Raw genomic sequence first — 240,625 nt, forward strand, 5'->3', positions numbered from 1 at the left:
GCTGAGATGTTCTTTTTACCACAACACCCTTTCTTTTATTAAATACTTTTGATTTTAACTTCCAATCCAAGATGTCTTTTGTCCGTCTGACTTTTTCTATTTTATAACTCAATAACTCATTTAATGAGTTTGATGTAGCCATTTGTGACATGTCTCACACTGAGCATAATTTATCCAATAAACATGAAGAGGTGATGGGATTAAACATTTTCAGACAGCCCTATGTTTGGCATGCTTACAGGCAGCTCAACGTTTAAGTGCAGCACAACGGGGGGGTTGCTTGGAGATTCCAAAACACAAGCAATGGGAATTCGTTCATTTCCTTGTGCTTTTGTCCCTGCTGAACCCCACTGTGGACTCCTGGATTAGGATCAATAGATTAGGTGTACTAATTGTGCTTGTCAGCGGAAAAATTAAATGAATTTGTCAGCAGTCTTGGCACGGCGTCAGGAAATGTTTGAGTGGATGACCTCTGGGGCTCCGGAGCGCCAAGGGGAGGGTGTATAAAGGTGCAGATACGGGGCCACAGTCAGCCTGCAGTGGGACACTGTCCCACAAACACCTCCGGCAGAGACAAGGTGAGACGTAAAGACATCCTGCGAGCGTACTTTTACTTAAATATCCTTAAATGTAGACGTGTCGTGTTAAGTGTGAAGTGAATATCATCGGTTTTAGACATTTAAAGACGTAACCATGAAAGTCTGAGAAATTGAAACTAACAAACAAACTTTGATTTTAAAGCGAATAAAACTAAATAAAGTGTTCAATAGCGTTGAGTAGGGAGATGAAATGTTTGATGTCGTCTCTCTTGTTGAGGTTTTCCTTGGGGGGAGTCTAGACTGTCTAGACCTGAATATTTCTACAGCTCCGCACGTGTTTACTTTACCGAGAAACCCTTTTGTTATCAGATATACTCCGATGAGGTAATCCAGCCGTCTGCTCTGTCAATAATTCACCTTCTGACTCTCCCAAAAGATGAATGTTCCAGCTCTGGCCTGCGTGCTGATGGTCATCTCCACTGTCCGTGCCTTCCAGTATGCGGAGCTGGCGCGGTACATTGACAGCCATCAAGAGGAATATGTGGAGGTACAATATAATTATTTTTCCTTAAGTAATGCGTTCGAGAGTCCAGGCTCTGAACTTTCAGTCAAAGAAGTAAAGATACCAAAATGAAAGCACAAGGTTTGTTTGTCCAATAGATCAACCAGATGTGTTGAGAAAATGATGGTGCAGTGATGTGAAGGTCATGGTTCGATCACGTGTTGCAATCTGTGACACAGGGCTGTAGAAATATCACACACGTGACTAATTAAGCAACATAAATAAATAAAGTGAACTTCTGTAGATTTTGTAGGTGTATGATTGATTTATGGGATTTTAACATTTTAACACAAGAACTTGTGTACTTTGTATACCCACATATGGACAGAAGGTTAAGTGACGCCACTGAGGGTTTGATTGTGTGTCTTTCAGGCTCTGCGGGACTGGGTTGCAATTGAAAGCGACTCCAGCAACGTCTTCAGGAGACCGGACCTGCACCGCATGATGGACGTGGCGGCTCAGAAGCTGAGGCTCATGGGAGGGACTGTCGAGCTGGTGGACATCGGAGAGCAAGAAGTCAGTGACAGGGCCGATTCTACGCTTTAGTGAGATATGTAATCGTCACCCTAATTGATTGGTAGAAAGTGCGCTTTTCAAACAGCGAGCTCGGCTTATTTGGGGAGGGGGGCGACTGCTGGTAACAAAATGAATCCACTGCTTCCAAAACGTCCTCCTCTTCTCGCCACTAATAAGGAACATCGTAACATGCATTGTTGTTGCAGTTTATTGTAGTAAAAACAGTAGCTGACCCTTTGAGATAGAAAAGTAGCAGCACTTCTCTGAATGGCAGCTTAATACATGCACTTCAGGTAAAAGTATTTGTCCAGGTTTTCAGGATCAAAGACATTCTCAGTACAATTTGGAAGTACTTCCAATTTCATATAATAACTTTATTTACATAGCACCTTTGAAAACAGACAAACCAAAAGTGAGGCGCTTGTCCCACCGGTCTGGTTTGAGAAACCTTTGGAGAATGACCCGATCACCACTACATAGCCAATGTATTCCTGATGTGATGTACTTAAAGCGTAGCACTGACGGAAAGTCCTGGGTCCCTGCGCCAAGTGGAATAACTAATGATACTACCATAATACTTAAAGACTCGGGTATCTCCCAGTGGCACACACCAGAACTAAAATATTCATTTTACTAAACAGCTTCTCAAAAATCTTGGTGTTTTGAGGTATCTCCTTAATTCATGAAATTTGAGACGAGATGGGATGAAGATGTGCAGAGAATGTAGCTCATTGAGAACTGGTCAGGTGGTATGCAACTGTTGATTGTTGGTGAAAAGGTTTGAGGAGCACTGCAGTGCTGACGCTGAACTCCCCTTAAAATCCTCTGCAGCTTCCTAACGGGCAGAAGTTAGCGCTGCCAAAAGTGGTCACGGCGTTGTTCGGCAGTGACCCAAGCAAACACACGGTGTGCATCTACGGCCACGTGGACGTCCAGCCGGCGAAGCTGGAGGACGGCTGGGCAACGGAGCCCTACAACCTGACTGACATCAATGGTAACAGCCTCGGTTAAGCTCCTCAGCACACAGCAGCCGCTCATGCTGGGAGCCACACATTGAACAAACACACAGATGTCAGAGCACAGTCCTGAGTAGTCACAGGCTTACTCATCTACTGGCATTTATTTAGGGCGAGATATCCCTGAGCTGCTCAGCCCCTCAGCAGCCATCTTGTTTTTGGGGAAACTGTGTTGCGGTTACAGCGGGCGGCCACTAGGTGGCAGTGGATTCCATTGTGTATGCATTTGAGATTCTGCTGCGCTGCTTTGGCCATCAAAACAAGAAAATACTACACATCTTCTTGTCAGTACTGGATTGTTTTGTCAATAAAATGGTTCCGTTTTCCTCATTTAACCTACGTATAAATCTTGGATTTGTTGGATTCGATTATATACATTTTCTTTGGTGTCAGATTTTGCTTAATCATTTAAGGCCTTAAAACCTTTTATTTCCTTTATAACTAAGAGGAATCAACAACTCAACCACACAGTACTTTTCATTTTTTTAATTAGATATTTAAAAGCATCTGTGTTGTCATCTATTTCTAAGCGCGTTGCCACAATCAATATTTTTTTAACGTAAGTAGCCCACGCATACTTCTAAGGTCTCTTGTGTGTGCAGGTAACCTGTACGGAAGAGGAGCTTCTGACAACAAGGCCCCGGTCTTAGCATGGATCCATGCTGTGGGGGCCTACCAGGCCCTCAGTCTGGTGAGAGAGAATTCATACATTCCGCAGATTCAAATACGTGAGTTTGGTGGGCGCAGCAATGCGACCTTGAGCGAGACCAAAGGACAGATTAGAAAGCTCTTTTGTAAATCGTCTTTACTTGGAAACACAATTGAAAGCGGGGAAAAGAGAAATACACCGTAGATACGAGAACGGTAACACTCTATAATACGTTAAATCTGCTTATAGCAGCGTATTATTGTTGTTATAAGCACCCATGGACATACATAATGCATTATGACATTATGGCATTTACACATTACAAAGCATTTCATAATGTTTTTCAGGTCAAGTATTATTAAAGCGTCATTTCTTTTGCAGTATTTCATAGAGTTTTAATTTTCTCATAGTTTGTTATTTTTTCAAAATGCCTTAAAGATACAATTTTAATGCAATATAATGGCTTTGTGAGTCACTACCCAGTGTTTGTTTTAAGTAATCTGAAAAAGTAAAAACAACACAAACATAGTTTAAATCAAATTATAAAATTAATTCATAATGAAATTGTAAAAGTAAATCAGTGATTACAATTAATTATAAATGAATTCACATATGTAACAACTACGGTAGATATAATATGACCCTTGGCCCAAAATAATCTGGGAATTACAATTATCAATCGTTAGGAAGAACGAGGGATATTTACAACATGTATCTCTAATTATACAGTGATTTAAGCAAGTTAGAACACACATATCTATATGTATATATATATATATATATATATATATATATATATATAGATATGTGTGTATGTGTATGTGTATATATATATATATATATATATATATATATATATATATGTACATTTATATAGAATGAAACAAAGAGTAACAAACTAGGATAAACTGCGTATCCTCAGGCTCATGAGAGCCAGCAGAGCTTTGGCCAGAACGACAAATTCACTGCGTTTTTTTGGCACCGTCTCTGCTGCAGTCTGCTCCCACAAATCCTCACTGACATTTCATCCTGTGCAAAAATACACATAAAAAGGCCTGAGCCAGATGCTGGGCGCATTAAGGAGAGTGGAACTGTGTGGGTGACTACAAGAAGCTGAACAGAAAACGTGTTTTAGACAAAGACTGTACACAAGAACTGGACCAAGTCATTGAGTCGTCAACAATTGGTTTGTTCACTGCCGCTTTTGAAGCCTCGAGTGCGGCGATTCTGCCGTGGCCATCTCGGACTTCAGACGTCCCCATGTTGTTTTTTTCCAAGCCAAGGAACGGCCTCTTACGTCTCTGGTAGTAGCATAGACCTGTCAATCACAATGTAGATGTTGAGACCATCAACTCATCTTTACTAAGGTAATGAAATAAGTTCGAAGTAGAGTCATTTTCTCCTCAACTGGAGCATTTCATCCCCCGCCGATCAGCAGAGACAATACAAGTTTCAGATCTGCATTGGCAGAACCAGAGGTTGCAGCCTGAGATTGCGGATGAGATTCTTCTCCAACAGCTTGTCTGTCCTGTCTGTCCACCAGGAGCTGCCGGTTAATGTGAAGTTCGTCATCGAGGGCATGGAGGAGACGGGCTCTAATGGCCTGGACGCCATGATCGTGGCGCAGAGGGACACCTTCTTTTCTGACGTGGATTACATCATCATCTCAGACTGCGGCTGGCTCAGCAGACGGCCCGCCCTCACCTACGGCACCAGGGGCAACTGCTACTTCTTTGCTGAGGTCCCAATTGCATAAACACACAGACACGGACAAAAAACATGAAACGTTTGGTCTGAAAAACGTATTTGCTCATTCTTTGTCCCTCTTTTGCGGTACGTTTGCAGGTTGAAGGACCCAAACAGGACTTACATTCCGGTGTTTACGGAGGCACGGTGATTGAACCGATGACTGACCTTGTTGGCATTCTTGGTGAGTGCGTTGACATTGGACCAGGCCTCGGCCACATGCACTGCACTGGCAGGACACATTTGTATTATATTTTCAAACCGTTATCTGAAGCGGTTAATGACTTGAGGTGAGACCTCTCCAAAGAGGCAGGATAAGGCTATCATTACTTTGCATATTTCTAAATTACCATGAAAAAAAAAGATAATGTTGACCTGCCTCATCACTTTCTGACCCCCTTCGTAATCCATACCTGTTTTTACATTACTAATAATGCTGTGAAAAGAAATGAGTAACAATGTTCCTTCATTGTTGTTCGCTAGTTTGTACATTCTGGCCGGACGAGGGTTAAAACCACACTTGTCATCGCAGACACACTGATCAGCCCCAGCGGTACCATCCTGATTCCAGGGATCAGGGAGGCCGTGGCTCCCCTCTCCGATGAGGAATGGAGAATGTATCAGGACATCCAATTTGACTTGGACCACTACAAGACCAAGATTGGTGTCAGCCAGCTTATGTACACCAATAAGGTCAGACAATCTAAGACCATATCTAACGATCTGCGTTAAAGCCAAAGTGGACACAACAAGACGCATGAGAGACCTTGTGTTTATTTCGCAGGTGGACTTGTTGGCCCACATGTGGCGTTACCCCACCGTGACCATCCACGGCATCGAGGGGGCCTTCTCCGACCCTGGCACAAAGACCGTCATCCCTGCTAAGGTCACCGCTAAGTTCTCCATTAGACAGGTTCCCGACATGGACCCCGCTACGGTTAAGAAGCAGGTAAAACTAGAAAAAATGCTTGTTTTTTCAGAACAAGCTAGAATCTTTTTTTCTTACGGTCCTGCTGATGTGTCGACGTTGTCATGGTCTAGGTAACGGATTACCTTCACTCGGTGTTTGCCAAGCGAAAGAGTCCCAATAAACTGAAAGTCACAATGGTGATCGGGGCGAAGCCTTGGCTGGCTGACACACAGCATCCTCTCTATGAGGCTGGGAAGGCTGCTGTAAAGAGAGGTATGGAACACACCCATCACCAGAATCCTCTTAGCCTCTTTCACCTGTCACCCATTATGCTGCGCTAACGGAAGTTTGGGTTAAAAGTCTTAACCTGTAAACTAGGCGGATCATAGTTGTGCTGTGCATCCTGGTCTAATGGCCAGTCCGTCTGAAAAGGGCCTACGCAAGAAAGGCAGGGATGCTGGGAACATTGGCCTATTGGCCTAGCTATGAGGACGTAACAGTCAGCGACTGTCCCACCACTTGATCATCAGTGCTTACATTGAGACATTTCAGTTGGAAGTGTCTCAATTTACTGGTATAGTGATTGAAGACATTCCCTTTTGTCTCCTGCTTGATGCCAATCTTGTACCATACCTGGTTTGGAGGACCTTGATACTTATGATGTTAACAATGATGGTGGGCTCAGTGTAGGACTTTCTAGGAGCAGGTACGTCTTTGTGTGGGGAAGCGGCCCATACTGGCCTGAAGTTCTTGATTTTAGTCCTCAATCAGAGAAGAATCATCAGGAAACAAGCCTACTCGAATAGTGAACACCTCCACAATGGGTTTGGCTTACATTCACGCTTAATGCTTTTCTCTTTTGTTGCCCCTACATTGTCTATTTGGTTTTATATGCTTGTGCAGTTTATTTTCTGTGGTGGATAACCTGGTCATGTCCATTGCACTATAATATAAAATGTCCTATCCTCCCCAGTTTTTGACATGGATGCTGATCTGATCCGTGAAGGTGGGACCATTCCTATCGCCAGAACCTTCCAGGATGTAACGGGAAAAAGCATCATCATGATGCCCATTGGGGGCTTTGATGATGGGCTGCACTCCCAAAATGAGAAAATGAGCAGGTCTAACATTTTTTTAAATTTCATGGAGATATTTTGAAATTAAATGTTTATCAGTTCATCTGGTCTGTTTTGGAGTTTTAATATGAGCACAAGCTGCAGGAGGGAAGGTGTGATTTTATCAGAAGGCAAGATGCAGCCATGTGGAGCTCCAGGGCTCACACGTCTTATCTTCTGTTAATCATCCACATGGAATGAAATAATCCGATCACTTAATATTCAACGTTATGACTGCAAGATTATAAGGATCCTAGAATAAAATCTAATTAAAGGCCAACAAAAATGACAAAAGCAGAACCAGGATCAAAATGGCGTTGCTATGCATATTATATTATGAGACTGCATGTTGTCCCATAGATGTCACTGAGTCTCTGTCAATGCAGAAGATGGTCTTGTCCAACTTTCGGATGTTCGGCTGTAAGAACTTTGTGTATTAACCCTTTTCTTCTCTTTCAAACTATTCTTGCAGGTACAATTATATTGAGGGAACCAAGTTATTCATCTCCTACCTGAATGAAGTATCCCAAATTAAGAAGACCAGTGTGTGAGATTTTATTTTTTTTATTAAATGAACCATTAAAACCTTCCAGCTGCACGTGAGCTCCAAGTGACAAAGTGTCACTTTGCCTTATCTTTCTTTCATCCATATTTCTGTGTTGGAAAGCTTTTATTCATCTGAATCTGTAAAGTTTCCATCTGTCTATCTATATTAAAAGCTTTACAATGCAATTATCGTCCTCTTTTTAATTATAGAAAGTATAAAAATGTTCCTTGACGAGTGTTACTAATGAGACAAAGACACAGATATTGTTCTTCAGTCATAAGACGTTTATTCACCACTCAAACATTTACAGTACTAAAGACGCTTGTAGGAAAAGAGATTTCAGAAAATCCAAAAGAGGGAATAGCAGACGGTGGGACAGGTGTGCTGCTCTCAGCTGTCGCCGTCTTGGACAGAATTCCACCATTGTCTGATGCTGGAGGACTCTTCCAAGACAAAGCCCTGTTCATCCAATATGGTTTGCTGTGCATTTGACCGTCCACGTTGTTCAATAAAAATGTTCCCAACAAGTAATTCAAGCTGCAACTTCTTCACGGAGAATGTGGTAACAATTTAGGTTTAGGCAACAAACCAACTTTGTTAAGCATAGCAAATAACATAAACAGGGTAAAAAAGCTTGTGCAGAATTTTCTTTCAAAAGGAGTCAATGTTGGCTTAGTTACGCAATGGAATTACCACATCTAATGTCATTTAAAGTGACTTCATACTTGCTTTCTTCCCTAAAGTAACTTCATCGAAGTAGCTAACATTTAGTTAGTTACCTAATGTGCTGCGTGATGTGTAGAATATGCATGCCCCCCGCCCCCCCCATGGGGATACTCCGGCTTCCTCCCACAGACCAAAGACATGTTCTGAGCATTAGGTGACTCTAAATTGCCCTTAGGGTTAGAAGAAGATGTCTGACTGACGTTATGTGGCATTATTGTTCATAAAATTTTTTTTCTTAAAAGTCTTATCCTGTTTTACATCCATGATACCATCTGCCGACAGTGTGAGTGACATCATTGGTGTTTAAAAAAAGACTTAATGACTTAAAAAGATGTATCTGCATGGACGCTGTTCTGGCACGTGGAGAAGCCACAGGCACAGGAAACGAGGACACTTTGCACATGGCAGCGACTTACATCTCATGGTTGCGATGAACCGGAGCAGGAAGCGGCGAGGAGGAACCCTGGTGTTGTGAAGAAGCCGTGTCTCGACACCTCAGCGGCCTGATTCACAACACCAGCTGACCCTCCCCGCCCTCACGCGCGAGGAAGGAGTTCGTCCTCGGTGACAGAGACAAGCCGCTGAGAGACACCGTCCAGTCCATTGTCCTCAGGGGACACAGCAGCGCAACCAGCTTCCCCCGCCTCTTATTTGAACGGATAAGACACCATGAATGTGCTTCTTTGGCTTGAGAAGTGGTGGACGGACGGACGGCCGCCGTGCACAAAGTCTCCACTGGAGGGAAGTGCGAATACAGCAGCAATTCTTCACCGCTCACTGAAGCGATTGTCACCCACCTGCAGAAAAACGGGGAATTCATTAGAAAATGAGCTTTTCAAGTATATATGGTTTTGGAAACAGTTTATAAACTGCAATATTTGACCCGAGGAGAGCCGCAAAAATGACAGTAGGCTCAATAGGTTGACTGAAGAAGGTTCTGTGACTGTCTTCAGTGAGCCTCTTCGTGAAAACTGCAGGACACGAGGCAGCAGCGCTCAGATGTAACGGCGCCCTATTTAGTTGCCTATTTATAAAGTGCTTTGGTATCGAGGACAGGGCCGGGATGGCACTGAGAATAACTTCCACAGCAGCAAGCCGTTATCCACCTTGAAGCAACCTGCTGCGTATTTAAAACTGAAATGGAGTCGAGGTATTGTGGGCTTACACCCGCTTGCACCAATTACTAGTTAACATACAATCAGGTAGTTTAGTAGAAGCAATTCTTTGTGGTATTTCATAAGGTAATACCATTTGTCCAGTAAATGTAGGGTACTGAAAACTGCAGTATTTGGTGATGGAAGAACATACGTGTGATGTTGTCAATCCATTGACCTGGTTATTTAAACCAGGGGTCCCCAACCACCGTGGCCGCAGAGAAGAAAAAAACAAACGTATTTCTTTAAAAAAAAAATCCTGCAAAATATTTTATTTTGTAAAATGACCAGATTCTCTCTTTCTAACATGATGAGGCAAAAAAGGTTGGGGACCCGTGAGCTAAACCATAAGCACATTTACCACTACATTACATGGTCATCGACATTGGAAACCCAATTTGAAACCCCAGCTGCGTGTGTTACTTTCTTAACACTGCCACTGAAATAGAAAACTCAATTAGCAATCCCATGTACCCAGAATGCACTTGTGAACAAAGCTGTGACCAATTAGGTCACTTATGAACTATAGATAGGACGCTGGTTGGCTCTTGGGTGAGATCAACAATGGAAATACGGATAACGGCAATATACTGTATTTTGTCTGCGGTTTGAGGCATTAACTATGTACGTGTCTCTTCAAGTTATTGTAACCATCGATACTGTTGGGAGCATGAGAGTATGCGGAATAAACATTTTACACGTGATTTTAGAGGATGCTCCAAATTTAGTTTCCAAAGACTAAATAATCATATTTTATTCTTTCGGGATCAATCAATGTGCATTTGACACGAGGATGGAGCTATTGGGTGTTGCACAAACAAGAGTTTAGCAAAAAGAATCCTATTTATAGGAAATGTTTTTTTTAACAAATTGTAAAATACTGCATTAATAGATTTTTTTTACTGCTCAGGGGAAATCAAACACTGTGAATTAAAAGATGTCCCTAATAAAGGTTGACATACATAACAGCAGCAGACACACAGCTATTATGGTTACTATAACCTTATACCGCTGTATTAATCATTGCTTTGTCATCTGTCTGACCCCCCAGGATGATTCAGGCCTTTACTAAATCCACCACAAACTGCCCCGTCACACTCAACATCATGTCCCCTGCAACGCTTTCCTCCTAATCTCTTCTTTTCAGGTCAGGCGGCCTTTCTGGTCGAGCTTTCGTGCCAAAAGAAAATCCTCTACCCCGTTTCGATTAAACGGCAGCAGCTCTCGGCTGAGCGCCAGTGTCCTTCAGACAAAGAATGTCACTTGCCATAATGGCCACAAACACTTCAGCCAGGAAGAGTAGAAAGTGGGGAGTTAGTGGCTCTAAAGTACAAAGCAGAGCGGCAAACACAAAAACACGTCAGCGTTTAGTGAGACGCGAAGAGACGCAAAGAGCGGAGTCCTCGTCGCCGTCGCATCGCGGCAAGCGTATTAATGATTTATGAAGGATGGGCATTGACTTTGTCCTATGAGTGTGATGATCCATCTCACCAATATTATTCATCAATTTAAGGTTGTTTGGACTTTAGAACCCGTTGCTCTGCTGTAGCACCCATTATACGGACAATTAGAATGGAGCCCATGGTCTTCATCATCTGCACAACTGCCAGACACCCTCCCGAGGTGTAACGCAACTGTCTGTCTACTCCTGAACTGAAACGGGCCATTGTTCCTCTAAATGACCCGAGCCGTCATTTTCACGCTACTGTACATGCAGAGACCTTGAGGCACAGACTCATGACTTCGTTTTGAGTTTGGATTCCATGTAGCTGACAGCAGGCACCGGGGGCCAAGCTGTTATTGGACAAAAGGCAGCTGTCCCTGTGTCCCCTGTGTCCCCTGTGTCCCCTGTGTCCCCTGTGCGCCGGAAATATCAACTTGTGTGCCGCCACGGAGCTGAGACAATCTAGCTCATTCCAGAGCCAAGGTTTTTGTGTTTCTCTCATGGGGGACAATGGAGGGGTTGTGAGCTGGAGCCGCTGTGTGTGTTTTGGGGAGTGGAAACCGAGTTGTTTGAAGAAGTGAGTCACGGTTTCAGAACAAGGGAAAGCAGTCCAGGATCTGAGCTTTAAGCTTTCGGGCAACGGCTTATTTAAAGTTAATAATAAAATTGATTTCCATTGTGCTGGAATTTTCTTCCGGTGAGCCAGGTTTTTCCTTGTTGACGCATGAGTGATGTGTCATTTATGGAACGTTTAGGGCTGCAACTAACGATTAATCGGTCTATTAATATATAGGAGAAATTTTAAAAAAGCTTTAATTTCAAAGATAATCAGAACTTGTTCTCTCCACCACACTCACCGACACACACCTGTTCACCTGCAGCTTATTCATTAAATTATTGCCCTTACATTATTCTAGATACAGCTAAAAAATAGCTATGAGATAAATTTAAAATGGCATTAAAAAGTACAACACACACAAATATATTTGTCAGAGAGGGGAAGGAAAAGCAAGCTTCTGGTTTCCTTAATGGTTCTGTGTCCGTTTTATTCAGATCAGTCATTCAGACGGCGCCGGCCGCTGGCATCACCGATTTAACGCCGTTCGTCTCACCATTGAAGTTTAGCACCATTTTAAGTTCCCTTAACTGTAATGTTCTTCTCTTTGTGTGAATCAATTCTGACTTAAATTTCAAACTAGGATACGGAGCGATTCCCCAGCGGCTAAGTGAAAAAAAGGAAACAGGAAAGAGACGGACAAAGAGGCTCGATGAGCTTTGGCCCCGACTGGCTGGCTGACAGTGAGGAGAACGGGCTGCGCTTGGCGAGCAGGCGGACACAGAGGCTCAGAGCCAGAATGAGTCCAGTACCGTCAGGCCCAGAACTAACTCGGGTCTTATCGCAGGAGGAGCAGCCGGCTGCCGAAGCAGGAGAGGAGACAGAGATGATGCTGACAGCGGCCCCCGGCCTGCCAATCCAACGTCCCTCTGAATCCGGGGCGCCACATCTACCAATGATAGATGTTTCAAAGGAGCTGCACAGAGAAAGTAGCGGCCAAGTCGCAGCCACGGGAGCTTCAGCTGATTTTAGAGATGTGGGTGTGTCGCGTTTGCGAAATGCTCACGGGTTGTGTAACCTCCAGATTGGGCTCCTTGAAAGGCAGGTGGATTGGAATGATTGACAGGTACAATAAGCTTAGGATGAAAGGACAGAGCCCCATTTCAGATGAAATGACTTGTGCATAAAAACAATTGAGGAATTAGCATTTTACTTGATTGCTCCCATTCTAAATTCCTTTATACTTTTACCCAAATACATTTCATAGGACAAATGTAACCGTCTCCTAATAATTACGTTCCCATGCAATTAAACTGCATTCTCAATGACGTTTTGAGGCTTTATTCCCGGACTACGGTTTTAAATGTCTGGTTAACCATGTGAGCTGAAAAACAAAAGAAATACACAACAACTTGGTACGGTTAAACTAAAGACCATTACTTGACTGAATTAAGTACCTATTAATAAAGGTTTAATGTTTAACGAATTGTTAAAATAGGTCAATAGGTCGACTGTTTGTTTCGCCCGCTCATCAACTTCCTCCTTCCTCCTTGTCAGGACATTACAACTGTAATCCAGGCTGAAATATCAAAAACTATTTCCTTCTTATAATAAAACCATTTTTTGTTTCCATATTTAAATAAATTGTGGTTAATGTAGACTCAAGGTCAGGTTTTGTGGGATTTAACTTCATCCAATCATAGTCAAATAATGTTGGATTTCACATGAGCGAACAATCGATTAAATAATCTACACATTAATAGTGAAAACGTTTAGTTGCGTCCTTAATTACACACCACACATATTGTCTGCAGGCAAGGCAAAGGCGGTAGTTTTGTCCTCAGTCTGCAGGCTGTGTTTCTACTATCGGTGAATCAGCATGGGAACGATCCGCATCTACTTTCCTAAGTGAAGATGACAGTATCTGCAGGTCCATCCGGACAGTGGCAGAGCCGCAGGAGGAATAATTAACGTCTATAAATAGAAGACTTTCTCTTTCTGGGATGGTAGATGGTCCAAACCTGAACCAGCTTCACCGCGCTGCATCTCAAAGCAAATGAGAGATGGGGGATAATAAAAAAAGGCGTTTTCGTTGAGCTGTGTATATCTTTAACTTTCTTGTGTAACAAGGTGCCTTTTAGTGTTTAATTACTTGTGAAGATATTGTCGTGCCAGCTCCACAGCAGGGTCCCCATGGTGGACCGACAACAGTGTGCTCATTAGAAGAAGCCACTGGTCTGTGTCTGTCGCTCTGCATGGGCTGCTTTCTAAAGCTCTGTGGCTTTGAGGAAGCTGCAGACACTCAAGATATATTTTTTCACATACGGAAGTAACAAACTTCTCACTAGACAAGTAAATGGTAAGTAAATCACTGTGGAAAATAGCAACCCAAACATGCACAATTTACCTCAGCCAAGTGGCATCAAGTGACCGTTCATCGAGCGCCTGTCTGTGCACTCACATGTGTGCATTGTGTACGTATATTACTGTACAAGTTAAGATAAAGAAGAAGTAGATAAAGAAATGTCAGGCATGACAATAAATTGCATACGGCTGTACATTATAAATATCTACATTGTGGGGGAGAAAATGAATTATGCATTAAGCGTGTTTGCAGTAAATACATCAACGAATATACTGATGTTTTTACTTTTCTTGATGAATTTGAATACAGATATGTCTATAATGATAAGGGAGCCTTTGCGCTGCAGAGCGAGCAGGGAAAAGAGGGGAAGGGAGAGAGGAGTGCTGACTCGCGACCCGTTCGCCGGTTCAGACCGGATGTTTGGGAGGCGCGGCACGCTGCAGCACCACTCAACCAGCTGCCATCCAAAGACAGACGAGGAGGATGCAAGGAGCAACAACTAGGAGACCGATGAAGGAGGAGTTGAAAGATAGAAATAAAGTGGAGAAGAAGTGGAGAAGAACGCTAAAGAAATCTGATATTCCGCTTAGACTGGTAGCTTGCATGTGTGTCAAAGTGCGTCGCTAATACTAACTACAATCATTTAAATGGGAGATGAGTACCTCAGGGCAGCGCCGTGGCTCGACTCATTTCCAGGCCATATTAAATGATAGAATCTGTAATAAGATTGCAATATAGCACCGTTGATTGAGCCAGGTGACAGAATAAAGCTCTTGCTATATTAATGTGGAAAGGATGGAAGAAGGGGGAAATTAGTTGGCGATTAAGTGATTAATCCCATAAGGAGTTGGAGGCCTGAGTTGCTCAACTAAAATCATATTGGTGCGTTTATGTAATTTGCTTAAATACTTCAAGGCGTTTAAATTGAATACTGTGAGTCATGGCTGCTGAGAAGGTCCACCAAATAGAAGCAGGATTATGAGGTCGAGTCCAGCCCAGAAGGCTATAAAGTAATTCTTCATGAAGGAGTTTGTGTACATTTGGAGAGGACGTTGCCAAAAGATATAAACTTTTAGTAAAAGTTTAGTAAAAAAAGGATCATTTTTTGCTATGGGAATAAGAAGGCGCTCTTTGAGTCAACCTTATTACCTCTACTTATATGTAACTGTGTATTATGTCTAGCAAGTTCCCTACGGACTGTGTGTGTGTTGCGTGTGTGTGTGTGTGTGTGTGGTCTGGGGACACACACATGTTTACACAGCTACGCTATGGGGACTCTCATTTCTTTTGTTTTATAGAATGCAGGTCCCCTTATTGTAAAACCGTTCCTCTCATGGTGAGACTTGGTTTAGCGTTAACTGTAGTACTTTAGTAGCACTTGGCAGTACACGTTTCATTTGCACCAGTTCCTCACCTCTCAGTCGGCTCCAGGGCTGCTGACAGCCGGCCTGCAGGAAGAAAGGAAAAAATGAAATTGGTTTATATGTTAGAGGGATTATTACAGTGCTGTGTGTTTTACATCACAACCTTTGTTTGGACCCTTATTGACATCAATTTTTGATAACTACAACCATTACCATGAACCTATTTCCTTATAGAAAGCTAACCTGAACCCTCATACAGCACTTTACAAAAAAGTCCCCTTTCTTTTGTTAAAGACTTGATCCGGTCCTCGTTATGTAGCAAGTACAAGAACATCCACAAACACGTGCATCAATTGTAGCTTTTTTAAATTCAGTGTAATAAATCACAAGAGTTCAACATCGACTGTCTCTGTCCCAGGTGATGCAACTGTGACAAGGTCCACTCTGCGTTGATAATAAGCTCATTAATCATGCGGCCATGCGGCCCCCCGTCTCTACGTCAATGTCCCCGCTATGATTATCAGCATCGATTGGCTTGGGAGAAAGCAGCTGCTGCCTGTGGACCAATAGAAGGAGAGACTGTTGGTGTATGAGCAGACAAAAAGAGGCTATTGACTTAAGCATTGAAGGAGACTGAATGGAAGCCCAATTTTGAGATGAGATCAGGCCGTGGTAGATAACTCCACACAAAATGGACTTAATGGAGGTTTAAGTCTAAGTCAGAATAGTATTATCTGTACAGCAATATCATCATTCCAAATAAACTGTAAAGAAAACCGTCAATACAACATAGCGATAATGTGACAGGAAAGCCTTTCCAAAAAAACTGTTATTATAAAATGATTATTTGTGGCTTTGACATAACCTGGGTGTAAAAAAACGTCCTTGGTGAAAAGACATTTATTTATTATTCATGGTTTTCTTAAATATATCTGTCTTCCATTTTAATAATTGCTTTTCTAATTGTACTCATTGTTTGTTTGCATAATCTGAAATGAGCTTTACAAAACTGAAAACTTGATTGAAATAAGGTAAAAACACATTGTTATTTAAATGCATAGGATTTATATATAATCTAAAAAAAACCTATTATTCTACCCTTTCTATATATTGTGCTTTAATTAAGATACTTACAATACATTTGGATTAGAAAATACAAGGAATTACCTCATTTTACAGTTTAAATCCATATGCATAATTTATTAATAGTTTATAACCTTAAAATGCCTCCAAAATATTAACAGTTAGAAGTCAGAGTCACTGCCGGGATGCAAAGGCAGTGAATGGAGTTAATATCCCAGTTGGCAATTCACAGTTTTAACAGGAAATCATTTTCACCCAAAACATATTTAAATCATTGATCTATCGGAGCGACATCTCTTGTGGGCACATGGCAAAAAAATTCCTTCAAATGTGCATGTAGGTGAGAAAACAAGTTTATTCAGAATTTAGGTGAGCCGACCCTTTAAGACTTGTGAAAGTCACAGGAATTAAATAAAGCCCTCAAGGAGTGAGGACACGGGATGGTGGCAGTCTAAGAGAGAGATCGGAATAGGAGGAGGACGCGCTGTGGCTCCAGGCTCTGGTCAAAATGACCTCCGCCGGCTCCTCAAATGACAGCAAGACCGAGCACAGCGCATAGCTTTGAAGTGACGGAGGATTTTTGTATTGACTCAGAGCCTCAGTACCTCTTCTGTGAAAAGAGAGATTTTTGTTTTGCTTTTTGCCAAACTGTAAGAATCAGTGAATCTTGACAGAAGTCATCCAAGTCTTGAAAAGTGACAAACAAGGGCCATTGGTCTGCAAAAAGCCCGTCCACCCCTGTTCACATTGCCCTGATTTCAAGGCTCTGTCGGGGTCAAGAGGCTTTTGAGGCTGACGCCGACGCTCTCGTGTGACCCTCGGGCTTCCCGCTGGACAGCAAAAGGGGGAGAAAACCCGAACCAGCGCGACGGAGGAGGGGAGGCATGAATCCTCTCTCTCGCACACCCCCGCCAATAAGACCCAACTGGCAAACTGTCACTCAAATAATGTCTCGGTTTATCTGGTTTTAACATACCTGCCATCCTCAGCTGGAATTAATGCCTCACCCCCCCGCCTCAGTACCTAAGCAGCGTGTGTGGGATTAGCTGCTGTGGTAATAACTTCCATATTGAAAAATGCAAGATTGGGCTTCTGCCTGTTCAGAAGGAGCTTTTTAAACAGAATTGCCTTACACCTCCGGAGCGAAAGCCTAATCATCAGTTGTATTCATCATGCTCTTAAACACCAGCATGCTGTTTTTTATGTAAAGATTGATGTATTTTCATATATTTTTTACATTCCACAATGCCGGGCAGAGCTAATGCCTTAAACTGTCTTGTACAGTGTTTTCCGCAGTGTTTCGCGGTTGAATTGGCAGATTTAAAAGTGCTGACATTCGGGTGGCAGATATTGCTCTCTTGCCCGCCAGCGCCCTAAATCCCCTGTTAAGAGGAGCGCGGCGTGAAATCCATTGACAACAGATTCCTGCAGGAAGCTTGTCATCTCATTGAAAAAGATCCCCCCCGAAATATGGACGGAGCCTTCACCGTAGATGTAACGCCAACACAACGGGATGACGTGCTTCTCTTGCCATCGTTCTCTGCCGATTTTCTTTCCGTTCAGTCTGTTTCTTTGTCTCTTGTTCAATGTCCTGTGAGAACAAAGTGTCTCCCGGCACCAAACAAAGATGGCTGCTCCGTCACAGAGGGGTTAATCTCTCGTGAAAGGTGTCGGAAGCCTCCGCGCAGCCCTGCTCCCCGGGCCATGGGAGCACTGAGGAGCGCATGTGAGGAGTTTATCCTGTTTTGTTTTTTATTCTTCAGCACGAGTATAGCAGCTGCTCCTCCGTTGGGGCCCTGGCAATGCACCAAGCATTTAACCTGTGACCTGATCAAAAAACACAGGCTGGTGCAGCAATTCCATTACTCTCACTCGGACAAATTACCACCAAACTTTTTGTAATTGTCCAGGTCTCCAAACTGCTCCAAATTCATCCCTGAAATGCTTTTTTTTACTCTGAATCTCATTTTCTTTTTCCTTTTCCCCCTTTCCTCTTTGCAATCGACGCTATGGCTCCAATTTCTAAATGCAAAAGTGGAAACATCAAATTGATTGCGGTAAAACGACTCATACCGCGTCTCTAAAAGACTCCCGAAGACACTCGACTCGCTCGTTGAGTCGATAGCAAGTCTTTTGTCTGAGCAGAGAGGGTCGCAACGCAGCTGCTCCTGGAAGCAGCGGCATCACAGCGGATGCCAAAAGTGTCTCTTTTGTCATCTCAGAGGTAATTGACAAATTAACTATTTAACAGAAATCGTGCTCCCCGGCATCGAGCCGGCGGTGTTAACCAATCAGAAGTGGTCCTGATGAGAGGGCGTGTGAGCGCCGCCTCGTCTCTCCAGCGCTATTTCAGCTTGGCGCGCCTTTGTGTGCGGCTACATGTCAAACAAAGGGGCCACTACGCCTGTGACCAGGCTTCGGAGGGGTGGGGGGGGGGGGGGGCAGAGATGTGGCTCTGTGTATGGATTGGAGAGGGTGTGGGGGAAGGGGGCCGGGGAGGGGGGGGGGGGGGGGGGGGGGGCTGTGTGCAGAAAGCAACCAGGCGTATGAAAAAAACTCCTCCTCTCCGTCCTGACTCCTTTGTGCTCCGTTTTTTTCAATCCTCCATCCTTTTGCTTCCGTTTTTATTCGCTTGTTTCAACTCCATGACCCTCTCACACTCTTTACACTCCCCTTCTTCACGCTCTCACTGTCTCTCGCGTGTCCTCCCAACTCCCATCACACAGCCAGCAGCTAATATTAGTAACCCGTAACAAATTAGAAAGGAAAGTTTACCGCCCATTGCAACTGCTTTTGGAGACAATCTTTGATATGGAGATCACGTGTGATGCATACATACACAACGCTGAGGGTGTACAGTGTGTGTGTGTGTGTGTGTGTGTGTGTGTGTGTGTGTGTGTGTATTTGAGAAGAGCGTGGGAAGACAATGAAAAATGGAGGGTTGCATCCTCAGGGAACTGTCATAAACCGCTTTTGACAAAGTGGGACCGAGGGCATGTTGTCTCCGGGGGGTTGTAATAGCCCACGGCGAACACACACACACACACACACACATCAAAATGACACATGACAAACGGGAGGTGTGGATGATGGAACTGCTATGAGCCAATAAGCTCCTTAAGCCACACTAAGTACCAAAGTGCTCAAAGTAAAGAGAGGTTAGCGGGGGCGCTGAGCGCAAGACGGGCGACTGGAACAAAGAAAAATGAGCGTGATCATCCATCACTTTGATTGTTAGGATTCTGGAATATCCAAGAAGTATTTCTCAAAACAAACACTAATGTCCCGATCGAATTAAGCCAATCTCTAAAGGAATCCATCGACACAGGGAGAAAGAAAAAGGCTTACCTTTCAGTTCCACGGGCACGTGTGTGAGTCCACTGCTTTTCCCACACACACTCACACACACTCACTCACGCTCACACACGGACATCAAATATGCGCTCACACACACTGCGTGCCAACAGGGAGAAACGAAAACCCATCATTGTTCTCATAACCCCTCCCATGCGTATACGTAGCGGTGTCTGGATGGAAACATGTAGGAGTACACACACAGACACACACACACAGACACACACACACACACACACTCTCACACACAAACAGAAATATTCTTACAGCGTCTGGATAAAAAACATGCAGCATCGACAGTCTGCCTTGTTGCAGCCTCCCTTTTCTCCGTAAATTCCAACAGACAGACACACACACAGACACACACACACACACACTCATCCTGCACTACTATATGCTCACAGCACACAAAGACTCCCACTCACAGAGCATGTGACCATGTGATGCGCGAGACATGCATGTGAGAGCATGTGGTCGGAGCATGTCCCTCCGCTGCCTGTTCCTCATCAGCTATTCTCTGCGTACTGTCACGTCTGATGAGTGTGTGTACGTTTGTACTATATTTGTAGATGCAGTACGTGAATGTGTGTGTGTGTCTTTCCATCCCGTTCTCACTCCCAACCCGTCAAACTACGTCTGGCCGTGACGAACAAAGCAGCCTTTATCTTTCAACCAGCTCCGATGTACGAACAAGAAGGTCCGTGTGTGGCCGAGGTTCAGGCGGATGGTCAGACAAACACAGGAAAAAGTCAATATTGACTTGTTTTACTGTGCTTTTATTGGTAACTTATTTAACTAATGCAGAGTCATGGGTCAAAAATACTTATTTGAATCCAAACTATACTATACTGACTATACTACTGTACTACAGTCTAAAAAACAGGTTTATTTAAAAAATGCTCCTTATGGTGCTTCGAGCTTTTCCTGTGATCCAGGTGGTTTATTTTGAAACGATAAGGAGATGGAACTCACGCATCGGTACAGGATGAGTTGGTATTTTTTGGGGGGGGTGTTCAGCGTCAGGATAATCAGACGGGGACCTTTACAACCTCTCTGCACGTCCATTGGGAAGGAAAACAGCTCTCGTCCGTCCTATTGGTCCCGTGGGGGCTGCACGGCCACATCTACTTTACACCCTCTGCATTATTAATGGAGGTAACGGGGCCATTACAGCGGAGGAGAAACTCTGTTGGATGTTTTAACACGGCTCTGATGAGGAATCAAACTCGGCTCGGCCACATCGGCCAATTTGGGCTCCCTAAGCAGGAGGGTGTTTTATGAAGGTGGGTAGGAATGAATATACTGCTAGTATGATGTCTAACGCTGGACCAGTGAGCTTTTCTCCACGAGATAGAAGCTAACACATGTTTTGGGAGTCATGCTGGTCGGAGTGGCGCCGGTTCGTTCCAGCTGACTGCAGGTGTTTCGCCCATTTAGCTGAAACACCTGGGTTCGATTCTCAAAATGCTCACATATTGAGAACCATAAAGTTCTCATAGAAATCTCTACAATCGGACTTCTTTTTGCAACCAAAGGGCCCGCCCCCTGTTGGTCAGTAGATAGAATACACCTTTTAAGGCACTTTGCATTGATGGGAAAATGTCTGTGAGCGTGTGAGAGACCAGGACTTGGTCCCGCATATGTTTGAACACGGAGAACACTAAAGGGTGAAAGGTCAGGATTCTATTGGAGCAACATTTACAATCTGTCCAACTAATCAGGCATAATGTGCAGACACACTTTCTGTCTCGTTCTCTACGAATACACACAAACACGTTACAGCACCAAAGTTGAATGCCGTTTTAGGGTTTTATCAACCAGGTAATTAATATTTGTTTTATGTTATTCTGCATTTGTTTGATATACTTAGTGAAAGATATAAAACAACAGTCACCGTCATATTTCCCCACCTGCAACGTTTGAATTGTATTTTTTAATTATTTGTCTTAATTAATCAAAGTCCCATCTGATATGCTTTAACACCGTCCGTAATGGTTTTATTAAGCAACATCTCAAATGAAATGTCGTCAATTGAAATAAAAGGGTGAAAATTGTGTCCCATTTGTGACACAGGAATGAGACAACAACAAAAACCAACTTTTACAACATGTTTTGTTGAGCGCTGAAGCAATTTCTTCGCAATGAGTCAGAGTGGTGATGTGTTAATCTGCTCATTAAAAATCTAATTAAACTGGACTGTCTTCGTTATTGACTCTTTGACGAAGAACAAAGGACGTAAACGTCCTCTAAGTGACACACACACATGTGTCAGATGTGTGCGTTACATTGCCGCAGAAAGGTAATTATATGCCTTTTGAGTAGTAAATGCACCACGTCTTGTCCCTTTTACAGTCGTTTTACTTATATTAATATAAATCAGTGGGCTGGTAAAAAAGGTATTAAATGCCGCATGGAACATTACACTGTCATTACTCTGCTTCTGCCACCCAGCTGTTGCTGAACTGTATTGAAGGGGCTTATTTTACTTATATTTACGCTTGTATTTTTACTTGTTGTTAAAACAATAGCCCAGCTGTCTTTGTCCAACAGGCCAGACTGAACAACTGGTTACTGCAATAAAGAAACATAAGCGATAACTAGGTGGTAAAAAAGGTGTGGTCATTTTCATTAATAATTAAAGTAGCATTTCACATTAAGCAGCTAATGTGGCGTTCATTCAGCGTCACGTATATTCTCTTTATTAAAGACAAAATAATTTCACACCGATAGAAATGAAGTGAGAATTAAAAATACAAACATATTATACATATGTTAATTTCTCTCTGCTAATGCTCACATATTGAGTATGAGATATGAGGATGTTTTTTTTTATAAAATGGGAAACTTTTGGTGAGAAATATACTTAATATGTTCTCCGTAGGGAAAATCAGAACATACCCATCGTCTCCATGCGGCTCTCATTTGCCATCCTGACAAATACCGACATACACCCGTAAGATAGCAAACAAAACGGGAGATGAAAAATTTACAATTGTTGAAAATAAATGACCATGAAACACAAAGTACACAACCAACACTCTTAGAATATGCGTTAAACTATTTTAACTTACCAATATAAGTATTTGTGGCAAGGCTGGTTTGATCTCTGACATGTTTCCTGAACACAATGTGTATTCAACAAGCCTATTAATATAAAGAATGAAGATGGTTTTCTAGTTAATGTGACATCGGAGATAAAGCTCATCTGGTGGAACACAGCGTTAACACAAATACGTTGCTATACAGAGAGTGCCACACCCAACAGGCCTTTGACTCACGCACACTTCCCGTGCACGCTACACCCCCCCCTCCTTCCACGGCCAGCTCACAAACAGCCACCAGGTAAAACCTGCGATGTGACGACTGCGGCTGGATCCTCCCGTGAGTCGCCGCCGACAGAAACGCTCCCCGTCTCGGCGCGGCGGATGAACGAGCATTTACAGACAATGGCCGACGATGAAATCCGACTACACTCATGAGCGACGTCTATTTGATTTGTTGAACCGCTGCTGTGACATCTGCTATTTTTTACTTTCAGAATCCAGACTTGAATTCACATCCGGTGTTTAATAAAACGCAATGAGATAAAATCTCGATGCAGCAGCAAAAAAATAATGAACTCATGAGAGATATTCAAATGATTTACAAATTTACAGTTTGTGTTGATAATGAATAATGATAATACAGTATTACTATAGAAGTACACAAAACGTACAACGTGTGTATCAAAGCGGCTAAATTGTTGGGGGGGAAACCAGAGGGGAAATATCCAGACCTTCTGGCCTGCTAATAAGCTGCTACTAACTGTGACAGCAGCTCACACACACACACACACACACTTTAGCTTTGCTCTGCTCAGACACTTAAAAATAATAATTAAATAAATAAATATCAGGTTTTTGTTGTGGCAAAATCTTCCCCTTTTGGAGGAAAAGCCTGGGTTTCTCCAGCGTGGGTGAAAGTGGATGAAGGAACACAGCTCGGCCTCATTACCAGAAAGCAGCTCCGTCTAGTTGCAGATTAAACCGCCAGGCGAAGCGGAAAACAGCTGCAGTTGGAAAATGATCGCTGTGCTCCCTTTAGACCAGGTGAGCACTATCCGCAGGGGTCCCCCGCAATCTCTATGGCAACCACTTGGCCATGGCCCCGCCTCCCCCTCCCCCCTTTCTCACCACGACGACCTCTGTCACCCAGCTGTCCCCCTTAAGACCTGTAAGGAAGCTAATGTGGCCGCTGCCGAGCCCCCCGTGCTCAGGGGGTTAAACCAACTGGACCCGAGGAAGCGCCTTTTCAATGGGACAATAAAACCCGCTCCATCCTCCCGGTCGCTCCCCTGTGAAGCGACCTTTCGCCTGGCGACGCAGTAAATCAATTGAGTCTAAAGTGCTGCTGATCATCACCACAACATTTCCCCTGGAACTGGAGCTTCTCTCTCTCTCTCTCTCTCTTCTAGCCTGGAGAAAACTTCAAAGACGATTCCTGGAATGGCCGCTGTAACCTGGTTAAGGGCCCAATTGCTGGTTGAGCGCAGAAATGAGAGGGCGATGGTGCGCCAACCCAAACCCCCCGGAGGGACGCACGCAAACACACGGCCTCTTAAAGCATCTCTTTGTCTTCTGGGGGCGGGGGTTGCCTAATGATTCCATGACAGCCTGCCAGACATGATATGAAATTGATTCCGCACGAGGCGAAAAGCTCCCCCTCTCCCTTCCTCCGCCCTTACCCGCATCCCGTGACGACTGGTTCTCTGCTCTCTTATCTGGGGACCATCCGAGGGGGTCCAGCAAAGAAAAGTGCCACCACAAGTGGAGGATGTTAAAACGTGCAGAGAAAATGGTTGTGGTGACCTTTGGAGCAGAGGACCAGCTATGAACGCCATTTGCTGGTCTTTCTTTAAAAAGCCTTTGACCCGCGGCTTTGCCCAGATCAGAGCGTCTCTACCGCCATCATCGTCGTCCAGATAAACTTCTGCTGCACTTTGGTGGTCCAAAGTGTCCACTACGTGTTGCCCTTTGGCCTCTAGGTCTCGCAGACAGAGGTCCAGTGGATATACCCTAGCAGGTAAATGCATGAATGAGTGCGTGAGTTGCATGTCTGGTGGAGTGGAGTGAGACTTACCACCCTCCCCCCCTCTGGCCCGCGCGTGGGGCTGGACGTGCTCCGACAGCGCCGGTGCTTCACGGCGTCCCGCTTTCCTCTATGGCTATCGCTCAAAACTCTCGTCCAGGACTCTTTCTGTCTGCCTGCGCACTGTGCCTCCATCTTTCTCCTTTCTCTCTGGCATCTATTACTTTTTGGTGTTACTTTCTCCCTCTTTCTTTCTCATCTCCCTCCCTCCCTCTCTCATCGCTTTCCCCTCCTCCTCCTCCTCTCCATTGCCCTCACCAGCGCTGCGACGGTGGAGCTCGGTGTTGCTCGTCTCTCGGATGGCACAGAGAGCAGGCAGACACATGGGAGGGCTGTTTTGTAATCCTGCAGGTCGTACCACCCTGGCAAAGGGAAGGAGGGAGGGGGCAGGGGGAGGGAAGGACTCCAGCAGGCGCCATACTACTACCTTCTAACCATATACCTTTTGCTGCGTCCCCCTCCGTCTGCGTTGCCAATGGTCTCTCCCTTTTTTCCCACCGACGACGGGAGGTCTCGCCGTGCTACATCCTCCCTTGCGCGTTGAGGCTTTAGGAAAAGATCACGGGAGGGGAGGAAGGAAGGGAGCGAGGAAGGGAGGGAAGGAGGGAGAGAATGGAAGTGGAAGTGTGGGAGAGGAAGGGAAGAGGAGGGGAGGATGTCTAGGGGAAGAGGAAGGGGGGGGTTGTGCCTCGAAGGGATGCGTACCGAATCAATGAAGCCTCTTAGCTTCAGGGAAATATTTTGAAAGTATAAAAAGAATCAAACGGATGATCAAAAATGAACAAAGAGCCCGGTCATGAATTTGTGATGCTGCACACTTTAGGTTGCAACCCAGTTGGCGCCGTAGAGTGTGTGTGAGTGCGTCTTTACAGAGAGCCAGAGAAAGATGGAGGTCTCAGGGTGGATGACTGGCCACCTCGCCATTCGTTCTCGTTGGCTCAACCCTATTGGCTCACGCAATGTTGGTATTGGATCTTTCTACAACAATCCAGATTGCCTACCGGCAACGTATTCGCAACGTTCAAGTCTGCAAGGCAACGATTGCTTGGTTCAAGACACTCGAAGCTTTTAATTTGAAAACTGGAAATGTGTTTGCATTAAAGCATTTTCTTTTATTTTCTTCACTCCCCTTGTGCATAAATCCTCTTATGCACAAATTTCCTACAACACGATCACATTCAGTATGCTTTATGATAAGTAGGCCCCAAGACGGCAGTCCGTAAACCATTGGGTGGCGTCACGATGCCTTCGTGCTCTTCTGATCTCTGCAAACCTTCCCCCCCAATTCAATGCGAGAGAGAAACGGGGCGAGGTTTTCATGCGCTGTTTGAGGCCCAGCTATCGGGTCTCAGCATTGAACCCGTATCCTCCATCGAGCAACCCACCTCGTTCAGGCAGATTATGATGAAATGTATGAACACAAGAATCCACTTATTAATACCACTTCAAATTGTTGAGTTTGGAGATAAAACACAATTTCAATGTGATGTCTTTACATTTAGATCCATTACACAATCTTCTACATAATTCTGATCTATTATTTGGCATTAAAAGTGTGCATAATGCAGCTTCTATAATGCATCATGGAGAAAGGAGTGATAGCTATACTGCGCTCCACGTTACCACCCGGGTAAATACATGTAAGCACATTCTAATTCGTGGGTGTTTTGCAGGACGCTGCTTCTAAATGGTTATGCTGACGTGGAGTGTCCATGTACCCATGTGTGTGTGTGTGTGTGTGTTTGGAAGAGTGAAGGCGGTGTGATTGAAATGAACATCAACTGAACCATGAAGGAAGGTGAGCCAAAGGTGTGTGTGTGTGTGTGTCTGCATTGGTGGAAACACAACACTGCACCTTCTGCATAAATGTATCCAGAGACGGTTTCACCTTCAATCGCTCGCAGGCAAAATGTTGTTTATTCAAATCTGTTTATTTTCAGGAAGTGAATCAAATAATTGAAAACTGACATTTTTGATTGTATTTAGTCAGATACTTGCATTATTTGTTTTATGTTTGACCTAAATCAAGCTCAAATTTAGTGATTTCACAATATCGCTCTTTTGATGCTTTCCATTGGTTAGATTTTTTTAAATAAACAAACAAATAAACGTTAAGCGAAAAATAAGAAATACTTTAAAACCAATTAAAATCATTGGATTTGATCAAAAATACTGAAAATAAAACTGTGGATCAGATGTATCATCTATTTGATGTCAATGACTAATCCAACAATACTACTAACTATAGGTATGAGATAATCAGGTCATCATAATCCATCACATACATAATGCATTCAGAATGCCCTTATTGGCGATAACTTTAGTGTGCGTTGGAGGTCAAGGATTTCCTTTGTGTTGCATAAAAGACTTGAACTGGAAGAAGCTCCTGGGTTCTACCATTTACGCCTCCATCACAGAAGAATCGACTCAATAATGATAATAATAATGGTCAAAACTGACCCCGGAGGGGAACCGAGTCATAGTTTGAACCGTACTGTCGTACCTGAGCAACCATCAGTACTTGACGAGTTGGGAATGAGAACATGACAACAAATTCCTATTCAATTTGAATAGTGCAAATGTGTTTCCACCATCTTTTTTAATGACACAAATGAATCCAATTTTCAATCAAGAGAAAGAGATTAGGAGAAAATAGTCACCGACGAGCAGCTGGAACCAGCACACGTGTGGCTAATTGTTTCATACGTAACCTAAATGAATAATCAAATTGTTTGTCATTCGCAGTCAGTCAACTAACGTTAACGCATCAATCACACACGGCATTTAGACCGACCGAGGGGTGGCTCTGATTCTGAAATCTAACCAGGTGGACAGATTGGATGAATGACAGAGCTTCAGCAAACACACACACACACACACACACACACACTCCTGCATTCTAGCACCACACGGCGAGGCTAATAGGCGCCGAGGCTCATATCGACGAGCTGCATGATTGACAGATGCACAAGGGAGTCCCGCAGACGGGGCCGTGTGAGTCTGCAGCCATCTTTTCCGTCACACGGCGCCCATGTGGAGAAGCCTCGGAAGCCCTTTTTTTTTTAGCGCTGAACGCTCACGTAGCAAAATTGTATCTTTTAATGCCGTCAAGAGCGAAGCGCCGCTCGCTTGGAATCAATTTCACAAAACTCTAGGCCATGTTGGGAGGAACGCAGGCTTACTAAATAATGTGTCTCCCGCCCTTTCTGAGCCTCTTGTCTTCTCAGTGAGATGAGGTTAGATAGAGAAACGGCGTTATGACAAGCTGTGCCACCGTATACGTACATGCAAGACAACGGTTGCTCATTAGGGAAAGTGTGTTTGCCAGTTGCCTGAAACGGCTCCCGTTTACGTACTGACACATTTGAAATGCTACAGCCTCAAGTCCACACATGCAGGATGACACAGCGGCCGTCTTTGTCTCTGGCAGAGAATTATGCAGATGGTGGGGGTGCACCGTCAGGCGGCTACACGGTTCTCTTTGTGCACAGAGACAACGCTCTGACTGACACACACACACAGGTGAAGCACTATAATACATACAAACGTTTGGGAAAGGAGAGAGATTTGTTAAACAAAATATGAATGAGGCAATTGTGCTTTAATTCTTTTTTTTAAACGTTAGATATAGAGGCGATCTTACAATCTGTTGCTGGTGGTGCACCATTATTGGATGTATTCATTTGTAAGTAATTTGTAAAAAGTTCCTTTTGGGGGCTGTTGCGACGTCCATCTTTGTACACATTCTAAGCTTTTCGTTCATTCATTCATTTTTCACAAAAAGTGATGATTTAATGAAAAAATGACAGAGACAACAAGATTTGTACAGTAAATTATGGCTGACGTCTGTGTGGCGATGTGGGCCAACTCAGTCCAAAGCCTGTTGTGTGCGTCAATCATTTTGTTCTTAATGTTCAACAACGTGTGTGTTTTCCCACATCCAATCGTATTGGTATTATCCAGGAGATTTACATTGATGAAGCCATTAGGAGGCTGTAATCCCCTCCTTGCCTGTGTTGTGATTACATAAGATAGGCACCACATCAACGTGCTTATGGCTCTAAGAAAAGAGCACAGAAAGATTTTGCAAATGCAATATTGCTAGACCGCCTGATGACGGTGTGTCTTTCCCATATTCAAATGTGACAAAAGCGTGTTGGTTATCTGGGCTTTATTGTGTGTGCTGGTTGGCGGTCTAAAAGGTTTTCTCTTATTGAAATCAGCCATATTGGTTTAATGGGACCCAAAATGTCTGCCTTTTAGAAACCCTGATGCATTTCTCTTTTTTTGGTTTTACATCACATTACAGGTCACTTAGCTGACGCATTTATCCAAAGCGACCTACATTGCATTTTTAACCTGATGCTTTTTTTTACATTTTTTTGGGGTTAAGTGTCTTGCTCAGGGACACTTCGACATGGGACATGGAGCAGCCGGGGCTCTAACCGCCAACCTTGTGGTTCCCAGCGCACCCGCTCTTCCCTCGTGTCACGTCGACCCCGTTTTGTTGTTTTCAATCAAGTTTCATTTTCTACCTGACCAATAAAAAATACTTCCAGGAAGAGCTTCATGGGTGGTGAGCGTTCCTACATGGAAAGATCTATAGAACGAACCTAAAAGACATAATAGAATTTTGCAGGGGTGACATATTTGTGTCGGCCAACAAGGCAGTTAGTATCACACTGGTTCCCTGGACAAAACAGCTATTGGGATCCACGATAACTGCTCTCAATGAGCCTCTGTTTTCCCGCTACCTCCCACATTTAGCTCTGCTAGCAAATTACCACCAGACTTTTCAACAAACCACATTTGAAATACAAATCTGAGCCTAAAGCACGAGGGTATGTGCCCTTTAAAACAAATTGATGGCTGTAATAGTCACAAATCTTCCAGTTTCTCCGCCTCACTGTGGCCAGCTGTAGCAGCAGGCTTTCTTTCCCCATCCGCTGACGTAGCTTTGATGTCAATGGGTGGTGGTAGAATGACACGGGGGGGGTGGGGGGGGGGGGGTTGCGTGAGATTGGTTTCATCTTCCGCTCCAGGACGCCTGGAAGGCATCGCTGCATTTCACTCAGCTTAATGCACTCATAATCACGTCGCCAAGATCAGATGTCTTTTAGAATACAACTAGTAAAGTATATTATTCTCTGTTATGCATTTACATTAATTCTACACATTTTAACACATTTTATTTTAGCTGAATTGCCATAAAAATACTTCAATACTCCAAGGTGGGTTCATAAATTGTACATTTGTCTATGATTGTACTTGGGCTTAACTTGATAATGTGCAATACGACAGTTAAACAGATTGTTAACAGCTATCCTGAAGCGACCTTTACAGCAACTGTTGATTTACATTGTGCATTATGGTATATATAAGCGGTGTGAAAAACGCTGTTTTAGTGTGTTTTAATTTCTAAATAAGCACTTTTGTTGAATAGAAAACCTCTATTTTGACATTTAACGGGAGGTTTTTCAAACTAGTGTTTCAAATAAGTATGCAAGAACATAAAAGTGCAAAGAACACATATTTTCCCACCTTGAAAAACTCAAGGGGCTTGTTCACATGATCGGGGTTTAATGGTGTCGTTTAATGCCTTTCATACTTTCAGCTGCCCGGATCTTTAGACACACAACACACTGGGGTCTCTCTTCCTGAGCGATCACAGTGCTTCTAAAGGTATAAGGATGCCTCGTGTACCTTTTTTTGGGGCTTTGTTGGTGCTCGCCTTGCCATCTGATTTGCGCTGGCTGGTCACAAATCTGTCCATCTTTGTATGTTGCTTGTTTCCACTACTGTTGGCAGCCCTGGTGACATTAGAGCTTTAATTCATTTTAAAGTTAAATGCATCAGTCTAGTCCACTTTCAGAGCAAAATTGAGAGACTAGACTAGAATGCAAGAACACTTTTGCTCTTGTCGACCATTTCATCTATAACACATTGGTTGCATTAAAATGGTGATGACGTGGCAACCAATCCCAAATCCTCTAGTCCATGTGAAAATACGTGTAATCTCTTAATTTGCGTAGTTTATCAAGTCTTCCTCCATATAGTATGATGTTCATTTAGTAAAGGATGTGCATTTAGAGTCAAATAGACCACAAGCAGGTGTGCTGAGGGGCGGGGTTACCTTGTTATTGACAGGTCGCTGCTGCTTCCAGAGCCGTGTACGGCATCTCTACGTCACTTCTCCACGTCCACTGTCACTTCCCTTCATTGGTAGCAACATGCTGGGAAGCAGCAAGATCCGGGCGGCATGTGTCTGGAATCAAAAACGGGAAATGCTATTTCGATTTACCCTGCTACAATCAAAAGGGCCACACGTACAGTTGTGGTCAAATGTTTACATACACTTGTAAAGAACATAATGTCGTGGCTCTCTTGAGTTTCCGGTTAGTGATTGGAACAGATACTTCTTTGTCACAAAAAGCATTATGTTATGTTCTTTTATGACTTTATTATGGGTTAACAGAAAAAGTGACACAATCTGCTGGGTCCGAAATATACTTACAGCAACATGAATTAGCAATTTTGGTGACTTATAAAGTTGTGTCAATGAAATGAGCTTCATGGCCTCTTAACTTCTTGTGAGTGATATGAGTGACTACAGCTGCCGACTCTGAGGCCATTTAAATAAAGCTCATTGGATACAAACGCCCACAAACGCTACAATGGGAAAGTCAAAGGAGCTCAGCAGGGATCTGAAAAAGCGAATCATTGACTTGAACAAGTCAGGAAAGTCACTTGGAGCCATTTCAAAGCAGCTGCAGGTCCCAAGAGCAACAGTGCAAAGAATAGTCTGTAAGTATAAAGTGCACGGCACTGTTTAGTCACTGCCATGATCAGGAAGAAAACGCAAGCTATCACCTGCTGCTGAACCGAGAACCACCAAAAAGCAGAGCTACTGGAACACAGGTGTCAGTGCCCACAGTCAAGCGTGTTTTGCATCTCCATGGACTGAGAGGTTGCCGTGCAAGAAGGAAGCTCTTGCTCCAAAAGCGGCACCTTAAGGCTCGACTGAAGTTTGCTGCTGGTCACATGGACAAAGATGAGACCTTCTGGAGGAAAGTTCTGTGGTCAGATGAAACAGATCGAGCTGTTTGGCCACAATGCCCAGCATTATGTTTGGAGGAGAAAAGGTGAGCCCTTTAACCCCAAGAAGACCATGTCTACCGTCAAGCTCGGTGGTGGTAGTATTATGCTGTGGGGCTGTTTGGCTGCCAATGGAACTGCTGCTTTACAGAGAGTAGATGGGATAATGAAGAAGGAGGGTTACCTTCAAATTCTTCAACTTAAAATCATCATCCCGGGTCTTGGGTGCAGTTGGGGGTTCTAACAGGACAATGACCCCAAACGCATATCAAAAGTGGTAATAGAACGGCTATAGGGTTTTAGAATGGCCTTCCCAGAGTCATGACTTAAATCCCATTGAGAACATGCGGACAATGCTGAAGAAACGCGTCCATGTCAGAAAGCCATCAAATTTAACTGAAATTCACCAATTCTGTCAAGAGGACTGGTCAAAGACTCAACGAGAAGCTTGTGGATGGCTACCAAAAGCGCCTAATTGAAGTGAACATGGCCGAGGGACATGTAACCAAATATTAGCACTGCTGTATGTATATTTTTGACCCAGCAGATTTGATCACTTTTTCTGTTAACCCATAATAAAGTAATAAAAGAACCAAACTTTATGAATATTTTTTGTGACAAAAGTATCTGTTCCAATCCCTCAGAGAAATCATACTTCTAGAAATAACATGAAACTCAGAGACACATGACATTATGTTCTTTACAAGTGTATGTAAACTTTTGACCATAACTGTGTTTGATCCAAACCAGCTAAAACCTTCAAAAGTGGAAATGCACACACTTGCTCCCACAGACCAAACAGTGAAGGTGCAGCTGTATATCTGTTATGTATTTGCTCTGATAAGTAACCACAGGGTCATCACATTACTCCAGAAGGGCTTAGTTGAAAAACAACATGGTGTCTAAGCTACATCAGCGCATAATTGCCCTTCTGGTTAACAAAAAAAACGTTTTCATTACATTCAGGCAACCATGCCTATAAATGTGTTTTATGATTGTTCAACACTGTAGCTTAATGAAAGATGACCACAGTGGAAGCGCTGTGTTGTGACACTGTCAGAATAGGTTTTGTATAACAGAGGGAATAACAGTAATAACATCAGTTATTGACCCTTGACGGCTAAACAGACCGTGTCCTTAACAAGGACTCGTCACCTGTGGTCTCCGGCTCCGGTGGTCCGCGTTGCAGGAAGGAAAAAGAACGCGGTGCAGACACCCCTCCGTGAGGACTGCAGGTGGAACTTTCCTGTGTCTGCGTCTCTGTTGTCATGAGTACGACCGGCACCAGACACGAGGCACCAGCTGTCCGCTGCTTACCGACCGGTGAGTCAGCCGGTCCTCTCAGCCGGGGTCTTTTCATCCCGCGCTCTCTTTTTCTCCGTCTGACCGGAGCACACCAGCCTGTTTGTGCATGTTTTATCATGAGTAATCCATTCATCCTGGCTGTCACAACCACCATCAACAATAACAGAAACGACAGCCTGTAGTTTGGTCTCTGTATCCAGGCTGGAGAATAGAGCCTGAGCAAGATGAACTGTGTGTAGTTTGATCGGTGTGGGACTTAATCGTTGCAGGATAATTACAGCGTTCTCCTGGAATAACATTTGTAAGGCCACATCCAACCTTCATCGTAACTTAAAAGATTTAAGAAAGATGAAAATGTTGAAATTTGATAATTTTTTTTAACCGGTTTTGTTTGTTCGCCTAAGATTCGTTCGCTCATCAGACCTGTCAGGCGTATCTATACCCCCGTATTGTACTGGTTTTTGATATTTCCCTGTGATCACCTCAGCCTTCTGTCTGTAGGGTGGTGATCGTTTTCCCTGTTTGTTAAACCATAAAAACTCATTTCTGTTAAATTACTGCCTATTTTTTTAATTGTTTTTGAATTAGGTTTTACATTTTTTGCACTCTACTCCAATCTCCTCTGCTTTTAATTGCCTGTTGATCATAAAATAGATTGGAAGGAATAATAAGCTTGATCTCGTTCAAGTGTCTAAAGTGCAAAATGACAGCGGAGACCAGATCTTGGGAGCAGACAAGTACTTATTTGTTGGACAGCAGGATGTCGTACCCGGGTCATAGGTCAGGGCAGGAAAAAACGTATGACAGGGAGCAGACAATAATCCACAGCCCAGCGGGGGGGCATCTAATTGGCTCTGAAAAAGAACGTCTTGAAACACATAGTACTGATGGGGAAGCAGGCGAGGTTATATGTGTGGGGTCGACAGAGAGAAACACCAGAGCTGGAGATTGAGTGCAGGTGAGAAGAAGGAGTGTTAGCCGCCCTATCGTGTGTGAGTTTTTAAGGAGTCGTTTTCTGCGATCTCCCTCCGTGAATCCAACCCGCTTCTACAACCCGCCAATGACGGCTTGTATAAGCGCTCATATTTACGCATTTCCTTCGACAAAAGTTCTTCAATCTGATCCGTTGTCTCGTAAACACTCTTTGTTTTAATAATGGCGGTATCGGGCTATGAAAGCGTAAATGTGAGACTCCGTAAAGGACGTAGTTAGCGGACCAATCGCAGCCTGGTGCGCTGCGGGGGGGATGCGTCGCTATGGGTCGACACGCGCAAGGACGCAAGGAGGTGTGAAAAGCGACGCAAAGGACACGCAAGGGGGTCTTGCGTCTGCGTCGCTCTGAAAACGCAGAAGCATAAACTAGGCTTTAGTCCTAAGAGGGTAGTGCCTCTTTATTTTTATACGTTGGGAGTTGTCTTACCTGATTTATTATTTTGACTAGCTATTAACTAGTTTCGTCCCTACAAAGTTACCAACACATGTATGTGACCGTGGAAATATTTCCTTTATTTATAAGCATTTCCTGCCAAATACTGCATCTCAGATTACTTTTGAGAACATCATGTCAATGTTATATTTCTACCTTTGCCCAATGTTCATTTGAACTCAATTAAGCTTGAATCGGTCACCAATTACATCTCACTAATTAATGATTTAACCCCAATGGAAACAAAAGTCATCTGCAAAAAGCAAACGCAAGAACACTGATGAATTTCAGAACATTCAGCCATTACCAAGAAAATCTATTCAATAAAGCAAAGGCTTTTAGTGGTGCACTGTAAGATGCGGAATACATATTTAAGGGTGAGATGGTGCTCATTAATTACATTATTGCATAATCAATAAAATCAAATAGATGGATCTAAAATAAAATGTAGCTTTTCATGAGTTAAAGAGTCCACAAAATGCTTTTACCAAGACTTTTTCTTCGGAACTGTTGCATTAAACCGTCGCAGCAATCAACGTCATTCAGAGACGTTCATTTAGCATTTTACGGTTTGCAGTCAGGAGGTTGCCTCAGCAGAAACACCATGGAAACAATCAATCAGGTCTAGCACCACGCAGGGCTGCAAACGACCCGCTGTGCAGCATGCCGTGTTCTGACTGCATCTATATTCCTCATGATCCAAATGGCTCGCCAGCATTTTGGCTTATTTTACCGGAGCTTGTGTTGGTGCTCCAATTAGTCTGTTAGATAGCGCTACAAGGCACCTTCCTTTTGTTTGCCTTTTAATATCAACACCCAGTAAATTCAACACCAGAATGAAGTGTAATCCGTTTTAATGACTAATCTGAACCGCCTCGTTTGTACAGTGCAGAGAGCGCCGGGCTCATCCTCAGAGTCACTGCACAGATTAAATATCTCTGGTCCTGTAATATGATGTACGTATGAGAAGGAAATGCACATTGATATCGGGGTATTTCCCTCGGTGCTGTGCTTCGTCTGTTTGCAGCTGCGATGCTTCTTCGGTGTGATTTTTGAGAGACGGGAACGTTGGATCATCGTAGGTCTGACTGGCTGGCGCGGAGAAATGGCTGAATCACTGGTGCTGCTCGGTGGGCCAAACACGTGCTCCCTCTCTCATCTCTCTCACACACACACACACACACACGCATACACACACCCCACCCTTTTTATCAACTCCTTAAAACACCAGTTCCTGAGCGGCGAAGAGAACTATCTTTTTTAAAACATCTCTTTGCATGAAGGCCTTTACTCACCGTGGACGTGGCTGATAAACAACCCCAAAATACTCAGTAATTACATGCATATTGTTCAATAATGTTTCGCATCAAAAATGAATCATCACGATAGATCAGTGTTGGCATCGGTTGGAGGACAGCTGGTTCGAAGCTTCAAATTGCGGCATATCCTCTTTGTACTGATGAGGAGGGACAAAGATACACTTTTAATTGCTCTGGAAGCGGTAGAGACTTGTCAATCACAACGTAGCCCCGCCCTAAAATCTAATCTGATATATCTTCAAATGGATCATCATCAAATGAACAATGACCAAGACTTGAAACTCGAGACTGAGACCATGAAGTGATGTTTCCAGTGTTTACTGATGAATAAATCAAGAGAGAAGTAGAGTCATCTCTTCTCATGAGCTTCGTTCTGTATTCAGATGAGTCATCCCCCGATAGCTATTACAAGGAATATAAGTCTAGGACACTTCTGTGCTTGACTATTTATATATGACTGTTCATAGCATTGGTGTCACTTCTCAGAAGTGGTTGCACATCGTGTACAGGTTAGGTTACAGTTTGTCCATGAATAAACACTTGGGACTTCTTTCCCAGCTTCAAAGTGAAATTGAAGAGAATGTATTCGGGATTGCAAACCACAAATGTATAAGTACATTTATTCAGAGCTTTTTTGGGCGCATCTGCATTATTGCTCCGGCGTGAGAGTGTTTTTGTTGCGTAAAATCACAGAGGATGTTGCAAACACTGAATACTGACAATAAAAGAAAGGCCTTACTTTTTAAAGATGTTTTTTATATAAATATAAATATATATCACAGGTCAATAAACTAACATGACAGCAAACAAAAGCCACATTTCTTTCCCCCACATAAATTATAAAATTAAACGTTAATGCATCCTGGGAGAGCTGCAGTGCGGATCATAAATGTGACAGATGTTTATGATAGCAACGCGTTTAAAAGAAAAGAATCACCCCCTGCCATCATCATAAAGCAGGAAATGTAATGTGATCATCGGTGAGCGCCAGAGAGAGGAGGATCAGGGAGATGTTTACAGAGAGAAATATGTATTCATGGGGAGAAAAATGAATGTGGAAAAATTAAGAGCCATAGTGAGAGAGACAGACAGGGGAGGTTAAAGAAAGAGAGGAAGAAACAGGGACAGAGGTGCAAGACACAGAGACAAAGAGGGAGACGGACAAGGAGAATGAAGCTGGAACGACGTAAAGAAAGAGAAAGCCAAGAGCAGTAAGACTGATGACAGAGGGAGAGCAGGCAGGGAAATAAAGAGAAGGAGAAACAGAGAGACGGGAGAGGACAAAGAGGGAGGTGCAGAAACAAGGAGGCACAAAGACGGAGATGGGGGAGGTGCAACAGATTAGGGGCTAAAAACTCACTGCGGAGTTTAATTGCCGCGAAATAGGCAGTAGGTTTCTCTGCTCATCTTCTCTTACTGTTGTTAATATACTGTTAGTTTCTCCTCCTCCTCCCCGTCAGTCCCACCACACACACACACACACACACACACACACACTAGGATCAACACACTCGGGATCGACCCTTCAGTACACGTGTACACGGCTCATATTCACTGGCTCAGGCTTCTGGCGTTCCATGCACGCACATACATGCGCGAATGTGTGGACGCGACATCCGGCCGCTGGGGGGGTTGAGCTGAGTGTTTGTGCAACAAACATTGGTTGCTTCCTCTGCTGTCTGCATCCACCTGAGGTCTCATCACACACACACACACACACACACATGCAGTTATCTCCGCCTCAGGTTTCCTCCCCTATCATCCTCTTCTGCCCTCCCTTCCCTCCTCCCCCAGCCCTCCGCATGTTAGCAGAATCTGGAAGAGGACGAGATGGATGCTTTCCATCGTCTGGTCTGGGTGAGTTTGTATTTTGTGCGTATGGGTTTTTGTCCAAAAACAAAGTCAAAAAGCAAACCAGAAATTCCCATAAACGGCCTGATTACCTGAGGGGGTTAGAGCTATAAATGTTCATGTACCCCACAGACATTTAACACATTATACAGGCTGCAGGTAATTGTGATCCACATCTGACTATCAATGAGCAGCTTATATCAGTGCAGACATGAAGAATGTCGACAAAAACATATCCAAAATGTAAATATGCCAACCTGCTTTGAAAGAAAATGATTTGGTATCATCCATCTCTACCTTTTAATGTGGCTCCTAGTTTTTAAATAGTACAAACAACTATTTATAGAGCCTGTGACAACTGCTCTGTACTTTCAGGAACTGTCGTCGTTTTACACATCAGAAGGATTGTCGGATTTTTCCTTTTGTGTATATAAATGTGATGATAATCCGGGCAGCAACTGAAGAGGTGCATTTATTGCTGTAATGATTGAGTGACTGAATACCAACTGTGTCCAGACTGCAAACCTGCATCAGACGTGCTTTCCACTTCGGATCCACTTGGTTTGCACGTCTCACGCAACATTTCATTCGTCTCATTTGAATCCCTGCTGATGTGAGAGGCGCTCAGTGCTTCTTCTTACTGGCGTAACTCCATCTCGAAGCCTGATGAAAAGGGACCGAACGACTTTCTCTGGCTGCAAAGCTCAGCGGTGTTTCATTTGCTGTTAGCTGCTAACCAAACACTTCTTCCGAAAGACTAAAAGTAAGCAGAGTACCCCCCCCCCACCCCTCCACCCCATCACTTGCAGCGATGCACTTAGCTGTGTTATCAACTGAGGCTCTACCAGTCGTGGGCGGTTAAAAGCATTGGGTGAGGTGTCAATCAGTGGCAATTTATACCGGAAATAAAAAAAGGTGTTTTCACATAATGTGAGGCACTGCAATCAGAAGAGGTCCTTGAGCATGCAGACAAAACACTGAGCAGTTTGGACCAGCAGGATGCAAGATCAGCCGTGGACGCACACGGGATGCACACAGCGGATCTCATCAGCTCCTGGCCGAGATGGTGATCATTTCTTGTGTACATACAGTGATGATGTTCATTTCACAAAACACGTAGAAAGCAAATATCCAAGAGGAGAAACCTTGCTCAGTCTCCAAAGTACAAGGGGCAGTTCCCTGTCAGATATTACCTCGCTGCATTTCTGCTTTTCTGTTGGTAGAAAAAATGGATCTCCAGAGCATTTACCCTCCGGTGTCCAGGCAGCAAGACCAAAACAGCCTGATTGAGACCTTGGACAGAACCAAACCAACACTGTAAAACCAATACGTCCCTGTTTTTGACAGTGGGGGCTCCCTTATGTATAACAGTCTATTCAATAATACTGGAAACCAGACGTAGAGCCTTCTTGCTGCCTCTGTCGGCAGGTGCACGATTGCGGCACTTAATATTTAATGCCCCACGTGTGCCTGGTTATTCAGACTGTGTCTTTCCCTCAGTCAGCTGTGCAGATGTCCATTTTAATAGCAAGTGATACTGTAACTAGAGACATCATAGGGTTCATATGGTTTCATAGCACGACGTCTTTGCTTCTGCTGCCTCTTTTCAAACGAACTGTCCCTCTGGTTTCATGCCGACGAAAGGCAACTTGTTGCAATAGATTCTTTAATACTTTATGATCAATAATGTGAAGTGTTTTCTGTTAAATAGGATTTGGAATTTTTATGTGTTTTGACTTTTTTAAAGATCTTAAAGAGCAGGTCCATCATTTTATTATTTATTTTTTAACAAATAATTGGCATAAGCCCCGTGCACTGTGCTGCACACACTCCACATCTTAATACATACATGTGATTCAGAGCGGCGTTAGCTCATGTCCCACGTCCACACCACTCCAATCAGATTATGTTTTACATTAGCAATGGAAAAATAAATAAATAAGTGAGAGCAGGAGAAGACTGATGACCTCAAATTCCTCGAGAGGCGCAGCGCCGTGTATCCTGGCGACAGTGAATAATCCTCCCTTTATTGTGCGCTTGTGACACTTCATCATAACCTAAGCCGCGGCGCCTTTGTTGTATTCATTATCCTGCAGCCCTCCAGTCGCTCCTCTCGTCTCCCCTCACCCCCCTCACTCTGCAGCTTCCCATCTCTTTCTCCTCATCTGCAGCTGTAACAAAAACAAACCTTCCGTCTTTACTGCGAGACACTTTGGAATTTACTTGGATGGAGATAAAGGTTTCAGTTTTTTCACACGCTTTTCACACGTTTTAAGTGGATTTTGTCACTATTAGTTGTTTTGAAGCTCCTTTCGTTCCAGGTTGTGTCATCCACACCAGATCATCTCGCTCCGCTTCACCTGGTCCTCACACACTTCTCACTCATTTAGGGGTTTTGACGGCCCCCTTTTTTGGGTTTGTCAACCTGTTGGAGTGACCTTCTGGTTTGGACCCTGTCTGAACGCTGGCAGAGAATTTGACTTTAATTTTACATTTCTGTTTCTGAGTTGTGCTTTTCGGTTCAATAATATGACATTCTTTCAGATTTAAAATCCTTTTTAAATAGATAAATCATTTAATAATATACGGTCCTATTATTTTTTTGTTATTTTTGTTGATTGACATCTGTTTTTTAAAACAGCTAAACTTTCAAGCTGAGGTGCTCAACACAAATAAAATTCTCTCTGCTCTTTTTCGAACCAACGACGGTCGTCTTGTTCAACACAGTCTCACTACTAACGCCTGATTCATGGTTCCCCTCTGGCACAGTTTTTGGACCTTCTTAGGTACAAAGTGTCAGTTTTAGCTTGTTGCATGACGTGTCTTTTCAAAATAAACTTCCATGTTCCCACGAAAGCTTTCTGCTTGTTACTAGCAAACGCTTTTGTTTTTTTCAAATTACTTCCATTGAAGGTTTACCCGTTTTTTAGGTTCATCCTGTTAGGATCAAGTAAAGATTGTGGTTTTAATTAAAGTATGTTACATAAAAGTAATTATGCTAACTAATCCTCCTGTTTGACCTTTTTTTGACCAATCCACCTGCCTAATATGGACTTTCTGGGTAAGAAGGGGTCACCCATTTGTGACGATAGGAAACATAAATATTTTTCTTTTTTAATATTCTGTGTTTCTAAGTGATGGCACGGCACCATTTGTACTGCATCTGTTGCACTGACCATTTAATCACGACACAGATGTGTTTTCATTGGAGTAGAAAGCCTTCTGCGTGAACAGACGCCAGAGGGGGCCTTGATGCGTCGGTATCTAAGTTGAGTATTCTTTAGTTATCAAAGACTGTCCTCATCACTGTGACGTGTGGGGACAGGCTGGAATTTAATACCAATGCTGTCATATGCACTGAATCCTTTTATTTCTCATCAATTTGCATCTTTTCAGCTGGTTACTTGTCTGCATTTGGGCGTGAGTTAAACATTTTGTGTGTGATCCTGCAAGGTGTGTCCACGTTGCAGCCACTTTAAAGGGTTTCTGCTCCACAGTGACCCTGAAGAACGGCACTTCCTCTCCTCTTTAAAGTGCCCGCACCACGGCCGATATACTAGCCTGTTCTCTGCTTCACGGTTATGGCCACTGTAACAGCTCTAAATGTGATTTTGATGCCATTAAGATGGGTTAAGCATTCCCGCGGGTAAAGCCGAAAAAAAACTTCACGTTTCAGTCCCCACTTAGGAGGAGAAATCGATTCTTCTGCGCCCCATTAAGACTCCAGAGCCGGCTGGCCTCGGAGAGTATCTCTACGTACGAAGAGAAATCCTCTCCCGTCTTTCTCTTTGTTCGGTTTCGTCTCCGTGCACGGCGGGCAGCGCCTGTGATGTGGGATTGGATCGAAGCACACGCCGACGAAAGCGTCAAATATGGGCTACGACGTCAACGTTCCTCGCCGGAGCTCAAACAGAGCTCCAAGAACCCACTCAAAACACCTTCGCTTCCCTCAAAGCCAGCTGCTATGAAACGCCTCATCGCCTTCGTGTGACTCCTCTCTCTCTCTCTCTCTCTCTCTCTCTCTCTCTCTCTCACACAAATCTCAACCGCAGTTTTCATTCGAGGAAAGAATGGGAAGATAAATAGAATATTTGGCCCCTTTGTGGAAGCAGTGGGGCCCCGCAATGCTGATAGTGTCGTTGCTGCTGCTCCCTGTGATTTGTCGCCGTTTCACAGCAGCCGGGGCGGCTATTTGGGTGAAATGATGGGGCTATTGATTGCAGGGGGAGAGCAGTTTTACTGAGAGCAGCCGAGCAGAACCAGAGGCAGCCCGGGAGAAGAGAGCACTCCCACTTTATTAGCTTACAGTGTGTTAGCTCTACCGCCGCCGCCTCCTCCTCCTCCTCATCTTCCACAGCCTCACTTTCAGTTCTTTTCACAGGCAATTTTTTCGTTTCCTCTCCCCTTTGCATTAAATATTTCTCCCAACCTCAAGTTTCACGCTAACATTATTTCTGCCTTCATTTAACTTTCTTGAGCCCGGAGGCCATCAGATGTGTCTGCCTCAATTCTCCCTCTCGCTCTCACGTTCTCCACCTCCTCTCTCCGCTTTTACTTGAAACTTTAAAAGCTGTAATTTGTGCATCAGTACAAAGGAACACGATTTTCTTCTAGCGGGCCTTCAGGCTACGTTGCAAAGCCACACATAAACCCAAGACCCTCACATCGAGCCAAACGGTGGAGTTTATTGCTCCCGCGTCTTCTTTCGAGCACTCCAACCCAATCACGCTGCGTGGTGTTTTTCTGGAGGACTGCTTCGGGCAGCAGTCAAGACAGACATTCTCCATCAGTGTCGGATGCTGGAACCCAGTTGTAGACGTCCTTCCAGATATTCCACAACAGGCAGCGAGACCCAGAGAGCTCGAGCAGCTGCAGTCATTAGCCCATTAACCCCAATGTGCCTTAATATGCAGGCGCATCACTTTACTGGGTTCAACCTGAAGACCTACATTAGGACAGACGAACCCATCTGTGAAACGTGTTGGTTTCAATTGAAATATGTATTAACCAGTAGAATAAGTTCAGTTGTTTACTGACAAATAAATGTAAAAGAGTTCCCTATAAATGTTTTGCTAGACAGATTAATTGATGATGCATAAGTCGCTAATTGCAGCACTAATTGGTGAGGTTAAACATCCTTTAGTCTATCAATGGAAACTCAATGTGTTCTTTCATAAGAATGCTGCTGGCTTTCTGTAAAAGTTATTGGCTGTAAGAAAGAAATGGCTCTGTCCTTTTAGAAGTTTCTGTTGTAAATATTAGTAGAATGATATAATCAACGAATTGAGATATCGGTTGGCACGTCCGTCGTGGTGCAGGGGAAGAGAGGGTGCACTCGGGCCTGCAGGGTTGGTGGTTTGAGCCCCGGCTGCCCCATGTCCCTAGTTAAGGTGTCCCTGAGCAAGACACCCAACCGCTAATTGCTCCCCGGGCAAAAATGTAAAAAGCCATGGGTTAAAAATGCAATCCAGTCGCTTTGGATAAAAAGCGCCAGCTAAATGACCCGTAATGTAACAACGATGAAGGTGCACTTGGAAAAAGATTGTAGTAAAACCTATTTACCTTTTAGTATTATTGCACTATAAGCCCCTTCAGTCCTTCTAATATTACATTCCTCCCTCCAGTAATGTATCCATCCTCCCCCACGCCCACTTCCCTCTCATCTTAGTCGGGGTCTGTCGGTCCATCTCAGCCTCTGGCCGGGGCTCTTGGCGAGGAGCGGGGGCTTCCCATCGCACTCAGCAGTGAAGCTGTCCAGCCAGCACTCTCCCTCATTACCCCGCGCTGCTTCTTCCTGAAAATGCACTTTTAAAGCACCTTAATTGCATTGTGGAGATAACCCCGTGGGCGCGAGACAGGAAGCCGTGGCCATATAAAGCTGGGGCTGAATGGGAGGAGTGTGTGTGCGCGAGTGTGTGTGTTGGGATCTCGAGGGCGGAGGCTGAGGCTCTCTGAGTCAAATCAATGGCCCATCCAGAGGCTAATGCAGCTCTGGGCAACTCCTCAGGAAGCATTAAGACTATTAGTGCAGGCCTGGCAGGAACACATATACGCGCACACACACACTTTATCAGTGATGCACACACATTGACATTATTTGAGGGGACGCAGGGAGCAATTTGGATGGCGGTCGTGAATGTACTTGCAGCATGTTCATACTCGTTCTTGTGGTGCGATACTGTGTGCGTGTGAACTGCAGACAGGACAGTGAGGCCAAAGCTCAGAACACCAGACCTACTGCAGGGTCACTGCACGGAGTGAGTTGTCTTCTATGCGCACGTGTGCTTATCTGTTTGTCTATTTGCTCTTGTGTGTGCATATTTGTTGTTGTTTTGGGGGCCCAGGATCAACAAAAGAAAATTACAATTTTCTTGCATTTCACCAATATAAAAATGTAGATACTTAAAAACAGTGTAAGTAAATTATATTTCAACATATTTTGAGAGTTCCTACTGTTATTTCCACAGTTATTGACCGTAATTGTTTGTTGTGTTTATAAGCGGGTAGCACTGACAGGCCATGCGTCATCGGCCCTCTGCCCGTATCACCACCACCACTGAGCTTGTTGACCCAGCGGAACGCTCCCTATTTTCTCTTCAATCAGACCGACAATTACTCGTCCTGATTTGCTCGCATGCTGAGATTTTTTTTTTGTATTTTTCTGTAACTTAACTTAACGTAACCTAACTAACCGTATTTAACAATTTTAGGTTTATTCCCTAAACAATAGCCCCTAAACCTCATTACCGCTGATGATCTTGGCCTAACAGTATAGTTTTTAGTTGTTGCCCTCAAATTCTTGGGCACATTTGGATTTTCACCTGTCTGGTGCATCTGGAGTTAATAACAATAATATTAATACTTTCATTTTTTATAGCGCTTTTCTGGTTACCCAAAGACGCTTTACAATGTAAATATAAGTAAGGGAAACGTACAATGAGCTCTGGCGTGACATCAGGTGCTGAGCGTGGGGCGATGCTGAGCTCAACACAGGCGTCGGTGACTCCGACCCGTCTAATAAACACTGAGGATCTGGTTCGGCCGCCCGCCGGCTGCTCGCCGGCGCAAATGTCGAGCAGCGTTGTCACGTCTCATTTTCTGTTTTGACTGGAAGACCTCACAGTCCAGTAAGCATCTCCCCAGATACCGAGCTGCCGTCTGCGGTTTAAAGAATGACTCATGTGTTTCTGAGGCGGTGTGCACAACCAGTGTGTGTCTGTGGTTCCTCATCCTTCGTCTGAATCACGGCGCAATACTTTCAACGTCAGCGTTGCGACATGCAAAATCACACAGCTATTAAATATGGACACTGACTCACTGGCACAGCAAATTAAAAAAACGTCGCACACGCAGACACACACACACACACACACAGCTGAGGGTGCCACGTTATTTCCAGGTTTTAGCTTTGAATAAACTCCACCTGCCAGTGTGCTGCCTCACTGTTCGTGTCTCTCTGGTAAGATTAATCATGGATGCACATCGCCTTCGCTTTGCCGCGCTGATGAACGGTCACTGGCGTTCACACATGCCGCTGAAGCGTAACCAGCCGACTGCAATTTTAGTGTCTCAGAGGCAAAGCTGCCCTGGATGATGAGAGCAAAGCTTCACAATGGAGGACAGTCCAACTTTGTTTTTATTACATTCGTCACAAAATGAGCCCAAAAGCGGCCTGGTCTCCCTCCCCGACGTCAAGTTGCAACTTGAAAGAAGAACTGAAAATCAGATGTTTGATATAATGTGGGCTTTAAAAGCATTTGTTGGGAGTTCTGTTTCTGTTTCTGAACAATATTGAAAAGCGGCAGCATCTTGCAGGAGGACTAAAGCGTGATCAGAGCGAATTTTAGAGCAAAATGTTGAGTGAAGTTTGCTTCCTGCTCTTGCTTTGGAATAAAGGCTCCGTGCCATTAGGGCCTGAGACTTTTCTCTTGCCTGTGCGTTTTGGTGAGAGCACCATTCCAACGGGTTGGTGCCACATCCTCACTTTGTGCTCAGCCACAAGGCGACCCTCTCTTACTTTGACCGTGGTGTTAAAAGGCCAGAGGAAAGAATAACGTTGGATTCTTTCCAGCATACAGACTCTGCTTTTCAGCTGATTATCTCTCCGTTCAAAGGAGGCGGCTTTGTGTTCCATCTGCACTCTCTGATGACTCGACACGTATTGTTGCACATGGCAGACCGTCAGTGGTGACCTTGATTAAATCTTGTACCACTGGCAGCCGGCTGTCGGGAAACACGGAATGTGTTTGTGTCTCAATGCTTTGAGGTGCGATGGGTAATGCTTGGGCTCATGGGTAAAACCCGGTAAACCCGCCACATCATTTCGTTGCTGTGCTTTCTGGTGTAGGAAACAAACCTTTGCTTGTTGGACTCTGCTGCTGTGCAGTCAGAGGGGAGCCAGAAAGGGCCGGACGCTGTGTTCTGTAGTGAGGAGTTACAGCGGATGTCATCCGCGCAGACCCCTCCGCTTCAGTCGGTCCTATCCTGACATCATCTCCTTGACCTTTGACAACTCGAAGCTTTGTACTTCAGTCTAGACTTTGACTCCCTCGCTCAGGGGTCTCAAACTCGGGCCCGCCGGGGCGTCCGGTGAGGCCAGGTGGCCTGCACCTGATTTGAGTTTGAGAGCCCTGCTCTAGATGCAAGTTCTGGACTGGTCTCAATTCCCGTCCTTGTGACCAGACGTCCTGGTTCTTTGTTGCTATGGCGTTTAGCTGCCATGCCAAAGAGGAGGCGCACTCCTTCTGTGTTTGTGTTCTCACTTATGTTAGTGGTGTTTATGACGTGTTTTGCACACTTCTGTTACCTTGTCTAAGTGTTACTAGTTGTAACACAGTGCTTATTTTAAGCCCAACCGGGGTGCTGAAACTTAACTGTGGCAATTCACATTAATATTAAGTGTAAAATGAAACGTAAAAAGCCTAAAATTCTTTATTATGGCTCGTAGAATTTCCTTAAAATGATGTATACACCTTCTGATGAGATAAGGATGAGTTGGCAGTTTCACAGGATGATGGTTTCCTCATACTGCATTCTGAGCTTCTCATGTGTGAGCTCTTTCTCCCAGATTCATTTAAGTTTTGTGCGATTTCATTTTATTGTCGTTGATTGTGGCTGCGAGAGCGCTGACTGCCAGATTGCGTCTGATGAGCCCCTACATCAACATCATTTAAAGCAGATTATAAAACTATTCTCCTGCTCACTTAATTAGCTCTGCTGTTGTGGTCGTTTTGACTATTTGAATCCTTGCATTAACCATTTTAACAGCATTGGACTATTTCCAGTGTTTCCCCCACCATTATATCTGACTGTGACTATGACTCTGAGGCGGGCAGGAAGGACTGTAGCCGACTCCTCTCGCCCCGGACACGGACTCTTCCATCTGGCAGGAGGCCGCGGTCCATCAGGACCAAGACCTCTCGCCCGTCAGCAAGTCCCCCATTGACCCAGAGACCTCGTCCCCGAAACACTGACCATGGAGACATGGACATGCATACGTGTTTTTACGTATATATTTATCTGTTTATGTTGTTCATTCTTTCTTGTATATTTTTATCTTATTTTATTTTTATATTGCACCAAGTCAAATCCGTCCATGTGTAACATATGTGGCAATAAATGGCTTCTGATTGTGGTGCACTTTACTCATGATACAGCACATGCTCTGATTTCTGCACAATGTAATTATTTGCCCGCAACTTTACTCTGTTTTTTTTTGAAGCCACATTTAGACACGGTTTGGTGACCATAGTATTCAGCGAATGTTGGTAAAGGTAAAAGAAAATAAATGTCTAAATTACATTTGTTAGGGAAACAGACACAGAAATTTAAACGCTGCCCATTTTTTAACATCAGAACATCATAACTTTTTGTAACTGCTGCAATAACCGCTTGTTGAGGTGCCTCCATGTTGCAAATAAATACAATTGAATATAGCAAGAGATAAAGGCTGTTCCTCTACAAACACAAGTTGTCATTTAAACATTTTGTTGTTTTTTTCAGTTCGTTTTGTTTCCTTTGTGTATGCTAAGCTAGGCTAAAGGTCCAGAAGTAAAAATCTTCTTCTCTGAGGTCTGGAGTTAATAAACTAGTTTCACAAGTGAACTTGTAGTTTTACAAGTTCACAAAAGTCAGTTAATTAAAATGAACACGGTCCCAATTTTAAAGACAAACTCGCTTCACTGTCCTCAAAATGTAGTAGTAGTTTTTACAACGTCATCGTTCTCAACACTCAAAAAGTGGACAGGTGAGACGTGAGAGGCCGGGAAAAGACCGTGGCCCATTTGTGTGCTCCGTGGCGGAGCTGGACGTGCCGGGTGGCCTCAGAACAACAGCTCACGTTCACCTTCACTGTGTGTTCAGTTAAAAAATAAAACCCGTTCGCTGAATGTGCTCATCTGAACGTCTTCATGCACGGCTTTGTAAAATGTAAGACTACGATGGCTGCCGGGCGCATTTGAGCAACTACTGTAGTAGTTACAGTAACTACAATAGTAATTTTAACTGCTCCTTGGAGTCCCCTGGTTGCTATGGTTACCCCACTACTGGGGGGGTATTCCCCTGGTTGCTCTGGTTACCCCACTACTGGGGGGGTATTCGGAACGCCTCACCTGGGAACTTTCAGACTAACTGACACACACACACACACACGGGCAGACGGACGGAAGGTGTGTGTCACCATCACCTAAGTTTGGCGCACTGCCGGAGTGGGTGACAACACACCTCTTCACCGATATGATTGCCATCATGCATTATGGATCCCCCCCCTTCCCCCCACACACACACACGCGTTGCATCCTGCATTCGATTGTAGTCGGAGGGTATTTTTAGGGCCGGTTTTCTCTGCACTTGCATATTAAACCAGAACTCCAGCTCGGCATTGATTTTGCCGTGCAAGATCTCTTCTGTCTTCTTCAGTGCTCGCCCTCCACATCTCCTCCTTACATTTCCCTCCCATCTGCCCACCCCCATCCTCCCCTCCCTCCCATCGACGTGCATTCTCTCTGCTTCTGGCACTTCTTTCCAGCGCTTTCTGTTCCCTTTCTATTCATCTGTGCCTTTTGTCGCAGCTTCCTCTGCGTTTAGCAGCAGCAGCCGAGGCCCTGCCATGAGCAGAGGCAGCGGGTGTCTGGGTATGTGCAGGAGCACAAGCAGTCCTGTTAGGGTGGGGAGGCACAAACAACATCTGCAGGGCATCAAACAGTGTTTCTTTTTGCACCGGTGCTGAAACATGTCGCCGGCTGGACGGGGAGGGGAGGGGTGGAGATGGATGGCACAGAGGGAGAAGTAAGAAAGTGAAAAGTAGAACACATTGGGGCAAAAATACGTGTCCGTTTCAGAAGCTTTCAATATTTCTCTGAATAGTCCTGTTGCTGGTTTGTACTCAGTATCTTTTTAAGGCGCCTTTAAAATCCAGACCAAAACAGCCTCTGGATGATTCAGCCTGTTTGTCACGTCTAGACCACAGAACTGCTGAGATCCGTGGATGAAACTGTTAAAACAAGCAAGTTAGCCTTAAACTTGCATTCTTGTCCATCATGGGGAAAATCTTTTGTTTGCTAAAATAAGTCAAATTGTAGAGACTTCTATTGGAAAATGTCCCTAGTCTCTTGATCTATTCCCTCAGTAAACATTGTACACATGCGTTTATGATCTCAATCTCTAGTTTCAAGTCTTCTTCAATACAGCATGATGTTCATTTAGTTTAGTGTTACCTCGAGCGTCTGAGAGCTGTCTGTCTTTTCACTTTCAGCAGTTTGGTCCCCTAAAGATGTTCAAGTGATAGTTTGCTTCATCTTTGCTAGTTACAAAAAAAAGTAATAAACTGCCAAACTCAAGGCTTCAAAAGCGTAGTTAAAAAAAACTACGCCCACTTCTCGTGAGCCTCCGGATCTTAAAATAAATGTAGAACACCTTCCATTATTTGAGAAAGAGGTTTAAAACAAATATTTGCATTGTTGTTTTACAAACACAACACAGAATCTGAGGGATGCCAATTTTAACGGGACCAATATTATCACGTTATCTCTGTGTTTATGCAAATCATGTTTGGTCATTTCCAGCGGAACTGCAGCAGATTTGTAGCCTACACGGCAGATTTTTCGGGGTTTAAGACAAAAGTTGACGAGATTAGAGAAATCATGAATGGATCAAACTCCATCTAACGCAGTATCAGCTAGTTCCCTTTAGCAGCCATTTGGAGCGTATTGCTACGTTTCTCCTGATTACTGCATACCAGTATACAAGAAGCGATTCACACCTTCCACATGCTCTGAGCCCATCGGCATGAAGGGGAGGAAACCTGATGGGGAGTGACCTTTCCCTCTGCAGGTCAATGCGGAGCGCAGAACACAAACTCCTGGATGTGAATTCAAATTCTTTCCAACTGAACGGAAAGTAGCTTTTCCACCAAGTCAAAGCTCAAGACGAGAGTTTGTGTTTTTGTGTATACGTGTGTGTGTGTGTATACGTGTGTGTGTGTCTGTGCGACCAGTGAACTAATTCATTAATCTGGTTGACAGTTCTCTGTGAACTCGGCAGTGCCGTCGGTGGTGAGGAATTACAATGAGACAAACTGGGCGTTGTGACGCTCCGCTGACATCGCCGGCACCGTTGAGGTGCTTTTGGAATGGAAAGATTGTGTTCTGGAGGAAGTGAGGAAGGACAAACTTGTCACTGCGAGGACAGTGAAGAATGCCATAGAGACAGAACAATGGAGAAAACACGCCTGCTCTGAAATATCAAATAAGATGAATTTTCCCATTGAAGGGACGGTGGATTTCAGGAATATTGACAAATAGGGAATAAGAATGAGCTACGTTTCCACTTCATAGAGAAGCTTCTCTTGACACACCGTCGGTGTGGTTGTCTGCCTCCATCTGATTGTTATCACACTCCGGTCCCTGTGTGCTTCATCTCAATCTACACCCTCCCACGCGGTGACGGAGGAAAGTCTCCCAGCTTCTTTTGTGGCAACTATATTTTTGGAAACATCTTTTAGCTTTGAACCATGATGTCTATAGGCTGCTTCTTCTATAGTGTTAATTAGTGGATGTTCTAATGAATTAATGATCCAACAACGTTAATATGCAATTTCAGGAGGCTACTCTACCCCCCAAAAACTCTCCTCCACCTTCTTAGCCCTCCCAGTCCCTCCTCCCTCCACCCTTTAACCGATAAATGATAATGACATACGCTCCTCATTTTCTAATCTTCCCTCTGTAACTACATTTCCATCCACTTCCCTTCATCACCTCGTTGTCTCCCGACTAAGTTCTGCCCTCGGTAACCTCCGCCCGCCCCCTTCACCCCTTCACCCCGTCGCACATTTACAGTCTATTGCTCCTGACCTTCTTGCTTTTCTCATTCATCTTATCAACGCTTCCCTGTCGACTGGCTGTTTCCCAAAGTCTTTGAAGGAGAAGAGAGTAAACCCTCTCCTGAAGAAAACCATTCTCACTCCATCTGAAGTTGAAAACAACGGACCTGCCTCTCTGTGCCTTTTCCTTTCTCCCCTTTTCTCCAAAACTCTCGAGCGAGCCACGTTTAACCAACTCTCGTCCTATTTCCACCATAACAGCCTTCTTGACCCTCACAAGTCATCCTCCAAGACAGGCCCCTCGACAGAGACGGCCCTCCTCGCTGTCTGAATGACTCTCTCCCGTCCTCGTCCTTCTTGACCTTTCTGCTGCATTTCACACAGTGAACCACCGGAGCCTTATTTCCTGCCTTCGGGAACTGTGTGTCTCAAGCTCTGCTCTCTCCCTCCTCTCATCCCACCTTAAGGCTGCACCCTTCGGCTAACTTGGGGAGGATTTGTTTCTGAACCTTGTGCTCTCACTACAGGGATCCCCCAAGGCTCCGTCCTGGGTCCCTCCTCTTCTCTCTGAACACTAATTGTCTCTGTCCTCCACTCACACAGCTTCTCCTACCATAGCTATGCACACTATTACCGTAGACAACTCTGTCCTTAGTCTGTGGGAATAAAGTTCCCACATTATGGTTTGCAGATCTATCAGCACTGGCATGCACACAGATTAAAGTCTACCACACACACACACAGATAGAAGCACACCAACAGAAGCTACTACATCTTCTTATTTCAATTTTGTTCAAGCCTTTAGATCCCTGGAGACATTACAGCAGTGGGTGGGTATTATTCCCCTTCTTTATTACCCTCTGATTGTGTCATACAGACACAAGCACCGAAGGACGCTGATGATTCAGAGAGCGGAGCCGGGGGGGGATGAAACGGGTAAAGGGACAGCAAAAGATTGTAGTTTAACAAGCAATTTGATGGCCTTTTATTCCCTTGAATTTGATGCTTCGAGGCGTCACATCTGAGGGCCGGCAGCGGCTCCTCCGGTGCAACCTCCTCCCCTCCCGCACATGGTTTGCTGTGTCACGGTGGTTGACGAAATGAAGACAGAAGCCCGCGCGCGTGCGGCGTTGCCTCTGATCTCATTCCGCTAAGGTCACGATTGACTACACCCTTGATGATGATAAGAAGCGCGTCTCTCAGGGGGGCTGCTGCCTCTTTTCCTGGCAGCGGGACGTAGAGGCTAACTGGCGCTTGTGTCTTCTGTGTGATGCTTGGAACATCTTTTCCATTTTTATGACTGTATGACTTCCAATTATAATGTGCATGCGGGGCTCTGTTTGAGCGGCCAGAGATGTGTGTGTGTGTGTGAGAGACAGAGGTACCGATTATTCCACCGATGCTTGAAATCCAGCTAAGCATCTTTCAGCAGCATTTTTGTAACTGTTTTGGAAGAGAGTAAGCGCCCTGAACGGCTTCTGTAAGTAGGAAATATGGCAGATTTGCATAGAGGAGATTAATATAAAGTTAGTCATAACTACATATATATATATATATATATAGTTAGATTTAGAGAGATAGGTAGTGAGAGAGCATATATGTTTGTGCTTCAACCCACACTTCCATTCCTTTGCGAAAGCGCTCCACACATGTAGCTCGTCCTTTATCGATCGTCCTGCACGTGAATGATCATTGATCAGGTTGAAGAAGCCACGGCGTCGTTGAATAATTCAGCGCTGCAGAGCGCCTCGCCGTGAGCGGCTAATACATCAACATTTATGAATCTGTAATCCCAAGAGCTAAGCGACACATTCAAAATGGTTATGCGGTTTGTGTGTGTGTGTGTGTGTGTGTGTGCGTTTTCTGTGCTTGGTAAGTCACAGAAGGTCTGGCCTGCCTGAGGGCGGTACTCATGGCTCGGTGTGAAAGATACGGGGGTGGCACTGCCGCTCAGCCCGAGAGGATACACTGTCTGAGGTCTGAGATGGAGGGAGGATGGAGAAGGAGATATATCCACACACACACACAGCTGGAGAGAGAGAAAGAGAGAGGAGAGGGAGATGGGCGCCTTGGAGGGTGGGAAAGATAACGGCAGATAGGGGAAAGCAGCACAGAGGCCGAGAGCGAGCGAGACAGACACAGGAAGAGAAAAAGGAGAGCTACAGAGGAGGCGAGAGGCGGAATTTAATAAATTAGATCAGGCGCCTCGGCGGTTTCCTAGCAACCCAGACGAGACGAGCCTGGTCTGGCCGGGTCTGTGTAAAGGTCTCTCTCCTCCGCCTCCTCTTCCAATCTCTGTCTACCCTTTCCTCCTCCTCCTCCTCCTCCTCCTCCTCCTCCTCCTCCACTCACTCACTCACATCAGCACTGGACACAGCGAGTGTCCTGTTGTTGATAATGACAAGTTTATTTAAAGACGGATTCGTACCGGAGTAAAAAACAGCCAGTACTTCTACATTAGTAAGGTGACAGGACTGTTCATTTACTCTAAAGTCCCTCTGTATTCGTTACGTCTTTTTAGAAATAGGAAGTGAGCATCATTACGAGCGCTTGGTGTGCTTCCTCATGGTTTTTGAACATTTAGGCTACAAAACCACAATCCATTAAAACACAAAGCGGTATCGTTGTAAATCCTGTCTGTGTCTGTTGCCACAATGTAGAACTTTCCCACCGCTCCTCCGCCCCAAACAACACAGTGAGCACGGAGAGGCCCACATGATACGTGCACGCTCTCCAGGCATGACACAGCAAAACCGCAGTGGAACTGCAGCACCGGCTCCAGCTCTCACACAGCCGGTGCCTCCGTGCCTCCACTTGGACCTTGATTCTCCGATGACGAGGCACCTCCTCCTCTGATTTGACTGAAGGAAGGTTTCGGCTAAACCAATCCTGTGAGTCATTTCAGCGGGATGCTCTCTGTCAGCAGAGTGACTCACGTTGCCGCCCCCCCCACCCGCCGCCATGTTGTGTTTGAGAGAAATGCTAGAATTGCTGCAGTTTGTCCAGTCTGACTGGAAACCGAGGTGTGCGGCTGAAGGTACTGCAGACTTGAAGAAGTGAACTATATTCACACGTGTAGTTTTCAGGGTTAATATTATAACGCTACTGAACCACAGGGAGGAAACTATGAAGGCAAATCACTGTCAAAATCCCAGAGCGCAAATCAGCTCCATTAGATGGCAACCAGCTACAACCCTAATTTACCATCATTACCGGCACTTCGGCCGCATTACGACCAATTTTTGGAAAATCAAAATGATGATATAAATCAATTTATTTAATAAACTTGTGTTTTTGCTGTTTTGTTCTCATAATTGTATATACAATATGTGTGTTATTCCAATTGTTTAGACGTTATGACGATGACAAATGTAGACGTTACGCATAATCAAATACAAAATAAATGGCAGAATAAGCTGCTTTTACCGTTCGTTCATTGCAGACAAACAAAAACCCAGGTTGCGCACTGGCGATCTTGTATTCTTCCACATGTACGTCAAAAAGCACAACTCTGGGGTGCCTTTGCACGTAAAGAGGTTATGCAAGTAATCATGTACCTTACGTATCAAACATGGACCAATTGAAATCGAGATATTCCTGGACATCTGCGCAGCTGACGTCACTTCGCCAGCTACGTTGTAAGTGTAAACCCGGCGAAAGTCAAAGTCAAAATGACGGCGGTGTTCGCAGATATCGCGGATCTGTGATCGACGTCTTCACGAGGAAGGATTTTATGTACAAACAATCCACCGATTGGTGAGTCAGAAACTATTTCGGGCATAATATTGAATTGATAAGTGTGATTGAATGAATGCCGACTACAAGCCATTTCCCTTCATATTTAGCAGTGTGTGTTTTTATTGTTTCCGACTGGCGAACATAAGGGCCGCTGTGCAATAATTAAGCAATACGGTCCGAGAGGCCGGACGTTGTCGTCAATAATGTTACAATCGGTGGTGAAAGCTTTCCCGTCCGTTTGAGGCATTTTTTTTTGGTGATCGCCACCGAAATCTAACTTACAGTGCATCCGGAAAGTATTCACAGCGCTTCATTTTTTCCACATTTTGTTATGTTACAGCCTTATTCCAAAATGGAATTCATTATTTTCCTCAACATTCTACACACAACAACCCATAATGACAAAGTGAAAACTGTTTTTTGCAAATCTGTAAAGAACGAAAACATAACATGTACATAAGTATTCACGGCCTTTGCCATGACACTCCAAATTGAGCTCAGGTGCCTCCTGTTTCCACTGATCGTCCTTGAGATGTTTCTACAACTTGATTGGAGTCGACCTGTGCTAAATTCAGTTGATTGGACATGATTGAGAAAAGCACACACCTGTCTGTATAAGGTATCACAGTTGACAGTGGAAATCAGAGCATAAACCAAGCCATGAAGTCCAAGGAATTATCTGTAGACCTCCGAGACAGAATTGTATCCAGGCACAGATCTGGTGAAGGGTACAGAAAGATTTCTGCAGCATTGAAAGTCCCAATGAGCACAGTGGCCTCCATCATCCGGAAGTGGAAGAAGTTTTGGAACCACCAGGACTCTTCCTAGAGTTGGTTGCCCAGCCAGACTGAGCGATCGGGGGAGAAGGGCCTTAGTCAGGGAGGTGACCAGGAACCCGATGGTCACTCTGACAGAGCTCCAGCGTTGTTCTATGAAGAGAGGAGAACCTTCCAGAAGGACAACCAGCTCTGCAGCACTCCACAAGTCAGGCCTGTTTGGTGGCCAGACGGAAGCCACTCCTCAGTAAAAAGCACATGACAGCCCGCCTGAAGGACTCTCAGACCATGAGAAACAAAATTCTCTGGTCTGATGAAACAAAGATTGAACTCTTTGGCCTGAATGCCAAGCGTCATCTCTGGAGGAAACCAGGCACTGCTCATCACCTGGCCAATACCATCCCTACAGTGAAGCATGGTGGTGGCAGCATCATGCTGTGGGGATGTTTTTCAGCGGGAGGAACTGGGAGACGAGTCAGGATTGAGGGAAAGATGAATGCATGCTCCAAAGCGCTCTGGACCTCAGACTGGGGCGACGGTTCATCTTCCAACAGGACAACAGGCCAAGATAACAAAGTGGCTTCGGGACTCTGTGAATGTCCTTGAGCGGCCCAGCCAGAGCCCTGACCTGAACCCGATTGAACATCTCTGGACAGATCTGAAAATGGCTGCACGGACGCTCCCCATCCAACCTGATGGAACTTGAGAGGTTCTGCAAAGAAGAATGGGAGAAACTGCCCAGAAATAGGTGTGCCACGCTTGTGGAATCATACCCAAGAAGACTTGAGGCTGTAATTGCTGCCAAAGGTGCTTCAGCAAAGTATTGAGCAAAGGCTGTGAATACTGCCAAAGTGGAACGCACACCTCATGTTCGCTCCAGACTCATGTCTCTGGAGAGGAGAGGATATTCTGGCAACAGAGAAGAGACCTTGTGACATTTCCACAAATGTACATGAGCGCCCTCTACTGGCCGCGGGGGGAAGTGGAGGGAGTGCACGCGCTCTGCCACTGGCGAGAAGGGGATGAAATCATAGAAAGAGATGTATTTACAAGGATCATGTCTAACGTTTACATTTAGAAATGTCACAAGAGGAAACGTTTGCTTTTTTAACAATATCATCTGTGCAATTTTATTTTAACAAATTTAAAGCATGTTATTTCAGGCTCTACCTTTCATGTTGTCGATCACTGTTGATGATGTGAAAGATCATGAAATCAACTGTTACTAAAGCAGCATCAGAGGGAGACCAGTGTGACATTACTTTGAAGCTGTAGAAGCTCAGCACACTTTCTTCATATAGTCTCGGTCCAGGGGAAGATTTGTATGCGCTTCGTTTAGAGGAGAATATCTCAGCTATTAAATAAAATCGCACCTATAGGTGACACTATTATAACACTACAGGTGAATGGGACTTTTTTATTTTATAGATATCCTTATCAATTTCTACCAGATAAATCCTCATATTAAGAGATATGTTTTGGATTACTTTGTCTCGAAAATAAAATATGCAAATTAGGCAATATCTCAATACGCGTACATATAAACTCTTGAAGCTACAGATTTTCTCAGGTGATCACAATGTTCACAATGACTATGATTATACCCCCAACAAGTCATGGCGATCTACACCTCGCCGCTCCTCCGAGGACCGGAGACCGGTCGACCGGGGGAGGAAGGGGGTGTAATAATCGGCCAAACGAGTAGTAGCGCTACCGAACGGCAGCGCGAAACCAGTCGATATGAAGAAAACAACGAGCCTCTCGTCTGCCAGAAGGAGGAAACCGTCACAAGCGTCCCGCACTGACTGACGTCATCCTGGGTTGCTTAGGAATGAAATGAAATGCATCCGTTAGTAAGCAAGGATCGCTAGTTAGCATTAGCATTAGTTTCGGTCATCTCCCGCGGTCAACCGCGCATGCGTGACGTCATTTTTCAAAATTTTCCAGGAATCATATATATAAAGCGACAGTTGAGGAAAAAGAAGCTAACTTTTACTAGCATTTCTCCAAAATGCTAATTTTTTTTCTGAGATGAATCTTGGGAAAGATTACGCATTGAATATGGTTTAAGATGCTTTTTAACAGTCTTGTAGGTTTCAATACATCCAGCCAGGGTCATACTCCTAATTAATGCAGTTGAAATGACATTTTGCAGTAGAATACAAAAAGCCTACAAAAATGCAGAGGACAGCTGCGATAAAACAGAAGGCTGCCGGCTGCAGGACGAGCTGGACACCTTCTTCCCGTCAGCATCACTCGTATGAAGGAAGCACCCGACACCAGAACTCAGCTTTTCTGAGTGACGTTCATTCTGTTTCAGTTTGATTTAAGATGCGACCAAACATGATATCATTATATCATATTAAAGCGCTAAAATATTGAGTCTCATTGCGTTTCCTCACTATTCATATTCCTGCTATGAGGAAGTGAATCCTGCGTTTCTGGGGAGTTCAGTCTGTTATTGGTCCTCCCCCTTTTTCCTCCGGTTGAGTAGCCGAGGCTCGTCTCCGCTTCACACCACTCCGTCACACGCTTGCAAGACTCTGTGGTTGAAGTCCTCGGGCTGGTCAGCGTACACATAGTGTCCGGCTCCACGGATCGTCTGATTAACAGACAAGGAGATATGAATTTTGGATTATTGCAGGAAATAAGTTCATGATACTTGATACATGTTTTGATTAGCAAGATAATCTTCACGTACAAACAACACTTTGGGGATTTTTGAGGTGTGAGGGACACCACAGTCGTGTTTCACGCCCCCACCAGGCTTAACGAGTACTCGTGTTCTAATCTCTCATATATTCACGCTTCACCGGCCGTCTTCTTTAAGCCTGAGGGGCGGAAGTACTGAGTCATTTCTGGGTTGTGGGAATGCAGCTCTCACTGCAGCTTTATAAGCCTCCATGATCACCATTAACACTTCTTATGCAGACTGGAAAGCGTGTTTGAGGGGAAAAACACTCATATAGCAACATTTTTCATTACATGTAGTAGATGTTTTGTACATTTTAGCAATGCCCCTTCTTAATTGTAAACGTAGTAAATCTCGTCCTGCTGAGCGCGGCGTTCCTTGTACCTGGGTGATCGTCGGAGAGATGATCTAAACTCAAGGTTTCCTCGATAGGAATGACACTTGGACACGGATTATCCCTCAGCGTGAAGGAGCTCTATGCTACCTTTAGAGGTTCCTCACTGTTATTTATTCACATGGCCCTTACTGGGTTTTATCATATAACAATATCTTATTCCTTGCTTTTCACATTACAGGATTACGCTGCAGGTGCTGGCTGATTTCACTGAGCTTGGCAAATCCATTCTCTCATTGAGCACCTGCTACTTGCAATAACATGCAGAACCATCTAAAGCTCCTTGTTATCCTGAAGGCTATTCAAATTTTCATATCCAGCTGTTCTTGCAGAGTGATCTGTGTTCCATTTTAATGCTTCATTTATTCTCAGGTTTTATAGTTTGTACTTTTTATACATTTCTTTCATATTTGGAGTGAGGCAAGAAAGTTCCACTTGTTTCAGCCGCACATCACGTCTAATAAGCAAAATGATGTTGACGATGGAACGATGACCACAAAGGCCCAGAAAAAAACCCTTTTGGCCAGCGTTCTCCCATGGGTGTCACATTCCAAAAGTAAATAAACACATTTCTCACCGATTTTAGAAGCTATTACTTTGTAGCAATGAGTCACTTTTTGTGGGACTCGTTTGTTTTAAGAAACACAACAAGAAATCTCTCTACTTGTGGTGCTTGAGGCACCACCTAAACCTAATTTTGCAGAAATGATGACCCGGTTACCCAAAATAGGAAAGAACTTGTGACTGAGGAAAAATTGTCCTTTTTAGAATTCCACTAGTCATTCCCTGTTATTGGACAAGGGAAGTTCACTCAATGGGTAAACATGAGCTACTCATTAAGGTCAAACCATTGAGTTCAACATATTTTTCAATTCATTGTCTATGGAGCAGTTCTACACTTCTATTTCGGCCCCACTTTGGTTTAATTTGGGAACTGTTCATGAACTGTATTAGCCCAGAGGAATTACAAATGGGAGATGGAGTTTGCTGCAGATGGCTTTGTCTCACTACAAACGTCATTGTTAAGATCAAACACTCAGGTATTTCCCGCAGTTTTGGTTTCCCTGGAAACACCGGAACCAATTTAGCCTCTATGATGTCCGATTCATTCCAAGTGCATTCCCTTCAACAGCAACCACGACCTTGCAGATAAAGTCCGTCAATAGAGTCAAATTATATTTGCTGCAATAGAAAGTAACAGGTCAAAGTGCTCTCTGAACTTACTATGCTCTCCACGGCACAGTGAGGCCTCATCTCTTTGATGGTGCTGCCCAAGTTGCTGTCTATGCTGGACCGGGACCCGTAGATGATGTTGATGGGGATCTCGTGCTGAAGCTGGTCCATCCTCTGCAGCATCGGCCTCGCGGCCCAGCCGTGGTTAACGCTCATATTCTTAAAGGCCGTTTCCCCACTGCAACAAGGAAGAACAAGGACTAACTAACTGCACCAAGGGGGAGGAACTCGCTGCTTTAACCGCGGTTATTGAGGCCTGCGGCCGTGGCGGCGACAGACCTCGGGCTTTGCACGTTCAGGTGGTAGATGTACTCCGCCACCGTGTTGTCAGCGAACATGGAGGAGAACTTCTTCTTGAAGTCAGGCCTCAGAGTCTGGACGAGGGAGGGCCCTGGGGAGGGGACAGCAGGCACGCCCAGGTGTCAAAACCAAGCATGCGGCCATTATGAAAGCATACAGCCGACATGAGGAGGGTCGGAGGTCACAAAGGGAACAGCGCTTCCACTCGACTCATCGTGGTCTGCTCATCATGGGAACGGTTTTATTAGTAGTTGAACTAGTTTTGGGGATAAAATATATAATATAGTGGCAGACTATTGTAACCATGCCCTGTTTTGGCTTTACAGAGCCTCGATCCAATTGTATATATGCATACAATTTCTCTCTGAATGCTACGGATGCTGTACTACTTCATTCATATTCTTCCATCATACTGATTTACAGTTCATTGGGGCTGCAGACCAATAAGGGTTCCAGTTACTCATTGATTTACCAAGTGGTCCAACCAGTCGGAGGCCGGCCAGCGGGTTGAAGGGACTGAACATGGCCCCGAGGGCTTTGATCCACACTGGGATGGGACGGTTGGCTTCTACTGGGTCCGGGCTCTCAGGAAAACCCCACGGCTCAACCAGCACCATGTGCTTCACTCTGTGGGGCGGAGACAGAGAAACACACCAAAAGTACTTTCAGCGTTTATTGCATGGTCTGTTTTTACATTCATATAGTTTTAGGCAGTCAGGCATGTTAACATTTCTTAACTTGACTGACTGTCATACAATAGACATAAAGTAGCAGTTATTCACAGTCACAACATCCACGTCACGGGAGCAGGCGACTCTGGTTACATAAAGAAGAGCATGAGAAAGATGGTTAGGAGCGGCAAAAACTACCATTTCTCTTCTCTTACAATGGACCACAAAGAAGCATCTTAGATGCCTTGATCCATACCGAGTCATGCAGACCACATAAACAACCAGGTAGACTTTATTAACAAGGCTGCAATTTAACGGTTACTTACATGCTCGGCCCTGATCGTTATTTATCGTTGACGGCCGAATGATACGTCACTATTTACATATTGCCGCCGCAAGGAATTGTGGGTACTTATTTACCCAAATACTTAATTACTTAGCTCCTTTAGCATAGGAACCACTGGACCATCCTTTACGAAAGGGAAGGAGATAATTCTGTCCCACAATTCCTTGCGGCAGTAATATTTAAATAGTGATGTTTCATTTGGCATGAAGTAATACTTTGACTTTAGGCCGTAGCACAGTGACTCACAGCCTGTCCCCGGTTTAACGGGAAAAGCCATTCGGAACACTAGATAACGAGAAGCGGACAAGAGGAGGGATTCTTATTAAAGCCTTGCTGATAAAGGAGGACGATAAGAGATTGAGGACACGACATCCGTCGTCCCTAGAGGACAGCCAGAGCGCCCTCTTGGAGCTTATGATGATTCCAGAGAGATACAGTCCAGGGGGAGGAGAGCGGCTCAGAGGACTCGGCTGTTATCGCAGGCCGCCGGAACCTCGAGGAACACAACCACAACTCGATGGTGCTCACAGGCCGGCTACACGGCCAGAGTCGTGTTAACACCAAGAGTCCAGAACCATTATTCAAATTGTGTTCCTCTGCTTCTTTTGTTCTTCAAGTCATCATTAAAGGACAATTCTGACACTCGTTCTCCATCACCCACCGACAACTAAATTAAGGAATAATAATCAGAATGGTCCCCAGATGAATCCAACAAAACAGCACAGCTCAACTCTGTGTCGAGATTCTGATCATCACCAGAAATATCACACTACCGCAGTTAAATCTAACAACAAAGTTATTTTGCCCGCGGTGTAACTCTTATCACACCAAATACGTCGCATATCAACAAGAACAAGAATAAAAGACGATAGGAAACAAACAATCTGGACCGACCTGGCAGGGTATTTGATAGAGTACGACACAGCCAGGAACCCTCCCAGGTTGTGTCCCAGCAGAATCATGGACTCAAGACCGACTTCGGCCCTCCACTGCTCTATAGACTCCACAAACTGGTCCTCGGCGGCGCCGGGGTCCATGGAGAACGGGGGCCTGCTGCTCTGCCCGAAGCCCAGCAGGTCCACGGCAAAGACGGGCCGCCGCTGGGAGAGCGCGTCCAGGTTCTGGGCCCAGAGGCCCACGCCTCCTCCAAAACCATGGAGCAGGACCATGGGGGTCTTGTCTTTGACGCGGTCGTTGCTGAAGGTCAGAGTCCACAGCAGGTTGCCGTTGGAGATGGGGACATGCCGTTTCGAGAAAGAGCTTTTTATACCTGAAAAGGAATCAAATGGCGGGGAAGGAGAGGGGGTAAGACCTTTCAAGACTTGTTTCAAACAAGGTAAGAGATCTTCTCGGCCCAAATACTCCCCAAAACACCCGTGAACACTGAATGTTGGCGGTCACGCTGCACCACATCGGCTCCGCCCCTTTGGGAGTCAAATAAGGAACCTTGGGTGGGTTCTTGAGGGAAACTCTTGGCCCATATAGCAGATGGGTTCTTGGTAGCACTGATATATTGGGTTCCAGATATAAGCCTCTGAGGTTCTTCTAGGAACCAAAGGCTCACTACGGGCAAGTTATCCCCTTTGTGCAACGTATGACAGGGAATATGGTTTAGATTGTTGTTTATCTTAAATGGGCTTAACAAAGACTATTTTTTGCATTTTGAAAATGGCTACAGAAAATGATTTTCCTCATACATTTATAAATAAATAGTTTACACTAACCAGGTGGATATAATAAAGATTTGTCCAGGCAGTATTATGTCGTCAGAAATGTATATTTACAACAAAACAAACTACTGATGAAGTTTGGCACATGGGAAAGTAAAAGTCAGAGAAGCGGATCCTTACATCGCAGCATCATGTCCTCTGCAGTCTGCAGCTGGATCTGAGAGGTGGGACACCATGGCGGCAGCCGGCTGGGGATCCACCACCACCTACAAAGAGAGACCAAAAAAAACAACTTCAATTATCATAGTCTCTGCAGTCGCTGACCACACGTACACGTAGCAGATCCACACCAAAGCCGAGGTATCATCAAATAAATGCTAAAAAGAACATCCGTGAGGACTGAATGTTAGCATTTATTGTGTTTAGGAGCGATCTGCTCTGGTCAGCTGTGACAGATCATCCCTGCATCAGCTGCTTGCTGTGTAAAGCCGGGGGTACTTCCCAAAGGTCTCAGGCAGGCTGCGGTGACGCAGTGTGGTTTACGGGACAGAAGATTAGAGAGAGCAGCCTGTGAACGCTGTTCATTACCCATGTCATGGATCAAGCAAGATAAAATGTTCTTTTTGCTGTAACACCAAGGCCAGTACAGTTGTTAGATGAGAGGCTTTTCTAATGGTTTTGTCACCCTCAATAAAAATGTTGCGTTGGATGAAATATTAGAAAACAACCTGTAAGTTCAATTGAACTTGACAGCACCACAAACCCAAGTCTCCCAAACGAGCAGTTTCAACTACAAGAGGTGACGTTCTTGTTAATTTACCTGCAGATGCTCAGGTTAGAAATGACAAAAATTAAGTTCGCCTTGTTATTCCGATAGTGGGAAAGGCCTTTTTCCCCTGAAGCAGTTGCTGATCACCGGCTGTCCCTACAGGCCGGTTAGGAGGAGGGAGGCCTAGGTAGTCAATAACACGGAATTAATTAAATACCTTATCGCTGTAACCACGGGAAATCCTCGAGCATGTGTTTCGGAGTGCGTCTGTGTGTGTGAGTGTAGTATAGAGAACAAGTTCTTACATTAAAACAAATTCTGATTTGTATTTTTCTTTATTTTTTATAAATTATGTTCAAGGACCAACCTGTACTTTCTTAAGTATTTTTGCAATGTGAATTTGCAGTTCTGTTTTAGTTGAAAATTAAAGCTTTTTAATGCTGTTTTTTTTATCCGATTCATCGATTAATCAAAGAAATAATCGACCGATTAATCTACTATCTAAATAATCGTTAGTTGCAGCCCTAAACAGGATCACACTGGTGGCTACTTCTTTATTTGCGTGGGTAAAAAACAACAACAACCACAAATTCCGACTTACTTTAATGTGCTGTCCACGTAGCCCCACGCGCTGCTGACCAGACCGTGGACACCGACAGCAGACAGCATTCTGCCGACAAGCCTGGAGAGAACGAAATGAAACCAAAGGTGTCCGGTGAGGCCGCGGGGCAGCGCGCGGGGGTTATGGGGCATTCAGGGACCACTGTCAAAGTGAGCCATCTCTTCGGTGACATCATTGGCGGCGGATACAAACGTCCAGGCGTTACTTCGGTAACTTCCAGGTCTGAACGCCTGAACGTCAGTGGGGTGACCGACTGTTGACAAAGTGTTCGACTGTGACGTGTACGGCAGCGACGCGCCGTTATGTCACGGTGTGACACGGACACATTAAAGAGAGAGTCCATCGGTGCGGCTCGTGGTACACGGGGTGCTTTAGAAGCGCGGACGCGGGTCGTGTCGCAGGAAAACACTCACCCGCTGTTCGCTGCTGTCACCGCTTCCTCGGCCATAGCGTTACTCTGCCGGTCACGTGTCAAGCGCAGGTCCGACTGGGACGTCCCCGCGACGTAATTCAAGACGTTTGCTTTCGACATCGAGGTAGCTCCACGGGGCGGGGCTTTCACACTGCTCAATTCCATGAGGCTTCTGTCTCCGCTCACACCGTAAGACTAAACGAGCGCACCCAATGTCCAAGCGGCAGGCAATGCGGAAGTAGATTTTCTAAACATTTCCTAAACAGTGCTGCTGTCCAGCAGAGGAGAGTCGGCCGGTAAGTTGCGAGATAAGTGCAATTAGAATATATTCAACGTAACATAGGTTGTTTAGTTTGCACTGAAGCCTTCGGCTCAGTTAAATGTCATGTGAAAAACTGTACTAAGTATTCCTCAATAAAGCGCTTCCCAAATAAACGTTCAATTAAGAAAGAGGCTAAGTCGGCAACACTCAGTAATAGTTCCACAAACACAAGTGAGTTTACACCTGTTTTAATATGTTCCAAAGTAACACAATAAATAATGACACAATATTTAACTATTTAATTGTAGAGAATTATTGCAGGCTGCAATGAGGTGCATTCAGTGAGGTTATAATATAATTATAATGAGTTAACATGGTATCGCACTTTTCAAAGTCAAGGTAAATGTTGATTTGACGTATTACAGCATGAAGAAGTACACGTGTCAATGGACACACGGCTCTATTGCACACGCAGTCTGACTGACCAGTGGCAGCGGTGATCGTTCCTTCCAGCTGTGCTTAACTTGGCTAGGAGGTCAACATGTGTGTGACGGAAAGAAACAAATTGGTTACACAACACAGATTTGTAGCTTTACTTAAATGAGGCTAAACGCGCGTGGTCTCAGGACTAGAGGACCATCGCACTATGAACAGCAAAGTGTTGTGATTCATTTTAACGTCGATTGATCGAAGCTGATGACGTGGAGCTTAAAGTGACTTCGGTCGACTGGGCGCAGCAAGAAGCAGAAAACACACACACACACACACACACACACACACACACAGAGGCGTTTGTTGTTTCTAAATCAAATCTGACTGTCCACAGATCAGCCTCGAGGCTGCAACAGAGCTGCTTTCCTTCAGAGAAACAGCGATCCGGGTGAGTACCGAGGTGTTTATCTCTGCAGCAGTCGGTGTTTCTAAAGACCCCCCAGCGCCCCCCACCCCTGCTCGAGCGTCAGCTGTCGGTGTCAGTGAGGCTGTCTTGTCCCGGGTCCTGGGTCAGTCCCTCGACCTGTGTGTACTTCATGGTGTTACTTGTGCAGCTCTCGGTTCACCTCGTGTGAAATCGGGCTGAGATTTACTCTGCTCACTTCTTTTTTACTTCCTATGTCTCTTTCTGGGGGACATGGCAACAACAACGCCCCCTTGTCCCAAAGGGCTGTGCACTGGGGGGAGATTTATGGAGCTAGTTTGTCCAGTTTTTAATGATCTTAGGCAGCTATTTATATTTTTCTGAATTTAGCTTGTGCAATGTTTTGTATCTTTTGTGTCCGGCTCACGTGTCAGGTGTCCTGGGACAGGGGATGATGCTGTCGGCAGGCGATGGGGGCCCCAGCTTCACTCCTCGGGTGGTGTTGGAGCTGGCCTCAGACACCAAAGAGGAGGCCATCACGTGGTTGCTCAGCCGGATACGGGACACGCAGTACAATGGAGGTAGGCCTGTCACAATATTTGTATTTTTACTTACATTTTCCTCAACAGATTCCAATTTACAGGTGACATTGGCCTTTCTAACCTACACATACATGCTAAATAAACTGTACTTGCAAATGAAATAAATACAGATTGAGAAAGAAAATTGTGAGATGTGAACATATAGAATGACCAACAGGGTTTATTATATATATATATATATATATATATATATATATATATATATATATATATATATATATATATATATATATACATGGTCTGACAAAAGAAGGGATTGTGACAGGACTCCAATGGAGCTGTTCCACTGTAACCCTGCCGTTTGTCTCCAGGAGCGGAGCTGCTGGTGGAGCAGCTGGGCCCCGGGGCCGACGCTCAGGAGAAGGAAAACCCCAACATGTTCCTGGTGGGGGCCACGTGGCAGAGGCTGCTGTCTGGCGCTGAGGACTTGGGCCTCTTCAAGGAGTTTAACGATGGGTCCATGAGGGCCTTCACCTGCGCCAACAAATACAACTTCAAAGACTTTAAAGGTAAAGTCCAGGAGGAGGTCTAAAGCAGGTCTAATTGATATTTTCCAGAACGTGATAGGGGTCTCAGCCAAAGATAATTATCACTTGCAGCTTCCCTCAGAATCAAGACCAACACGCCTCAGGATTCTGCTGGTGTAGCTCTCTGGACCACGTTGTTTCCTCTCTTTCACAGTCACTGCTCCTTACATCGTGTTTTCAGCTTCTGCAGGCAGCTGTTTTCTGAGAATAAGGTGTGCAAGCCGCTGTGGTTTCCCTCCACAGCAGCAAACCACTGACAAACACATACAGAGACTATCTAGTGAACTTAGAGGAGCTTTAGGCAGCTTTAACTGCTCCACGTGTAAATAAGCAAACGTTCGCTATTTCTCAATAAGTGATGATGTGTCATTATTGTGCTAGTATCTCCCAGTTTATTGTTATTTCATGTTTATTGTGTCATTACACCACAATAAAGAAAAGTTATGTCGAGTGTAAAGTTACAATTGATATAAAGTTTCTTGAAGAACCGTTCTGTGAAGTACCACAAAGTACCATCAGCTACTGACGGATCACAGCTTCATATCACACATTCTGCTACAGAGTTTATCTCACTTTAACAGCCAGTCTGACTGAGTGCTCATGATGGGGTCACAGGGATTTAGAGCTTCTGATTCCACCTCGACTTGACGACTATACTTTCAAGTATGTATGTGTATGTGTTTCAGAGGCATGTTTTCGCAATACATGTTCCTGATTCCTGATTTAACATCTTAATCTTTTGGTTTCAACATCTCCTATATGACAGTTTGGTGATTCTTTCCTTTTAAAACATTATTTGTCCTTTTCATTTTTATGAACACAAAAACTGATGAATTGCAAACAACCAGCAGATGTCACGCTCTGCGCCTCCCGTTTGCTGCTTGTGTGTGATGTGATCCGCCGTGTCTCCCCAGGGGACGGAGACTCCTTCCTCAGCACGGCCGAGTGTCAGTACATCATCAAACACGAGCTGGACACACTGCGCGCCAAAGACGAGACTCACGTCCCCGGACTCAGCCGGGTCAAGCTCTACCCCGGGAAGTCAGTCAGTGAGTGTCCATCCACCTCCCACACGGTCGCTGAAATGCAAACAGGCTGAATGGAAGAGGAGGAGGAGGAACTCCACGTCCCACGACATGAGATTTCATCCTTATCACCCGCCTCTAGTCGGTTTGCCAACTTAGAGGAAGTAAATCGTCCTTGTTAATCTCATTTAAACCCTGGGTTCATCAATGAATTCATTAAAAATATCTGTAGATGTGTATAAGTATTCACACCAGGGTTTAAGTATTTTATGTCTATTTTGTTCATTATTGTCTCATAAATGTGATATATTAAGGATTAATGACCAAGCATAGAATTGATCAAAGTAATGTAATATCCTTACACAATACCACATTATGGCAGAGACTCATCCTGGGATTTATTATCTATCTTATCTATTTATTACCCTTGTAATTTTGTACATTGTCATTATTGTTATTACGCTAAAGAAAGACTTAGATCTTCTTAATACTCGGACCCCTGGTCTGTGGTTGTACAATTTCTCTAACAAAAGGTCATTTAAAAAGGCACGATGACCCACATATCGCTTATGGTCACCATTAACAAACAATAGTCACTGAATAGTGAATTATACTTATTCACATAAACAGTGTGTTTTTCCTTGATGATTTCTTTGGTTTGCTTCAGATTCAGCTACCGAGAACGTCTCCATCATTCCTCCAGCATGACGTAGACGTCTTATTAGTAGTGAAAATGTCCCAAGAAAAGAACGCAGCACTACTTTGCCTGCACCTCTCGTTGAAGAGCAGAATGAACATGGTCTCTCTCTCTCTCTCTCTCTCTCTCTCTCTCTCTCTCTCTCTCTCTCTCTCTCTCTCTCTCTCTCTCTCTGTCTTTGTCTCTCTCCCTCTCCTCGGAAACAATAAATATGCAAATGAAATATCCCACGGCGAGATAAGGAAGCAATGAACTTGCACTGGAGATCTGCTGCCTCCAGTCAGCACCTTTTGGTGTTAAAGCAGAATGTAATCATTCCAGACAAATGATGCATTAGACGATGAAGATGATCGGCACGGGCCGTGCATTGTGCACAATGAGCAGGCTCATGGCTTTTGTTTGCCCGGCGTCGTTTTAGGAAATGAAGTTGCGTGTGTATGTGGTTGGGAAAGTGAGTTCTGACAAGTCAGGGGTGGAAATGCAGCGCAGCTGTTTTCATGTCAGTCAGAGGACAGTGAAACTTCCTCTAAAGAAATCTAACTTTGAGCAAATAAAGATTCACCCAATAACCTACAAACATAATGTTTTTATTCATTATGACCTGCGTTGATTAAGATAAGTATGATTCTAGCTACTAAGACTACGATAACTTATTTATTGGAAAATTGCATTAACCGTATTATTATCATAAAAGCAGTTTGCCACTGCTATAACAATAACATCAACACATGGTGATATAAGTTCACCTTTTTTAAAAGAGCACTTCTAATTCTTAAAAATATTCATGTGACATTTAAAAAAAATCTCCTAAATAATACAAAAATGGATCAAATAAAAAGATTTTAAAAAAGCAAACAACTATCAGGCGTAGAGAAACGAGGCTGTAGAGATTCAACATCTGCTCTCTGTGTTTTATGAACGAAAGGAAAAGCGCCGGATTGGTGCACATGGATCATTTGACCGCTGTGTTTATTCCACGTGGGGCTCAGTTCTTTGTTTTACCTCAGATAATAATTGCCCATTTTGCCTCCTAGTACGCAGACTGCTGTCCAAGGGGATCCTGATCCAAGTGTTTCCTCTGCACGAAAAGGAGGAACTCAAGAGGCTGTCGTTCGCTTGGTACAAAAAGGTCAAGCTGTCCTTTCAGCCTCTCGGTCAGTGCACCACGGGTTTCGTTCCTCTTCTTATCTCTCTTTGGTTTATTATCCTGTCCTTTTTTAAAAATGATTGTCCCGCTACTTTCTTCTCTTCCCCAGAGGACATCCGGCACTACTACGGCGAGGGTCAGGCGCTCTACTTTGGCTTCCTGGAGTACTTCACCTTTGCCCTGGTGCCCATGGCTCTCATCGGGGTTCCTTACTACCTGTTTGACTGGGAGGACTACGACAAATACGTCATCTTTGCTTCTTTCAACCTGGTCTGGTGCACCGTCATCCTGGAGGTATGGAGGGCTGATTGCGTCTGCTCACACGTCGTGACAAACGATGAATAACAATCCAGTGAAAGCTGAGTAACCGAGAGCCTGAACCCCCCCCTCCCCTCCCCGCCACCTCCCCGCCAGTTATGGAAGCGCTGCAGCTCCTCGCTAGCTTACCGCTGGGGCACGCTGAGCAGGAAGAAAGCCTTCGAGGAACCGCGGCCCGGCTTCCACGGCGTCCTCGGGTTCAACCCCGTGACGGGCCGCCAGGAGCCGCTGTACCCGAACGCCAAGAGGCAGCTGCGCGTCTACCTGGTGTCGCTGCCCTTTGTCCTGCTCTGCCTCTACCTGTCCCTCTACGTCATGATGATCTACTTCCTGATGGAGGGATGGGCGCTGTCGGTCCACGACGCGGAGCCCACCTTCTGGACGGGAATACTGTGTTTCATCCCCAGTGTTCTCTACGCCGTGGTCATAGAGATCATGAACCTCATCTACAGATACGCTGCTGAGTTCCTCACGGAGTGGGGTGAGTTGTCTCAGTGCACAAAAAATGGATTTCACTTGGTATTTTTAGGTCAGAATGATTATTACTATTATATGTAAACTTAGATTCAAATGCTTTTTTTTATATTTGAAGAGTAAAAGCAACGAGGATGAAGGAGGATTAGATACATATGGTCCTTTTTCATTTTTAACCCGTGCACCTCCAGCTCTCAGTCCATGCTGGTCCATAGAGACTCCTCACAAGGGGCCTCTTTAGAAAGGGATCCAACATGTGAATAGATGGGTTGTGTTTCATACATATTCCACATGTGTGTGAAATGGAAAGAGCTGATGATTGACGCACTGTAACTCATTTGTGTCGCCTCGCTGTGTGTCTGAAGAAAACCACCGGCTGGAGTCTTCATACCAGAACCACCTGGTTCTCAAAGTATTGGTGGTGAGTATGAATCCTGTATGTGACGCATGACGCCATCCGCCTGCGTGCAGCTTCTCTGGTCAACGACTCTTTCCCCCGCAGTTCAACTTCTTCAACTGTTTCGCCTCGCTGTTCTACATCGCCTTCGTCATGCAGGACATGGTGCTGCTCCGACAGGTAGGCCTGCTTTCCTCCCCTCCTTTCCTCTCCTCCTTTAATCCCTGATGTATCTTTGTATTATCCATGTTTATGTTTGTCTCATACTTACTGTTTTTCCGTGCTTCATTCTCTTTAAAATGTTTCCTTCTTCCCTCTTTTATTTTCTTTTGGCTTCTCACCTTCATTTCATCCACCCTTTGCCCCCCCCCCCCTTCCCCCGTGCCCCCACCTGTTCCATCCACCTTGCCCCACCTCCTCCTCCCCGCCCGGTTTCACGCGTCTGCTCCCAGAGTCTGGCCACGTTGCTGATCACCAGTCAGATCTTGAACCAGCTCATGGAGGCCTTCCTGCCCTACTGGCTCCAGAGGAGACGCAACAAGAAGATGGTCCGCAAAATCCACAAGGGGAAAACCCTGGAGGACCAAGAGCTTCCTCTGGCCAATCAGGTCCGGCTGGAGGCCGACATGAGCACCTACTTGGTAGGTGCACGCGGACCGCGAAAGCCTTCACAGGGTCGGGCCCCTCACAGTGTGGCAGTTTGGTGGATAGGTCATGCTGGGTCATGCTGACGTCTGCCCCCCCTCAGGGAACCTTTGACGACTACCTGGAGCTCTTCCTGCTGTTTGGCTACGTCAGCCTGTTCTCCTGCGTCTACCCGCTGGCCGCCGTCCTGGTGGTGTTGAACAACATCACGGAGGTTTACTCCGACGCCTTCAAGATGTGCCGCGTGTTCAAACGGCCCTTCTCGGACCCGGCAACCAACATAGGAGTCTGGCAGGTGAGACGCACCAGCCGCGTCTGATCTGATTCCAACGCTTTATCTGATTTTTCTCGACACAGAAGAGGCCAGTTGATATTATTTTTGAGGAAATGAAAAGCTAAACACATAACCTGCCGTTCTTTATTTAAAGCGCCGTCCATGAGAATATTACACTTCCCTCCAGGGGAGAAAATATTGTTGGTAATCCGGCCGGTGCCAAGTTGATTAAGAGCAAGATATCATGTATCCGCACTGCGGCCCAGAAAAAGCTTCTATTTCTGGAAGTAAGCCGTGGCCGTGTCTGTGTCTGCGTCCAGCTCGCCTTCGAGGCCATGAGCGTCATCGCCGTCGTCACCAACTGCTCGCTGATAGGCATGTCTCCCCAAGTCAAGGCCTACTTCCCCGACTCAGACATGCAGCTCATACTGTGGACGGTGGCTATTGAGGTAAATTCACACACACACACACACACACACACACACACACACACACACACACCTCTTTTAGTGCGTCAGACCATACAGAACCTGATTGTTTTGGTGTGACTCGTTATCAAACGATGCTCAGCTCACCTCGTGACAAAAGCAAAGGCTTTAGTGTAGTTGGGGCGGGGACAGTTTTTCAAAATAAGGTTCCCAGTTGTCTTCGTTTTAATTAGATTAACATGGGTTACATGAGGAACGATCTATGCCTCACCTCCACAATTCTAATGGGTGGACTTTTGATCCCTAATGGGGAAATTATTATGCAGCTTATCTAGGCTACACAACAGCAAATAACCATATCGACACTGGAAGAGGCCATATATATATCCTCTCTCTGTTGAATACTTAATGAACAGAATATATTTGAATAAAGAATTACAACTAAAATATAAATGTATGGCATTAATGTGATCATGTTGAGGGCTGGGGGGGGCAGTGAGGGTGGGGTGTGGCGGAGACGGAGAGGAAGGACTTCCTGTGTCGGTCCTCATGACAGCGACGTTCAATCAGTGCGTTGCAAAGAGAAATGAAAGCTCCAAAGGACAAACATGACTGACCGGGAAGTTGATGTATGTCCATAGCTACACACAGACATCGTTAACCAGGGGTTCTGCTCCTCGCGTAACTACACAACAACTTTCCCAAATAAATAGGGGAGGAGGAAAATGATTGTCTCGATATTGAAAGGCTCTGACCGTTTATTTTTATTTGATGCTTTTTTAATCCAATTGTTGAATGAATATCTATGCATATGTATATATATATATATATATATACTAGTTTGTAAATTACCCAGTTATTTTTTTTATTTTAATCTAACCATTTGGCAGTACCTCTGTGACCCACTAGATGGCGCTTTGATGCACACAAGTGAGAATAAATAACAAAAAAGGAAACCTTAAGACATAATTGTCTGTAACTTAAAATTGAATTTACATCATCATGTGAGTTAAGAAAGTGCCACAGTGATGTAGCTTCTGTTACACTCAACATGTAAACATCTCTTCTGTCCTGATAGAGTCATTATGACAATCTGTGTCAGTTATCTGTTTAAAAATGACATGAAGCAGTATGCAGTTATGTTGAGCAGGGAATGCAGCAACAACATGCATGCATGCATGTGTATGGTGACGCTTTTATCCACAGCGACCACAGTGATCTAGTCGAGTGTTTTTACCTTTGAGGGGCGTGAGGTCCTAAACGCATGTAACCACATGTGTGTGGAAGGGAAACAGGGAGGCGCAGCCGGGCTCTGTAGCCCGTAGATATCTTCATCAGGGTGGACTGCTCCTCACTAGATGGAGCCAAAGTCCACACTGGGTTCATAAAGATTGAGGGAGTGAGAGAGACATTGAGGGAGGGGGAGAGATGTCATATGCATTAAAAGTGTGCGTGTTGCTCTCATCAGCATTGTTTCCTTCCCCCTTTCACTGCTCTCTATTCAAACAGCACACACACACACACACTTTCTGACTCCGGAGTCATAGAGCGCTCCATGAAACTGGGTCACATCGATTGTCTGCACGTTGGATCTACTGTGCGGCCGACGATAAACAGACTTGTTATTGTTTTGGTGTTGGCGGCTGACAGGCCTGTGCCCCCCTGCAGGGTGTCTGAGGCCGGCTTCTGCCACCGTCAGCTAATGACCAAATTACAAATTCTGCTCAGAGACCCACAAAGCGAGACAACTCTGTGTTTAAAACACATGCATACAAAAGTTTTACTTTCTGTTTTACTGTCCTGTCTATGAACACATTTTGAGAAATGATGTTGATGTCTCGCTTTAGACCAGAAGTACTGCAGGGGGGTGACATTTTCGGTTGATAAGACAATTTTCCTTTTTTTCCTTTTTAAAATTTGGTTCACTCACAGCACCTTTAATGCAAACACGACAACACAGGCACCAGCCAGTCAGATCGCATTCATGCTCACGTCTCACGCCTATTCTGCCCCCGTAGAATAGGGGGTCCCTGCTCCGTCTCACCATCGGTTTGGAGGTCCTTGCCCTAAAAAACGTAGTCTAAAGTCCGCTTTAGACTAAATGCTAACGACTACCAGGCCTTTTGCTTTTGATAAATTGGCTCGTCCCTCCAACACTTCAGTGGACTGGCTGCTGGCATTAACAGAGGATGCATCCACTCGCACACCAGACAGGTGGTACATGTAAAAGGCTGGTTTGCCGAGTAATTTACCAAGCAATGTTTTTTATCATAACCTTTAATGTTTGCCTCAGGACCAACATAAAGGCTAACTTGGTTATTTTCAGCCTCTTCAACCCCCTTATGTTTCTGTGTCAAAGTGACTAAAGGGTGACATTTTTTGTAATTGGTTGGCTCTTGGAGGAGAACTGTGCAGACTGCAGCTGCTAAGCAGGCTGTAGTGTTGTCGCCCAGGGTAACGCTGAATGCACGTCCACTTCAACCAGTCCGTGTGTCATGTGCCCTGAAATGTCACGTCGTGTCAATGAAGACATTACAGATAACACTTATGTATTCCAACACATCCTCTCTCCATCTCTCACTCACCTTCACACCGATGTCTCTTGGCAAAAATGATTACTTACTCTTTTGGATTATTTCCATAAAGTTGTCAGACCATTATAGTGAGTTTGCGTCCATTTGAAGCTAAGTAGTTATTACATCACAGCTGCCATTCAGCGTCTTCCCTCATTACCGAACCAACTTCATGATGTTCCCATAAGCCACCTGGACCCCAAAAGCATGTGAGCATTGGTTTACGGGTGAAGTTGCCCTTCAACACTTGTAACGTTTGTAGTGCTGTAGGACCTGAGCAGAGGAGATTGTGTAGGCAGAAAGTGAGCCTTCCTGTGCTCCCATTCAACCCCCCCCACACCATCCACCGTACATGACTCTTGTATCAGTAGGTCTGCACGCCGACATCCCGGGCTTTGTTCCCCGTTTGACTGACGGGGAGGAGGCCAGGAAAGAAATGAGATATGAGGATCAGAGAGGCAGAAGGAACAGCAGCACATGTGTGATTCTGATGAACTCGACTCACAGACTCTTTGTGCATCCAAGCACGTCCCTTCCTGTCACCATCCAGCGCCTTTCCTAGAATAAAGCAAGCAGGCTATTAAAGAGATGGCACGACAAGAATAACGATAGCTAGGTTGCTGGGTGTGTGTGTGTGCGCTGTGAGTCTATGTTGTCCATCTAACGCCTTTCACTGGTCAGGTCGTTATCATCTTTGAACTTCGCTGTCTCTCTAAAGAAGGGTTCGAAATCAAATCAGCCAGCCCCTCTTATCTTGGTTTCAGGGTGGAGGGTGGAGGGGCGCCTCTTCGCTTTCCAGCAGCGGCGCCATGATACCTGAGTAATTACTATACGGGGCTTACACACATCAGCGAGCAGTCACCAGGCAACCGGCCAGCCGGCTACGGAAACAGACTTTCCCTCAGCGTCTCTGATCCGTCCGCTCACAAACAGGGACGGCTCTGAGGGGGCCGAGTGGGGGCCAGGGATCCACGAACATTGAGCCTCCCCCCCGCCGGATGGTGCTTCTCAACCTGCATTTATCTCTAGCGTTTGCATTTTGGGGAAAATCGATTGCATCAGAATATGCTGTTTACCCATTGCAGCCTAATAATGGCTGACTGGTTGTTACGGCCATTGTGTTGTTGTGTTTTTGGCCACCTGATGAATGCAGGTCTGTTATTAACTCTCCTTTTAGCTCTTTTTTGGTCTCTACCAACCCATGAGGACAATGCTGCTCCACTACCTCACTGTGCGTGTTAGCGGGAGGTTGGTGAGTGATACAAATGGTCTTTGCTGTAAATAATGACTGGCACTACTGACCATGAACTCGAAGAGGCTAAAACCCTGTAAGGACCGTGTTCCTTTCCAGTAGCTCCTCTGTAGGACTTTGTTGATTACAGGTTCAGCAGGTGGGTTGTACTCGCTTTAATAACAGTCAAGTCATAAGTCTGTTTAAGTCCAGACTGGTGTCCCACAGCTTCATTTCAACAGAAAGGAACATGTAGTGTTTGGCAGCTGGGCGCCGCTTCCATGTGGGTTTGTCTGTTTCTCCACGGTTGTTTTCGGCAGCCCACCAGACAGTAATCTGCTTAGTCTGTGTGTTTATAATCACATTGCAAAGGCATTAAAGCAGGACTCACCAACCCACCAGTGATCTGTCCTAGCACAGCATCCTACTGACAGTCAGCTTAATCCTCCAACCTGTCCCTATCTAATTGGATGCCCTTTATTTGTAGAAAAAACATGCATGTATGTGAAGGCTGGATTAACAATGTTATGAGATTGGCAGCACTCAGAGAAACCTTTTTTTAATAAAGTGGATAATTTCTTTTAAATGACATTTCACTTGCACTTTCAAACAATGATTCAAATAACTGCCATTTAAGCTGCACCACCAATGCTTTTGTGGTCAAATAGCTACAAAGGGGGTCCTCATAGTGAAGGAAGCTCTACACAGTTTGGGCTGGAGGTGTATGGAGTGTTTTAGCGCCTTTAGCGTTATTGCTTAGCTCTGTACATCTAATGCAGTCTCTAACCCTTTCACAGTAAAGTAATCATGGTGTAAGATGGTTCCTAAAACCCTCACGTTGTCTGAGATGTCTCATCAAAAGTTATAAACTACAATATAATACTACAGACTTTCCAGGGTAGAATTTGGTCTGCGGCTCAATAAACACCAGAAATGGCGAAGCGAAATAACAAATGGACAGATTGCGCACGTCACAACAGTTCAAGTCTTTTGGCCTGGATCTCCTCAACCACTTCGTTAAGATGAGAAGATTGATGGCATGAAGAACGGTTTCCTCCTGGATGACCTCTTCAAACACACGTAGCCATGTTTCAGTACTCTGATCTGTTCCATCAGCAGCGTTGTATCCAGGCAACCCAGTCGCTCGAATACATTTTGGCCTCGTAGACGTCTGGTGCGTTGAATGTCAACCTTTCTAAATCAAAAATATGGTTATCACCCTGCTGTCACACTTGTATAAATGGACAGTGCAACGTGGTCAACGTCGAACAGTACCAACGCAACTGGGGTACAAAATAATACCAACCGCCCTGAGCGGAGTTTCTCTCCTAACATTACGGATCAGGCGCAAAGTCAACGTTCTGTTTTGCATGAACCTCCCAGAACTCCATTCTAAACAGTAATTCACTCCAAATGAGTAGAAGCTGACTGGGTAGACACGATGCCCCATGCCCTCAAAGACACGCGTGCTCTGTGATGGTTAAAGACACAGATGATATAATGATATAACGAACACAAGTCCCCTGCTGGGGATTCGCACACGTCGGGGAGCTAGAGGGGGAAGAAGTATGTATAACAATGGAAGCCCCTCTCAATGGCATTTGAAGTTCTATTCTAGTTATTTCTTGAAAAGAACAGCATTTCAAAGGTCATGTCCTGCCCCGTCTGAGCCGGCGTCCTCTCGGTCTCAGCTTCACCTTGCGCTGCTGAATCACTCCGAAATGTAAATTAGCCTTGAATAGCTTTAGCAATCAAGTGAGAGCTGGCGTTTTTATTGTGCACTTTCAATCAATGTGACAAGTCAACCGGGTCGGGGGTTTCTTTCCCCCGTTCCGTTGTTAATTAGCGTAACTGCTGTGCTGACTGGAATGACCAAGTTCCAAGCTTTTTTTTTTTGCCAGAAATGGAGAAAAAAAGTCTACACAGCAAAAGGCTCATGACAGAACTTTACTCATTAAAAGCTCTTCGGGCAAACACATTTAGGTATCGTTGTTGTTTGACTAATTTTACGAAATATAATAATATATATAATATAATAATCGACCCCTGAGAGCCGTCATTGTACTGTTTCATCAAATTAAAAAGTCCACAATGAAACGTTTTCCAAAATGTAGGTCAACAACGTCGGTTAAAGCCCGCATGGGGGAGCATTGGAGAGTTGACGTACAGCACGTCTCCACCAGCTCATAACGTCTTCGTCTGGCCCACATCACTTAGTTTTACAAGCCAGGAACCCATTTCTGTGAAGCAGTCTGCCCCCCGCTGCTCTCCTGCAGCATGCACCATTACTGTGATGAGGAAAAGGCACTGAATCAAAGGAGCTGATGGCAGTCGACAGTCCTCCTGTGCGTGTTTGTGTGTGTGTGTGTGTGTGTGTGTGTGTGTGTGTGTGTGTGTGTGGGGCAGTTAAGAGCTGTTTGCTCAGCATTAATGGAAGTAAATGTGAACTGTCATAAGAAAACACACCACCTGCTGATTCAGGTGTGTGCAGGTCACCAGGTCACGGAGACGTGCTGAGGGAAGGACCTTCATCCTCTCACAATCTGCTCTCTGATCGCTCACATGAGCACATGGACCCTCGTATAGCACGTGTGCTTTACAAAGACTGTTGAAACACTCGCTTAGAGAAGAATATAAATTATGTTTTATTTAGATATTTTGGTTCAAAGAACCAATTTGTTGTTTGAATCAAATGCATTATTTTTTCAGGTGACTAATAGTCAAAGGTCAAGGTCACTGAGATCTGACCTGCATTCCATCGTCATGAATGTGATTTCCCATCAAATGACGTGAGGGAATTTCAACAAATACGTTAGTTGGAGATCAAGATTACGGCGTTTAACTCTACGGATGTAGACTGTTGGTAAAAGCTTGCTTCCCGCGCTCAGCGCCGCCCGGGGTGATTGTGATTGGTTCAAGGGAGCACAAATAAGCGCTTTGTACCCCTACCACACTGTAACCGGATGACGGGGGGGTCGGGTCAGCCCTTCATTTAATGCTGACGCAGCGTTGTCAAGTCTTCAAGGTGTAGCTGTGCGAGACGAAGGTCTCCGGCTTCACAAAATGTGTTTTGTGCCATAACACACTGACCTGTTCACACAAATGTCTACAGGGATAAAAGCGAGAGGTGCTGACATTTTGGACAGACAGCAATGTAAACTCTGACTTGAATGTGTGGCAGTTCTGGTTTTATTTTTCATAATTATTTCTAGGTTTATCTACTAGATATGAAGGGCACAGTGAACATTTCCAAGCTTCCCAAGTCCAGTCCAGTTCGGCAAGATAATCTACACGTGTCTCACTTGTCGATGTCCTGAATGCAAAATGTCTCCCAACCAATCAAGACGCACATTGGCATCAATGGCGACGCCCTCCTGCTCTGCTGCTTTCCTCTCCGATTATTTAACACAACATCCCATGAAAACGCAACCAACTTCTATCGATCTCTCTTTCAAAGTCTGCTCTCCTTTCTCCATTTAGTTTTCAAAGGATTCTAATGCACCTTTTACTCCGTGTTTCAGCATGGGCTGCTGGCCTTCAAGTTCATCCTGACCTTCCTCATCCCTGATGTCCCCAAACACATCCAGATCAATCTCTCCCGTCTGGAGTTTGAATCCCGGGAGGCCCTCAAGAAAAAGGTAAAGTCCGACAACACCGTCGCTTCAACGCAAAGCCGCTCGACACCAACAGCGACGACTGGAAAGAGGAGAATGCCGCAGTGTTGGACAATTATAAGCTTCTAGTGTTTCAAATAACCTTCCATATATTTTAATGACCACAAGCAGTGGGCCTTTTTACCTCACAACCAATAAGTGTACTAACGTGTAACTAAAGCAGTATTCTCAAGCAGGCAACATAATACAACAAGTGTGTATCATTAATAGTGAAAGGTCAGAATGTCTATTTATAAACAGCGTTTGCTATCAAAAGGTAGGCAAGTATCTCAGCATAAGGATCTGTTATCTACATAATCAAAGAAGGGGAATCATCCTCATTAATACGTTGCCCTGACACGTGTCAATCATGAACACATTTCTAGATGTTGCCTAGAAAGGAGTAGCACCCCCAGAAAGAGGAGCCTCCTCAGGACAGCGTCTGATCCCAAAGAGGAAGGCAGTGAGCAGCCCCGCTGGTTATTATTAAGTGTGTATCATCAGCACTGGTATCCACTTTAAATGCTGAATGACCAAAATACTGGGTCTTCACATCTAAGTCGAGGAGGCTTCCTTGGTAGGACGATGGAAAACACTTGACTGGACTCACGGCATCAACAGTCTGTGAACTTCAGTAGAAAACACAACCCTCCCAGTTTGGATTCCTGGGGTACATATTCCCAGTTTCCCCTCTCATGGAACAAACCAAGCATACGGGTCAGGTAGTCGGCATACTTCTTTACTCCGTAGCATTAGACACTGAAGACCTTTTACTACCGAGCTCGTGTGACCAGGAAAGACTATGTGTCAGCTTTGTGTTAGAAACACGGCTAAAATCCGCAAATAATGGGAGTTGGCGTAATAGTCAGTTGAGAGTGATGAGCTATTAGGTGTCTAAGAACCAGAGTAATGAGATATAATGTTTGTATCGTCCCTTTATAGGGATGAATACATGTAAATGCAGCTCCCACTGTTCTTGAGCAGTTCTACACTTAATAATTAGGATCACATCTTGGATCCCGTTTCTTCTACAGCGGTGGTTCTAGATGGTTCCAAGTGTGGCAAGTTAAGAGATGAATTTGACCGATAACATTCAATTTTCTCAAACATGCACAGGGAGACACTCTGTGATAAGCCCTTAGTCGTGGAGCAGCGTCCATGTCCGTTGCAACATGCTCGGCCATAGCTTCCCATTCAGCTCACGATGCCTGTCCCAGAGCACTCTGCAGAAGACAAATGACGTGCCCCATGCTAATAGTATTGACGCAGCTCCGCGGCGGAGCATTAGCTCGCTCGCCACTGCAGCCATTTGTTTGATGTGGGCTGACGGAGGCTGAGTGCTTCTGATGATCTGTGGGCCTCGTTGTTCATCATTTCTCTCTGTGGTTTATTGGTGTGTGTCAGACTCCTGCTGCTGCTGCTACGTCCATATTTAAACATGTTGGACTCTCTACACAGAGTTTTCCTGTCCCCAATTGTCTTCTAGGTCCTTCTAGTACAGATCACACACACATGTTAGACCACTGAATGGTTACGTTTGACATTGTGACATCATTCTGGTGGATAAAACTGCGGCTCGGGACACAACCGGCCATGCTCGCCATGCTCGCCATGTTTGGTTCTGAACAGCGTTGCTCTGTGGTCTCTTGGTTCTGCAGAGAGCGCTCCGTGGAGGGTGAGTAATTACCTCTTTGTAGAGTGTGGATCCTCGTCTAATATCCTAACTCCAACGGTGTTTGTGAATCTGTGAGATAACATGACTCGGTTTGGATATTCAGCAAACCCCTCCCACCTCCACGACATAACCAGGATTTAAACCAGCAGATCTAACTGGCTTCCTTAGGTCGAACCTTTTTAGAGGTTATCCTCACTAAAGGAAGTTAGCACCTCATAGAACTGCGGGTATTATTTTAGGGGCTGCTACTTCAGCTACAAACCAAGCATCTCCTCTGCGTCCAGGCCACTAACAGGACGTAGGGATGCCTTCACCTCTTACCTCAAGTATGGTATCGTATTAAGTTGTGCTCAAAAGCCTTAGAATGTCTGGTAAGTCATGCATACAACTGGTAGTGGTGTCGTATTCACGTAGCAGCTTGCATGTTTGGCATTTAATTTGCCTGGTTGCATGCTATAGCAGTATCATTTCATGCAAAATGTTCTTTGTCATCGCTAAGTTACTTCACACAATCTATTTAAGTGGATCTCCTCTTGTAACGGTAAAAGGCCATTGCACGCCAGTCTCTTTAACTCTAATTATTTTTGGTTTTACATGTTTTCCCTTTAGCAGGTGGTTCATTGAAGCGTGCTCAATCTTCAGGTCTAACGGGACCGTTACAGTTGACTCGTCAAGCTGACAACATTTCTGATTTAACGGTCAAGGCGACACCATTTCTTATTCGCAGCCTATTATGACCGGTAAAGCTGACTTGAGTCACTCCTGACAGGCCTCTTACACCTCCATCCATAAACACAGGTCGCTGCTGCACTGGTGTTTGGCATTTTAACCTCCCCATAGTCACAGGTTGATTGCTGGCAATTTATTTTAATGCATTCAGTCAAGCTGACACAATTTTTATTTCATGGTCTAATGTGACCAGTCAAGCTGACAAAAGTTCTTATTTCTGGTTCTGACAGGGTTGCCCCCCCGCAACTTTGTTCTGCGGTCTAACTTGACCCTGACTGTTCTTTGCTGCGGTCTAACATGACCACGTCTAGTCTGCGGGCCTATATGGCCAGAACCTCTCCTTGCGGTCTATCTCGACCCGGTCCTGCGGTCTATCGAGACTTGCACTTTGTGTTGAATTCCCACCATGCTTACTGTGGTCCGGCTGGACCCTCGCCATCATGGCCTGCGGTCTCTCTGGACCCCGTATCCTTGTCTGGGGTTGATTGAGACGCTACTCTTTCCTTTGCTCGTTAAACTTGACCTCCATCGTAACTCTGGTCGACCTCTGACACTGGCATTCCTGCCCCTGGTTGATCCTAAGGCCGGATGGGGTCTAACCTCCAAAGACTGTTCATACTCATGCCTGTTAAATCAATTATTGGTAAATTTAAGAAGTCTCTATTAATCTAATCAATTTAATTGATGAAACCACCAAAAACCTGCCAATCACATTGTAGCCCCGCCCTGAAGCATGGTCTGCTTTATCGTCAATTTAACTCTAAATGGACCATCATTCACTAAATGATCATCAGGCTGTATTGAAGAAGACTTGAAACTAGAGATTGAGACCATAAACTCGTGTTTACAATGTTTACTGAGGGAATAAATTAGGAGTATATCTGACTTCTACACAACAAGACTTATTTTTGCAATTGGATGTTTTATTTCCTATCATAATTCTTACTCTGAAGGAATTCAGAATTTAAATTTAAATTGGGACAGAAATGATATAAAATAATATTCTGTTCACCATGTCACTGTTCTTTTAGCTCAGTTAAACTAGTTGGGCTTTTTTGAGTATTCAGTACATCAACATCTTGAGATGAGTAGTTGCTGACAGCTCCTACTGCAGGCGATGATATTGATGGCTGTGCACACACAGCAGTCCCCAGAGGATATGCAGGATGAAGTGGTGAGGGAGATTCCCACACGAGACACTCGATCAGTTGGACAAGTGGCTTTCTTGGCTGCACTTCTGCGACTACAAGTCACCTTCCTGCGCGGCGCCATCTGAGCCGATCAGTCACAGCAGAAGGAACACTTCGTGCCTTAAGCCTGACTTGATCCGGCCCAGGAGCTGCTGCAGAGAACTTTCCATTTGGTGTCATCCCAGTGCGTGGCCCCAGCAAACATCGCTCACATGCCTACAGGGCCAAACATTATCACACCGATAGGAATCCATCGCCCTCTGTGGCCCGAGATGTGCTACATCAGAGGCCTTCAACAGGGGGTCCGCAAAGTTTTTGGTTGATAAGGCAATTTTTTCCCCACAGTTTTAAATGTCTTCAGAATCAGAATTGTGTTTATTGTCTTTAAATACACATTAACATGAATCCAACATATTGTAGCGAACGGATAAATTGATGGAGAAGACGTCATCATTCGTCTTCCCACAGGTTCACTCACAGCACCTTTCATGCTGGTACGACAGCAGCCAATCAGATCACGTCTAAAGAGCGCATAGCTTCAAGATGAAAGGCGGACCAAAACTCCGTAGAATAGGGGGTCCTGCTCCATCTCGCCATCAGTTTGGGGTCCTTGGCATGAAAAACATTGAAGACCCCTGAGCTACATTACAGTGCAGCAACATTCAGGGTTTAGATATCCAGTGAGATCGGTTATTATATCCTGTTCATTAAAAGAGATTTGTGATTGAAACGCCTCCACGTCCCCCTTTTGCCGTTCACCCCCCTTGAAGCATCAGCTCCGAGGGCAAACTGCCACCTCAGCACACAGCGCTCCGTGGAACCGAAAACCGCTGCTTTGCATCGTGCAGGAGCATGAAGGAATAAATCGATTTAAAAGTAACGCTGCGGGGAAAAGGAGCGCCTCCAAAGCCGCCGGCCGCGTTATTAGAGAGCCAATGGGAAGCAGGCCGACTCTTTTGGTTTTGGCTGAAGCTGTGTGCTGTCAGCATCCTCCGCACAGAACCCAACGTTTCCTGCATGAATATCTGTATCAATAGATCCCCTGTAGGCACCACAGGCCACATTACGCCGGTTCATCCCTAATTCATCCCTTCTGAATTAATGACCCCGGCATGTTTCTGCGGCGAAACCAATTCACATCAACCTGTCGCTGTGTTTCAGAAAATCCTGGAAGCCTCGGAGGTCACCAAGACCGCCCAGTGAGGAAGAGGAGGAGGAAGGGGGGGGGAGGGCCGACGCACGCTGATGGGCCGCCTTCACACAGCTGCACGGGGTTTACGCACTCACATGTATGTATTATGTATGAATGGTGGGGGGGAGTATTTACACAGGGTCCTGCTGCTTTATTTGCAATATTTCCACAGCACGGCGACTGATTGGGGGGCAAATGGTTTAAGTCACATTAACTCTGGACCTACGGAGATGTATTGAGATGAGAACAAACGGTGGGATAAGCAGGTTTAAATCACAGATGAATGCTGTATCATGACTCATGCAGCGAGTATTGAGTCTATATTTTCTTTGTGTTATATGTGTTCTGTTGAGGTTGTTGTGTTGGTGTTGAGTTGAATCACTACGGACGTTTGAGATTATGCAAATGTTTGTTTGTCAAATGTTTGTTTGTCCGCCTACATTTAGGATTACTAATGAGTGAACCAGGCTGCACAGCAGCAAACCAAAGCCTCCATTTAACGGCCCTCTGCCTGAAATGTTTGTTACTGTCAACATGTGACCGTCTTTAGTTGCGCACTCCAGGTAAAGCAGAAAAAAGTTTGAATCTTTTACTCAAACACCTTATTGCTAAATGTAACACCAGCTGAATACATCTGTGGTGCTGAAATGTTGAATACAATATTTTACTTTGAAAAGCATTTCACTCATGTGGTCAGAATTCGGCCCTGTGACCTTTTCATTGGGTCATTTTTGGAACACTTAGTTACCAAAATCAGAATCAGCAATTTCAGCTTGAATGGCTACAAAGAAGCATTGAAATATTCAGTGAAATACCTTCAGTGGATATTTCAACGTGAGGTTTTTGGTAGCGTCCCACAGAGAGGCAGACGGCTGCTCATCAGATCGAAATAAGATGGCTTTGTTTTTCTGGCTTCCACATAACAGAGATCATGACGTATTGGTGTCTTGTGTCAGCGCGCACGGCGAGCACGGTGATTCTTAGGTATTCGAGACTAATTAGCTAAACTTTGCACTTTTCTAACTGTGCCTTGAATTGCAGTCTGAATGAGTTGTTTCTATGCTATTTACATAATCCAATGTAGTGAGCGTGATGTGGAGAATAAAGAATAAACTGTATAAAGGAGGTTAATGTGCTGCTCTTATTTCATTGTTGGTTTCAGCACTTAATGCCCTCAATTATAAATCATATTTCTTGACATTGTAGGCAGGAAGGAGCTGGAGGATGAAAGAAAGAATCAATACAATTGATTGGCCCTCACGATCACATGACCTAAACCCAATGTGGGACTTCACAGCTCGCTGAGCCCTTAGACAGATGTGGGAGGACGTCCCACGAGACACCACCCGTCATCCGGTGGTCGTTGTCAAGCATGCATACAAGCCATTTCCACTGAAGCCCTCCGCCTCAAACACTTACCAGGTGACGTCAGCGAGGGGTCGGCGGTTAGGAGGGGGGGGGGGGGGGGGGGGGGGGGGGGGCATCGGCCAACCACTGACCTGAAGAGCACTTTGTGCGACAGCGGCTCCTCCGCCCGTCTACGGGCTGCAGATCACCTACAAACACTGAAGACAGTGAAGCTGATAATATGGGGATGTTCCTCATTTATACATCGTGTATATGAAAAAAATCCCACACACACGTGTAGAAAACACTGCTTTTTTAACTGAATTTTAGATCACGCTTACAGAAAATACATGAGAACAACTTGAAAAGCACAAATTGAAATCAATGACATATTGTAGTGTTTGTCTGCCAACATGTGGCCACGCCCCCTCGCTGGAAAAAAGAACAGACGAGACGACGTGTGAGACAGTATTCCACATTTTATTTTTGATATTACCATAGCTATATGCAACTTCTGACGACAGGTGTCAACTACAGAATAATACACTTATTTCTGCCGGTTTCAACTTTTTTTTTCCTCCCTGCTGCTTTTTGGTCCAGTAACATTTGAACGCCCCCCCGTGTCACTGAATGTCAGACATTGAAACACATGCACGTCGTTCCCCTGGATACAGCGGAGTAGGACGACCTGACAGGATGAACAGGCGTAGGTTTTTCTTTACAGTAGTACTATCTATCAGAAGGCCGGGTCACATGACAGCTCCTCACCGCATTTACAAACATTTACATTTGGTTTTTAAAAAGAACAACTGGGACACGACCGACGAACGGAGACACAGAGATATCCTTTTTTTTCTGTTCAGTCCCACGTGGTTGTTTTGAGGCTGCACACGTCTGGAATTAAAAAAACAAAAAGCAGAACCTAATAAAAAGGTTTCTGTACAGCTGCAGCACAGCGAGGAGTTTACTGCCGTCCCTCCATCGCCGGCTCCTTTAGAGAAGTCATGAGCTCGATTCTTTTGATTCTTTTCATTTGTCTCTCTCTCACACACACACACACACACACACACACTTTTCAAGCAGCAGATTGCGGCGAACAAAAATGTACACATTTTTAAAAAATAAACTTTACTTTTCGACATACTTTATATATACATAGTGCGCACGCTGCGCCCACGTGCACAGTAAGCTTTGGGGGACACGTGGGTGCAGGTGGGACTGAGACATGGGGGGACAGGAAGAGCTCGTGTTAGACATGTGGTCAGCAGTAGTTGATGCATGATGTCGCTACCAGGAGTGCACCACAACCCCCCCCCACCGAGGAAAGAGCCCCGCCCACAAAGGAGCCATGGTTTGACGCTATTGAACGGATTGTCGAAGTGCGACGTGGATCTAAAAATTAAAAACTTGCTGAATGGATTCAGAATAAAACCGCAGTCCACGTTATAATCCGGCTATAAGGGGAGGGGGGGGGGGGGGGGGGGTCAGCTGCCTGCTACAGTAAAGCACTGAAAATGTTCCAATAGTTCATTTGAACCACAGTATAGTACGAGTACCACATGAGGGCTGTTAACAGGGGAAATATTTCAACAATACAAATGTCATCAAGTATGGTAGTAAAGTTGTAAATATAAATATGACAAATGGGTCATATTTGTGGAATTAAGTCAGAACCTTTCTAGAAAGTTGAAATATTCAGACTTTCTTCTCAAAAGGTGCAACTTAAAATATTACTTTTTTCATAAGAAATGTGAGTTTGACATTTTAACTATTCTTGGATTATTACAATGACCTGTTCCAAACTTTACAACCTTAACTCATAAACCCCCGGCGGTACTCGTAGCGTTGCGTTTTCCATCAAACCAAAGCGTCCTGAAGCCGCGGCTCCTCCCCACATCCACCTGTCGACAGGAAGCTGGAGGCGGGGCCGGGGGGCGTCGCTCGGCTCCGACGTGCTGAGGGACGGAGCCGCGTCAGATGACCTGGCAGCAGCTGGGCGGAGCCGAGCTGCAGAGCAGGCCGTCCCTGGAGCCCCCCCCCCGCCGGATGTTGACGGAGATGGTCTTCTCACACAGAGGTAGTTGAAGAACGCCGCTCTTAAGAGCGCTCAGGTGGCTGTGAGCGTCCCTGGCGTGCGGCGGCGCTTTGCGGTGGTGGTGGTGGGGGTGGTGGTGTGTGCGAGGCAGGGCGACGGTGGTGGGGAGGGTGATGGTGTCCAGGCTCCCAGGGGAGCCGATGCACATCCGCCAGGCGGATTTCTCTTGGATTTTCACGCTGCCCGCTGGGGGGCCGCGAGGGTCTATGATGAACTTCCCCCCTCCGCCTCCTCGCCCCCCCCGGCCCCCGCGCTGATGCTGCAGCTGGGAGCTGAGGACCAGGCTCATCAGCTTCAGGCTTTCCACCAGCTCGGTGGCGCGGCTCGCCGCGCGGGACGAGCGCGGCAGGGAGCCGAGGGAGGGGGCGCTGGTGCTGCTGTTGTTACAACAGCTGGAGGGGCTGTCTTGCCCTTTGCCGCCCCCTCCTCCCCCGCCTCCTCCACCTCCTCCCCCATTATCATCCCCTCCCGGAGGACTCCCCCTGTCCGGAGCGGAGGCCCCGCCTCCCTCTCCGGGCGGCTTGCCCTGCCCGGCGCTGCTGCCTCCCCCGTTGCCCCCCGAGCTGCCGGGCGGCCCCTCGCTGCTGTCCCTCCTGTTCCATCCGTAGCCGAAGCCCGAGTCCTTGTCCAGGCGCCGGCGGTGGCTCTCCGAGTCGTCGTCGCTCGTCTCCGAGCTCGAGCACGACGACCCCCGGCCTTGGCTCTTGCGGCGGTGGTAGCGCTTCTGCGTGGGCCCCGGCGACGTGGAGGCGGCCATGTTCATCTTGAGGCGGCTGAGTTTGGGCGGCAGGCCCACGTCCATGTCGAAGTCGTCGTCCGACTCCCCCTCCTCCTCGAAAATCTGGTTGAGCACGGGGGCGCTCTTCCTGGAGGTGAGGCGGTTGGTGATGGAGGCGGGCTTGCGCCTCAGGACCACCTGGGTCGGGAGGGGGGGCGGGTTCCGCTCTTCCTCCTCCTCATCCTCCATGACCCTGAGAATGGATGAGAGCAGACAATCGGTTCTCTGGTTCTGTGATATCTACTCGTCATAAACATGAATAACAACACCGCTGACTCCCACCTGAACAGGAAGGGGCGCTGCTTGGCTCCTCCAGAGGTGGATGGCGCGGGGGCCCGGCTGGGACCGGATCCGGACATGGGAGTGGGCCCCGAGGCAGCAGCACAGGCTCCCTGAAGGAAGCGTTTAAAAGTGAGAAAGGAAGCCGCTGGGTACAGGATGTAGAAACAGTGAAAAAAGGAGGTGTGTGTGTATGTGGGGGGGGGGTACCTGAGCCGGCTGACCCGGGGAGTCGGTCACCATGGCCTCCTCACCGCGCCGCCCCAGCTCCGTCAGGCCTTTGGAGCGGTGTCCGTTGAGCAGGTTCTCGGCGCTGCGGGCCGGGGACTGGGGGCCGCCGGCGTGGGAGATGGAGGACGCTGCCAGGCTGTCCTCGATGTCCTGGTGCATGTCCACTCGGGTGGGCCACGACTGCCTGCAGCGTTATAACGGAGGGGGGTATTTCATCCATTTATTACTTATTATTAATAAGTTGTAGGTCACACAACTATAGACCATTGGGCCCAAACCAGCAGAGAAGAAGCCCGTTGATATGCAGCATGTAAACAGTCATAAAACCCACATTGTTCCTTTGGACTGATGAAACAGAGGCCAGCATTGTTTGCGGGTCACTAATTTGGGTATAAAGAAACGTCTCCACAGCGCCCACTAGGCCATTTCCCCCCCCCCGATGTCCCATTGACTTGAAATTTAGCACACAGGTGCTCTAAAAAAAACTCCTCTTGTAAACTCTGTGCAGATTGTCACAAAACATTGTGTGGATCTCATTGTTTAGAGAAGTTATGGAACAAGGGGCTTAATCAGGCAAGACACATAACTTCCAAATTACTTTGTCACCAAAATGGTAAAAAATTGCACACACCCTAATTTTTTATAATATTTGAACAATAGGGGGCGCTGCAGGTAATCGTGGAATATCTGCATTTTTACCCAATTCTTTGCTTATTTTATCCTTTTGTAAAGTTTGTAAAAGACCAAACTCATCCCAGAGATTAATGTCTATTCTCAAATTTGTGTGATCTTTAAAAATGGCATAAAGCTTGAAAAAAATATTAAACTACGTGAGCGCGGTGGATTCAAGGACCCGTCCGTCACTCCTTGCAGCTTCAACCATTCCTCCAAGAATATAATGGAGGAAACACGAAACCCTGGCGGATTCTTCTCAGATTTGTTTCACCACCACAGCTGTGCCTCTGAAGCCTCCTCACTTCCTTATTTGTTCCTGTTCCTTTTAGAACAGTGCACCGTCCTGGGGGAGGAACAATGCTTGGCAAGGAAGCAGAGTGGAGTACTTGGAGAGCTGAAGTCCGGACTGCGACGCATCCTCTTAGATTCTACATTCATGACTCCTCTGTGTAACGCTTTAGTGAATGAGGTGACCCCCCTCTCTGTGTGCTCCATGCAGGCGGAGCCGGACACAAACTCGTGGTGACAATGATTACTGAGGGAATAAATCCGAGCAGTGATGGAAAGCTCTGAGCACGAGGAAGGTCGCCCTCTGGCTCAAATACAAGCGCGCTGCTTCACCTGAACACGGCCTTGATGTTGCTGGGGCTGGAGGAGCGAGTCTGCACCTCCTTCTCCTGCTTCTCCCGCAGGATCCTCTCGGCCAGCAGGTAGTACGTGGCGGTGATATGGTTGTACTTGTTGGTCTCCAGGGCTCTGAAACAACACGATCACAACGATTACAAATGGAAAACATGAGGTGGGTGGAGGGATGAGCAGTCTAGCAAGGTGGTAACAATGATAATAATACAAACATCAGACGAGTGCTGGATGAGACCATTCATAAGAGTAACGCTTCTACATCCTAGCAGGCAGCTCAGCTTTTTTTTATTTGGACGGTGGATTGATGTTGTGTACAGCTGTGGTAGGGTATCTACATGTCAATCACAAGGTAGCCCCGCCCTAGAGCACACGCTGCTTTATGATATAATTCATTACATTACAGGTCATTTAGCGGACGCTTTTATCCAAAGCGACTTGCATTGCATTTCTAACGCATGGCTGCCCCAGGGAGCAGTCCGGGGTTTGGTGTCTCAGGGACACTCGGGGTTCTCTACTCCTGCGCCGCGTCGCCACATTCACTCTACATGGACCATCATTTAGAAAATGAATCATGCCGTATTGAAGAAGACTTTGAACTATAGCGATTGGGACGTTTATCTCATGTTTACAATGTTTACTGGGGGAATACATATAGGGGTCATTTTCTCAGACTTTACATTTAAATTCATTTTGCAACCGCAGTTGTCGCCCCCTGCTGGCCAGTAGAGAGAATGCAGGTTTAGGACACTTCCAAATCGGTTTCAGCACAGGCCTTGTTGTCGCCTTGTTCAGATGTCGATTCATCAGAAAATATTCTTGTGAAGCACTCCGAGGAGTAAAAAGAGGCATAGTTCTATTTCTACAGGAAGCCTCCCCTCTGCATATCAATGGCACTCCTGCCCCCAGCAGCCGTACACGCTGGAAGAGAGAGAACATTTATGGAACGTTACAGTTATTACCGCTGAGCGGTCGTAACACGTTATGGGTCCAATAAATCACTCAGCATATTTCTGTTGGTTCACACGTGGTGACCAGGTCATGATGACTGGTTTAGTACACCAACTGCTTTTGGTTTGTTATATTAATATATTATTATATGCGGACACTGCTCCAGTGTCAAATGTATAAAAGAAATACTGGACAAAATGTCGTAGATTGTAGAATAGTGGCCTTTAGATGCCATAACTGGAGAGAAGCTTCAAACACTTAACAGGGACTCACGCTGCTTCTTTAGAAGTAGACCGTTTTCTTAATGTTTGTGAAAAACACCTTTAAAAAAATAAATCTATCACCAATTAGCTGCTGATGTAGTTTGCCATGAGTGTAAACTCACACTTCCAAGTCCCCCGCTGACGAAAGCCCTCGAGCAGCACGTACATGTGAAACACTCGCAGAACGGGAACTTTCAGAATTTCACCTTCCTTTTATGAAGAAATGTGGTTCCAGCTCTTCTTTCAATCGAGGGAGGGAGGGGGGGCACAGCTGTTTGAGTGGCAGGCCGGGGGCATTGTGCGTTAATACTGCCGCTCTGAAGCCGACAGTGAATGAGAACCTCTGAGAAGACTCTTTGTGTCACACAATGTGTGCAGGAGGAGACAATGTAGCACCACCCCCTCACACTGACACAGATCCATCACAGAGTGATGCTCCGTGGGGGGGGGTACGGTTTGAACACTCCCCGTTAGTGTGAAGACGGAAATACGTGTTAGTGGTAGAGTGAGGGGGGAGAGACGGGTGCAAATGGAGCACGTCGACTCGACAAACGGGTTCAGACGGGTCGGGGAAATTCTGAAAATACCGATTTTCTAAATGGGATATTGAACCATTTCAAAATAAGATGTGTCCCTTCTTCAAAGTGGACTGATTCGGGGGTAAAACCATCACATCTGATGCGAGGCTCCAAAGACAGAAGTCTCCATAAGTTGAACACGCTGACGCTCCTCGGGGAAAGAAATGTGTTATTAGAGCCTTTAAGGGGAAACAGAAAACCATGAGGCCCGAAGTGTTTCATGATTATTCATGTGTTTTTACATTCCAAGCATCTGTACTTTCTATCTTCATACAAGTGTGAGCCTGCATGAACTGTCGAACCTTGCTAGTATCGGTATGTTGTGCAACACGCTATCAAAGTAATCGCAGGTGGCTGTAAGCGGGCTGCAGCTCTCACAGACTCATGTGTGTGAACTTCATTTACAGCTGGTGTCACCAGATGATTTGTGTTTGTTCAGGACGGAGCTGTTGATCGTGCTGCCGTGTGATTACACGCTGCTGACAGTGTCAGATTTTAAACAGATAAACAGCCTTTTAGAGCCCTCTGTGACCTACATGCCCCTCAGCTGGTGAGTCGCGTACACACGAGAGCTGAATCCAAGTAGAACTGCATATTTCTACTGGATAGCGTGTGTGATGTGCCCTGCTTGGTCTGCACACATCCACTACAGATAATAACCGGTCTCATCTGCATAGACCTCGCAGTTTACCACCTGCATTTCAACCAATTACTTCTGATTTAACATAAATTGCGTTTTGGTCTTAGAACTCGTGGATAATTATCCTCCATCACGAGCAAACATGCACCATGGCCTCCGCTCTACTCCTTCCTCGCAATCCAAAGTTTGGGTGATTTTAATGTCAAAATGAAAGAACCTTCATGAGCCGTTTTGACCGACCATGAAAACAGCTGCAGTTCCGTTTGAGGCCGTCACGCTTTAATACACCTGGCAAGGGGCCGAGGAGGGAGAGCAGCATTAACGGCCACACTGTGTGTGTGTGTGTGTGTGTGTGTGTGTGTGTGTGTGTGTGTGTGCAGCAGGCAGACACTCACTCCACTATGGCCTCTCGGTCGGCGATGTCCCCGAGCACCATGCGCTGGATGATGCTGTTGTGTTCCTCCTCCGACAGGTTCTTGTGTGACACCAGGGGGGTGTTGTACTTGGTGGCCGGGGACGGGTCGACCCCCTGCAGCCAGGCGTCGTTCTCAATCTCCTCCAGGGAGGCCCGTCGCTTGGGGTCCCTCTGAAGCATGCTGTCGATCAGACTAGAGCCGCGAGGAGACGGGAGGACGGGCACGAGGAGAGAAGAGGGAGAGAGGACACACTTAGAAATGCGGCTGGATTCGAGGGGACACAGAAATTCTGTCTAATCATTTCACAGCACGAGCGACGCCTTCGTCTTGAGGACCCCAGGAGCATGCTGGGAAGTACCCGTGTTTAACAACTGCTTCCCAGGTGCTTGAGGTGCCCCCCCTGCTCCGCTGGCTGAAGGATGTCACAGCGACTGACAGCTGACTGCGGGGCCCCTCTGGCACCTTAACAGAGCGCAACTCTTCCTGCAGTCCCTCTGATCGGAATTTTTTTTCCAGAGGATTGGTTGTGCGGGTAAAAGGAAGCAAAACTCCCACTTGTCAACATGATATGAATGAGACTCCTGAAACTGACAGTTTCACTGCCTTTGCAGTTGCGGAAACAAGTGTCTGCTGGAGACCGTGTCAAACTTAACCCGAGCATCCTAAATGCGACCCGGTCCATTAAAACACTGCTGCAAGGTTCGTGTCTGTCAGGGAGTGAAGTACTGAGAAGGCCTACAGGTGTTTCAGAGCGATGCTTCTGGTACTTCTGGTTCTCTCTGAGCTATCAAGACATTTTGGTAGATGATTATGATTAACTGTAAATAAATATGTGCAAACACTTCGATTGGCAGAATTAATACTCAAATGTAGATTTTCTGATTTTAGACAGGCTTTCAGACCGGTAAATGGCAGCGTTTGTGACACAGTATCGAGAGCACACGCAGTAGTGACACCCGAGCACCGCGGAGCGACCAGGTCCTCCTCTGGCGAGCAGCGGCCCGACCACGCACGAGAAAGGAGCACAGTTTCCGCTTTAATTCACTTCAAGCCATTTAACGAGACTCGTGGCCCCCGTTTCAGCTGGACCGGGACTTGTTGGAGTGCGACCCGGCCAGTCGGTGTGGATACAGAGCAGATGGAGACAGACTGGGGGGGACAGAGCTGAGGATGTGGAACTACAGCTGGTCAGCTGGCAGCTTAAAATCCACACAAATGACACAGTTGAAAGCTTAGATTGCAATTTAATAGCATTAGATGGGATATGGAGTCTAGTGGGAAGACTAATATTAATATTAATGGGGGGGGGGGGGGGGGGGGCATCATCCAGAGGTAAGCCATCTTTGTCATCTGCATAACAAGACAGCTAGATGACGGACAGACGGGGGGGGGGTGGGGGTAATAAGATTGAAATGGAAAAGATTTCATGAGGGTTTTTAACATGCACAAATCTGTCCGTTAACTGGTACCGCAGGTTGACCCGAACCCCACAGTACGACACGCGGCTGGTTGTGGACCCAAACCCACCCACGGACAGACGATAGCGGAGGAGCCCTGGCGACCGAGCCGCCCGTCTCTCATTTTGGGATTCACTGAATCCATTTTCTCTTGTTGCCAACTGCGTCCGATCCTCGGGTGTGTTTCGCGCCGTGCTGGCAGAGGACCACGGGATGGAGGATAAGAGGCGGGGCCGAGCAGCGCTCAGCGGGCTGTCAGTCATGCTGCGGATTAGTCAGAGCGGGTCGGGCTCCCTGAGGAGGAGGGGGGGGGGGGGCAGTATCTGGAGTCGGCCCTGATGGCGGCCGTCCCTGCAGTGCTACCGAGTTGTTTGGACAAACTCTGACTGACATGGCATGTATGCGTTCGTATGGAAGTGATGCTGGTGGTCTGTAGCTTATTGTTTAAGCGCTGCTACAGAGCGGTTTGCACTAAACAGGCGCCAAACTAACTATTATTTCAAAAGAAGGCCAACTTGCTCACTTCCTGTTTCAAAATGAAATCAACAAGCAAGAGGACTTGTTTACTTAAAAGACTCGCCAACGTTGAGTCGGGTATGTTTTGTTGACCATTTATCGATATCTATAGATATGTAGATATGTATATGAGTCAAGTCAGTCATGTTCTGTCCTTCGCAGGTGGTCTTCCATTGCCCCCCAGGGTTTTTATGAAAAGTACCATCTTGATTAACACAAGTGCGACACACATCTCAGCCTCTCTGAGCGACGCCACAGAAGCTGGAGACACAAAGGGAAAGTGTCGCCACACGCCGCGACGCACCGCGTCTTACAAGCAACAGACCGCCCGCTGGTGTCGCCGCGCGCACGCTGCTTCACAGCCACGCAGGCAAACTTGGCACCAAAACAGGCTGGGTGGTGGAACAACGGGTTTGGGCTGGCAATGGAGCGACTGAATCTCTGATGTGTGCGAGACTAAATACGGAGGAGGGGGCCGAGTGCTTGTGTGCCGTCCCGTGTGGTTTGTAGGGGGACGACAGGAAGCGACGGAACACCGTGTTCTGTTTTGGAAACAAGAGCACAAATAGTTTGGAATTGTGGTGGGGGGGCGGCGAGGGGGGGGGAGCAGGGGGGTGTCTAGAGGAGAGGGGTGCACAACAAACATTGTTTTTATAGAGTCTAATCCCCAGAGATTCAAATCAAGGATGACAAAAAAGCAAGGAGGATAGCGTGGCATCGCGTGTGCGAGCGGGGGAATAATGAGTGAATTGAGGCGCGTCCCCCCGGGACGAGAGTAGAGAGACATCCGCTCACGTAGAGCCGAGGCACAATCACAAACACTCGGGTAGAGAAAAGCGGCAGCCAGGACACAAAAACGTGGCCCTGACGAGAATTTATCCAGAGTGTGAGTCCTTCAAAACAAAATGACCAGCGAGGACAAACTGTGACCTTTAGGTGGAAAACCGAGACCGTTTGAAAGCCTTTACTTCTCTTAAGATACACAAACCGTGTTGTCTCTGCAGTGCCGGCCCCCCCCCCGGTGTCGTTCGTCGAGTCCCCCTTCGGTAACTGAAACCAGGCCGTGCTCGCCTTATTTTCACATCATGGAGAGCCAGGTGAAGCCACGTAAATGTAGCGCCGCAGCATCAAACTCCCCCAGACCTGTGACACGTGTAGATTAACCCCCCCCCCCCGGGAGGAACGCTGCCGACACAGCAGGCGACAAATAGCCCATCAGATTGATCACAGCTGCTTCAGCTTAGCACTTCAACTCAGTGGCGTCTCTATCGGACCCGCCGGAAATGAGCCTTTATTTCCTGTGTCTAAAAATACTCAGACAATGTGGGAGACGGAACCGGCCCTGATACGGACTCTGATGCCGCTGCCTGTGACTACTGCTCATTTCCCCACGGCCTCGATCTCCCAAAGCGAACACCAGCTTCTCCTGACTTTTTAAAACATCTGTCTGATCGGATCCACATTCATAAACACGATATGTGCAACAGTTTTCTTTTTCTTTTTTTTTTGTCTGAGCTACTAAATGTAATGCGAAGATACCAAGTAAGGTATAAATGAGGTAAAGTGCGGACACACAAGGGTCCGCTTTTTGAGTGTGGCACCAGAATACTTTGATTCATTCTGGCCACATGTTGGAAGCCGCAGCGCTTCAACACCTGCATTATGAATTAGGGATTTACCAACTCACATGGCAGATTACGATGCCACTGATTTATCTGCCCCATCGCTCCCTCTGGCCGCTGGCCTGGTGTTTTTACTGTGTGCAGCTGCACTGTGCTGCTCTGCAGCTGGCCTGCTCCAACTGCTCAGCTACTGGAACAAACTGGGTCGAGCTCCACAGGTGGGAAGATCACTTTAAATGCTGCACTGATCGGAGGGTTATGACAGCAAACAATGACATGAGAGGGTGGAGCTACTGTGAATGGAATCAGGAATTTCTTGGGAGAACAAAGGAGTGAAAGACAAAAATCCAGAACATCTCACCAGACAACTCCAACCTGTCAATCACAGCCAAGGGACATCATTTACTAAATCAATTGCTAAATCACGCTCTATTAAGAAGACTTGAACCTAGAGATTAAGACCACAAAGTCACATTTACAATGTTTACTAAGGAGAGAGGGGGGGGGGGGTATGGCTGCAGATTCAAATCACGGTATTTTGGCCGGTGAGTTAGCTTGGTAGCGTGTTGGCATGTTGATGCTGCGACACGCGTGAGACAAGTAGCTACGGCCGCTGCGGCCTCGGCGATGAGCGGCAGCAGTGGTTGTGGGATGCGCCGGTATGAAGCCGTGTGAAGAATACGGAAATTTGAAACCGGCTTATCAACTCAGATCTGGTATCTTATCATACGCGGCGCTGTGTGAATGCTGTGGGCGTGTCACTCACTCTTTGCAGGCGCTGGAGACGTGGGCCGGCACGGTGTATTTACAGTCCATGATCATGGTGAGAGTCTCGCTGTCGTTTGCTTCCTGGAAGGGCGGCTGGCCACACACCAACATGAACAGGATCACGCCGAGGCTCCAGATGTCTGAGGCACAGGGAACCAAACGCAGTCTGAGTACAGGTGTGCTGACGGACCGGTTCATCGTTGCAGCGTTTTGAATCAAACAACGTACACACATGACAAACATTTGTGGAATACCACGTTCTTCCTTCGGGATTTGAAACCCTGTCAACATTATAGGAATTATCAGTCTATTAATTCTATTAAGAATATAAGTCTATTAATACGCTGCTAGGAACATCTCACTTCAGACACATTAGGACTTATGGTACTTTTTTAATGACCGGATGTTGCAGTTCTGTCCAACATACCTGTGAAATCTATAAAAAAAAAAAGAACATTTTAATGATCTCGAAGTAAACAAGTGAAAAAGTTGATTCAGATGAAACATCTGCGTTCCCAAAGTGTAAATGTGGGTTTGTTGTGAGTGATCATGGATTATCTAAACCGTGTAGGCAAACGCAAATGATGTCAGTTCGTAGGATCAGGCTTTGCTTGAATGCAGATCTGGGCGGAGCTTAAATGAGGCATAAAACCGTTCCCTCCAGGTGTTACCGACAAATTGCTATTATTCAGGGCGATTGGTAAGACGCTGCACTGCGACCGGCCCCTGTGAATGGTGTGAACGCTAGTTCCTCATGAGCAGGTGTGTGGTGGCTCCAGTCATCAGTGTGTGAATGACAACGTGTGGCGTTGAACCCATTTAGTCCGACCGATCCCCGGTTCAGACTTTGTGGGTGTGTGGATCAGTGTGCGCGCTTATTATTCGGGCTGTGAATTATGTCATCTGTTCAAGCGTAAAACCCAGAGGCAAAGACTGCTGCTACAGACGCGCTCTCCTCTCCTCCTGCGCTCAGAGAGGGCGACTGCGATGGAAAAGACGGGAGACCATCGGTTCCTCCCCGTCCGCTTTCTCCCGTGGCATTTTAAGCTAATTCTGTCCGCTCACAGCTGGAACGGAGAAGCTGTCGCGTTCACATTTCATCGGAAGTCAGCGCTCTCTCTGTCACGCTAACACGGGCGGGTGCGCCAACAGTGTGACGAATGTCAAGTCAATTTTCCTGTGCAAATGTGAGCCTAATTCAAGTGTGCGTATACGCAGGGCCAGTTGCATCCTGAGAAAACAGACTGTCAACATGCAGACATACACGCGCACACACACCTTGTTACAACAGTGTGAACCAACCTAAGCGCGGCCTCCGGCATGTAGCCACGACAGCAAACGCCTCCCTGTCACTACTTACAGAATGTAGTGCCAGCGGACACAGAGGCAAGTACTACTTCTAAACAAACTAAAGTACTTATATACCCAGACAACCACGTGCCAACATCCGTGGACGCGTGTTCAGCGGTGATCTACAGCCTCTGGCTGAAGAAAAACAAACTCATTGGCTCCAGTCAAATACTGGCAGCTCTGATGTAATCACTATGAGGAGGATTCTGCGTTCCAATTAAGCTCAATTGCACGAATACCCTCAACAATCAATGTGGTTGGGTGATGAAGCACGAACCCCCCCCTCAAAAAAGCGACTAAACGTTTAATTGCAGAGAGTGAATTGCTTTCCGCCAGTCTTGGCTATGCTCAGGCCCGGCGCCAGCGCCGCAGGTCTGAGGTCTCAAAATGTGATTCCAATAAGTGAGAGTGGAGTGCAGTGAGCTAGACTAAAGCGCGTGCTTACAGAGGAGCATTAGTTTCTAACAAAAAGCTTCGCTGTATTGACCCAAATGGGCTTGGTTTGTATTTCACACCTGTGCTCCACCATCACGGTCGACCACTCCATGGCTCCTTTGTCTCAGCCAACATCTCCCCGGGAGGGGAGATGTCCCTGAGGCGTGTTTTCCCATGTACCCGTGTCCTCGCGGCGGTATAAGCACCAGATGCAGCGTGCACCAGGAAGCGGTCCGGCTTGTCTTGTGAGAGCAGAGTCTCCGTGAGCAAGATGGTGTGTGTTCACAGAGTTCCTCTTCTCTGCTTGACTCAGTTGGCATTTTGTTTCTGAGCGTGGGGAAAATGGTAAAAAAGGGCATTGGGCCCAGCGGCTCGCTGTCTAAATACATCAATTTGCCCTTTGGATATTTTGTCTAAATACATCAATTTGCCCTTTGGATATTTTGTCTAAATACATCAGTTTAAATAAAGCTCAAGCTAATGGACCCAAAGTTGATGGAACAACCGGTGCAATATGTTTGGACCCCTACCAACTGTCCTCCAACCTGCGCTGACGCCGGCCTGCCTGTTGTCATAGAGACCGTGGAGGCAGCTCCTGCGAGCAGCAACGGACCGTCCAAGCTACGCTGTAGTGCATATCACACTGCAGCTGACTGCACGTCCTGAGGAGATATCAAATTTGCATTTCGCAGAACTTCCTGGGACTCCTTTGTCAGGGGAGAATTTGTTGAGGTGCATCCTTCACACCCGAAGGCAAGAACACCGAAATAAAGTGGATATGTGAAAGTACAAACCGCTACACGGGAAACATATCTGACTTCAAACCAGATTCAGCCGGAAGCCACAAAGATACTGAGAGGTGGAGACCCACAGCGTCCGTCCCTCGCCTGCCCTCCAGTCACCAGTTGTGTCTCGCTGAGGGGGACAGCGGTGGCCGCTACGCCGAACATCCGCACAAGCCGCCTAGTGGACGGGTCAGCCGCTGGTCCATCTGGGGCCTGACTCAGGACAAACTGGCACATGAAAATCACTTGACTTTCTGGCCGGGCAGCTGGGTACCGAGCGGCCCTCCACTGACCCGTCGCATCACAATAATATATCATCGTTTACTAGTGGTCAGGTCACGGTTGACAATGTTCACTGAGGGAATAAATCGAGAGAGAAGTAGTCATCTTTTCATACTTCTATACAAACAGAGGAGTCACCTCTGGTCAGTTTAGAGAAAGCCGGTCGGAGACACTTGAATTGGCTGATAAAGCTACAAAGAAACCAACGTAGCCAGAAAACATAATACAGTATGTATCCACAACAACAATCCGCAGAGACGTTAATCAAGCTACAGATGCAATGATCATTTCTCCCAGCAGGCCAAGCAATCTGTTTGTGTTGTGCGACCGTCAGATAAACATCAAGAACTCTTTGATCACTCAGAACATCCCGACTCTGTCCCGTTGCCCTCACAGCGTCAGTCTAACGCTCAGTCTAATTAAGTGTAAATGCCATGAATTTTTTGTTTTGAATGAATACTCTCATCTGCCTGTCGTGAACATCTGTTTTGCTCCTGATGTTCGTGGCTGTCTGGCTCTGAGGGCAGCAGGAAAGAAATCCATAGCTAAAAAGCTCCCAGAAGGACTACAGCAACGTGCTGCAGCATTAGCACCTCACTGCCCACCCGTTGTGTGGAGCATCCTTCATATATTTGTGCGCGGGGACGTGTCATGGAGCATTGTCAAGCTACCGATATAAAAGTGGAACTTTTAAAATTACGTTGTGGTCTATTTTACGCTAATAAGTCAAATTTAAATATAGAGCCGATGTTTTACTGCCTTGCTCTCTCAACAATGCCGATGCAGATAAAGGGAGCTGATTGTATTGTATTCCCACACAGACTTCAGCACGTGGATGATGGGTTGGACCGTAGGTGGAGCGCCCCGAGGTGGCACCGGCCTTTAATCGTGCTCAACTTTAAAGCCTTAATACAATTAAACAAGTGATCAGGAATTCCTCTCCACGGTCAGCCGTGAAATGGGAAATGATTAGACGTCTCTTTGGGTCAGGTTGTCAACATGTTAATTTCTTCTGTCAAGGTGGAGCCTCAGCCGTAGTTTACCGGCTTATTTATAATTACATGAAGAAATGCAAATGCAAATGATCATTGGGATGTGGGTTTTAAAACCCACATCCCAATGATCATTTGCACTTTCTGCATCACTGTGCATCAGAATTGAATCCACTAAGGTATCGTCATGGTTACTTAGCGACAGGGTCACAAAGTAAGTTACTAAAATAACTATTTACAGCCATCTTCTATGTAGGAGTGGATTGAAATGTTCCAGTGAGTTGGGAGAGCAGCAGAATTAAACTAACCACTGGCTTTAACGTTATTACTTATTAACACACACACACACACACACACACACACACACACTAGTGGCAGGTGGATGAGAGCGCAGAGAGCCCTCAGGGTGACAGCTGTCAGATGTCACAGACAGACATGCAGCGCTCCATGTGCAGGAGACTGCAGGTCTACTGTGGCATTATGGGAGCGCTGCACACGGTCACCATCAATGAGTCCGTATCATCCAGTCCTCATCAGTGGTGTGTGTGTGTGTGTGTGTGTGTGTGTGTGTGTGTGTGTGTGTGTGTGTTGGTGCAGCCGAGATCTGTTTCATTATCAATTAATCGGCTGACAGTTTCTTTCCTAATTGCTCGCTCGCCCCAATTGTTGTTGCAGTGACGGCTAAATCCCATTTGGCATTCTGAGATTGCTTGTTTTGTCTGAGAAGCAGCAGAGGAAACCGTCGAGCTAAACACGGTTACAAAAATACAAAATGTATTACGCTGTCGGTTTCACTTTAGGCTTTCCAAAATGTTGCCCGTCCTCAATTGGTGATGGCAGCAAGTCCCTGGAACGAATAACCCAAGAAGACAAAGAGCAGTCGGGTCCTCGGAGGAGACCAAACCAGCATCGGCTGGTTCCCCCCCGAGGCGTCTCCATGTGCTAACTGCGCTGCAGCCCGTGTAAACATGACTGCTGCGAGCGTGCGTCTGTCGGCGCGTGACCGTCACCGTGAATTCTGAGGGCACAAAATCCCCGCTTTAAAATCACAACTTCAAAGAACAGCACGGCCTATTTCTCAGCCTCCATTCAGCACTTCTTTCTCACTCCATGACTCACTTTTTCTGCATTCAATGCTCTGCTTTTGCTGCTTCTTGTTATGATGTAAAGTGATCGGTGGAACAGGGTCCAAAAGTGATCGTGAGGACATCTCAGAGACTGCTGAGGACACCAGGAGACAGCGGTTGGCTCCTAAAACAGAGAGCTGGTGCAGCCCGGGCCAACTTAAAACAGAGTTCTGTTACAATATTATGAAGGCAGATCAATGTCAAAATACGAGAGCGCGAATGAGGTCCACGCGCAAATCAAACATTCCCTCATCATTTTTTTTTTCTTCTCTCGCAAGGAGTTTTTCTTTTCTACAGTAAATGGGCGAACCCCGTCATCGTCGTAACTCTACATCTAATTGGACCAAAGTAGCGAGTAGGGGGCCAAAAACCAGCGTTACCAAGTCTGTCAGGAAGCAACCACGTGTGCAACAGTTATTCACAGACCCAAGTGGCGTCTCATCAACATCTATTTTTAGGCTAAAGTTTGGATGAAAACTCTATTCCCATCAGCCCTCCGGTGACAGCAAACTAGGGCACACCATTAAGAAAATGACTCCAAGATCTAATTAACCAACGAGTACATAATTACTCACAAGCTCTTCCTCGAGTCCTGTCCGACAGCCAGAAACGCACGCGCATTCTGGCGAGCACTGTTGCAGATCGGGCCGACGAGCTGCACCACGAGCGCGCTGACTTACAGCTTAGGCCCCGGCGCTTTGGGCCGGCCATCGACGACGCGCGTGACTTGTCCGTGTCCTGCAGCACGCTACTCGGGCGCAGCATTACCCCTGCTGGTGCTACTCGGGTATCGTCCAGCGCTTTGCAGTCAGCTTATTGGTCTGTTGCTGCTACGGTCCCATAAATATAAATGCATTCAATCAGTTCATTTGAAAGTTGTAAACCTGCCCTCCTGCTCTGCATGCGGTCGCTCCGCTCTCATAGACCGGCAGGCAGCTGCAGGTCACCAGTGAGAAGCACCCGGGTCATTCTCTATGTGTCCATGTCTCCAGTCCATGTTGATCCCCACGTGGTTCCAGTAGCTACCGTGTGAATGCTGTTTAGAGCCCTGATGGGGAGGGAGAACCTTGTCTCGCCGTTGAATGATGAAATGTAGGTTGAAAGCACTTTGAGTGGGCGGAAAACTAGAACGTAGTCGCGGAGGGAGGACAGGAAACGCAAAGCCACAGAGAGACGAATGCTCTGTGTAAGGAATCGCACAAACACGCACAAACGCTGGCGACAAATCCGGCTCATTCAGGCCGATCCACTAACCGGTGACAGGGCCATGTGACCTGCGTGTGCTTTGTGTGGCTCACAACAAAGTAGAAATGTGATCGAGACATGGCTTGGTGATATCTGGAGTCCCCAGTAACAGGAACCCAGCAAGCGCAAGTGTTGGCTGTTTTCCATGAAGACACCTGTCAGAGTTTTGTCCCGAGCTGGAGGCCAATCTATACCGTATAAGATGCTGATGTCAACATGTTGTACACATAGTCACTGCTGTTAAAACAAGCAGCTGTAGAAAGCTGGTAATCTGGCCAGATCTTATTAACGTTGAAGTTGTACCTCCACGAACTTTCCACACGCTGTCGTGTTTGTGATTCTAAACCAGTTGAACAGCATTCTCAGTGAAGCCAACCTCAAAGCCGAGACGCAGCCCGGCCTCAAGTTGATCCTGACTACAGCGCATGGCGACGCGAACTTACTGCCCCGCACAGCGGCCTGTGCTTTTCCCCCACCACGAGTCTATGACTATGAGCCTGCACTCTGAGCTTCTCAGGGAGGGGGAGAGATGGCAAAAGACCTTTAAGACACACATCAAAAAGAGCGCTTCTCACTCCAATTCAGGAAACATTGCCTGTTAATAATGTGGAACGAGGTCCAGCAGCAGGGACAGAGAACGTCCTCATGTCTCCAGGCCGAGTGCACAGAGTTCCCAAACACCTGTCACCCCACTGCTCCGTGTCCCTGTGTGTCCCTCTGGAGCATGCAGAGCTTTGTCTAATCCGCAGCAAACTGACTGACAGCTGACCGTTTGCTCTCTCGGTAACAGCTCCTAAGTAGGCCTCAATCCTTCCCCGGCCCTGGAAATCACTCACTCACTTTTGTTTGTTAGTCAGGTCACAGGTTTTACCATGTATCACCGGAAACACACATAAGTGTAATAAAAAGGAGGCAATCCGAAGTTGGGAAGAGCGATGCTGATGTGTGATGTGCACTCACCATCAGGGGCGACTCCTTCTGGTTGCATACAAGTTCATGAGAAACTGACTCTACTTCTCGCAGAGTTATTCCCTCAGTAAACATTGTAAACGTGGCTTTATGGTCTTAATCTCTAGTTTCAGGTCTTTTTCAATAGCGCATGATGGTCCAGACAGTCATATAGACCATAAAGCAGGGCGTGCGTTTAGGGCGGGGCTGTCTTGTGACCACAAAGCGCCGTCGCTACGTCACTCGTTCCCATTCCACGTTTGGTAACTTTTCAACAATGGTTGCAAAAGGGAAAAACGACGGCCACAGGGGCTCCCTGCACTGTGTTCAACCGTCTGCTCTTTTCTTATGAAATCCAGTCAGGCGTACCCATGAAGAGCCCAGAGTTTCCCCTACCATTATATCGGGGGGGCTGTGTGGTTTGTATGAAATCAAACCAGTTTGAGCTGCAACTAGGAAGCAGAACAAAGTGCTTCGTTGATGACGTCGGTTTGAATTTGATCTGGCGTTCCCACATCCCCCTCGAGATGGAGCTTCACTGCAGGGCTTCTTCTCCTCACGGGACGGACACACACACACGTCGCTCTGCAGTTTAACCAACTTCACAGGCCCACAGTTTCTCAGCCACTTAATTAAGACCGGAACACTATTCAGTAATTCTAATCACAGTTTCACTGCACTTCCATCGTGGCCAATGAAGGGAATTGCAACGACTGAAACTATTAATGGAACCGTGGTTGCAGACGTGCTCAGCCCCTAAGAAGGGGACCGGAGAGAGAACCAAGGGTGAGGATCACCGTGCAGCAGGACTGGACTTCTGTTGTCAAAGGGTTCTTCACAGCCACAGAGTGGAAACTGCTCATAGCAATCAGAGTTCCAGTGATCAAAAGGTTTGAGACAATGTATACAAAGGATGTCCGATGGTTAAGTGCACGACAAAGAGGTGACGATGGTCATCCCATTAACATGGTAAAACATTAAAACAGATATTGATGTATCGTATGTATGTAACGTATCGGGCCGGTACGAGCATTAGCTGGGAATAATGGCTCAAAACAAAGAATTGCTATATTTATTCATTTCAAAACCGAGGTGCCAAAAAGCTAACATTGTTTTACGCTTACGTCTAGGATTAGCTAATAAAGCTAAAATAATACAACTTTTTTAAAGATGACACTTGACATTTCAGTCAGTGTGAAAAGCACCAGCAGAGCATTCCGGTTGGCAAAGTGTACTGAAACAAAGGACCCGAGTGACGAAATGTTTCAACCAGTTTCTCCCACGAAGCTCCTCGTCAGTCTGACATGCTGATTTATGCCACACATGCTTATTTGGATGGAAAATAGTGGAACGCTGTTTAACGAGAAGGTGCATGCGTACATGTGTGCGTGCACGCACATCTTTCCATCCTGGCGGCTCACAACGAAAAACCTCGGGCACCAAGCGAAATGCACTCAACGATAAATAAAGGCACCCGGAGGTGTGGGATCGGCTTTGTGCTGCACCCACAACCCAACCTAGAGACATAGAGGAGCACACAGCGCCTCATTCCACTGCAGCGTGCATTCATTCATTCATTCATTCATTCATTCATTGCAGTCACAGAAGCACCGAACCGCTGGCTCGTAGCACTGCTGTGCGCCGGCTTCCCTTTGAACACGCGACATCACGCAGACCCACCGGGGCAGATACACACGCATAAACATTGAGGCTCAGCATGATAACACTCACACAAGTGTCACACTCTGTCTCTTTTGGTTTCCATTGGATGTTCTCTCATAAGCCAGCAGGGCCATACAAGGCCTCCTGTGAGCCTCCTGTGAGCCTCCTGTGTCACATGACTGGGATCTACAGGCCCACGAATATTAGGATATTAGGGCGGGGGCTTTTAATAATCAATTCATTCTTTTAGTTAGTTTGTTTTAATTCAAAAACAGAACTAACCAGATGAATGCACCTTCCCGTTAAACAGCGTTTTAAAAAACATTCAAAAACAGAACTAAGAAATTTACAGAGCAAAACATCTGAAAGACGTTGCTATTTGAACATCCCGGAGCTGTTAAAGTAATAATAAAAAAATATGGACCAACACAAAACACATGTAAGCTTTACAGCTACCAAACATATAGGCTTTTTTAAAATTCTCACAATCAACTTTTTTTATACTCAAACATTGCGACTTATTGAGCTCCGACACCGTTTTACAAAATGTGCCACCATTGACTGAAAGTATTCATAACCCATATATTATAATAGTATAAGGATTAGCCATATCATATTAGTTTATCAAATATTATTCTGAGCCTCTGAAAAGGGGGATGACTGTAAAAACGGCTGCAATACCTTAACTGTTAACTTGTTGTTTTTATTTATTAAATTAAAGCTGTCCACTGTTCAACAAATGTTAACGGCTTCAGGAAAAATTGCAAAATAAATGTTTGACCGTCCAAATACTTCTCTGTATATAGTTTCATAGATCAAGTGAAAACAGCATGACGTTTATTCGTGCCGTTTTCACCAGTGCCATCATTTGATGGTCCATCCACAAACCCGGTCCTGCTGACCCGCATGTCGATGTGTCCTTGGGCAAGACACTTAACCCCGACATGGCTCCTGTGGCTGCGACTACAGTGTGTGGATGTTAGTGACTGATGGGCAGGTGCTCTGTGTGTGGTTCTCCTGTCATCAGTGTATGAACGGGTGTGAATGGGTGAATGTCATGTAGTGTTAAAGCGCTTTGAGTGGTCGGAAGACTAGAAAAGCGCTAAACGAGTACAGTGCATTTACCATTTATTGCTTCAAAACAGCAGCCAGGAAGCCAAACACAAGGTGCTTGATTACAATGTTGACCAGAACAGACAGCTCTTCAAAATATCTTAATACATTTTGCTGTCAAAGTTCACCAGATCTAAAAATGTACACCATCTCCTTCCAGGAGAGTGTGCCCCAGATGCTCCACCCAGGTGCTCCACCCACCAGAGGCTGGAACGCTTCCTCCAACCGTAATTCCAGTCCACAGGAAGTAGAGGCCCAGCGGAGAGACCAGCGGCTCCACATACATACATACATTTTTAATCTGGACAAATAATCATAGTTCCATGAAAGACAAAGTATTTGTGATCCAATCACTCAATGGGATCACTAGAATACTCAAATAGGACACACACACACACCTTGCAGGATACACTGCTAAAACGTTATGCCCTCGATGTTGTCAACGATTTCCTGTGGTATCAAAAATCTGTGTTTTTTAAAGGCTCTGTATCAAACCCGGATGGTCCAGTGCTGCAGGAGCACAGAGAACGGGGCCATTGGGGGCTTCAAGCCCTCTCAGCACCACAACAACTGCACAGCCAGGAAGTAGCCCCTCTCTGCCGAGTGCACAACGACGGCCCCCACAAACGGGAGCCGCGTACATGCAACGGCCGTCAACGCGGCCTTTCGGCGCAACCGGCCGCACGCCACAAAGTCGCGAGGGGGAAGAAAAGACGCGGCGGCTCGATGCACAGATCCCGTTGGAATGAGGACTCGAACTCTCGGACGTTGACCTCTACCGTTGGAGGGGCCACGTATGGCCTGGAGCATGTACGCCTTTGACAACGAAGCCCATCCTGGAGGCTCGATACCCGACCGAGAGGACGGCCCGCAACCAACTTGAACCCGGGACGCTTTTGAAGAACGGGTCATTAAATAAGAGGCATCGTCCCCTGACAGCAGCAGGGATTCAGCGAGGGACCCAGAGTGTCTTTGCAGTCCGCTTGGAATGTTGGTCACAGCATTTGCGTTGTTCACAGAGGAGGAAGAAAATCTGTTTTATGAGTCTTTCCCTAAATGGTAACTGGACTTCAGAAATTACATTTCTCTTTTAGGTCTAGTTCTTGGTGAGATTGACTTTTTTGAGGTTGGTGGGACACAGTTGCTCAAAGAGCAATACTGAACAGCAATATACCGAATTCCCAGGCCAGGGTCAAACATAGTATATGAAGGTACTTAGGATAGGTGTGTGTGTGTGTGTGTGTGTGTGTGTGTAAAGGTCAGAAAATGAGAAAAGTTACAACGGTTTCCTCATTGCCTCTGCTGCACCTTTTAAGTTTGTGAGAACCAGGACAGAAACAGGAAATGAAATGCTTAGTCGAATGAATTAGACGGCATTTTCTATGTGCACAAACACCCCATGAGACTGATTTCAGAATCCTTTCAGCATTAACGCCCCGTGAGCAATCACACCGGCCGTAAAACAAGCTTAACTGGGCACATCTCGTTACCCAATTTGAGAGCTGGACTTAGACCCGTGTTCCTGCTGTCATTTAAGCTACCTGAGGGAGATATCATATTAGAAATGGACGGACACACATCTGTTTGTCTGCGCTCTGTCAAGCCTTGCAGAAAATCAATGAGCCAGTTAATTCAGTGCAATGGGACACCCGCTGACATCAGTGCTAGAAGAGCTGACCTTGTAGCACATGGCCCACGGCGGCTTGCAAAGCGATCAGTGTCAAGTACTGTTAGCGGCATGATGCTAATGGAACACACTGCTCGGCGCTCGGAACAAGTTCAACTCCAGCCCAAATAAACGCCATTGAGTTACAGCAAGGTGTGACAGGTGTTGGCCACACCGCCGTCCTCATTACAACCGTGTTAAAAAAGACAATCTGGGCTTTAATAGGAACGTTCTGTGTAGTTTGATGCCAGAAGCCTGCGGTCGGACACAGGGCCGTGCTTTTTCAGGGGGTGAGGGATTAAATGGGTGGACTGGACACCGATTTAGTGCCACGGGCAGCAAGCCCGGCATTTCCAACTTAAAACAATCGATGGATCACAAAGCGTGAAGGCATCAGACTGTCAGAAACGGGGGCGGAATCAAAGAGCTGATGCGCTCCATCTCGCTGCCATTTCCTAATTAAGAGAGTGACTCATTGCGTTAGCATTCACCAGCCTACATGTTTTGCATACCTACGGCTGGAGCATCATACTCGTCGCCCAGCAGGATTTCCGGGGCGGAGTACGCCAGAGATCCACAACTGGTCGTCAGCTTTTTCCCCGGCTGAAACTTGTTGCTGAATCCAAAGTCGGTGAGCTTGACAAGGCCTTGCTTCTCGAAGAACACCACGTTCTCCGGCTTGAGGTCCCTGTGCACCACATGCAGCCGATGGCAGTAGGAGATGGCGTGGACAATCTGGGCAAAATATTTCTTAGCGAGCTCCTCGTTCAGACCCTCCTCGTGTTTCATGATGTAGTCGAACATATCCCCTCCGTCGCCGAGCTCCAGGATGAGGTAAAGCTTGGTCTGGGTGTCTATCACCTCGTACAGGCGCACAATGTTGGGGTGCTGGACCAGCTTCATGCAGCGGACCTCCTGGAACAGGTGGCCCGTGGCCACGGTGTCCAGCTTGGTCTTGTCGATGACCTTCACCGCCACTTTCTCTCCGGTGAACACGTGGCGCGCCAGCTTGACCACGGCGAAGTGGCCGCGGCCCAGCGTCTTGTCCAGGTCGTACAGGCCGGCGATCTTGCCGTCGTAGCCCCGCTTGAAGCCCGCCATGGCTGGAGAGGGCGACAGGGAGAGGGGAGCCCCCACTGCAGGCGGGGGCGGGTTGGCGGAGTCGTGTGGGTCCAGCTTAGAGCAGTTCATCGACGGCGGGGGGAGAATCCCATGGTTCCAACTTCCTACAGGACAGGAAACAGGTAGTATACATCAACAAACACTGACTGACTCACACAGCTTAAGATATAAAGATAAAACGATACACAGTTCTATGGTTTCATCTCGATTTGAACAACAATAATAACATATATCGACCCACTGGCTTAATCACAGCGAGCACTAATAGTGCACGTTGGCGCATTAAAGCTCCAGACAGAGGAGGAGGAGGAGGGCTTGTTTTGACAGGATGGCTGCTGCCCTGAAGGAGGCTAACGTGTCCTGGCGTACTGCCTCACGCCGCAACAATAAACCGAGTTCCCAAAAATCGCAATAATATGCTTTCTTTAGTCGCGTGCATTGGCAGCTCTTTCGCTACCATGGCGGAGTTTGACAGTCGGGCCCGGCGGTCGCACCGACAACTTAGCGTTAGGCTAACGTTACCGGGGGGCTAGCTCGTTGTTCATTGATTAATACACGTTAGCTTACTAGCCGACTGGCGTGAAGAGCTTCCGGTCCTCCGCGTCAAAATGTCCCCCGCTAATTCACAAACCCAGCTGAGGAATAATCTCCTCGCAAATACAGGTAGCAGTGTAACAGGCGGCTGGCGGTAAGAGTACACGGCGGATTCACGTCACACACGGTTAGCCGTAGTTAGCATGTAGCAGGCTAAAGTTACTGTACCGCTCGCTCAGCTTACCTCTCCAGTTTCGCTCCGGTAGACATAAAGCACACGAGTCCGGTGCCGACCGGGTGCCTTGGCTCCTACGGGTGTTCTCTATTGAAGCTTACCGCAAACTGTCACGGAAGTGACCGCGGCACTCAGAGGGTGCCTATGCCCTGGGTGCGTCTGTAAAACGGGGCATCGCATCGGTGGTAACGGCAGCCCTAGTCGGTATCGTTGCGTCCTCCCAGCCGCGGCGGTGGGGTTGTGATGTTGCCTTCACGTGCCGAATAAAAATGTCGATGTTTTCAGTACCACCCGAGTTGGCCAGGATAGCCATGGGGACTCGTTGCACACCTGGTTGGCGATTATGTTCACTGTTAAAGGAAATGTAACTTGTTGCATTTCACGTTTTTAGTATTGTTAGAATCATTGTTCGTCTTCTCGTTGGACACGTTTGTTAGGTTGCATTCACTATATAAGGAAAACACTCCAGGCTCAGGGTTTTGTACGAGGACCACGGAAAGGCAGCACGAGCATCGCCAGCCGCCTTCAACTCTGACGTCAAACGTTGTCTTTCGATTGGGAAAGGTTGCTGAAGCGATATTGTATTTAAATTAAACAACAATGAATGGCTGTACGCTGTTTTTGACAAAGACATGCCATATTGGGGCAATATTTGTGTATCATGGTAGGAAACATGGTTTAAATGTGCAATTGATCGATTACCTGTTTGTGAGTTATTGGTCCTCCCAATAAATGGCATGGAGTGGCATCTAGTGGCGGACATTTCACTTGCTTTGAATACCAAAATCAACTTTCTTATAATTGCAATGGAGCCACGAGTTACTGTTGTTATTGTTATTATTGTTATTGACGTTTGTGCTTTTCCAGCTTAAAACTCAAATCAATTAGGTGCTTTCAATTAGTTGTATTTGATGATACAACAAAGGAGAGGCAATATGGGCAAAAACATTGTTTTTCCTGCACTGATTCATGAAGTTATTTACTTCTTTGTCTATTCAGGTCTGTGGATTCATCGAAATTCATTGAATGTAAGCACTGGATAATGCCTCATCTCAACATAACATTTCCACAAACTGGAACTGCCTTTTAAGCAGGTGGATGTGTGTCATTACAGTGTGTGGACTAATCGGGCAGAAAGTAACACCTCGCTACCTTATGTCATTTTTTTACTTTTGGGTTTTAAACGGTCAGAGACAATGTGAAATGAGCTGTCAGTCAAATAGGACTGAGATTGCTGATACATCTTTCTGAATGTTGCAATTGTTTGTGGATCCTAAGTGGCATTAATTGTGTCTTGACATTGCTTTAAATCTAAATTTATTTACGGTTTCCCTTTCTCAGTGCAGACCTGTCGTTTGTTTATAGAGCTATCACAGTACTCTTGAAGGGATGTATTAAAATTCATATTTTTAACCCCTTTTCTGCTTTTATGTCACTTATTCTTGGTAAATATGTATTATTTTATTTATTACATTACATTTCATGTCATTTAACTACGCTTTTATCCAAGCGACCTACAGTAAGTGCATTTCAACCATGAGGATAAAAACCCATTTATCTTTTTAATATCATAATCATTTATAACCAACCATATAACTACTTCTCAACTTGTCAAAGTAGCTAATGATTTGGTTATGATTTTCATAAAACATCACAGGCAGTGTTGCTTTCTAAACTCTAGATGGGAGTATTGCCTCTTATTTGACTCGTCCCCACGCTGCAGCATGGTCACTGATACACTGTTCCCCAAATCCTATTTTATTTCACAAGAGTGTTCATAGAATAAAATCCATCCATCCATCCATTTTCAACCGCTTATCCGGGGTCAGGTCGCGGGGGCAACAGCTCCAGCAGGGGACCCCAAACTTACCTTTCCCGGGCCACATCTACCAGCTCTGACTGGGGGATCCCAAGGCGCTCCCAGGCCAGTGCAGAGATATAATCTCTCCACCTAGTCCTGGGTCTTCCCCGGGCTTAATTTATCTTGATCTCTCTGCAGCACGACCTATTCCATTCTGACACATACTGACACATTTGCATTGCGCCCGTTCTGTTTATTCAGCCCATTAATAACATCAGTAAAAGAAGCTGTTCAATACACAACATGGTCCCAATTCTTAGCTTCAAAAAGTCGTAATGGACTCATAAATAATACTGTAAGTCCCGTGACACCATGGTCTTGTCTTCGAGGCATCAAATTCCAAATATGCCATCAAGTTCCTTGAAATCAGCTTCAGAACACAGACAAGGTCACCACACATCTCAATCACGGTTAGCAAATCTCAGTAACGGCTATATTTCTTGTTCACTGTTCACCCTGCTTTGTTTTATGTAGCAAATTAAGACAACAAGAACAACTTTATTTAATTGCCCAACCCTGATGAAAATGAAAATAGATCTACCTTCAGAATTTAACACCTAGATTTAATCTAAATCTCAGATAACTAAACAAAAATAAAAACAATAATAAGCACCTCCCTCTCATTTCCCACTCTGCTCCAAACTGTTTTACTGCAGCAAACCTTCAACAGAAAACACCCAGAATACTCCTTGCTGAATTTATAATTAAGTCCGCTTTCACAGATACTTTCCTTCTGCTCCAGCAGAACAGCTAATTACCATGGCCGCGAGGCAGAGACGTTAGCGTACAAAGCAACATTCTTCCGTTTCCTGACTAACTTGTCTTCCTTGGCTTCCTGTCTCACACCGTACACGTTCTTGTGGATTTTATCATGCGTGAGTTTTTTCTTCTATCCATTCCTGATTATTTCTTTTTGGGTTCTCTATTCAGACAGTTCGCCTCCCATGCTGTATGACCCCCTTTGCAAAGAGGGCACTATTGTGATTTCTCAGCCTCCATCTCTTTCATGTCTCCCCCATTTACCACACGTGACAGAAGTAAGGGCGGGCTGTGGCGTAGTTGGTTAAGTGGGTTGACCTTTAACCTTGGTCCGAGTGCATGAGCACGACTGGATAATGGATCGAGCAACCGGGTCCAGTGCCCGAGGGCCTCAAGTCTCAGGCGTGGGACTTCTGCTACATTCAATGGTGTTTCTGCTGGCGTTGAACGCCATGGCTCTCCGTGCACACAGCCTTTTGTCCTCGTAGCGTGAGCCGACCATTAAGGTCTGTGACGCCACTCATTACAGTGTGAGGGCCCCTTGATCCTTGGGCCCCCAGCATACACGGGCCACCGGGGTTCTGGTAAACCTGAAAGACCTTAGTCGAGGGTATCAGCCTTATAGGTTTACATAGTTCTTTAAAGGCAGCCTCTTTATGTTGATCACAAAGTATATAAGATTGTACATTTGACCTTAAATCTCACAAAATAATCTTCTCCTTCATATAATTCCTATAAGTAACTCTAATGAAGCTTACTTACATACACTCTGCGTTTCACTCCATCCTCAAAAGATCCTTTTTCCGACTCTCTTGACTTGCACTCGACGACAATCAAGTCATTTTACATATCGATCAGTTTAATCTCTGCTTCTTCCTACTTAACCCATCTTCAAGCAATTTAAGCCGTGTCAATTAAACCCAGGAATCTTCATTCCAACCATGTATCCTATTTGTACTGTTCACTTTCGACTCGATGAATCCACTTGATTTTTTAGTTTCTCTTCTCTAAGGTTGCCCTCTGCTTCAAAATTCGAGATTCTCGACATCTGTCTCCCCTTCATCTCATCCTCCGCTTATTAAGGTCACTCCACCTACTCCAGATATCCACTTTCACTTTCTTTCTTTCACTGAAATAGGGGGCGAATACGGGTGAGTGCCAGAAAATGTAACTTCTCACCATGAAAATAACTTGAAATTTGTATTAAATGTATTTTGACGTTTGAATATGCAAATTATGCAATATCTAATATTTAAGGTTTATCCAGTCAAAATATAAGGAAGCAAACAGACAGTTATAAAACACCTATAATGTGTTTTTATTTTTTCTTACATTTTTCAAAACAGCCTGAATATCTCAAAAATGATCAATGCCTAAAAAATTTGGTTTTGCTAAAAAAAAAGATCTTTGCCCGCTTCTAGCAGATTAATATGCACAGCAACAAATAACTGTTTAGCGACGATAATGTGGCCATCACCCAGTCTCGTGTTTCATCGCGAGATGTGAGGATGCGGGACTTCCCGTCGGTGGGCGGAGACTGGTCACAGCGGAGAGCAGTCGGTGTCCAGGTGTCTGCGCTGGCCGCGTCTCTCTCCGCCTCTGACGGCTACGCCTCACAGCGCCGCCCGGGTCGCGGTACGCGAGCGACGGAACGCGCCGCGGGTCTGTTGGACTCGGCGTGTCCGCCTCCGTTCTCCTCGCGTTCGCGCTCGGAGTGGTCTTCTCTGCGGGGGGGAGCGAGCTAGCCCCTCAACTGACTTCAAAGACAGAAAGCAACGTTTTTCACTGAGAGCGAAGGTAAGACTCGCCGGACAGATGACGGCTCGTGTTTGTGTCACCGTGTTCGTCTGCACGCGACGCCGTTGGGCGGACTGTCACCGCGCTTCTGCCCTTTGCAGGTGTTGCTCGTCCCGCTGATCCCGGTGCGAGCGGCGCTCCAGCTGATCCGCAGCTCCACTTCAATACGCTCATAGAAGTGCGCGTGGATAGAAATGCCCGATTAAGTATCTGCTAGTGTTCACTTATGATATAGAACGGCATTTATTAGATGAGCGATGTCAGTGTAGCCAGAAATAGCCCGTGTTCAGTGACCACATATCGCTTTTCAACGGATATGAATATGTTATTGTTTCATTTAATCTGTAGTACCGTCGCAGATACTAACCCCAAAAGCCACTGGGATCGATCTATTCAATTTAATTCTACATTTAAACTGCAGTTATAATTCCTGTTGCCTTTTTGAGACATTTTTTAAACCACCTTGCTGTTGTACACTTTTTGTTTTATTTCAATAAAAATAAAACTTAATGTACATTAATTGTTTGTTCAGTCAAGTCTGATGTCCACTACACTGTAAAAAAAACAACAGCATTTTTTGGCCTAAAACAGTAATTTATGTTGGTAAAAGTGTTCCTGTATCAATAGATAGTTCCAAATACCAATCCTGGTTTCTGAAAGGCCTCCGATCGGTGAGAGCTGGCATCCATCTGACATCATGTTCCAATATCCTTTATGCTCCACAGGAAACAACACTTCCAAAGAGCCAGGAATGGGAGGAAGTCAATTATAAAAACTTCTTAATGTATTTAACTCTAACCTTGAATGATTGCACTTGTTTGAAGGAGATGTTATCTGTGGCGATGTGAAAAAGGGAATTATTGTCTGTTTCCCCTTTCTTGTTTTTAACGCCTTATTATTAGGTGTTGTAACCGGTTGGGTCGGTGGCTTCCACCAACCAACACTTTAGTTTGTCTGCGCCACACGTGTTGATGCTGACCTCTAGTCGGTGATGATATAAGGAAAGAGTATTTTTTGAGAAAATAAGCTAAATCTATTTTTATCAACCAATATGCGATAACCCCTTTCTTTAATTTACTAAAGTTGCGACTACCACGGAGCCTGTGGCTCTTTGCTTTCGCCAGTGGTTGAACTCCAACACACAAATGAAACGGTGAGAACATTGCGTTTCAGCGGATGCACTTGTGTCCAGTGCGCAGCAGCAACTCGTCACGGTGAGGTTCATCGGAGAACAGCAGCTCCCACTGAACCTGCACAGTCTGATGGAGCAGTAACCGGCTGAGAGGTTTATCTTCAGTTCTCTCTGTTTATGCCAGAATTCCACCGGCGCTGTGAAAACGTAAAGAATTGCACAATGCAGCTTGTGTGATATTCATGGTGCACCGCCTCCCAGACAAGATGCAAACTTCATTTCAAACTGCTGGGTTTATTTAAATCCGCCTTCCCATTCCCGAGGTGTCTGCGCACCACAGCGTGATATTTTGACACCCAATTTGCAAATAATGCGCCCCTGCCGTTTATAAATTACAGAAGGCCATGTTGCATTTTTCATTAATTGGTCAGCCCTAATTTCTACTTTTGTCTGTAGGAATGATTGCCTCTTTTCACCAAGGTGAAAGGCTGATTTGTGCAGGGAAAAAAAGCGTTTGTATCCGCGTGTATCCCCCGTTTGAGTACCCTTGTGTTTTCATGGGGGAAACACAAGGGTCTTGCAGTCTTGTCTCTGATATTCACATATTACCACAACTGCTTAACAGATTTTCAAAATGGGTCACAGCGGTTGCGCTGACACATTTTATTAGTCCTTTAAAAAGCGATCGTGCATTGCTGAAGTGGACATGAACGTCTCTGCAGAGATTTACATCCTCAAATCAGACAAATATATTGCAGTCTTTCAAAATGACCTCGATGGGGAACAGTGCATCTGTTTAGTGGCTGTTGTCAAATTGTTTTGAAAGTGATTCCAGTTTTCCTACATTTTGGTGTGTACATGCACAGTGTGGTTTGTCATGTTTTGACACCTATTGGCCTCGTTTCCAACGGTCCAATCCACAGCGTGGTGCCCATAGAAGCGCTGCTCGTTCACCGGAGCAGGTTAACCGGATGCCGGCTCCTCCTCCCAAGTCGCATCTCTAATGAACGGTAAAACATGCTGCATAGAAACACAGAAACTCTGATGAAGCACAGTTCTTACTTTGCATCTTCCGGCCTCTTCGCCAGAAGATGGTCGACAGAACAAAGATGCAGGTTATGCTTCATCTGAAATGTTTCTTTCAAACATGCAACTAGCTAACCCGTACCTTCCCTTAACTAGTCACGCCTCTTTTCCTCTGAAGAAAGCTTGAGATTTCTGACTGGCTCCATGTTTGGTCACCATGAGGTATCAGAAGGAAAATGTTGGATTGTTACCCAAATAACAAAACTATCCATTTGGATTTACCTGTGAACCTGGCACTTGGTAATTTTGTGGTAATTTATTGTGTTTATCCAGTTAGGGAATTGGGAACACGTACCGATCGCTGCACGAGAACTTTGGAATACTTCCATTTTCTGCTGAAAGCCACAAAAAGAGGTCAAGACAGTTTGCGTTTCAAAACCTACTAGTAGTTACCTGTCTGTTGATCTTTATGCCCTTTTTATATTAACTGTACTGCTCATTTCTCCAACCTGGTACCAGCTCCAGACAAGCCTCTTTAACGCTTCTCCCTGTGCAGACGTCACGGTAGCCAGCAGGTCTGCATTCGTCGCATGTCTAATTTGGCGCGTCGGACACAGATTTTAACCCGATGCTCACGATCTACTCGCGAATTCCAAGGTAACTCCAAAACATGTCCATCCAGAACTCTATGTTCTCTTGCCGCCCCGTTGTGTAATGCTGCCTGTGGTCCTGAGTCCAGTCCTGAAGTGCCGCAGAGGATGTCCTTCTCCATTTGTTCCCCTTTGTCTGTCTGTCACACACACACACACACACTCCGCTCCATCTTCCGTCCCTCTGGTGAAAAAATTGAGCTCAACGTTGGACGCGTCCGGCCTCCCGTCTGCTGTGTTTCCCCACTGCACTGTGGATGATGTAGAGATGGGCGGCGGCGTTATTTAGTAGCAGGCCGTCAATCGGGCCCTTAATCCGCCTCGGATGGGAAACCACGAGTAGACGGACACTGTCTGACACTCGCGTCCAGGCATTATGCAGCCGGACCGGCTGGACGGTGGAGCTGCGTGCCCATGTGAGACAACGGGGACGAGACATGTTTTTGTACGGCCGGATTATGGCTGCCGGGCCATTAGTTCTCCCCTGGTGGAACACTGAGCCCGGAGCCGCCTGATGCGACCGGACAGGCCACGTCTGGCCCGGGATCGCTGGGCCGCAAACGAGTACGTACGGCTCACTGCCGTCCACAGCAGAGCGGCCATCGAGCGACCGACGGCCCCTTTAAAACAAGATGATATACAAATCCTCTTTTGAAATAAATGCCACGGCGATCCTTAATGATTTGAAAAGGGAAGAGGTGTAGAAAAGGAGGGAAACATGAGGGCCGCGAGGGAATGAACCCAAATGGCGGTGTTCTCTTCTGTATGTGAGCGCAGCTCCGAGGGTCAGCATGCACCGCACAGGAGTTGCTGGAGCATTTATAGACACAAGGACATGCAGTGTGTCCTTTGCCGAGCCAACCTTCATCTTCTACGGTTGAGTTAACCTCCGAGGAGCATTTAATGAGCCCTGAAGCGATATCAGGACTTCTGTTTGTGCTCGGCCTGCTGCTGGAGGGAGGACGTGGAACTGGATGCAGGAGCAGAAGTCTGAATGCATTGGTCCAAAAATGTAATCGTGCCAGCCTGTAACTCTGTTTTTCTTTTCCTCCCAAAGACAAAGACTTTGGCTTCTTTGTCAAACTGTTTGCATTTCTTTTCTGTGATTCATGTCCCACACCTCTAGCATAACTCTATCCGTGTGACTCTTTTAAAGGAGCTGTATCGCGCTAATTTCATGCAAACTGTTGGACGTGTAGGTGGACCGCCTCAAGGTCTGTCGGGCAGAAAAATCCCACCGCAGAAGTGATTAGTGGTCATCGAACTGGCCCGGCAGCCCACAGCGGTCCTCTGATCCACGTGTGTGTGTGTGTGTGCACGCTGAATGTAATTTAGTCTGCCTTCGACTACCCACATGTGCATTTGTTAAATATGTTGCAATGAGTTTCCTGTTGGAAGACGACAGTCTTAACAGTCAAATGTTGATGCAACTTGGTTGTGTTGTTCCTGGCTCACACAGCTGCTGTATCTATAGAAACGGCACATCTGGATCCTAGTTTGAGATATTTACTTTGGTGCAGAAAAGCAAATCTTTACACCAGGCTTTAGTGCTTTTAAGTATTGTCGCCTTTAAAGCTCTCTGGTATGTTTTAATATTGATGTTGAATTAAAGGCCTGATTATATCCAGCGCTCTATTGAGGTTCTTTTTAAAAGATGTTTTAACAAAAGTTTGACTAGTTATAAAAGAGGGAAGAGCTGTTAAAGCAAAGATCAAAGTGGAGCTGAAGGCTGAACGGAATATTGACACTGGTCCCCGCTCCTAAACCCCAAAAGCTGTGATCAGCTTCCTCCCGTGTGGGTTGAGGTGATGTTCAGTGTGCGGTCAGCTTTCTACAGACAGCGGCTCCGTGTCCCCAATGTCACACACAGGTGTCTCTCTGGGAAACCTCTGTGGCACAGCTGGAGCCACTCCGGGGCCGTAGTGAATGTAAAGGAAATGATGAGGATAATCTTTAGAATCCTTGGCATCATTCAGAGTTCGCGATGGCCGAAATACGTGTTATAAAAGAATCAGTCGGGATCCTGGTGTTCATAAGTCTGGAGGTAAATTCTAATCGGACCTTTTTAAAAAACATCAGAAACACAAATCGGCCGAGAACATTCCAGTTGCTGCGTCTCTAAATATCAGGTTACTGAGTTCAGACACACTATTGCTCTGCAGGGAAAAGAGTCAAACACATTTTGGTTTATTGGGTTTGGTTGTGAAGCGATGGATGGTGATAATGGGAAGAGCTCGTAGCAGCCGTCTCGTGGTGGTGCCGGCTGTGGGTGCTGATGGAGGAGGAGACTGGAGAGATGTAGACACAGAAGCAGGGGCTTACTTAATGACACACACACACACACACACACACACACACACACACACACACACACACACACACACACACGCGCTGATGTAGAATATGCATATGAGACGGGTCCCCAGTGTGGGTGTCGCTCCGGAGATGGCTCTCATCTAACATTTGATTATATTTGGAACCGCTGCGACCTTTCCCTAATTTGCTCATCTCTTCTTCCCGGGCGGGGCCTCGCTCGCTCCCTCGCGCTGCTGACGAGATGCATTTGGATCCAAGGTCACTTTTAAATTGCTACACGGAGGGCAGATTCAGGGAAGCGCTCCAAGCTTCCTCGGGCTCGTTTTAAATCTGCTTGTAGCCGATGCAAATGAGTAGTGTTGCGTGCTGCGGCGTCTTTGACATCTCGCTGGGCTTTGGTCCCCCGGTTCGGGGGGGGGGCACGTTGCAGAGGGCATCGCTGCATGCCCCGGCAGGAGACTGCGTGCACGGCCGGCGCCTTGTGGCCCTTTTCCGTCCTTCATGGACTGCAGGAGCTCGCAGGGGAAACCCGCGTAACGTCAGCCTCTTCTTCACGCTTCATTTCCTCTTATTTCGGCTGCCGAGTCAGCTCGGGGGGGGCGGCGCCGGCGCTGCAGTGTGTGTATTCGGGGCCCCTCCCTGAGACATTTTGTCATGGGCAATAACCCAGAGCTTCTCTCAGGCTCCTTGTGTGATTGCTAATGGAAGTGTGGACACGTCTTCTCCTGGCAGATCTCGCGACCTTAAGATGGAACGATGTCATGTTCTCTGCCCTGCCGCACACGGCGGGTCGTTGGAGGGTCCCGTGTTGGCCGTGAAGATCGGCTCTTTTCAGTGGTCTTTGTGATGGACTGTGGGTGTCCGGCCGGGTGCGTGCGTTGCGTTTCATCACAAGGCTGTTGCGCGTGACGTATTCTTCTCGTTGGGATGTCAGAAATGGCCCAGGGACTCGCAACTAACCGGAGGACAAAAAGAGGGCGAAAGAACCCGTCGGCTGGAGTGCAAACAAAGCAAACGTGTAAATCTCACTGAACAGTAACTGGGGAGACAAACGTAGTGCACGGTGAATGGGAGCATCTCCAAAAGGTCAGCTGAGTGAGTTATGGAATAGTACCGACCTGAGCGGTTCGGCCTTGTGTCAGCATGTCGTCATGTCTACTCGCGTGTCCTGGTTCAGTTTGACCTGGTGTAGGTCACTCGCGTCAGAGAGGGACAGTCCTTCTCCAAATGCCATCTCCTCACTTATTGGATGTCACACTGCAGGCTGTCCCTTTCCTTGTTGGTGGTTCTGAATGGCAGTGTTCCTGATGCCTTTACTAATAATAATAAGATGAAAGGCACAAAGATGAAGGTTGGCTCATTTCTAAAGTCATCTTGGGAAGCAAATGTTTTCACAGCCGCATAACGTGATATTAGAGCGGTATCGAATCGGTGTCTGTATCAGAATTGGTACAAAAAAAAACCCCAGAGCAGATCCCGGATCGGAGGAAGGGAGCCCTCAGACGGGTATTTAGCATGCCACTGGCCTCGCGCGCGCAGGCAGCTGCTGGCCGTTGGCTGTTGGTTTCATTTAGAGTCTCAATGACTCATTTGTTCCCCTCCATATGCAAATGAGCCGCGTTGAAAGCAATGCTGTTGTTCTTTTCCCTGCGCGTCCTCACAGCATAATCCCACTTGACACATCCAGGGAGGCTGGCAGGTGGATGTAAGGTTAGGAAAATGTCTCATTTGTTCACCAAGATGAACAACCACTACTCCCCAACGGTGAGAGCTGAAAGCCGCTGCATTGTTCCGCCGGCGTGACAAGAGCACTTGTTAATCATATCGGTGGTCTCTGCTGTCAGCTGCTTTGTTCGTCAGATAATTACGTTTTCTTTTGTTTTTTAGATTGTTTTTTCTTAACCTTGTGTCCTTTTCTCTCTCCCCACCCATCCTGCTCCACTCTCCCCCCCCCATCTCTGGTCACCTCTCTTCTGCCTCCTCTTGCTTCCTCTTTCCCAAGTTGCTGTGCGGCGGCGGATGTCTCGACGCCTCCCTCGGCGGTCGGAGGCCAGCTGGAGACGGGAGTCGGGTCCGTGGCAGCAGTGATGCGGGCTTCGCTGGCGGGCTGCAGGATGAGCGTGGGCGCGCTGCTTAACGGGCTGCTGGTCTCCGTGGTCGCCGCTCTGCTCTGGAAGTATTCCAAGCTGAGTGAGCACGCCGCCCTGCTGGAGGAGGAGCTGCACATGACGCGGCAGTCCCAAGAGCTGTCGCAGGCCCCCATCGACTACCACGTCGCCCTGCAGGCCCTGCAGGAACACGGCACCCGCATGGTCTGCACCGGCAAGATGCACACCGACCGCGTCTGCCGCTTTGACTACCTCTGCTACTGCTCCGAGGCGGAGGAGTTTGTGTTCTTCCACTCCAACTCCTCGGTCATGTTGCCAAACCTGGGCTCCAGGCGCTTCCAGCCGGCCCTTCTGGACTTGTCGTCGGTAGAGGATCACAACACCCAGTACTTCAACTTCTTAGAGCTCCCGGCCGCTGCTTTGAAGTTCATGCCGAAGCCGGTGTTCATACCGGATGTGACTCTGATCCTGAACCGGTTTAATCCGGACAACCTAATGCACGTGTTCCACGATGACCTGATCCCGGCCTTCTACACCATGAAGCAGTACTCTGACTTAGATGACGAGGCGCGGTTGGTTTTTATGGAGGGGTGGAGCGAAGGCCCTCACTTTGACCTCTACCGGCTTCTCAGCAGCAAGCAGCCGCTGCTCAAAGAGCAGCTGAGGAACTTTGGGAAGCTCATTTGTTTCACCAAATCTTACGTGGGCCTGTCCAAGATGACCACCTGGTACCAGTACGGTTTTGTCCAGCCACAGGGGCCCAAGGCCAACATGCTGGTCTCTGGAAATGAGATCCGACAGTTTGCGACGGCTCTGATGGAGAAAATGAACATCACGAGGGTGGAGGAGGTGGAGAAGGATAGAGGTAGTGCCGAGGATGAGAAGGAGAGGAAGGATGATTACGTCGTCGTGTTCAGTCGCTCGGCAACGAGGCTGATACTGAACGAAGCTGAGCTAATCCTGGCGCTGGCCCAGGAGTTCCAGATGAGAGTGGTCACGGTGTCCCTGGAGGATCAGTCCTTCCCCGGTATCGTCCAGGTGATCAGCGGCGCCTCCGTGTTGGTCAGTATGCACGGCGCTCAGCTCATCGCGTCGCTCTTCCTCCCCAGAGGGGCGACCGTGGTGGAGCTGTTCCCCTTTGCTGTGAACCCAGAACAGTACACCCCGTATAAAACCCTGGCCACCCTTCCGGGAATGGACCTTCACTATATCTCCTGGAGGAACACTAAGGAGGAGAACACCATCACCCACCCAGACAGACCCTGGGAGCAGGGGGGCATCGCTCACTTGGAGAAGGAGGAGCAAGAGCGCATACTGGCGAGCCGAGACGTCCCCAGGCACCTGTGCTGCCGCAACCCAGAGTGGCTCTTCCGGATCTACCAGGACACGTTGGTGGACATCCCCTACTTCCTGGAGATCCTTAGAGAGGGCATGAAGACAAAGCCCAGCGGGAAGAAGTCAAAGCCGGCCAGCACAGTCCACCCGGGCCGGGTGAGGGAGCCGCAGTGTCAGACCTCGGTACAAACCACCAACGAGGCTAAACTCACAGTTTCCTGGCAGATCCCATGGAATCTGAAATACCTAAAGGTGAGAGAGGTGAAGTACGAGGTGTGGATCCAGGAGCAGGGAGAGAACACCTACATGCCTTATATCCTTCCCCAGCAGAACTACACGTTTTCAGAAAACATTAAGCCCTTCACCACCTACCTGGTGTGGGTCAGGTGTATCTTCAACAAGAGCCTCCTGGGCCCCTTTGCAGACGTTCTCATGTGTAGGACCTAATGCAAACACCACACCAGTTCAATCAAGCTGGAAGATGGGCGCGTTTAATAACTGTTTGTCCAGTGGAAGTTGGCACATGTGACCTGGCATACCTTTACTGTCCTGCAGTGATGCTCCTCGGCCTGCAGAGACGGCGAGGACCTAGACCCCTGACTCCGACCTCGGCCCTTAATGAACGGAAAGAAAGTGCTTAACCACGTCTTTACCGAAAACAAAAAAGAAATCTGCAGATTTATTTATGTGCAAATTATATATAACTTGTTTTTTAGTATTAGTCAAAACACTGTTTCTTTACCTTTTTTTACGCAATGCAATATGACGTTCCTGTGGAGAGCGAGGAGGATTTTAGAATAGCAGGTTTTTTTCTGACTTCCAATGTTGAATGTGTGTGACCCCCATGTGGCTGAGTTCACCTCCCAGGTTTTTAATGATATGCTCCATTATTTGCAGAATCTAGCCAGAACCAAAGTTACATTCTTCTGTCATTCATGACCTTCATCACTCCGTCATGTTCTAGATTGCTCATACTTCTAATGTTTGCTAAGATTTCTACCCTTCAAGGTCAAGTGTTCTCAAGAATGCCTCTTTAATGTAATTGACCCTGAAAGCAAAGCGATGTGCAGTTGCATTTTATGGAGCACTTTGTGACAAAAAAACCTTGTTTCCTAACGAGCCGTTCTTTAAATTGTTCCCTTACATATCATAAATATAACAGCAAGTGTTTGTTTCCACAGGGCCAAGCCACGAATTACTTAACAGCCATTTGACTTCATATATCAATTATTTTTCTCTAATTAGCAGTAATTCCAAGTGTTGTAATTATAATTAGTGTGGGTAGTGAATCCATTACGCCGGCTGTAATTAGTGGAGCATCATTGTGCTGCCGGACCGTCGGGTCGCGCGGCAGCTTCATTAAGATAACAAAGTGTGTTGCTTCGATTCCACTGTACAACAAATAATTCTCATGAAATTCCCAGCCGAGTCTCTCTTCACTTTCCTCAAAGGTTCTTGTAGCTGCTGAGAAGAATGTTGAACTTTAGTTTTTAACAAGACATCCAAAGTTGTTTTTTGGATGTCTTGTTGCTGCTTGTTAGTTGCTAGACGGAAAAATGTGTTGATTTCTCTTTGTTTCTCTTTGTGATGACACTTGAGTTGGAGGTGTTGGTTATTGGGGGGAGGGGGGCCGCAACTGCAAGTTAAACAAAGCCCGGCCATCAACATGGGTGATGTTATGCCTTTGATACAGAGGCGTGGTGTTACTTTTTATAGCACCAGCGTGTTCTCACTCCCAACTCAGCAAATATTGGGGGTGAGAACACACGGCAGTAACCTTATGTCTCTTTTTACAAGTCAATCCCAGAACTGACTTTCAACCAGGAGAACCCTGTTCTCGTCCCGCGTGAAATCAGCTTGGACTTATTTAAACTTGTACGTTTCATAGCTAAAGTACTTATTAAAACCCCAAAAGGGATACAGGGACGAGTTGGGAGCGTGTGGCTATGACCCGATCCTCTACCTCACATCTTCCTCTCGTCGTGTTTGACTGTGTGCCGCCACCGAGAGCATTTTCTCTACCGGACATCTTTAATCCTTTTGCTTTGATGTTCTCAAATGCAGTTGTGTTTCCCAATGCATGTTTTAAAAGATCATTTGAAGCCCTTGTTGTGTGAGCAGGATGTGATGAATTAGACATGGTTTGTATAGTTATTTAGATCTGTGTGTGGAGACGTCGTCTTGTGTGCTAGGTTAAAGGAGCGAGTACAAGCCTCTGTTTTCTACATTAGCAAATAGTTTCTTGTTCAGTAACTGTGATTGAATAAAGAAGCTCTTTTCCTAAAGTATCTGCTTTGTTTTTAGTGATTTATTTATATCATTTCAACAATGATTAACCCAAGACCAAATATGGATGATGAAACCCTAGTGCTGTCTTACTACATGACACTTTCTGTGGAGATTTTCCACTGGAGTGAGAGGAAAACATTCAGAATCTTTAAATAATTCTACTGTGCGTAACCACAGATTCTCTGGCTGGATCCAGTCCCAGTAGACTCTCCAGCCCACATGACTGTGACCGTCGGTACCATCACAGCTCGTGGATGACATACTAACGCTCAGCCAGGAATGTCATTTATGTCTTATATATGTTTAACTTTAATCTCATTTTGTAGTTTTGTTGGAGGGGAGACTAATCTGTAAAGATATTGAGGCTGTCACACAAATGTTTTAACTCCTAAGATGTAAGAGTTCTATAACATGGAAATACCCACTGAAGAGTATAAAGTACCACTGATGGGAGTGTACAACACAAGTACCACTGATGGGAGAGTACAACACGAGTACCACTAATGGGAGTGTAAAGTACAAGTACCACTGATGGGAGAGTACAACGCGAGTACCACTGATGGGAGAGTACAACACAAGTACCACAGATGGGAGAGTACAACGAGAGTACCACTGATGGGAGAGTACAACGCAAGTACCACTGATGGGAGAGTACAACACAAGTACCACTGATGGGAGAGTACAACACAAGTACCACTGATGGGAGAGTACAACGCGAGTACCACTGAGGGGAGAGTACAACACAAGTACCACAGATGGGAGAGTACAACGCGAGTACCACAGATGGGAGAGTATAGCACAAGTACCACTGATGGGAGAGTACAACGCGAGTACCACTGATGGGAGAGTACAACGCGAGTACCACTGATGGGAGAGTACAACACAAGTACCACTGATGGGAGAGTACAACGCGAGTACCACAGATGGGAGAGTACAGAGCACATCGGCCAGTCGCCATCGGCTCTCCGATTACAGTCGGTCAGAACTCACTTGGGCTGTAGCTCCTCTCCCGGTTCCCATGGTGCTCGCTGTTCTCAGGGCTATTTTCCACCAGTTTAAACGGGACGAGACGCGATGGCGCCTGACAGGTACAGATGGACAGCGCTAAGCGACAGTGGCTTTCCCCCGCAGCGAGAGGACAGGGACCCCACAGCAGCACCCTGGAGACGGACCGCTGTGCAATGGACTGTGTGCGTGTGAGGAGGGTCGTAAAACGCGCGGTGAGGAAGAGGTTAAATCCATCTCATCTGACGCTAAACAAGAAATAATGGTTTCTTTCTTCTCGCAAGCAACGGAAAGAGAAAGTCCCTCATTTCCCTTTGCGGACATCGGGTTCCTGAATAACTCCCCGGAGTAGATTCATCATCATTACATTAAATCAGCCATGGCCTCCATCAGTGGTTCGTTTGCCTCAGTGTTACTCAGCGGGAGCCGCGACAGGCTGTGAATTCTACACGCAAACAAACAGAGAAAATAACAACGACAAAACACACTGAATAATTCTTTTGTGTACACTGGGGCGAACAGTGCCACCAAAAGGGATCATATTTTAATATACAGCATGGTGTGTAATTCACAGAGACACTTTTAATCCCCTAGGGGTCGTGGGAGAATGTCTTTCTTGTTTCTTTTCTGTGAATATCTGTGCATTTTCCGAGTGAGGCTGCTGAATCCCTTAATCGAATCTCCTTTCATCGGGCTTTCGTGGCGCGTGAGTGGATTCTGCACATCAGACATTCATCACACTTCTGACCCTGCAGGCTTCCCGTGGGCCAGAGGAGAGGAGAGAAGGGAAACAAATAGGAAACACGGTATGTGCAACAGCGCGTTTAGCTTCGCTTTAAAATGTAACGGTGGAGAGATGAAGCCCTCTCCGATTCGATGCAGACATCCTCCCTGCCATCAGATCGGGACTTCTTCATATTGTCATTACATGCAGTTTTAATTATTGTCCCTTCCATGTGTCTGGGTAAAAAAAAAAGAAAGATAGTCCGCTATGTAGGGGGGGCTTTGATCTTCCTATATTATCAATGGGGGTTTGGGAACCACTAGCTTATGCTATGAACTTGAAAACACCCTATAAACCATAAAAACATTTTTTTGTGTGCAAAAGATTGTCCTAATTGCCCGTGTGTTAATTTATATGTCAATTCATATTTTAATTGTTTCATCTCATTCTGATCCTCAGGCAAAGACTGTATGTCAGACGTGGACGTACGGACATCTGAACCGCGGAGGAGTGGGTGAGGACCGCCCTAAAGCGTACCCTGCTTCATGGTCTATTTGACTCTAGATGGACCATCATTGACTAAATAAACATCATGCCGTGTTGAAGTAGACTTGAAACCAGAGATTGAGATCAAAAACTCATGTTTACAATGTTTACTGAGGGAATGAACCAAGAGAGAAGTAAAGTCCTTTCCTCATAGACTATCCTATCAGTACTGTGTGCAAAAAGTAGAGGCTGCTTGATGCTGTTGATCGGAATGTCCACCGGCGTCCATTTGTTTCTATCCCCTCCAGCCGACACGCAGTCCTCGCCTCATACTAAGCTGTCCCCTCCAGCCGACCGGATACCAGCAGGAGGGTCATCTGACCTTTCACCAACATCACAGCAGCTCCTGTGTCCACCACACTGCTGATAATCTCCCCTCCCGTTCATTTAGATCAAATCTACACATGCATGCAAGTGTCTGCGACGACCAACTGCACACAGGTGGTTGCAGGTCGTGAGCTTCCAGGTGGATCATTCCAGCCAGCTTGGTATTCTGACGAAAGGAGTCTGGACTCACTAATAGGATTCTGGGTTTTTCTTCTCTCAGAGACAACGTGAGCAATGGGGAGGTTAATCTGTATGTGTTTGAAGTCAGGTCTGCGCCTCATTGACTTTCTTCACCTTCCCTTGGCTCTGTCTCCATTGCGCGCGCACACACACACACACACACACACACACACACACACACACACACACACACACACACACACACACACATCGGTGCTTTGAACTGTGACTAAAGCTTTCTCTGCGTCTCTGTCTTTGATCCTTGTTAAAAGGTTAAGGTGACTGCAGGGATTGGGCAGAGCGGGGAGTGTGTGAAGTTTCACTAAAGTTTTCACCTCGGATGATGACGCACACAAAGGAGAAGGTGGTGTGACCCTCTGGCGTTCCCATCTAATGGAACTCCTCTGTTAGGTGGATGCGCGGCTCGGCGCCCAGAGGGAGGACATCACGCCACCGTCATGGACGCCGATCATCTCCTGGTCATGAACAGTCGTCTCATGGTGCTTCCCCGCTTCAGATGAGGCCCTAACAGCATCTCCACGAAGACTCGTAGGAAAGTGTGCCCCCCCCCCCCCACCCCTCCCCATGGTTCGAGCAAACTTCCGCTGCTTTGCTAAATGTCGAGAGAAGATGAAGCAGGTTTTCAGTTAGAATCTGACTGGGAGCTCAGGCTGTCGTTGTGATGTCGGCCATGGCACATGGCAGATGGAGACGGGTTTGGCATTAGCATAATTTCCCCACCGACCGTTTCCTCGCAAATCCCTGCGTGGGAACGAGAGAACACACAGATCCTGGAGCTCATTACACTGTGGCAGCGTACACCAGTGTGTGTACGTCTGTGCGAGAGTGACTTATTACGGCGATGCACTGCTCATCATTGTTATAGCGGTGCACATTAGGCAGGGGAGCCTTGTGCTTAACGAGACGAGGCTTTTCATCGAGCTTCAGCATCCCCTCGTCATGGCAACGCTCTGCTGATCCTTTTCACCTCTTCCCATTGTTTTATTTCTGCTGCCGCAGCCTCTCGGTCCGTCGGGTTCTCGCTGTTTCTTCCCCAACGTCATTGAGCCACCGCTTTTCCTCTCGTGTAATTCCTTTCTCTGCCCTTTTTTCCCGCAATCCATCCGGTCTGAGGCTTCTCCATCCCTCCCTACGTCGTACCCTGTGACCCGGAGGAGCCAGTACAGAGACATCAGCATAAATAACATATGAGGTGGTGTAGTATTACCACATACTCACACACACACCATTGGCCTCTCCACAGTCTTCCATCAGGAGCAGGGGAATACAATACAACGGTTCCCTGGGGAGGATGTTCATGTTTCCCTTAAAGGAGAAAAACAATTGAGAAGACAACGAATGAATTGAAAGAGAAATGTAGATGGTTATGAGTAGAACGTGCAGATAGTAAATACATCTGTATTACCTCTTTATGACACCTGGATATAAATGAGAACTCGCTAAAATATGTATAGGGAAATTAGCTGTCTGCGCATTAATATTTGAATAAATACCAGATTTACAATAGCTTTCTGTGAGGCCAGATGTGAGGCAGCCATGAATATTTCACCATAATGAACGCCCTGTTGGAGGAGAAAGGCCTGAACTGTGTGAATATTTTACGAAATGGATCTAAACTACTCTCTGAAAGATTGGATTACCTAACTCGAACATCACAATGTGCTTGATGTTTTGACCCGCGGAAAAGAGAGAAAAAAAGGGGAGACATCATTTTCATTCCAAATATGAAACATTGCTGTTGAAATAATGACGGTTTCCCTGCAGTTTCTCTGGTTTCCTCCCACAGTGGTGACAGACATGCTGCCTTAGTTAATGGATTGCTCTCAACGCCCTGTGATCAGTGCTTTGCTCAGGCCGACATGTCGTTGAGAGTCGGGACCCGTCGACAGCTTCTTTCACTTACATTTGAAAAAAGCCCCCATCATGTTTTGCAGAGGCCATAATGAGCGCTGCAAACATGTTTACCTCCGAACAGTAATTGGTTTCCATGAACATGTTTTCCCTGTATTTACTGTCCATTTATAATCTATCATAACATTGTAGCAATGGGACTGCATCTCCCCACGAGAAAACCTGTCTGTTTGAAACAAAAGGAATCCAGTTTGCTGCAGCGCAGTTTAGAAGTTGCATTTGTCTCATGGTGCAAAAAGTGTTCATCTGACTGAAAGCTAAGAAGACAGGGGAGAAGACAAATGCAGCACAGATGTGCAAAGCTAATTAGCAGGAAGCCCACATGGACTCAAACATGCATCTACTAATTACTGACTTAGCAGAGATAAATACCTCCACGTTCCAGGTAGCCTTTAAATAGCAGACCCTCAAACACAAAAGCACACGACAAGATGGCAACAAGGCAGCAAGGATGAAGTGACAGGACAGAAAAGTGTGAAGTATCTGGAGGAGCGACGGGGAGAGCGTGACAGGTGAGCAGGTGGTCAGGTGACGGGTGGGGAAAGGAGGGAAAGTCCTTTGGTGAGAGTGAAAAGGGCATGAATTGGGATTGGGGAATTCGGAGAATGCCGCGGTGAAACATGTACACGTCCAACATCTTAACCGATGCTTCAAAGCTGAAGCTGGTGGCACTTAATTCAGAGAGGCTGAACCTTTCGTTGCCTTCTGTGAGGCCAAGCACAAGGCTAGACCTGTTTATAACGAGCCCTACCAATCACTGCCCATTAGTATTACAATGCAGTCCTGTAAGTATGTGTAATGATATGGATGGTACAGCGAAGCAAAGTTAGAGATCATTTCTTTATCATGAACACCGAAATTTTGTCTTTACAAACTTCTTTTCCAAGGCCGAACTTTAAAGGATACAAAACAACGGTAGACCCATTCACATTAGGCCTTAACCGGACCATTTAATTGCCATCTCCTCATCACCTTATTGTATTGAACAGGTAAACTAGCCTATTAAAATACATAGTATTTTAATCAACCATCTTATTAAAAGACCATTAAGCTCTTCTCATTCTTTTCAGGAGGTTTTATATTAAAATAAAATGTTATAAGTACGCTACATTTATCAGAAACATACAAACATCTATGCGGTTTAAAGGTGTACTGGAGGTTTAATTGTTAAATTAAATTGTTTTTTCATCTTGAGCCCTGAACACATCCATGCCTGTTAACCTGCTTGATCCCATGACAGCTTGACCAATGAACTGGTACACATGAATGAATACAACACTTGCAGACCATAGTGTTTGGAATATTTCACTGCACTGACGGTGGAGCCGGCATAATTACCAGCTCCCTTGGCGGGGTTTAGCATTTTAAAGGAAACAATGAGGTCAGCTGACAGGCTGCACGCTAGAGACACAGGATCCTTGCAGGAGTTGGGAGCATCAGCTGTGCCGGCCTGTTTGGCAGCACCTCAGGCAACGATAGCCTCATGTCACCCACTGGTCCACTATTCACATGGAAGAGACAGGACGATGTCCATTATTCATACCAGGCCTGTGATCGCTTTCTATCAAAGTATCTTACAGCAGGAGCCAAGGAAAGTCAAGGTCAAGTCTTTAACCTGGAGTCCCAGTCAAGTCTCAAGTCTTTAACCTGTAATCCCAACCAAGTCTCAGGTCTTTAACCTGTAGTCCCAGTCAAGTCTCGGGGCTTTAACCCGGAGTCCCAGTCAAGTCTCAAGTCTTTAACCTGTAGTCCCAGTCAAGTCTCGGGTCTTTAACCTGTAGTCCCAGTCAAGTCTCGGGTCTTTAACCCAGAGTCCCAGTCAAGTCTCAGGTCTTTAACCCGGAGTCCCAGTCAAGTCTCGGGTCTTTAACCCGGAGTCCCAGTCAAGTCTCGGGTTTTTAACCTGGAGTCCCAGTCAAGTCTCAGGTCTTTAACTTGGAGTCCCAGTCAAGTCTCGGGTCTTTAACCCGGAGTCCCAGTCAAGTCTCAAGTCTTTAACTTGGAGTCCCAGTCAAGTCTCGGGTCTTTAACCCGGAGTCCCAGTCAAGTCTCAGGTCTTTAACTTGGAGTCCCAGTCAAGTCTCAGGTCTTTAACTTGGAGTCCCAGTCAAGTCTCGGGTCTTTAACCCGGAGTCCCAGTCAAGTCTCAGGTCTTTAACCCGGAGTCCCAGTCAAGTCTCGGGTCTTTAACCCGGAGTCCCAGTCAAGTCTCGGGTTTTTAACCTGGAGTCCCAGTCAAGTCTCAGGTCTTTAACTTGGAGTCCCAGTCAAGTCTCGGGTCTTTAACCCGGAGTCCCAGTCAAGTCTCAAGTCTTTAACTTGGAGTCCCAGTCAAGTCTCGGGTCTTTAACCCGGAGTCCCAGTCAAGTCTCAGGTCTTTAACTTGGAGTCCCAGTCAAGTCTCAGGTCTTTAACCCGGAGTCCCAGTCAAGTCTCAGGTCTTTAACTTGGAGTCCCAGTCAAGTCTCAGGTCTTTAACCCGGAGTCCCAGTCAAGTCTCAGGTCTTTAACTTGGAGTCCCAGTCAAGTCTCAGGTCTTTAACCTGGAGTCCCAGTCAAGTCTCGGGTCTTTAACTTGGAGTCCCAGTCAAGTCTCGGGTCTTTAACCTGGAGTCCCAGTCAAGTCTCGGGTCTTATATGTATTTATAAATAACACCACATGACTGCAGACTGCAGACTAGTGCTGACAAACACTGCGACACGCAAACGGCAATTAGCAGCCGCTTCATCTCCGGGGTCCAGGCTGTCTGCTGTCTGATGTGTCCTCCCCCGTCACATCGCTCACCTGACACCATCCGACACCATCTGACACCATCTGTCAGAGCGCTACAGAGAAAGCGAAGGAATTAATGTTGGAGTCGAAATCCAGCTGTTTCTGAGTGAATGCAGGCTGCATGAAAGAATAAGGCATGACGTATTGTATTTAAAAAAAAACGTTTTTTGAACCACAAATTCTTTTATAGCTGTAGCTGCTAATGTGGTGCACACGGTTCCTGGAGCCTCGTGGGTGGAGGCTGACTAATCCGGGACAGGAAACAACTGAGGTCTCCAAGTTTCTATCAAGCCAATGTTTGTTGTGCACCCAGCATGCATCTCCACTACAATTAAATACTTTACACTATTTTGTGCTTGGAAACTCCAACCTTGACATGCATGAAGAGAGTCATGGCTTCAGCTCATTGTCATAGCGCCACCTACTGACGACTATGGCCGTGCTCGGTACATACTGCCATCAAACACTGATTGTATCAAAAGTGTTGGTATAGTTTTCTGATCGAAACACGAGGAACAAAAAGTTATTACTCTAGTTTTCAAATCGCACATGGAGTTCTCTTTAGTAGTATATTGAATTGGTTTTGCTTCTTTTGGAGGCTGGACATAATGTTAAGTAATTTAATGCAACGTAGATTGTGTTATTGTTCAGTGAAATAAAACCACACTCACACTAATTCACATCAGGTGCACAGTCTCACCTTTTGGCTTTCTCTAAAAGTATTTTGTTTTGATTTTCCACATGGATATAAACAGTCTGCCATTTCTCCTGGATTCGTCCAGCTTTCAATAACAGCGACTGAGACTTTCAGAGTTTACTGCAGAAACAGTGGCTTTTGAGACTTGCTTGTTGCTTTTAATGTGACAGTTTGTCATACAAACAGGATTGTGTCTTCATTTTTCCATCTTTTTGTTGATTTTCACAGGCTTACATACTTATGGTTGTATATGGAGACTCAAAACATTCATAAGACGTGGAAGAAGGAGCTGGCTACTCTGCAGAAATACCTTCTCATGCAGTGTATGATGCTGACAGAAATACATGGCAGCGACAAGCAGTCCTGAGTCCTGCGAGTGCCCACAAATGTGATCACGAACAATCTTCCCCTTATAGATCACGACCTGTTCAATCAATTTGAGCCTATTTCGCTTCACAGATAGCGCCTGTTGTGAATTTCATTACCATGGTTTGTCATTTTCTGAGTGCGTTGCCAGCAAAAGAGTTTGAGAAACATGGTTTACAGCTAATGTCATTGCTAATGTCATCATGCTAACATCATGGAAGGCCCCCACTGAGAGAGCACCAGGTTTTGAAGATGGAATTGTGTCAGTTGATTCAAGCAAAACATGTGTCGACATCTCTGGACGAAGAGAATGTTGGCCTGGTTTTGTCTTTGCAGACCAGTGGAAGAAATGTTCCATGAATACGTTTCATATAAATGTGTATCCTGCTTAAAAAGATCACAATGTGAAGCGATTGATGAGGGTTAGGCAACAACATTACTTGGTAACGGTTTGAAAAAGGTTCATGATTGGTTTTACAAAGAATCATTGAATGACATGATCTGATATATTGTTTTGTCGGCACAAGCCTGCAAATAAAAACCAGCCACCCTGAGCAGCTTTCATGACATTATGTAACAAGTGTAAACTCAATGTGTACTTTTAGTTTCACATAGGACACGAACAGCCGTCTCCTGGGGCATGTTTTGTTTTACCAAATTCATTGTACAGAGTAACCTGTTTACTAGTAATCCTGCAAGCGATAATTATTTAAATGTGCACGTAAACACAAATCAACGTTTCCTTTGTATCCTGAACGCCAAAAAAAATCGTGGCGACAGGGCGTCACCATTGCTACGGTAACTGGATGAGGAGAGATCCTGTTCAAGCCTGTTCAACAAAACTTGTTAGCAAGTGTCACATCACAGAAGAGCCGTCGTATTCAAATTCAGGACTCAGCGCTCCGAATGTTGAGCTCAGAGCGTCTGAAAGGGAAACAGACAAGAGAAGAAAAGGGGAGCAGGAATCAGAAGAAAGAGCAGGACAGGCTCGAGGCGTTGACCTGTCTTGCATCCACTTCCCTAATATGGAGAGCAGCTTATTATCGGTGGCCCTCTGTCACCCGCTTTGAAAATATCATTATCAGCTGAAAATGTGTAAATAATTTTCAATCAGGGAGAGTCAACTTCATCTTTCACATGATTGTGCTAATAGTGTCATAGTGTAGACAAGCGAGTACAAGAACCAACGCATTTTTACATTAGATTTAAAAAGTCCCATTTTCTCGTGCCCTGATGATAGCGGGCTGATGGAGCCTGGCAATTGTAGTGGCACATTATGGATTTAAAATATTTTCATTCAAACATGCACCGTGTGCACTTTCAAGATAAAAATGTGTGTTGTGGCAGCACAACGCAGCAACCTCCGGTTCTACACAGCGAAACCGTGCGTCCTCTCTGCCGACTATCAGGGGGAGAAAAGGACTCTACTTCTCTCTTGACTTTGTCTCTGAGTAAACACTGTAAACATGAGTTTATGGCCTCAATCAGTGGCGGCTGGTGACAAACGTTGTAGCCATCCAATCATTTTCAGCATCCCAGCATGCACAAGAATTAAATATGCATTACTACTTTACTGTATATATATATACAGTATATATACTATATATACTCTTTTGCTGTCGGTTGTCATTTCAGCACGCACCAAAGACGACCCGCCACCACCCCGGAAGCCTCCAATCTACAGCAGAACCTGGCATATCAGGAGATTGAAGCATCTTATTCTCTACCACCACCACCAGTGTCTGGACTCCCAAAGGGGAGGGATATGCCTCATCTCGGCTGGGCATCCCGGGCCCTGGTCTATCCTGCAGCAGGGTGAGTCCAAGCCCCAAACAACATTGCAATATCAATATTATGCCTGTTAAAATAAAGAAGTGTTCAAATTTCAACAAGTCTCTCCGGATTGAAATATATATATATGCCGTAGCGTTGTGAACATAAACTATATATGGTATATGTTCACAACGCTGCGTCTGTCCCTCTCTCACACACACACATGCACAGTAAAGTGTGTTTTGAGCATGCTTGGGAGACGTATGATCACTAATGGAAGCAAGTGCAAACAGGAAGAAGGCTAATGTGTTTCCTCTGAGATGCTTCAGTTTAAATTGATGGTGACAGTGGAGCGCTCTTGGTTAAGCTAGAAGTGTGTACAATACACTAAATAAAAATGGAGCAGCTTCCCATAAACAGTTCTTCCATGGATTTACCACATTGCATGCGATGCCCTTCTCTGTGCATCAATGATGTGTTTGTATATTCCCAGAGGAGACAATGTCCCTCTCTCCGCGTCAACCCTCAGATGCATCCTTTCTAATTTGAACTATTTGGTGAACTTGAACCTGAATGTGTGTAGAAAGTCGTGCATAGGACTCATAAGACCGAGGTGGAAAATGTTTTGAATCGTTCCTGCTCTGAATTATGCTCAATGTTTCCGCCTAATGGATCTGGCTCCGGGCTCCTTGGCTTAATGGAAATAAAAAGCTCATGCTAAAATACCCTGATCCTCCTCTTCCTCCTCTTCCTCCTCCCTGGTGGCTCAGGGTTCTCATTTCATTTGGACACAAAACTTCCAAATGACACCGACTGGAGTGACTGGCCAACTTGACTTGTTTTTTAGCAGCTGAGTGAACAACGGACTTATTTGATGACAGCAAATGGTCTGTGTAGAAGATACTGCAGGAACATTACCGAACAGACCAACGTGGATTCAGAGAAACATCAGCCGAGGTTAAATTATTAAGTGTGGGGGCCCATGATGTTATTTCGCTACACCAGGCTTTTTTAAGGGTGTTATGTTGTACACCATTTATTTTCGTTTTAACTGCATTCTACTTTGTACATCTAAAGGTGAATAACATCAACCTGCTGTCACGGGATGAGGGTGGAAGGCAGGACTCAAACGCAGACTTGTTGAAAACAAAAAGACTTTAATAGTCCAAAGGCCAAAAAACACAGGAACCGGGGCAAAAGCACACAGGCGAGAAACTACGGCGATCCAAGACGAAAGACAGGACAAGGACATGCGTGGCAAAAGACAATGACGCGACAAGTGACACAAGAGACACATGGCTTAAATACACAAGGGAGGTGCAGGTGATTGGACACAGGTGGAAACTATTAGACGAACACAGGGGATGACGAGACAAGGCAGGAAGTGAAGTTACCCGGGGACACGAGTGGCAGAAAACTACAAAATAAGACAGGAAGTGAACCACACCGTGACAGTACCCCCCCCTTAAGGGCCGAATTCCAGACGGCCAACACTAGAGCGAACAAGGGGTGGGTGGGGAGGGAAACCAGAGACGTTGGTCGGACCACCCTGGAAACTCTGGCGGGCGGCCCGGCGGGCGGCCAGACGAGCGGGGAGCCTCTGGGGGTCGGCCCGGCGGGCGGTCACCAATCCGGCTCCGGAGCGGCGACTGCAAGGCACGGAACGTCTCTAGAATGGCAGACTCGGAGACACGGGAAACGTCCGGGTTAGTAGTCGTCGTCGGCAGCTCGGGGACACGGGAAACCTCCGTAGTGAGGTCCGGCTCGGGGACACGGGAAACCTCCGCAGTGAGGTCCGGCTCGGGGACACGGGAAACCTCCGCAGTGAGGTCCGGCTCGGGGACACGGGAAACCTCCGCAGTGAGGTCCGGCTCGGGGACACGGGAAACCTCCGCAGTGAGGTCCGGCTCGGGGACACGGGAAACCTCCGCAGTGAGGTCCGGCTCGGGGACACGGGAAACCTCCGCAGTGAGGTCCGGCTCGGGGACACGGGAAACCTCCGCAGTGAGGTCCGGCTCGGGGACACGGGAAACCTCCGCAGTCTGCTCCGGCTCGGGGACACGGAACACCTCCGCAGTCTGCTCCGGCTCGGGGACACGGAACACCTCCGCAGTCTGCTCCGGCTCGGGGACACGGAACACCTCCGCAGTCTGCTCCGGCTCGGGGACACGGAACACCTCCGCAGTCTGCTCCGGCTCGGGGACACGGAACACCTCCGCAGTCTGCTCCGGCTCGGGGACACGGAACACCTCCGCAGTCTGCTCCGGCTCGGGGACACGGAACACCTCCGCAGTCTGCTCCGGCTCGGGGACACGGAACACCTCCGCAGTCTGCTCCGGCTCGGGGACACGGAACACCTCCGCAGTCTGCTCCGGCTCGGGGACACGGGACACCTCCGCGGTCTGCTCCGGCTCGGGGACACGGGACACCTCCGCGGTCTGCTCCGGCTCGGGGACACGGAACAACTCCGTAGTCTGCGGCGGCTCAGCCCCCCCCATAACCCACCCCGTAGCCCCCCCCTCAAGGGCCGGATCCCAGACGGCCCTCAAATCACCAACGGGAGGGTGGGAGAGGACCATGGGATGGGAGGGAGGGAGCCTGAGTCTCGGAGCGGGGACTGGTCGGGTCGGGGGCATGGAGCGTGGGGCCGGTACTGGTCGGGTCGGGGGCATGGAGCGTGGGGCCGGAACTGGTCGGGTCGGGGGCATGGAGCGTGGGGCCGGAACTGGTCGGGTCGGGGGCATGGAGCGTGGGGCCGGAACTGGTCGGGTCGGGGGCATGGAGCGTGGGGCCGGAACTGGTCGGGTCGGGGGCATGGGTGAGAGTCGGGGCGGCCCAGCGGAAACGGGAGATCGCTGCGGCGGCCCAGCGGGAACGGGAGATCGCTGCGGCGGCCCAGCGGGAACGGGAGATCGCTGCGGCGGCCCAGCGGGAACGGGAGATTGCTGCGGCGGCCCAGCGGGAACGGGAGATCGCTGCGGCGGCCCAGCGGGAACGGGAGATCGCTGCGGCGGCCCAGCGGGAACGGGAGATTGCTGCGGCGGCCCAGCGGGAACGGGAGATCGCTTCTTCCGCTTGCTCCTCCTAGGGTTAAGGAGGTCTCGGAGCTCGAGGCAGGCGAGCTGATAGCTCCTGGGACCAAAAACACAGTCTGTTTTCCGCTGCCAGAAGGGACTCCTTACGTCCAGGTAGTCCGGACCGTAGTCTGGCAGCGGGTCTGCTGAGCCCTTTTTTGGTCGCGTCATTCTGTCACGGGATGAGGGTGGAAGGCAGGACTCAAACGCAGACTTGTTGAAAACAAAAAGACTTTAATAGTCCAAAGGCCAAAAAACACAGGAACCGGGGCAAAAGCACACAGGCGAGAAACTACGGCGATCCAAGACGAAAGACAGGACAAGGACATGCGTGGCAAAAGACAATGACGCGACAAGTGACACAAGAGACACATGGCTTAAATACACAAGGGAGGTGCAGGTGATTGGACACAGGTGGAAACTATTAGACGAACACAGGGGATGACGAGACAAGGCAGGAAGTGAAGTTACCCGGGGACACGAGTGGCAGAAAACTACAAAATAAGACAGGAAGTGAACCACACCGTGACACCTGCAGCATAGAGTCCATTTCATTGATAGCATTGGATGTAACCGGTAACATTGACGTTAATATTCCCAAACAATATATTCATCCTTCAATGAAGATTTATTGCACAATACACTATACAAAGCAGACATTCAGAGAAATCCAAAAGACATCAATGAAATAATGATTATTGTTACGCCCCAGTCTAGGGGTGCCTAAGGTGCAACATGAATAGGCCCCAATCTTCCCCGTCTCCCAAATAGCCACACACACTTTAAGTTTGTATAGGGGATATTTATTGAAAAAAAGCTCTAGGTTGAGAAAAACCCAGTATTTTGAGGCAAAGACAAACCACGGCTTCGCCGTTGCCCATCCCCAATATAACAAACAAACCAAAAAACGAACCTAGCTAGAAAATAAGACGCTGACCTACCAAAACAAAGGAGAAAAATAATGACATCAGTCTTACCTACCTAACTACTTTAAAACAGGAGAAAACCAACTCAAAAGAAAAACAGAATACTTATTCAGCTTCACGGTATGCTACAAGTGGCTGGTTGGAAGAGGAGGAGGACGAGGGTTGTGCTCTGCTGCTGTTCTCCCCTGCTCTGGTCTGCTCTGCCTCGGACGCCATCTTGGCTTCCATTATATGCCGGCTGCAGCCAATCACAGGACGGGTGGGAGACCGTCCACCAATCCGCGCCTGGTGGTGGCACATCCCTGTTTGAATAAAGAAACCAGAAAGACACCAAAAGAAACCCACAAACACGACACAGATGACCCCAGTCATAACACCCCCACACCCAAGAAGTAAACCTTCCCCTAAAAGGTTTACTTCCTATAAAGCTGAGCACCTGGATAAGGCGTCTGCGATTACGTTCTCCGTACCCTTTTTGTGGCGGATCTGCAGGTTAAAATCCTGCAGAAGGAGAGACCAGCGCATCAGCCGCTGGTTAGAGTTTTGCATGTGAGCCAGAAATACCAATGGGTTATGATCTGTGAATACCGAGACAGGCTGTGAACTAGACCCAAGGTAAACTTCGAAATATTGTAAGGCTAACAATAGCGAAAGAGCTTCCTTCTCAATGGTACTGTAATTAAGCTGGTGCTTATTAAACTTTTTTGAGAAGTAAGACACGGGGTGATCAATGGACTGACTGTCCTCCTGCAAGAGGACAGCCCCTGCGCCACACGCACTGGCGTCAACCTCTAACTTAAAGGGTCGCGTAAAACAGGGCGCTGCGAGAACTGGTGCATTGCACAGTAATGCCTTGGCCGACTCGAAGGCAGCTTGACAGGCGGGGGACCAAATAAACGATTTTAAAGGACTCACAAGTCCTGTGAGAGGAGCAACAACGTCCGAAAAGTTTCGACAAAAACCCCGATAATACCCACACATTCCAAGAAAACGGCGCAACGCTTTCTTGGACGGGGGGACCGGGAAATCAATAATCGCCTGCACTTTTTCAGCCAAAGGACGCACCTGCCCCTGACCTACCTGTTTACCTAAATAGGTAACAGTGGCCCTACCAAATTCACATTTTGCGAGGTTGAGGGTGAGTGAGGCCTCACGGAGACGACTGAAAATGAGGGACAATGTGTGGAGATGGTCGGCCCAGGTGGAGGAGTAAGCAACAACATCATCTAAGTAAGCTTCGCAATTTTCTACACCAGATAACACGATACGCATCAACCGTTGGAAAGTAGCGGGTGCATTACGCAGCCCGAATGGCATAACAGTGTACTGGAGGAAAGTATCGGGTGTGACAAAAGCTGAAATTTCTGAGGCCCGTGGCGTTAACGGTACTTGCCAGTAACCTTTTAACAGGTCCAGCTTTGTCACATATTTAGCGGAGCCTACACGATCTATGCAATCTTCCATTCTGGGGAGCGGAAATGAATCAGGTTTTGTGACTGAATTTACTTTTCGGTAATCGTTACAGAAACGAGGAGTGTGGTCGGGTTTCGGAACCAAGACACAGGGTGAGCTCCACGCACTGGTACTGGGAACAGCTAATCCATGCTCAACCAGATAGCTCACCTCCTCCTGCATCATAGCCCTTTTGGCCGGATTTACGCGATACGCATGTTGCTTAATGGGTTTGTGACCCTCCACGTCAATGTCATGGAACAGGACAGACGTTTGCCTAGGATGGTCAGAGAAAAGCAATAGGTTATTCTCTATCAAATCCCTAACATCTGCAAGAGCTGAGTCCGACAGATGGGCCAAAAAACCCTCCAAGTTACTCAGTACCTCTGAATTTCTCAAACGCGCGGCCGGCATCAAACCACTTTTCTCTGCCAACCCATCATCGGCTAGGTGGTACTGAGGAGGAGTAGCGGACACGGACATCACGGGTGCAGCAAGAGACAGCGGGGATTCACTCACTCTGGAAAAATAACGTTTCAACATGTTAATATGGCACACTCTAGATTTTCTTTTCCGATCTGGAGTTTGAACAACGTAGTCAGTGTCACTAATTTTCCTCTCCACCGTGTACGGACCCGAAAACCGAGCATGCAAACTGGATCCCGGCAACGGAAGAAGCACCAAAACCTTGTCACCTGGTTGGAAGACACGGAGGACAGACTTTTTGTCATAACGACTCTTCATTTTAGCTTGACTTTGTGACAAGTTGTCACGGGCTAACTGACACACATAATTGAGACGCTCACGAAAGGAACTGACATAATCTAGCAGCTTATGTTCAGTTTTTGGCGACTCTGCTAACCACTTTTCTTTAAGTAGCCGAAGGGGACCGCGGACAGTATGGCCAAAGACCAAATCACAAGGACTGAACCCCAAAGACTCCTGAGGAGTTTCACGCACGGCAAATAACAGGAGGGGGAGACCTTCATCCCACTCTCGGTTAGACTCAAGACAATATTTACGCAACATAGATTTTAGGGTTTGGTGGAACTTCTCAAGTGCACCTTGAGACTCCGGGTGGTAAGGACTTGAAGTTACATGTTTAACTTTTAGCTCTCTCATTACCTGTGCGAACAATTTCGACATGAAATTTGTGCCCTGGTCACTCTGGATAGTTTTAGGCAAGCCAAACGTTGAAAAGAATTTAGTGAGAGCTTTCACGACTGGTTTTGCTCTGAGAGTGCGCAGGGGAATAGCTTCAGGATACCTCGTCGCGGCGCACATCACCGTTAGAATATACTGATGTCCAGATTTAGTTCTGGGTAACGGCCCCACACAATCTATTAACACTCGTTCAAACGGCTCACCAACCACCGGGATCGGATGCAGAGGAGCCGGCGGAACAGGTTGGTTGGGCTTTCCCACAACTTGACATGTGTGACAGGTGCGGCAATACTTCGAAACGTCAGTTTTTAATCCAGGCCAAAAGAAATTGCGCAACACACGATGGTACGTCTTTTTAACACCCAGGTGGCCAGCTAAGCTGGAGTCATGTGCCAGACTCAAAATTTGCGCTCGGTAGTCAGTTGGCACAACCACTTGATTTACAGCGCACATCTCACTGGAGTCGGGACTCCACCGTCTCATCAGGACACCGTTGTCCAAAAAAAACCGAACTGGTTTGCCGTCTTCCTCGGCGGCTACAACAGAGGACAGACACGAAGTTAGAGACGGATCACTCATCTGGGCTTTAGTCAACATTTCTCGGGTCACATTTAAACTTAGGTCTGTGTCAGCAGGAAATAGATCAAACTCATTGATGCATTTTAATACATTTTCACACTCATCGGATGACACTGAACAGGAGGGCTCACCCTCAACTAGCGTAGCCATAAACGACTCAGACAAATCCACATTTTCACCCAATTTACGAGCCTGTGCACGCGTAATAGCGCACACAGGAAACAGATTTGGCACAGACACAGCAGAAGAGGCAAAGGGTGAACAGCAAGCAGACACCGACGAAATTGGGTCACTAACTACTTCGGGCAGAGGAAACACTTTTCCTCCGGCCAAATCGTTACCCAAAATAAACGAAACGCCACTAATCGGAAACTGTGGGAGCACGGCAACTTTCACCTGTCCAGACACAAGCGCTGAATGCAAGTGAATCATGTGCAGTGGGGCATGAAGTTCACTCATTTTGATTCCCCACACTAGCAAATCAGAAGAACACGACGTTTCGTTGGAGAGCGGCAGCACATTAGCCAGCATGAATGAATGATAGGCGGCTGTATCTCGAAGAATAGTTACTGGCACTTTTTCCGATTGCTCGCCAGTTAAAGAAACAAACCCGTGAGATACGAACGGCTTGAACCGAGGGTCAACCTCCGCGTATTTTTCTTCAGGTAACAGCTCAGTATGTTTTACCGGTGGTGACACGGTGTTTATGAAACCCACACCGGCAGGAGGGTTAGTACCTTTGTGTGGTCCTTTTTTCCTAAGAATCGGACAAACCGCGATCAAATGGCCTGGCTCATGGCAATAGAAACACTCACGGCCCTCACCCGCTGTTGGTGAGGTGCTTTTACGCATCATCTTTGGCGACCGAACTCTGCGCTCAGGCATTACTTGAGAAACGCGAGGCGCCGGCATAGAAAAAACGCTTTTATGAGTTAGAATGAACTCATCAGCCAGAACAGCCGCTTTCGTTACCGATGATTCTTTTTGTTCGTTCAAATAGACCACAATTCTTTCCGGCAAACACTTTTTGAATTCCTCGAGCAAAATGAGCTCTCTGATTTCCGCCATGTTTTTAACATTACACGCCTGGCACCATTTATCAAACAGAATGCTCTTGTCACGCACAAACTCAACATATGTCTGGTTAGCAGTTTTATCACTATTCCTAAATTTTTGTCTGTATGCTTCCGGGACCAGCTCGTAGGCCTGTAACACTGTCTTTTTCAGTATTTTATAGTCAAGACTATCCTCAATAGACAGACTGGCACAGACTTCTTGAGCTTTCCCCACTAATTTACACTGGAGGAGAAGGGACCAGAACTCTTTAGGCCAACTCAGGGCAGCAGCTATCCGCTCAAAAGCGCTAAAATATGAGTCAACCTCTGACTCGCGAAACGGAGGGACTAAAGCTATGTGCCTACTAATGTCAAAAGCCGGAGTAGAAATAGCACTGCGGTCAAGAGGAGACATCGGGGTGGAGACTACCGGGGCTCCCTTTTCCAGTTCGAGAGCCCTGATGCGCAGATGCATTGCTTGTACCTCTAGCTGTCTGTTTTTCATGACTGGGGTCAACAATTATCCATAAAACAGACATTGCAGTGGGGGACGAGAGGGTCACAAACCCAAAGACCACCAGGTTCTTTAGTCGTCATAACGTGGAGCTGCAACGATTAGTCGGCGAATCGCTGCGTCATTCCACAGTAAAAGAACAAACAATTGACCAAGTGCAAAGAATGTGTTTTTTTTCAACAACAAATGTGAGAGGGGGGGGTTTCCGGTGGGGGTGATAGGATTCAGGACCTTATTGTACATTTATTTTGACCCATGTTTGTGTGAATGTTTTTTTCCTGAGATCCAGCTTCGTATTTCAAATAAACCAATTAATCTGTTTCTTTGTTATTTGTCGTCCTCTCATACACGTTGCAATCTTTCTCTCTGACCTTTCGTTTCTAGATTTACAAACAAAGTCCAAAAAATCTCTCATGCCGGCGTTGTAGGGCAGTCATCACGTCCACTACAGATGGCGTTGTAATGAACAGGACCAAAAACATGGTCGAATAGAAGCCGAGAAATGAATGTTATCTAAAATCAGCTCACTTTCTGCTGGTTTTATGGGTGAAAAAAAGCAACACATTGGATATAAGAGATCAAGTGGGGATAAAGACGGGATCACACGTTTGAGGCATTTCTCATTAGAGACAAGTATTCAGTGATGAAAGAGGGAGCCATAGAAAATGTCATTAATCCAAGAAGTTACCAGTGGAATTTTAATTCAGAGCCGGTACGGCGAGAATCTCGTCTAACAGGAATCAAATACCAAAAGACCAACTTTGGAAACGTGTAAAAACACTTGATTCTTCATCCCTTTTCTTTCATCTATTGCAATATGTATAAATACTTCTATATTTGGTCCATTTTCATCTCAAGGCAAAAACGATTTGCCGACAGACATTTGTAATCCTTCGATTAAAAGCAGAGGGGCTTATCTCACAAACCAGTCCTCCAAATCAGTCACGTGATCTGCCGCCTGCTCTCGGTAAAATGTCCAAATAGAAAGAAATAGACGCCGCTTCTTTCCACTAAACTGCTCACTTGGCTGCGAGGAGGAGCGGGGGATTCATGTGCCTCACATTGCTCCTCCCGTGAGGGCATCTCGGAGAGCGATTAGCGAGCGCCGGCGGACGGCCGCATGGAGCACATGAACGTATTTGGAGTGACAAGCGTCCCCACGCCAACGGGCCGCTCCGGGGACGTCGCTGCGTGCTGCTGCTGATCAAACAATTAGCGCGCTCTAACAGGCGCCTCCTCCCTGAGGAGTTTGTTGGCAGAGGCCGAATGAATGGCTAATTAATGCCCTCGTCTCGCTCTACCTCTAGCTCATGGTGAAGACATCTCCGAGGGGCCAAAGAGCTTCACCTTCATGGTTATTAGAATCGCTTATTAAAAACTCAACCGTGACTATAATGGGGTTTGTCCTCAGCGAGCGTTGACCTCTTTGTAACGGCACTGAGGGTTTACTCCCTGCTATCAATGCTATCAATGCTATCAATGCAAATCAAATCAAAATGATTAGTGAATACTTGATAAAAACAATTCTTACAACTGAGAAAAGACAATGTGAAAGGACTCATATTAGTATGTGTGTAATATGTGTTTTCATGACACCGTTGTGGTTTTGCTAAGCCTCAAGCTAGCAGCTAACAAACGTAGCTCCGGTTCAGCCCTCAGGTTCGCGCTGTGAGCACCGTTAGCTGATAGCTGTCCACATCTTGAGGACAACGTGGAGGCAATCTGTCAATCATGGAGAGGCTTTGAATTTCCAATTGATCCCTTTTTAGTAAACCGAACACTCGTAAGTACTTTGAAACCTGCGGTTGCCCTTGTGGACGTCGTCTTTGTTGTGACCCCTTTAAATAAAAGGGGTTGTTTGTTTTAAACCCGGACCTGAGGGATCAACGTGTCTCTCACAGGTCCCTCTTCAGCTGCAGCTTCATGTCTCCGATGTGCTGCAGCAGAATCTTCCCTCGGTGCTCCAGCGTGCGGACGAGAGGCCCGAGGCCGCCGGCCCCCCCTCGGCTGTCCCAGAACGCCCTGTCCGAGTAGAGGGAGCGCAGGAGAAGACTCTCCAGGCAGCCCGACTGGAGAACCGACACGGCTCTCTGTGGAAACCTGAGGAAGGAACAGGTCGTAGGTTCAACACAGACAGAACGACACGCGTGTAAAACCTTGTGCTCTCGATACAACATACAAGAGTATTGTCACTTCATCCAGTCAACTCAGCTCCCACTAAATCAAGTTCCCATACTAATAACTTTCATTGGACCCTCACGCTGAACCCAACTCTCTTCTCCTTCCTCCTGCCTTCACTGAGCCTGATGAAACACTTTGTATTTTGTCACACACACTCTTCATTTGGGAGATTTATGTTTACAATCAAAATGTAACTGACGATGCAGTTTTGTAATATGAAAACGTCCTTTTTTGCCAGCATCAAATCAAAAGTAAAGTACACTTTAAAATGAGTCACCGTCCACGTCAAGGAAATAACCATTATTCCCTTTTATTTTGCTCAACCTTACAATAATAACACAAGACATGAATAATCTAGTTCCATTTATTCTCCCGTTCAGGGTTCAGATATTTAAGAGCACTTTATGGAGCGGCTCAGTAATCCTACGTGACAGATAAAGGGGGAAACTCCATCACAGCATGTTGAATAGCGGCCTAATTAAATGCTCACTAATCTCATCAGACAGACCCGGAAACAAACTGTAACGAGCTTCCAGAGGACCTTTCCGCGCTGCTCAGCGCTAAGCGCCTCACCGGGGAAACGGGTTGTTAGATGCCTTTTATTTTCTCGCCTTCAGACGTTGTGCCTGCTGTGAGCCCAAGAGAGCTCCCGACTCCCCGCGGCACGCAGATGCAAAAAATATTTATCCTAAATCTGCACCTTTCCTGCTTTAAAGCAACGTCGTGCACTCACTCATCAATCCCCTCGACCAGGCGGAAGTTCAGGTTGTTGGCGGACTGCTGCGGCCTGCCGGCGTTGTCTATGAACACCAGTCGGGAGGGATCCGCCTTCCTCACCTGAGCACACACACACACACACACACACACAGACCGTCAGGTGACACACAGCACTGGAGTTTAAGCTATTTAGTAGGCAGTACTTTTTGGTCACTGACGTGTGAAATAAACCTGGTAGAATAAAAAAGTTATCGACAGAAAGTATAAAGGTGAGATAAAATAGTTGGAATCGGTTTAAGTGATGAAGAAATAAAACAATGATTAGCGTGCACAAAAGAAAATATTCTGCTTCCTAGTTATTGTTCAACCGGCTCAACATGATGAGCTGCGGCTGGAAGTTTATCTTTGTGTTTCAGTCCATCATCACAATGAATGAATATCTACCCTGAAACAAAACAGAAGCGGAAAGACGGGCGGAACTGCAGGTTGGGGACAGTTTACCTTTAGGAGGAGAATTGCAGCTATCGAATGCTAAACACAGTCCTGTGACTCGTTGACGCGTTGGCCGACATTACAAAGAACACACCAACACGCCTGCACGGCTGCAGGAAATGGTATTACTGTGGCGAGCTGCCTGGTGCTTCACGGCGTTTAACTTGCCAGCCCTAGTAAAGTACTAGTAGAGTCTTGTTGCCTCTAATAATGAAAATAATATAACAAATGTTCCATTCAGCCGCTTCTGTTTCTCGGTCCTGTTGTTTCCTTGTGAACACCATGTTCTGTTTGGATATTCTGACTTTCGGCATTATTCTAGTACGACATGGGGTTGATGTTTGTCAGGTTTCATGAGCATTATTTCACACATATGTAGGGTGTTTTTACACTGCTTATACACTGGTAGTACATTGGTTATACACTAGTTGTACACTTGTTCTACAAGTCCACTGAGGTAGCACTTTGCAGAGGTGAACGCCCCCCCAAAAGCCCACCTTTCTGTCTGGAAGAGGAGCACAATACTTTTTAAACATCATAAAAGGCTTGGCTGAGGTTTTGGGAAACGGTCACTGAAATGAGTTGGATGTGAATGTTTCACTAATGATTCACCAGATGTTCCTCACTAACTGTGTGAATGACCAGCGTATACAGAGGTATGAGTGTGAATTAGCATAACTAACCGTCCAATAGAAGCCTTTACGGCGCCCCGCTCCATATCTCATGTACTGAAGTCCTCCTCTTTAGAGATGCTTTGTTAACGGCACCAGCAGTAGAATTAAAGGACCCCTCTAAAGCCTGTCAATGCCTTGTTCCCTGAGGGTTGTATTGTCACTTGGAGAAATGTTGTCAAGCTATGTGTGTACAATTTTAATTGTGTTTGGCTATGAGTTAATGTCACCATAATTATTAAGTGTAATTTACATACTTAAATATACAACCATTAGTGTAAAACGTGGTGCTTGGATACTGGCAGACACATTACACGTCTGACAAATGTCTTTCCCTTCAGCACAAAAGCTAAAAATAAATGATAAAAAAAGGGAAAACCATGCAATCTATGTGTCATGGTACCTTTTTCAAGAGTTTGCAACGATACAAATGGAGCCGCCTGCAGCTCTGACGTGACGGCATTATGGCCTCTAGCTGCTCTGAGGAGCACAGAATGTTGTATATACATATACATTTCAGATGAGACATGTATATAACAATGTGCTATGACCTTAATTACCTTTTTTTCTTCTGGTTTTGAAACATTAAAAGAATGATGCTCTAACATCCCTCCAGCATTTGTTGGGCTCTTAGAAGGTAAAGAACAAATCGTTTCACACGAGGCAGAGAGGTCTCTGTCAACACGCACAGGTTATTGACACATGAATAGAACAGGAACCTGGTTAATATTATCAAGAACACACCTGCTCTCCTGTGCTTTGAAATGTACAAAATATACTTGAAACACTGTGCGACAAAAAAAAGCGTCAAACAAACGGCATGGTCTATTTTTACATACGGTAGCAAACAACGCAAACCACACGCGCTTTAACAAGCTCCTCCGCGGAAGCATCTGCCAGACTCGTTTGCAACAACGCGCTCATCATCCCTGCCGGGACCTTTTAGTGCTGTGTGCGTTCGGCTGCGTTGCCATGGAAGAATGGCAGCGACCAACATGTCGCTCTCTGCAGAGCTCACGCAGGACAAGCAATGAACAGAAAGCCCTCAGAGAGGCAGCAGTTTGTACCAACATCGAGAGCGGAGAGATCGCCCTTCGGACTGAGAAATAATGCATTGGATTATTGTGGGGAGGAAAGAGCGCGAAAGGCCTTTAAGAGTGAAAGGTGTGCTTGTGGGACCCGTACCAGGATGTGAACCAGCAGCAGGTCCTTGGTGTTGCCACACTTGGCGTGGAGCAGGTTCTCCACACAGAGTTCTGCTGGATCGGGTGTGAAGCCGCAGCAGTACCTGTCCAACCGGTCGTTTACCTGAAGCCAACAGACAAAGAACACGACCATCACACCATAAGACGTCTTATCTCTGTATTTCTATTCACTGTTAATAATGTCAGAAATTAACACTAGAATTTAACATGAATTGCATGTTTTTCTTGGTAGAGATGCAAACTGAATACAATATGTGATTCTGGCGGATAATCTCCTGTGGTTATCGGCACGTAGACGGACTAAACCCACGCTGACCCGCCGCCGACTCATATTCCTACTGAGTGACACCAAACGCATGGAACCGACGGACAGAGAAACAGTGATACAAATAACCCATTTAGAGCAGTTCAGGACGTTTTGCCCTATTTTGTTCATGTGAAGAAGGAATCACAGCCAGTGAAAGATGCGAATGAAGTGTTGATAGCGTGAGACGGACACAGCGAGAAGCAGACAGACACAACATGACCTCTGCCCCCAGGTCTCCTGCGCAGTCTCTCTTTGTGAGTGTCTGTGTGTCTGCTCTGTGCACATGTAGTGTGTGTGTGTCTCACAGCCCCCGGGTCAGACGTGTGTGAGTGTGTGTGATATAGAGAAGGGGTTTGTGTATTTCCTGCGCAGTAAAACTCCACCTCCACTGGTTCTTCTCACCCGTCTAGTGCTTTTAGGAGACTTCTCACCCCGCCGCCACATTTCCATCCCACACTTGAATACTGATTGGGAGTTGGCTCCTGCAGCCTTGTGGAGGCCGAGCCAATATTGACTTACATGGCCTCAGAGAGCTGCAGGCGTCGGGGAAAACGGAGCTGCGGTGCTCTGCTGAGGTCTGAGTCGACACAATATTTAAGTGGATGTGACCCGTGCTGTTTCTTTATTCCACTTTTCTGTGTTGGCTTGTAAGTCAAACAGCGTAGGCAGCGGACTACGCGCTGCCTTTTGCTTTTGGAGTCTTTATTGCTGTGAACTTTGAACTTTGGGAAGGAGCGGCTCCTTTCTACTCTCCGGCTGTCAGACGTAGGCTACATGTGTGTATATACACATGTCGGGCTCCCGCCATGGCATAAAACTAAGGCTGACTTTTGAATGCATTTCTGCTGCAAGGCATAAACCCCATGCAAGGAATGTGTCATTATTTTTGTTTTCATGTTTACTGTATTGTTTGACGTGAGATTGTGTATGTTAAAGAACTGCATGATGTGATGAACACACACACACACACACACACACACACACACACACACACACACACACACACCTGTCCATCCACCCATATAGAGAAGACAGAGGTTTAACTATGTGAGGAACAAACACAGCCTGCTAGCAACAAGGCCATGTGGTCGGTAGCTTAGCGTCCAGCTAGCTTCCTTCCTTAAGACACACACACACCTCCCCCTCCACACGCATGAATGAATGTTTTTATTTGTTGTTTAGATATTAGGATATTGTATAATAGCTTTTGTTGATTTCAAATTGTATTGATGTGATTAGTGTTGTTGGAAGTATATAAATCCTGTTTTACTTTAAGGAGCAGTTTTCTGTGATTTCTCTGCATATGTTCACTGTAGTGATGGACACCGTCAGTGTACGAACTCAAACCTTCAATTCCTCGCTATTAGTGAGTGAATATCAATTATGAGACTTGATTTAGAGTTTGGTTATTAGTTCCTTTTTACGGTGGTGCTCCGTTATTTATTTATTTTGGGAATTATCTTAGCGATTATTAATAATTCGATTGATCCAATGATTTAATTTCACACTAGCTATTAACCAACACATTGCCCCTGTGAGGGTATGCCCAACAAATACAGTTAAAAATATGTATATATACTGTGTACACACACATACTGTATATCTTAAAGGACAGATTGAGGAGTCAAACAAACAGAGGACTCTTCATAGGATCAAAAGTAAACGCAGACTTTACCTTTGTTATGTGGCGTAAAAAAGTAAAAAAAAAGTCAAGATGTCACGTTGCAATGTTGAACTGCGATGTTGCGATGATGCTATGTTAGGTCACGATGTTAAATCTCAGTTGTTTTTTTACTTAAACCTATCCAACCATGAACTCTGTAGCGTTGTGCGTTTCTGGTGGGTTACATATAACATATTCATCTAACCATATCCAGGAATATATATATTTATTCATAATGCCTTACAAGAGTTAACTGCACCACTACTGATGGAAAGAGTGCGGGGGAAATGCAAGGCTGAGTCATGACAGTACAGTTATATCAGATAAATCACTCGTGACTGATAAAAGCCACAGTCGGTCACAGCAGGCCGAAACCACCAGGCTTATTTCTACATAATGACTCAACTTGATGGGCTACGCCCGCAGATTAAAAGTGTTGATGTGTGTGATCAGTGTATTGACGTCTCTGTGTCTTTGAGTATGGATTCAGCGCTGCCCCTTCAATTAAAGATCCTGTGCAGCTCTTGGTCTGGGTGTGTGTGTGTGTGTGTGTGTGTGTGTGTGTGGAGTCGATCATGGCAGCCAGAGCCGTTGTTTCTGTGTTTAACAAATACACAAATACACGTGGATGGTTGGATGGATAAAAGGAGAAGGTGAGAGAGTGAGAGCTGTAAATCATGTCCCCGAGAAGAATAAACTAATTATAAACCAAACAGTACAGGCTTACAGGGACGGACGTGCTGCACCTGAAGGACAATTCCAGCATTATCAACATGCATGTGTCATCTGACCCGCATAAACTGTGCACTCTGACTACAAAAGTGTTTCATTCTTTTATGCTTTGCAAAAATGAGCAGGAGGAGATAATCTGATATAACAACGTGTGTGCAACAGAGACCAATGAACCGGGTGAATCAGATTACCGGGTTCCATTTGGGGCGATGCACCTCGCTGCTCAGCAAGCGGAACAAAACGTAACTACGACGCAAAACGGCCAAGTCTCCCCTAATAAAATGAGACAGAGAGCCGAACTCTGCTTCCCATCATTCACAGATGCCTTGTGTGGTTTAATATAACCGGCGAATGCTTACATCAGCAGTTAAACAGCAGTTCAGGCAGGACACTCCCAACAAGGTGCAACTGTGCTCCATTATTACCGTTTGTTGCCTATATTTACGTTTGTTTACTGAGGATTAAGGATCTTCCGTTGATCATATTCAGGTGTGTTTACGCGCACGCCGTGAAGCCTAAAATGCCGTGAGAAGAGCCCGTCTGGCTGGCGGCTTAAACTCAAAGCTTCCCGCCATAATCCTGTTTAGCACACTGGAAATAGTGCTCTGACTATCCAGAGGAAAAGGGTGTTTGAGTATTGAAAAATAAATATAAATAAAAAGTTTAAGTAGCTTTAATGGAGCTCAGGACGCAAAAAAATGTTTTTACTGTGTAAATGTGGAATTTGTGTTTAAATCACAGACTGAGTCCAGTTACGTGTGTGCGCACGGCCGCTTGTTGGACCCCTGTGGTGCCATGTCGGACGCACGCACCTCTTTATTAATTGGAAGGGAAGGATCTTCACCTTTTTAGAAGCAGTTATGAATAAAATCATCGGTGTAGTACTTATTCATAAACAGCACCTATGCTGGCTCAGGTAAAAAAGGAATCCACATATATGGAAGGGTTAGGGTTATTTTTGCAGAGGTTTATGCACCAGTATGAACTGAAATCACAAAAAGTTCTAGAGAAGATGTCTGTGAATAAATGAGGTCGTTCATGCACAGCGTCAGCCTGAAGGGGGAATTGTTTATGTGAACGGGATGGAGGCATCGACAAACAGCTTTGACTTCGAAATTTTCAGAAGCCCCGGGTTCAGACCACACCGTATCCTCCTCTGTTAAAAAGGTCGCTGTTCATGGAGTCTCATAGAGGGACCTGTCCGTGAGACATGATGGACAGGTGGTGCCCGACCAATCACCGCTTGACTTCTTCTCCTACATGCTGATGTCATCGGGGAGGAGATGCTAGCGACCTGAACCGGGAATAAGAATGTAAACAGACAAGTAATGACTTCCTGTTTTTGGTATTCAAAAGTCCACTTTGAGCTGCTTGTTAGAGAGATGCCCAGCCTGAGAGTGCTCTCTGTTTGCTCTCTCTCTCTAAGGCAGTTTAACATTATTGTTTCCTGGAAAATGGCTGTGGAGGCAGAAGCGCACCAGCGATGTGGTGCTGGCACTGCTTTCTCTGATGAATGGCAAAATGAAGCTTAGCCTGATTCACAAAACAAGCCAAATGATCATTATACTTGTTACTGGATTTGTCTGGGTGACAGTAAATAAATCAGCTAACATTTAGCAGGTGGAGGATTTGACGACATCTTTGTGTCTGAAATGAGAACAGAGCGATATTATCAGCTGACTCCATCCTCAGGACTTTTCATAGTAACCGTAGACTGTATGTTGGTGGACGTAGCCGTGGCGATTTGAAGCATCAAGTCTGATATTTTACCACTGCCAGCTCAGATTTTAGCGCCCAGTAAAATGGAACTGACCATATTTGGACTGCGGAAGCGTGACGTAAGGACGCCGTTTACGGCTCTGGTAACGGCCTGTCAATCCCAAAGTAGCCCCACCCCTTAAGCATAATGGAACACAATTAACTGAATGAACATCATGCTGTACTGAAGAAGCGGGAATAAATCCAGAGAGAAGTAGATCATTTTCTCCTAAAGAGTCGCCCCCTGATGGCGACTAGAGAGAATGCATCTTCTTCTGTACTTTGCAGAATTGGAGGAAGAGAGTCCTGCTCTCATGTATGAGCACACACTGTAAGTGTAATTCTGTCAGACTCATTGTTCCAGCAGCAACTGGTGCCATTGAACATTTCACTCTCATTTTCACGTCAGTGACTTTGCTCCGACATGCTCACTCCACACCTTGTGCCTGATTTTACAACCTGCAGGAGTCATTTGGTCCTGCTGTGTTCTGTTCGCACACTAAGATGGAATGTGTTTCTAACACTCGTCTGCAGTGTGTGTGTGCGTGCGTATGTGTGTGGGGTTGAATATGAATAACCCATGAGGCATCTCTCTCCCCCTCGCTGCTAAAAGTCAATCCCTGTAACAGGGCCAACCTCTAATAGCCTCCTATCGATCTGCTGAGAGCAGATGAGCGGGCCTCTGAACACTTGTTCCTACCTGCTCTCTTAACACCTCCCTGGGCTCCGATAGCAGGGAACCAGACACCGAAGGAGCTGGAGGAGCAGCGTGAAGGACATACCTTCACTCAGACACACACACGGGAAGTGGAGGACACCCCGGCGAGGCAAGGGGAACTAAAGATTAGGTGATGATTTCAATGCAGTTTCTGCAGACTGCTATCTGCCAGCTAACGCACACTCAGTATATGTGTGATAGACTCAGATCAGTCTGACGTCATTTAAAAAGTGTGATCATGGTCAAACAGCAGCTTCGATGTGACACGTCAATGAAGATTCCAACGCAGGGGGCAGGAAGTACAGCTTGATTCTGATAATGTGGGATATTCATCTGGGGAATAGGAACATATGAAGGTCTCAGATGGGAGAACAAGAAACATTTGTTTCAATGCCTGTAAATAAATACAAAAGTTCATGATGAATCTCAAGAGTGTGGCACAAAACTCACATAGAACCCACTAACAGATTCAAAGGGCGGTGTGTAATATGTGGTCATATGATCTAAAGAAACGCAATTCACTTTTACGACTGAGTCGACGCAATCCACATATACAGTTTATTTCAGTCTGCACTCGCAGTAACTAAACATAAAGTAAGAAAATGGAAAATGCAACCAAACAAAGAGCTGTTAATGTGCGCTCTGTGAACGCCTTGAGGGTTTGTTTAAAGACTAAATGAGAAAGGAGATAGAAAGTTGGCTGATCCAGTAGGGAGACGGGGCGAGCCCTCCACGGTCAGACGCCGATGCCGGGAGTTTGAATTCCAGCGAAAACACGCTGCTCGTTGTGCTACGGAACTGTGAAGGTGCCAGTGGTTGACCGGCTCTGTGCCCGTCTGTGTTGGTGCCTCTCCGCTGATCTCCTGCCATTGCAGCTGCATGACAGATGTAAGGAGTCCTCTGGACCTGCTGTGTTACTTATTTTGTGGAGCTTCATACCTTTTTGGAATATTTGTGAAAGCTCTGAGGTCAAGCGCTGAGAAAATGGCCCGGCGACACTGTTGGCGGTAACCATAGTAACTCTCTCTGAGCATATGTCACATACGGTATATGGTAGACTACACTGCAGGCTGTGAGGCCCTAAGTCTACAAAGCAGGTAAAGTAAACTTGTCAACAAAATGACATTAAACCTATTAGTTACCAGGGCAACCGTAAAAAAATTGATCATCGATCAGTCTCATCAGACTAGTGGAGGCAGGAATATTGACCCGTGTTGCGTGCTCGGACTGCACTCTGAGTAAGAGGAGAGGAATTAAACAGGAACCAGAAGATCACAACTGAGAATAATTCATTCAAGTGAGAACATCTCCTGTCCAGTGGAGGACTCACTTCCACCCGCACAGATTTATTTCCAACCAATGTTGTTACACCCCGACAACCCTCCCATGAATCACAAGGTCAGACACAACTACTAGATGCTATCTTATGTCTATTACAATGAAAGCTAATTCTTTCACCACCTCCTAAATCTATCGGATTTGTAGGATTTGTGTGTCTGACATCAAACATGAGTAATTTCCATTAAGTCTTCCGAATCCTTGACCAAATCAAGGCGATGTGTCAATGTAATAGCTAATAATAAATTTTATCCAGATGAAAACTCGTCAGTCATCATTAAAACGCTCAGTGCAGTGGATTAGAACACTGCGCAGCTAAGGTGATCAGTGCCCAGGAACAAGCCATGAGCCAATGATCGTGCTAACTTGCCAACCATATTTGGTGACGTGACCCACACCTTGCAGGTCTTGGTGTTCCCTAAAGGTCTCCTGGCTCGGTTGGAGAGTTGTTGGTACTGAGCAGCGTTAGCAGGTTCCTGTCTGGCCAGCGAGTCGGTTCTTAGCCCACCAAACCGCCCTGCACCACGTAACCACGGTACTGATCCACAAGCTCCCCCAACTTCGCCACAATTATCTGTGCTCTTTCACTGTCTAGTTCCAACCGCATAGACGTGAACCACGTGCACGTGAGTCAACAAACAGCCCGTCCCCTCGTTTATTGACAGTGTGCTGCTGGTGTGTGTTTGTGGTTACGGCCCGCTCCTGGAGGAAGACGCAGACAACTCGTGGATGTGCCTCAGCCGGTTGGTCCAACATTCATCATTTTATCCCATGCTATGTTGTGATGCTGCAGTGAACTCTGACCTCTAACGTCCAGAGATGAATCAGTCCATCCTCCAGCACGGAGACATCCCAAAAAGCACTTCTCTCACCTGCAATAAGAAGTCAAAGAGAGCCAGCCTCCCCCACTCTGAGTGGTGAACTCCCACGCAGGGCGCTGACCTCAGGTCCGCCTCCCTCCCGCAGCGGAGCCGCAGCAGCGTCTGGTACTGGGTCCAGCCGAGCGGCACCGAGTTCTGGTCGTTGTCCCCGTCGGCGAGGTGCTGAATATCCGGGTCCCACCACACGGCCGGGCGGGGAATGCCGCTGGTGTATCGATACGGCAGGATGTCGCTGCGGAGGGTCCTCGCCACGGCAGGGAGACTCCTGTTGATGCCCAGCACCCTGTCCAGGTGGAAGGCCAGCACCTCGAACCAGTCGTCGGTGCGTTTGAGCAGGCAGCAGTGTCCCCGCTGGCAGCGCTCCGCGTGGCCTTCTGGCCGACTTGGGTCGGGTGCAGCCTCAGGTGAACCCGTCTTAGGTGCTGGCTGCTGTTATAGACAAGTTAAGTTATACAGTATGAAAGCCAAAAATCCTGCAGAATCTAGTGCCCCAAACAAAAGCCATGAATACTTGTTAAATTAGCATTTATTTAGATGAAACAGTCATATAATATTCATCTTCCGGCGGCAATTAAATTAATAACATCTGGTCTGCCCTCGGCCTTGCGTGGGAGCCAAATAGCTGCTACGCTAACACCACCGCCCCTGTTTGGCGGGCTACTTGCTTCCCGTAGGACGGTGTATGTGGGATTGACTCATAATTAACTACAGAACCCATGTTGAACGCAGCAATAAAACATGTCACCCCAGTGCATCACTGACACGGGGAAATATCTATAAACACGCTTTGGATAATACTGGCTAATCAATCACAAATTACTTCTTTCATTTTTTTCATTGGACTTGCTGATAAGCAAAAATACAGACAATCTGCAGGCGTATCCTTTAAGCTCAGCATGAAACGGGATACGTTGTGATAACAAGTTGAGATCGGGAATGGTAGGAAGCGAAGATGTTTGATGCTACGAGAATATCTTCGTTTTGCGAAAGCAGCGAAACCGCGGTGACGCCTCGTTCGGCCGCCATTGGCCTAAAGGTGGCCTTCTGGTCACCTAAAACATGAGAGGCCCTCTCTACTGCCAGTGTTGGGTTCGGCCCTTGACGACTGCTGCGGGGGACCAACTTGGCGTGATTCCATGAAGGTGACCGTCTCCCTATTTAGGTATGAAGGAAACAGACTCATTGGACACAAAGTACTACATTCTCTTTCTGCCACACTTGCCCTTTAAGGACATCCAGTCTGGTCTCTATGATACCGAGTGCATATCAACAGCGGTTCAATGCGTGTGGTTTGGAGACAAATTGTTAAAAAAGAAAAAACATCCATCTAAATAGTTTGACATTTAAAAGTCATCTCTCGTCTGTGTAATCAGAAATCCGCATACCGGCCTGTGTGGGGGGGCGTCCAGCCCCACTTGGAGCACCTGTCCGTGTGCGGGAACCCTGGCCTTGCTGACCACCTGGCCCTCAGCTAGGAGCTCCATCTTGTGGATGTCATCCTGGCTGAACCAGGGGACAGGGCGGAGGTCCGGACTGATCCTGATCATCCTGCGGTCGCTGTCCGGGAAGTCCTGGTCTCTGAAGCTCCGACACCAGCCGCCGTCTTCTTTGGACAAAGCCTTCCTGCGGCCCGAGGACCCAGGACCCCTCCTCTCTTTGAGGTGGCTCTCTGAGACATTGTGGTGTTCTTTTAGATCCGAAGAGGGCTTTTTTATAGCCTTCTGCTCCTGACCCCCTTCGTCAGGTTTCCCAATGTGCGTCGTGGCTTGTCTGTGTCTTCCCAAAGCACGCCGATGCTCAGCTAGATTTTTACTTGTGCGGCCGGCGTGTATTTGCGTGTCCCCATTTCTGCCCCGTCTGTCTGCAGCTCGCCTGCCGTTCACCAGGCCGTGTGCTGCTGTGGGTTTGCACCTTCCAAGACGAATGTAGGTCTGCACCCTGTGGTTGCTTTCCTTGATTCTGTGCTTTGGCCGTGTGTTGTTCACTGTGTCCTCTGGGAGACGCCGATAACCGGTTGGACGCTGGATGGCGCGCGCCGTCTCCTTTTTTCTAGAGGCGATGCTTTTGTGTTTGTCTTTAATTCTCCTCTCTCTCGTGTTGTTTTTGTCCTCTTGTGTGTTCTCCTTGTCCTCCCCGGCGGGAGGTGGCGTCGAATGTTTAGGCCTCTCTCCTGGAGCAGCAGACCTCCAGGCCCCGCTGTCGATGTGAGGTCGCTCCGCGGGGGGCTCCACAGGGAAGCTCAGCGCCCGGAAGGACCGCCAGTCAACGTCGTGCAGGGGGAGAGTCCCGGTAATCACGGAGATGGCGAGGAAGAGGAGGACGAGGGGGGAGAGGAGGAGCAGCCATTTTTGACCGCAGCAGAGTTTCGACCACGCTCGCCAGGCCTGGAAAGAAACAGAAGAAAAGAGTCAGAGGGAGACGAACAGAGCGGTGAGCACGACGGAGCGGTACCATCATTTGCAAAGACAGCATTTGCTGAACAGAATGGGGGCGCTGAGATGCCCCGTGGGGTTCACGGAGATCTCTGGGCTACAAGGCGTGTGGGAGGCAAGTGTGCGATGGGAAGTCAGAACAAAAAGAAACTGTGCTCTCTGATGCGTTTGTTGCCCTAAAAATGGAAATCAGGGATGTGGCTCTGTGTTTCCAGTAGCTCGCGGCAGAATTGGATTCATCCGGCCGAGACAAATGGGATTGGGGCGTGCCAATAATTCAGTGCCGCAGCAGCAGGAGGAGAAAGATAAAAAAAAAGAAATCCTGTCAGTGACCTTAATATTGCTTACTGTACTCACTCACTGGAGGCTGTGTAAGAGTGATTTCTGCTACGGAAATTGAAAGCACCGGCGCTTTATTGACTGTGGAGTCGGGCTGTTTAGTTCGCCCTCACAGAAAGGCAGCAAGAATTGTTGCTCCATGAGACCAAATAATAAAACCCATGTTAGGATTTATTGTCAGGGGTGTTTCGGTGTTGTTCCGGTTGACGCCGACTGGCCAAGCAGAAACCAACGATGAGATTGTGAGAGGACTTCGCTTTGAGTTCAGCGGAAAGACAAACATTAATGGAGGAGGAGACCACAAAGAAGCTTCCTTTCATTCCCAAACGACACCAGCGGCCCTGAACAGAGCGCTGTGTTAACGCTACGTACGTGTAAAAGCTGTGTTTCATTTCCCCACCAGGATGGACCGTCCTCCCCCATTCAGGCAAACAGCGAGCAGAGGAATGTTTCAGACCCGCGAGACGTCTTCCCCATCTTAACTACATTCCCAGATCCCTCCACCTGTGAAAGGCTCCCATTATTCCTCCTCCCTGAGCCGGCAGCACAAGCACCAGAGCCTGACACGCACACACTTATTCCTCCCAACGCGTGTCAAGGTCACGTATGTATTTAACCGCCTTTTAATGCGCTTCGGCGAATGAGGTTGCCCGAAGGACGGCACAAAGGTGGACGTCTGCTAACACAGCTTTGTGTGAGGACATCACAATGAACACTAATGGGCGCGTGGTGGTTGGACGTCACTGAATCACCGCTGCGTTTAGCCGGGGGCTTCGGGGCATCAAACCCACACCCGGGTGTGATCAGTGCCGAGGAGGGTCAGCGGCCTCTGCCGACCTCCAAAAGGCTTCTCATCCATTTACCACGACGCAGGGTCTCACTGCAGGTCTGCACCGGTGTCGGACAGAAAATCCATCGGCAGGTATTCTGATGATCAATGTTTCGAGCAAAACAATGCCAGACATTTGCAGACTCAAGCTTCTCAAATCAGTATTTCTGTATATGGCAGTTCACAATTATGTCCGCTCATATTTGAGCAAACATTTAAGCTTGATATTTGAGTTTGCATTATATTCAGAGTGAACACAGGAAAAAAGCATTTACATGTGTTCAGATAGATCTGTAGATACTGTGAGACAAACATCTGCCTTTAATGGTAGTTGTCTTGTTTAGTTTGTTAAATCCTTGTTGCGTTGTGGGATGAGATTCCTGTTGGAGGTCTACACACTTTCATTGTGGCAGAAGTGCAGCTTAAACTCTGAGATTCTGGTTGCTGCAAAGACAGAAAGCACTGACCAATCAGAGCAGAATAGACTGACGCCGTGTGCAGGCATTATGGGGAAAATATTTGGTGAAGAATAAAGAATGTAAACAGCCCAAATGCAAACGCATGACTGTGAAAATGTGTCCTTTAAAGCTGCTGTTCCAAGTCTCACCAGGATGCAACCTGCTAATAACAACAAATGGGCCCGTGCTGCGATCCGACTCCCTCGTTAGCGCCTCGCTGGTTCCTCCCAACAGCGCGCTGTCCCTCTTTTTTAACGTCTCCCTCACTTGTTTCGGCTGGGAAACCCTAATTAGGGTGCTTGCGCGGTTTTGCTCGGCGCCAATGTGTCAGTGCGAGTGTGTCGTTACGAGAGCATGCGCGCGCGCGTGTGTGTGTGCGTGTGTGATACCCCTGTCGCCTTCGACACCTAACACGCTGCCGGGCCTCGGCGGAGGTCAACAGACAGACGCTGTGTCTGACGCGCTGTTCACGTGGTCGGCTGTTTTGACGACGGCGCCGTGCACCTTGACACGCAGAACAAATACTTATTATATCAAACACTGAAACGACAGCAGCAGTTCTGGGAGATTTTTAGGTAATTGTACACACACACACACACACACACACTTTCATTTGCTTTCGCACCACGCAGGGTAACCGAGTTGAAGTAATTGTAAAAACCATTTCTCTGTTCCTTCAGAGAGGAGAATGGCAGTAATAGCCGGCACTATCACTTCCAAGCTGAATACATTTTCCACCTGTTTTCAGTTGTAAGTTATTTTTCTTCCCGACAGTATTTATTCCTGCCCTCTCTGTCTGGCTCCGCTGTGCAGCTTTGATAACAGCTCAACCGCTCACAGACACACACACACACACACACTGTATATGAATGTGACACACTTCTCCCCTGATAACATCTGTCTCCAGCTCTTTCGTTCCTTTCTCTTTCAATGTTCCTCCTTGTTTGCTGAGCTGAGGGCTGCAGGTTGAGGTTCGGACTGCTGAAGGCAGCCAGCTGGGCTCAGGAGAAAAGGAGGGACCGTGTCATTGACCCAGCTCTGATAGGAGACTTTATCAGCCTGTTTAAAGAGGCAGAACAAACCGCCGGAGGGGAAACCATGTGAGACGAGGGCAGCTGGGAGTAGGTGCAAACAATCTGTTTTTTTTCTCACGGGGTATGAGGCTCAGAACAAATGAATGTTGAATAAATCATTATAAGGTGACCAGAATGTTAAAAGTGACTCCATAGAACCAAAAGAAATCATCTCTCTAAGACTCTAGGATTGGACAAGATCACGGGGGGACATTTCCACCACACGGTACTGACTGAACATCATGCTACATTGAAGAAGACTGATTGGGACTCATGTTAAGAAGAGATAATGAATCACATTTTTCATATTCCATATCAGATCGTACAGTAGTATAACTACCTGGGTGTTCACTTCAACAATAAACTGGACTAGACTGAAAACACTCGACAAAAGGGACAGAGAGCAGGGAGAGCTCCTCAGGACTGCATCAGCCATCTTTAATGGAGTGGTCTTCTGGAGCAGCAGCTTCTCGAAAGCTCATAGTGGGGCCTGAATAAACTTCATCAAGAAGGAGAGCAGTGTAATCCCCCCCCCCCATCGGCGTGAAGGACAAGTACCACAGGTCCTTCCCTCCTTCTGCTTAACACAGTAATATTTTATTGAAAATGTGTCATAAATGGGTTGAGTCTACGACTCCTGAGGACATTTGAATATTGTTTTATTGCTATTAGCTTCTGTTTGTTCTGTGAAGCGATCCAAGTTGCAACACTGGAGTCTGAGGCAGGAAGCAGAGAGGCAATGTTCTCCTGACGAGTAAATACATGCTAGAGACTCTCTTGAACACCGTATTAATGGTAATAAAATTGATGCGCTGGCTTTGGGGAGCAGTGCGCTCAATGCAGCAATGAGCCGTTAGTCAACATTGGCTTAGTAGAGCCATCAAAGCTGAAATTAGGTTTGAAATGTATGAGGTCAGAAGGTAGCTTCAATTACCAGCTATCACACACACACACACACACACACACACACACACACACACACACACACACACACACACACATCACTCCCATAAACACACACCATCCTTGTCTGAGCAAAGAGCATCTTTCTCACTGGATCAAAGAACGTCTTTGTCTCTGACAGACACATCAGCGCGTGTTAATGAGCACCACCATTCTCCAACAGGCAACACGGACCAGCCTGTGGATCAGCGCTGCATTGTCTTCAAATAAGCTCCCTAAAAATGTTTGATGGATTATAGCACATGATAACCACAGGTGCTATAAATGTCCATTTTAACACGATAATACTGTATTAAACAAGTAACGTTTGCCATGTCCATCATGTTGGATCAGCTCAGTGGTTCCTGACGGGAAACTTGAAATTTGACACCGCAATTTCTTTTTTCAAAGCACGAAACATGCGTTGTGTTCAAACTATGCCCCCCAGAGTGGCTCAGGTTACAAGCAGAGCAGCAAAGAGGCAGAGAGTGAGGGAGGGGGAGAGATAGTGGGAGATAGCGAGACACGCACCAAAAAGACACGGTGGGATACAGAACAAATGCTTTGAACGACTTCCTGCTAAATGTAGAAATATGCTTTTTTGCACTGTTCCCAACTTTATATTCTATTTTAATTGTTCCAATAAGACGGAACTCTTCAAACACCTGAGAACGATGCAGGACAGAACGGGAGAATAAAATATGTTTCTAAACACACTGTTCTTTGTGCAGTGCTCCTGGTATGTTGTTTTCCTCTAGATAAAGAACAATCAATGTAATTCAGCGAGAAGGAACGGGATGTGGGTGTAGGGGGAAGAAGCAAAGAAGCGCAACAACGCATCTTAACATCTGAGCAGATGCAGCGGGAGAAACAGTGTGTGTCCCTCAGCTGTCAACACTGGCCTGTCAGTGGAAAGGGGACCTTAATGAAAGCAGTCAGAACCCCCCCCCTCACAGTACAGAGGAGAGCAGAGGGGCGAGGATGTGAGAAAGATAAAACCTCGTTCAAACGCAGAGCGACTAAAGCAAACTGACGCAGCAGGACGTGGAATGCACTCAGCCGCTGCTCCACTACATCATGGCGACAACGCGGGAAACACAAGACAATGAAAAATGTACGAGTTGAGACATCCACAGAGGCCGCTCAGTACGTGAAACTAAAGGAGAGGACAGGAAGCTCTTGGCTTGCCTCTTATTCTGCACACTGTCTGAGGGGAAATACGCAAATATTACTGCTCCCGCCTTTAGGAGGTGTCCGTTTATGCTGACAACAGTTGACAACACTGACCCTGAACATCAAAGTATCAAATCTCTATATAGAAACGGCCCTTCTGCAGGTGACGCGTCCTTTCAGATACCGAACCAGATAGACTGACCTCAGTGACACAGTCTGAAGCTCAAAGATGTGAGAGGACGTGGTATCAGCATATGAAAGCTGAGGCGGAAGGAAGCAATAATGTAATAGCCCAAGGGCAAGCGCGCCTGAGGCGGACAAACACGTGGGTGAGCTGGGAGAGGCTTAAGTAACGTGGACACGAGTGCTAACGCACACACACATGCTCAAGATCACAGTTGGAAATGATACACGTCGGCGATTATACAAGTGGACAAGCGAAGGCATCGGTAAGTGTTAAGTGTGAATGCTCACGGCATGGACCCCGGCCCGCATCTGCTACCACAAAATTACCCCGAGGGTTACAGCTCCCAGAAAGAAGTTCCCTTGTTATCCTCCTGCTGTGTGCATTGCCCCACTTTGGACCAAACATTCGATCCGCGTGCTTCCCTTCTCATCCACGTTAGTCACCATCTGCACACCTAACCTCAGTCGACTGGCCTGCTAGCGGCGGTGTGTGGACCTAAACCCACTGAAAGCAACACTTATTGTGTTAAATGGCCAAACACACATGCAGCGGGGTTACATTTAGTCTCAGCGGAGTATTTTGGGTGAAACACCGACCAGCGTCGCCTCCCACTCCATCTAAAAGCTTGGTGCTCCCATACAGATTCGGCTAAGTCAGTGGAAAAGCCAAGTATTATATTAATGAGTATAATCATCTTTGCTGATTAGGAGTTGTCGCTGTCCATTAATGGGCGGTGCTGAATTCCTGCTAATGTGCTGCATTGTGAGGGAGAGAGGGAGGCAGGTATGTGGTTCTTTGTCTCCCGAACCTCTATCTGGTCTATTTCTCCATCTGACTGGACAAAACCACCGTGTCTCAGTGTGTAAATGCTTTCTGCTGCCTTAGGATGCCATCTGCATCGGTGTTAAACTAGCAGGAGTGGAATGCACCCCCCTGCCCTTTGCCCCGTTCTCCCACCTTTAACAGGTAACATTGACTATATTAATATTATAGAAATACAGGGGGGTGCAGGGTGGAATTGATTAACAAATGCATACTGAGTGAATCATTCAACACAATTTGTATGTTATGTGATAATAATATTCCCCTTCCATGTAAAAGTAAATTTTGCACCGAGGCATTTAGAAACATACTGTCCCAAGCTGTCACATGCCATGCGTGATTAACATTTTTTAACCATTCTTGGGGAGCTTTTGCTGGATCTTTCCATAGAATTCTCCTGACTTTTCACTGATCTTTTTTTAGCTGCTCCGAGTGTTTTGTTCGTGACCTCCCAGGCACGTGTGTTTTTGTATCACTTGACACACATCGACTGCACTCAGGTGATCTCCATTATTCACTATGTGTTACACTGCTGGCGTAAACTAGCTGGACCTTTGTTTAATTGGGTGAATATTTATGCAAAAACAGTATTTTGCACTTTTGGATTAATTGACTTCAGTTCAAAAATATTTCTTCACTGTGACATTGAAGAAGCTTTGTTTTGCCAATTTCTGTCAAAAAAGACAAATTATAAAGACCATTATGTCATGTATAAAAGCAATGAAAGGGGAAAGCATCCAGAGGGGGGCGGTGAAAACGTTTTATAGGCACTGTAGCTGATGAATGAAGTAGAGCATCTTATCTTACAGCAAACACAGATATTCTTCCAAGGAGCTGTTTGACACCAAATCAGTTAAATGTGAACTGTAGATTAACTTAAATTCCAGCAATAAAAGCTGTATAGAAGCCGTGCAGGAGACAGACAGACCTCCTGCTTTACTGGAGCATATGATCTAATATACATCTGCCCTGGAGGCAGAATACTTCAGTCAGGGAGGACGTTTTTTTGCTCTGTTTGTGTGGTGGTTGCAGTTGCCGTCCCTTGTCTTGTGACTGCATGTGTGTGTGTGTGTGTGTGTGTGTGTGTGTGTGTGTGTGTGTGTGTGTGTGTGTGCGTGTTCTGCCTGTATGGTAACCTGTCTGCAATCACACCTCAGTTGGGAGGTCGAGTGTGACAGCCGGCAATCTGGCAATCTCCTGCTGACAATCTCAGCTGGCCAACTGGTGTGTTGCTGTGGAGAGCATGTCTGTGCACGCTTTCCTCTGTGTGCACTCCACGCATCCTTTTGCACGTTCTGCAATTTGAATATTTGTCAATTGGCCGGTGTTTGTGCGTTTATTATTGTAAATGAGCATCAGGCTCATTGCGCCCTGAAAGAGGAAACCAGCTTCACTACTGGGGGAACTATGTACCAGTTTAGGCTTTCCTCACATGGAACCGTATAACCGGCGGGAAACTGGCTGATGTGGGCTGATGACATATTAAACCATCTTGTAAAGACAGCAGAAAGACGACACCGCTAAAATGTTACACCAAGGCAAAAATAATCTCCGGTCTTCTAATGCATTATTTTTTAAGGAAGGGATTAAAAAGGTCAATGAGGTTGACCACAATAAGCGATCTTAATGGTAAACAGTGTGGTGCACAGTCACACTGTCGGGTGATTCAAATTTGTGGAGAATATAGCCAGAATTTGTATTGCTTTTTTAGCACAGGGGCTCACTACACTGAGCAGTACAATTGGAATAATACATGCTCTTCATGTGAATACACATTCCATGTATAGAGGGGTACGGATTAGAAAGGGTTTGTGGACATTGGCAACAATAAAGCTTTAGCTTTTTATGAGGAATTGCACACACCGAGGTGGGGCTGATAAGTCAGAGGTTCAAATACTAAACATTGAGTGTGTGCTGAAGCCCATATTCATTATCAGTCTCCGCAGGCTGGAATACTTCCTAACGAACTGAAAGCCATTCCTACGCACAGAGAGGGAGAGAGATTCTCTAATTACTGACCGGTTTCTGTGCCTAGCTGGCAGAATATTCTCTCCAAGAATTGATCATTTAATATCAAAGCTTGAAGTACTCTGTGAACTAATGCAACTACTTCTCTTCCGTTGGATATACAGTATTTCTTTTACTGTTGGCCGTGGCTTATCACTGCAGGAATTAGAAAGCTTACATTATGAATATCAAAATATTCCAAAAGTTACATGGACTTTATTACTGAACATCAATCATTTTGGGGATCTATTTGCAGAGATAGATTATAGTTTTCACAAGAATTTCATTAGAATAAGATTCCTAGTGTGTAATAAGAAGAGTTATGCAGTGGTTAGCCTGAAACGAGCCCCTCATGACTCTGGGAGCAGGTCCTCTTCATGCACAGCCGTGTTTGTGCAGCAGGCTCTAACTGCCTGAAGGACGCAGTAGCTCTCCAAAGCGCTCGTGAAGGCGAAGGCGAAGGAGTCGTATAACTCAAAGCTGTGATGCCACCGGCAGCCGCTTGACTCTGTTTGCTGCTAAAGTAATGTTACTACAGGTGAGATATTCATTTACAACCACGATACGAGAGCCTACCAGTAAGACAGCTACGGGATTCAGCAGAAAATACATTCGTACAAACCATCTATTTTGTAAGACTGATTTCATATTTTTGGGAAATAAGTCAACAAAAAAATCTAAATGATTACTGAGGTTAAAATAGAAAGTCTGAAATGAGTTTTCTGGAAGATAAATAAAAGCAAACATTAAACTAAGGATTCTCTAACTCAACCTTCATTATAAAAATTGCAATGGACATCACCACTATGTGGTGATTCATCTCCGGTTTGTCTGCTCTTGTGTTTCTTTTGAGGGGCGTTTCTCTGTTATGTTTGAAACGTATCCCTTTTTACTGCCCTCAATTTTCCCAGAGCTCCCTCAGAATAAAACACGTACCGCATGCAGCCACAAAACGTCTCTTTCTGTTTTGAGGGCCAAACCAATTGCATCTTGAAAAAGCTTTATTGTGTAGAATGAAGCCAAGACGTTAAGTTCTGAAAATAATTACTGCGTGGCACAAAAGGATTTGAGCTCGTACCGGCTGCAATGGGAGTGCACATGTGCTTGAAAATGTTCCCCTTTGCACATTCCATTCTCCAGAGGAGAAGGTGCAGCCTGAGTGAGGACATTTGGTCAAAAGATGTGGTGGCCAGAAGATAACCAAAGCCATTTACAACTCATGTGCTGACAAACATAAAGTATGCAGTACTAATAGTAGGAGTAACTTGTGGGTTATAACCTCCATTTAAAATGATGTTCCCACACCCCAACAAAAACAAAAAAGAAGCACACTTGTTAGCAAGACACGTGGCAGATGGCAGTATGGATAGTGACCCTCTCGGACCAGTACTCACATTGAGTGATTGAAGTCATTTTAATGTGAAATCACTCGTTTTGTCCTCAGCATGACGGTGAAGAGGAGAACGGAGGCAATTTAACTGTGGAAGTCTGTAACTTCGTGACAGGGTTTTGATAGTAACTATTATAGCACCAGAAGGTCTTCTCGAGTATTGCGCATGCTATTCACTAGTTAATTGTAATTGTGCTTTCGTTCAAATATCTGCTGCGAAAGAATACGTTACAGGGTACAAGTATTTTTTTCTCGTGGGAGGTCGAATTTTCCTCTCACTTCCAGTTATTACTTATTTGCATTGTTTGCCGACTGCCGTTATGAAGCCTAGAGTCGCCTCCTGAGCAACGAGTGAACAGAAGTTACTGTATGTGGAATGTGGCAGTGACCTGCCAAGCCCTGAATACTAAAGCATACTCTGACTTATGCTCTATTTGACTAAATGGAAAATCATTAAATAAATGAATATAAGGCTCTATTCAAAACGTTCAGTATTAAAAAGGGATAATACAGTGTATTTATTGAGGAAATAAATCAATAAATAAGGGAGAAGTTAAATTATTTTTTCATAGACTTCTATACAATCACAGGAGTCGCCCCCTGCTGGTCAGCGCTGATACTGTGCACTGTTTGGTTTAGAAACTGCAACTGTAACTCAGAAACATCCACATCTCTATAGAATGGGGAAAACCGTGAGGAGGAGGAAAAAGAAGAGGAGAAGACAAAAAGAAGTAGGGGAAGAATGGGCAGAGAGGTTTGCGCTGGCTTTCCGTGTGGTGGCAGTTCCAAGCAGAAGCCTGTCCGCTCTGCATATGGAACCAATTTGAAACGTGAGACAGACTTCTTTAGAGACGCCCGAGAGTCAAGAGATAGCAAAACGCTGTTTCCACTGGCCATCAATGCTTTTTTTTCAAGGTTACAGGGATTTATACTGTCACTTGTATATAATTTCATTGTATTAACCTTTTGTTTTCTTGTACAAAGCCAACGGGGGTGGGGGGATTATTCCTTGCAGTGGTCTATCTCTTGTTTCTTTTAAGATGACTTGAATCCATCTTGATTGAATGTGGGACTAAAACTTGAATCACTATTATTCTCTCAATGACTTAGTTTGTCCTTTATAGTGAAAATGGGACCATCTAAACATCTATAACAGTAATATACCACTTATTCATTCAGCGATACGTTTTCTTTCTGCATGAAAAGCACTTTTATTTCCACACTTGCACACATTTACATTTAAATTGTTGAGACTGTAACCTTTTTTTAAGAGTAATAATGGAATGATTTCATTTGGTGGTATGATCTCAAATGTAACAAGCTAAAGTGCACGGTGTCCCCCGTGCTGTGAAGACAATAAGACAGAGAGAAGACACAGCTGATTCACATATGGAATTATGAATTTCTTCAGGTGGGGGGGTCAGAACCGAACTCACGTCCACAGGTCGAGGACTTCTGCCTCCTCAGCAGTTCATCAGCTGAGAAAGACGGTTAACGAGTCAAAAAGAAAAAGCAAGAGTCTTACCATGGTTCATGTCCCCGGCAGAGCGCATTCCACTTTATCGCAGGGCCATTCCTTCGATAGAGGTCCGCGCGCACACACACACACGCGCACACACACACACACACACACACACACGCGCACACACAGGTTCTGGAGTCGTAGAGCGGGACCGCGGCCACGCAGTCGGACTACAGAATCGACCGAGGCGGTCGCGAGCCCAGCGCCCCCCGTCCCTCCCAGGGGGACGCGCGTGCCCCGCGCGAGCGTTTGAGAAAGCTGATTTCAAAGTAAAAGCCTCCTAAGTTTGCGGAGGAACACGATCGGCACGGCGAGATTTACAGACAAAATGTAGTAAAATAAACAACAGCATTTTGAATGTTTTCATGCCACCGGTGAAAGATTCAAATAGCCCAAAAATGCTTTTGACTTTATTGAATATTATTGAATCTTAACAGTGCATACATGCTTTGTTTTTATAGCATGCTTCATAAGAAAACGCCAAAGAGTAGATGGACGTCGTTTTATACCTACGAAATCTCTTGCACACTATACTGGTATCATACCGGTGTAGTGTGCAAGAGATTTTTTTGTTGATATTCTTGAATTTTGTGTCGTGGCCAATGTGCTGTACTGAGTTGTGTAGCTGGTCTAGGGCGCCCTCTTGTGTTCAACCTGACTGCCGTGTTATTGTCTTTCACAGGGTTCTTATCGTGAGCAGCAGACACGGTTGGCAGTGAGGTTTTGCAAAAAAAAGGAGTTACTTAACTCGTCCCAACGAGCAATTTATCCGATGAAAAAAGAGAAATAATTAAGAGTGGTTGTCAACATGTCTGGCTGCTGGGCCCACAATAACAAATAAAACAGTGGAATTCGTCGGTCCTGGGTACCTTCAGCTTTACACGTCTACACCAGGACACCTGATGGCCTGAGAACAATCGAGGGATCAGAGTTGTCCTGGACAGGAATCATGCAACACTTTATTTACATGGTACAAGTTGGGAGCTAATGTGAAACAGCACATGGAACATCTCTGAAAACAAAAATAAATAAAAAATGTAACATCGAATGATTTATTTAATTATTTTTTCAATGTTTTCTCTCATCCACCCACCCATACTGGACTGATTTATTATTATATTGTTATTATTACCTGATGACATCTTTCCGTTTTTTGTTCTGTCTTGCAATTCAAACCACGAGGATGTGTCGAAGAACAACTGCCTGCAGGTGGCAATGTTGGTACGTTTTTCAAATCAAAAGCATGAAATCTTAAAAGAAATGAAATGAACATTTTGATGTGTCAGATTGGCGGCTGTCTTTATGCGCCAAATAACAAGAGAGTTGTCAATTCCAAGCATTGCAAGTGTAAAGTATTAGGTAGTTAGACGTAAAATGTGTGTGTGTGTGTGTGTGTGTGTTTAAGTGATAGCACAAAGCTTGTCTTATAGCGCTCGTCTGTTCTCTGACCTTTCTGCCTGGCTGCCGCCGACTCACTCATTCCTTATGTTCAGGACTACTGTCCCACTGTACAATCAGCTGCTTCATCTGACTTTGCTGACCTCTGACCTCTCACCCTGACCCCCACAGCCAGCCGACCCCCGCGCCTCTCACGGTACGACATTTTAGCTGCAATAAAAGGTCCATTTGACAGGACTCGGGCAGTGCGTGAGGAAAAGATAAGCAATTCTCATTTTTGTGCAGCTGAAAGCAAGTTGAATTGAGTATTGAAGTGCGTGCACACACAGGACATGTGTGTGCCCACTTGTACTGCATCATTCCATTCTGTGAAGCTGCACCGCGGGATTCATGGAAGACAGAGGGACAATTTATCCCCGGAGCAGCAGATAGAGATAGATATTTCTGCTGGCACACAGTGCGAGCTTTGTTCCCTGGCAGCATTCCTGCTGCTTTACACTACTGTACATCATCAGCAGTTTGGTACCACAGCAGCAGACTACTGCATTACGACATGTACAAACTACATTTATTTAAAGTAGTCAGAGTAGATACGTCAGAGGGAACATCTACACTGTTTGAGTTTTGGTCTTTGAAAAATTGAAAACATTCGTTCTTCACTTAAGAAAAAATGCTGAACAACCGTCTAAGCCGGCGAGAGTTATTAATCAAAACCTTCTATACATGATATTCGTCATTGGCAGCGAGATAATTTACGCCTACGACAAAACTCTTTTTGTTTTCAATATATTGCTGTATTTTTGAAGCCATTAAAAAAACCTTTGGCCTGGATGTGGCTGCATATAAAACCCTTTTTATTTGCTGATCAGTGCTGTGTGAGAGATAACCGCTAACCTGCAGCAAACATATCCAACACTTCCTCGTCACCATGACCAGGTGATATAACCGCCGCGTTGGCTCATCCGTAGCTGGTCGGAGCCAGTCGCATTCGAATGTGCAGAAACACCCACCTTAAACCTTCAAGACGTGAGTCACAGTCTATTTAACAAAGGCATATTTGAACCATGATCAGATTCTTGTGGGAGGCGGGGAGGGAGGTAGATGATTTAATGCTCTGATAGGTCTGGGGGAAACCCCAGCCAAGACATTTACAACCGTGACAGTTTGTTCACACACTCGATTTCAACTGTCACCACAATCCTTCTCCAGATTGTTCTTATTGTTCTGCCATTTTTGTGTGCAAAACCTGACTAATGAGCTAATGGAATCCAGAGCACTGACGGATTAAACCACAAAAACGAATTGTTTGCACATTAAAAGGAACATATCATGATCGTCTGTCTGATACTCTCCAAGGTATTTTTCACAGAGGGTCCCTGGTGACCAAGAAGTGACTATCAACAGGCGCCAGTGATGCTCCTGTGGGACTGGATGTGTAGTTGGGCAAATGAGCGTTGAAACGGGCCGAAGGAAATACTTTTACAACAACGTATTACGTTTGCGTTTGAGCCGTGATTAAAGATATGTGTCCCGGATGGGAAGGAGCCTAACGAGAGTGCTAAACTACGCCTCTGGGCACAAGTGTAGATGCCTGTATGTCAGGGATGATGTCACCCAAAATACAGAGAACCAGAAGGATGAGGGTGGAGAATAGAAGCGAGGAGGACAGATGGAGAAAGAGAGAAATTCTTTATCATTGTAAATGTGGAATTAGTGAATCCCGGGTTGCGACTTAAGAGACATCGGTCCCGCCGTGAAGGCCCGTGACAAATGTTTGAAGAGCTTGCTGATTTACTCCCAATCCAACAACCCTACTGAGTCATAAAAGCATGAATATACTGCATGTCAGAGCATCACCGCTACAAATAAATAGTAAAACCCTGAGGAATCTGCTCCAGTGTGAGCAATGTCACACACCGCTGTAGTGTTCAGGGAACAGGATGAGCTGCCTGCGTGTGTTTGCGTGTTTTCAGTGATGTGGGGCACAGCGAGAGGGTTAGCAAAGGAATAATTCCAGCATTATAAGTGAATCCAGGAAAACGCGATGGGAATGAGTTGTTTTTAACAACAAGCAGATGCACTTGACTTGGTGATGGCCATGGTGGTTTTAAATCATGCTCAGTGTTTTATTCATTGATGGAAAACAGTATAAGGAGGATATCATTGGATAAATATCTGCCTTGAGCAGCACCAAGGTAAATCCCCCCTTGGAGTAAAGACCTGGTGGAGATGTTGGGTGATCAGGCTGCTGAAACGATGAGCCGATGAAGCTGATGAATCTGATACATACAAATATTTACCATTTATTCCAACAGTTTGAGTATATTAATGAATATATAGAAAAATATTCAAAATATGATATAACTATTATAAATATCCAATATAAATATCATATAATAAATATAATAGATTTAAGTATAAATATATCACAATATAATATATATTTAGATAAAATCTATTAGACAATGTTTTCATCCACATCCTGGTTGTGTGTCCTCATCCTGTGTCTGTCGCAGCTTTAACGCGGCGACGTGACGGAGTTATTGCTGCGGTCAACCAGCCCCCACTTACAAACAGTCCCTGCGCGTATACATGGCTCTCTGCATGCCAGCTGAGACATGCGGAGAGGACGTGCATATAGCATATATTTTGCGCAGATATCTTTAATTTACAAATATTACTGGGTATATTCCATGTTTCAAAAACACAAATAGACACATAGACTATTTGTAAAATGTATTTTTAATACTATCTTTTTTATTGGTGGCTCAGGGTGGGGCCACGGCCCTCTATGGACCATCCGCCACTGGAAAACCGAGATGGCCATTCAGCCGTCTGCACACATATCGCTCCGTCGCAAACATCAGGCTGTTGCTAAAAGCAGCTTAGCCTGACTTTAGAGGTCCTAACCGATGTTTAAGATTCCTGTGATCCGATCACCAAAGGCGGTTAGTCCAAGACCTTTGGGTTTTGTAATTACCTTTCAATTGCCCCTTTATTTCTCCTATCTGCCGACACTCCATTGTGTATTATCTAACGGAGCAGAAGTAACAGGAAAAATACTGTAAAATGTGAGGGAGGACCTACCACAGCGGAGCCCAGCGAGGGCTGTGGAACAACAATGATCTCAGTGTTGGTCTGGTCCAGGGTGGAGGCCTCAGTTGCTTTCTTGCAAACAGATGCTGCTGTGCACAGCAGGTTCATTTAAGGCTCCTCTCATTTTCATGTGGTAGTGGATGATAATGAAACGGGACCCTTTCTCATTCTTTCTCACCCTTTGTGTGTCTGTCGGTTCTTGTTGGTGCGATGTGAAGAGTAAAAGGCGTAGAAATCTGCAGCACGAATCTCCTCTGGCCTCTCTCATCCTCATTCCAGCGCTTTGGAATCCCTCCCTTGGCCCATGTGCGTCTTAAAAGATCATTAAAGCTGGACTCGCTTTCCCCACACAGATGTATTTTTCGTTGCCATAAGTTTTGAATTCTCTCTCTCTCTCTCTCTCTCTCTCTCTCTCTCTCTCTAGATATGTTTGTGAGCCCAGACGTTGGTCTGAGGGCCCAGATCGGTCGTCATGGGGACCAAAGTAACAGAAAGCGTAAACAGAGATGTGAGGCGGGAAATGACAGAGCGGCGGGTTAGAGGGGAAGAGAACAGAGGTTAAGGGGCAAGTGGAGAGGGAGTTTGACATGACGGTGCAGGAGTGAAGGGGCTCTGTGTGGATTAAATTCACGCCTGGTGGGCTTGACAAAGACATCATTAAAGATGGAGGCTTGGAAGAAAGAAGGACTGTATATACATTTTCTGCTCCACTGCACCAGCGCCTGAGGAATGTTTGATATACTGCGGTGCTTCGGTAGAATGGAAGAAGGGCAGGAAGACATTTGAGCTGCATTAAAACAAGCCTTGTCATGGATGGATGTGTGTGTGATATGGTTATTGGAATTTAAAAGCTCGACACAGTACAGCTGCACTACTAGTATGTTGATGGAGTGATCATTGCAACATGTGTCCTTCAATCAGAGGACTGGCGGTTCTAAATGAATGTACCTTTGAGGATTCAAAGCCATGATGAAGAAAAAGAGAACTCAATGCTGGACTGCCGGCGTAGTAAATCGTCACTGGGCACAGAGATCAAAGCTTCGGATGTTCCATCCGCAGGCCGCTAAAGAGCCCAGGAAGCCAAGAGCCAACCACACTGTCACAGGGGGCGCTGCCTCTAATGACGGGGTCCGAGTGGAGCTTCTGGCGCTTGGTGTGTTTGTCTGCAGAGGACACAAGACAGCATGATGATGACACGAGGATGAGTAAAGCCAAAAAGGACTCTACAGTCTACACTAGAGCTGCATGTTGATTTACAGAACAAGACGGGAACACCTAACGAGACTGAGCTATGTGGGTGTACATGTGCACTCATGTGGGTTTGCGCCTGGATTGTGGTTGTCTGGACTAATTCACCCACAGACACAACGCGTGGAGCAGTAGAGCAGCAGGCGGCTTTGTTGGTAGGAGTGGGCGAGTGGTCCTTTTTTTACAGCTCCTCTGAAAAGTCTATTGAGAGACAGAATTTTTTCATGGCTCTTTTAGGAAGTGGGGATCATCGATCAAAAACATCTGTTAATACTTCCAGCGCCTCCACATTAGTCACATACATGTATCCATGTTTAAGTGTGTGTGTGTGGGATGGAAAAGGTGTTCAAATGCATTGTACTCTGTAAAAGTAGCAATATCATTAAAAAAAAGCCCTTCATCCACTCGGATTTAAAAGGTGCACACTTTAGCTTACAGACCTGTAGGATGCTTCAAATAAATAGGGGGTGGCATTCCTCCTTTGATCATCATTCATAAGAATGGACGCCAAATGACCATTGCACCCAGATGCCAACTTCTCACGTAATCACAGATGGTACTGAATCATTTGGTGTCTGTTAAATAGAGTAATACATCATGAAAATAGGGCGTCACGGTGGTGTGGTGGTTAGCACCGTCACCTCACAGCAAGAAGGTCCTGGGTTCCACTCCGCCCTGTGGCCTTTCTGTGTGGAGTCTGCATGTTCTCCCCGTGTCTGCGTGGGTTCTCTCCGGGTTCTCCGGCTTCCTCCCACAGTCCAAAGACATGCTCTGGGGATCAGGTTGATTGGGGACTTTAAATTGCCTGTAGGTGTGTGGATGTGAGTGTGAATGGTTGTGTGTCTCTGTGTAGCCCTGTGATTGGCTGGTGAGTAATCCAGGGTGAACCCCGTCTCTTGCCTGAAGTTGGCCGGGATACACTCCAGTGACACTGTGTGCAGGGTAAGTGGTTGGAAAATGGATGGATCATCAATATACCACAAAATATTACTTTGTGTCTCTTTTATATTTTAGTCTCTTTTATATTCAGACTTTGTTAAATAGAAGCCCTGATCCCTAGAACATTTTGCATGGGTTTAAAGGGAAATGTTTTTGGGTTAAAGATTACGTTTGTTTTTGATGTATCGAACATACTTGTACTTGTAATCCAAGTCTGCAAACTTGTTTGGCAGAACACAGGGGACATTGCTTTCATGTCAATTGTAACATGTGATTTAACAAACAACAATTGTGAGTAAAATCCAGCCAGCCTTTAACTTCACCAATGTTCCTGTTTGATCCAATACATTTCTTACCAAACCGTATCGTACACGTATATTCATCTTGCTAACATCTGCCTTTTAAAACTTATTTAACATTTGTTCCTGCTCTTTTTTCTCACTTGGCTTGGATACAAAAAGGCATTTTGTTGTGTGACGTTATGCACAAAGTTATGGCATTGATGTCTCTGTGCAAAAGCTTTTTCAATATCTGCTCAATGTTTTCAATAATATTGTAAGAGGTATGTGATCGAAATTGTAGAAATACATTTTGGATGTGTCACACTGTTAATGTGGAAGAACATGACATGTGTTGCTTTTTAACATATTAATTCAATTGTATATCAATTCAAATGTTTATCCAATATGGGGCAAAAACTACAGTTAAAAATAACCTCCTATTGTGTTTTTGGAAGCAGTCCATCTAAATGAAGCTCTGTAGTTCAGAGGAAGGCCACGCCCCTGCATGCCTGAGCCCCTTGCTGTACATGCCTCCCCCTCCCCATCTCGGCCCAATCTTCATCAGCTTCATCCGCTCATTAGCCTCATCATTCGTCACCTCCACCAGGCCTGGACTCCACGGGAGCGTTTGTCTTGATGCTGCTCCAGGCAGATGTCCCTCCATTATAAATCTCCCTGAAGAGTCTGATTGCCAAATACTGGGACTTCATCATCATCACATATCCTTTATTAATAATAATGACGTATCTTTTCTTTATCTAACGTGTCGCTTCTGATTTAAATGGTACAGCAAATAATCCCTCTTCTTGGTGTGTTTAGAACAAAACCTTTTCACCATATAACAACACCCCGTTAACCAATGTATGAAGCTGCTAAATGGCAGCTCTTTATATTTCAGGATAATTGCAACCCTTTTCTGCAGAATATCATAAAAACCCTGACAAAGGGCCACTCCAAAATTCTATATGTGTTTCTCATTATTTAAATGTGTTTCCTATTTGGACTTTTTTTCTTTTTTAAGACAGTTCACGACATACTTACTCTTAACAGCATTATCAGAGCGTTCAAATAAGAGTGAAAATGGGTTTAACAATTCTCTTTTCAACTCACTTCAAGGTTTAGAAGTGTTCTAAGCTCTTATCATAAGTAGGAACGCTTTGAGCCATCAGGTTTTCAAATTCTGTCCCCATGAAAATGTAGGTTTTCTTTTAATGGTTATGTTTGGGTTTGATGTTAAATAGTTAGAATAATGTACATTGAAAATGTATCTGAAAATCCAATAAAAATAGAAACTTTTTAATTTTGAAAAATAATCATTGATCTAATAAGAAAATTAAATTGTGTGAAACTCGTATCACAAAGACTGTGGGAAAATCCCTGCTGGATGAGAACACACAAAATAACTCAAAACGACAACCCATGACAATATATGGTTAAGATAACTAAGAAAATAAAAAACAAAGCATTAGCTAACACTGACTTCAGTCTGGATTAAGCCAGATGTGCAGTGCGTCATGCTAACCAACGCTCACTCCTATTTTCTCTCAAATTAAATGGAATTAGATTTGGTGTAATATTCAACCCTGAGTGGGTCCATTTCCCTTTTCCAATTCTCTGCAATGACCTGAAGTACCGCCCATCGCACCCTAATGGATCCATGGGAAAACACCCAAATTACCACCAGCTCATGCCTGCTCAACCCCAACGTGATGGTGACTCATCCCCTGGTCCAAATATTTGGCCCCACCCTTTACTGTTCAATTAAATCCCAAATCCTGAAGCTCTGACAACCCATTCCCTCCAACATCATGATCATTAAATCATCTCCGCCAATGTTACCGTACATCACCGCGCCGTCCCATTGTCACTCTCAACGAGCCACATGCCGCCGCTTGGCCGGTGGCCATTTAGCGTCTTTCAACCAACGCCAATGTCAACCCCAAAGAGCAACTGCTGTAGTTCAGTCGGAGTGAAGAGGAGTGTCGGTTGGATCGTGGGGTCAAATCGCTGGTCGTGTCCCGGGTGAAGCCAATCTCCCACTTATTTTACATTAGTTGGTTTTTCAAGACTCACATACGTCAGATGAGTAGGCAAGTTACACAACAGAGCATGCGAGGCACTGCTGTTTTAGTAACAGAACAGTGTTGCCATCCAGAGAACACTGTAATAGATCAGGACGCACTAAACAAGCCTACCAGCTGGAAACATGGAACATATTACGCTTATTTTAAGGTGGAGAACGCTCTGTGTGTGTAAATCATACAGATTCCATGACTTCAGCAGGCCAAGAGCTCTCTGTATCATATCCAACGTAGGGGAGCTGGAACCCAAACCACGTGTAGAAAAAGGAAAGAAACTAGTCTGAGCCAACAGAAAAACCAGCACACCACCACAGCGGTTCTCAGCGGCCCTGCTGAGTCGAGTTTGTGTCAGTTTGTCTCTCAGCTTCCTCTGTCATTTGCTTAAGACCTTCTGGAAGAAAAAAAATCAGTTTTGGTTCTCACATTAGAAATGTGTATAATAGTTATTCTTTCTTCTTTATAGATAAAGAAACTACATCAATTTAAGAACGACCAACAGAAAGTGTGCTGTGTTGAATCTGTGTTCTAGTTGGATCCGTTGAGAAGTACAGTAGGTTAAGAACAACTTAAAATGTAGCCGCTGTAACAGATACACAATTTAATTTGACCCACTTTGATTTTCATGAGACTGTGTGACGTATTAAAATCCAATTCATTATTTAATCAATTACACGCACCATGGTCCAACACGTGGCACAGAGGGTAAAGAGGGTGAGCTGGGAACCACGAAGTTGGTGGTTTGAGTCCCGGCTGCTCCATGTCCCGTGTCGTAGTGTCCCTGAGCAAGACACCTGACCCCTAAATGCTCCCTGGGCAAAAATGTAAAAAGCCATGGGTTGAAAAAATGCAATCTAAGTCGCTTTGGATAAAAGTGTCAGCTAAATGACCTGTAATGTAATATACAGTAGAGTTTAAATGTCATCTGCCTTGATTGCAGCCTAATGAGAGACTTCATCATCCTACAGCATTCACCGTGTTACAGTCCTCATTGTTGTAAATCAAGGAGGAGAGGAGAGGAGTCGTGTTAATCCACTCTGGTTCCGTCTTCCCCGGCCAACAATCCCTTGCGGTGTGATTGCAGTCAGCTGATAGTTGTGTCCACAGAGCTAAATGAGCTTTGGTTTGTCTTTTTGGGTTAAAGCAAGTGTTTGATCTCCACTAAGCCTTTGGCCTCGGCTCGCTGCCAGAGGAGCGGAGCATCCCGGTCGGCGGGACCAGAGGGACTGACTGAGCGTGTTGTTCAGGGTGTAGGCATCGAAGAACACCTGAGGAAAAAGTTCTTCTAATGCAAAGAAAGAAAGAAAGAAGAAAAAGAGAATTCGTGGGTTGCATATTTAATAAAATAAATAAATGAATACATCATATGCACAGAAAAGTGGCTCAAGATAGAACAAACAATACAACAATGACCATATTGTTAGTCTTCTGATCAACAGCTGTTACGTTACTCGCTATCTCCACCAGGAGATTCACTTAGAAGTTTATGTGTGTGTCTGTCTGTCTGTCCACAGCTAAGCGCCCATCCTCCTGCTGGAACCCAGCGGCCCGATCTTATTTGTGACTGCCTGCTCAAGGAACTCTTGTGGTTTCATTGACTCATTTATACCGTTGTTGACTGCTGACTTACCGCAATATTCTTAACCGACAAGTCTTAAACAAATATGTTCCTGCTACGGACTACAGATTGTTCCTCTCGTGATTTGCATGCCTGTGTGAGACAATTACACGTATGAAGTTGAAGCGAGTGGCAGGTGGAACCCTCGGTGGTGGAGATCCTTCTCATGTGTCCACAAACGTCTGGCCGTGTAGTCTATGTTTTTCTGTCAATTCATTCACTTTAATTAGAAACATAATGGTGGAAAAAAACCGCACAACTTGTCCTAAATGCCTCCTCCCTGAACATTTTACGAGTGTGTTTATGCAAAAATTTGACCCGGCTTGTGTTTATACAATGTGTGCATTCGCACAGTCTAGACGGCAGCTGATTACCAACTCCGAGACACTTGACTCAGACGTTTTAGCTCTTTCATCCTTAACATAGTATCCCTAAAATACGTTTAGACTCAGTACATCACCTTGTGATCGACTTACAGATCTTTTTGCTGACGTGAATCATCAGCTTCTCATTTTTTATATATCATTTTTAGAAACATGACTTTGACTTCCGATCATATGAGCATGATTCCTGTGCACGAGCTCTTGTTATTTAAAGTATGTATTCATACTGTATCTATTGTCTCGAGTTAAATCTAAAGGTTTTAAGCTCCCAATACAGAAGAGTATTCAAAAGGCTGTATTTGCATTGCCTAATTTCCTCCAATACTACTGGGTCTGCCACATTTAAAAGCTGCGTTGCTGGATGGATGATGGGAACAGCCCTCTGTGGGCATCACGGCACGACTGCCACTTAAAACCCACGTGAACTCAGAAAATCCAACAGTAACTAACTCTGTCAAACTTTAGATACAATTCCGTGAACATTTTGGGCTGAACGAACCCTCCACTCTGGCCCGTCTTTACAAACCACCTATTCTCACCATCGATGTCAGACCTTATCTTTTGCGCCTGGCTTTTTCAGCTTTTCAGGGACTTTCATGACAATGGAGACATTACTGATTCTGCGGGACTGTCGTCTCGGTTGGACTTGCTCAAATCTAACTTCTTCTGTTTTCTACAGATTAGACAGTTCATTAAATCAGAACGGCCTCACTTCCCTAAGCATCCCCCCGAATCTATGATTGACTCGTTGCTTGCTCTGGGTCCTGGGTGCAGCTCAATTATCTTTAGTTTCATTGACTCCCTAACCCGGATCAGTCCTCTCATTTGGGACAGACGTGGGGAAGAGAAATTGGTAATCCAACCGTTGGGCTCACACTCTGGCCCCATGCCACTCCTCTTCATGCGAAACATGGGCCACTACAATGCCACATTTGTGGCACACATGTGTTTCGTGTACACTATACAAATGCCCGTCTGGCCAAAATGTACTCGAATACGAATGACAGCTGCAACAGTTGGATGATTGAGATCTTAAATTGTGTAAAACTCGAAAAGATCAGAATCTCCCTTAGAGATTCCAGTGACTCCTTCGAATCGACTTGGGGGCCTTTTATAAAGTATTTGAAAGATGCTGCGATTCAAAAGGAAATCTGATGGATGCCGCCCTCCCCCTCCCCTCCCTTTTTATTTTTTTATGTTAATTAATTAATTCTTTTTTGGGGATGGGTATGTGTGCACATGTACATATATTTATTTTAATTTATTGTGTACTGTTTCTATTTTTTCATTTATTGTGTTGGTATTTGCGGCTGTTGCGATCTTCTGCCTACATCTTATCCAGCCTACAACTCATATCTCCTCAGAGCGATGTGTGTGTGTGTGTGTGTGTGTGTGTGTGTGTGTGTGTTTGTTATATTTGCCTATAAAACCTCCAAGCGATAAACTGAGTGCAATATCCTGTTAATCTTCACCCTATTGCAGCGTGTGTGATTGACCTTTGTAGGGAGATCATTTCCTCTTCTCAGTATCTGACAGCTGATTACTTCAAGCAACCTCAAACGCCTCAATAATAAAATAGGAAACGTGTAGTCCAATATAATGGCAACACAATTGTGGATGTAAGTATTAGCCACCGATAATTCCTATTATATGTTGATATTGCCACAAACTCCCCATTATTTTTACAAGGTTTTTACCATCGGTGGACCCCAGTATACCATCTTTCACATGGATTCATGGATTCAGCTCTTTCTACAAAGACCACCTTTTATATTCCTTTGAAAAATTATGTATTATAATTGACCTAGTTGTAATACATTATAATCTTTTTGTACTGCATTTTCATCACTGATGTAATGAATGTTATTATTATTCCAAATGGTCAATGGCTTATAAAGTTACACATTACAAGGTGGTCATGGTCAAAATAGTCAAAAACTATTTGAAAAATGACAAAACAAGTAGCATAAATATTTGTATCTAACAGGTCAAACAGGCCTTTGTATAAAGATTGTAATTTATTACAGCATGCACATTTATATGACATACTGGGAGTTCACATAAACTACGATGCAGTAGGAGACCAGACACCATGAAGTGTTATGACATTTAACACTCATTATAAAGGGCTTGATATTGTTATGGTTGAGCTTTATGTGATAACTATGAGTGCTCATAACTTTGATTATACAAGCAGATTCTAAGTATGTTTACAATGCATCACAGACATGTGCGTCGTCACTCCTGTTGTGGAGAAACTAAGCATGCCTCCCTCAAGAAGCATTCGCCAATGTTTACGCCTGCGTGCACGAAGAAGAGTCTGTTAACCGCCTGTCTGCACGAGCAGCGCAGCTCCTCTGATCTGCGGCGCAAAAAAACATTTGAGAAGAAATCAAAAGAAGCCAAAGTAGGGGGAAATTAAAGACAAATGCGAAATCCCGTAAATTACGGAGAAAAGGAAATGAAAGCCAAATTTTGAATATTGAATCCCATCAAATTGAAAGGCGGAGTGAGAAGTCGCCTCCCCTCCTCCTCCCTCCCAGGGGTTTTCCTTCTGGCTGCGGAAGAAGAACCGCCGGGGTTAGGGAGTAGATTAACAGCGACTGAGGGATGGGGGGGAATCACGGGGCGGCACCGAGCGCAGATCATGTTTTGCTGAGTGATGAGCCCCTGCTTCCCCCCTCGGAGTCTGGGGATTGTTAAAGAAGTAATAACAGCAGCAACATGTGCCCAACGTGACTATAAAAACCGTCCTTTCGTGGCGTCTCTCTGGTGATTATTCCTTACCAGCAGCTTCCTCTTTTGGGCTCCTTATTCCCCTTCTTAATCTGTCTTTCCTCCCCTTGTGATCTGCACTTTTAAGTATCTGGATTTTCTCTCTTGCCATACTTGAGATGAAAACATCTCTTGGTTTTCACTTAGCGCGGTGTGAGTGTTCAAGCAGATGTGTGTGTGTGTGTGTGTGAGATGGTTTTGCCAGCTTGAGCTCGGAACACTCTCGTCCTGCCAGTTTGAGAAATGAGAGGAAGCGTTTTACAAGTGGTGAGGTTGCTCTTCCATAACCCCAGCTCCCGACGCACCTCGTCTGAGCCTCTGCAACTCAAAGCAGCGATTGTGAGCCACTTGAAGAGAGAAAGGCCGCCTTCCAAACGTGATCTTAGTTTTTTAGTCTGAATCTTCTGATAACTGATGACGTGTAAAATATGGATTTCTAAATGGGTGTTTGATGTAAATATCTTATTCTTTATAACTGATGACTAAGTCGGTGGAGGTGGTCGGATCTCACACTACACCTTTAAAAAATAAACTTTTGCCATAAAAGAAAGACACCTTTCTTATCCCGTGACTACATTTATATACACAGTCCTATTCCACTATTATACAGAATATCTAAATCTGAATTACTCGTGTAAACTTCATATTCCGCTTGGATATTCTGAATTACGTTTCCTTGTCTCGTTCAATCCAGCATGGTGTTAATTTGGTAAATGATGGTCCACTAAAGCAGGGGATGCTTTAGAGCCAGGTGCACATTCTGTTCCATCCCACATAAGTTCACTTCTGTCAATTGACTACAAAACCAACAACTTGATGAAGGCTGTAGCACAAGATGGCGACAGACAAAATCACCAAACTTGAGGCTTCCAAACGTTAATCCACAAACCAATGGAAGACGTCACGACGACTACACCCACTTTTTTCGGACATTCTAGAATTGCCTCCTATTTATGATCACTTGGTTTCAAAGGGAGCCAAACTACGCCCCTTGAACCAGATCCGGCCCTGCCGCCGAATTTTAAAAGGCCCCTGTGAATAAAAAAAAAAATAATAAACTAAAGGGGCAGGAAAATAACCCATTTCCTGTAAATGACCCACTATCCCATTCAATTGCCCCACACTAGCCTGAAGTATAATAAGTGAATAAAAAAAGTTAGTTTGGCCCATTTTCGTTGTCTTCTTGCAGACTAGTTGGAAGCAAACATCCAGATTACACAGGCACTTATATTTGCAGCTGTAGATTTCTCCAAAGTCAAACAGAAGTTAGCATTATAAGGCTTTGCATGTTTAAACTTAGCATCACAGTACACTACAAAAAAAGCATTGTCTCAAATCAACTGGGGAAATATTAACTGTAATAGGTGTTCGTGAATATGAATTATTACTTTTCACCTATTTTCAACATGAAGGTGGCCGGTCTTGTATTTCCCACCAGGAGGTCAAACGCCAAACTTCTAAAAGCAAAGCGGAGCGGTGACATCTGATGTCTGAGGCACCACAGACACACAGGCTGGAGAGGAGGTGGAGGAGCTACGAAGGGAGTTTAAAAAGCAGGAGGAACTCAAGACGACGGAGGAGTGCAGCAACCCTGACTCATTTATCAGACTTGCACAAGAACAAATGTGTGATCGTACAGAATTCTCGGCATCATTTCCCCAGCAGTGTTGGAGTTCAATATCTTCCCGGTTGTGTCGTGAAGATGAAACTCAACATCTGGTCGGCGAGACCGTATTGACGCATTCCAACGAGCTTAATAATCCTTGACTGGAGTTTACGAAATAAAAGGTAATAACCACAATCACAACACTAATCATTCTCAGATCTCACACGGAGGCCAGACGGGAAATTGCACAATATTTCCGTTTATTGTCAAACATAACGGTCGGCCGGGTATTCTCGTAAGTGTTTTATTGAAATTTGCAGGGAAGATTACCAGACACACCCAGTATTAAAGACGGATGGATGGTACGTAACTTCGGTTAGGTAGCCCGACCTCCTCCTGATGCAGACTTTATAGCTCTTTATAGCGTCACCTGACTTGACCCACGTTCTCCTGGTCCTGAAGCAGTTGAAAAAGGGTGGTGCGTGTAACAGAGACTTAAGGTTGGCGGTGTGGGAAAGTGAAGAATCGCCCCTTCTGGTTGACCACCACGGGACCTTCTGTACGAAAATATGTACAGTAGTCAAGAGCGACCCTGATCTCTTTGGTTCCTTATACATGGTTCTATCCAGAGAAAAGGTCACGCATTTGCAGGTAAACAAACAATGAGAAGTCAGGATTAGTTTTAGCTAATCGGTCTATTCATATTAGCTAGTTTTCTCACGGCTAGCTAGCCATCCCCTTTAATGTCAGGGCCCAAACGCACTGTAGGCAGAGGTGGAAGTGATGAATGTTTATTGAGTAGAAGTGGTGATGTAGATCTTCGGGAGAGGGAGGAACCTCAGGAAAGGCGATGCACTAAATACAGGACAAGACTGTTAGGAGGGTTGAGAGGAATGATAAATCCAATGGGGACGTCTGTAGTCCTTACTGCGTTAGAAGAGACTCAGATGGGAGAGCGTTGGCTGAATGCTGAGGGTTCACGGTGGGGCGAGCAGGCAGCAGTGAAGTGAAGGCAGTAAAACATCCAACTGTGTGGCGGATTCCGGCGACGGGGGCAAGACACTCAGGAAGTGAGATAATCTGGCAAAGGCTGGAGCTCCTGCAGATCCTTATAAAGGGTGTTCTGCCGAGGGTAGATGAAGAACAGGTGTGATGGCAGGAGTGCTCCAGCCTCCGCCCCCCCCCCCCCCCCCCCCCAGGAAACCTGCTCCACCCTCAGCCAAGACTCAGAGACCAAACAGCAACAGCCAAGCATGATCGCGTCTGGTTTCCAAGGAGATCGGCGTGCTCGGGTGAGTTTCGGTAGGCAGCAGACAAATATTTTGTTTTATCCCGTTTGTGCCTTGGAGTTGGATAAAACAATAAAGTTAAACACTAAACTAATTAAGCAACATGTAAGTCACGGCTGGCTGCAGTACTGTACTAGTCATGTCAACCATTTGTCAAAATCAAACACAGCAAGATTCCTGTAGTTTGCAGGGCTTGAATGTGACCTCCTGTCCAGACAAATGAGGGCCCACTTTGCATAGACCTCTTCTTTCTCACTCCTCACCCTTAACTTCAACCTCCGTCCAGCTCTTTCCCTGAAATGAGCAAAAAAACCGTTTGGACAGGCCGCGCATATTTCGTCCGTTAGACTTACTGATAATAGCCTTTCACTTTGCATCCAAGCGAAAGCTTCTCTCGCTCCACATGTGTCGACAGTGATGTGGTGTCTTGGCACTAAATACTCTAATCTGTCTCCCCATCCAAAAAATGGCCCTACCCTCCATGCGGTCTTTCCCAACAACGCCTTGCGCTGTTGCCGCTGACGTCTGTCTTTCCTGCATCGGTGCCAAGAAAACCAAGATTGTGTTAACATGAAGTTGAGGAGCAAAAGCGGAAATACTTTAAAAGAGGAAAGCTTATAATCATCACTATTTCTATTTCCACCATTTTTTCTTGCTTCTATTCAATAAAGACTTATTCCCACGTTTCCTTTGGCCGTCCCTCTTGTTTTCACGTAAATACACACAGAAGTTCAGAGGGAATTTATTAACAACACTGCTGCTGAATTCTGAAGTGTGACCTGTAAATGGCTTTGTAGGTTGTTAATGGGCAGAGCGAGTTGATGCCGTAGGTGCATTGTGGCACATTGTGGCGGCCGGGCTCCTTCTTGTACAAAACTCTCGCCCTTTGCGCTGACGCACATGAATGCGTGTTGCACACGCGCACACGCCACATGCTCCTCCGCCCACTCTTATCAGCTGTTGTTTGTTCCTCTGCTCTCATTACTCCAGGCTTCCCGCATACGTTACAGAGATAAGGACGACCTGGTGGTCATAAATCATGAGTGACTAACAACACGGGGTCACAGGAATTATGAGGGAAAAGTACAAACTCCCCAGGAAATCTCAGTGTTCAACACACGCACAGCAATTGGGTTGGAACAATTATAAAACAGGTTTAAATACTCTAATTAGTTTGGCCGGTTCGCTACACACGGAGGCTCGCGCTGGTGTTCATATTATTTAACAGCAATAAATCAGATTGCACCTTGTTATCGCCACAATAATTGGCTTTTTCTTTTCTTTCAGGGTAATTAAAATCTTCAAAGACGACAATGAAACTTTATTAAAAAAACTCAATATTAGATTGTAAAAAGCATGTCACAATTTCACATTTTGAAATCCAGACATTTTTACTGCATGTCAAGTTATTTACATGGCATATGCAGCTCGTATATGTTCAACAAATGTTTTAAAAGAAACAACTAACTGAAAGAAAGGCCTGTGGTGGGCTCGCACCATACCATCACACCCAGGCTGACTTTCCGATGCATTTCTGCTGCACGACATAAACCCCCCGAGAAATTTTTCCTCCGAATTTAAGTTTAAATTCTATCTCTTGGTGAAACAGCTTTAAGATCTGATTGGTTGAGACACCGCAGGGGTCCCCCTGCTGTGGACTCTGAGTTCCCTCTCTTCTCTTGTAGGATCTCTTCAAATCCAACTTTTCCAAAGAGACGATGGTCAGTGCAGCTAAAAGATTGCAGAATTTTCTCAAATCAAGACGAGCGGTTGAAGGCCTCTTCAAATCAACTTTCCAAATCGGCTTGCGTCGATGACAGGATGAAGGATTCAGGCCTCTCCAACCCAAACCATTTTCTAGTCTGGCTTCCCCCGTCCTCACTCCCGGCCCAAGCAGCTCACCAAGAAGGACAAGCTTCCCCTTCCCCCTTGGAGACAACTTAGAGCCCAACTTAAAACAACAACAGTTCTCGTGATTTCCAATCGTGCCTCACTGCTCCGAATAAGATATGCTTTGCTTTGAGTCCCTCTTTCTTTGATTTCTAACATACCAACCAATACACCTGTGCCTCCACACATATAGAGCTACCTACAGTGCACAAACACAGCCTGCTGGCAACATGGCTTCCCATGGTCAGTAGATTAGCTTGCAGCTAGCTTCCTTCCTGCGCTCTCCCCTCCTTATCTCACACACAGACACACACATACACGCACACGCACACACACCTCCCCCTCCACACGCATGAATGAATGTTTTTATTTGTTGTTTAGATATTAGGATATCGTATATTAGCTTTTGTTGATTTCAAATTGTATTGATGTGATTAGTGTTGTTGGAAGTTAATAAATCCTGTTTTACTTTAAGAAGCAGTTTTCTGTGATTTCTCTGCATATGTTCACTGTAGTGATGGACACAGTCAGTGTACGAACTCAAACCTTCAATTCCTCGCTATTAGTGAGTGAATATCAATTATGAGACTTGATTAAGAGTTTGGTTATTAGTCCATTTTTAGGCTGGTGCCCCGTTATTTATTTATTTTGTGATTTAATTATGGCTAAGATTAGCGATAATTTAGAATTCTACTGATGTCAATGATTTAATTTCACACGAGACCAACACATTGCTCCTATGCCTTGCCCAACATCTGCTGAAAAATGAAAAAAAAACAACTACTTAATCCACTACTTGTATCCGGCCTTCTTTTGATATGACTGAATACATATAATCCTTTATTCATTACGGGATGTAATTCCACAGATCTACACAACATTCAAAGGGTTATACATCTTAAATACAAGCGCCCTCAAGTACCCCTTCACTTTCCTCAAAAGCATGTTTAAAGTGCTGATCTGTTACTTAAAAGTTGTGTCACAGGATTAGCGAGGTTGGCAGTAAAACTTTAACAGATTAGTATCTTGGGGAAGGATGTTGTGACATCATCACATCAGAAACTGGTGACGGGTCCCATCATTTAAAAGCTTAACGGCGTTAAATTAGTGGGGAACTACGACTTAGGTTTCATTTTTATAGATACATATGGGAATATCACAACACTGCTATCGAACATTACGTTACAGGTCATTTAGCGGACGCTTTTTCCAAAGTGACTTACATTGAATTTTAACCCATGGTTTTTACATTTTGCCCGGGGAGCAATTAGGCGTTAGGTGTCTTGCTCATGGACACTTCGGTTTAGCGAGAGAAGAGTCACAAGCACGATCAGACAGGTGGTAAAGATTTCACATCAGGGAGCGGTGAACATTAATACCATAATTATCTGTTGTAAATATCGATCAAAGTTTAAAGACCGACCATCTCGGTCAACCGTGATCCTAGTTGCTGTTGTTGTGTTTACTACCAGTTTATATATCAATAATTACAATTCTGTAAAATGCACATTAAGATAACTATAAAAATAGAAACAATACAGGAAAATGATGACTAAAAAACCCTCTATAACTCCAGCATCAGGTATTCAGTTTGGTTTTAAATAAGTCAATTTAGTTATGTTGTTTTAAACGACTTTGACACGGTAATTATGTACACAGATCACATTCTAGGTCATATTTGTCTAAAGCTCCTCTCATGTTGGTTAATCTGTAAGGTCGCCACGTTCCTACATCTCAGCAATTACATTGGCAGGAATACTATTATTATCGATGGGAATTATGGTTAAAGCATTAAAAAATATATAATTGAACAGGATTTTATTTGATCTGGCGGAGTGTTTATTAGAAAACACAAAAAAACCTCTTCCTGACACATCCGCATTAGCTCCTTGTATCCGCTAACTGCCGGCTCGCTCTGATCCTGCAGAGATCCCAGGAGGAAGACACAGTGATCCCTAGATTACCAGCGAGGGTTTCTTTGGAGACAGCTGCTGGATTACAGTGAGCAGACGTTTCCCTTCAGCGGCGCAGACAGGCCTCTCAAAGACAACTGAAATGTATTGTCCTCATGCGTCAGCCATGAGTCTATGTCTGCCTCAGCTCGAAGTCTCCTATAGAAATATCTCCACTATCAGTATCGCACGGCTCCTTCATCTTTCTCTACCGGCGAGCAGAACAATGGTGTTGTGTAAAGGGGACATGGGGGTCCTTGTGATCCACTCCAGGTTTCTACTTCCTCTGCTGCCGCCGCGCGATGCCTCATTCGTACCGTGTGACGGCCGCGCTGTCAGCGCCACGCAGTAGACACCGTTTATTGGTTTCCTACCTGCATTTGGATGTCCCTTTTTCTTGATGTGTAGCGTCAGACATTACTCAGACTGAGTAATAGTAAGGAGTTAATGTAGTCACCCATTGGTTTGTGGTCGCTTGGAGGCCTCAACTTTAGCCATTTTCTCAACGGCTTTTATCTAATTAAACTTATTTTCACAAATAGGGAGACTCCTGATGATCAGAGTCAAAGAAATTGCATGTTTTAAGACACTTTTGCATTGGCTTTACTGGTAGATTGCCGCCTGGTCCCATTTACAGTCAAATAGAGCATCAAGTGGAGGCTTTCTGCTGCCACAACCAGAGCTGTATACGCCGTCTCATCGCATCTTCTCCACATTCCAAATATGGTGACTTCCATTCAAAAACAACAACATGGTGATGGCCGAAATCCAAGATGGCAAAAGCTGAAAAAAGCAAACTTGAGGCTTTAAAACATCAGTCCACAAACCAATGACGTCCAGATCTTTACATCCCCTTTTGTCTATGGAACCGACCAAAATATACCCTCCACACATAAATACTCTTTATCATATGGGCCACATTCTAAAATATGTATCTATACCTAAGAAATCCCTGAACTACCATGAAGCAACATCGATATGCATGATCCCCAGAGGATGATTCCTATTATGGGGACTCACTGACTTCCCCCAATGCCATCTGGCCAAATCTTGGCAAATTTTCTAATCAATACAGGGTCACAGACTTCCCCAAAACACAGTCATGCTTCAAAGGGGATACGTCCTTTGGATTTGAAACTGAGTTAAACAGAGCACAATCCCTTTTATATTTCTCTGGGAGCGTTTACAGGGAGAGTCATCTGACTGAACAATGCTCCTCCCTCAGCACTGCTAGGTGGAAAACACCCCTGGGTGGGCCAAGAATTAGGGCTGGAGCGGAGGGGTACTTCCCCAGGCATTAAGAACTGCTGAGTGAGAATATGATGAAAAGGGTCTTGAGTTTCTACTGGGGCCACTGTGAAATGCATGACCTCTGGTTCCTCATGGACATGTATTGCTGCTGGACTCAAAACAGCACGGCGAACAATGACAACGACAGAAAAGCACAAAAAAGCCATGAAATTAATTAGTAACAAGCTTCTACTGTCCCATACAATTACCACGTCATGTGTTTTTTTAGATAGCCGTACCGGATGTGGCAGATTGATGGTTATGGGGCATCTTAACAGCTTCCCCATCTATCTGCTCATATCTCTCTTGTTGCTTCGTCTCCTGCTTATTCAATGTGCGTGTGTTGCACCATGTGTTGCAACATTGGCCTTTCCTCACTCCGTGGGATGACAGGTGGACACACACACACACACACGCAGCGGGCTGCAAGCGGCTGCTTTCAATTAGCTGTGGGAAAGTGTGTGTGGAGGACTAGGTAGTTTACGTACGCGCCGCTTTTTGTAGGCCCCATGTGTTGTATACTAATCACCTTAAGATGCGTTAATTTTAGGGTGATGCAATTACTTGTTCGTGCGAGCTAATGTAGAAAATGGTGTGGAGTCTTAATACGAGATCCTCAAGTTAGGATCAGAACACACAGTGAGCGCGATCACCTCTCACTTGTTTGGAGGTTTTTTTGGGGCAGTTTTGTTCGAAACCCGACCTGCTTCCTGTGCTACAGATGGTGAAGACAAACGGCTAAAAAACAACATGGCAACAAGTCTGGACTTGCATACAAGAGGGAAAGTGAGTGAGCGAGATAAAATATTCTGATTCTGCTACAAAACGGGCCGGCGTTTAATGGTTTAGTATGTAGCAGTGTCTTCTTACGCATGCGCACTTTAACTCCCCCAACTGGCCCAATGATTTCTGGACATCCAGCAGGACTTACCGACTCCGTCGACACGTGAACTGAGAGAATCATAGACTTTCTACTAGTTCTTTAATATCATATGCACACCAGAAGAGGAAACTCTGCCACCTTTGTCATCGGAAAAGCAAGTCTGTCCCTTTTCCTGAATATTGTTCTCGCATTGATCAGATTGATAGTGAAAACAACTTCTCACCTGCTGGCAAGCTTCTCTACAGCGTGACATTAAGAAATGTGCAGATGCCAGTTTCTCTTTTCGTTTCATATTTGGAATCATTATTCATACCAATTAGAATTTTAGAAACGAGAAGACAGAAGAAGCGTTACAATATGAATTTTCTTTACTTTTCCAAGACCGTGACAGGGAGCAGACACATGCAACTAGATGGATCAAGGAATATTTGCTCCCTTTAAATATTTGCACGGACTGAAGTTGCTGCGTATGTTTGTTTGCGTGTGTGTGTGTGTGTGTGTGTGTGTGTGTGTGTGTGTGTGTGTGTGTGTGTGTGTGTGTGTGAGAGAGAGAGGTTAGGTTTCTGTGTAAATTCTTTCACTCATGTCCACAGCTGTTCTCAACATTCCATACGGGAGTCTGCTGCACTTCCAGGAGCCGGCACACAAACACGCACACACTATAGCTGCACTATATTACTGTGCACAAGGGTCAGCCGTAGTCTTTGTCACCCTTAGTTAAATGACTGCCGCTGATACTGGGATTTAACATCAGTGTGCTTAACGTTCACAAGCTGACTCCTACTAGAGCGTAGCGTGTTTGCGTTAGCTGCTAACACACAGCAACGTGGCTTAAAAAAAGAGTTTAGCACGTCACTTGCTTTTTGTGCAGGTTGCCATGGTGATCAAGTGATTGTAACAATAGGAATGCAAAAGTGTTGATTGAGAGAAAGAGAGAGAGAGCGGGTGACTCTGACTCACTCAGGGTTTCAGAGGTGTGTGATTTGTCATAGACGTGTTGCTCTGTGCTGTTGATAGAAGATCTAAGTAGGTGGGTTACTGTTCAATGCTGCATAAAAAACAGTGCAAAAGAAAATGGGGTTTTACACATTAGACACATAGAGCTTCTGGTTCTTTTTCGTTACTCAGAAAAGAAAAAACGACACCTCTGCATCAGCCGTGTGGTCAGTAACACAGACAGAAGGGGAAAGTTCCATTTGACATCTATAGCCAACGTTTCACGTATGACATGTAACACAATACAGCATGAACAACAAAGAGCGTTACGGAAGCAGAGCCTGTGATTGTACTAATCCGTCTGATCATCTGGAACCTGCCTGCATTAATCCCTCCCCAATATATCATTGCTTCTTGTTGGGGAATCCCGTCGGACAGCAACTTTGCCTCGGTGGGAAAACAGCATTCTGTCATGATGTCACCAATGACACAAGGACTCTAAAACCCTGTCAGAGTTTCATCACGGACAAGTGTTGACTTGGAGAAAGAGAGGAGTGTGCCGATAGCTGCTCTGAAAGCTCTTTTGGCAAGCTCAGCCCCAGCTGAGGGAATTCATCACTTAACATCGCCTTAGAATGATTACCTCCATGTTAGAACGCCTCCCTTGTCAATTGATTTGACACTGAAGTTAAAACTATTAAACATACATGGCGCTTAACACGTTTGCTAACGTCTGTATTACAGTTTAACAACACTAAGCAGACCGAGCACCAGTGAGTGAAAAACATTTTAACAACACAACCAAAACCGCAAAGGAACACCTGCACAGAGAAATAATAGAAAAACACATTGTTATAGTCATAGAGGTGTTCAGATTGTGTTATTCTATCAAATGTTTCTGTCACACCAGAAGACATTACATTAACTTACATTTCTTTGCAGGGAACTGAACCTAACTGTGATCTGTGTTTTCACCCAACAATTATAACGACATTCATTCTTTTCCAAAAAAAAGTAGGTGGGTCCCCATAACGTGACTGTGTAAACAGATGTGTGTGCCCACAACGGAAGCTGTTCACGCCCACACACACACACACACACACACACACACACACACACGCGCGCGCGCGCATGCACGCACGCACTCACACAGAGTCCTCCCTCCTACGGCTTCCTATCAGAGACATGTCTGCGCATGGATGGTTCAACAGTTGAGTCTCCAGCTGCTGAGCGGAGAGGAGCGCGCAGCGCAGCGGACGCGTCACACTCGATCCTCCGCTGGAGAACTCGCGCACTTCCACATTCCGCGTGAATGAGAAGCTTTTGCAACATGGACGGCCCGCGTCGCGCGCTGTCTCTGCGGGGAGTTGTATCCGTGTTTTTCCTCGCTGCGCTGCGGGAGCCCGGGGCCGCCGGTGAGTTGCTCTCGAGTTAAACGAACGGCTGCGCGAACCGCGGCGACGTCAGCCGCCGCACTGTATCCGAGCGCCGCGCGTCCCGCGTGTTGGAGTCCGGGAAACGTCTGAGCCGCGGGCCGCCTGGCGCAACAGGTGACGCACTCCGCGGCTGAGACTGCGCTCTGCAGGCGGTTACGTTAGTGCGCTGCCAGCCTGGTTCCAGACCAAGTGTTCTCTACTATGGGATCATGGAACCAGGTATTAGCTAATAATACAAGTCGGGAGAATTGATCATCTATTGAACAGTATATATGTACACTCTCGCCTTTCAAAGCTGGTTCTATAAATCATGTCGTATTTTTCATTTAAGGTGCTTCTTCCTTTCAAAGCTATTCGTGTTGTTATTGGACATTTGAGTTTTGGGTTTCATATATTGCTCTCATGCATCTCCTTACTTACATTGTTATGCATTATTTTTATACAGTAAAGTATATAAATTCGAATTTAAAGTAGAGGTCTGATGCACTTGAACGTAACGTTAGTTCATCAGCTCCTGGTGAGTGTCTAGAGGAGAAACTCCAGGTGAAAATAGTAAACATTTTGAAAAATTAACACCCTCATGAAACTTTCCTATATAATTATTCATTTAATTTTTGAAAACTTTGAAAACTGCTAGTCATTCAAAAACATGTGCTTATTTGCATACATTTCCATACCTGAAACCTGAACATTTGATGAAGTCAAAAATTCTTGTTTAGTTGACTTATTAGAGCCAAAGGGTTTTACAGATGGAATGTTGTATATCTCTTTTCATCACTCCATTAATCAGAAAATACTGTCAACAAACATAGAAAATTCTTTTTCAGCATATTTTCAGTAATACAATGTTGTATAAGTCATGGCTGCTAATAACATATGAACATGGTTCTCTGTAATAACTTTCAAACTATAGAAAATAATTAATCTGTTAAAGTGTTGAGAGTGTTATTGAAGCATAGCTTTCTCCATGCGTCACGGTCACAAGGAGAAAGCTATGCTTCAATAACACTCAGAGGGTGCGCCGGGAACCGCAGGGTTGGCGGTTTAAACCCTGAGTGTCCCTGAGCAAGACACCCAACCCCTAACCGCTCCCCAGGCATGTAACCATGGGTGAAAAAGGCAATGTAAGTTGGATAAAAGTGCCAGCTAAATGACATGTAATGTAAATGTCATTTCTGGATCAGTCTATTAAAATGTAATTGAGAGAAAGAATAAATATTTAAATATATCCAATCAAATACATTTTGAAGAAACAAAAGGTGATATAAGTGCAAAAAAAACAAAAAACTAGTGGATACCACCATGGTTAGTTAGTTACTTTAAGACAATATTTCTTTATATCACATTGTATTGTTTAAATAGGCAAATGAGGCATTATTCAATATGTTCGGTTGAAATTTCGAGAAATCTACATTCGCAAATAGACAAAGCAGTAAAATAAAAAAAAAGACACAAATACCTATATGTTATAGAGGAAAAAATATGACCCACCGTAGTGCATGAAAAAAGGGAACATTGTTTTTCCCGGGGTGTCTCTTCTCAAGTCTCCTTGTGTGTACGCAGCTCTGTACTCTGCAATCTCACATGTCAACGGTGGCTTTTAAACAGACTTGGCCACTTTCCATCCGTCATGCCAAACACCCCACATTCAGTCCTCCACAGAAAACTCTCTCTGTGACAGGTGGGTGGATTGAAAACAGCTTGAAATTTGACAATTCTGCCTTGGTTTCTGTGAACACACACCTCATCGTTCCCTACTCCCCTCTTCTTTTCCCCTGTTTCTGTACTGTTTGTTCCTGACCCCCCCCCCCCACCCCACGGTGCATTGGGCCTATTTTCAACCTGGAAATCCCACATACCAGAAGAGACTGTGTGGTCCTGCCTGCATTGTATGTGTCACAAATAGACACCTACACACTCGCACAAGAAAACACGCAACTTCCAGCCACATGGCCCACATGCTGCCCACCACCACACATTAACAAACTCCTTGTTATTCTAACTACTACGGAGCACCTTGGCCCTGCAGGAAGCCGCTGCCCCGGTTACCCAGAGCAACTTGCAATTTATTTTTTAATTTTAATCTTTTATTTCTGTGTTTGCTTTCAATTGATGTTGCAAACCGTTGGCTGTCACAGGAAGGTTCCTTCTTCCTTCCTTTCCAAGGAACCTCAGTGTCCGCACATAGGCCGCCGCCTGCGTGTCCGTTTCCCCATCCCTGTGCTCTGCCAAGGTGGGGCCGGAACACAAGCTATTCAGAGGCTCTCAATCAAATAGCCAAGGCGGGAAACTGTGTGAGAAAGGGGAATTGGATAAATACGTTCCTTTGAAAAACGACTTTCCTTTTGCTGATTCTTTCATTTATATTACGGCTTTCAATAGATTAAAAAAAAAATCTAATTAATCGCACATTTTAAAAATGTGTCGATTAATGGTGATTATTGAATGTTGTTGTTGTTACAATGTTGTTTTTAATGAATGTTTGTTTTCCTTGTGAAGACTAAATCTTACAATGGGTAATCACTGTTGTTTAATTCCTAACTTAAACTACACACATTTGATCATCTTGGAGGCGGGTTAAACTAGCAACTCTTCCAGCTAGCTTAGCCTAGCAGCTAGCTCAGCATAGCGGTGCATTAAGTGTTCCGTTTGCTACTCACCCCCCTTCTGTTTGACACATGGAGGAATTCCTCTTCACAGTTCTCCGCTGGATCTCGCGCCTCTATTTGTTTTACCGTCTTGCTTTCTCCAATGTAACTGACAGCTGCAGCTTTGTAGCATTAATCTCGATCCCATTAATCGCATAGATTAGGGGTTTCAAACTCACTTCAGGTTTGGGCCAGATACTGCCCACTTTGATCGAAAGTGGGCCAGACCGTCAAAATCATAGGGAGGGTTGGCGCGGACATTACGGCCATTATAGCTTTAAAGTCATTGTAATCGTTGGATATAGTGCTTGGGTTGTTTGACTTTGAAACTTGTGTGTGTGTTCCATCCAAACCACTGAGTGGTATACAGGTGGCGTCCAGGCAGTTTGAAGTGTATCACACCATACATGGTACAGTTGGTGATCGTTGATATGTACACGCACGTGAATGTCTGACGGACATCTGGACGTTACTTCTCTGCACCGGTGCGATCATGGCTGGATGTTCAGGCTGTAGGAGGCGTTGGCCGCGGCTATCAAGCGTTGATGAGTCATTATGACGATGCTAAACTGTTATTGTACAGCGCCCAGGCCTCGTTCTATCTGTCCAAGCGTTGTACTGTACAGCTCACACTCGCTAAATTCACTCTCGCTTTTCTGATTAACTTGAGTCTGAGAGTTGTGTGAATTCTGTAACTCAACACTGTGTCCTTCCTATTCATTGGCTGGCTGGGCGTCAACGGCCTGCTACGTGACTCACACGTCGACGGTGATCACGGACGTCGACGACAATGTGCATGGCGTCCGTGCTCATCGTCGGCATTGCACGTCGTTGACGCCACCGACCGTTCTCACCTCCGCCACAGTTAGCTCGGATGTTGTTGGCATCGTCGACGTGATTGAGGGAGCCTACCATAGCATAGCAATAGGCTGGCTCGATGTCGCCAACGCTGAACACGGACGGCGATGTGCAATGGCGTCCGTGCTCACGACGTGACATGTCCACGTTGATGGTGAGCGTGGATGTCATTGACGAAATGCGATGTGTATATTATATTTGTGTATACTTATATTCATTCAAGCTGGCTGGACGTTGACGATGTGCTACGGGCCTCACGCGTCGACGGTGAAGACGGACGACGACGTGCAATGGCGTCCGTGCTCACCGTTGGCATTGCACGTTGTCTACGTCACCGACGTCTGTGCTCACCTCCGCCGCAGTTAGGAATCAGGAAACATTTATTACCAAAATATGTCAGACGTACAAGGAATTTGACTTGGCGGTTGGTGCATAAAAGCAGACTGAAGAGCTATAAAATATAAGGCTATGGGTTTGTTTAAAAATAAAGTAATAAAAGTTCAAAGTTAAAAATAAAGTGCACCAGCGAACAGATGTGTGCCTCCTGCCAGATGGAAGGGGCACAAACAATTTTTGACCGGAGTGAGAGGGGTCGGCTACAATTTTAGTTTTTTGCCCAGTGTCCTAGAAGCGAACAAGTCCTGGAGCGATGGCAGATTGCAGCCGATCAACCTCTTTACAGAGCGGATGCAGCCACAACCAAGGACAAGGGCAGGCTGCAGCGTACCAGACGGTGATGGAGGAGCAGAGGATGGACTCCATGATGGCTGTGTAGAAATGCCCCATCTTCGTCTTTGGCAGGTTGAATTTCTTCAACTGCCTCAGGAAGAACAACCTCTGCTGAGCCTTCTTGGTGATTCAGGTCCTGGGTGAGAATGGAGCCCAGAAAACGGAAGCAATCCACAGCGGTGACGGGGGAGTCACACAGGGTGATGGGGGAAGGTGGGACTTCACAACCATCTCCACTGTCTTTAGAGCGTTGAGCTCCACGTTGTTTTGGCTGCACCACGACACCAGATGGTCAGACTCCCACCTGTAGGCAGACTCATCCCCACCAGAGATCAGTCCAATGAGGGTGGTGTCATCCGCAAACTTCAGGAGCGTGCTGCTTCCTGTCAGACAGGAAGTCTGTGATCCACCTGCGGGTGGAGTTGGGCACGTGCAGCTGAGAGAGTTTATCCTGCAGCAATATTAACTCAATCTTTTTGAGATCCACATTGATCACATAAGCCCAACTTTATTCTGTTGGGATGATGAGTTTGTGGATGACACCTAATCACGGCAGCAAGGAGACTGTGAGGTTCAAAATACCCGAGTCACCCACATAACCGACATGGTTTGGGATGATCAGGGACGACAAGGATTCTGTGGAAGTTAAAGAGTATGGTGATATACCAGGATATTACATGCCAGCAAAGCTGCAACAGTGGGCTTCACTGTGGACGTAGATGACACCTAAGCAGCGTGTCAGCGAGAAGACAGGTTCGACATAACGGAAACCACACATCACAGTCGGCATGGACGCAAACCCACATCACAGTCGGCATGGACGTTTGGGGCGACTGGGGGCATTGAGGAACCTATGGATGTACGGTGATGTACCAGGATAGTACACGCCAGCAAAGCTGAAACAATGGGCGGCTAAAATGACACTGTAGATGCCACCCGGGACATTCAACTATGCCCTGATGGCTGGAACAAAGATATCCTCGCTCCTCCACCCAAAGTTCCTATTTTATCGTATTTAGATAATAAGATGTTATGTGACATTTTATGTCATTGACAATCAACCATAAAAAAACGAGACAACAACCGAAAAAAGGGTCACATTCCTTTATATGGTACCAAAGGCAAACACATCACTACAAGTAATGGGTTATTGCAACACATTATTATTATTATTCAGTATCAGCTATAACATAACAGTGTAGGTAGTGATCCCTCATCATTGTACTGTAAATGAAAAACCCGAGTCCTTCATTGATGTTTGCCTAACCTACCGTTTTATTTTTTGCAAATGTTTCATTTATCCGAGATCTTGTGCCTCACATTTCTCGGCAAAAAACGAAATTCAAAACAGGTCGCGAAAACAGTCATTATGACAGATGTCCAATTTAAGCTTGGCCCGATACTTTTTGAATAGAGCTTAAACACATCCAACCGAAAGTCAAGAAGAGAATAGAAATGAATACCAGCTTTGCAGGAATAACAGGGGTACCAAATACGAGGAGACAAGATAGTAAACCACAACTGTTTGGAACGATGCATAGAACAAGCAATACATTGAAAGTAAAAACTCAGAAGAATTATTGTCAAATTGAACAACTATAAGATTGGTGACTTGATAACCCCCTAACCTCCATTAATGGTAACTTTAAGCTCTGGTATACCGCCAAGCAGGACTGCGCTACCGACTGGCTGCTAACACCTAAGTATCCGTTCTGTCCAGAAAGGCCGGAGTCCCTCTGTTTTCACACAGACCACATTGTCCTTCAGTGTGTGGAAGAGGAGAACAAAGAAGGGGTCAGCCACTTCGACCTCACTGAAGGGCCTCGCTTTGATTAGTGAGCCTTCCCCCCTCGACTTGCTTTGCCGACTTCCGGGGTCAGTTTGACGCAGTATGGATGCAGGAGGAGGGACGAAGGGGAACCCGAAGAAAGTCAAGGGGAGGGACATAAAAACGGGAAGGAACGAGAGGATTGCCTGCCAGTTGGAGGGAGTCGGGTTAAGAGGGAGTAAAGGGAGGATAACTTTCAAGACTGAACGGAGAAAGCTGGGCCGCCCGCTGGGGCACTTATTCAGCACCGGAGCCTTTTGCCAGTTGTCTCCCCTGGTGTCCGTGATGGGAATAGGGCCAAAAGAAGAAGATTTGTACTGCATGTTTCGCCTATTTCACCACTAAATAACAGACAATGATTTCCAGGGGTGTCTCCATTATTATACATTTAATTAATTAAGCAAAAGTCCATATTCTATATACGGCAATGACCTTTCCCCAAACGAGCCTTGCCAATTTGAAATAAAGCAAACTATTTTAACAAAAACATTTTCCAGGACTTTTCACTGAAGCCCAATAGTAGGCTGCGCCCGTCTGGTGTGCAGGTTCTTTCCTCTTTCCATTCCCATTTGAGCAGTTCGGAGCAGACTTTTCCTGTATACGGGTGATAAACTGCTGTCAAGTTTCCTGTCCGTCCTGCTGTCCACTGTGAGCTCACATCCTTAGTGGATTTACAAACCGCTTAGGATGTGAGGAGAGGGGAGGGGTAGACGTGGCCATTCCAGCCGATCGGTTCAGGCGCTTGGTTTGTTTTCCATACGACAAAACGTTTCTGCTTCACTTAAACTCCAGAAAAATTACATTGTTTCATTACGTAGATGCTTTTGTGTTGACCTTTCTAAATAAACATCATGCTGTATTGAAGAAGACTAAAATCTAAAGATTGAGATTATGGACTCGTGTTTACGGTGAGCAGAAAGGGGAGCTGGTCTCCTGCTGCGTTTTCTAAATTAGCGCCTCCTACCTGTGGCAGGAGATCAAGACAATTTAATGTCTCAGCGGAATGGAACAAAACTGCTTGTTACAAACGACTGTAGTTAATGTTCAATGAGCATGTGTGTTACGGAACTTAATTTACCAATGTAAGTTTGTCACTATTGAAAGCACATCATCTGACTTCTTCCTTTGCTCCCGTCATGACTGGAGCCAATAGCTAACAAAACACAGAATTGGTCATAAGACAAAGGGCCTATGGGGTGGTTTGTTGCGGGGGGGGGGGGGTCTCTAGAATTAATAAATTAATACTTGCATAAGGACAGTTGCAAAAGGAGACATTCAATATTTAGAGTAATGGTCTCATCATATTGCTTTATGACAAATAATTATTAAATGTATACCCTGTGCGTAATTTTACATTTTCACTTCAGGACACAGCATTAGTGCTATTTACTCAAGCGTCTTCAAATTAATGTTTACACCTTTCCTCAATTTCTTTGGCGCCCCAAAGTATTTGCTAATGTTAATCATTGGTCTGATAGTCAAACGGAAGCAGTTCGCACAAGCAACATTTCCCTCCCGTTTTAACACAAAGAAATCTCATATAACAATTACAGCCCCTTCAGGAGCCTTCAAGAGCCCTTAATGACAGTCCCCGTCTTCCTGTGACACACTGAGGTCACCATTGTTTTCATATTGTAATTCCTACACATGGAGCAGCAGTAGGGAAAGTGTGCATTCCCAATAAAAAATCAAAGCACTTTTGCAGCTGAAATAATGACTCACATACCAACACATCCTTCACGCGCAGTAGCTCATTAACTTTCCGCACCAGCACAAAGTTCAGGGAGAAAAAACTTTTGCCTCTAACTTTTGAAGATCACTGTGAATCCTGGGGATTTCCTTTCGTCTTGGTTCACGCTTTTTATCAATGACGAAATGATTGTATCTTCTCACAACTCTAACAATGTCAAACATTTTAGGCATGTTTGAGGTTGTCGTACAAATAGCCATGTATTCTATATTCATGTCCCTGAACATGCTGTCTGTGATGAACAAATATACAAATATTTGCATGAGGTGTTAAAGCGCATAGAGGGGTGGGAAGATGAGAGACGCGCTGTACAAGAACAATACATTTACCATTCTTAGAAATTAAATTAAAAAGTCAGTTCCCAGAAATGTCTACCTGTTACTTAAAAAGACGTGCGCTCAGAGAGAGTAAATAAAGTAAAGAGTTCAAACCAAGCAGCAATAAAAAAAAGTGAAACAATTCAATCGTTTACCAGCGAAGCTGATTGAGTAAATGTGAGCCTTATAATGCTCTCCCAATGTGCAAGCAGTGTTGCACAATAGTATAATGATGAATTGACAATTCAAAGTCTTACTGAGCTCACTGATTGCACGGAGCAACTCTGCCTCCATTGTTCTGGTTTTATTCGTTCTCTGTGGCACTTTGCTACACTGAACCTGCAGCTTTTTATTTGTCTCCGAGGTCGCTCTGAGCGCTCTGCTATGTCCCGCCCTTTGCCCCGTCCCCAACCACACTCCATGTCACCATGTGACGGAATGTGTCTTGAAAGTATATTAGCTGTGCTCATTAAACACAGAACCACACATCTAGTCGACGTACAACCAAGCAGTGAAGCCTCAAAGGGGAGTAAGTAGCGTTTGAAGACACAAGGGAGTCCAACTAGACGGCATTCAGACCCCTGGTCGGGTTTCACAGCTCTGCTCCACCGGCACCGCTGGCGTGTCAAATGATTTAGCGATACCACGGACTGCTCCCTGTGCAGTTGTTTTGACTATTTCTTGGATTTCAGACGTGTGGGGGCTGCCGTCACTGTTGTATGCAAGAAAAGTGCAGACTGGAGTTTGATCCTAGACTTTTTACGAGAGGTAGACCCGGTCGATGTGACGTCACCCAGTGGGTTTGTGGAAAATATGGTTGATCTGCTATATCGATCTGTCATAAGGAGCAAAGCAGCAGATACAAAAATCAAGTGTGAGTGTTAACAATGTGAACGGAAGTTGGGTGGATGCGAGTACATGAATTGTTCCAAATCCCAGAGGGCTCCAATTAGGTGGGGCATTTATTTCACAAATATCAGGTCCAGAAAGGCAAATTCTTTTCAAAAAGACCAAAGAAGGTCTTGCTGTTTATTTAAACCAGAAGTGTAGTAAAAGCGGATATCCATATGTGCAGAGCTGAAAGTATTTCAGTGCACTCCCTCGTGGAGCTGACCTACCTGAGACCAGGTTGGTCCCACAGAGGTCAGAGAGGTCAGAGTCAGAAGAGCAAGTCTGCAGAAGAGAAGGAGAATGACAGGGAGACATTGTGCTGGTTTGAGTCCATGTGGCTACCGCATGCAGCGCCTTCCATTAGCCCCGGGTGACGTATGAAACAACGCCATTGTATCTCTGGCTTCAACTATGGATCACAAATGCTGGGGCTTTGTGGCGTGACTAGTCACAGTAGTGTTTTTGGAGACTTTGTGATTAATTTATTACATGGGATCAACTTTGAAGGGGACAGATCAGTCATTGCTTACTTCCTGAAATCTGACAGTATACGCAAACAGATCAGAAAAACAACTTTCTTTAATGGATGAATGAATGAAAAAATAAGGATTTCTTGGTTCATTCAGGAAATTCTTGTGCTCAGGCAATTTTTTAAGATTCTATGAGGTTTTGTGGTTTATGTATCCGAAGTGGTTTTGATGTAAGAAATTGCTGTAGCTTGGCACAGGCTACCTATTGATTCAGCTGTGGTTGCCAGTGTCGGTGGTTTAGTGTGGCCGTACTCTATTTTTGTATGGCTCAATGGTTTCCTTTGGCCCCATCCAGCACATTTGAAGTGGTTGATAAAACCAGTCAGTGCTGCCTGGCGGAGAGGTTTTCCTCGTTGTGGTTGTCTGCGTTGACAATGGTGTACGGTCCAGACCTGGTTCAATTCAGACAGCTGAGGCTGTCCTGTAGTTGGGTACTGCGGGTAGTTTGCAGTCAGGATGCATCAACAGATTTCTAACAATGTATTCATTTTTTAAATTTTGTTCCAACTTAGGAAAGTAACGTTCAGTCAAGCCTTATGTTGCTTTATCAGAAAAAAAGATCTCTCTCAGTCACTCACAAAAGAATAATCTCATTTTGTGAGAAAGAACTATGGCTATCAGGCGGCTCAGTTCATGCAGACCAGGCGGCAACCTCTGGTTCTACTGAGGGAAGCCAATGCGAGAGTGTCATCCATCGTCTCTATTCTCCAACTGAAGGACAGACTTCTGTTTGTAAAAATAAGTCTGATGACATAGAGGTCTATAAGAAGATGAGCCTTCCGACTCAATGTCCAGTTCCTCAATACCCCAATAATGTTCTTTTAGTAAATTACTCTCTGTTCAGAATCAAACAAACCAAAAAGCTGAGTATGCTTTTGCGCAGGTTGACTTTGATTGACAGGTCACTGCCGCCACCAGACCCGTATACATCATCCCTACGTCACTCCCCGCATTCCAATTATGCTCAATTCTGTTTATTGGTTGCAAAAAAACAAAAAGGCAATGGTGAAGATTGTATTTTTTTATGCTTCCAGCCAGAAGAACTTTGTGTACCGATGAGAAAACAAATCTTGCCTGAAGCATGAAGCTAACCTGACGATACTGTGTGTGTTTCCTGCAGGGATGCCAACTTTATTCTCCATGAATCAGCTCTGTAAGTTCTGCGACGTGGAGCTTACCTCCTGCAGCGGCACGGGGACCTGCGTGTCCAACTGCTCTATCACATCCATCTGTACGGACCGCGTCGAGGTCTGCGTCTCCATCTGGTAGGTACCCGCGCGTGGAGCGCCCCCTCTCATCTGAGAGATGGGATACGACCCGTTTCATCCTAATACACGCCGTCTAAACTATTTTACCCGCGCTTCTCTCAGGAGAAAGAACGAGACCGACCTCTCCCTTGAAACCTTGTGCCACAACCCATCCAAGCCGCTCTACGGGGTCATGCTGGACGACTACAACAGCTCCACCTGCGTGATGAAAAAGAAGAACACCACGAGCGGGATGGCTGAAATCTGCTCCTGTAGAGACGTGGAAGAGTGTAACGACAAAGTCTTATTCATCCCCGGTGAGTGAATGATGTATTTAAAGGTCCACTTGATACTGCTGGTATTGCTATTTATATCACCAACAAAGGAAATGAAAAGACCAAATGAGTGATGCGTTACAGATATGCTGACAAATAAATAGTTACCACTTATTGGTTCTTTACTCTCAAATGTATCGTTTGCCGGCGCAGAAAAAAAGCAGACAAATACTTTAAAACAACTTTTAAATCATTTTGAAGCGATGTCTAGTTGCCCAACTATAGAATCAGCTGCTTTTCTGATCTGACCTGATCTGACCTGTACTGTTTCAGAACTGTCAACATTTGCCGAACAGAACAATCATTTCGCGCTCTTCAGTGCTTGTTTGCCTTCTGCGCCGTTCCATTTCCTCCGTGATGTGCTCGGTCGCTGGTGCTTTCTTTATCGGTGAATCATTATTCCCCCCTGTGCGGTTGTCACTACGCTCACGCCGCTCCTTCCACCTTCTCTTCTCTTTGACCACTGATGGAAACTGTGTGTGTGGGTCTGTGCTTATGTTTGAGTGTCACAGTGCTTTCAAAAGTCATTCTTTGTGCCCACTGTGGCTTCGCAACCGCGCAGTTTAGATTTCCTGCATAATGCACCGTCATCACAAACAGGAAGTGGAAACGTGGGATCGCGCATCACACATAAACACCGGCCTAAGGGGGGATCCTCAGGACAGGCAGCTGCAGGGTTCAGTGCGTGGTGTTTGGCTTCTGAGAAGAAAGTCGAGTGTCTACGTCAGCATCTGCGTGTGTGGTGTAGACCGGCCACGCTGGAGAGCTCAGACATATGGTTTCCTGTCTGTGTTTAACTCAAATAAGAAACATCTCCAGCACATGGTGAACTAGACAGAGAGCACCTCCGCAGTCCCTGGCAGTGCAGGTCTTTGGTGTCACATTTAAACTATTTAGCCTGAGTAAACAATACTAAAACAATATGGTGATTTATCAAATGCATATTTCCTAAGTGTGGTTGGTTTACCAACAACAAAAGAGGCTATAAGGGGATGAGGAAATGCCACAAATTCACTATTCTCCCAGTTTATATATAAAGGCCGGTTTGTCATTTTTAAAGTGGGTCCCCAGAAAAGTGTGCGAAACATGTCTAATGCAAAATGAGCCTTCCACATCAGCTGAAAAGTGGTCAAGTGTTAAGACACACTGACTCTGAGGGTCCTTTTGGGGTTGACAAATACAACATTTCTCTCACCCACACGTATGTTTATTTTGACAGACACACAAGATTACTGTCGGTAAGAAACAGAATTGGTAGAGCTACAGTAAGTAATGTATTGAAATAACTTTCTCACAAAACCCAAGCAAAGAGGCCAACAACAAAGGCTAAAGTGATACAACCAAAAGAAGACCTTTCCTGAAATCAACCCAAAACACAGATAAAACCTGACTGACACAAAGAAGACAGGCCGTGGTTCCCACAGCTTTTCGTTTTTAGCACCTTGGATGATATAGAAGCATTGAAGGCCTCTGTGCCCCCCCCCCAAAAAATGGGGTGTACCTTTTGTGTTTTGAATTATAATAATAATAATAGTATATAAGCTCTATGAAATATTACTTTTTCTTTCTAAAATTAATACATATCACCTCACTTTTCCACTTTAATTAATTTGTTTCTTCTTTTTTTACTGAAAATGAAATAGCAATACAATTAAATTGTAAATTAATAATACAAATTAACTTAATTTCTCTGCAAATAACAAGTTCAAACAACATATTTCCCCACATATAACAGCAGGTAACATAATCATGTTCGCAGAATCATTAATATTTCGGGGATGAAGTTGAGCCCCACTTATAGTTCCACTGCGCCCTCCTAGTTTGGAAACCTCTGAACTAGACAGAGGATTTTCTCGTATTGTGATCAGTTTAACCATAGACAAATACCCTACGTAATTTATGAGTCCCTCAGTAACCTAAAAACTAGATAGATAGCGTTGATTATTGATTAATAACCTCCCCTACTTGCCTCCTGTGGTTTGGCTGCACCCCTTGAATCCTGCACCGCCCACGCCAATGATTCGCTCAGAGCTTCCGATCTGCTCGGGTGTTGTGACAAGTGATGACTTGTTGGTACAAACTGTCTGTTAATTAGAGCATCGTTGTTCACACGGCCAGCAAACTTTTCTTAAATCTACATGAAAGGTAAAAGCGGCCAAACAGCCACGGCGCCAGGTAGTGGCGAGATGAATGCAGCCTTGTCGGATTCATTCGACACGCAGCATGTTTCTTCTATCGTCTCGTATAAATGACGTTCCGGTACCAAAAGCCTCTGCGAATGAGGCCACACGCTAGAGATCAGTACCGTGATCAATGAGCATTAAAAACAGCTGGAAGCACGGAAGCACTTTATGCTTTACAAGCTCCGTCAAACGAGTGGTTTCTCTAAAAAGTGAAATGTGTCTGTCAGCACGCCTGTCTCACTGAGACACGCAGCCCTGAGGCGGAGGGTTGTGGTTCCTCCCTCCCATTGAGGACACGTGCAGCAGGAAGTTGCTTGTTTACTGGAACACTGACAAGACTTTTTCCTCCACAAATGCCTCACATTTTTCTGCGTTACGTTCTTGTGACTTTCTCGTAATGCTGTTTCTGTGTGCGGTTTATGTGAGTCGTGGTGTTGGTTTATTCAAATGAAACAAATGCCGCCCCGAGGGACTGAACATTGTCGTATTGGTATCAGCAGCAATAGATCAGAGGCCACATTCAAACCCGGCAGAGGGAAACTCTTTAAGTACAGGGGCAAGTGGACCCGAGAGACATCAAGGGCGCTTTGGGATGTGATCACTTAGACCACGTTTTGTTGACGCACCGCCTACTAAACTGGCGTGTGCACATGTGAGAATGGGTTGTTATAATGGAAATAAAATGTCAGCAATTAATCTGTTCACATACCGATCTGTGAGCGCTGACAGATCCACACACCAATAAAGTGAAAATCAAGAAGTAGGGGCGATAAAAACAAGTGGATTGCTCACGTTTGTCACATTAACATCCGAGGTGTGTTGATTGATTCCCAACAATAACTCTTTCATCGAGTAACATGATAGAATATATTTTACCTTCAAAGTTGCCGGTGGCTTTGCGCAGCGCAGTAAATGAAATCTTCTCTCAGCCCATAGCTCGTAAACTGCTTGGATGGCTTGGCACAAGAGACTGTGTAAATAAGAAGCGTTTGGTTCCTATTGGTTCGTGCATCGCCGCTTCGAGTCCAATCCGTCCATCACCACCTTGCATCACGGCCGTTGGCATGTTGGGTTTTTTGCGAACATTAAACATAAGTGACCATACATGAAGGAGTGTCGTACGGCAAAAAGCGCGCCCCGCCTCCTGGTGAATGTGACTGTTAAATGAACCCAAATTGACTAGAAGGACATCGTCCTTCATTGAAGACTATGATTGAGACCATCAACTCATGATTACAATGTTTACTGAGGAAATAAATGAAGACAGAAGTTGAGTCATTTTCTCACAGGCAAGCAGAGGAGTCGCCCCCTGGTGGCTTCACTCTTCAGAACTGGAAGTTGTGGACTGGACACAAGTAACACAATTAAATCATTCCAGTATGTCGAATGAAATATTTTGTTTGCGGACCAAAATCTGAGTAGGTGGAAACAAATTTTTCTTTTGACTACTATATCAATTTTGTATAAGCCTGGCCAGAATTAGGGTACTTTTCAAAAATGATGTCTTTCGCAGCCCATCAGCATTATCGTCTGTCAATGCTTTCACTCTGAGACTTGTGCCTCGGCAGTTGTTTCTAATTAAGATCGTGTAAAGATGATTTCGCCTCCCAGCCAGTGTCAGTTACACACGTGTTCTTCACAGTCACATGCTATTTGCTTTAGAGCTGCATTTACAGCTGTGCTCTTGACAAAGTCATCCCGGCTACGTGGACGCACGCTATGTGAGGAATGAGATTGTAGGCGGAGCCAATTAATTTCCGGCAAGTCTTTTCATGGCTTATTTTGATATTTTTCATGCAAGGAACTCTTCCTCGTGACGTTAACTGGTGATTTTCAGACAGAAAAATAAATAAAAATAAGAAAAGGTAACGGAAGAATTAATTAGAAACACTTTTGCCAACAAAATAGAAAGAGGATAAGGTGGTCCTGGAGCAATTTAGGGAAAGAATGTTTGTTCCGAGGTCATTTTTTTGTCTTCTTATTTTTTCACTTCCTCCTTAGCTGTGGAATGTTGGCTTGCTGTCAGTGAATGGGCCAGATATTCATTTGTGCAGCACAGACTGCTCTATAGGGATGCACGATGCATGAAAAGAGGAGGAAAAGAAAAAAGTTCACTCAGGTCAAATGGGATGTGTAAGTAGATAAAGAGACGGAGAGATGTGGGAGGAGATTGTTGCCATGACAAGTAAATAGTGAGTGTGATAATCACTTTTAGTCTGTGTCACCAGCCTCCCTGTGGCAGAATTCCTTCACGCTGCGACCAACATAATATGATACCATCCCGGATAAGGCAGGTTATTTATATCAGTTCACTCCACAGGGAAAGATGGTAAACAACTTCTTCTTTATTCTATGTGTTTATTTTGTGACACGTGTAACACCTTGAATTATAAACCACAGCGAATACTGAAACAACCAATTTGTTGTCAATCTTGTCCAGGTTTTTAAAAAATATTACAGATTTCTTTGAATAAAATTGTATTTTAGATTAAATTAATCTGTTTAGGTGTACGCTATATTTAGGATTGTATGGCTGCTTTATCTTGTCAAACAAGTTGAATACTGGTTGCAGAAAAATAAAATGACAAGGGGCCAAAAATCAGGATGGCGGCAACAACTCAAAACCTCCGCCAGAAAACCATTGACAATGACTGATTCCACTTCTTAGACACAGTGTGTTCTCCCAGCTCTAAATGCTGATGTTCTAATTCAGTGGTTCCCAAACTGGTGGGCGTGCCCCCTAGCAGAGGTGCGGAGGAACTACATGGAGGGCGCCACTTCATAACCAGCCACACGCACAGGCCCACAGACACACACACACAAAAATTCTAAAATAAAATCATAAAAATTGCAATTGCAAACAAGTGGTAAATATTGTGCACTATATCACAGGGTTGCACCTAAGTAATACAAATTAAAGACAAAGAAATCAAGCGGAACCGTCATGACATACACTGTGTTCTAACCACCAACCCAAAAGATAAATACGGTTGCATTGTGGAGGATGGACAGATTTAAAACTGGTTTGAAGCGCAGATCAGATCAGCTGTAACAGGTGACGCGACCACCACAAGTAATGCACAAAAAAAGGTAAAAGTATGGAAAAATAACAAGTCATATCAGTCCCTGGGCTTTACAAGCACTGTGGTCGGCCAAGAGAAGAGACCCCGGCGTGTTGAGTCCCAAAATACTGGCAGCAGACAGTTTGAAGCCCACTGAAACATCAACTTACTTCCTTTCTTATCACGTGAAGATTCACCTTGAGTCAATATTCTTATATCATCAACGGAGGGCTCAACAGAAGAAGTTTGGGAAACACTGTACTAACTGAAGAATCTATCCCACATTAGCGGGGAGAAATGCTTTTGTTTTTCTCAGAGCATAAAGATAAGTTTAGACTGTTTACTGTTCAATTTTATGCTCAACACAATTGACTTCGTTAGAAATTCAAAGCGCACAAGGACGTCTTTAGTTTAGTGAGGTCTTCAACCATTTTTTTCCCACAAATTTAAATGTCTTCAGAATCAGAATTGTATTCATTATCTTTTGAATACACATTAACATGAATCCAACATATTGTAGCGAACGGATAAATTGATGGAGAAGACGTTATCTTTCAGCTTCCCACAGCAGCTCTCAAGCTGGGCATCGGTTCACCAGCTGCTATTTCTAGACATCATAATTATGCTGGACACCATCCGTCTCTATGTCACTGTTAAAGTTCAGCGATTTATTACAGAAAAGGGTGAAAGGAGAAGTCTCACCATACAGCTGAAGGAATTGCAGATTATCAGCTGCAAAGGTTTTGAGTTTGATCAAGTCAATGTGAATAATGAGAGTAAAAGTCTCAGTGGAAATCTTTCCTTGCATCAGACAAACTGGCCCGGCGAAGTGCGCAGGTACCTCATCAGTGTTAAGGATGGCGTCCATCTACCCACCAATTTGAACATGAAATCAAGTCTGGCTGTGTTGTTTTCCTCCAGGAAATTGCTTGGATCCAAATAATTAATGATCAGATCGAGCATTTGAGAGCCTGAGTCAGAGATGGCAATGTTTGAAAACCCAGCATTCACATCCTGAAACACACACGCATGTGTAATTGCAAGCCGGAGGTTAACTTTATTAGTTGGAATGATGTGTCAAACCTCCACAAAGACTGCATGAGAAAACGTTGGCATACTGATTGGAAAAGTCAACACAAGTCCTATTGCCAGCATGTGTTGGCACCGTCTGATCTGCTCTGCTACCACAAATGAATACTCATACACTCTAATCACGGCGAGAAAATACATTTTCACAACCCACTTAAAAGTTATATTCAGCGTTTTTGATTCATTGCATCCACGGCTTTGCCAGCAGCTATTTCAGTGAGACATACTGCTTTACAACCCCGAGAGAAGATATTCCTCTGAATATTTCTACTTACTTACCTTCATGAATGATTCAACGGCAACCCACTTGTAAAAGGCCAAAGTTAAGGTTTTAACATGTGAATCAGACGTACCTTTAGCTAAGCTAATTAGAAGTCGACACACGACACTGATCTTCATCATCAAGTGCACGTGTCTTCCTCGAAGATGGTGGAAATAGGCCTTGGACTTAATTGTGGCGTGCTTCAAAGGTTGTAGTTATGTGTCATTTAGTGTCAAATAAACCAAATTCCAAAGACTTCCAAGTAGCATTAACTTGCTAGCTTAAGAAGCATTAGCTTTCCTTTCTTTTTAAATGCATTGATACTAGAAGCAAGATGCTTAACACTGATCTCGACATGCAAGAACATGTGCATCTTGTTAGCATCTAAGCATCACGCTGCAAGACAATATGCAGCAACAGTAATGCTAAATGCTATTTTTGTCATGGTTGAGATATTTAGACCCAAATGTTACGTGTGGCTAACTCACACAAGGAGAAAAGTTTGCTGAGAATATGAATAATAAGAAACAAAATGACTAGAATAAACAGATTAGATTGAATGTATTTCATTCCATCAGCCATGCAGTCCAGAAAGTGTCCTTTTGAATGCAGCATTGCGCTGTTGAAGAGAAATTATTTTACCTTAAATGAAATATATATTGAATACAAATTTATAATGTATTGTAAGTATAATATCTATCCTTATTTAAGTATTTAAGTATATAAAGTTTATAATATTGGAGAACGTTTTATATATATTGTTTTTTAAATCTTCATCTACTTACTAACTACTTACTATTTAGTGACCAAAAACATTTCTTTCTGAGATTTAATGGTGTAAAAGCTTAATTTAGAATAACAAAAAAATCTAACTAACTAAAAAACTAAATTGCCGTAAAATGTGATTTTGATCTTGTTACAGTATATAACATTTAGACGTTGTAATGCTCATTCAGGAGCACTCGGAGGAAAATCTGAATGCGAAATAGACGCACGTCAACGCTAAGTCCTCGGTTCCAAGCTCCTCGTGGCTCGCCAATGTGGCGGCTTGGCTTAGGACAGTCATATTCCCAGAGAGAGACAACCTTTGAAAAGGAGCCCAGCTAAAGCCGGGGCCAGGCCGAGCCGAGGCAGACAGGCCCCCGACTGTTTTCTCCCCGAGGCTGGAGCTCCGAGGCTTGGCGGCCGGTTTGTCCGAGCTGACAGAGGAGGAAGTTAATGATATACCTCGTGAAGCTATGAAGGCTGTTGGCAGTGACCACAGTAGGCCTATTGATATAGCACATAGTCTTCTACCTTCTGAGTTTACAAACTTAAAGATACACAAACACACATACTGTATATATATACTTATACATATTTTATATGTATTATATGTTTTTTCATAGCTCAGGCCTCAAGAAGGACTTCCCTTTTGTGTACTTGTGTTGGACTGTTTCTGTATGAGTAGTGGGAGGAAATTGCCGAGTGTTGCTTCATGCAGAACCGTAAACACACAAAGACCTGTCTTTACATCACCACCTTTTCAGGCAAAGAAAGTTTTATGAGCACTAGATAAAACAGGACATGAAGGGAATCCAGACGCTGTTTGGGATCCAAACCACTAATATAGTAATTTCTTTGTGATGAATTCAAATGGCCCTTACCTGCACGAGGGATCAAGTGTTTGATATCAAGCCAGCGTTAACCACACAGCTTGACTAGAGTCATCATGTGTCAGTGTTACCACGCCAAAGAATCATGTGAATTGTGATTAACTGGGTGAGTTAACAGTTACTGAGGAAGTTGATCATTGGAATCGAATGAAATGATTGCAGCTGAGCTGGTTGTTGGCGCACGGAGGTTAGCGCCAATCCTGTTTCCTTTATCAACACTGTGACATCAGCTTAAAAGGTACATTCAGACCGTCACTAATAAACCACAACAACTGACCTCACCTAACTGCACAGCCACAAAGACCTCTTTGACCGCTGATCATCCGTCTCATCCGTATCTCCAGTCGTGGATCCAACCCCGGACGATGCTTTGCTGTCCGTGATCCTGGTGAGCCTGCTCCCCCTGCTGACGATGGGGGTTGTGGTTGCTGGAATGTTCTATTGGTACCGAGCCTACCGGCAACGCGTGAGCCAAGAGTGGGAGAGAAGCGCGAAGAAGCGTAAGACAAAAGCCGGTGGGTTGGACTGTGATGCGTGCGCCATCATGATGGACGACGACGGGTCGGACAGCAGCTCGACGCACGCCAACCACCTGAACCACAACACCGAGCCACTGCCTATAGAGCTGGATATGCTGGTATTGACCTGGTGGCACTTTTGTTTTGTTTTAAACCAAACCACCAAAACTTAAATTCCTACCAATTTCATCCCTTTTGCTCCCCTTTCAGGTGGGTAAGGGTCGCTTTGCCCAGGTGTACAAAGCAAAGCTGAAACAGACCACCTCGGATCAGTTTGAGACGGTGGCCGTGAAGATCTTCCCTTACGAGGAGTACGCCTCCTGGAAAAACGAGAAAGACATCTTCTCCTATATGGACCTCCGGCATGAGAACATCGTCCACTTCCTGACGGCTGAGGAGCGGAAGGTGGAGAAGCAGTACTGGCTCATCACCGCCTTCCACCCCAGAGGAAACCTACAGGTGAGACTGGCACCTTACGGTAACCCACCATGAACAGGACAGTATAACTTAAGCGCAGAGTTGGGAAAGTATTTAGGCCCTTTACTTAGTGTAGCTTCTCTGTATCTCAAATTGGACCGTATTGTCCTTTAATGTTTTGACTAATGTGAAAAACATTTTCTGAAATAAATCTAATATTAATTTAGAGACGCCAGCCTCCAAACGGCGTAACGGCTCATTGCATCTCACTGTCAATGTATTGATGTTGTTGTTGCCTTTCTCAGGTTATTAATGATACGTTACTGACAAACGTATGGAAATAACCCTACAGATAAAAGAAAATCGTTAACATTTGGCCAGAACCAGTCTATACATTGGTGATGAGGAGTTTCCCGTTGCAGTTAAGCTACAGGCTGTTGAGCGGGAAGGTACCCTTTGTGTAAAAGTAAATCTACCATACTGTAAAAATACTCTTAAACAGTTAAAGCATTAAAAAAGTTACTTCCGTAGAAAGATGCAAATATAGTGAGATAAATTTACAAAAAGCATTAAAAGCAGAAAAACGTCACCTGGGATTATTGTATATTATTTCAATAGATACATCCAGGATTGTACTCTAGTAGTTGTTTGAGGTGGTGATCATTTTAATTACTTAATTTAACTGATTAATTGATCAATGTTTCAAGATGTTGATGACAAAACGACACCATCACCATGTTGGTTTTGTCTAAACAATAGTCCAAACCTCATCATTATTACTAATAATTAGAATTATTACCATTGCTAATAGAAAGGCAGCAGCTGCACTTTTTACTTTTTCCATTCATAATTTCATCAAAAATCCCTCTGCCCTCCAGGAGCACCTGACGCGTCATGTGATCAGCTGGGAGGAGCTGCAGGTGCTTGGCTTGTCTCTGGCCCGGGGCGTCGCCCACCTGCACAGCGACCGCCTCCTCTGTGGGCGCCCTAAGGTGGGCCTGAACACCGCGGCCAGTGACCTCCTGGCCCGTCACATGATCCTCTCACAAGCAAGCGGCCAAACACTGTTTGATCCTCTGCAAAGAGAGAGAGTGGCCCTGATGTTTGATGTGTGAAGAGTCATATGCTACAATTACGTCACACCACATCAAGACCCCCCAGCAAGAGAGCCGCACACAGCAGCTTCATAACAGCTTGCACTTTGTTTCATATGATGTTATGGCATCGATATGTAAGCTAAGCGGGGTCAGTGATAAGTGATACAATTAGCGAACATTATACGCATTAGTTTCATAACTAATTTTGTGCTTTTGAATTCAGTGTGTCCTCTGGCTAAGGACTGTGCAATTATAACAACTGTTGTCATTTTCAAAAAACAAACAGCAAACAAACATCACTCCTGAACTTCCTTTATGTCCTGATATTGATCAGATTAAACAAATAATATAATTCGCACTGGTGTAATAAATGCCTGCAGTATGAAATTCAAAATGTCTTAATGGTTCATTTATATCTGGTATTTCTCCTCGTCCTTCCATTGTACCCTAAAGGTGCCCATAGTCCATCGCGACCTGAAGAGCTCCAACATCCTGGTGAAGAACGACCTGACGTTGTGCCTGTGTGACTTTGGGCTCGGACTCCGTTTGGACAGCACTCTGTCTGTGGACGACCTGGCCAACAGTGGACAGGTCAGATAAAAAGTCTCTCCTGATTTATTTTCCTTTTATTTGTTATATATAGATGGTTTTGCATTTGAGTACGTTATTAAAGTCCTTTAGAGAAAAAAAATGGCACCAAATCATCAATCAAGAGTCTACTCCAACTCATTAATATACAAATATGACTGATGGTGGAAGAATCACCCAACCAAAAACCATAGCCCCTTTTTGCCAACTCTTTTCCAATGAAAGCTCCAGAAATTGCTAAATCCAACGAGAAAGTAGCAGAGTTGGCACCGCTGATAGCGCCTGTCCCTTCAGGCGTCCCTCTTAAGCCACTCCCGCAAAATTCTCATTTAAATTAAGCACAAAGACATTTCACAATCAGGCGCTAACCTCTGGGCGGGAAAAGTGAAGCCAATCAAAAATTGTATAGAAATCTACAATATTGTAAACAGAGATATAAAGGCTTTTCTTAGTTTGAAAAGTAATTAAGAGTTGTGGCAAATGAGGTAAAAAAGTACAATAATTCCCTCTGAAAGTGGATTAGAAGTACAGCATGAAGCAGTAGGAAATGGACATTACTTTCCTAACCTTCCTTCCTTGACTTTACCCTGGGACAACGCATTGCCAGCTTAACGTGAATTTACATTTGGTACAACACTACATAAAGTACATACAAACAGAAAGAACCTGCCCATAATGACACGATCCTGTCTATTTGTTCCTGTGCTCTCTGAGGTTTGGTTTTATCCATTCAAACGTTTAAATGTTGATCTGTGACTGTCACGTTAGGTTCTATTCACAACTACAAATTCCCAGCCAGTAGGTTGTAATTATAACTTCTTTTTGTGTCCATGTGGTCCAGCGCAGAAAAACCTGTAAGAAACAAGGGCAGCCGCACACTGTTCTTTGTCTAAAAAATGGGCTCAGCGTGGTTCTATTATTTGGGAAACAATCTTGCCTGCAAGCCTTTTGCCTTTGTATATTCACGGCGGGTAGATAATGAATTTCATGAACCTTTTTGTTGTATTTGTTGAAATTCTCTTTTGGGAATGTCGACAATGTGTCAAATGATTAAAAAAAAATATATTATATATTGATACTATCATATATGCTTTTTATAATGTCACGGAGGGTGGAACAAGACTCACAAGCTGAGTGGATTTCAGACTGACTGGATATACGTTTGGACTTGGAGCAACACTGTTCCTCTGAAGCCAGGTGGTCATTACCTATTGATACAGTTATTAAAGAGTATACCTTCAGTAAACAATTAGCAGCTAAAGTTACAGTTCTACATCCGTTCTCTACGGGTAACACGTATCACTACTACACAACGTTTAACCATGACTGGCTCCAAATCCACAAAAGCAGTGGAGAAAATGAAGACAATGTGAGACCATGGAATGACTACGCTACGATTGGCGAGTCTTCAAGGGTCAGAACTTTGCGGAGGATACTTTGCTGTTGACCCCAGAGTTACGTTGAAGTCTGTTTCCATCCTGTTAAAACGCTGAGGGGACAACGTTTAGTCCAGGTTTAGGTAAAGGGGTCACCACATTGAGGGGGAAACCGTATTTGACAATACATCGGCTGCATGAAACGATCATACCTCAGTAGTCGTGGGAGACTTGAAGGTTTGTGTGGCCCTCCAGATAGTGTATTGAAAGCTTGGGCTTTCTTTTGACGCTGGACCGACCCGGGTGTGTACTGGTGTTTAACCCCCACCTGATGTCTCCGCTTTGCCACAGGTGGGTACGGCGCGCTACATGGCTCCGGAAGTGCTGGAGGCCCGACTCAACCTGGAGAACATGGAGTCCTTCAAACAGACCGACATCTACTCCATGGCCCTTGTGCTCTGGGAGATGACGTCCAGGTGTGAAGCCGTTGGAGGTCAGTGCCTGCACACAAACAAACACACACACACACACACACACACACACACACACACACACACACACACTCACATTAATTACATGTTCCAGGCTGTGGAAGGTATGTCATGTAACACAACAGCACACACTCCACCTCAGCGGGGTCCGCTTTGTTCTCTGAGGTGACTCAACGGTGTAAACTGGCGTCTAATGTTTTGGGGTTATCACAAGACGTTCAACCGGCGATGCGATTGGCCGTTAGTGATGTCAGCAGTGGAAGCAGCATGTGCTTCTGTTGATAATTAACTCCCCTCACTCCAGCGCCCAGATGCACAAAACATCTAGAGGAAATGTTCAGCGCTGTAAACAACTGGAGACTGTCTGTTATCTCCTTTAAAATGTTGTCATAGCAGTTCCCTATTTGCACATGGATACTGTCTGCAAAATCACCACAAGCAACATCTTGTATACAACCCATTACATATACAGTACATCGTATACAAATATGGATGAGTGCAGCTTTGATAATATTCCTATAATATTAAGTCATTTACAGTTACACTGATGAGACAAGAAATACAGACTAATTTTATTAATAATTCACCCTGCTTGGTCAACTTTAGTATTCTAAAGTGAGGCCAAAGTTCCTAAATTATTGTCCATGCTTCAGGGCGGGGCTACCTTGTGATTGACAGGTCACTGCCTCAGTCTCGCTCCGGGTCTGTTTGCTTTTCGGTCTTACAGAACTATTTCAGCATTCGGTTGTATGGCTGACATCACCAAAGTCCACTTATATCGTGTACATGTTATGGTTGGAGTGGGGGGGTTAACAGACAGTAAACCGCTGGAGGAATCTATTTTGCATGTCCATTGCTGTGAAAAGAAAAAAAAAAAACTTTTTAGATGATTCTTGAGGGGAGAAAACCTACTCGTGTTTTTGCTTTAGTTCCGAATTTGATAAAGATTAAAAGTTTGAGTAGAATATCCAATCTGCATGGCTAATTACTACAGACTGGCCTATGAGCTGTAATATGTAGAACTATATATATATGGGCTGCATTGGTTATGCAACCTTTCTGAGACAGACGGCAGGTTGAGGCTACTGTTTCCCGTCACGCGGTGGCTGAGGAGGTTGACGGTCACGTCTGTCAGACTCCACCTCGACCTCGGCTCCAGGTTTGCAGCAGGAATCTTTGGAATGTCTGATATGTGAGGGAGAAGATCTCTACTCTGCTGTTGCCCTTCTTTGGGCAGGAAATCAGGGTGAGAGAGAGGGAGAGAGCGGGAGTGGTTACTGTACCTGTTTCAGCTGGCTGGGTGTGTGTGTGTGTGTGTGTGTGTGTGTGTGTGTTCTCACACTGAACTGAACTCTGAACCCTTTTCTTTATTCTTGTTTTGCCAAGAATACACAATTGATTGTGCAAGAAACTGTAAAAACTAAAATTATATTGGATTCAACAATTTTTTGTCTAACCTCAAACCAATCATGCTTCGAAAAATGACAATTTGCTAGCTACAAATCTTGATATTATATCAAAATTAAGAAATTGCATGAATAAAATCCTTACAAAGCCCAGGAAACAGCAAGAGGCTCAATTAATCTATATGTTCAAAATGTTGAATATATTGTTCCCATCCTTCTCCATTTCCTTTTCTTCCACATGTATTTTGATGATTTAGCGCATAACTGTTTTACTGCGCTACTACTAAGTGTTCTGAGATCATTACTGTACGTGTGTTATCTTTGACGTTGTGTCAGCCTCAATATCGGCGCACAACTTTCCCCTGCATGTCACTGAGAGATACCTGGCATTTAAAGCCAGAGGACTGCTTCTCAAGAAAGATTCCTTGATTCCTTTCTGCGCTTTGGTAGCGGCCGTAGACAGCTGCAGCGTTAAACACACACATGTGGGCTGTTTCATCTAAAAAAACACATCGTCCAAAATAAACCTTGGCTCCCTTTCACGGCTGTACGCAGCAGACTCTACATTTCTGTCTTCCAACTAAGTATCAAAGTCAAGTTTCTAAATTGGTTTTATTGCTATAAAAAATACAAGGTAAAACGACGGAGGCGGCGTTGGGAGAGTAATGTAATCAATGTGTAATCAGTGAGTGAACAAACACTGCTTCGCTTCCAAGTATGGAGAGAGGGAACGAATCCAAAACCAAAAGTTGACTCTGAAAGAACCGTTTGGTTCCTCACTTTCCGAAAGACTCTGTTTAAAACGTCGGTCGGATCTCGCTTGTAGAAGCACACACACAGAAAAACGCGTTTCTGTTTTCTCCCACATCTGCTCTCCTGGGAGTAGAGAGGGACTCTCTCCCCATCACCTCCTTCCCTCCGCCGAGTTGGGCCATTTTCTAGACAGTCTGAGACATTCAGCGCCAGACAGTCACATTCCAACACGTGTGTGTTTGTCTGCATGCGTGTGTTTATTTCAGACACAGAAACGTAGAAACAGAGGAAGAGAGGGAGGGAGGTGGCCTCATCTTGGCCCGTCTCAATCTGGGAGACCGTGCGTGTGTGTGCGTGTGTGTGTGTGTGTGTGTGTCCGGCCTCTGCCTCCACCCCGACAACAGGGGACAGAATGCTGGATAGAAATACTCCTCCTGACCCGACGTTGTTGTTGTGGTTGGTTTCCAGCACATTCTGTGTTCTCCGTGTAGCACCTCATAGCGTGTCCTGAGTTACCCAGCGGGTTGGGGCAGGGCCCGCGTGTTCTGCCGGCAAGGCGGGGGCCCCGGGGGGGGTAACAGAGCGCGGCAAAGACGGTTGCACAGGGCGTAGTGATTAAAAAACAGCCGTGGTGCGTGAAGGAAGGCGGTCCTTATTGGCAGCAGACCTGTGGGCTGAGGGACAGAGGACGTTCCAGGGGACAAAGACAACTTGATGTTTTGTGAAATTCCCTTTTTTGAGAGACATCTGATACCGTGCTCATCTTTGCGTGTTACGCCAGGAGGCAATTACCTTCGTATAAGGGCTGGAGGCAACAGCAGCGGGACGTGGGGGGTTTACAATAGTTACTATGTCCTCTCAAAAGCTTTTAACTGGTTAGGAAACTCGATTTAATCTGATGCCTCTATATAACATTCATAAGTAGACAACCTTCAATGTGAAGATTGACTAATTATATATAGTCACTCTCAACGCAGTGGTCACTGATTCCGAGCAAAATCAGACTGTTCCACTGCTGCTGGAGTCCCAGGAGGTGTTGCTGAGCCCGCCCGGAGACAAGGGAGGCACAGGAGATGTAGAAGCAGTGCCGCGCGGTGGAAAGCCATCTGGCCTCTGCTGCAGTAATATTCAAGGTTCTCTAAAGGGACACTCGGACCTGGGAAACGATATCGTCCACATGGTCCACCAAAAAAATAAAGGTTCTTCGTAATATCTTTAATTGTGGCACAGATGAGATGTTGTGCTCGCCACAAACTCGCCAGAGAGTTCGTCCCACAAATATCTCTGGACATTGGCTGCTGCCTGGTTAGGAGACGGAGAAAATACTTCTGACCCGAGTGCACGGTTCATTAACTAAATGCAGGTTCACCTCGGATTCCTACGTTCGCCCGCCATCGGTGTGGTGTGAGATGCGTGTTGAGATCCCCGTTGACAGTTTTGCGTCTCTTGAGCGCCAAAACGTAACAGCAAATCCCAGACAGCGGTTCCACCCGTTGCGGCTCCTGCTAACCTCCAGGCCACGAAAGGTCTCAGACAGATAATCTGCAAAGGAAACTGTTGTAAACCGCCTTTCGCCCCCTCAGATTGGAAACACCCAGCCTCAGAACCACGGACCCCCAGACAGTGAAAGGGGGGACAGTGAGACCGCGGCTCCGGTTGCACTCATAAGATGTTCTCAAACCGAAGAAGGGTATTGTTCTTAAGTCCAGCGCTGCTGAAGGGAAGGAGGTAACCGAGTCTCGGTGTCTGTCCGCTCCTCTGTGTCCCAGATGCTGCTCAGAACTATGAGGACAAGTGCAGGCTGTAGGAGCCAAATCGACCAAAGTAACAAATTGGACCCTTTTTCACTACAGCCTTTGTTTAGAATTACTTTTATTTCTGTTGCCAACTTTTTCATTTTTAGGCAGGCTTGCTCTACTATGTGTTTTCCAGTTGAATCCAGTCCAGGAAAATGTGTGGTATTTATACCAGCTCCGCAGCGGGAGATCTAAACAGCAGAGAAGCTGGCATAAATAACCTCCAGGGCCCGGCCCGGCCCTGCTGGGTCCGCTTTTAAAGCACTAAAAACGGTTGGGGAAGTTCCAGATGTTAAAAACAGGAAGTGTGGGCTGGTAGAGTCAACGTCTCTGCACATAGTCCCAATCCCAGACTTCCACTTTCCTGTCCGGGGGTTCCACCACAACCTTCCCGATTCCTGTGTTCCTGAGGACACGGAGACCATTTAAATAAAAATATTGCAGCTTTTCCAAGATTTTCTTATTCCATTCCGCTAAGTAGTATACACAAACAAGTGTTGTCAGAAATTGATTGGCAGCCTATGAGTCGGATTATGGCCAGCTATAAGAAAATAATCTGACCACAGCCGCAACTGACCTGCCCGCTCATCTGTAGGAGGACGTTTTGGAGACCATTTCGTCTCCGCCTCTGATGTCCAAAACAACAACTTGACAAGTGAGCGACGAGCTATCGCCATAGCAACACCGCCTCATGAGTTGGACCTTTCTGTTTACTGACATGTATTCGTGCAATAATGCTTTCCCATGATGGGGAAGACCACATTTCTTTAACTAACATGCCCAGAGAAATGCAGATACAAATACATATCAGTTAACAACAGTTTGGGGAAAAGAGGGGAGAAATAGAAATAGTACGTGGAAATAACGGGCACACGACGGGTATCTGTTAGATACTGGACCATCATTTTCATGGCCGACTGTTTGGCTGTGAGCACCCAGAGAGCTCCTCTCTCCGGCAGGCTGAAAACAGACTGCAGCTGTTGTGAGCTCGGTTTCATGAGGTCTGGACCCAATCCCGGAACTTTGTTTTGAATTTTTCATGGTTTTCGACGTCATGCTCTCTCGCTCTTTCTCGCTTTTTTTCGTTTCTTCTTCTTGGCCCTGCTAGTTCCACAACATGAAATAGTCAAAACATAAACGAGGGATTGTTATTTCACAGCTCTGTACAATCTGAGCTTTTGGACTAATTGCTTGTTAGGCTGTGGCTGAAGTCGGATTAGCGTTGCCCCTCCCACGGAGGCATTCACCTGTTTCTCTCATTCTTCCTCTTTTTGCATTTCAGTTTTCACCCTAAAGTAAAACATTTGGCTGTGTTTGCTGTGTCTGCAGAGGTGAAGGAGTACGAGCCGGCCTATGGCTCCAAGGTTCGAGAGCACCCCTGCGTGGAGAGCATGAAGGACAGCGTGCTGAGGGACAGAGGACGACCCGAGATCCCGGACACCTGGCTGAGGCATAAGGTGAGACGTGCCGCGAGCCGCCGCTTCACGCAGTCACGGACACAAACCCGCATTCATCAGCATTGTTATTGGGGCGGTCGTCCCTCGAGACTTTGTAGACTCAGCACTGCATCCAGGCTGCCGATAATGTGTGTTTTGAGAATGAACATCGACTGAAAAGTTCTGATCTTAGTTTTCACATGATTTTGTGTCATGCAGCATCATTGTTCTCATGGCATCGCATGCATGTGTCACTTTTCATACCACCACCTGTTGTCCAGGAACTTGGAGTGGTGTAAATTGGCTAAATATTCTGCGGTGGGATGGAAAATCTCTACGCTCTGCTCTCTGTACTCTCACCCACGCTTCGGTTGCTCTAGGCAACCGGTTACATGGCACAATAACAAACAGAGCACATGGAAACAAAAGAAAAGAAAAAGCTTTTATTCCGCTGTTGGGTTTAGTAGTCGAACATGACGGCGTTGAGCGATTACACCGCCGCAGGGTTCTCCCTCAACCAATTGAAAAATTGGAAAAAAATCCCCATTAGCCACTTAGAGTACCAAAAGTACACTTTAAGTACTGTGCTGATTATTTCACCCAGACTCATTTAGTTTAATTCCATGTAATTGCAACATGACCACTGAGTATATTGGCAAATTTAGAAATTCTAAAAAATCAGTAGGAAAGGAAACCCACATGCAGGATGCTCTGGTGTAGTACTCGCAGTAGTGCTCGCTGTAGTACTCGCAGTAGTACTAGCAGTAGTGCAGGCGGTTAAACACACGTTGGTTGAGAATCTGCCACCCTAACCCACCTGCTCCCCCCTGCTCTCCTCACAGGGCCTGGCACAGATCTGCGGCACCATCATGGAGTGCTGGGACCACGACCCAGAGGCGCGCCTCACCGCCCATTGCGTCGCTGAGCGCATCTTGGAGCTGGAGGACGAGATGGACAAGCTGTCCAGCCGCAGCTCCTCGGCGGAGAAGATCCCCGCCGAGCTGAAGATCCCCATGGAGGTGGGGATCCCCGGGGAGGAGGTGAAAATCTCCCAAATACAGGACGTCAGCGCAGCCGACAGCTCGGTCAGCGACGAGAAGTGAGAGAGGGGGACCCCCCCAACAAGGGCACTTATTCTGCTGGAGGCGTAGATCCCAGTCAGCAGGTGGGGGATGTCTCACGACAGATCGTATCCTAACACAGGTTAAAAAAAAGCTATGAGGGGCACTTTTGGACCCCTTTAAACACGTAACGTCTTGCCTTAATCAGCTGAAGCCAAAGTTAACTGGAAGCCTCCAAATATTCACAGAAACTGTTTATTTAAGACTCACAGGCTTCTCTCTGAACAAAAGGTCACTCTCTTTACGAGGAACACACAGGGCAACAACTGCTAAACCAAAGACATTTAACGTGCACTTTACCGTGAGACACTCCTCGTGTCCAAAAGTGTCTCTGACTTTGAGCCAATGTGTCAGCGGAGATGTGGCCTTAACACTACCGATGCTGTGGGCTCCATATGCAACCAGCAAGGAGTCCAAAGGAATGTGTGTGTGTGTTTGTGTGTGTGTGTGTGTGTGTGTGTGTGTGTGTGTGAGTGTGAATGTGAATGTGTGTTTTTACCCAGCTATGCTTAAAACCTTGTTTGCCACAGAAGACAAGCACAATGTAAATAGAGACAGTGACTGTATATAAGAGACGTATCAGCCCAGAGCAAAAGGAAACGTCATCCTACCACTTCTAATCGACAGACTTCATACAGATGGATTTTTAAAACAACCTTTTGTGTTGTTTTCATATTTTTGGGTGTGTGATCTCTGTTGCCTTTCCTTTCATACAATGTGTGTCATATGTAAAATATTTGTAAATCTTTTTATGAAATTAAAGATATTTCTGTAGACTGACATTTGTCTCTCATTCGTTCTGGAATTGAGCTGGAAAAGATACAACGATGACTGTAACAGGCAGAAAATATGTTTCATTTTCATCAAATATTCCTCACTTTCCAAATAACACACAAAATAAACTACTTGATGCTGCTTCTGAAATTGTGACATGAACGTGCTGGAATGCATCGGCATCAGTATTTAGGCTTCGTCTTTTCAAGAGCATTTTTCATCACACCCCCTCATGTACATACACACTCGGTGCACTGGTTGGAGAAAACATGCAGTTGACTTGAATCAAACCTTAACCTCAGGTAGAACATGATGGTTTGGCTTTAAATATGTACGTTATTAACCTGACTTCATGAGTCATAACAAGTAATGACGCATTCAAACTCCTCCCCTCCATGTTTTTCCTTTGTGTTCTTTTTTGTCTTCATTAGGCGTAAAACTTGCATTGTCTCTACTAACCAGTCATTTAAATACAAAACAGCAAACTTTTGAATTAGATTAGATCCAAAGTGACTCACTGATTCAGTGGTGTCTTTTGAGCATTCTTACTTTGTATATACTTCTTACAGGGTAGTTAAATACAAAGCTTAGCCTCGTCCTGCCACGGCTACCCATCTAACTTCTTCTTCTCTGCTTCGTCCAGTTCCTCTGCCCTCATCTGTCTCGCATTACTTTTGTCCAAAGTCTGCTCATTCCTCAGCTCGTTTCTTTTCGCCCTCATTATTTTTGTTCTGTTGCCGTCTCTCCTCCTTCCTCGCCTTTTTCTCTTCATCTTACTCCATCCAGTTTTAGTTTTACTGTAGGAATTCCATAGGAAGTGCACCACCCCGGCCATGTTGTCCACTCATTCCAAGTGATGCCAGAACCGTTCCCTGTTAAGAAAAGAAAACGTTATTTTTGAAACACTGTGTGGGGTTGAGGTCAGTGTGAAGTACTCCAGGAGTAGAGACCATGAACTCACTACGCTGTTTGCTGAGGGAATAAATCCAGTGAGAGCCGGTCCTTTCCTCGTAGACTTCTATACAATCACATTCCTTTTTAAACCAGAAGAGTTACACCCTGCTGGTCGGTAGCCAATTATGCAGCTTTAAAACACTTCCTGGGAAGACTACAGGTTCACTTACCTGATGTTCTTCTGTTTACACACGTAGGAGCCTCATTCAGGACTTTTAAGACAATCGGCCTTACTCGGCAGAACCGGAGGTAACCGAAAGAATCGAAAGCGACATCAAGATTCTTGGCTGTCAAATCATTCAGTTTCTTAAGTTAAGCCCTAAAAATGATTGTGACGATGCCGTATTCTGAAGATCTCAAGGATGAGAGCCAGGGATCAAGATCAGAGATCAAGGATGAGGGCGATCAACTAAGCAAATAGATGTTTTATTGTGTGTGTGGATCCGACATTCCCCTGCAGACCAATGCAACAAGGCCCTTCTGGGCCCACAACACCAGCTCTGGTACAGAGAGTAGAGGGCACTGTATACCATTTGTCCTGCAGGTTACTTCCAGGTCTGTCAGAGACAGTGGATGTGCAATTACAGCTTTATGTTTTTCAAGTATTTTAGCCAAACTAACGTGGTCGAGTGTGATCTTTACGTCCCTCCCTCTCCAGAGGGAACGTGTCATCTCCATTCTTTGGCTACTGCGAAAGAAGAAGTGCACTTCTGCCTTCTAGTGGACACAAACCAGACCGCAGTTCCACTGCTGCCCAGTCATTTCTGCTTCAAAGTTTATTTTTGTCAGAATCAGAATCACATTTGCGTCTATCTCTCGTCACACATGGACAGAAATATAATTATCATTTAGGAACAAGGACAAAAACGCTGGACAAGACTGTGAAACTAGTGAAATAAATATATTTACACAATATTTTATTTATATATATGGAGAGCATCCACAACAAATATCCCACTTTTGAAACAACCTTCAAAACAGCACTTGAGTTTTCACATATATGTATTCATTCATACATTAGAAAATCAAACAGCATTTGAAATCAGCATTAAACTGCTGCGAATGATACTGTACATTACTACAGACACCAACGAGCTGCAAAGTAGAAATATTTGTTAGAGAAGAGCGTAACTTCTCACAAGGGACATAATTTGCTGTACTCTCCAATTCTAAAATAAACATTCTACGATGACATACTACAAACAAATAAAATGATAAAGAGGATACTATGTCCCCTTTAATAGGTCTCACATCGTAGACTGAGATGACCATGCCTTTTTGGCAGTGGCAGCTGGTGGATTTTTTTTTTTTGGTAGCCAGTTTCAGTAAACATCTGGTGATTCAATGCAAAAAAAAAGGTATCAAACACGTATTATTACTTTGCAGTAAATATTTAACATTTATTCCAACAAAATAAGGAATCTTCATACAATTCAGTATATATATTCAGTATGTATATACTGTATACCAAACAATATTCAGTAAATGATATAACTTCCATATTGTAACTGTATAAATATACAATATAATTATCATAAATATCATAATAAATGTATTATGTTAAGGGATAAATATATTACATATACATATAAATATATTTTTATAACATCTATTAGAACATGTGTATATATATATATATATATATATATATATATATATATATATATATATGAGATGCACCTATGAACATAGGGGAAACCCCCAATCAGTGTGTTGAGGAAAGACCAAGTCAAAAGCCCCACAAAACTTCACACAATGAATCATTTTGGATTAAATGTTTTTGTCAAAAGTGTTCCCTGTTTTCATCCATGTCCTGGTTGTGTGTCCCCACGCAGTCTTGGTCTGTCGCAGCTGGCTAGCGATGACGGAGTTATCGCTGTGGTCAACCAGCCTCTACTTACAAACACAGTCAAGCAAGGCAGGTTAGGTGCTCCATAAAAACTGCCTCAGCAAAGAAGCAAAAGAAGCAAAGAACCGCTGACCAATCAGAGTGGTTCCTAAAGAGATGAAGCGTCTCAAACAAAGGGGGAACATTTAATAATGTAAACATGTTCTAGTAGAGATGCAAATACAGTGTGAACCTGAAAATTATGATGTCATGGGCCATTTACAGCCAGTTTACAATATTAAAGTTAAATTATCAATACCATCCAACCATAAAAGACGTCCCTCTCGTGGGAAGACTACTCTGTTGAAGCATATCTGGGAGAATTTGCTGCCACCCATCAGCCACCAGACTAATTTAGCATATTTCTTTGGACTCAACAAGTCGCTGGAGACTTGCTCCGAGCCAGCACCTTAATATCGTCCAGGAAAAGGTAAAAAGGATCATCTAGAACCGGTAACGAATCCGTTTCAGGCCAGTTGTCCGAAAAAGATTCTCTTTCCTTCATGCTTTCCTCGGCCACGCTGGCGAGCTCTGCCCCCCTTTCCTCCTTCCACAGCCTCTTGTGCTCCTCCTTGAGCTCGTTGTAGGTGCGGTTGAACGTGTGGAAGATGGACGTGGAGGGGAAAGACAGGATGAGGATCCCCGACAAGATGCTGACCAGCGCCACCATTTGGCCGGGGATGCTGCGGGGCACCATGTCGCCATAGCCCACCGTGGTCACCGAGATGATGGACCACCAGTACGACGCTGGGATGCTGCTGAAGCTGAGCTGGGGCAACCTGGCTGCGTTGGGGGCCAGCTCGCTCTCAGCCAGGTGCACCAGAGGAGAGAAGAGGGCCACGGCGACGCACACGAAGAGCAGCAGCAGGCCGAAGTCGGCCCCGCTACGCTGGATTGTCAGCCCCAACGTCTTCAGGCCCAGTGAGTGGCGGGCCAGTCTGATCACGTAGAGGACGCGCAGAGCCCTCATCACGCGCAGGATCAGACCCAGTTTATCCAGGCTGCTCTTCCCCCCGCCGGCCACGATGTCCTCGACGGACTCATCTCTGAGGTCCAACACCAGTGAGACGTAGTAGGGTAAGATGGCGACGGCATCGATGATGTTCAGGGGGCCCTGGACAAACTCCAGCTTGCTCTCGGCGTGTAAAAATCGCACCAGGAACTCCAAGGAGAACCAAGCAACACAAACTGACTCCACCATGAACAAGTTGCGGCACTTTTGGGAGCACTTACCCTGTGGAAACAACAAAAGAAGATGTCACTGATGTTTGACAGGCATGCATTTGAGTTTCACTAAAAAATGTATATTTATATTTTTATTTATATATATATATATCAGTCAAATTCTATGTATGGTAAGCATATACACTCAGAACTCCTGAATCCAAACTACTACGCCTTCTTTGGTAGAGGCGGAAGAGGGATCATCGTCAATTTGCCTGGTGGAGGTCACTAAGGTAGTCAAACAACTCTGCAGTGGCAAACCCCCAGGGATTGATGCGATCCGTCCAGAGATGCTGAAAGCAATGGGTGTTGGGGGGCTGTCTTGGATGACACGCCACATTGCGTGGAAGTCCGGGACAGTGCCAAAAGAGTGGCAGACCGGGGTGGTGGTACCTTTGTTCAAAAAGGGGGACCAGAGAGTGTGTGCCAATTACAGGGGTATCACACTACACAGCTTCCCTGGTAAAGTCTACTCTAAGATGCTGGAAAGGAGGGTTCGGACGATACGATCCTTGGCTGGTCGAACCAAGGATTGAAGAGGAACAATGGCCTGGCCGTGTAACGACTGACCAGCTCTTTACTCTTCAAGAATCATGGAGAGGGCCTGGGAGTATGCTCATCCAGTCTACATGTGTTTTGTGGACCTGGAGAAGACCAGAGATAATGTGGGGGATGCTACACGCGTACATGGTGAGGGGTGTCGGGGTCCCTACTTGGGGCCTTCCAATCCCTGTACGCCCAAAGCGAGAGCTGCAATCGGGTGCTCGGCAGGCAGAGGCGTTTCGACCAATCTTGTTTGTAGTTTGTAGTGATGTGGTCCCGATGGCATCTTCTGTCTGTGACCTCCAACTCTCACTGGAGCGTTTCCCAGTCGAGTGTGAAGCGGTCGGGATGAAAATCAGAACCTTTAAATCTGAGGTCATGCTTCTCAGCAGAAAACCGTGGGTAGGCAATGTGTCCTTAACCCAAGTGAAGGAGTACCTCAGGGTCTTGTTCACAAGTGAGGGGAAGATGGAGTATGGCCGGAGAATCGATGCAGCGGGGGCGGTATTGCACTCGCTTTACTGCACTGTTGTGACGAAAAGAGAGCTGAGTCGGAAGGCAAAGCTCTCGATCTACCGGTCAATCTTCGTTCCTACCCTCACCTATGGTCATGAAGGATGGGTCATGACCGAAAGAACAAGGTCACGGTACAAGCGGCCGAAATGGGTTTCCTCAAAAGACTGGCTGGCGTCTCCCTTAGAGAAGCTCAGCCATTTGTGAGGAGCTCGGAGTAGAGCCGCTGCTCCTTTGCAACGAAAGGAGCCAGTTGAGGTGGTTTGGGCATCTGGTTGCCCCATGGGCGCCTCCCTAGGGAGGTGTTCCAGGCACGGCCAGCTGGGAAGAGACCCCAGGGAAGACCAAGGACTAGTTGTAGAGATTATATCTCTACACTGGCCTGGGAACGCCTCGGGATCCCCTTGTCAGAGCTGGTAGATGTGGCCCGGGAAAGGGAAGTTTGGGGTCACCTGCTGGAGCTCTGACCCCGGATAAGTGGTTGAAGATGGAAGGATGGATATATAGAACCAATACATTTGTTCTTAATGTTTTGTTGCAGTAGGCTATTATAACATGGTTGTAGTTACTGATTGTAACTGTGATAAATAAGACCTGTCTGACAAGCATTCCCAACTTAAAAACTGGAATATATAATATCACTCTGATCTTTGTCCTGTTGAGCCACAGTGAGATTTGCTAAATCAATAAATAGTTTCCGTGACAAACTGTAGTTTGAATAAGGTTATGTTGGCTGACAAGAGAGACTCAGATTGATTTAGCCTGACCTGAACATAAAAGCTGGTCCTGGGGCTCACTGTCCCTCCGGCTTCTTACAGCTGAAATCCACACTGCTGATTGTGTTGCATCCAGTTTTGCGTCTTTTTAGTTTTCATTTGCATGACAGTTGGTGGCCTCAAAGTTTCAAAAGTGAAAATCTTAATGACATGGAATGATGGAATGTGCTTGGTACAACGTTTGACCCGACAATACACGCTATTACTTTGGTTTAAACGCACCATGGCCTCCTCCTGTTGTTGGTCCGACATGGTGCCCATCCACAGCGTGCACACGGTGACCACCACCATGATGATGGACAGGAACGCCAGCACTTTCCCCGCACAACCCGAGTGAGGGTTCTCCACTGCTTCTCCAAACATGTGGAAAAATCCGCGGCCCGCCAGCGGCGTCCTCAACGCCCTCCTCCTCTCACGCCACTCCTCCTCCTTGCGTTGGTGCGCCGCCACTTCCTCCACAGCGTAAATCACTCGGTGGCCGCAGCATGGCTCCATCTGCTCCACGTCGATGCCCCAGTACAGCAGCTCGCAGTGCAGGGCCACGTTGCACACCTCCTGCATAATACGTAACTTCCCTTTCGCTAGAAAATTAAGGATGGCCCGGAAGGCCAACGGGTCGCGGTCGAAGAAGAACTCGTTTTGCATCTCGTCGTAGTCATCGCAGAACTCAGCTATCTCCCTCAGGGTGGTGCAGAGGCGCAGGCGGCTCAGGCGGCTCTCGGGGAACTCCTCCAGGGTGGTCCAGGGGAAGGCGTACCGAATTCCCCCCACGTTGACGACGGCCTGCTGAGAGGGGTTGAGGCATCGCCACGTCGCCGCCGGCCCACAGAGCAGCCGAGCGCGCTGGAAGTACAAGCCTTTGACCACGGTGTCCCCTGTGTCCGTGAAGAGGTGGTCGTAACTGTCGTCGGCACTTAAGGAGTGATCATCAAAGCCAGCACCCAAGATGGCCATGGTGGAGGAAGAACTGGACTGCAGTTACAGTATCGCGTCTATTGGAGATTAAGAGATACAAGGCTTTACATGAGTCTCTTATTTTACATTATACATGTACTTTTCTTGATGTTTATGGAGCAATTGACCATTCTTTCAAAGGGCTTCAACAAACAGGCTGATAAATGCATTGCACACAACTTGTCTGGCAGCGAGCAGAACACAATGTCAGCAACAATGGCAGATCATTTTAGGGGTCAATGAGCTACGAGGAGTGTGAATACTGGACGTATAATCTTTGGGGGGCCAGAAACAGAACTCCAAATGCTAATGTACCTCGATATTTGCTAAAAATGACTTAACACATGCCAATTTTATAGCAGAATGTGAAATGTTATGACTTCAAAATGTTCCACCGCCCCCAAGTAGGCATAAATAATTAAATAAATCTTAAAAGTTGTTCTTAATTTTATTATAATGTTTTTGTTTAGCTTACTAAAAGGGGAATACTTCAGGATCATCATTTTGAAACTGGCTGTTTTCTCAACCTGGCCAATAAACTCCCACGAAGATCGGGTGGTTTGTAAGGGAGGCTCCTTAATGAAAAAGGCGCTAAAACAGAACGTTTCAGACAGAAGATGAATATTCACACAGACAACACACGAAAAATTAAGTATAATAACATGGAAACCCTAAATACGAGTATGAGTCCTACACGAGCATCATTTGTCTCCTTTCATAGAAAGACCTCGCCTCCCCCACCTGAGTACCTTCACCCGCACCTTAAGAACTTTAAGAGCACCACAAAGGGGACCATATCTTTCCTCTAAAACCATTGACCACAATTGGCTGCTTAGTAAACGGGGGTAGAGAGAAAGGCGGCTCAGACAAGGGGTGAATACAAGTATACTCAGACGGTATGAGAAAAGGAATGTGTTCTTGTGAACATTAAAGCACGTTAAGATAGTCTATTAAAAAAACAACGTACAGGTATGAATAAAAATTAGCACCATACGTCCCCTTTAAAGTTTCAGCGAATCGTTATTGTCTCAAAGGCGAGTTTACTTTCACAATTTAATGAAATTGCTGAATACCTAACACGTCATCTAACTAATTTCATTTTTCTGTTTCTGTAAAAGTTTAATAACATATTTACTGTACATATTTTATCATTCAAGGTAAAATGCTGACTAGTGGGATGTTCTTTAACTCACCTTAAATTGGGGTTTGGGTACACAACTCCATTACAAATGGCATCCAGAATATTCCAAATCCTCCAGTTGTCTCCGACTCATTCGAAAAATCTACATTCAAATGGTTTCATCATACACAAACCACATTATGAAGTGGAAGGGAAACTCAGAGCCAGACTCTCCCATCTGTCCGTTCATCCTTTCCTCACTTCCTCTTCCTAACTTTAGTTGACTAATGGATGACCCTGGTCATTCTGAACACTATCGGGTCAGTTTATGGTACATCCTCCATTAACTTTGTCAACCGCTAAGCTTTAATGCATCAAAAAAGAAAGCCTGAATGTTCATGCGGGGGGGGGGGGATTAATGAGATTATTATCCAAAGGATAAAGAGGCAAACAAACACACAGATGTAACAGAGGACACATCACAGGAAATATACCAGCAGGGGACTTATTGTTCTTTTGGTAATTGCAACCATCAAAGTGAAAATGTTCTGTAATGAAGTTGTGCTGTACTTGCTCTTTGTTGCATTTGAAAACATTTATAGAAGAACGATTGCTGTGTGCACAAATAGGGTCTAATCTCATACATTTGTTATACTATTTAAGACCATCTTTTATTGTAACTGTCGCCTACCAAAGTAAGTATTCATGACACATCCATCTGTTCACACTGGAATCCTTTAGAGTCCAATGGATCCTGATCACTGAGGGAAGAAAAAGGGAAGAAAAGGAATGAATATTCAACGGACTCTCCCTCAGATTTTTGAGCCCTTGATGAACACTTTTTGTATCAGGGAGTTACCCACAATTCATAGCGAGAAGCTAGAAAAAAAAGGAAACGGAGCGGACGGCACCTTGTGAGGAAAATGACAATGATTTACCGTCCCTACGTTCAGGATTCTGCACGGAGCGCAAAGCCTCTTCACGAGTTCCTGCAGAGCATTCAGAGGACGAGCAGAGCACTGCAGGCTGTTGGCTACAGATACGTACAAGCATAACAACGTTTCAGTTTAAGTGCCTAAAAGACCTTGTTTAATGCAGAGAGAGACAGCTTGAATATCTGTGAGAGATGACAATCGGTGTAAAAAATAATACTGATCCAGGCAGCCACAACAAACTGCAAATTCATACTTATCTGATCCAGTTACCTGCAAGGGACCAACTCAATTAAAGAAAGGACAAAGGAAAATGAACAATGGGTGCAAACAGAAGCTGGGAATGAAGAGGAAAAGAGGCCAGAGACCCCACCTCCAGCAAACACACACACACAAAGAGTAGGCAAAACCATTCATGCAACCATATATGTGCCATGTGCCATGAGATGCTGAGATACAAGTTGTATATATTTTGATAATATAAGTTTTGTATTTTGGAAATGTCAGGAGCCATTCAACTATTTTTTGTACTGTGACGCCCAGCAATTAATTGTCACGTATGTGGTGTTGCATTTGATTTTCATGTACAGCCAACATGGTTTTGGATTAAATCGAGTTTTCTAAATCAAGGCTACTTTTCAACACTGTAGTAGTATTTTTTTTTTAAAGTTTTTATAAACCTGTGTATTTTAACAATAATTAGATGTGTGACAGATACGCCTTCACTTAGTGTATATTGTACATTCATGTACATACGACCAAAAGAGTAGACTCGATAAAACAACCCATACAGACGCGACCAACACACATGCTAGTGCGCAACAACAAAAACGTCTAATGCAAGAATGTAAGGAACCGATGGTTGACCTGGATGTGTGGAGCCGTGGCTTCCACGCAGACACGGTGAGAACATGCAGACTCCACACAGAAAGGCAGTTGGGTGGAGTTGAACCCTGCAGTGCCTGTTTGCCACACATTTGCAAAAATGAACCGGTCCAACTGAAAAGAGCACTCCCATCCTTTGCATAGTGAGTTTCAGCTTCTTCCCCCCCAGGCAGAGTAATCTAGTCCATGCTGTAAAACTAAGCGCCATAAAAACACTTTTGTTCCAGCAGCCACTACTCAGGTGAACAAACAACAGTGCAGCGATGCTATAGACGCAACGTTTTTGTATTTACTTATTCATTTTATTTAGCTATTAGCAGCCTTGTGTACTTTTATTATGTTTTAGCGCCTCTTTCTTTAGGACCTCTTGAATGAGAATGAGAACGAGAAAGTATCCACCAATCAGTTACGTTCTTTGTTTTTATGTTTTTTAAACCAAAAAACGGGCAAACAAACACGACTCCTATCGTATCGCTGCTGTATGAATCAGTGGAGCGGAACAAGCTTTATAGGAGCCAAACTCTGCCTTAAAACGCATCTGTACAGGATGAGGGATGTTATGATACAACTCACTACGGTGGTGTACCAGTGGCAGGAACACAGCTCACCACAAACTGCCTCACCAGTTTCAGCATTAAGATGGTTGCCGATTCGGCAGCTTCCGACCTCCCCTCCAGAGAAGAATGGAAATCACAGATTAATCACTTTGACTTATTAGCCGCAAATGTCACTCTCCAACACTTCATTAATTCCTATAATAGCAGCCGCTTCTAAAATAAGTAGCGCAAGATTAATACAACTGCGATTAATTATTTTTGTGATCTAAGCAGCTCGCATACTTGGTGGGTCGGAATGTGCTGAAGCAGCGAGAAAGTATCACCTGTAAGATAGAGGCCTTCTCATTTTCAAACGTCAATTCATTGTGAAGTGAGGAGGAATGCAAAAGTAGCATTTACTACATTGGGGATATAAAGCACATTTACATAAAGGAAGTGACCCATTAACCTCATGCTATGGTTTCAGCAGGTTTATTAACTCAACAAAGACAAAGGCGCGATTTGGGGTAACGCTTGGGCCTGCGTTGTAATAATATAGTTTCAAAACCCAGAAGATCGACCAGCCGATGTGAGACCTGAAACCATTCTAGCTTTGGTGTTACTTTCATTTACACCACATTATGCAAAATGAACACATTGGGTTACTTTCTCCATATGCTTATAAATGCAGTCTAACGTTCGTAACTTTAACCTGCTTTTTAACAGAAAAACATGAAAACAGGATATTTACGGTTGAGAGATGCAAAAACGGGCTGTGGCTGTGAGGCATGTGTACCAACCCCCAAACGCTGGAAAAAACTACTTTTTTCAAGGATTCTCATATCAAATTCATACTAATAAGCTGCACAGCGGCCAATCATGTTTGCCAATCAGCATCAATGAAAACACGCACTGCTCACCTAATTGTGAAAAAATCCGCTGCTGTCATTTTGACTTTGACTTTCGCTGGTTTTACGCTTACAACAGCTGTAGATGATTACTTGCATAACCTATTTACGTGCAAAGGCACAGCAGAGTTGTGCTTTTCGCCTTACATGTTGAAGAATACAGGGCATCGAAGGGCGCATGCGCAACATGGGTTTCTCGCTTGTCGTCCGCAGTGGGCGGACGGTAAAAGCAGCTTCTTCTACCATTTCTTTGTATTTGTGTAACGGCTACATTTGTCATCGTAACGTCTGGAAAATTGAAATAACACACATATTGCATATATAATTCTAAGACTAAACAGTAAAAAAAACATATAAAAGTTTAATTAACATTTTTATGTTTTAATTTTGGAAGGGTGCCTACATTGCCTACCCTGACTGCATGTCACTGGATGAGAATCCGGAAATATGAGCACATAACACTCATCCTCCACTCACTGCACTGGGTCCATGTTCCGGATTGACTACAGAGTTTTACTACTCATTCATAAATGCATAAATGGACATGCAACCCCATATCTGCAAAGCTACTGACTCCCCAAACCTCCACCCGCACCCTCAGATCTGCAAGCAGCTCCTCTGGGTCCCCAACACCAAGCTCCGCACCATGGGCGACCGGGCCTCAGTAGCATTAAGACCCAAAACGGGTCATTTCAAGCAGAGTTATTTTAGGTAGGCTGAAAAGGGTGCCATCAAAAATTATCCTTGTGATATTTTTGACAAAAGTATGTTTTAGATGTATGTTGTATTCACCAAGAACCATATCAACAAAATACACTTTGCAAATTAATATAAGTGCATGTTTACCTTTGTCACACCCATCTCTTGCTTGTGGGTGCACATCACCCGTTTTTTTTTACAAACGAAGGACGTATAAACATTTTTCATTAGAAGTTCATAATGCTTTTACATTACAGCATTTGTGCAATCAGCCTCCATCCCAGAGACAACCTGCATCCACAGATGGGACGGACAACGTAAATGTTCTGCCGTGGTTACTGCCGTTTGAAGTTAACATCATACCATTACTCATATGCTTCCTGACTACATGTCACACACACACACACACACACACACACACACACACAGGAAGACCGTTTAGGCTAACTAAACCACACAGTCTTCCAATCAGAATATGAGATCAAGCACGTCAAAGGAAGCTGTAAACCCTGAGCCGATCTGCACATGTTTGCTGTTCTAGAGGAAAGATTTCCAAAGGGAAGATCATGAAAAGTTAACAGAATAACACATTATTTCCAATGCTCTTAAAAGCAAAGTGGATACAAGAATGTATGTTGGCATCCTCTAGGTACATTTATTTTCTACCTACTCATGCACGTTGGACTCATTGCAGACTCCAAACATTTCTCTGCGCTCACACAGCCTTCCTGTTGGCTCAGCAGGTCGTAGATGAATGATCAAGCTCCTCTAGCTCCTCCCCAAGCAGCTGAGCTCCTGTCATGTCAGTCCTTTGCCTCTCCTGGTCTTCTTTCGGTGAGGATGGAGAGGCCTAAAGTAATGGTCGAGATTTCCCAAAATGCTTGA

The 240,625-nt window shown here is 45.5% G+C and overlaps 8 protein-coding genes and 2 long non-coding RNA genes across 23 annotated transcripts; 4 read left to right on the forward strand and 6 right to left on the reverse strand.

Annotated features, from left to right (window-relative positions):
• The first annotated feature begins 444 nt into the window (after positions 1–444).
• Positions 445–7,785, forward strand: cndp1 (carnosine dipeptidase 1). Its single transcript, XM_040164937.2, has 12 exons — positions 445–578; positions 976–1,086; positions 1,474–1,617; positions 2,449–2,611; positions 3,236–3,324; positions 4,826–5,023; positions 5,128–5,212; positions 5,561–5,721; positions 5,813–5,977; positions 6,070–6,211; positions 6,912–7,059; positions 7,526–7,785. Exons 2-12 carry the CDS (start codon positions 976–978, stop codon positions 7,602–7,604), a joined length of 1,485 nt encoding a protein of 494 aa, XP_040020871.2. The 5' UTR covers positions 445–578; the 3' UTR covers positions 7,605–7,785.
• A 1,197-nt stretch (positions 7,786–8,982) lies between these two features.
• LOC144389791 (uncharacterized) lies at positions 8,983–24,905 on the reverse strand. Its single transcript, XR_013453939.1, has 3 exons — positions 24,765–24,905; positions 15,260–15,293; positions 8,983–9,123 (listed from the first exon to the last, which is right to left on the reverse strand). It is a non-coding gene; the product is annotated as an uncharacterized LOC144389791 (long non-coding RNA).
• A 31,799-nt stretch (positions 24,906–56,704) lies between these two features.
• On the reverse strand, positions 56,705–64,875 carry abhd5a (abhydrolase domain containing 5, lysophosphatidic acid acyltransferase a). The gene is made up of 8 exons (XM_040164221.2): positions 64,712–64,875; positions 64,278–64,358; positions 63,088–63,173; positions 62,132–62,507; positions 60,693–60,847; positions 60,200–60,311; positions 59,912–60,098; positions 56,705–58,203 (listed from the first exon to the last, which is right to left on the reverse strand). The coding sequence occupies exons 1-8, from the start codon at positions 64,873–64,875 to the stop codon at positions 58,114–58,116; spliced, it is 1,251 nt and encodes a 416-aa protein (XP_040020155.2). The 3' UTR covers positions 56,705–58,113.
• A 35-nt stretch (positions 64,876–64,910) lies between these two features.
• On the forward strand, positions 64,911–85,731 carry ano10a (anoctamin 10a). Of its 4 annotated transcripts, none has more exons than XM_040164215.2 (16): positions 64,911–65,006; positions 65,799–65,852; positions 66,277–66,409; positions 66,742–66,939; positions 67,872–68,006; positions 69,714–69,833; positions 69,936–70,120; positions 70,241–70,625; positions 70,984–71,039; positions 71,121–71,195; positions 71,468–71,656; positions 71,764–71,955; positions 72,255–72,383; positions 79,688–79,804; positions 81,478–81,494; positions 84,575–85,731. In XM_040164215.2, the coding sequence occupies exons 3-16, from the start codon at positions 66,280–66,282 to the stop codon at positions 84,657–84,659; spliced, it is 2,013 nt and encodes a 670-aa protein (XP_040020149.2). In that variant the 5' UTR covers positions 64,911–65,006; positions 65,799–65,852; positions 66,277–66,279; the 3' UTR covers positions 84,660–85,731. The 4 variants fall into 4 exon arrangements, with proteins under 4 accessions (XP_040020149.2, XP_077951704.1, XP_040020148.2 ...); XM_040164214.2 differs by having other exon boundaries at positions 64,931–65,006; positions 66,263–66,409; XM_078095578.1 differs by lacking the exon at positions 81,478–81,494.
• A 682-nt stretch (positions 85,732–86,413) lies between these two features.
• Positions 86,414–111,727, reverse strand: snrka (SNF related kinase a). The gene is made up of 8 exons (XM_040164213.2): positions 111,366–111,727; positions 109,978–110,691; positions 97,859–98,000; positions 93,477–93,689; positions 90,632–90,766; positions 89,315–89,519; positions 89,108–89,217; positions 86,414–89,018 (listed from the first exon to the last, which is right to left on the reverse strand). Exons 2-8 carry the CDS (start codon positions 110,654–110,656, stop codon positions 87,926–87,928), a joined length of 2,577 nt encoding a protein of 858 aa, XP_040020147.2. The 5' UTR covers positions 110,657–110,691; positions 111,366–111,727; the 3' UTR covers positions 86,414–87,925.
• A 3,773-nt stretch (positions 111,728–115,500) lies between these two features.
• pomgnt2 (protein O-linked mannose N-acetylglucosaminyltransferase 2 (beta 1,4-)) lies at positions 115,501–126,628 on the forward strand. Its single transcript, XM_040164219.2, has 2 exons — positions 115,501–115,773; positions 122,900–126,628. Exon 2 carries the CDS (start codon positions 122,985–122,987, stop codon positions 124,785–124,787), a length of 1,803 nt encoding a protein of 600 aa, XP_040020153.2. The 5' UTR covers positions 115,501–115,773; positions 122,900–122,984; the 3' UTR covers positions 124,788–126,628.
• Positions 126,629–137,912: 11,284 nt separating this feature from the next.
• On the reverse strand, positions 137,913–140,739 carry LOC144389798 (uncharacterized). Its single transcript, XR_013453944.1, has 2 exons — positions 140,559–140,739; positions 137,913–138,044 (listed from the first exon to the last, which is right to left on the reverse strand). It is a non-coding gene; the product is annotated as an uncharacterized LOC144389798 (long non-coding RNA).
• A 4,982-nt stretch (positions 140,740–145,721) lies between these two features.
• Positions 145,722–171,776, reverse strand: gask1a (golgi associated kinase 1A). 5 transcript variants are annotated; one of them, XM_078095580.1, is made up of 7 exons: positions 171,557–171,776; positions 159,765–160,763; positions 158,371–158,805; positions 150,963–151,085; positions 150,181–150,406; positions 148,631–148,734; positions 145,724–147,816 (listed from the first exon to the last, which is right to left on the reverse strand). In XM_078095580.1, the coding sequence occupies exons 1-6, from the start codon at positions 171,557–171,559 to the stop codon at positions 148,634–148,636; spliced, it is 1,887 nt and encodes a 628-aa protein (XP_077951706.1). In that variant the 5' UTR covers positions 171,560–171,776; the 3' UTR covers positions 145,724–147,816; positions 148,631–148,633. The 5 variants fall into 5 exon arrangements, with proteins under 5 accessions (XP_040021932.2, XP_077951706.1, XP_077951705.1 ...); XM_078095579.1 differs by having other exon boundaries at positions 158,371–158,808; XM_040165998.2 differs by lacking the exon at positions 150,181–150,406 and having other exon boundaries at positions 145,722–147,816; positions 158,371–158,808.
• A 24,544-nt stretch (positions 171,777–196,320) lies between these two features.
• On the forward strand, positions 196,321–227,814 carry LOC120810689 (TGF-beta receptor type-2). Of its 4 annotated transcripts, none has more exons than XM_040165474.2 (10): positions 196,321–196,630; positions 207,323–207,467; positions 207,573–207,766; positions 216,380–216,672; positions 216,764–217,012; positions 217,849–217,962; positions 218,521–218,658; positions 220,383–220,524; positions 225,807–225,934; positions 226,756–227,814. In XM_040165474.2, exons 1-10 carry the CDS (start codon positions 196,528–196,530, stop codon positions 227,014–227,016), a joined length of 1,767 nt encoding a protein of 588 aa, XP_040021408.2. In that variant the 5' UTR covers positions 196,321–196,527; the 3' UTR covers positions 227,017–227,814. The 4 variants fall into 4 exon arrangements, with proteins under 4 accessions (XP_040021408.2, XP_077951710.1, XP_077951711.1 ...); XM_078095584.1 differs by having other exon boundaries at positions 196,395–196,870; XM_078095585.1 differs by having other exon boundaries at positions 196,395–196,765.
• A 1,836-nt stretch (positions 227,815–229,650) lies between these two features.
• Positions 229,651–238,687, reverse strand: LOC120811232 (voltage-gated potassium channel regulatory subunit KCNG2-like). Of its 4 annotated transcripts, XM_040166493.2 has the most exons (5): positions 236,719–238,368; positions 236,472–236,541; positions 235,854–235,943; positions 233,929–234,698; positions 229,651–231,884 (listed from the first exon to the last, which is right to left on the reverse strand). In XM_040166493.2, exons 4-5 carry the CDS (start codon positions 234,658–234,660, stop codon positions 231,024–231,026), a joined length of 1,593 nt encoding a protein of 530 aa, XP_040022427.1. In that variant the 5' UTR covers positions 234,661–234,698; positions 235,854–235,943; positions 236,472–236,541; positions 236,719–238,368; the 3' UTR covers positions 229,651–231,023. The 4 variants fall into 4 exon arrangements, with proteins under 4 accessions (XP_040022427.1, XP_040022426.1, XP_077951451.1 ...); XM_040166492.2 differs by having other exon boundaries at positions 236,472–238,687; XM_078095325.1 differs by lacking the exon at positions 235,854–235,943 and having other exon boundaries at positions 236,719–236,855.
• Positions 238,688–240,625: the final 1,938 nt, after the last annotated feature.

The sequence above is a fragment of the Gasterosteus aculeatus genome, chromosome 20 (genome assembly GCF_964276395.1).
Source record: "Gasterosteus aculeatus chromosome 20, fGasAcu3.hap1.1, whole genome shotgun sequence".
Taxonomy (NCBI): domain Eukaryota; kingdom Metazoa; phylum Chordata; class Actinopteri; order Perciformes; family Gasterosteidae; genus Gasterosteus; species Gasterosteus aculeatus.

What these genes read in the sequence shown, in the direction of transcription:
- LOC120811232 (XM_040166492.2), bottom strand. Translation starts at nt 234,660, where the DNA reads ATGGCCATCTTGGGTGCTGGCTTTGATGATCACTCCTTAAGTGCCGAC. An exon ending in AACAACAGGAGGAGGCCATG is followed by an intron (nt 231,885 to 233,928) that starts GTGCGTTTAAAC and finishes TTGTTTCCACAG; the next exon opens with GGTAAGTGCTCCCAAAAGTG.
- ano10a (XM_040164215.2), top strand. Translation starts at nt 66,280, where the DNA reads ATGATGCTGTCGGCAGGCGATGGGGGCCCCAGCTTCACTCCTCGGGTG. An exon ending in GCTGTCCTTTCAGCCTCTCG is followed by an intron (nt 69,834 to 69,935) that starts GTCAGTGCACCA and finishes TCTCTTCCCCAG; the next exon opens with AGGACATCCGGCACTACTAC. An exon ending in TGAGTTCCTCACGGAGTGGG is followed by an intron (nt 70,626 to 70,983) that starts GTGAGTTGTCTC and finishes GTGTGTCTGAAG; the next exon opens with AAAACCACCGGCTGGAGTCT.
- gask1a (XM_078095579.1), bottom strand. An exon ending in ACGCCCCCCCACACAGGCCG is followed by an intron (nt 158,809 to 159,764) that starts GTATGCGGATTT and finishes TGTCTATAACAG; the next exon opens with CAGCCAGCACCTAAGACGGG. An exon ending in TGCTGCTGGTTCACATCCTG is followed by an intron (nt 150,407 to 150,962) that starts GTACGGGTCCCA and finishes TTACCTTCTAAG; the next exon opens with AGCCCAACAAATGCTGGAGG.
- pomgnt2 (XM_040164219.2), top strand. Translation starts at nt 122,985, where the DNA reads ATGCGGGCTTCGCTGGCGGGCTGCAGGATGAGCGTGGGCGCGCTGCTT.
- LOC120810689 (XM_040165474.2), top strand. Translation starts at nt 196,528, where the DNA reads ATGAGAAGCTTTTGCAACATGGACGGCCCGCGTCGCGCGCTGTCTCTG. An exon ending in ACCCCAGAGGAAACCTACAG is followed by an intron (nt 217,013 to 217,848) that starts GTGAGACTGGCA and finishes TCTGCCCTCCAG; the next exon opens with GAGCACCTGACGCGTCATGT. An exon ending in TCCTCTGTGGGCGCCCTAAG is followed by an intron (nt 217,963 to 218,520) that starts GTGGGCCTGAAC and finishes TGTACCCTAAAG; the next exon opens with GTGCCCATAGTCCATCGCGA.
- snrka (XM_040164213.2), bottom strand. Translation starts at nt 110,656, where the DNA reads ATGAACTGCTCTAAGCTGGACCCACACGACTCCGCCAACCCGCCCCCG. An exon ending in GTATGATGCTCCAGCCGTAG is followed by an intron (nt 98,001 to 109,977) that starts GTATGCAAAACA and finishes CCTGTGCCTCAG; the next exon opens with ACATCTGGAGCCTCGGCGTG. An exon ending in CAGCGCCCCTTCCTGTTCAG is followed by an intron (nt 89,019 to 89,107) that starts GTGGGAGTCAGC and finishes ATCCATTCTCAG; the next exon opens with GGTCATGGAGGATGAGGAGG.
- cndp1 (XM_040164937.2), top strand. Translation starts at nt 976, where the DNA reads ATGAATGTTCCAGCTCTGGCCTGCGTGCTGATGGTCATCTCCACTGTC. An exon ending in TGGACATCGGAGAGCAAGAA is followed by an intron (nt 1,618 to 2,448) that starts GTCAGTGACAGG and finishes AATCCTCTGCAG; the next exon opens with CTTCCTAACGGGCAGAAGTT. An exon ending in AGCTTATGTACACCAATAAG is followed by an intron (nt 5,722 to 5,812) that starts GTCAGACAATCT and finishes TTTATTTCGCAG; the next exon opens with GTGGACTTGTTGGCCCACAT.
- abhd5a (XM_040164221.2), bottom strand. Translation starts at nt 64,875, where the DNA reads ATGGAATTGAGCAGTGTGAAAGCCCCGCCCCGTGGAGCTACCTCGATG. An exon ending in AGAGGACATGATGCTGCGAT is followed by an intron (nt 62,508 to 63,087) that starts GTAAGGATCCGC and finishes ATTCCTTTTCAG; the next exon opens with GTATAAAAAGCTCTTTCTCG. An exon ending in CCGACTGGTTGGACCACTTG is followed by an intron (nt 60,312 to 60,692) that starts GTAAATCAATGA and finishes TCCCCTCCCCAG; the next exon opens with GGCCCTCCCTCGTCCAGACT.